The sequence below is a fragment of the Marmota flaviventris genome, chromosome 4 (assembly GCF_047511675.1).
Source record: "Marmota flaviventris isolate mMarFla1 chromosome 4, mMarFla1.hap1, whole genome shotgun sequence".
In the NCBI taxonomy this organism is placed as follows: domain Eukaryota; kingdom Metazoa; phylum Chordata; class Mammalia; order Rodentia; family Sciuridae; genus Marmota; species Marmota flaviventris.
Window position 1 is genome coordinate 112183561 of NC_092501.1, and position 288358 is coordinate 112471918.

The following is a 288358-nucleotide window of genomic DNA, read 5'->3' on the forward strand; positions in this document are numbered from 1 at the left end:
AATGAAATTTAATAAATATTTGTTTATAATCTTTTATATGCAGGAGAGAATGCTGGAATATGAACTGGACGAAAAATGTATGTAACTCCAAATTTTATATGTTGAAATCCTAACCTCCAATTTTGTAGCATTAGGTGAGGTTTAGGAAGTTAATTAGATCCTGAGTATAGAGCCCTCATGAATGGGGTTGGTGCCCTGTATAAAGGGATTTCTTTTTCCACCCTCTTTCTACATTGTGAAGTTATAAGGAACAGGTGACAGTTCTCAACTTAGCAGCAGGTCATCACCAAAATCTGATAATGCTGGCACTCTGATACAGGACTTTGGTAAAGAAGGCTGAACTGACTGAAATACCATGGCATAAAAGAAAAGGATGCACAACAAACAAAATGCTTTTGTAACTTGTGCAAATTTTTTGGGAAAAAAAGTGTTTAGAACATGATTTTAGGCACTATGCTTTTGTCATCTTGTTCCACTATGTAAATGAGAAAGTACTAAGTTTGGAGGAAAAAACAAAGTAATAGAATCTTCTACAGACCAAGAGAACTACAGAAAACTACAGCATTTATAGCACATATTATACATTAAAAAATGAAACAAACATAGATGTAGCTAAGTAAATATAGCATAGTGAAATATTTTAATGTTTTTGATATTTTCATTAGATATTAGTGCTTCCACATTTGTTTAAAAAATCATTAACAGATCGCATATAATTTAACATTTTTTTCAGTGCTCTTAACTAAGGAATCTATTCACATGTCATCCACTGTAGCTACAAAACTATAGCTTTTTATTGTTGAATAAAATATTTGAGCATTATACTTGGTTTGCAAACTAGTACCCCCCAGGGATGGCCCAAACCAACAGGCCATATTGTGTAAATATCCTTTTGGACCTAAAGTACAAGTTCCTGTAGTTTGGGTCTTTTGAACTACCAATTCCCATCACTCACAATTTTCCAAACTTAAGTATTTGGCAAAAGAATGATCTATCTACCTGGAATTACCCATCAGATTATTGGGCTTATTGATTCCCTCATACATTGGAAAAAAGTATACCCCTTTGGAAAAGACGTTACACACTTTACATTGGGTTCATATCTAAATTGCCTGTATGACCCAGGTATACCTTATAACTTTCCAGCCTCAATCTCTCATGTTGAGTTGGGGTTAAATCAACTCAGTTACTAAAGTGGTAAGGGCCCATAAAACTTCATTTGTCAAGTGGAAATTTCAAATGAAAAACAATGCAACCAATTTTTCTCAGTGGTATGTTTATTTAAAATGAAAATTTAGAAAGTATCCCTTAGGGTTAAATGTGATACCTATTTCATCTCTCAAAGGAAATACACTGGCTCAATTCATGTGTTTTGTTCAACAAAGGAATAAAACCTAAGCTGAACACCAGTAATGCTCTGGGCTGCTTGCTCACTTTTTATATCACTTGTATCTGTGTCAAATTGAGAGCAGAGGTGGTAACTCTATTCCTAGGGCAAAAACCAAGATCATGCTGTTAATGTTGTCCAATATATTCATGGTTGTATCTGTCATATTTTTCCTGAATTTAGGCTATTGCCAATGACCTTTATGACATCACTCTTTGAGGTCATAAACTGTGGAAAGTAGTAATGTATATTGATCAAATTCTTTAGGTCACTTTTGCAAAATTTCATGGTAAGGGTTCATTCTCTGATGAGATGTGAGGAAATCAAGTTGCTGATTGAGTTTGAATTTCCCAGAAGTTCACTGGTAATAGATGACTGCATAATCACTCCAGCTATAGCAACACAAACCATCTTGACCAAAATCAGGCACAGTATATAAATCTTCATGTTTGTGGTGCAGACTTTAGGATTATACATAGGACTTTTAAATTCTTCCAAAAGTAACCTGGTGTTCTTGCCAAGAGAGACAATACAGCATGATGCACATCTGTAGCCACTCCTGTAAGACTAATAAATCAACCTTTTGCTTTCTTCTCTCAAGAATCTTGGTGCAAACTTGCCATTGTTAGTATTATTTCTGTTCAAGTTTGATCAGAAAACTAAAAAATGATGGCCCTTGGGGAAAAAAAAAGGTATATTTTAAATTTTCTGACCTATTCTTGGCCTGAAAATGATGGCAAATGTCATTCAATAAGGATTAACAATCAAAATATTTATTTTTAATTCCTTTATCTTTCATATTCTGAAATTTCTGACCATTAAAATTACTTATTTAAAAATAAATGGAAAATGATGATCAGTTATTCCTCTTAACTCTATAAAGCTTCTTAAGGAATTTTTGCCACCCAATGCATCTGCATCAAAAAGGAATCATCAGTTTTTAATTGCTTCATCTTAGAATGGAATTCTCTATAGCATTTGTACATATCTTATGACATTAACTCTGGCATAGCTGCTGAGATTCTTTTGGTGGATTGGCATGTTCCTAGATAACAATGGTAATAAGTACATAACTAAATACACTGTAGCATATGGAATTTAATAGATATCTGTAAATTTTATAAAGATGTCATGCCTTTATTTTACCTTATAATTTTCTATGAAGTCTAGTTAGGAGCAGGGAAAGATTGAGAAAGGAAATGGAGTCATAGCTGCTGGAATTGAAAGCATCAATTATGCAGTGGTCAAAAGAGAACAACATCCTTAGAACCTGGAGAGCTAACAACTTAGACCCCAGGAGGTATGTGAGATGGAAAGACATTAATATTCATCTTTTAAAATCACCTGTGGAGTCTTTCTCACAAAGGAAAGTGCTCTGGTGAGACTTTTCCAAATAGTTTCCAATGTCTTATGTTTAAATAACTGATAACTTCAGAGATTCCCTTGAGATCAAAAGAGGCTTTTGTCAGGCCTGCATTAAGGATGCACAATTGCCTCTAACACTGGTCTTCATCTGTCCCTTTCTCAGATATTGACCCAGCATAAATGTCCAGCACACTAAATAACATCTAAGAGTCTGCTTCCTGCAGAATCCAAGCAAAAATGAGGTAAATTTAAACCAGAAATGCAACAACATTTATACCAGTGACTTCACCTTAAACATACATGGAAAATACATACTTCAGGAAGATGGAAAATGAACACAGAAAGATAATATGAGATGCAGGAAGGAGTCAGACATGGTGATACATGCTTGTAATTTCAGCAATTGGGGAGACTGAGGAAACAGATACTTAGCAAGACCAGCAGCAAATTATGTAGACCCTGTCTCAAAAATTTTAAAAAATGGTCTAAAGATGTAGCCCAATGGCAGAATGCCCTTGAGTTCAATCTCTAGCAACAAAAATAAAATAAAGAATATTGAAGAGGGAATGATGAACAACGGGGAATGGAAGGAAGGGAAGGGGATGGGAATAGGAAAGACAGTAGAATAAATTGGATAAATTAATAAATGTTGGATAAATTGAATAAATGTTCATATATGAGTACACAACTACTGTAACTCCATACCATGTACAATAAGACTGGGGAGTTATACTCTATGTATGTATAGCATGTAAAAATACATTCTACTGTCATGTATAACTAAAAAGAACAAATAAAAATTTAAAAAAGAGGAAATGGTGATGTTTAAAAAACAAGGATAAATAAAAATGTTGACTACATGTGACATGTCTAATATTGATGATGATTATTTTGATAATTAAAATAAACAAGATATGAATATTGTACAATTAGCCATCATTCAAATGATTGGACCATCCAATGACCGAAGTTCATACACCTGTCTTCATTGGTAATAACTACTTGCAGCCCCAGAGGCAGAGGCATTGGCCAAAAGTGTGGAGAAGTGACCCAGGATGATCCAAGAAAAGCCTTTCAGGAATGTTTGCCCTGGGAGATGAAGGGAGAAATTACTCTGTTACTTATGTGCTATTTGCTTAATTCAATAATGATTATTTAATGATATGATCCAGAGAATGTAGGACCATGTCCTTTGCATCCTGCATTGAAATTAAGAGGATTTGTTTGATAATGTTTCAAGTAGGATTTCTGTAGATTTAATTGTAAATTCCCTTATGCATGCTTTTGTTTTACAATTCCTTTATGCATGCTTTTGTTTCACAATTCCTTTGTGTATGCTTTTGTTTCAATTTCTCATTATATTATAATTGCATAAATAAAAATGAAGTTTTTTTCTTATAAAGATATATATTGAACACTGCAAATGATGGCCTGCCTTATCCCCATCATGATTGCTACAGATAATAGAAATGTCCAAGACATCCTCCTTGTAAACATCTGAACAATTTTTAACATATTATGTTTTAACGTATTATGTTGTACCTATATTAATGCCTTGAGATAAGTGGGAATGACAGTAGAGAACCTTAAGAAAAAAAAACATCTAACTTTGTATGTTAATTAGGATTTTAGAGATACATTTTGGATAAGTACTGCTTGTTGGTATTATCCATTTACTTGGAATACTTTTGATAGCAGACTTAAATATTTATTTTTTAGTTATAGGTGGACACACAATCTTTATTTCATTTTTATGTGATGCTGAGGATCGAACCCAGTGCCTTACTTGTGCTAAGTGAGCAGGATACTACCGAGCCATAACCCCAGCCACTTAATTTTGGATATTGTGTAAGAGGAATTTATTGGCTTTGGCCTTGGCCTCTATTGGTCAAACCAATCAGAATTGTACTCTTGTGAGAAAATTCACCAGAAATCAAAGTAGTATAAAAATGACAGGGGATATTGTTAAAATATAATTCTCAATGAATATCTCATTTTGGCATATTAGTTAGTCACTGATTTACTTTACTTAGAGACTATCATTTCAAAGAATATTACATAGCACGTATCCCTGTAGAGAACAGATTAACTTTGGAGAACAGATTAACTTTGCCTTAGGGGCAAAGAGTGCACATGCTTACTGCTCATTATAAAGTATTTGCAGTTCTCATTATTTCTCTGTTTTAACATAACCTAATACATTTGAAGGTGTCACCTGGTCCTCTTGGTATGTCACAGAGCTTGCAGAAGCAACAAAAGCAGTGGTATTGTGACTATTGTTAATGCTGTAGAAAATAAACTGTGTTTTCTCTGACCTAATATTCTCCTACTGTCAGCCAGTACCTATGAAACCATAAAGCTACTTTGTAAACTTGACAGTCAGATAGTTTCAGATACTTAGCAGATCAACATAGGAGGCAGGACTTGTAATGAGAAAACACACATTTTTTTTTTAATATTCAATAATATTAAGTGAAAAGAAAACTCAATAAATTTATGAAAATCAGTAGCCAATTTATCAAAATTAGATGTATAAAAGGCAAACACAGGCAGTAAATCTCAATGCCACTAATCACTAGGGAAATATCTCTTAAAAATCACAAATATTTGAAATACAAAAATAAAAATCCTAATCATATCAAGTATTGGTATAGATATGGCAAAACATAAAAATAAGAAAACTATCTTATGTACTATTTTTTTTTTTTTGTAAGAAGGTATAGCCAGTTGGGAGAACAGTTCAGCACTTTGTTTAAAACAGCAGGATACATCTTCCACAGGTTCCAGCCCTTATTCCACAGTTATTTGCCAAAGATAACTAAAAGAATATGTCTATATAAAGAATTGCGGAAGAATGTTCACAACTTTTTTACTTGTAATGCCCCCAAACCTGAATGTCCATTAAAAGAATAAATAAATTGGGGCAGATTTATAAAATTGCATTTTATAAAGTGATAATTGAAGAATAAGCTCCTCATAAACACATGTGGGTGAATCACAAACCATGATGCTGAAATTCAGGTACAAAGGGAAACAATTTGTTAAGTTTTGCTAAATTATGGTATACATATACATACACATGTCAAAATACATCAAACTTATCAAAAACTGGACATATCAACATGAAAGTATCAAATTATACTTTTTTTTGTTTTTGCAATTTTTATTTAGAGACAGGGTCTCACTGAGTTGCTTAGCAAGTCGTCATTGGCTTAGCAACTTGCTGTTGCTTACACTGCCTTTGAACTCGAAGATCCTGCTGTTTCAGCCACTAGAGACCCTGAGATTACATGTGTGTGCCACAGTGCCCTGCTCAAATTGTACATTTTAAATATGTGTAGTTTATTGCATGACAGTTATACCTCAGGAAAATTGTTATAAAATTAGTTTCTTTTTCCAAGAAAGTATTGTTTCCTATGTACCACACATTTCTATTTCCTGGAGCCATTACTTAATTACATATTCCAAGTTGTCTGTAAAAACACCAAGACCTATATGTCATAGTAATACAGTTTCTTTTGACTCAGGCTTTCCGGGTGGTTGTTGTTGTTTTACCATTTCTACCTTATCTTGATTGAAATGGCATGGCCTTTACAATTTATTTTTCCTACTTAATTAAATACTGGGAAATAAATAAAACTCTTGAGAAATTTAAAAAAAAACAACAACCTGTGATCCTGAAATCATAAAAAATGCCACAATAAAGTCCATCCAGTCCCTACATGAACTCTTATAGTTTAGGTTTCTCATAAAGTCCACTATCCCTCTAGCTGGAGTGTTTAATCCTTCAACTATTCATCTATAAAATCTTTAAATTTCATAGTTATGACAATATCTAGTATTATTTTATGGGATAATAATGTAATTTTTCTTTCTGTGTTGTTGATACACAGAATGCTTAAGCCAACCACAAATGTGCCCATTCCAACCAATCATTTCATTATCTTTCAAAATGGACTGGTAGGTTTGCCAGTTTTCTGAAATAGCATTTTTCTTAGGACATCAGAAGCTTTTCATTCTGATGAGTCTGTAGAAAACCATGTGGGATTATGTCCATTATCCAAGTTGAGTTCTTAAAGCCCCAGAGGTTTTCTTTGTTCATCAGAATAGTGTTTATTTCATCACTACGTATGTTGTTTGCAGAAGAGGCAATTATTATATCATTAATGTGGTACACCAAATTAGTCTTAATTGGACTGCTTATGATTAGTGGTTAAGTATGGCTCTCCTATAGTATGATAGTGTTCTGGTAAGTTTAAATCTTCTGTGGAAATTCCATAAAATGGATGAGGCCCATTTCCCTTATGTAATACAAGGTGTTTGGCGTGACTAGTTTCCAATATAGGTATGGAAAAGAACCGTGGCTGAATCTATTAAAACATACCATTACCTTTGATATTTTATTTTTAAAATATTAGATATTTTTCTTCTCTTGTACCACTGAGGTTATTAGGGAAACTGCCATGTCCAATCCTAATAGTACACAATCAGTCTCTATAAAACACCTTCATAGTATGTTGGCCTTAGAGAGATGTTAGAAATGAAATTAGTGAATACAATTTTTTCTCCTTCAAGGATTTTTTCTTCTTCTGAGATTTGGAGGAATGTGTTGTCCTACTGTGTAACTTTGGACTTCTCTGAGTTAACTCTCTCTAATATAAACAACCATCTGCTTTAGCTTTCCTGGAATTCTATGTTGTTTAAAATTCATTACAATTATACAAAGGATGACTTAAAAAATTTCAGAGAACCCCAATCAGTGTGACTCACTGAAACTGGCTGAAAGTTAGATTTGGCCAACAACATCTCTAATTTGAGAACTAAGGAGACAAAACACACTTTTTAATATACTGTGGATTTCAGTTGTAAAATAGAGTGAATTATTTCAATCACAGACTATTTTTTCAAGTTTTATTTTCAATTCATAGCCAAGGTAACATTTTAGGGTCACAAAACATGATCACATAAACCTCAAACTGTTTTATTTTTCTTGAACAAATGGCTTTAGTGAGTTTAGTTTGTACATAATATAAAATTGAGTTATCTTTCTGATATTTCATGAGGTTAAATTCTCACTTAATGGACTATTTTTCTAAACAAAGATCTCAGATTATGGCTATTTGTAAGTCACAAATTCTCCAACATTAAATATAGGCTGTAAAGATTGCTTATCTATTTTCTGTTCAAAAAAACAGCTACCAGGTCTATGAATGCAGATTTGGTTGGTAACCAGGTGTGACATTTTAGAGGCTAACAATTAGAATTTCTTCAATACATGGCCACGCTCTGGACAGCCATCAGAGGGGAGTTAGTGTAACTTCATGAAAATTTTCTAAAGCTTTCTCCATAGTAGGCCAATGGGTGTGTCTTTGGTATGTTCTTATAAAAATCATGAAAAGTTACAAGTGGAAGAGGCTTTACAAAACTTTCTTATTAGGCCATTTTTACCTTTTTTTGAAGTCATTATTGATCCCTCATTGGGAAAATTTACTGAGTCAATATATGATATTAACAGTGTACCACTCCTGAGTCACCAATAAATGAAATTATATATTATATACATCTCTCCCTGCTTCTCCACTCAGGGTTGTGTGAGCTCATTCTGGCAGTGTATATACTGCAAATAATTAGCTGTCATAGAATAGGAAAGTTTCTTTTCATAAACGTTTTCAGCCTTTAGTTACTACTAGCCATTAAGCCAACATTTCTTTTAGGGTTTGCAATATTTAGCAGTTTCAAGAATCAGTGCTTTTTTCTCAGATCATTTTTTTTTTCTTAAACTCCATGCCATCAGGGATCCAAAGGACTTCTACCTGTGCTTCTGCATACTGTGCTCCAAATTCTCAACATAGTATTCTCTGAATACTGTCATCACTTGATCATAGGTTTTATCTACTCATATTTTTTTCAAATGACAAATGGTCAGTCACATTACTTATGATAGTTGATTGGTTTGGTCACCAGACAAATTTATGTTCTTTCTGCCAATATTTTAATTTCTATTAATGGAAGTTTTATTTTCATTATTGTTGGCAATGACATCCAGAGAAAATATTTCTCCTAAACTTGACTATCCTCATCTACCAACTTAATACTCTATTTTTGAGTCTATCTCATCAAATGTTATTAATAGGTCATAGACATTTTGATGTGTCCTAAATCAGGAATTAATTCTTATTGCATCTATTGATCTTTCCTCTTTCTTCTTATAAATCTCTTAAACATTATATTAATATGAGCTGTGGATCTAAAGGACTTTTTCTTTTGTTTGCTTATTTAAAAATATTGATCAATGACACTGATGCAAAATCTCAAACTCATCCATCACCATGAATCAAAAATAATTATTCTAGTATATAAGAAAGGAATAATCCTTTAATGCAAATTGAGAGGTCCCAATTCTCACAATGTGATTCGTTATGGCATTGAGAGATAAGTACAAACTGAGTACAGAATAAGTTAAAAAATTGTGTAATTCTATCTGGTGAAGTGGCACACGCCCATAATCCCAGCAGCCAGGGGAGGCTGAGACAGGAGGATGGAGAGTTCAAAGCCAGCCTCAGCAAAGTCTAGATACTAAGTAACTCAGTGAGACCCTGTCTATAAATAAAATACAAGAAAGGGCTGGGGATGCGGCTCAGTCGTTGAGTTCCCCTGAGCTTAATCCCCAGTACCAAAAAAATAATTTTTATATATATATATATATATATATATATATATATATATATATATATATATATATAAATTATGTATATGTATATATATACATACATATGTATATATACACACATATATATTTGTGTAATTTCTTAGTTTTTTGTTAATATTATATTGCTGCTTACTTCTATTACTTAGTGAACTGCAATTTGTTTAAAATAAGTGATATAAAATCACTAATACCATTCTTAGCTTAATATTAAGCATATAACAAACTTTCCAAATATTCCAGACAGTAAATTTTATTATATATATTTCCAATCTTGGTTAGTGTCAGCACTATGTCAGCATCTGAAAAGAGTGAAATAGATAGAATGTAGCTTTTCTTTAATCCTTTCCTTCTCAATCTGGAATAAGTAAAATAATCTTGAAAGGAAAAATTATATCACGTATATGGTTTGCACAAAAGCCGTTAATTAAAACATTGTGTACAGCCACAATGTACACAATATATCAATGTAAAATAATACATTTTTCAGAAATATACTGAAATGTATTTATTTGTAACAATGTAAGAAAAAAATGCTAATATAAATCTATGGGGTAAGGTAATCACTTTAATAAATTATGACTATACATTTAGTTAGCTAATTTTATTTTATTTATATTTTACTTGTACCCATTGAAATAAAAATAAGTAAGCCAAGAAGAGTAGGAAATACTATGATCATTTGTATTTGAGACAAATGTTTGAGTAGCAATCAACAGAATATCTGGATATGGAAGGCAATGAAGTGATATTTACGTGTTGCCTTAAATATATTATTAAAGAAACTTATAAAGTTGCTTACTGTATCAATCGCTTATATAAGAAAATTATCCCTAGACAGTTTATCCCTTCGTGCCCTGCCTTGCCCCCTTTTAGTTATTCTGTCATGTATTTTGTATCCTTTCATCAGATTGAAATTGAACAAAGGAAAAAAATTGAACAAAATTGAGCTTTTGCTTGTTTTTTTTTTTTTTTTACCCTATATTGTTTTTTGAATCCTTACACCAGAATTTCATACAGCTCACTCCAATTCTGCACTGTATTTTAGGGGCAAAAATTGTATCAAAATAGAAATTCTATTTGCTTTTTTCACTATGTGTATATCATCCTTTTAAGAATTACAGGAGCAAGCCAAGCAGTTGCATACATCTGTAATCCCAGAGGCTTGGGAGGCCAGGGCAGGAAGATTGCAAACTCAAAGCCAGACTCAGTAATCTAGCATGAGTAACTTAGCCAGACCCAGTTTCAAAATAAAATGTAAAAAGAGCTGGGGATGTGGCTTGGTGGTTAAGTGTCCCCAGGTTCAATCACCAGTACAAAAAAAAAAAAAAAAGAAAAGAAAAAGAAAAAGAAAAAAGGAAAAAACCATTACAGGAGCAAGTTTGATGTAAGAAAGAATGTATATATTCCCTTACTCTTGACAAAAGTATTGCTAATAGCCTCATAGTATTGCTATCATTCTAATTTATGATTATGATACTCATAACATCTCAAATCATGCATTTATATCCCCAAATAGTGGCTTGTTCTTGAAGTCAGACTAGAGAAGGACCAGCAGAGATTTAAAAGAGAAGTGTCACCACTTATTTCAATATAAACCTAATTGTTGGAATTGAAAACTTAGACCATGTCCACACACATTGCCTAATTGTGCACCTGGAAAAAAATCTAGCAAAAGAAGAAAGGACAATGAATAATTTAGCAGCTTCACTGTTAGTTTTTGGGAAATCTTGTGAACAGATTGTTCATCTAGACATGGAGCTCTGATCAAGAAACAGTTTGATCACCTGAACAAACAGTCTGCTTATCAGAACCACAATTTACTAGAGGTTTGAGTTAAGACTTTTTCTACCAACGTTAAATAATTTTGTCAAGATTTCCAGTCTCTACCAGCTATTTACATTAAAAATAATTCATTAAACTATTTGAATTCAAATCACTCACTTCATAAATTTATATAGAAATGCATTTTTTTCTATTATGTTTTTGTGACACAGACAATATCTGGTGCAATTATAGAATTGAATTGCAGAGTGTAAGTCATTTTATAGTAAATTTTTATATTGCATTACAAAATTCTATTAAGAAATTTTTTTCCTAAGAAAGCACCATGATAAAGTATTTAGGTAACACTTTAAACAAAAAAGAATATACATACATTCATATTGTATCAAATACATTGAACCATATGCACAAACACATACACATATATATGTATATACATACATATACACATATTCCTAAACTAGAAATATATACACATATATGATAAAACGTGAAAAGGAATGAAAGAATCAAAGTTCTTTAAACCCTACAGAAAATTTCTCATCATGTACTTTCAATGCAGGAGGACATTAAACCTGCACTACCTTTTGATCTTCCAAACATTGATTCTGAGTATTTTCTATGTTGAAAAATTTAGTAGGGCCGATCACTTTTAAGTTGAAAACAAGACATGTGCAAAGAACACCAAGAAGAATTACATATTTGAAAATAACTTTTTTCTACTTATATATATGGGCTGTGGCTCCTTTGACAATACTTCAAATACTACTAATCCCTTAGGCTATTGAGCAACCACTTCTACAGCCAAGGTGGTACATTAAAATGTAACAATTTCTGTTCAAGTTCAATTTCAGATTGTAATATCCCACAGCTATACCATGTGAATTCTAGTTTGTTTAGAAACTAAAGAAAGTAAGGAAACTGCAACATTCATCAAAATAAAAACATGAAATTTGAATTTCCTATTTTCTTATCAAATATATCCTTAACATTAGTCATGACATATTGGTTAGATCTGAACATATTAAAAAGGCATAGAATTTTATAAATTACTTTTAATGCACAGGAAACAAAAGTTATAAAGATTTTAAGATAATTTGTAATTAGCATAAAATATAAATCAACATTGATGTTACATGAATAAATAGTGGTAATGTTTTGGTATATACATATATACACATATGTATATATATATATATATATATATACCATATACACATATACCTATACATATATATGTGTATGTATGTATATGAAGTTCATATTCCTATTTTATATATTTTATATATATACATATATATACATATATATATATACACACACACGTGTGTGTGTGTGTGTATGTGTGTATACCTTGCTTTTAGTAACATGATATATACCAACAAATTAATGCTTAATGATTATGGCTTAAAACAACTAATTAAATATTAGTGTGATTATATATTTATACATATATTTATTGTTGATACTTTTAGCTTTTGAAACTTGTATAATATTATTATACAAATAATATTTAAATATTATTTGAAGTACTAACATGTTATTTTTTTTGCAACTATGTTGTAACTGTGTTTTATATGATTCCTTTCATTTCTTGATTAATATTTTGCCTATACTTTCTAGTCATTATGGAATGCCCATTTCCCCCAAGGGAAATACTTTAGTTCTAGTTGAAGGTGTTATAGGTGATTCAGATATATACAATGTGAAGAGATGATTTTAGAGGAAGAAATAAACTATATAATTTGATTTATATTACATTTTTAATGTGTATATATATGCATGTATATATCTGTGTGTGTATATGTGTATGTCACATATATGTGTATGTGTGAGTGTGTGTTATAATGTTCAAGGTATTTGATATGCCATGAAGGTATGTTCATTCATTTTGTTTAAAGTTCATTAAAGTTCATTTTTTTGTTTAAATATCTTATGCTACTTTCTTGAAAAAAAAACACAGTTTTCTTAATAGAATTTTCTATTGTAATATAAAAAATGGAGTTCATATTCCTATTTTTATTATTTCCCCTTAAATAAGTGATTGGTACAGCAAGCAGCTTTATAAGTTTTTTTAATATTTTTTTTTATAATATAAGTAGGGGAATATATGTAAATATCACTTCATCACCTTCCATATCCAAAAATTCTATTGATTGCTACTTAACCATTTGTCTCATATACAAATATTCATAGTATTTCCAATTCTTCTTGGCATAATTATTTTTATATTATATTTCAATGGGTATAAGTAAAATATAAATAAAATAAAATTAGCTAACTAAATGTTGCAATTTATTAAAGTGGTTATTTTTACCCCATTGATTTTTACTAGCATCTTTTCTTTCATCATTACAAATAAATACATTTTAGTATATTTCTTAAAAAAATATTATTTTTCATTGATATATTTGTGTACATTGTGCCAGTACACAATGCTTTAATTAACAGTTTTTAAGCCAGAATTAGATAAGCAGGCAGTAGAGAAAGGTAAATGGAGTCAGGTCAGATCAAGGAGGTCAATTTGATTGAATCTCAGAAATTGGAGACTGCCCTCTGAGGGATTGAAATGCTTTCAGAGCCCTTCCTCCACCTTATCAGGATGAACTGCCACTGCTCCAACCTGTTGCTTAGGTAACCTTGTCCAAGGAATTGCCCCTCCCTACAGGGAGTTATAAAGTTGTTAGTTAATGTGTCCTGGGCTGCTCCACCTTACCCTCCTCCTGTCCATCTGCTTTTCACCTTTTGGCCATCCCACCTGAGCAACTCCTTGACTTGGTCAAGTACCCAGGAAGGAGTGAGATAAGGGGAATGGGGCAGGAGAACAAAGGAAGCCTAGGACATATAAAAAGGCAAAACACTCTGGCTTCTTTGGATACCAGGATATCAGCTATGGCCCCGCTTCTCCCTCCTGGGAGAAGTCTATGTTACCCCCTTTATAAATAAGCCCTGCTTTATATGCTTGCCTCAGTGTCTTTCTCTAATGTTATATTTCAATATTTGAGGAAGGAGAACTTGTCACTGGTAACCAGTGGTATCATATTTTGTGCAAACCCTACCCATGGTATAATTTTTCCTCTTCAAGATTATTTCAGTTATTCCAGATTGAGAAGGAAAGGATAAAGAAAGGCTCCATTCTGCCTCACTTCTATCAGATGCTGACACAGTATTGACACTAACCAAAATTAGAAATATGTATGATAAAATTTATTGCCTGAAATGTTTGGAAAGTTTGTTATGTGCTTAATATCAAGCTAGGAATGATATTAGTGATTTATATCATATATTTAAAATAAACTGAAGTTTACCAAGCAATAGAATGAAGCAGCAATATGTGGACATGAAACAAAGAAATTACACAATTTTTACCTTATTCTGTACTCAGTTTGTACTTACCTCAGTTTGTGCCATAACATATCCCACTGCAAGCATTTCAGGCAGACAGCAAAAGTTTATAGTAAATCTCTAAGAATAAGACATGTGTACTATTTAAAACCACTTGAATGGAGGAAAAGAAAAGAGAGCACATTGGACAAGACAATTTGGTGAGGTAGGCAAGGTTCAATTCACAGGATGCCTTGTGTTTTAGTTTTTAAATAAAATTTTAAAGTAATTTAGCAAGACCTTGCTCAAAAATTTTAAAAGGTAAATAAAACAAAATGAGGATGGGGCTCAGGGATTAATTGCCCATGTTCAATCCCTGATGTGCAATGGGAATCCTTGAAAGATTGAAATCAGTGCGCATAAAATTCAAGATGATGAAAATATATCTCTGCTTTCTTTGTGGAGAGAATAGAAAAAACAGATTGAATTGGTGTGTTGGTGCACATCTGTGATCCTAGCAACTCTGGAGGCTGAGGCAGGAGAATTGCAAGTTCAAAGTCAGGTTTACCCACTAGAGGATACTGTAAGCAAAAAGTAATCAAAATGGGAACAGACCTCAATTAATGAATAAGTGTTTTTTTTTTTTTGTTTGTTTGTTTTGTTAAGCAACAGTGAAAGCTCACATATTCAGGGGAGAAAATGGCAACTGGTTACAAGAGGGGTCTTTTTTTTTTTTAACATGTTTTAATGAGAGCTAATCATAGCAGAATGTTTAATGTGACTTAATCATTAGAGACTTAGAGCATGCTGGGTGGACCTTCAGGAAACTAGTTCTGCAAGTTCAAAGTCTAAACAGTTGCAAGAGTTCTAAATGTGTTGTTGCTGGGATGAAAGTCCAGAGCCCAGAGCCCATAGTTTGCCTTCTTTCTCCCTGGGGGTTATATTCCATATCCTTCAGATACTGTTTCACAATAAAATATATAAAGTGCTGGGGATATAACTCAGTGGTAGAGCATTCCAAATTCAATTCCTAGATAAAAAAAATAAAAAACAGTTGAAGTGAGGAGACAGAAATTTGTTGCACTAATACTTGGTGACTTGGATTTGAGGTAATAGCAACGGGGGGTATAGTCAGGTAATGACTAGAATCAGATATGTTTGCAAATAAAATCAAAAGGTAGTCAGTAGGATAGAAGAGAGAGACCAGGGGTTGGAAAGAGGGGAAGGAGGGGCAAGTGCTGGGGAGATAAAGTGGTCAATTTGTTATATTGTGTGCATGTACTAATATGTAACAACAAATCCCACCATTATGTACAACTCTCAGGCACCAATAAAAATATGGAAACAGATCAACACAATTTGCTAATGTTTACAAAGGTATGAAAAATTGCTGAGTGGGTGGCACATGCTTGTAATCCCAGCAGCCCAGGAGGCTGAGGCAGGAGGACCATGAGTTCAAAGCCAGCTTCAGCAAAGGTGAGGCACTAAGTAACTCAGTGAGACCCTATCTCTAAATAAAAAACAAAATAGGACTGGAGATGTAGCTCAGTGGTCAATTGACCCTGCGTTCAATCCCAGGTGCAAATGAACAAACAAACAAAAACCCCTTGAATGGTTCTGCCTTGAGTGTGGAGTAAAAGAGGTGAGGGGAGAACCAAATTTCTGGTGCAAAGGATTGAGTACAATTTTGAAAATATTGCATTCCAGGTACACAAAAATGCTACATTCAGATTTCAAATACTAGAGGAGGATCAGGGCTCAGGACAGATGTCTAGATTAGAATGAATTAAAGAGTAATATGAAAATTTAAGTGTTGAGGATGATGGGGAAGTCTTCTGAAATAAAATTGTTCACTTCAGTTCTCATTTCAAAGGAAGTAAAGGAGGAGGATACAATAAAATAGAAGGATAAATAGCAAGCAATAAGTAAGAAATGCAAAAAATGATGTTGAAGGAGGTATTTGACTAAATGTGAGCATCAACGGAAATAATTTTCACTGATATAATAAAAAAAATGAATGCAAGTTTGAATAAGTAGAAGAGCAAGTGTGACTAGAGAGAGCAGTGGCACCTAAGCAAAAGTGTTTTCATTGTACTAGCTATAAATTGATGACACTTGTAACAACAATAATGGAAGAATATTTGAGATTTACTAAATCATGTTTATATGTCTGTAAGAATACTGCACACAAATAGGGAAACTTATGTATGTAGGGCAGAGAGAGAAAAAGCAATTAAAGCATTGCATCTATGTGAGGGAGACAGTGAATAACACCTTGGTAAGTGAAGATTAGAATAAGAAATAAATCATCCTTTGCTCAAAAATAGAAAAAGAGCCTCAATTTCCCATGAAAGTATCTGATAGGAAATTTTGCCTGGAAGTTGTTCATACACAGAACCAATGGCTTGAATTGCCATACAACCCACCTTACTGCAAAGGAACTGAGAAGTACAATTCCATATATAGCCAAAGGGAAGGAGTCCCTGATATTATAAATGGGATTCCTATAATATACTTCAACTATGTGGATACTGAGATTTTACCTAAATTTTTACTTTCTCTATGGGTAACCTGTCATAGCTACTAGCACCTCTCTTTTTGTTTTGTTTGTTTGTTTGTTTTGGCTTAATATGTTCAGAAAAGAAATCTTAGCATGATGATAATTATTCATGGTATAAAGTGAATGGTTCAATATTATTCTAACACATATATTGCTTAAATTATTTAACTGTCTATTTTGGAATGAAAGTTATGATTGAAAGAATATTGTATTATAAATTGTTTTGTGGTATCATTTTTTATAAGTAGTCTTTTCTTGCTGACAGTATTTTATTTTATATATTGCAAAATCAATCATCTTCAATAAATTTTCATTCATTTAATATCCCAATACAGCTGAGCTGATTCTCCACCTTATATTAGAGAAAATCCAGTGCTCTTGCCAAAGTGTTAGTCATTCCTGTCCCAAAGTTTTAACTGTCTCTAAATTCACTATAATGCTCTTCTCAAATGTTCCTGTATCTTTATATATATATATATATATATATATATATATATATATATATATATATATATATATATATCACATATATATACAATGAAATCTAAAACTGAAGCCTATTGAGTATAAAGAACTTTTAACTTCTGCAGTCATGACATGGAAAGATGTAATCCACTGCCCAGTACACCCAAAGTTCAAATAGAATATTTGTCATCCCTATCACTGGAAATCCTTCTAGACAGATCAGTGATTACTCCCTGAACATCTTCCTCCCTGCAGAGCTTCACCCATTCACTGTAATTCTAGAATTTTCTTTCCCATTCTTTTGCCACTGTCCAACTAGCTTTTCTTCCCTTTCAAGTTTCATTTTCTCCCAAACTATGTATGCTGCATGACCACTTATGTATAAGTAACACCATTGCTATTGAAGTTTAATGTGTACACTATTCTGAAATATACCTTTCTTCTTTTTACAAATAATTTCCCATTCTTAGAGGTCTGTTCTGGCTAAAAGTATGACTTTGGGTGGAGGTAATATTGAAATATTTAAATTTATTCCTAAGTAAAAGGTTTTTAAAACAGACCTTGCTATAAAATATTCCATTTATGATTGCTAATATTTTTATGCAAAATTTTTCTCACTTCTCCATAATACTTTTATTCTTATCCAACCTTTCCTCATTTACAAAATTTTATCAAAATGAAATTTTGATTTTCTGATTTCATTGAAACATTTATAATACCTCATATAATCGTTTTCAAGATCCACTTGATTTTTAATCATGTTAACACTGACTATGAAGAGTTTTTAAAATGTTTCCATAGTCATTGATATTTCTTGTTAATTTACAAATATTTTTCTTTACCACTGTCAATTAATACTCTGTGGTCTCTATTATTTTTTTTAAGAGATTATAGAAATGACGTGTTTTCTGACTCCTTGGATGTCAATGAATGCCCTTCTTCATCTGTCTATGTGAAAGACAGCCTGACATATTTTGTCAGGGAGGGCACAACCTTTTTTTCACATAGAGCAGATAATGAGTCTTTGTCTTCTGACATTTAGTGTCACAGAATGGCCTAAAGTCAATCTCATTATTTCTCCATTTCTGTCTACTTGACTCTAGAGATTTTTTTAAATTCTTTATTTTTGAAAGCATCAACATATATTTACTTACAAATTTATTATCATCAATGTTGTATTTTATGGCCAACTAATTTGATTTCCGCATTAAAGAAATTTTTCAGAGAAGTTTTTCTCTTAATTTGTTCATCTTTGTTTATGCTGATATTTGCTCATTGATGCCTCCTAAAACTGTCTACTTCTCTTCTGTCAGGCCTCAGGTACCCCAAATACACCCCTGTTTTAGGGTTTATTCATTTGCTTTGGATTTTATCTGGAGCACTCTTCTATCTGATATGCACATTCTTATTTAATTATCAGTACCTTACAATATTAGGAATTTTATTTTATTTTTTTCTGTTTTTACTTTCAGATCACTCCCGTCAGTGCATAGCCCATAGGAGACTTTTAAGAGTATATTTCTTAATTTTTCTGAAAATTTTCATTCTGTCTCCAAGTCTCAGAGTTTCTGGGGTTATGTAAATATTCTTCAATGATAAATGAAAAACTATGAAGGGATGGGGGAACAAATGAATGAATGATAAATGAATGAATTATTTTCTTTTATGCCTGATGGAATTCTTTTATATGGTTGTAGGATGTCCTATTTTTATTCTTCAAGTTTATTGCCTTTACTCTCATATAAAAATGAATTTTCCTTTGTGTTTTAGAAGAATAGCTTCACCTAGTCTTTCTAATTAATTCAGTCCTCTCCAATTTGTTGTTGATTAATCACAAAGTATTTTCATTTTAGTCATACACTTTTATCTACAAGAAATGTTTCTGTACTTCAAGTTATTGATTTGTGTTTTCTTATATTCTTGTTCTATTAATGTGATGCTTCATTGAGTAAAGATAAAAATGTAAATAAAAATAAGATTGAATGTGAATGCAAATTGGGCTTGTAATCCCAGCTACTGGGGATGTTAATGCAGGTTTGAGGCCAGCCTGGGCAACTTAAGGAGACCCCATTTTAAAGTAAACTTTAAAGACAAGATTTACTGGCAATGTTCTTCCCTTCTGAAGTGCTTGTTTACTGTGCACATGGGCCTGGGTTTGATCTCAAGTACAGGAAAGGAGAGGGGAGGAAAAGAGAGGAGAAAAAAGGAAAGAAAAGAACTATTTCAAGTGGTAAAGTGATACCTGAAGAAAATGGATTAAAGCTTACCTTAAATTTAGCTGATGTTTTTATGTTCAGCATTTGAGATACAATGAAAGTTAATTCAATAACCCTTTATCTAACAAGAATATTCAGATTAGGAATTATCATTTACCTTATGTGTCATCAGTGCCTTTCTTAAAATTTACAGAGACAACAAGGAAATTTCTAGTTTCTGTAAATTCTATCACGAGAAACCCATTTAGAAATGTGGTTGTAGACACAATTTGACTATTGAGAACTATTTTACAGTAGAAAAAATTCACCAAACTGAATTCTAAAGCTCAATGATTTCAGTGGGGTTCCATCAAGGATCTAAAATAAACTTTTCATTTTGAAATGATACATTGTTTTTGACATTTTCTTGCTGTATTATCTTGACAACTTAGCAATATGGTCAGGTTTAAAATTGAATAAGAATATAAAACTTTGTGGTTAAGAAAAGGAATTAAATGCTTATTATAGATCCAGAATATAATAAGCCAGCCTTTAAAGCAGGAGCCATGAGTAAAATACTAATAATTATAATACTTTTTATAGCTAATACGTATTTATCCTTAAGTCATGAGCTTTGTAATAAGACCTTTACATTTACTTTCCCACTAAATTCTTGTAATAATTCTGTGTGGTAGGTTTCTTATTTAAGTTACAGAAAAGTATAATTAGAATCATGAAATATAAATGTGCACAAAGTAATATTGTTGTAAAGTTCAGTGCCATGTTGTGAGTCAAGCTCTGTCTGACTTTAGAGCTCATGATTTTGTCTATGTTTAGTTGACAAATTTATCTACTATATGGATCCATATAATAAGTCATTTCTTTTGCCTGAGTGGCAATTATTTCGGTATAAATTCTCAAATTTTATTTTTAATTTTACAGATTTATCTTTTCTAAAGCAATAAAGAAGAGAGAAGATGAAAGTTATAGAAGAAGAAAGTCATTCTCAAATACTATGAAAGACTGATAAAAAATGCAAGTCTGGATAAGCTACTCACCTACCTTTCATTAATAAATGACTACAACTTCAAAATTAAGAAAAATTGACTTTGAAGGGAATTGAACATGTTAGATTTATTTCAAATGCAATATTACATATTCATTACATATTCCTTACATATAGCACACTATAAGATATAGTATAGTTATATAAGAAGCTCCTTTTTAATATCTGCAGTATAGATTAAAAAACTCAAAAACAAATGTGTGTGTATATGTGTGTGTGTATGTATATGTATTTGCATATATACCTTTCCTTTTTCTGACTTAAGGGAAGCAAGCAGGTTTCTACTTCTTAATTCCCTAATACAAGTGAATTTGAAAGTTGTAGTGCAGCATGTACAGTTAACCAGTCAGTGGGTTGGCAATTTTACCAATGACTTGTTCATTTTAGCTAAGTTAACTAAGAATAAGTTCTGGCTAGGTATATCTGGCATAACATTTAACTGATCAAATTCTACAAAGTGATAAAGTGTAAAGAATTCCAAAGTTTATATGAGTAGAACCAATGAAATCAAATGTTACATAGAAGATAGAAAATTTTGTCTGGAATTATTTCAAAGAATTCAGACAATGCAGTATACAAGATGGTATAGAAGTCTAATATACAATTGTACAAAGAGTGTGATATTTGAGTTATTTTGTGAAATTTATGAGTAATCATGATATTGTCACATGACTACACATGTTAAGATTGTTTTTAATATTGTCTTGCACTTTTATACTTTGTTTATAAATGTTTTTCCATCTTACAATATCCTGCAAAACGTTTAATATTCAAAGTAAATAAAGATGATAATAGGGCTAAAAATAATGAGGGTACGTAAATGATTGCTGATTGTACTTGAAGGTGTTTGGTCAACATGTTAGATGAGAAAGGAAATGCTTTAATACAGGGGTTTACAATTTAACATATTTTTTAACTCTTAAGATTTTTTTATATTGTGAATGGAGTGGTTGTCCTCCTTTCCATACACCCTGGGAACAAATCTTTACTCCTCACACTTCAGATAGAGCCCTAATATCCAGAGTATACAAAGAACTCAAAAAATTAGACAATAAGATAACAAATAACCCAATCAACAAATGGGCCAAGGACCTGAACAGACACTTCTCAGAGGAGGACATACAGTCAATCAACAAGTACATGAAAAAATGCTCACCATCTCTAGCAGTCAGAGAAATGCAAATCAAAACCACCCTAAGATACCATCTCACTCCAGTAAGATCAGCAGCCATTATGAAGTCAAACAACAAGTGCTGGCGAGGATGTGGGGGAAAAGGGTACACTTGTACATTGCTGGTGGGACTGCAAATTGGTGCAGCCAATTTGGAAAGCAGTATGGAGATTCCTGGGAAAGCTGGGAATGGAACCACCATTTGACCCAGCTATTCCCCTTCTGGGTCTATTCCCTAAAGACCTAAAAAGAGCATGCTACAGGGACACTGCTACATCTATGTTCATAGCAGCACAATTCACAATAATAAGACTGTGGAACCAACCTAGATGCCCTTCAATAGACGAATGGATAAAAAAAAATGTGGCATTTATACACAATGGAGTATTACTCTGCATTAAAAAATGACAAAATCATAGAATTTGCAGGGAAATGGATGGCATTAGAGCAGATTATGCTAAGTGAAGCTAGCCAATCTCTAAAAAACAAATGCCAAATGTCTTATTTGATATAAGGAGAGTAACTAAGAACAGAGTAGGGACAAAGAGCATGAGAAGAAGATTAACATTAAACAGGGATGAGAGGTGGGAGGGAAAGGGAGAGAGAAGGGAAATTGCATGGAAATGGAAGGAGACACTCAGGATTATACAAAATTACATACAAGAGGGAGTGAGGGGAAAGGGAAAAATAATACAAGGGGGAGAAATGAATGACAGTAGAGGGGGTAGAGAGAGAAGAGGGGAGGGGAGGGGAGGGAAGGGGATGGGGGATAGTAGAGGATACGAAAGGCAGCAGAATACAACAGACACTAGTATGGCAATATGTAAATCAATGGATGTGTAAATGATGTGATTCTGCAATCTGTATACGGTGTAAAAATGGGAGTTCATAACCCACTTGAATCAAAGTGTGAAATATGATATATCAAGAACTATGTAATGTTTTGAATAATCAACAATAAAAATTAAAAAAAAAAGAAAAAAAAGATTTTTTTATTACAGCTTATGGCTATACATAGCAGTTGGGTTCATCCTGACAAACACATACACACATGGAAATCAATTTCAGTTCATGATTCCCTTTTCGTCCCATGCTCCCTCCCCTCCTTCCTCTACTCTACTACCTTTCACTAGTTCATAAGTTTGTATTTTATTGGTTCTTCATGTAATCTTATTTTCCTTCCCCCTTTTCTTTATTTTACTCTAGCTACTATATATAAGAGAAAACAATTTACCTTTGAGTTTCTAAAATTAGCCAAAAATAACTTGGCTAATTTTACTTTGCTTGCTATATTCAATTTCCATCCATTCACTGACAAATGCCAGAATTTCATTATTTTTAATGGCTGAGTAGCACTCCACTGTGTGTGTGTGTGTGTGTGTGTGTGTAAAATCATTATTTCTTAATCCATTCATTTATTAACAGACATACAAATTAAACCTTAATTTATTAATTTTGTTCTGTTTTTCTTCAAAGCATTGGCTTGGCCTGCAATTGTTGCCCTCCAATCTCTTGTTTATGGACTCACATTGCTTGAAAGAAATAGGGCATTTCCCTATATTATGAATGTAACATGAATCTTTTAAGAATGATGAAAAAATAAAATGTTCATATAATTAATTTTATTAATTATATGGGAACCATGAAGTGACTGAGACATCACTGGAGAGGAACCATATTTGAAGATAACAATTATACCACTCAGAGCCCTTCTAATTTAGAATCCAATGATGAGTTACCCATGAAAAAATTGTGTGATTTTTTTTTTAGGTTTTTATTTTGGTCTCAACCCTGAGTAATCTATTATTATTCAAACAAATGAAATATACCAAGGGATGTTTTCAAGATACGTTCATGTTGACTTTTATTGAAATAAGAAATATTTAAAACTATAATTTATTAATTACCTGGAACTTGTTCAACTGCTTATAGATATGGCAACAAAATCAGAATTATATGTATATGAATAGTTTTCTTTGAAAAATGTGATATATGCTTTTGCAATCACACCTACAGTGGCTGCATTTATTTTTTCTTAAATAGATAACAGAGAAAAAAGTGAACATTTTATTACTCAATTAAAACATACTTTGGATATGGTATTATTTTCAATAGGTGAAATAAAATCTCTCATATTGAAACCATCTATAATATACAAGTTTTCTGGATATTCTTGCTTAGCTTTTCTTTTCCTTGACATTCCTAAAAAATAGCCTAGATAAACCCCATTATTTTTGAAAGTTTTATTATGATGATGGGAATATTAATTTGAGATTATTTTGCAACAAGATTAAAAGAACATGATTTGTTTCAGGACAGATTAAACATCTGCTTGTGACAATTATATCATATTACACATTTACTATTACTATAGTAGAATACTTATGGGTTAATTTATACAATGCTGTTAGTATACTTTCATGTCAATTTTAGTTGTTCGAAACTCAATCTTTAAAATTAGAAAAAAAATTGAAGAATACTAGATGATTTCAACTACATAATTTAAGATATCACATGGATATATAAAATAATAAATAACTTAATATTCCTTTGGAATTAATAGATAATGTTTGGGTACATATATTATTAGTAGGTAAACATTACTTGAAATCTTGGGATTGAATTCAAACAGATTTTAGCTTAGTGTGGAATCATGTCTGTTTTAGTATTCATTCCTACAGCTGTTCATTAATTAAGTGGGGATTAATTTCCCACACCATAAATTATAATGATGAACATAGTATTAAATCATGAACATAAATAGCAAATGACATATTCATATGTATTCATTTTTATTACTGCTTTATGAATTACCACCACCTTAGTGCTTAAAACAATACAATTTAAACAAAATAATTATTTTATAATTCTGATGTTCAAAAATTCAAAATATGTCTTCCTGAGCTGAAATCACAGCACCAGTTGGATTACATTCCCTTCTGTATATTTTAGAGGAGAATTCACAGTCTTATCTTTTCCAACTTCTAGTGCCCATCTGCAATTTTTAGTTTATGACCCCTTGTTACAGTTTGGATATGGAGTGTCCCTGGAAAGCTCCTGTATTAACACAGGAATGTTCAGAGGTAAAATGTTTGGATTATGAGAGTTGAATCACTATCGGTCCACCCTAGGTGAATAGACTGGGTGATGATAATACAGGTAGGTGGAGCCCGGCTGAATCAGGTGAGTCATTAGGGGTTCCCTGAAAAAGTTTATCTTCTTTATGTCCCCTTCCACCCTTTCCCTATCTCTGCTTCCTGGATTCCATGAGAAGAACAGTTTTCCTCCATCACTCCCTTCTACCATGATATGCTGCCTCACCTTGGGCTTAGAGCAGTACACTTGTTCCAATATGGACTAAACTTCTGGAACTTTGAGCCAAAATAATTTTTTCCTTCTCAAAGTTGTTCTTGTCATGTATTTTGGTCATCATGTCACAAACTTGATTAACATAGAAATTGGTACCCAGAGTGAGTCATCACTGTGACTAAATTAACCATGTCATTCAGAAACTTTGGAACTGGTTTGCAAGAGGGATTTTGAAAAGTTTGACATATATGCAGGCAAAGTCTCAGAATGTTGTAAGCCAAGCTTAATGGATGGTTTGATGGGATCTCAGAAGGCCAGAATGTTAATAACAATGAAGACTGTGCTCATGAGGTTGCAGAGGGAAATGAGGGCTCCACTGGGAGTTGGGCTAGAGTTTCACTTATGTTCTATTATGGCAAAGAGATTGTCTACATATTCCCATATCTGGAGTCTTTGTGTAAGGCTGAATTTAAAGGTGATGGACTAATAAATCTAGTTAAAGAAATATCAAGGCACCACTGCATTCAACTAGTGGCATGAATATTACTGAGAACTTTTAGCTATGTGTATTGTGAGAGTTTGGACAGGCTTGAAATTTGTCCAGAAAAGTGCATGTAAAGCTGGGACCACAGAGGATGTGCTTATTGAAGAAATTACAGCTCCTAAACAATTTAGATTCTTTGCACAGAGACTATAAACAAAGATGCCTTGGGGGGCTCTCTGTCTGTATGAGGTAGCCAAAGAATACTTTCATTGTTTTAGTTTATCTGTGATATTATAGGAGATAGTATTTTATTATCTCTAATTCTCTCTTTTGACACATAGTGAGAAAATTCACACTTGTATCTTCATCTAATATTTTTAGCTTTTATAGTAGATATTGATCAAGTTTGAGTTAAATATTTTGGGTGGATAATAAAGGTTCAACCCAAAGGTGAACTACATCCCCAGTCTTATTATTTCTTTTTTTGAGACAGTGTTAAACTAAATTGCTGAGACTGGCCTTGGAGTTGTTATACTCCTACCTTAGTCTCCTGAGTTCCTGGAATTACAGATATGCACTACAGTTCCTGGCTTAAGTTTATTTTGGAATATTATGTGAATATGAATGTAAAGTCATCCTTTTGCACAAGTGTTTCCAGGTGTGCCAGCAACATTAGTACAAAATATTGACATTTTAAAAGAAGTTATTTTAAACTAATTAATTGCATTGAAGTTTTGACTCACTTGTGTTAGATCCTTTTTCTCTTTAGACTTAATTATAATAAAGAACTTTACCTCATTGATATAGTTTAAATATGAGGTGTCACCCAGAAGCTCCTGTGCTATTGCAGGAATATTCAGAGGTGGGATGATAAGATTATAAGAGCTGTAACAAATTAATCCATCCTAATTTGAATGGACCCACTGGGGTGATAAATGTAAAAATAAGGTGTGGCTGAAGGAAGTGGGCCACTGGGAATGTTCTAAAATAGTTCATATTTCCTGTTTCCTTTTCCCTTCTTTATTTGTCTGTCATCTTCTTGGCTGCCATAAATGGAGCAGTGCTCCTCCCTCATGTCTTCTGATATGATGTTCTTTCTCACTTTGGTCTGGAGAAATGGAATCAGATGACCAAGGGGCTAAACCAAGTATAACCTAAATCTCTGAAATTATGAGCTCAGATAAGCTTTACTTCCTCTAAATTCTTTAGGTCAGATATTTTGGTCACAATGACACAAAACTGATTAACACATCCATGATGAAAAACAAAATGAACTAATGTTACTTATGAATAAACTAGATCAATAAATAAAGCTTATTTCTGCAACATTTCATAAAGTGCACTTAAAAAAGTGTTTGTTGTGAAATTTAATATTTTCATCCTAACATTTTCAAATTTATGACATGTAAATTTTTATGCACATGGTGCACTTTCAAAATTTTTTATGAGATAAACTTCATAATGGATTTTAATTCATGCTTTCTTAAAATGTTTGTGAATGTTCAACTTAAAAATCATTGTGAAATTTTGCATCTTGAAAGAGCCATTATTTTTCACAATTTTGATAAATCTAAGTTGAGTAACACTGAATTTTAACAAGAAACACTTATGCCAAAGATGATTCAAAAGAGCAAAATTAAATAATTTATTTCAGTGATGAAGTTATGGGTCTTTTAATTATTTAGGCTTAATATAAGAATAGAATTTTCCAGAGAGATAGTGACATATCTTATTAAATATTCTTCAGTCACTTTTCCATACATTTTTTTTTGATATACACATTTTATTAATTCAGACATGCTACTATTTTTGATTTCAGAAGGTCAGACCTAAGTTTTAATAAATAGCAGTGTAAAGTTAAAATTAGATCTATGCTATTTCTTTAATCCTTGCTCTAGATTTTAATCTCAACATGGACTTTCATTTATGTTCTTTTATTTGGGTTATTTTTGTAGTAATTAAAAATAAAATCTCTTATAATATGTAATATTGTTGTTTATAAATTCATAGTTGCATGTGATTTATTACATTAAATATGAAATTTAAATTTTAAAATTTTAAAGATCTTTGTTCAAGTTCAAAAACACAAACAAAAATGACTGCAACATAGTTGATCCATAAGTATTATAAAATTATAATTTTCTTTAAATTTGCTATGCAAGATAATTTATAAAATTACTAATTGTATCCAACCAAAAACAGTGAATTTGCTTTCAAAGGAAATATTTTTTAGATTTTGATGGGGTCAGCAACATTTATTCCAACACAAAATAATAGTAAAGTTCTTCAAAATACAAATTGTATTCATTCTGAAGTATCAGCATTTCTGAATACAATCTTATAAGAGTATCAGGAGAAAAATAATGATAGAATATATCTATCTATTTTCTCTTTATCTATTTCTTTATATAGATAAAATGATGGATTATGGATGATTTTATGTTGAAATAATAATTTGTAAAATGTTTCAAATTGAAATGATTTCATTTGGGAAATATATTCTTATATCTCATTATCATAAAAACTTTATAAGGGTTTCTTGAACATTTATATAATTATCCTTGTATTATTGCCTAAGTCATCAGAATTTCAAAAACAACTCTTTGCTTTATTAAGAGAAATGTGAATTTTATAAATACATAGAATTACAGTTAATATTAAATTCATCAATTACTGAAGATAATTATCACATATTAATAATATTGTGTTTCTTGGATATTATAATTTTAAAAATTAATCCCTATATTAAAAACAACAAATAAACAAACCAACATGTTCCACTATGGTATCAAGCAAATGGAGTATAAAAGCTTAAATGACAAAATATTGAAAGTGGCTATTAAATTAATTAATATAACTTTATTAAATTCAAAATTATTCTTTCAACTTTTGCTACTTTACTCTGAAAGTACAATGCAGTTGAAATGTTATAATAAAAGTATAACAATTAATTTAAATTTATATAACACCATTAAATAGTATTTTGATTTGGTTAAAGTAATTATTTCAAGTATTTTCTTGGTGGATACATTTATACATTTAGGAACAACTATACCAAACTGCCTGAGAGATATTAAAAAAAAAATGGTATATTCTTCTGCCAGGTCTTCTATAACACAACAACACTACATTGGGTGAATTAAACAACAAAATTTTAATTTCTTATTGTTGTATAGTCTGGATCCGATATCAAAGTGTGCCATCTGAGTTGGTTTCTGGTGAGGCTACTCTTCCTGGGTTGTAAAAGGCCACCATTTTTTTTTTCTGTGTTCTCATTTGACCTTTCCTCTGTGTGCTCAGGGAAGATACAGAAGCCTCAGTGACACTTCATCTTCCTTCAAGGACAGCAGCCCTAAATGATAAGGGACCTGCTCTTTCCCCCAAATACACTCAATTGGAGATCATCAATTCAATAGATGAATGTTGAGTGAATAAAATTGAATGTATAACAACTAGAAAGCTGCAGAATCTGTATAAAACTTGTACACTGGAACATTTATTATTTGTCCAACATAAATATCCAAGACCTTTACAATCACTACTAATCTAATGTCATATGTTAGACAAATTTGTATTTGGATGTTTTTGCCTCTTAGATTATCTCATGTTACAACCACAAAAGAAGTTGGACACCATATGCAGTGTCCTACAGTTTAGATGCTACTATCAGTTTGGAAGAGAACATGATGAACTAGCATGCTTTCAGTTATGAATGTATTTTCTATGTTCAATAATTATGTGTTGAATTTCTATGCTATTTTCTGGGATATGTTATACAAGAAATAGGACAGATTATTAGATTCAGTGCACCTTGAAATTAGTGCTGGGGCAGACAGAAGATCAAGAAAGGGGAAACAAATAAGTGAAAAATAACCATAATAATTGTCTTCAATTTTGTAAGGTAGATCTAGTCAAGACTTAGTTTCCAAATTTTAGGAATGAATAAATCTTTAAATAAAGAAAAATATACAAATATCTGATCCAAATTGCACTCAGCATCCTTCATCATTAGAATAATCTATATTTAGATCACAACCAAGTAGCCATACACAGCAGAATGACTCAATATGAACAGATTGACAATAACAATTAACAACAAGAAAGTAGTTGAAATACAACTTCATCATATTTAAAGGTGCCAAATAAGGAAAAATACTTTGAAAAACTCTGGGCAGTTTTTCATAAGTTGAAAATAAACCTCTCTTATGACCAAGGAATTATACTATTTTTTCGCCTCTTGCTCGAAAGAAATCAAATCATGCCTATAAAAGAGTCATAAATTGATGTTTATAACTGCTTTATTTATAATAGACAAAACTGGGAAGAAATGCATACATCTGTAAAGAGAAGATGGATGAGCACATTGTATTGTATTCATGCAATAGATGTTATTCATCCATCAGTGGAACTAATGCTGATACTGAATAAGAATATATTCAGCACAAGAATCTGTAAACAGAAGAATAAATACAGTGATTCCATGATTATGAAGTTGGAAAAGAAGCAACACTACTCTATGATAACAGAACACATTGTAGTATATGTTTCTGGAGGTTCAGCAATGAATGACTAGAAAAGGAACACAAAAGAACTTTCAGAATTGATGGACACAGTCTGTCTCTTCAAGACAGTTTTAGGGATTAGGTAGGTGATCTGTCAAAATTCATCACACTGAACATTCGTTATGTGCATTTAAATTATTGAAATAATAATAATAATAATAATAATAATAATAATAATAATAAAATTTAGATAGACCAAAAATAATTTTTAGGGAAAGTTATTTTAAAACTGACATGTTTACAATTACAGAGCCATGGCTGTAATAAGTGAGCAGCTCTTAACTGATTTTACTATTGTGGATAAATTCTTCAGAGAAAAATACTTCTTACCTCCTCCACAGGGGCATCTTGCCTTGGGCACTTTAAGAGTTACCCTATTGTTGAGTCTCCACTTCTTTGAACACCACTAAAGAACTAGATTTGTGTTGGAGAGAGTGGCTTTCACCTGTGTACCTAGCTTAGTGTGGTATGGAGATATGAGACCTAGAACAGCCTTAGCCATTTCACAGAATTAGTTAAAAGAACCACAGAGAAATTAACCCAAACCCTAATCCATTTGTGACTGAAGCAGACATACTTTTGGATTTTCAGTCTAGGTCATAGTAACTTACTTTTTTATGTCACATTTTCTGTTACTTGTTACATTAAGAGTCATAACTATTATAAAGAGAGGTTAACTCTGCCTTAATTAACTGTAATTAATTATTCTAGAATTGTTTATAAAATGTATTTTTGATTTTTTAATTTAAGTATAATAATTGTATATGTTAAGGGTGAATGTGCTTTCAAATGAATGAATTTATTCCATAAGTATCTTACTTCATGAATTGAGAATTTAAGGAAAAATGGAGTTTTTTTATACTTCAAATTCTTCAAATCTTAGTAGAAAACATTTTAATCAAAGGTCTTTTATTTTAAATTTTGTGTTTGATTCAAAAACATTAAAGATGATGTCGAAACCTGGCATGGTGACACAGGCCTATAATCCCAGCAACTGGAAATTAAGGCAGGAAGAATCCACATCCCAGTTCAGACTGGGCAACTTAGAGTGACCCTGTCTCAAGATTTTTTAAAAAAAGGCTATGGAAGTACTCAGTAGCTACATTGGGTTTAATGCCCAGGTCCACATACACTCGAGAAATAATAAAATACTATTTGCCTACTTTGCAAATAGCATACCAATACTATAATTATTACTTCTTTTTTATTTTCAGCCAATTTACTGGAACCTACTCAGCTATTTCTTTCTCTTTTATTTATTTAATTTTTGTTATTTATCATTCCCAGCAAACTAGTCTGCATTTTTTCCCTTGACCTGTGAATAACCCACTTTGACAGTGCTATTATGATTTCATAATTAATTCTACACTCCCTTGACACTGACTGAGGTAGGTCACAAGCAGTCATGGTGAGGTTGCCTTATTCTTCTTGTGTTCATATCTCTGGATGCTTAAACAAAATTACAAATCTACGTAGAGGAGATGAAATTTCACCTTCAGTGATAATGTTTTGTGTGATAAGGTCAACTTCTAGCTTTTTGACATCTTTATTAGAAAAAAAAAAGTTCTCAGCTTAAATGAAGACATAAGTGACTCATGAACCACATCCTGCATCAAGAGCCCATTGACTTTTCCTATTTAAAGCCATTGGGACCCACCCATTTTTGACTGTGATTGTTGTGTGCTATTTTTCCATACTCTGAGAGGCTTAGTACACATTGTGTGTGTGTGGTGGGGAGGAGATACACACACACACACACACACACACATATGTATGTATAGTGGTCATATGAGGGTAAATACTGATTCAAAAGAGAGATATTCAATAATGTTTCTGGATATTTTAATCGTGTTATCATTTTTAAAAGAAAACAAATTCTATGTTCATCTGTATTAAGAAAAGTAGTAGTCGTGAATCCTAACTTGTTTTTTTACCTAATTAAGAATTAAATAGCAACTTTATGTACCTAAATCCTTAAGACAAAAATGTATTAATTATTTGGGTCATTTCAGGCAAAATCAGATATTTACCTTGATATGTCTACATCTGTTTTACATTTGAAACATTTAAAGCACACAATGCAATTTTTGAAATTTTGTAATATTCAGACAGCAAAATAAGAAAATTTTATTTAACTACAGAGTTCATATTTTCCATGTCTGTATTTTTCCTTCTTATTTATACCTATTACCCTTCATTATAACTTATTATTTCCTTTTGTTTTGCTAACACAATAATTTTATCAGCCATGTAATCACACTAAAACCCAAACCCCATTGTTTAATTGTGTGGCTTTTCCAATCCATACTTGTATTACTGAGTGCAACTGTAATCTTGGTAAATAAATGGCCACCTACTGCTGGACACTTTAAGCAATCTTGCTATACTACTGTAGATAGCTATCTCATTTATTCTGTACAGTAAAAATTCAAAACTTCAATGCTTTTCTCAGTATCTACTTACCAAGATCCACGGCCACTCATGAGTTATCTCACCAGTCCCTGCTAGAAAAATAATCATTACACATTGTACTGAAGCTCAACATGCTTCAAAAAAGCAGAATGGGCCAACATCATTTGCATGCTCTTTAAAGACAGAAAGAAAAATCAATCCAATTGTATTTTCACTAAAGTACAATAGTAACTTGTCAACATTCTCTCTAACATGTTTTCTCCATTCTTTCTAGCACATACAAACACATGTCTCTTACTACTTTTTATCATTACAGTTTCAAGTTGCTCACATCATCTTAAGCAACAACATTACTTTCCATTCAAGAATCAAGATTCCTATGAAAAGATTCTGTTTAACAATCAACTCACAAAAAATTTATTCTACTAATACTTCTCTGCTCCTTAGAGCAATCCTGGCCTAGATCAATAGCCTTCTTGTTGCCAATTCAAAAGAAAGACTTCAGGCCTCCTTTTACTTCAAAATCTGTGTTGTATAACAATCTTCATCAAATCTGTATCACTGAGTAGACTCTTCAATTAGATATATACAGAAAAAATATTTCTCTACCACTTCGTTTAATGGTGGTTGCTATAATACAATCATGTTTGCTAAAATTCATATGTTGAAATTCAATCTCCAATGTGATAGTAGATGACTAATTCATAATGGTAGAGCCCTCATGAATGATATTGGCAGATTTATATATAAAAAAAAAAAGTACAAGGGGTTTAGAAGTATAGCTCAATGGTAGAATGCTTTCCTAATATGTGTGAGGCCCAGCATTGCCAGAAAACAAGCATACTGGCAGGCAGATAGGAAGGAAGGAGGAAGGCTGGCAGGTAGGCTGGCTGGCAGATAAAGAAGCTAGTTGCATCCATTTTGATGGCTCTTTTGTCTTTTGTTCTACTCCATGAAGACACTGAGCTCCTGTCCCTTTTGATTTTTCCTCTGTTCCTCTGTGTTGCTGTCTATGAGAAACAGGTTTTGCAAGACACTGAACCTACAGTTGCCTTGACATCAGAGATCCCAACACCCAGAATCATGAAAAAAATAGATTTCTATTCTTTATAAATTGCCCACTGTCCCAGCAAGAGTTAAGACGATACCAAAAGTGGTCATGTGAGGATGGAGGTAGAAACAGGATTGATGTATCTGCAAGCAAAAAAAATATGTCAACAATTTCTGCACTCCGTAAAAGGGAGGGGAAGAAGGGAATTTATTCAGGAGTCCCAGAGGGAGTGTGGTCCTGTCTGCATCTTAGTGTCAGACTTCTGGTCTGTAGAACCCTGAGACACAGATTTCTGTTGTTGTAAGACATGGAGTTTGAGGTACTCTATGCAACCCTAGGAAACTAATAAAGATAGTGCTTCCTTAACATCAGCTTCTGTTCTGAATCTTCATTTTTTCCACCTGTCACCTTTTAAATTACACTGGCTATAGCTATCTTCACTGTGAGGAATCATCTTTACATGCCCTTCAAAGCTTTTGGTGACCTAAGCTTGTTATTTTTCAGTTTATTGTTTTCACTTGCTTCTTTTATTCTATATTCTCTTCACACTGTTCTTTTGCATAGCGACTTGAAGCATGGTTTCTTAGATCAGAGACTAGCTATAAAAGTTAGTTGTCTTTCGAAAGCCACTAAACATTTTAAGTCCCAATTTGAGATCTATGAAATGAAATTTTAAAAGTATTCAAGAATGCTACACTATAAGTAGCCCATCATTTTCTTATTTGCTTCTTTCTTTTCTAGAGCATATTTTCAACTAAGGTTTTCCAAGTCTTGAAATTGAGTGTGCTTTGAAAAGCCACCATTCTAAATAAAAGTAAATTAAAAAAAAATATTGGTTATACCCTGGTATATCTTCTTTTTCTCATTTGCTTCCATTTGCCCTTTATACAGGTTCATATAAAAATGACTTAATTTGAAAAATAAAATGCCAACACAAATACAAATTGCACATCAGCTTTTTATTATTGGTTTCCAGCATTAGATTTTACATGGAAACATTTAATATAGGTTTGGTTCACGATTTAATGACTCCCACTCAATATCAATAATGGGAAAAATAGTGTATTTTTTGCATTTAATATATTTCTACCAGATACTATTCAATATTCGTTAAGTAAATAAATATTGTTCTAATAACTATTTTTATTTCCTTCTTTTGTTTAAATAATGCATATACTGTCCTCATATACTTAAATTACTCAGAATTTTTGTTGGTGATTATATTTTTGTTTGCTTTTGAAAATATTGCCATAATGGTAATTAAATTCAAATTTCCATCATAGAGTTAAGAATGATTGAGTGATTTCCAGGATTTTCAGTTATAAAGTTTAATCAGAATATACACATAGGACAAAAATATGTTCATAGAAATTACAAAGTTTACTGGTTCCACCTAGTGGCAATGCAAAGGAAGCCTTAAAATAATTTTTTTTACTAGTGACATTAAAATGATTTTTATAAAGATTTTCAAAAGTTTATTTGTGTAACCTTTACATAAAGTAGGATACTCAATGCTGAAAATATAACCCACTGTATTAAAATCTCCTAAAAAATGAATTTTGAATTTCTATGAATTTTTTTCTGGTGAAATACACACACACACACACACACACACACACACACACACACACACATATATATATGTATATGTATATATATATATATATATATATATATATATATATATATATATATATATATTTATTTATATATATTTAACTTTAGAAAAGCTATCTGAGGACCACAGAACTAACAAATAGTATCTTCTGTTAATATTTAACATTTTCTTTTTTTTCTACTAATTAAGCATATGTTTTTTACACACTGTTAATAATGCCATTCATTTAGCCACTGGCCCTGAATAAATAGCCAGAGGATATTCATAAAGTATCAAAAACACAAAAATCTAGAAGATAATATGAGTTCTTACATAGAAATTCATTTTCATTATCATCTAATAAAATAAGGGAATCTGTCAAAACCCCAACAATCCTAAGTGCTTTCAACAGCTAAACATTTGTTATTTAAAACCCTGTATGTTTTACAAAACTACATTCAAGATGGTGAAATGTTGATATAGTGATAAACATAGATACTTTATCAGTTTAATTGAAATTTCAAAATTAGTTATGGCATTGTACCTTAATTGTGCCTATCATCATCAAGTACAATATAACTGATCTATGAATGAAATATATTTTCCAGAACAAATATCAGCAGAACACCTGTCATAGAAAATTATTTTTCTTCCTTTGCATAAAGAGCACCTTAGAGATTTTTATGAAATCTATTTATGTCTTCCAAGTACTTTTATTTTTATTGTCTTTTTAATGCCTGAAAAAATGTAAACCGCACAGAGCATGTTTTATCTTAGAAAAGTCTTTCCTGTTTGGTTGTGACAGACTGAGTTTTATATGATGTGTGAAAGTATTTGATCTGTATACAAAACAGATTACTGAAGAAAAAACATTTCCACAAAATGCTGGATATCATTAACTAAACTTTTGGATATTTTAAAAGGAGAAAATGAAAAGAAAATTACAAATGAGTATTTGTTTTTTCAGATAGAAATAATACGCTACATCAGGCAAAAGGAGTAAAATCTTCAGTGTGTCAACTTTCAGTCTTGCTTGTTTAATTAATTTTACATATAAAAGCAAATTACTTTACCATTTTTACGTTTGCAGCTTATTATAGATAAGCTACTCACATCCTTTTCTAGCTGTCATAACTCTGAGAACTTAATGTTGCTATTATTCAACACCAGAGGACAAATAATGGGTAAACACTGTATTATCATTATATTCTCACAATTTTATATTAAATTACATTGACTTGTGATGGTTGCCCGCAAAAACAGAAATATGTTATTTATACTAATAAAACACTAATCCAATATAACTGATTAACATATTTTGGATTGTTTATACCTCAGTATATATTTATACACTAGATCTATTTTTAAATCATATTGTATAATCTTATTAGTTGATGACAAATAAAATTACAAGTATATGCACTATGATTGTAAACTCAGCACATGTAAAAGATTTTGCCATAAATGCTTCTCATATCTCTACAGAAAGAAGGAGAGAAAAAAAGAAACCCAGAAACAAATGGAAAAGTACCTAAAGGCTTTCAGTATTCACTTATTTATTTATTTTTACTGGTGCATTGCAATTATACATAATATTGGTATTCATTATGTCATATTTATACATGCACATAATTTGATCAATTTAATTCTCATTAAATCTTATAACAATTTGACTACTTAGAAAATGAACCCAATTGACTTCATGTCAAATTTCACATGGAGATCTTCATACTTCTTTACAAAATTGCCACCAAAAACCTATATTTGATGATTCCAACTTCAGATTAACCTAAGTATAGTCATACTTAAGTATTCCTGGAAAATTGGTTCACAGACCCTCCTGGATACCAAAATCGGCAGCTGCTTGAATCTCTTGTATAAAACACTATATCATTTGCACATAAGTTATAAACATCCTTCCATACAATTGAAATTATCTGTATATTACTTTTATTACTAATAAAATGAAAAATCTACCTAGATAGTTGACATACTTTATTGTTTAGAAAATATTAAACAAGGAAAAATCTGTACTGAACCCATACAATTTTTTTTGCAAATATTTTGGATCTTTATTGGTGTAATCAATGAATTGGAAATCCATGGATATGGAGGGCCAGTTGTACTATAAAGAATAAAATATGATGGATAATACTTGGAAAAATAATTAGTTGAACATATTAATATTAGTTTATAAAAGAATCCATTTTTATTGTAAGCTGCAATATATTAGAGGCATGCTCTTGCATGCTTTCATAACTCTGTTATGCATGTCTGGAAAGCATCATTCTCCTAGAAGCTTAGATCATTCATTTCACTGTAATCTCGAGGTTTGCACGCAAATGTGTATTTGTAGATAGATCTCCCTTGAGTTCGCAAAATAAAATTACACTCTTTTAATATAAAGTATATTTAAATAGGAATGAATGTCTTGATCTGTTCTATGATAGCCCTAATATCCTATTCTTTTCCCTTCATTTTCTTTGTAACTTTAATTACCATTATAAGTGGCATAGACCTTTTTATATATGTTTAACTTATTGCTTGTTGATCCTAACTAAAATGTTAGCTCCTTAAAAGAAACAGTTTTTTGTTTCTGTTTGTTATTGTTTGTTTGTTTTATTTTGTTTTTGTTTCAATATAAGGGAATAAACCCAAGCTCTTGCATGATTAGGCAAGAACTCTACCTTTGAACTACAACCCCCAAACTGAGATGATTGTTTTTAATATTGGATTTCTAGTACATAGAGCGCTGCTTAAATAAAACTCTCTGAGAAGATGAACTGTAAATATATGTTAACACATTAAGATAACCTATATATGTATTTTCAGAACCTTACCATTTAGGAGGTGAACAGAGATGCTCACTTAGATTGAACACAAGATCACCTCCCAGATTGATATTACTTACTGGGCATCACACACATAAGTGGCCATAGTGATGTATCCGGCAGGGATTCTCACAGGTATTTTCCTTGCTACTCTTTATTTTCTTTTCCCAATTGATTATGGATCTTCCTCAAAGTTCACTTTGAACCTCTAAATTCTTTCTTTATACTACACTTTGAAAATTAATTGATTTCCACAACCTCTAAAATTCATGCAGATAAACTGATTCTAAAGATTCACTATCAGATTCCCTGATTGTAGGTCTCTATAATAGACATACAGACTCCCCCAAACACACAGACCCCCCAACACACATAACAAGAATACACATACATAGAAGACACTGCAATATATTTTTCCACATTTTAATTTGAGATTTAATCCACAAAATTCACCTTTAAAAGGTAGAGTCCAGTGGGTTTTAGTCTTCTTAGAACTTTTAGTGTATTCACAGGTTGTCTAATCATTAGCATTACCAAAAGTTTCACCACACCAGAAAGGAAGGCTTCCCCGATGAGCATTCATCTGCATTCTCCCCTCTCCCAACCTTGGCTAATTTTAGTGATTAAAAACAATGTTGCTATGAATGACAATATACCAGTGCCCTTGTGAACACTATTTCAATTCTCTTAGGTATATCTTTCTTGGACATCTCTCTATTCAAATCCTTTGTCTAATTTTACAATTCTGCAATTTGTCTTTTTGTTGATGAATTGTAAGGCTATTTTATATTTTACAGATACCAAACCTTTAACAGGTACAAATTACAAATATTATCTCCCAAGGGATTTTTTTTTTCACTTTTGGGAGAGTGTTATTTGAATCATAAAAATTGTTTCAATTTTGATTAAAAATTATCATTATATTTCTTTTGTTTTTTGTGTTTTGGAGTCATATCTAAGAAATTATTTCCTAATTCATGATGACATAGATTTATAATCATTTTTTCTAAGATTAAAAATCTTAGAAATTAAAAATCTTTTATCTCAGATATTTAAGTTATTGATTTGTTTGCAGTTTTTAAGTTTTGTAGATGGTAGGAGATGTTTCCAACTTTATTATTTTGCATTTGGTTATCCAGTTGCATCAGCATCTTTTGTACAAACTACGAACAATGATCTACCTCTAGGTTTATTAGAACAGAGCCATAACAACAATAGATATTTCTCACTTACAAAGTAAAAAAAAAAGAAAAAAAAGAAGTGTGTGTGTGTGTGTGTGTGTTTTGAATATTACTCTATTCATATTACTATCCCCACTGTCATCTGTATGCAATTACACATCCAGGTTTGTGACCTAATAGAATAAATCAGCCCTTGGAACTTCCTACTTATTCACTGAATAAATACTTTGAATTGAAAACCAAACAACATTTGATTCACATAAAATGTTAGAAAAAACTACCATAAAGTAATAATAAAGGAATTAAAAATAAATATAAATTTTTAACATTTGAAAAAATTTCAAGTATTTCTGATGCAACAGCATAAGCACAAAAATCATATCATTTAGTAATTTTTATTTAAAATATAAATTCAGGAAGTAACTTAATAAGTCAGAAGTAAACAAGAACAAATTATTATAAGGAGGATAGTGGATTTAAAAAGGAAATGCATGAAAACTTTTCTATTTCTTATCTCTCATGTTCCCCTTATTTGATCATAATTAGTGATGACAGAAGTGAATGGAAGAACAATTTCATAGCATTACAAATTAGAAAAGAGACAAAATACAACAAAGAAGCAGATGTAAACAAATTCTATGAATGTCTTTAGCTCATGCATTAGATAATTTCAATAAAATGTAAGTACTGAAAGAAAATGGATGTCAACCAAGAATTATATCCAGCAAAATTAAACTTTAGATTGGATGATGAAATAAAAAACTTCCATGATAAACAAAAGTTTAAAGAATTTACAACTTGAAAGCCTGCACTAAAGAATATCCTCTGCAAAATATTCCATGAAGAGGAATTGAAAAACAACAATGAAAATCAGCAAAGGGATGTTTTACACTATAGGATACACTAATCAGAGGAGAAACCAAGTCAAGTTAAATACCAAAAACAAACAAAAATGTCTGGGAATACAAATCATGTCTTGATAATAACCCTGAATATTAATGGCCTAAACTCACCAAAGACATAGACTGGCGGATTTGATTTTAAAAAAAAGACCCAACAATATGCTGCTTCCAAGAGTCTCATCTCATGGGAAAAGACATCCACAGAATGAAGGTCAGGAAAAATCATACTACTCACATGAACAGTGAAGGCAAGCAGGAGTATCCATTCTCAAATCAAATAAAGTAGACTTTAAGCCAAAGTTAATCAAAAAGGATAAAGAAGGCATTTCTCATCAACAAGATATAACAATAAGAAATGTATATGCCCCAAACAATGGAGCATCTATGTTCATCAAACAAATGCTTCTCAAGTTCAAGAGTCAAATAAATCACAGCACAATAATTCTGGGTGACTTTAACACACCTCACCTCATTCACCACAGGATCTAATTTGATTTTTCTACTTTTGGATAGCCAGTTTTCCCAACACTGTTTTTTTTTATTTTCCTATAATTTTTTCCAGCATACAATTTTGGCAACTTTGTCAACTATCTAATGACTATATATAGCTTTATCTCTGTGTATTTTAGTCTGTTCCATAGGTTTTCATGTTTATTTTGATGGCAATAAAATGTTATTTTTGTTAGTATAGCTCTGTAGTATAATTTGAGATCAGGAATTGTGATGTCTCCAGCATCACTCTGCTTACTCAAAATTACTTTCTCAATTCTGGATCTTTTATTCTTCAAAATGAATTTTAGGACTGTTTTCCCTAGTTCTGTAGAGAATGTCCTTTGTATTTTAATGGAAATTGTATTGAATCTCTATAAAATTTTTGGTAGTATGTCCATTTTAACAATATTCATCCTGCCTATCCAAGAACATATTCTGAGGTCGAAATTTCTTTCTTCAGTGTTCTATAGCTTTACATTATAACTTAAAATGCCAAAATAAACTGCCATGCTAAATTATGGTAAAACAGTATGAATTATAAAGAAAATTCCATACAATTAAAAGAAGTTGAAAACAATTCTGAATACTATAGAAAAAAGTATTAGAATTCTCGAATAGAATTTAGTTGTTATCCATGTAAGGTTTAACATTTCAAAATAGCAACAGAACCTATGCTATCACTATGTTAAATGCATAATTATTTTAAATGTATAATGTATATTATTATTTTAAATGTATAATGTATATGTAAATGTATAATTATGTTAAATGTATAATTATTTTGATAGAAGCTCAGGAATATTTGATAAAATACATTCTTCCTCTTTATATAATCTGTGTTTTAAGTTGCTTCCAAAGCTGTATTACTAATAATTATAACATTTATCAGAATTAATATGTAGTCATTTGCCAATCTTGGTTTCAGCATTATTTTGGTGTTTTCATTTCTCCCCATAGCCTGAAGAATATAGTGTTCACTTAAATCCAAATCATTCTACCCATTCTTCAAAATTATTACACATAAAAAAGTACCAAAAATCCACATGATCATTCATAGAGAGAAGAAAGTACACATCACAAACATCAAATTGTCTATAAGCAGTAAATTTGAATTAATTTCCAGCAGCACTATTTTGAGCTCCAGCTAAAAGTATGGATTGACACACCCTGAGGAAAAAAGCTATGAGAGATAGCTAGCCTTTGAAATCTTAAAGCACACAACAAAGACTCTTAAATTAAAAGTCTAGAATATGGACCTTCTTTACATAAAATGTAAATAAATTTGCAGAATACTCTAGTTAGAAAATAATTTAAATGATTTCTTAATTAGCATTAATTAATACTGACCACTAGTGAAAATGTAAAGACTAAGATATTTATATATTCTTGAGCTTTTTTCTTAATTATTTACTATTTTCAAAGGAAAGAGAAAACATAGAGATTTCATAATGGGAAAAAAGAAGACATATTTTGATACATTTATCAAAATGATGAATATAAAGAAAACATCACAAGAAAGCATAAATGAATATCTATGTAATTTTGGAAGAAGAGATGTCATTAAAGGAAGAAATTATACAGGAAATGTTAGTTCTTACAATTAAAAGAAAATTCATGTTTAATATGTACTTTTTGTGAGTTGATAAATTGACAACTCACAAAATATCCCTTCCAATATTTGTTTTAGTGATCATATGCTTATTTTTTTTAATTGGGAAAACTTCTTCTACTGCATTTGAAATCCAGCATAGTCACCACTCTAATGACTACATCATCTTTATCAGAATTTCTCCCAGATATGAAGACTGTGGGTGCTAATCAGTAGTAAAGATGCTTACTGTTATCATCTTGGCATCTTTGAGAAAAGAACTGTTTAAGCAACACCTCAAACTATTAAATCAGAATCTCTGCAGATTAGACCTAGGTATATTTTATATTTATTTAAAATAAAAGGGTTTTTTTCCCATGGAAAAAAAAAATGAAAACTAAAGTTTAATTATGAGGAAATATCAGACAAACACAAAATTATTATTTAAAATACTAAATTAATTCTTTGAATTTCTGTACACTTTGTAGGACAAAAACATGCCTCTCTGAATTTTGCTTTCCATAAGCTTTTTCTTTTTAATGCTGCCCACACATTTTTCAGATCTCAATATATTGTAATAATTTTTAGAAATTTTTTTTAACTTTTTCTTAGTTGTATATTTTTCTACAATATTACATTTTTATATTTATATTAAGACAAAATTTATTACATAGCTATTGGCTATTTAACTTAATCTCTGATTAATTATAATTTATACTTTTAAGTTCCTACAGAACACAAAATATATCATAAGAATTATATCAAATATTAGTTTTAATTAAGATAGCTATAGTTGTATTGATTGAAATTGGTATAAAAATGAATTTATCAACTGAAATTCTGAATTACATAATTCTCTTAAATATAAAATTTTGTTATTAAATCATTGATATAATAAATAATTGTTTTATTTCTTTCAGAAACTTTTTAAATTAAATTATTTATTTATTCTAATTTGTTATAGATGATGGCAGAATGCAACTCATTTCATATTACACAAATAGAGTACACTTTTTCAAATCACTGGTTGTACACAAAGTATTTTCATACCATTTGTGTCTTCATACATATACTTAAGGTAATGATGTCTCATTTCACCCTCATTCCTACTCCCTTGCCCCCTCTCTTCTCCTCCCTCCTCTGCCTTATATAAAGTTCCTCCATTCCTCCCATGCTCCCCTACCCTGCATCACCATCATTAGTCAGCATCCTCATATCAAAGAAAACATTAGGCCTTTGGTTTTTTGGGATTGGCTTACTTCACTTAGAATTATTTTCTCCAACTTCATCCATTTACCTGCAAATATCATGATTTTATTGTCTTTTAATGCTGAGTAATGTTCCATTGTGTACCAAAATTTCCCTCTATCCATTCATCTACTAAAGGGCATTTGTGTTGGTTTCATAAGTTAGCTATTGTGAATTGTTCTGCTATAAACATTGATATGGCTGTGTCTCTGCAGTATTCTGTTTTTAAGTCCTTGGGGCATAAACCGAGGAATGGGATAATTGGGTAAAGTGGTTTTATTTCAAGTTTTCCAAGAAATCTCCATACTGCTTTCCATATTGGCTGCACCATTTTGTAGTCCCACCAGCAATGCATGAGTGTGCCTTTTCCCTAAATCCTCGCCAACACTTAAAAGCTGCCATTCTGAATGGTGTGTGATAAAATCTTAGTGTAGTTTTGATTTGTATTCTCTAATTGCTAGAGATGTTGAACATTTTTTTCATATATTTCTTGATAGATTGTATATCATCTGATAAGAAGTGTCTGTTCAGTTCCTTGGGCCATTTATTAATTGGGTTATTTTTTTTTCTGTTAAGGTTTTTGAGTGCTTTATATACCCTAGAGATTAGTGCTCTGATGTGCTTGTGGTAAAGATTTGCTCCCATTCTGTAGGCTCTCTATTCACCTCACTGATTGTTTCTTTTGCCGAGAAAAAGCTTTTTAATTTGAATCCATCCCATTTGTTTATTCTTGGTTTTAATTCTTATGCTATAGGAATCTTATTAAGGAATTTGGAGCCTAATCTAAAGATTTAGGCCTATTTCTTTTTCCATTAGGCACAAGGTCTCTGTTTTAATACTTAGGTCCTTGATCCACTTTGACTTGAGCTTTGTGCATGGTGAGAGATAAAGATTTAATTTCATTTTGTTACATGTGGATTTCCATTTTTTTCCAGCAGCATTTGTTGAAGAAGCTATCTTTTCTACAATGTATATTTTTTGGCACCTTTGTCTAATATAAGATAACTGTATTTATGTAGGTAAGATTCTGTGTCCTCTATTCTGTACCATTGTTCTACAGGTCTATTTGGTGCCAATGCCAGGCTGTTTTTGCTACTATTGCTATGTAATATGGTTTTGGGTCGGGGATAGTAATGCCACCAGCTTATCTTTTCTTGCTAAGTATTGCTTTGACTGTTCTAGAGGATGCCATCAGAAGCCTACCAATCAAGAAAAGCCCAGGATCAGATGGATACACAGCTAAGTTCTACAAGACGTTTAATGAATAACTAACACCAATACTTCTCAACCTATTTTATGAAATAGAAAAAGAGGGAACACTTCCTAACACATTCTGTTAGTCCAATATAACCCTGATTTTAGAACCAGACAAAGAAACATCAAAGAAAGAAAACTTCAGACCAATATCTCAAATGAATAGAGATGCAAAAATCCTCAATATAATTCTGGCAAATCAAATACAAAAACATATCGAAAAGATAGTGCAAATAGGGTTGATCCCTGGGATGCAAGTTTGATTCAACAACAATAAATGTAATTCATCACATCAATAGACTCAAAAATAAAAATCATATGATCATCTCAATAGATGCAGAGAAAGCATTTGGTAAAATACAACATCGTTCATGTTCAAAATGCTAGAAAAATTAGGGATAACAGGAACAAACCTCAACATTGTAAAGGCTATCTATGCTAAGCCCCAGGCTAACATCATTCTAAATGGAGAAAAAATTGAAAGTATTCCCTCTAAAACTGAAGTCAGGAATGCTCTCTTTCACCACTTCTATTTAACATAGTTCTTGAAACTCTAGCCAGAGCAATCAGATAGATAAAAGAAATTAAAGGGATACCAATAGAAAAAGAAGAACTCAAATTATCACTATTTGCTGATGATTGATTCAATACCTAAAAGACCCAAAACATTACACCAGAAATCTCCTAGAACTAATAAATGAATTTAGCATAGTAGCTGGATATAAAATCAACAACCATAAATCAAAGCCATATCTGCACATCAGTGACAAATCCTCTGAAAGAGAAATGAGAAAATCCACCCCATTTACAATAATCTCAAAAAAATTAATAAAATATTCTGGAATAAAATTAACAAAAGAGGTGAAAAATCTCTTCAATAAAAACCACAACACGCTAAAGAAAGAAATTTAAGAAGACCTTAGAAGATGGAAAGATATACCTTTTTCTTGGATAGGCAGATTAATAGTCAAAATGACCATCTTACAGAAAGCACTATACAGATTTAATTTAATGTAATCCTAATCAAAATCCCAATGACATTCCTCATAGAAATAGAAAAAGAAATCATGAAATTTATCTGGAAAAATAAGAGAACCAGAATAGGCAAAGTAATTCACAAACTTCACAAACTTTTTTTTTTAAGAGAAACATATTAGAAGGAAAAAAAAACAATTTTGGTAAATTAAATTTCATTGAGGTTAAATTAACTTTAGAAATCTAAATTCAGCAAACATACAAAAACAAACAAACAAACAAAGAAACAAAAAACACTATGAGATCCTGAATGCTGAATGTTTATTTCTCTGTGGAAAGAAAGGCACATTGGAGAGAAGATTTTAAAACCTCTTGATTCCCATACAATTCCCTTGGATAAGTTCAGAATTCCTAATAAAATATTTATACATTTTTCTATCAGATAAATTTAAATAATTCTGATTGTCAGTAATTATGGCCAAGTACTGAGTTGCTAAATAACATAAGGTACTTGATGATCTGGGCCTCAAAAATTTCACAAGTCAGTATTCTGATGGAGTAGAGAAACTTTAAAGATATGGTATCATACAACCCAAATTTTTTATTCAGAGAAAAGTTTTTTCTTATGCCATTTTAAAAGTTAAGATGCTTCTCAGGAATAGAAAACTCTTTCTCTATTTCAAATGCCCTTTTTATCCTTGGTGTAATGAACATTATTATCTTTAAAAGATAATGTGTAAAATAATATAGTAATTCTTATCAAGTTGGTTTGTATTCCAATGCCTGAGCATCTCACTTTGGTCCTGAAAGTGGAAGACTTAATTGTAGGCTTACAACTTAGATGAATCAAGGGTATTTATTAATTAATAAAATTGCCAATTTTCTGAAATAATAACTAGATAATAGCTAATAATAATTAGGGATATGAGCAATGCAGCAAGGACAATATGTGATTGCTGAATACAGTGGTGCAAACCTGAAATCCCAGCTACTCTGAAGGCTGAGGTAGGAGGATGAAAAGTTCATGATCAGCATGGGCATCCTAGCAGGACCCTGTCTCTAAATAAAATAAAATTAAAAGGAGTATGGATGTAGCTTAGTGGTACTTAGTGCTAGCTTAGCATTGCATGTTCAATTCCCAGTACTTTAAAATAAACAAGACAATTTTTTTTTTAAAAAAGAAGTGAATGTGGAAGATATTTATTAATGTTGGCCATTGTCAAATCTGACTCTATGCCAATAGTGGTTGCCTTCACTGGAGGGGTAGTGTAGTATAAGTGTAACGATGTACAGTGGTACAGTAATAGAAGGCATCATCTTCTTCTGTCTTGATAAAGTCTCATTAGCTAAATTTGTCTTATTTTATTAATAAATTATATTAAAATTTTACATGTGTTTATACAGTCTGCTTTCTTATGATCTTGAAAGTTCACTTATTAAAATGGCTCTCATCAGAGTAACTTTATTGAAGATATGAATGACAAGGATTGGAGGCAGAAACTGGGACTGGCTCTAATTTGTCTTCTCTGTTCTCAACACCTTTTTTTCCGTAAAGCATGGTAAACAGAGGATATTTTAACAAATGCCATATTTATTTAAATTTATATTTACTTTCAACACTTTCTATTTATTTGGATTCATAACATAAATGAGCAAAACAGAAGTTACTAACATTTTCCCTAAAGGTTTCACCATATGCTAATCCAATTTGATGAAATATATACATCTAGAACCTTAAACAAAATTTCAAGAAAATAGAATACCCTTGAAACAAGAAAAAAAATCCAAAAGACAGTAGGAATTTATTATTTTCTGAAATGCTTTTTTAAAATGAGACAAACCATGGATACTATCATGGTGTTTGTGTTCACCTAAACCATTACATTTTCAATTGTAACAAGTAAATGTTCTTATGTTTATTTTTATACAAATAGAGTCAATTTTGACTTCCAATACTGTAAGTGGCTTTACTATTGTTTTGTAACAGAAAATTTGTTCTTTCACATTTTTCATTAAAATAAATAATATAAACTAGGATCATTTAAGATCATATAATGTCTACAATGATTTTATATACAAAGTCATGCTTTTTTGTACTATATATTTTAGAGAAAAAGATGATTTTAAATTATTAACATAAATGTGTACAGGGATTTCTTTTGCCTCTATCAATTTTGATTAACAATTTCAAAGGTTTCTTCATAAGTTTCACTTATCAATTTTCTTTGATCTAATCTAATTGTAAGATTTGTGTTTCATGACCATTTACTGTATGCCACTGGCTGACTTTTCTAGGATGCAAATCTGAGATATATGAGATTAATTAGTGTATGTGTTTAATTTCTGGTAATAGTAAGAAAAAAGCTGGGATTCAACAAAGTGTACTATAAAATTCCTCAACTGACTATGTGAGGTAGCTGTTATGTCCTTTAGCATTGTCTTGAGTTGGAGGCAACAAGGCCAGGCCTTTACACACCATATCAAGGAATCATAGTATAAAAGCTCCTGGAAGAGAGCCTCAGCTATAAGATCATCTATCATTTCTGCAATGCATAAGGAATTAAAGTGCAGCTGAGGTCTTTTCTTAGGTAGATGAAAAATAGTAAATTTGAGAAAAGAGGCAACAAGGTTGTGAGGTTTTTGTGAAACTGCCTGCAATTTATTAGAATGTTCTTCAAAATATTAATAAGTTATTAAGTCATGAATGAGTGTGGCAAACCATTTCAATTCCAATTTCATTAAAGCCAAAGCCTTAAGAACATAAAATTGGTACCAAGTGCCACATCTTTCCAAAGGAAAGCAGTGTAACCATCAGTATATGCACTAGTCTGCATTGCATTGCTGTGTCCAAAATAGTTGATGAGAATAACTAAGAAAACATACATTTTGGCTAAAAGTTTCAGAAGCTCAGTCTATGATAGACTGCCTTCATTGCTGTAGGCCTGAGATGAGGAAGAACATCATGGTAGAAGGGCATGGTAGAGGAAAGCTGCTTAGCTCATTACCGCCAGGAAGCACAGAGCAAGAGCCATAAATCAAAAGCAGATATAGTCCAAGAGCCCACCCCCAGTGACCAAGTTCTTCCAGCCATGCCTCACCTGCCTTTGGTTAACACCCAGTTATCTATTTAAATTATTAATCCATCAAATGGTTGAGTTCACAGCTTACTTCATTACTTTGGACCTTGCTACACCATATAATATATGAAATCTTTGCAGTACATATTTAGATCCCAAATATAAGAGGGTGTGAGAGACTTTCACTTGTATGATTACCTTTCACCTCCCTGACTTCAGAAAGATAGTAGTTCGAAGTCTGAGGCAAATGAACTTATTTTAGAGATTCATGAGTATAGTGTTCACTACATTGCAATTGTAGGATAATGCCTTCTCGTCTCCAACCTTATCAGAAGGACCACTTGACCAGTTGGGCACTTTGGTTGGAGAATATAATAATTTACAAATATCAAAGATAACTACTGTCTCAAAATAGCTAAAGTGAAAGTTTATGGTTGGTGCTTTTGGTTCTGGGCTACAGCATGAAGAGATATAATTACTAGATAGTGTCTGATATCTAGACAAAATTAAAATAAAATCACATGTTTCTCATTTCTCAAATATCAGGTATGGATAGACATTTGTTAATGGATTCCAATCTGAAATGTCATCTAGATGACAAAGGAACTGAACATTATGCTGTGTGGGATAGGCGAAAAAAACCCGGGGCTAAAAGGTTTTGTATGAAAGTACCATGCATTATTTGAACCACTATATTTTCCTTACTTTTCAAATAAGATTAAAACTAAAAACCTAAATATATATATATTGTACCTCAGTGTCATGAAAACAGTTGAATGTTCCTAAGAGTAATTTTAAGAACACTACTAAAGTTTCCTAGTGTAAATAATCAATTTATTTTTATTCTTACTCTTATCCTTCTTCAAGCATTTTTATAACACCTGAAAAACCATTACTCAAGTCGTAAAAGGCATGTAAGTTACCAATGAATGCATTGAACAACCAAATCAGAAAATTGGTGTAAGATTTTTAAAATCTGAAGCATCCTGGTCTGAGGTTGTGGCTCAGCTGGGGAGCACTCGTCTAGCACATGCAAGGCACTGGGTTCCATCCTCAGCACCACATAAAAATAAAGACAAATAAAAATAAAGGTATTGTTTCCAACAACAACTAAAAAAAATGTTAAAATGTTTTTGAAACATCTTAGATTAAACCCAGGGGATTAAACTCAGGTCCTGATATGTGGTAGGCCAGCACTCTACCATTGAGCTATATCCCCAGCCCTAGCCAACAATATTGAAACAGTAAAAGAAAAAGACTGAAGTTTACTTGCTTGGAGAAATTACTGTGCTGCAAATGTTAGATTTGACCTGTTGAGTAACAGACTTGTTTTCACCTCTGAACATCCAGAAGAGGTAGTAAAATGGGAAACTCCATTGTTCTCTCTGGACTGCCAGCTGGATCAAGATTCAGCCCACATTTCAAGGCACTAAACAAACCTTCCAAACCAAGTAACAGCATATCTTATTTGGAATGGCAGAGCGAAGGTAAAAACATAAGCTGAATACAAAATTTTGTGAGTAAAATTGTACAATTCATATGTATTTTAACTTAACTTTCTTTAACTCTGTAATTACTCCTAAGTGTCTTCTGCTCCAAATAAGCACATACCTATAAAAAAGTTTTTGTAGTCTTCAAATAGATGGATGGGCCTTCCCACATCTTTGTCAATCTTGTAATGTTACTTCAGCCAGCTTAATGAAATTGTCCATCAGTCTCTCATTTCAAACAAAGTATAATACATTAAGCCTCAACATCTTTTTTTGTGTGGGAGTGGTGTCAAGGAGGGGAATATATAAAGAAAATAATTTTTGTATATTAGGTTGTGAAAAACTGAAATGATTGCTCACAATGGCAAGGAACCAGGTCAAGGTCTGTAAGGACAATGGAAAAATTGAGGAAACTAGTAACCAATTTAAAGAGTTAACAGTTGAAAAACTCTGGAGAAGGAGATTTAAATTAAGTAATAATTTTGAGAGGCCAAAATCATAGTTATTTCTACAGATAAGGAAACCAAAGTTGTGACTATATATAATCTATAATTGATGCTTTCCCAAAACATGTTATCTTGATGAGCTCAAAAAGAGTCCTAAAAGCTTTTTTATATTTAATGGATTTCCCTTTCAAATGTTGTTATGATGCTAACTTTCATAAGGTGACAAAAACTTTTAGACATAAAATGCTCAAGTAGCCATTTCTGAGGACAACAGCAAATGCTATATTTTAACTTTTACAATTTTACCTATCCACTTTTTATGCATGTTAATGTATTAAATGTTACTTGATTAGATACTTATAAATAAGTTTAAGGGAATTGCTGATTATTAGCAATTTAGGTAGTATTCATTAAATTCCAATGTGGACATATGCTAACCATGTATGAGACCCAACATTCAATGATCAGAGACATATAAAATAAATTGTGTTTGCCAAAAATTTGATAAAAGTGTTTTTGTTAATAAAAGAAGAATAATGGGAACTTATTATGTCAGGGGTGTGGGGAAGACAAGACCCTTTACTTAAAAAACAATGCAAAAAAATCCCTCCATAATAAAATGATAAAAAATAAAATGAATTTTGGTTTTGTTTTTAAGTGGTAAATTTTGGAAAAATTTACCTTCAACTGTGTGCTTACATAAAACATCTTCAGGGCTGGGATTGTGGTTCAGAGATAGAGGGCTGATAGCATGAATGAGGCACTGGGTTTGATCCTTAGCACCACATAAAAATAAAATAAAGATATTGTGTCTATGTATAACTAAAAAATAAATATTCAAAAAACTCTTCAGCTTCTGTTTACAATGGTAGTTTAGTACAACCTGATTGTAGAATTAATGATCTATAAACATATTAATTCTAAAGCATGGCACTTGCAGTCTGCAAAAGGAGATTTTTATAAAAAAAAGAAATGTAATACCAAGTGTCTCTACAAGGACACAATTATGTGAGAAGTTAAATGGTAATTCAGCAGGGTCCTATCTTAGATAGTTCTTAGATTGAAACCAAGAGAATAATGGCATTTGTCTCTCCAGTAACAAAGGCGAAGGTGAACCTTAAATCTTTCACAAAAGACAGAGTGAGGTCTAGGGCTATTTAAATTTCTGTTCCTTGTTTTCTACAAGGGTTGACAGCAAATCTTCCCTTTTCCCATTATGTTTGCCCATACATTTTTCTATTATGATTTCTCCCTTTTTAAGACAAAATAATCATGACTAGAATAAAAATTCATAACTGAAAATATCATGGTGAAAATTACAAAACATAAATTGTGGGATTTCAAGTCAACACAAGATAAAGAGCAGCCAACTCTCAGTTTTGGAAAATTACAATGATAATATTGACTGTATTCATTTGGATTATAGTTCTGGTCTCTTGTGACTTTGCCCTTATGCTCACCACAGCTAGATTTTAAGGAGACTCAAACTGGAACACTAGAATGGACTTTATATTTTCAAATGTGTTGTGAGAAAAATAAGAAAGGAAAACAGTATCAGTAACTATCAGTAGTTTTATAAATGTGTCTATAATCACCTAACCTAGAAGGCCAAAGTTCAAAGAATACATGATTCTATGTTACCTATATAAATGCATGTATAGTTATGCCCGACATAATAAAATTTCAGTCAGTGATGGACTACATAAGCAGCTGTGGCTATGCCAAACACAAAATATCAGGCTGTACCATCTAGGTTTGTCTGAGTACATTCTATTATGTTCTCAAAATTACTGAAATGCCTAATGATGCATTTCTCAGAGTATATCTTCATTGTCAAGCAGTAAAAAATTGTATGTGTGTATGTATACATATATACTTATATATGTAAATCTGCAATCTGCACTTCCTCTGTTACTTGATAATAATATACACATATATACAGGTATATATAAATATATACACACATACACTAATTATATATATGAATATAGTATATTATTTGTATTTATTCACTAATTATATATATATATATATATATATATATATATATATATATATATATATATACACACACACACTGAATCATTTCCAATTGAATTTTAAGATAAATATCAAAAATCACTGTATTGTAGAAATCAGAATGGAACTGTTTGTAACAATTTATTTTGGATAGATTTTACCTAGCTCCAGTTACTTAGTATCCTTGCCTAAGAAGTTTGTTCTCAAGTAAAACATAGCATGGAAGAAAATGGCATCTTTCCTAGGCAGGCCAGCTATGCCAGGACTCTGACCTTTTGTCTCCTACTTTTTGGAAGTCATTATCAAGGTCTACATGATTAGTCCAGGCCTTGGATAGCCAATTCATATATTGTAGGCAGTGTTCAGACTTTAGAACCTCTACAGGCAAGGATTTTAGTTTTGCAGACAATGACTCAGCAAGATATCTGGCACAGGCCTCTTACTGAGAAATCTAGCACTGTGAAATCTATACTTTTGTGATAGCAAAAAACCCCCAAATATGTGAAAATTGATGTCTAATCTTCAATAGTCTAGAAAATGTTTAGTTCAGTTAGATTTGGGCTATGAAATGTGTGATAATTTCTAACAACAACAACAAAAAAAGCACATTACATCCCTAAGAACCCAGAGACCCTAGAAAATGATCCATCCTGGCAGAAAGCAGTTAAATTGCACAGATTGGTGATCATGCAACTTCAGCAAATGTAAACCTGCTCTTCCTCTCTCTGCTGTTTGATAATAGGTAAGGTCTGCAAACATTAGCCACAGATAAACATGTGATTCAACCCAAATAAAAATTTCCCTGGGATAATAGAAATAAAATCAAATAGACTAGAATAGTATAATTTTGTTAGGGAAGCTAAGGATTTATGGTGGAAAGATACCTATAGAACAATAAAGAAATACAAGATGAAAAAACTAGAAGCAAGCAATAGAATAGCAATACTCTGAAATGATTCAATTTTCTGTTTTTTGTTTGTTTGTTTGTTTGTTTTGTTTTTATTATTGTAAAAGCCTGCTTTTACTCTTCCCTTTAGGACTCTCAATTTAGGGAGAAAAAAAATCTATTTTCCACTATTTATGCAATATTTTAAAATAACAGAAAATATCTAAAAATATATAAGTGAATAAATGTAATAAGCAGAAAAAATGTGAATATTTTTGTATGAGTTTATGTGTAACAAATTGCACTTGCTGACAGTTCATCTTAACTGGTGAGTGTTTCTTTTTTCACCTAACATTCTTATTTGAATATATTGGCATGTCCACTTCTGGTGGTGAACACATTTTTCAATATGTATTACTTGTTGAATTGCATTCCTAATTTAATAGTCCACCTCAACTCAACCTTAAAATGGCCCATCTTACCCAGGAGAAAATAAATAAAGAACAACAAATATCCAAACTAAGTTCTTGACTATCAGTGATTCACTCTGATCCATTCACCTCTAAAATCTTTTTCAGACAAGCTGCATTGATATGGCATAGCATAATTTTGGCCAATTAAACAAATAAAATATTCAAAATTATCCAGGATTAACTCATTTTGAAATCAATTTCTAAATAGGCTAAATAGCTCTTTTGCTTGCTTGTCTTCTGTTTCTCTCTCTCTTCCCACCTCACTCCCTCTTTCTCTCTGTTTTGGGGACTTATTAATATTCTTTGCAGCATAATTAATTTTAGATGCTTTTCAGTAGACTCTTGTTTTATGGATATTTCAATGGGCCTTTAAAACTCTTATATACTATTTGATATACATTGTTTGAAATTCCAAGATTGGTATCTTAATTTTTATTATTGGATTATGTTTGTAGATACTCAGGAAATGAAATACCAAGAACATAAACAAGATTTTCAAACCACATTCCCTTTCTCCCATTATATCAAATGAAAGACTTTATGCGACAGAACAAGTAGCAGCAATTCCTAAACCTAAGAAACAGATATTATTGTTGAATGAGTTTAAAAAAGTGTATCATTAAAAATAAGAACAAAAACTGGGTTGCCAAAATAAGTCATAATATACCATCAAAATTCAAATGAATCTTTCATTTTGAATACTCTTTTAACAACACTGAAAATAAATGCACATTTTCTTTAGATGAGCCTTGTGAAAGCTTTTGATATTTTGGAAGACAAAATTTACATACATAAATACTAAATTCAAATGTTGAATCTTTTGCTCAATATATCAAGGACCTTGATAAAATTGTTTTTATTTAGTAGCTTCAATTAGCTTATTAAAAACACTGAAATATTTATCCTTATCATGCAAGGTCATGAAAAGCTAGTAAGACAATAAGTAAACTACCAGCAAGTGTTCTAAGGCCATAGTAGATACACAATAGGTGTAAAATACCTTTCCTGAGTAAATATTATTAATGCTTATTTGTAAATGGATTATATACAGTATATTAACATATGTATTTAGACTTAAACTTTATTGTGCAGTTTATAATTTTCCTGATTTAATTTTATAAAATAAATTTTATTAAAGAACTAAAATGCTTTGAATTAATTTTTATTTATAAAATATAGCCCTATATTATTATCATAAAATAAATACCAAAATGTAAAATGATACAAAATATAATATTTACTTATAAATTTTTAAAACAGCTTAAACACAATATAATATAGGTGATGGACACAGTGGTGCATGCCTGTGATGCCAGCAACTTGGGGGGCTGAGGCAGGAGAATTACAAGTTTAACAGCCTCAGCAACTTAGTGAGACCCTGTCTCAAAATTAAAAAAAAAAGAAGAAGAAAAAAGGACTGGGGATATGACTAAGTGTATATTGTTTAAGGATGTATATGAAAAATAAATCATGAAAATATATATAAAAGTAAAAGCACCAGAAATAAGTACAAATATTCAGCAAAGTTTATATATCATAAACAAACTAACAAATCACAATTACATAATACTACTATAAGAAATATAATTGGAAAATTTCTTTTTGAATTATACTTTATTTATCACAGATGAAAATAATTTTATTGCTTTACATGAACATTCCATTTTGACAATGCCTATATCATCTAGCTTGGTTAACTAAATTGTGTAATAATTTTGGTTATTTTGTAGCTGGATCTACCATCAATAAACAAATTCTATATTACTGAGGGAAATTTAATGAGTGTGGTTGTAGTCTGTCTACAAAAAGTTGCTTCCTTAGTGATAGCACATGAAGTTCGAGTTCAAGCATTATTTATTACTTATTTTTAAGAACAATATTCAAATTTATTCTCCAAGTAATCTCAGCTTTAGAAGCATACATATATTTACATTTTAGGGAATATTTCTTCTATGATGTTTCCAAGCAAAAAATGAACTGGTGTTGATACTTGGATTAAATTTGAAAAACAAAAATTGTCAAAAACAAAATGATATGACCCTGAAGTAATAGCAACAGCTACAGAAATATTTACATTAAACCAAAGTTATTTTTATAGATTGTTTATTTCCTCACAAACTGTCTAATTAAAACAAAACACAGAAAATCACTGAAGTTTTTCTCCCCTATTATTTCCTGAATTCTGTAAAACAATCAAGAAATGTAAACAAAGTGACTTCATTTTAATAATCTAAATTTGTAGGTGACTTCGTTTTTTTCTGAGAAAATCATGGCTGAAAGTGGTATTCAGGAGATTATATTGGTAAAAAAAATAGGTAAAAATTGATGAAGTCATTAAATTTTCAAAAGTTATAAATTATCCTGTAAAGCTTCACTGGCTGCAAATTAGCCTGTGCTGTAGCCCTCTGCTAACAATCTATAGATCATTTTATTATTCATGAATTTTAGTAATTTCAGGACACCACAGGTCATCTTATGCTCATTTATTTGCTAAACACCTTGTGCTAGTATGCCTATGCTGAAAAATTGCTACTATTTACTCCCTGTGAGACAAGCAAGCAACAAAGTGCCGATTTTGGCCCTAGACATCCAGTATGCCAGGCTGCACATACATCTTGCTGTCAGTGAAATAAATGAGCCCTTAAATTGGCTGCAAAGCTTTAAGAACTGAAATTTATATGTCTAGTTATCAAACAGAAAGTTCAGAACACCTGCCAATATGAAACATAATTGTGACAAACTGTTACATTTTACCTTTAACTTTTCAGTTTTAATACCACAGTGTCATTACAAAATATTCTACAAATGTCCCAACTCAGTAAAACAAAACAATTGTGACTCTGTAGTGTATCTGCATGTTCACATGTGTGTACATGTACATTTGTTTGTGTGTGCGTGTGTGTGTGTGTGTGTGTGTGTGTGTGTGATGGCCTTACCATTTAAACAATGGGTCATCCATCAGCAGATAAATAACATGTCACAAAAAGCCAGAGCATCAGAATTTTCTTTGAGTTGAAAGTTAAGTCCCAGCAGATCTGCCAACTTCAGCAAGCATTACAACTTCTTTACAAGTTCCTCTCAAAATACCAACAATTCCAATTGCAAAATATTTCTCTATTGCTCTATTTTTTAATCATTTGAGAATTTGACAGCTGAAAAGGCACTAAATATCATGATTCCCTTTCCGCCCACTTAAGGATGAAGGAACATTCTTTAAGGGTTCTGTGACTTTAAGAAAACAAAGCTACCCAATCATGGAGGCAGGAATTGTCTGCAAAGGGGAAGGAGCTCCATAACTCTGATTTTTAAGTAGGATGGTAAAATATTAATATTAACAATTACAATAATGTGAGCAACCAAGATAGACACTAAATATTTTAAAACACTCATGTGTGTTTTATATTAAATTCTCTCTATGACTTCAACTTTAGTGATGAAATAACTTAGGTACAGCCAGGATAACAAACTTCCTCAATGTGGTCATGTATAGGCTGCATGATTTGGAGCATGATTAAATTCCACATCCTAACTCTAGAATCCATATATTTTAACCACTGTGTTAATTCCCTGAAGCCACAAGAAAAACCCAGGCTGATTTTACCTAAGCTTTCTCTTTTGTTTTTACTATTCCACACTATATAATAATGTATACTTTAGCATTTAATGTGCTTCTTGTCAATGCCATACTAAGATCTGACAATCATAAACAATCTTTCAGCAATAGGATTCTGTAAGAGTATGTACTCTTTTATAAGTTTCATTTTTCATCTATATGTTTTAGACAGGGTTTTTGCACAAAATGCAGAAACCAAGCAAAGAGTGAGACTGGAAGAGCTGCACTCTCTTTTTAGTTACAGGTTACACTTTTTCTTTTCTTTTTACTCAAGGACAGTCTTTCTTGCATGAAGACAAGATCCTTATAGCACTAAGGATAGCGCAGATTACTCATATTCCTTTTCAAGTAATGATATATTCAATTTAAAATCTCCATTCCATTTCAAATGCTCAAATGAGAGATCTGAAAAATAATACATTGGCAGTATAACTGTATCCTCCCTATCAATATAGCTCACAAAAGAAACCAAGGATTATATCTTACTCCTCTTATGAATTCATTTTGTGTGGAATTCTCAAGGCAAAGGAACAGCTTTAATAATTCTGAAGGAAGAACTATACTTTAAAAATGTATGACACTTTTTCTTTGATTATTTTTTTTTTCTGATGCTTTCTTTCAGATGTTGGCTCTTAGCTTGGTGATAGCCAATGACTTCTCTGCTTGTTAGTGAGCAGTGAGATTTGACTGTCATATATTTTACTAACAGATTTTCCAAGTCACTCTCTCCTTCATTACATTCATCATAGAAGCTGCCTCTGCAGCTATCTTAGAAAAATACAAAATTGATTATTTTACATTTCAGCTTAACTGCCTTTGTTCAAAATTCAACTCTGCCATATACCATCTTGAATTTTAATTTGCCTGTGTACTTAGTGCCATGGATTATTTACAATACCTAGGAAAGCCCTTGATTAACTACTCAATGTTGAATAAACTAATTTATTTCAAATTATTTACTTCTCCTTTTTATTCAATTCCCTGCACTCAAGAAACATGAGGTGGTAATATTTCTAATAATAATTGCTATCAAGCATTTCCTGACCTTATATGAAAGGTACAAACATATTTTCAATAAATTTGGAAGTCTTTATTTAAAATTCAAAATAAACATAAAAAAGTTAAGGCCACAAATAGGTTAATTGGCTAAGGTCACAGAATTATTAAGCGTTTTATGTGGTGAGCATCTGTAGGCAGATGATGATGGTGGAGAGTGAGGCAATGCTCTTTGTTTTCCTGGTTTCTGACTTTCCAGGAGCTTGCTTTAACTCTGTATATAAATTTACATTCCCAGAATTCTTAGCAGGTGGCCCTTTTAAACCGAAGATTTTTCCTGGTCCAAGTTTGCTGGTCATTTGCTCTTATTAGGTAGGCTTAACTATATGATACATTTTCTCGTACATCCCCATCCTCCACCCCCAATCACTGGACAGGAGATACTTTTTTGTTTTCCTATATTCTATTCACAATTCAATGTATTAAACTAGTTTCTATGGCCATTTTTGAGTGTGTCCTATACTTCCTTCTGAGACCTCACTGATTTGCTTTGCTCCCCAAAGTATCTACATCCTGATCAAATCCCTAAAACCTGTGTATTTTAGTTTACATGGCAAAGGGGAATTAAAGTTATAGCAGAATTTGTAGAATCTTAAGTGACTTGTTCAAATTCCATAATTTAAGGTTAATTATGAGAGTATACTTTAGAGTGCTGTTTGCTCCACCTCAATACTCAAATGGGAATTTTAGAAAACATTCTCTATTTTCTTTCTATGTTTATGAGATTTCAGAATGAAAAGACAAAAGTTTTTATAACATAAGAGTCAGAGTTCTCACAGCCTGTACATGGGCAGAACGTTATGAAAGGAAATGTAACTATGGAAACATGATAATTATGAAATTAATATAAAGAAAGCAATATTAAATTAGAGTTAATGAGGTCATTATCCTTCCTTCAATCATCAATAACTTACTAATCTTCTTGTTAATTTCAACAACAAATACTGACATAATTTGTTGAAGATTTTTTTTATATTTTATTTTTTGGAGTGAAATTTCTTTCTTTCCTTCCCTGCATGTTATGATTCTCCAGAGATTCATATTCTGTTTCTCTTTCCCTTATCATGTGCTTTCATTACTCCTATCTTACTGCTCAGAGGTTTTACTTAGTTTCTATTATTTCTGTGATGATCACTTTATCTTTTAAATTGCTTTTCCTTTTATGTTAAAATCCTCTGGTAGGAAGAAAAATTGCTCCCCAAAGTATCTACATCCTGATAAAATCCCTAAAACCTGTGTATTTTAGTTTACATGGCAAAGGGGAATTAAGGTTATAGACAGAATTAAGGTTGCTAATCAGCTGGCATTAAGACAAGGAGATTATCCTGAATTTATCTAGAAGGGCTCAGTGCAATTATACAGATCTTTAAAAACAGAAAGGGAAATAGATCTAGAAATTGGGAACATAAGAAGGACTCAGTCTAATGTTGCAGGTTCTGTAGCTGGAAGAAGGAGACCTGGAATCCAAGAAAACAGGTAGCTTTTAGAACCTGGGAAAAGCAAGGGAGGATTCCTCTCATAAGTTCCCCAGAATTGTATCTGTTCTACTTCTCTCTTTATTTCAGCCCAGAAAGATACATGTATGCTCTCTGATTTCCTGAACTGTATAATAATGAATTTGTGTTAAATCTTTGAGTTTGTAATCTGTGACAAGATTGATTTATAGATTTCACATATTTCAAACCAAACTCTCAGTGGCTGCTGGCTTTGTTACAAATTGATCCCCTGGTTTTGAACTTTAAGTGAAAATTTAAGAAACCTCAAGAGAAAACAATGATAAAAAACAATAAAATTAGAGGGCTAATCACTGATATTAATACTATTATAGCCAGACATGGTAGAGATAGTGCACACCTACAAACCCAGAGACTGAGGCAGGAGGGTCACAAGTTCAAAGCAAGACTCAGCCACTTCACCAGACCCTAAGCAACTTAGCAAGGCTCTAAGTAACTTACCAAGGACCTGTCTCTAAATAAAATATTTTTTTTTTAAAAAAGAGCTGGGGATGTAGCTCAGTGGTTGAAAGCCCCTGAGTACCAAAATAATTCAATAAAATTAAAAAGAAAAAAAAAGCTTTTATAAAGCTACTCTAGTAAAGAAAATGTTAAATTGGCTTAAGGATAAACATTTAGATCAGTAAAACAAAAAAACATAGTCTACAAATAGTCCTGCACTTAAATTGTCAATTGATGTCTAACAAAAGTGCAGGGTGAATTCAGTGGGAGAGTTTCTGCTCTTTCTCAGTTGCCTTGGTCCTTTATCAAGTTAGTGGGAAAATAACTGCTCATGGACAAGATCCCAAAGTGTTACCTATAAGTTTGTTTACTTTTCATAGTTAAGGAATTTGACATATGTCCACAATTCAAACAAGCAGATTGTGACACATAGCTTTGGAGACGGCTAAGAAGAGAGAGAGAAGGAGTGATCTTTGGTGAATGATCCACAGTCTTCACCTCTTTATTGTCTTGGCTACATGAATCACAGAACTGAAATAAGTGAATTATTTTTCTCATGGTATTTATATAGATAATGTAAGAAATTAATGACATGCTCTATTTTCTAGTGTTCAAAAAAACTACCCTTTCATCTGTTGATAAACATTTCATTTGCTTTCACATATTAGCTATTGTAATTAATGATTAAATTAGCATATGAATGCCAAAGTCTCTTAAAAATCACTATTTGATATTTTTGTATAAATATCCAGAAATAGGATTGTTGGATCATAAGGTTGTTCTACTTTTGAGTTTGAGGGGTCTTCATGCTGTTTTCTATAGTAGCTATAACATGCTGCTTTCGAACTAATTTAACATATGGCCTTTTATTTCTCCACAACCTCACTGACATTTATATTTTTTATACAAATCATGACTCCATAAGGTGTAAGATGATATAGGAACTGTGTTTTGCATATCCTTGATGAAAATATTTGAGTCTTACCATTTCTTTTCATGCACCAATTGGCCATGTCTGTATATTCTTTGGAAGGGTATACTATTTGGTCTTAAAAAAAAAAGAAATAAATCTTACAACATGTATTAACATGAATCAACTTTGAGGACATAAGTGAATAAGTCATTTTCAAAAGGCCAAATACTGTATTACGCCACATATTTGAGAAATCTAAAGTAGGAAAACTTATGGAAAGAGAGAGTAGAATGAGAGGTGCCACAGAGAGAGCTGAGAGTATGTTGGAGAATCACTAATCAATGAGTGGAAGACTTTCATTGTGCAGACTGAGTAAGTTTTAGGGATTTGTTGTATAACAATGTGCCTGTAGTTAATGATATTATAAATTATATATAAAAATCTGTTAAGACTGTAGAGTTATGTTGTTTTCTTACAACAGTAAAAATAAAAAACTCCAGAAATTTCTCTTTCCATGAATATAATTCAGCTTTGATTTCTTACCCTCTCATATAGCTACTAATGTTCTACTATATAAGATGATCCAAAGCTTTTTCTGAAGTATAGAACATTTATTACATGTGTTTTAAAACTACATTGATGCTATAAAGCAAAGTTGTGTGTATAAAAATATTAAGAATCATCTTTCAAATTAAGATGAAGTTTTAAAGTTATAAATTGTCTTTTAGGTAACAGATGTTACTCAATGATCTGTATATATCACAATTTATGCATATATTATACTATATATATAATTTTATTTTAATCCACAATCATGGATCACAAAGCAAGCAATTTCTAATTTGAAGCTCCCTTAAATTGTGCCTCTTAATTGACTGTACATTGTCATAAGCCTTACTATTAAATAATGTACTCCTTAATTCAAGAACATAAATTCAGAAATGGTTTCATAAAATATGCCCTAGTTACCAAAGAAGCCCAAACACATGAGCAACTATTCAAAACCCACTCTTTCTCCACTCTTTCAAGAACAATCTCATCTGGATAACCACTATTTCAACACCAGTTTAATGTAGGCTTCAACTGTGAAACATCTAATTTACATTTTTTTTTCTGGAATTGACACTTTTAAAATAAAAAAAAAATAAACTTTATATTTTGTTCAACCATATTATTCAAAATATTATCATTTCAATATGTAATCAATATACAGATATTAATATCACATTTAACATTATTTATATATGGAAGTTTTGAAACCTTTTGTGTGTTTTTCACTTAAAACACTCTGAATATGCAAGTATTCAGCAGCCGTAAGTGGCTAGTGGCTTCTATATTGAATGTAGTAGTTCTAAACGAAAGGGGAGAAAATTAGGTGATTTAAACAATATTATTAAAAGGAAAGATGATTAATAATAAATATAATTTTCTAAAGCTTATAGAATTTCTCAATGTAATAAATTTGATAAAATATTATAATTAGAAACAATTACATGTGCTTGAACAATGATGGAAGGAAGAAAATTATGCACATAAATATTTGAGAGGAAAAATAATTCGAGTAGAAGAAGTGCACAGTACTTAGGCCTGAAATGAAATTTCAACCCTATCTAAGGAACTATAGAAGACCAGTTGCCTAAAGGAGCATGATCGAGGCAGAAAGTCAAGGAATACATTCCAATGGAATCCAAGGACTGTCCTCTTCTGTGAAACTGAATGTTACTTTATTCATTTGCTAGAGTTGGAGGAACAAACTACTCTAACCTGGGTGACTGAAAATAAAGATTTAGTCTCTCATTATTCTGGAGGTTAATATTCTGAAATCAAGATATGGACTAGAACATGCTTTCCCTGAAGTCTTTAGGGGAGGATATTTTATTTTTCCCCCTCTTGTGGGTTTTCCTTGGTGTGTAAGCTCGATGTCATTCTCATCTTCATATTGCATTCTTCCCTGTGTGCAAGTCAACTTTGCTCTTTAAAATGACCCTGATCATTGGATTAAGGCTCCCCATACTGTAGTAGGTCTTCATCTTATTCACTTGTATCTACAAGGATAGCATTTCACTTACACTCACACCAGGTGATGGAACTTGAACATGCTTTGGGGAAGACATAATTTAATTCACAATAGGGAACAAGGGTGGAACCAGGAAGACCAGGTGGGGAGATATTTTAGTAATTGAGGTGGGAGATTGCCTTGGTTAAGACAGGTGGTAAACATTGTTGGATTTTGGGTATAGTTTCTATGGTTTCTTTGTGGAGGAAAAGTGAATGTTCATTTGTCTGTTTCTTATTTTTCCCCCTTCCAGTCACTAATTTCAGTGTTATTCTTCATTCATGACCAGAGTGTTAAGCAAGGATTATGGTGAAAAGCTAGAACATGAAATTCCCACAAGGGATGATAACACAGGAGACAGTGTTGAGCCATAGTACTATATGATAGTACGAAAGGATGTGAAAGTGTAAAGATATGTAAGTGGTGTGTGTGTGTGTGTGTGTGTGTGTGTGTAGAAAGATAGGAATAGAGATAGGAAAATCTAAAATTTAACTTGAAAGGTGTAGTCAGGTAAAGGTAAAATTAATAGCCTATAAGTAGAATCTGGAAGTTTTCTTATGTTTTTAAAATTTCCTAGTAGAAATAATATGTAACTTTGTAACTCATTTTTTTTTCTAGTTTTGTTCAATATAAAGTATTTTTTTGGTATCATTTCATGGTTGCAAAAGTATTTAATAATTAACCAGAACATAACTTTCAGGTGAGAGCACCTTTTAATAGTTGCCCAGAACTTTGGAATTTAACTGTCTTACACACTAATTCCTAATCCTTACACTTTCTTGCACTGCAAAGATTTATATTCTTAATCAATTTTGTGGAAAATAGCAAATACATTGCCTTGACATTTACTATTAATTTAGAAATCCCACTTAGACATTAAATAAATTGAAGGTTTTAATAAAAATCTATCTAAAATACATTTACATATTAGTCATTTTTTTCATTATATTTTTAGATAAGCCATAATATAGTAGTGATACACCTTGGAAATATATTTATCATGATGGAATTGCACTACAAACTATCATTAGAAGTACATATAGATGTTTATTATAAGTGAAAGATATATAAATATAGGATATATAGATTATTAAGAATGTTAAGTAAGTAGGCCCAAACATACATCATGTGGGCTTAGGAACTGACTTCCTAAGGAAGTTCCTTAGGAAGTGACTTGTTTTAACAAAACTCCTAAAGTGCGAGAAGTAAGATCAAGAATCAATAAATGGGATGAAATCAAACTAAAAGCTTCTTCTCTGCAAAGGAAACAATTAAGAATGTGAAAAAAGAGCCTACAAAATGGGAGAAAATCTTGCCACCTGAACCTCACATAAAGCATTAATTTCCAGTATATATAAAGAATTCAATAAACCTAACACCAAAAAAAAAAAATTACCTGGGGTTGGGGTTGTAACTCAATGTTAGAGTGCTTGCCTAGCATGTGTGAGTCACTGGGTTCCATTCTCAGCATGCATGCACATAAATAAATAAAAGTCCATTAACAACTAAAAAATATTTTAAAAAAATAATTAATAAATGGACTAAGGAACTGAGGATATGTCAGAAAAAATATAGTAAACAAATATATGAAAAAAATATTCAACATCTCTAGCAATTAGAAAAACACAAATTCATCTCACTGTAGTCAGATTGGTCATTATCAAGAATACATGCAACAATAAATGTTGGCAAGAATGTAGGGAAAAATGTACACTCATACACTACTGGTAGGACTAAAAATTGGTACAATCATTATGAAAATCAGTATGGAGACTCCTCAGAAAACTTGGAATGGAACCACCATTGACCCAGCTATCCTACTCCTTGGGTATATACCCAAAGGACTTAAAATCAGCATACTACAGTCACATCAATGTTTATAGCAGCTCAATTCACAATAGCTAAACTATGGAACCAACTTAGATGCCCTTCAACAAATTAATGTATAAATAAAATGTGGTACATATACATAATAGAATATTGCTCAGCCTTAAAAAAGAATAAAATTATGGCCATTGCAGTTAAATGGAGGGATATGGAGAATATCATGCTAAGAGAAATAATCCAATCCCAAAGAACCAAAGGCTGAATATTTTCTCTGATATTCAGATGCTAATTCACAATAAGCAGAGAAAAGTTTAGGGAAGAATATAAGTACTTTGGATTAGACTAAGGGGAATGAAGGGAAGGAAGGAAGAATGGGAATAGGAAAGACAGTAGAATGAATAGGACATTACTATCCTATGTGTATATATGATTACCCAACCAATGTAATTCTACATCATGTGGAATCAGAAGAATGAAAAGTTATATTCCATACAAGTATCATATATCATATATTAGTTATACATTCTACTACATGTATAACTAATTAAAACAAAAAAAATTGCTTTCTGATATGAGTGTCTTGAGTTGTCTTCTCACAAGAAATGGTTATAACTCCTAATTAATTTAAGGGAATATTCTTTAAAACAAGCTAAGTTGTGCAAGGATACCTCCTTGTTTAAGAGCTCTCACACCTAACATCTTTGGTTTTTGCTTTGTTTAATTTGATTGATTGCTTGTTTTTTAGTTAATGTTTATTAAAAATATTTTCTATCCATTTAACTCATTCATCCCCTTGCCATATTTTTCTGCTCCACTGCCACAGGTAATGGTAACAGGAAATTAGGCTTCCATTCTTAAGTTTATACAGTTAAGTGCAAATATGCATGAAATATGTGCATGTATTTTTATGCATAAGTATGAATAAAGTAATATATAAATATAAATATGTTTTAAGAATCTATTATGTGTGGCATATTTTTGTGTTGTGCAAACCCAGCATGTTATTATATTTTGTGTCTCTCATTAAACAGTATTATGTGAAATTTAAGTGATCTACTTTAATGTAAGTCATTTACTGCAAATTATGATAGTATTAATACAGATAAATTAAAATGATCACTAATTTTTTACTGAAGGTTTGAACATTAGTTCTAATTATAGTAAGTATAGGACAACATATATTTCAAAAATGTGAATAAATAGGAATTATTTATAAATATAAATTTTCTATTTTTGTTCTCCTTTAGACAGGCAGAAATTATCCTGGAGTTTTGATTTGAAAACAATGTGAGATGTCAAGTAACATATAATAAAGGAAGCAGATAATTCAAATTTATTTTAGAGATAAGGAAACTATCATCATTCAGGCAGATGAAATGTTTGCTCAAGTAGCAGAATCATAATTAGAAGAAAGGTCTTCTTTATCTCCACTGATAATTCCAAATTCCATATTTTAGCAAATATATCACATTTAATTCTCTAGATTTTTTCAAAGGTGTTTTAAGATATACCTCCTTTTATTCCTCCTCCTGGACAATTAGGTGTCTTAACCATGTATTAAATTTTATAATATTAATATATTGCATCATAATTTTGTTTTATTATCCCAGCTTCCTGAGTCTCATTATTATTACATTTAAATTTTTCTTGATAGCATAAACATGTTCAAATATTTATTGCTCATTTCAGCTTCATTAAACATATTAAACAAATAATTATCTAATCCTTTCATATAAATTCCCAACCCATGATATAGAAGCTGCTACTAAAATTTATAAATTTTATCAACTAGCTACTAGGAAGCAATAGCTTGTATTATTTACTCATAAATTTGATAATAAAATAATTTTAAAGAGACTCTAAACATATTCATCTGAAGTTAAAAAATACATTAGAAATGATGTAAAGGATAGAGCATGCAGGAATTACTATAAATATATTTTTAAATGTTAAACTCCTTCACATTTATTTTGTCCTTATTAAAGATTTACCAACAAATTATTATCTAGTCTGGAGATCAGCCATTTCCAGCACAAGTCATATCTGATATCTGGCCTATCACCTATTATGTTTTTGCTTATTTTTTTTAAACTAATGTTTTAATAGAACTGTCAGATCCACTCAATTACATGCTGCGTATGACTGATTTTCTGTTACACTGTTGGTGTTCAGTAGTTGTGAAAGACACTGTGTGATCCACAAAGACTTAAATATTTATCTAATCTTTTTATTTAAATTACCAACTCATGATATGGAAGCTGCTACTAAAATTTATGAATTTGAGCAGCTACTAGGAAACAATAGCTTGTATTATTTACCCATAAATTTGAGAATGAAATAAATTCAAGAGATTCTATTCTTGCCTGCATATAATATATGGTGAAAATGTTTTTGTGTGGCTAATGAAACCCCCAGGACTTAACTATTCAAGAATCACACATGAATTGCAAACTTGTATTCATTTTAAACCACAAGATATCATTTTTCATAATTTATTATGATATCAAGAAATGCTCTCTTGAAATTCTTTAAAATATTAAATAAATGTTTATTCCCTATATTACATATTTTCTTTTAGTGGAGTAGGGAATGTCACTTTTTTCTTAAAGAGTCATGCAATTGTAAACTTCAGGTATCCAGAGTACTTGAAAGAGGAATTTTAGGTGATGGGAGGAATTAATGATTGTGTTAAAATTAATGCAATAAAAAATTAGGCATTTGACATATTTGAGAGAAAAATTTGATTATCAGAATGGGGAATTTCTGGTGCTTCTCAGGGAATACACTGCATAATTTTCTATATTGTTATGGAATAAAGGTGTTTAAAATGAATTAGTCTCTTTAAGCCTATCTATAGATAAAGCAAATTGTTTTTAATAATGATTGAATTTAATGTTGAACAATTCTAAGGACAAAAGATAATAAAACTATTACAAATAAATATTATATTTTTGTTTGATATTTTAACTGTTCGGCAATATTTTGACAATTTTACAAGGAAGATAAGCATATTAAAACAAAAAATACACATTAATTTAGTTTAAAAATAACTAGATGACACCTGTTCCAGGGATAGTTTTATATATCCAATGAGTCCAACACAAGGATAAGGATTTTTATGTGAAATGACTTATTTTTTTCCTATGTATATGTAAAATAGTCCCCAATTCACTTCTACCACAATACTTTTATTTATAATTTGTAACAAGTTTTTGCGAGTGATTCCTTGAGTTCATATCTACCTTATGTCAATTAAGTATTACAGAACCTTCTTTCAAAGGTACATTCTATCAGACGTAGTGCCAGTCATATTTTCTAACCACTGTGGTTTCAGGAAAATTTATTGCACTAACTACCTAAACAGAATATGTCCTGATATGTCTTTAGAAGCATTGTGACTTGTGAATGAAAGGTATGCATTATGAAGTTTGGTTTCTTAAATAACTGAATAATTTTAAGGATCATTTATTCTCATGCTGGGTATCAATCAATTGCAAATAAATTGAACTTTACATAGATTTGTTTCTACATGGTCAACTACACAAGAAGTTATTAGTGACTTTTGCATAACTAAGGTGTCTCAAAAAAAACTGGTTAGCACTGAAAGAGTGTCACACTTAGTTCAAATTCATGTGGAATAGAAGCAAGTACTATTCTTAAAGCAATTTTCTGTTATTACAAGATTGAAGATTAATTGTTTTTCTCTGATATTTTTTCACAGCAGTATTAACACATGCATGAAAATATATGTCAGTCAGCTCTGCATGGTTGTGACTACTGAACAAAAAGATTAAAAGAGAAAAAGGTTATTTTAGGCTCACATTTTTAAAATTTCAGTTCATGGTTGGCCTGCTCCAGTGTTTGATAGCTGAGGTAAGGGAGAACGTCATGGCAAAAAAGCACGGCAGAGGAAAGCTGATCAGCTCTTGATGGCTGTGAAGGAGAGGGGGGCACGTAGAGAATGTGCGCAATGAATCAAGGACAAAATAAAAATGGGCTATCAGTGACCTATTTCCTCCAGTCACATCTCACCTTCCTATAGATACCACCCAGGACAGTGAATTTTCAGAATTATTATTCCATAAAATAGATTAATCCACTGACTAGGTTATAACTCTCATAATCTAAGAATTTCACCTCTATATATTCTTAAATTGACTATTTACATGAGGTTTTCAGTGGATATCTTATATACAAACCATAACAACGTATGGATAATTTATTGAATTCCAGATTCCAACTTCTTATGGCAAAATTATTGCTTGTTAATTCAGAAATTAAGTAATGAATCTACACTCCAAGAAAGATGTCCAGATGAATCTGTAGTAAAATTTCCATGAAACAAAAATTTTAGCACCTTGGTATGAAATTGTATAAACAGTTTTCACATAATATATTTTATATTAGTCTTGGATATATCTGTCATATGAATAAGAATATGGTTCTTCTACACTGAAAAATAGCCTTTTAAATATACACAATGTTATTTTCTGTTAAGAGACTTTTTTGAAGATTCAATGGACACCAAATTAAGAACATCTGAATTTAGAATAACAGTGATAGATCTGTAATTAATTTCTACCATAGACTGTTTAATGTGCATTTTAGAATTCTTTTACTAAAGGACACTGAATCACTGAGCCTTGATAAAGAAAAGGTGTTATAGTGTGATTGTACTTACAGCACTAAGGAGAAAAAAACCTCATTTGAATTGTAGAAATTTTTCTACAGATATTCATTAACATTAAAACCCGAAGTTCATTTAAGGTCTATGCCAATTTTATGCTCAAGGAATCATGGTGAAATTCTTAGATCTGTTCTCTAGGATAAACTACCCTGTATTTCTGCTTTTTTTTCCTCTCTCTTGTCTCCCTCTCTAGCTCTCCATCTTTCTCTCTCTCTCTCACTTTCCCTTGTCACATCCACAGAACTTTTTTCATGGCATATATTTTGGGAGGTAAAAAAGAAGACTTATGGTTTATTTTTATGGTTTACACACAGCATTTTTGCAACAAATAAATTCCTGTATTAATGTTTAATCCAGACTTTCACCTTTCAAATTTCTTGCAATTGTGACAATAGTAGAGTTAATTAAATAACCAACCCTAGTCCTATCAACTGTGTCCTGGCAATAGAGAATACCTACATGCATGTTCCTTTTCATTAAGGATCCAGTTGCTTAATGAAGGTGAAGTTGAAGGTCAAGCAACTTCTTTGGAAGAGAAAAACCTACAGTATATAAAATGTGATCTAGTACAGCTAGGAAAAACACTTGAATTTACTGAAATTGGTTACCTTATCTATAAATGATGAAAGAATAGATTTTTCTCTCTGTTATTTCATGTTTAATATTTATTATACCACATGAGCAATTTTAATAGCAGATGTATACAAAAACATGATTTTGCATAGCTTATAAATATTTATTATGTGAAAAAATAAAAATGGTAACAAGACCATAACAGTTGTGAAATTTTGGTAATTTAATCAAAGCCAGAAACTATATAATCAAGGAACCCAATATTAAAATGAAGGCAAAACTGTCCTTTTCTAATTTTGATTTAGAGTTCTTCTATTTCAGTGTATTAATAATAATGATTTGTATTTTGCTTTTCATATATAAAGAAAGCATAAGTTTGAACTTAGTTCTCAGCAAAAGTTTAATAAGGGATGAAATCTATTCTATATCATAAGAAAAATAATAGCTGTTTAATATGTATTCCATAGTTCAGAAACTTTTAAAAAGGTACTACAATGTTAAGAAATGATCTTGATTTTAGAACTACTGCTGGTGTTTGAAGGTATCTGAAATTAGTTGTGTTAAATGAATTTCCCAAAGGGTTATTTTCTTGACTTCACAAAATTCAATATTGCATTTTTTTTAAATCAGGCCTATTACTGGCAACTTCTATAACAGGGAAAAACAAAGTCAGAGAGACTAATTTCAATTGAACTAATGACACAAAATTGAAATTAGTGATTATAGAATTCAGTACAAAATTTACTCTAAAAATTGTAGTCTAAAAGGGTGCTTGTTAGCCTGAACTACACATAAGAATTAAGGAAAACTTTGTTAAAAGAACTTCCTGACTCAGCTCAGATATTCAGGCTAAAGGTGTGATCATGAGCCTAATAGGTTCACAGATGGTGCTTAGGCTGCCAGTCTGAAACACACATTAAAAAAAATCAGTTTTTAAACTCCAAATAGTCTATGAAGACACTGAGCTCATGCTAAATGGGGAACGGATTGAAAAACAAAATCGTGAACATTATCTGACTAGTTTTTTTTCACATGAAAAGCAAAATTGAAAGCATTATTTTCAGTAATACTGAGATAGAAGATTCTAATTCAAAAGTAGAAAAGTGAATTAGCCCTATATTGTAATATCCAATCTCCCTGTGATATTATTTCTGGGTTGACTTAGTTACTAAAATTCCTCTGACTTGGCTTCTCCCTATTGTAAAATGTGGCCAGTGATATCTCCATTTGAAAAACAGTACCTTGTAAAGTTAAGCAAATGACTCTTCAGGAAATTTATTTAACAAAACTAATCCCAGATATGTGATTTCGCACAGATATGATTTTATAAAAGAGTATTTTAACAAACTAACGTCTGCCTCCACAAACCATGATTGAGTTTTATTTATTCATGAATAATCTAGGATTATGTTAAGGAATTAGAGTTAATGCTTTATTCCCCAGTTTTCATTAATGTTTAAATTGAAAGACTTTTGTCAATCTGCTTAATGCTGTACTTAACAATTCAACATACTGCCAATGCAGAAATAAAATGGCATCAAAATATTTTATCCTAAGAGAATATGATAATAAGTAGAATATTTCTGCAAGTTTTAGGTATCTAATTAATTGTGTTTATTTACCTGCTGCTAGAATTAAAATCTGTGAAGGAGGGAAGTGGGAAGAATGCTTAAGTTTTGGCATATGTAATTGAATTCTATAAAATACCTCTCTCAATTTTACTCCATTCTTTTTGCATTTAATATTTAAAATAAAATATTAACCTGTGCTTCAAAATGAGAAAAAAGCATTGTCTTAAATCATCTTATTACAGCATCTAACTTTTGACATATTTTATTCTCAGATTGCAGGATATAGAATTCTGGAACATTTTTTTCTTTCAAGGTAAAACCATGCTGAGAAAAAGGAGGTTAGTTCTGTATAAAACAGACTCAGTCTTTGTCCTGCCTTCCCCTTGTAAAAGGAATTGTGTGATATTATGCTTGGAGAGGGTATTAGAGTGTTCTCTAGAGGAAAGGAATCAACAGGAAGTATGATTATAAAAAGTGATTTGTTAGATTTGTTTACATGACCAGAAGCTGGAAAGTCTGCAATGGCCATTTGCAGGCTGGAAAGCTGGAGGAACTAGTAGCTGTGCAGTCTAAGAGACTGAAACCTCTGAACAAGAGAGATCAATGATGCTACCACAGTCCTGAGACCTAAGGCTTCTGGAAGCTCCCTGGAGAATCACTTGCAGAGTCACTTTTGGAAGAGTGAAGGATTGAGAGTCTGATATCCTTAGGTGATCCCAGCAGCAATCAAGGATACATTCAGGAAGAATCAGAGCTGGACGCAGTGGTACATGCCGATAATCTCAGCTACAGGGGTAGCTGAGGAGGAGGATCTTGAGTTCAAAACCAGCCTCAGCAAATTAGTGAGGTGCTAAGGAACTCAGCGAGGTTAGATAAAATTCATGCAAAGGCTGGGGATGTGGGTCAGTGGTTAAGTGCCCCTGAGTTCAATCCTGGTACCCCAAATAAATAAGTCTTAAGAAGATTTGAGCCTCCATATGTGGCCACTTCCTTGTTTTCCCAACATTTATTTCATCCAAGCCACCATCTTATTGCACAGTGCTACCCACACTTGTGGAGAGTTTCCACTTCAGTTCGCTATTCCATATGCCGATCATTCCTAGACACACCCTCATCCACACACCCAGAAGCCTCTTAATCTTCCACATTTCTTAACCCAATTAGGTTAAGAATTCAAATTAATCAGTACAGAGATGAGAGAGGTCTCTTGCAAACAAGAGATAAGCTTTCTTTCTCTAGATATTTTGTCCTGTGAGATAATGGAATATGTGAAGTGAGTGAACCATGATGAATCCAACAGTCTTTTTGTGGGCAAAACTGTTAATTAATGAAAAACATTACTTTCATAGTTTTATTTTATATAAATAAATATATCTTTGTGACTGGCATAATATCCTTAAAGTTAATCCATGTTTCAGAATGTGGCAGAATTCCCTCCTTTATTTATTTATTTACTGTAGAATGCATTTTGAAATATTGTACACACATGGAGCACAGCTTCTCATACCTCTGGTTGTACATGGTATAGAGTCACTCCAATAGTGTAATCATACATGCATATAGAGTAATATTGTCTGTCTCATTCTACCGTCCTTCCCATCTCCATGCCTCAGTCCTCCACTCACTTTCCTCTACACAAAACAAAGTTTCTTCAATGTTCCCTACCCCTTCCATGGCCCCACTATGGATCCCTTTTTAAAGCTTAATTATATCCCATTACAAGGATATACCATATTTATCTGTACATGAGCAATAATGTTATTTCAACATCTTAGTAAGTACAAATGATGTTCCTATAAATCTGTATGTAAAAATACATTTTTGTGACTCTGCTTTTAATTTCTTTGGGTGTTTATGTGGAAATGGGATAACTGAATCACTGGTAATTCCATTTTCAATTTTTTTAGAAACTACAATATTGTTTTCAACAGTGGCTGTAGCATTTCACATCCCCACCAATAATGCACAAGTATATGGATATCTCCTTATGCTCACAAGTGACTAGTTATATTCTGCTTAATTGATAGTAGTCATCATAATGTGTCTGAGGTAGAATATTATTCTGTCTTTGTATTTCAGTTATCTAATGATAATTGATGATGAGCATCTTTTTCAAATTAATTTTGTTTTGGTGCTAGGGATTGGACTCAGAGGCACTCAACAACTGAACCACATCCCTAGCCCTTTTTTATATTTTATTTAGAGACTGGGTCTTGCAAATTTGCTTAAGGCCTTGCTAAATAGCTGATGCTGGCTTTGAACTTGCAATCCTCCTGCCTCAGCCTCATAAGCAGCTGGGATTACGGGCATGTGCATTTTAACATATTGTACACTCCCAGCTTAAAATTAATTTTTATTGACATATAATAATGCTATATATTTGTGGGGTAAAGTGTAATAATTTGATACTTGTAATAAAGTATAGTGATCCAACCAGATCACTGAATTTATAACCCCTTAAAAGTTTATCATTTCCTTGTGTTAGAACCTTCAAATTTCTGTCTTTTAATTAATAATAAAATATCAAATAACTTGTTGTAAACTATAGAAAACTGCTGTGGTATAGAATATTACAATTTATTCTTCTTATCTAACTGTATTTTGTTACCAATTATTCATGCTCTTCCTTACCCTTCCTAACCAATATTGTTCAGCTCATTTCCTGTGCTTACTGTTAATTTGTGTATCTTCTTGGGGGAAATGTTTATTCAACTCTTTAGCCCATTTTTGAATTGAGCTATTTTGTTGTTGTTGAGTTGTTAGAATAATTTATATATTCTTGATAACAGAATATATGTAACAGACCAACAATTTTCCAACATTTTTTTATCCCATTATGTGAATTACCTTTGTATTTAGTTTATAATGTATTTTAGCTACCTTAACTATATCAGCCTTCTGCTTTCTTGCCTCCAAATCTGATGAGAAATCTCTTAAAAATCTCACTGATAACACCTTGTATATGATGTGTCACTTGTGTCTTGCCACTTTAAAAAACTGCTTGTCAAACTGTCTTTTGATAGTTTAATTATAATGTTTTTATAGGCAATTATCTGTGAATAGATTATACTGGAGTTTATTAAGCTTCTTGGATATTTAGATCCATGTCTTTCCTCAAATTTTGGACAATTTTAGGCCACTATTTTTTCACATATTCTCTGTGCTCCTTTTTTTTTTTTTTTTTCTCCCTTCAGGTCTCCTGTAATCATCAGTTTTATCAGATGACCTGCTTGGTGGTGTCCACACATCCCTTAAGCTCTGTTCAGATATCTTCAGTGACTTTTTTCTGTTCCTCAACCATTTAATTTCAATGCTCTTATCTTCAAATTCACTGATTCTTTTTGCTTCCTGCTCAAATATACATTTAAATTCTTCTAATATTATTTTTTCCCCATTTGTTTGTGCTGCTCAGTGTCAGAATTCTTGCTGGTATCTTCTTAGATTTTCAATCTCTTTTTTGATTTTTTTTAAAACATCATTTTTTCCAATATTTGAGCATCTTTAAGACAAATATTTTGCAAAATTTGACTAATGGATTTGCCATGTGGCCTTTCTCATGTAATTTATGCTGTCTTATGTTATTTTTCCTTTGAATGAGCTCTGCTTTCCTACTTATTTGTTTGCCTTGAGATTTTTGTTATTGTTGTTGACACATAGAAATTCACTTAAAGTTGTAAATATAGGAATTAGATATTGTTTGCTTCCACCGTGTTTTGGTGTTCTTCTTGCTTCATTTCTTTTTTTTTGCTCTATATTATATATATCCTAAGGATCCACCTGAGGTGCAAACTTCAGATATTTTAAGGTCAAAGATTTTTCCAATTTTCCCTATATATGTAGTTAGTCTAAATGACCTGGTGTTTATATATATATATATATATATATATATATATATATATATATATATATATATATATATTCACCCATGGGGCTGTAGCAAGACGCAAGACACACCCATGCACAAGACACCGACCCTTGGACCCAAGAAGGGTGGGGAAAGCTCTACCACATTTCTGTGATATATATCGCAGAAGCTATGCTCACCTGTTCCTTTGTAATATAACCCCTTGCCCTATTTAGGATAGAATCTTCCATGGAAGTGCCTTGTGTGTGTCCCCTTCTCTTACTGTGCCCTTGGGTGTGGCCTACCCATGTGTCAGTCAACCTGCTGACAGTGAACATCATGAAGATAGACTCAGCCCCCTGAAACCTGACCCCTTGCCTCATTTGAATAACTTCTCCTCAAAAAAAGGAGTCAGCGCGTGCTTTCGCTCTCTCTTTCTGCCAACCCTTAAGGTCAGAGGAACCATCACAGTGACCTCAAAGAAAAAGGTATTTGTGTGTCTTGTGTGGTTATTTCATGCAGCCCAGTTAGCCCAGTTTATCTGGAATGACCCCTGAACATATGAGTCGAGAGAACAGAAACCCGGCACACACCCTAAGTACTGAGCAAGAGTTACCAGAATATACATTTGAAAACTGGGTCTTTATTTCCTTCTTTAGAACCCACAACCCATTTGAAAGATACAGAAAAACAGGTACACAATTGCCTTCTATGGACATAGGCACTGAGTAACTACTGTAAACTATGAACAGAAACTAACATAAGCTAACTGCAATTTGGCACATAGTATTCCTCGCCTGGATGTTGCAACATTGTAGATTCTCAAATCTCAAATATTTACAACAAACAGACTTTATAATTACAATTTTTGTTTAGTTGGGGATTCAAATTTCTTGTTATTTATAGTCTACCATTATCTAAAATTGAATTATAGAACATTTAAATGCAAAAATATGTAAAGAGACTGAAGATACATTAATAAAGTTATAGTTCAAAAATTTAAGGTATCTGTTTAATTGAATAAAAATAAATATGGCAAAAAAAATCTCTTAAATCCTATGAGAACGATCTTAAAAAAATTTTAAGTATGTTTACATAATCAAATTAAAAGATATAAGCATCTGGAATATTTTAAATGGTATAATAAGAGTATTGCTCTTTTATTTCAACTTTTGAAGTAATATTTATTTTGTTTTAGTTTTCAGCGGACACGCTTGTATGTGGTGCTGAGGATCTAACCCAGGCCGCACGCATGCCAGGCGAGCGAGCTACCACTTGAGCCACATCCCCAGCCCTTAAAGTTTTAACATAAAAATTCACTTCTCTTTCTTAGAGAGTTTACATGAGAATGGGAAAGTTTTACTTCATCTTTGTCATTTTTTAAATTTGTTTTTCTCTTTCATTCTGGAATATATGAAACAAATATCTTAAAAATTAATATAGTTCATACTTTTGTCTCCTAAATTATTTATGAAACTAAATATCAATTGAGCCAACAGAAAATATGCTACTCTGTGTTAATACATGGAAAAAAGATAGTAAAAACAAATTAGAGAAACATACACACTTTGGATAACATCTGATGAGAATGCTTTGTTTTATTCACTTCAACACTCTAGTGGTGTTAGTACCATCTGCCATAGACATGCTGGGACTCACTAAGTTGGTGGCCATAAGGAACAGCAGCCATTGAACTGCTAATCATGTCTGATTGCAATTAATAAAGAGCTGTAAGGGGCACTAGCCATAGACATGCTTAGTAAAGACAGGTTACAATTGATAGGAAGCACAACTCCATGGACATGCACAAAAAACATACCTAGTTGCAATTATATCACCTCACTGGACATAACCAATGGACGTTGACTTGCACTGTGTGTAACCAATCACCAAATTACACCACCAATTTGAAACTGTATTTAAATTGCTGGTTCTGCCACAATAAATACTTTTTGCTCCAAGGATATCAGTGAGACTGGCTGCCTTGTTGTCCATCTCTGGACTGACTCCATCATTCCCTGATATCCAACCATCAGCTGGAGAGAACCAGCAGACAAGGACAACATCTGCTCTTTGGCTAAGTGAAGTTGGGTGGCATCAGAGGTATTTTGGGGCTTGTGTTTGTCCTAGAATTGTGTGATTTGCTTATTGTAAGGTCTTTGCTAAACAAGGGAATGGCCATCTTAAGTGACAGCTGCCATCTTAAGAAAAAGTTTTGCCTTCCCACCCAAAGGCCTTTCTGAGAAAGGCTCAACATTCCCTCATACCAACCCCACCCTTAACCACCCACATTAGGACCCATGGGCTCTAATCCCTGAGCCTGCCCCATAAAAGTCCCAGAACTCAAGTCTGTTTTGCCTCTCTTTCCTATAGAGAGATGGCATTTATTTGTCAGCTCTAACAAATTAACTCTTGTGTGTATCTCTGCCTGGTCTTTCATTTCTCACTCTCCTGTCTCCAGGTTCCTAGTTATTCTTTCACTTATAGTGATTAATTAGTGTGCATTAAATGCTACTTGGGGTGCTCCAGCACACCCAACACTTTTTTCATTAATTGTTTATATTTGAGGATAGGTGTGATTGAATATATGCTTTCATTTAAAGACAGTCTGCCTCTGGGTAAGTATTAATAGCGCTGCTTGCAAAAAGTAGAATCTATCTTATTACTGTTATAAATGAGAAGCAAATTTTTAGTTTCCTTCTAGTGTGGACTGCAGTTTCATGTTTAACTTGCCCAGACTAATCAATGTTCACTCTGTTCTGAAAATCCATTTAAGACAAACATGAATTCTAAAAATATTAAGAAAATTATAAAAGAAAGAGGTTTTATTATGGGTAAAATTTTGCTTATTCTTTGAAGCCATTAACTTATTAACCACTGCTTTCTTTGGCACTATGGCATTAAGGAAACAATGACAATGAATCTATATAGTGTTAGTATAGTAGCAGAGGACAAATGAGTAGGTTGACTGAATCATAATGGGGCTGTTATAAGTTTTTATGGTGTTTAGTTGTAGACAGTAATAGACAATGTCAGTCAAGACTGCCTATGACTAAGATTAGTTGGCTTTATTATGATATTGCATTTAAGTGGATGTCAGTTTCAGAGAATTTATGACTGAAGACAGTCAGGGACATAAATAGGCCATATTAGGATATAATTCTGTAAAAATTTCACCATAATATTACAAAGTTGAGTTTTTTGGATTCTGACAACATGGGCAATAAAATATCTATCATATTACCTGCAGCTACTATTTATTGATAATTTATGTTACATTAAATATCAGAGTAAATCTTCAAAGAAAAGATAACATATATGAATTCTAATGAAATTAGTAGTAGGATATTAATGTATTTCCACATTGACATTTTTCCTATTATAAAGAGGTTTTTTTGGTTGTTTTACTTTAGATTATCTCCATTATTTTTCCACTTTAATCGACTTGATAGTTAGCTAATATTTAACACATCACATTATCTCAATCTACTTAAAATCTATTTTCATTTATAATGTTTTCTGCCATCACTGGATATTTTCTAAAACACAAGGATAACAATATTAAATTCAGCAAAATTAATTCAATGAATACTGGAACGGAAAGACATTAGGGCAACCTGTACATGCAGTATCCAAAATATATTTCAAATAAAAAGGTTTCACAGAAGATAAGGGAAGAGTCACATAATGGAAAAGGAGGTGAGTGATCTTAAAAATATAAGAATTTTAAATATATGTGCACTCAATATCAATGCATCCAAATACTTAAAGCAAACATTGATAAATTGACAGACTCAAGGGAAAGTGCAATAAAATATTAATGCAAGGCTTCAACATTAAACTTTATGGATTAGAAGGTAGAGAGAAAATCATGAAAACAGTGGACTTGTACAACACTGTGAAGCAAAATATCCATTCAGACATACCAAAAAGAGTATATCCAATTGTAGTACAATATACATTCTATTTAAACCCTCCCAGAAGATTCTCCAGGATAGGTAAGTCATAAGTTAAGTCTTAAAATTTTAAGACTTAAAAAATTTTAAAAATTTAAAATTTTACTGAGTGCCTTTTTCAATAATCATAAAATAAATAATATAAGAAAAATTGGATTTTTTTTAATGTGAGAATTAAAGAACACATTCTGGAATCACCAATACATCAAAGAATAAATAAAAAACAAATAAGTAAACATCTGAGGATTCATTAGAAGCAACCAGAAAAGGGAAGTTTCTTAAGTGCCTGCAATTTGAAAAGAAAATCTCAAATAGTCAATATAATTTTACATATCACAAAAAAAGAAAAAAAAACACTCTATACCCAAAGTTGGCAGAAAAAAAGAAAGCATAATATTCAAGAAAAATACATAAAATATAGAATATAAAGAATTCATAAAGAATTCATGGAAAATGTTAAATTTTTATTTGCATTTTTTAATCCAGAAAATGGAAAATTTTAAGCTAGACTAATTAGGAAAAAAATAAAGAGGACTCAAAGTTAGAGAAGAGAAGGTAGACTTTACATCAGTTTCCACAAAAGTAATAAGAATCAGAAAAGATTACAAAGAAAAAAATGTTTGCACACAAGTTATATAAGCTAGAAGAAATAGATTAATTCCTAGAAAACAAAATACCTACCAACAATAAATTATAAAGACACAGAAAATCAAATCAGATACATAAGGGGATTGAATCAGAAACAAAATATTCAATATAAGAGAATCTTTGCTGATAAATTCCACCAAACATTTAAGAACTGGTACCAATATTTCTTAATCTTATCTGAAAAGAGAAAATCAAAGAAGGATCTCAAACTCATTTTATGAGACCAGCATTACCATGATAATGAAGATGATAATACAAAGACACTGGAAGAGGAAGAAGGAGGAGGAGGAGGAGGAGGAGGAGGAGAGAAAGGAAGGAAGGAAGGAAGGAAGGAAGGAAGGAAGGAAGGAAGGAAGGAAGGAAGGAAGGAAGGAAGGAAGGAAGTTGGTGCCGATATTTAGATCAGTGATAGAGTACATACTAGAAAATAAAAGAAAAAGAAGAGAAAAGGGGGGAAATGCAGGCCAATATCTCTGTTGAAGCTAGCTATAAAATCTGCAAATATTAGCAAACCAATCAATGTCATCACCACATTTTAAGGCTTGTGCTCCTTAAACAAGTGGAATTTATCCCTGGGAGGCAAAATTCTGTCAACACATCTAAGTTAATAAGTATGATACATGATACACGACACTAAGAAAATAAAGTGGTAAAAGTCATATGATAACCTGAGTAGAAGAAAAAGCATTTGACAAAATTTAAATTTTGAATACTTACATAATAAACTCTGAGCTAGCTCAAAACAAATAAACAAACAAAACAAAACACAATACAATAAAGACCATGTGTAAAAAGCCCACAGCTTTCATCATGCTCAATGGTGAAAATCTTATAGCTTTTTCTCAAACATTAGGAATAAAGCATTTATTCCTACTCTTGCTACTTCTAGTCATCATCATATTAGAAGTTTTAGCCAGACCAATTAGGCAATAAAAAGAAATAAAAGGTCAGAAAGGAAACAATAACATTATCCCTTTTGCAGATGACATAATATTATATGTAGGAAACTAAAAAAAAAAAAAATAGAACTATTAAGTTCAGCAAAATTTCAGAATAAAAAATTTAAAAATCACAAAAATAATTGGTGTTTCTATGCATTAAGAAAAAACTTCCTGCAGTTGGTAGCAGTGGTGCACAACTGTGAACCCAGCAGCTCCAGAGGCTAAGACAGGAGATTCAGGAGTTTAAAGCCAGCCTCAGCAATGGTGAGGCACTAAGCCTCACCATTGAGACCCTGTCTCTAAATAAAATGCAAAATAGGTCTGGTGATGTGACTCAGTGGAGTGCCCCTGAGTTCAATCCCTAGTACCCCTACTTCCCCCCGAAAAAAGAAAAAAGTGTGATGGGTAAAATAGTCCTCATGGGTATAACTTCAGACAGTGAAGCTGGTTTTTCTGTTTGTGTGGACAGAGAATTGACCCAAAGAAAAAAATAAATTTACAAGCTCATGGTTAATACTGAATGACTGGGAATTTCAGCATACTAGGTGGAACAGTATTGTCAATGAAGAAAAAGTGTCTAAAGGGAAGAGATAAGAGATGTAGGTGTCATGTATTATCAGAAATGCATCCACCTCCGAAAAGGAACCAGTTCAACAAGAATACAAACCCACTAGGGAACCTTAGCAAGCCTTTGAAATTGACAACTACAGGTCCGACATAATGGGCACAAAAACGATGTGTCATAGTGGAAATGATGAGGGTAATGCCAAGGCTCAACAGCATTGTTTATAACCACTAGTGCTAGTCCAGCTGCTAAACAGCCATGTTCAAAATGATTCAAAAAAAAATGCAATGTCAGGATACCAGTTATTGAGTAGACAAAAGCAACATATTGTTGAAGACTAGTATTTTCAAGGAAAACGTATAGGTAGGTAGGTAGGTAGAAAGATAGATAGATGATATACATATTGACTGCATTGTTTCAGTGTATCTGAAGATTATTATTTTTTGTCCTATTCACATCAGTTTATTCTGAAATTAAGTAAAAGAGACCTAGTTTATATTAAAACTACACAGGAATGGAACTATGACCATGAATTCACTTGAAGCATACCACACTGTCAAGAAATTTCTAGGCATGGTAGTGGTTTGAAGGGACCTTATTCTTCTAACAAATACACATTCTTATAATCTGAATGGTAACTGCAGTTAAGAATGAATGTGAAACAGTGATAGTAGCAGGTTTTCAGTGATATCAAATATAATCCATCTATAACTTGTTGCGCAATTATCTGATGAGTAGCTGAACTAGTAGGAAGATGTGGGTCTTTTCTAACAATGTGATTTTTGCCCCTCTGTGAAACTTTTATTTGTTGTGGTAGATGCAAGGGAAGTAACTTCATGGTCTGCAACAACATATTGCATGCCTGCAAAAAAATAAACATATTATCTGAGCCCTGATTTGTGGTTTCTTAGAAAAGAGTTGGCCCATATCTTTGTAAATACCTGCAGTCTCCAGCCTTAACTGTGTAGTGTTCAAAGACCCACTTACTTTAGTACACTGGCTTATCTAAAGTTTCAATCCTCTGGGTATTAATCTGTCACTGCAAACAGTTTCAACCATAATTTTCTCAGTCTTGATCATGACTCACCCATATGACCCAGTAAAACAAATTACAGTGTTCTTATGGCATTGATTTGACTTCTGGGCCTTTGTAAATCTTACTTCTCTAATTAGGCTGTAAAAAGAAATTGCGATATATAGATTAATGGAATAGCATCAGGACAGGAGCAACATTTTTAACAGTTTTGGAACCCAAGGGGAATTTAAAACTGTCACTGTGTTGAATTGGGCTTAAAAATTCAATGGTCTATATTAAAATAAATAGTCTATGAAAACAGTCCCTGCTTTAGGCATCTTGGTATCACCACAATTTTGTATATTAGAAATGATGAAATGTACTGGAAATGACAAATTATATTACATTTTCATATTACAATATTGAACATTCTATTACTTTTCTTTCCTACTCCATGTCCTATACATTGCTTGTTTGTACAACTTTAAGTTTTTTATAGTATCCATATAAAGTAATCTGCTTTTTTCCGGATGACATTCTATTGAACAGTATGTATTTCATATGACTGTACTTTTTCACAATCACATGAGTTTCTCATATCTATATATGTTGATAGTTTTAAATTATTTTTAAAATGGTACACACATTTATTCTATAAAAGTAATATTGCATAAAATTTTATTATATAAAGAAGTATAGGGACTTTTATTCCTTACCATAATAGAATATTTGGTACTGGAATAACCTTCCATGTATAAACAAATATGAAACTGAAAAAAACATATATGAAGCAATTACTTATAAGCATTGGACAGTAGGAAGCACATTGTTTCAATCTCTGAGAGAAAGAATAACCTAAGAAAATTGCACAATTTTTTTTCCTAATAAAATATGTGTATGTATTTATATTGCCATTTAGAAGTATAATTATTTTTTTTCAGGACTGGGACATGGACCCAAGAACACTTTACTAATGATTTACATCCCTAGCACTGGGTATTTTTGTTGTTATTGTTGTTTGTTTTGTTTTGAGTCAGGGCCTTGCCAAGTTGCCCTGACAGGACTTGAACTGGTGATACTTCTGCCTCAGCCTCCTAAGTAGCTAGAATTTTAGGCATGTGCTACTGTGCTACCGCATGCAGTAAAAAAATAAATAAATAAATAATAATAATAAATTAGTATTGTTTTGCCTAGGTAAATGTAAATGAAATGTTAACTATATTCTATTTTGAAAATATGGTTTATAACAGTTGGTTATTAGTTACTGTAACTTCTCTTATTTGTCACAAATAATCATTTGTTTTGAAATGTTAATTAATTTAATCTCTCTAAATACAAGTTTTGTAAGTGCAGACATCTTGACTAGTTTGTGTTCATGTATGTTCTTATGACAAAGCCCACTGTTGGTATATTTTAAGTACTAAATCCATATATATGAGTTTATGAAATTCACATAAGTATACAGGTGAAACTGTGAGTTGAATTATTTTCATTTGAAGATAATTTAATAAATACATTAATCAAAATCACCAAATGTATATGTATGTACATATAACAATACAATTTTATATGTGAAATGTGATAGACATTGTAAGTGATTTGGCTATATTATTTATATGAACAAATTTTCTTAATCTTAGGTCTTTTGAAGAGTTTTTGAAAAGATGAATACACAAACTTAAGTCAAGTAAAAGGGAAAAAATATAGAAACATTATTATCTTACAGAACATTTGACTTTAACAAATGCAAGTTAAGGAAAATAAAAAAGGGAGACTTCAGATGAAACATTTACTATTATACACACAAACAAATGTATTTCATTTTACAATGGTATTTATTCAACACATACTTCAATTTCTTGACATGTCCCTGGAACTGTTGAGAGGACTTGGATTGTGTCTATGAACAAACTAGAAAAAATTCTCTGCCTTTATGAAACGTTCTTTCTACTACTGAGAAATATATAAGTAATAAGAAAATAATAGATAAATTAAATGTTATGGTGGAGAAACTAAGTGCCTTGGGGAAAGGGAAGTAAGAAACATGTTCAGGAATACTGAAGAGAGAGCAAGTTGCAATTATGAACAGGACAGTAGAGATAGAGTGACTGTTACACCATAAAAGAAGATATTTGAATAAAATTTTAATTAAGTGAGAGTTTTGGTTACACAGTTCTCTTGGCAGGGAACATTTTAAGCAAAGTCAAAACCTGTGCAAAGCCCTGAGGATGCAGAACATTTATGTTCAAGGATCAGCAAGAAGAACAAGGAGGATGTAAGGCAGTGAGGAAAAGAGTGGTAGATAAAGAAGGACAAAGTAGTGATATTTAGTAAAGACATTGTATACTTGGTAATGTGTGTTACAAAGAATCATATGTAGATTATGGACTCTCAAGATTTGACAACTTCAACCTAAAATAACATATTATCTTAGTAAAATTAGTCTCAAAGGGATAGTAATGTAAGCCAGAGCATATCTTTTTAGGCAACAAATTCAAAATTAAAAGATAATGGAAAAATTCAGGTATTCTTATTCAGATTTTATACATGAATGTTTCATTTCTTATAGTTTAATGACTAAATGGAATATTAAATATTGCAGCATCTCAAGGTGCTTTTAAAAATAAAATCTTTGTTTTTTCTGTTCAGGACTACTAATTGCCCACAGCTCATAGTTTATAAAATAATTCAGTATGATGCTACAATATTGCTTTTTTAAAATCCAAATCTTTAATCCGCATGATACTTCTAAAAGAAGAAGAACTTGATTCTTTCACTTGTTACAGTGAAAGCTCTATATCCTTTCATTTAGTAACAAGTGGTATAACAAGTGCCTCATCACATTTGATCTGCTGAGTCTTAAAGAATAGAACTTCAATATGAACATCATACAGAACCCTCACCATTCTTTCTTTTGTTCCATGTGGTGACTGCTTTCAGCTCTTAAAAGCACTTCTTTTACATCGTTTTTTTGAAGTTGGTTCCTTTACTGAAGAGGCTTTATAACTCTCCAGGAATTTTTTTACAAGTACTATCAGGTGACTGCTTAACAGTGAAAATCTTTGAAGATGTTGTTTGCTTTTATTTTTCATAAAAATTACTGAGCACCTAGATTAAAATAGAAAAACATAATCATATAGTGAAGGTACTAGAAAATTATATGAATATTGGAATTTTTACTGTATAATCTATAATTATAATTTTAAATCTAATTATTTATATATAATTGTACATAAAAACTCTGCAGCCAGTTTATATTCTCTCTCTCTCTCTCTCTCTCTCTCTCTCTCTATATATATATATATATATATATCTGTCTTTATATATATATAAATATATATATATATATATCTGTCTTTATATATATATATATATATATATATATATATATATATATATATATATATATATTGCAGTTTTATTGTTTGCTACATAAACATTTAAGATAGCTATGTCTTCTTGAAAGATTCCCCATTTCACCAAAATGTAATACTCTGAAATGTCTGTGGTATTTTATTTACTCTGAGCACTAATTTATCTGATATGAACATAGCCACTCTAGTTTTTATTTTAATTAATATTTGCATAATACATTTTCCATCATTTTACTTTTAACCTAACTATATTATATTTAAAGTGGTTATTTATGGGAACAAATCATTGTTTTATATATTTAATTTCAATCCATCAATCTCTGTCTTTTAAGATGCACATTTAGAAAATTTACATTTAATATAATTATTAAGGTTTTAGGGGTTACATTTGCTTTATAATTTCTTTTGATATATCTTCTATTTTTGTATCTTTTTATCTACCTTTTTGTAGGCTACCTGAGCATTTGTTAAGGTTTCATTTTATTTATATATAATATGTACATGTGTATCTATTCACATAGCTTTGTTATTCATAACATTGGTTATACTACCTTATCACAGTTCAATGGCGTTTATCTATTTACTGGCTCAAGAGAAGTTCAGAAACATTACCTGTCTTTATAGCACTTCAGTTTCTTTTATTTATAGTATAATTATGTTAAATATTTCTATATTCTAGTTTCACTGTAGAGAACTATACAAGCATTTTAATTTTGGATCCCCCTTTAAACTGCCAACCCCCACCCCCCAATACATGATGGACTGAATCCAGAGGTGCTTTACCACTAAGCTCCATTCCCAGCACTTTATTCATTTATTTATTTATTTATTTTTATTTTGAGATAAGGTCTCACTAACATTGCTTTGGGGCTTGTTAAGTTACTGAGGCTGGTTTGAACTTGTGATTCTCCTGCCTCAGCTTCCAGAGTTGCTGGGATTTAGTTGTGCACCACTTTGCTGAACTGGATATTTTTTTCCTCTATGCATTTTACTTTTTTAAAATCTTAAGTGCTTTAAGTTATCTTGATGATGAGCCTTTTTGTGATGTTTATCTTTTCTAACTAAATATTATCATCAATGGCCTCATCTACCTGGAAACTAAGAAACACTTAAAAATAGTTCAATAATTTGTAATCCTGTTTAGTATTCTGTTTGGACTCTTGTTTTTCATATTTTGAATTGAAAAATGAATTGAGAATTTGTGTGGTTTTTCCTCCTATCTTCTAACTCATTCAATTTTGTTCCAATTTTGGGGAAATTTTCTCAAGGAATTAGGTAATCTATTATTTTTAAATTATAATACCATTTAAACATTTTTATTATATATAGTTTGTTTTTGGTTTCCAGGATGTAAACTTTTGTAAATCCTTGTATCTTTTTTTGTAATAATGTTTATAGGATTTTGAGGCATCTTTTAATCCATTGTTAAGTTTTTCTAAATTATTTTTGTCAGTTTACTTTAGCCTTTGTTTTTATATTACAGCCCCCCCCCACACACACACACACAGAAATATCTGGTTTTCCATGGCTTCCTCAACATTTCTAATGGGCAAAATTTAAAGCTGTTAGAAATTTCTGTATGTTAATGGTTAAGAAATACTCAAAGATTATCTTTCTAGTACATTTTTTCCCTCAGTATGGTAAAGTTGGAATCATGTTCCTTGAGAGTTCTCCCACAAATAGGTTTAGACTTTTCTCCTATCCTTGAATGTAGGTAAAACTCTTTCAAAAACTGAAATATAGTGATAGCGACATTTTGCATGTCAAGTTTGGGGGTGGGGGGGATAAAATAAGATAAAATAACAATGCAACAAAATGTTCATCGAGCATGAAGTTTTCACACTTATAGATTGCATTTTTAAAATTTAATTACAGATACTCCAGGAGGCTTCTTTATCATAGCAGCATTATTTTGTGTGAAAAACTGTTTTGTTTCATTTTCGTATTATAAATGACATCTATTTTCTCTAATGTATTTTGTTGAAAATTGATGTTTACTTATGCTATTTTATGATGATTTTAATATAGTTCTGGATGAATTTTAAAATATTTAATGCTGATATTACTTTCGAAAATAATTCCTAATTTTGAAGAATTTTTATTACAGCTAAATCACTGAATATTTTACTTCTTAGCACTTTTCTATTTTACTATTATTTTTTAAAATATAATTTAAAATTTATTTTTTATATTGAAGGCAATTTGTTGATTTCTTTATTGATATTAAAACACAATTTCTCTGCAGGACAAAAATGTTTATGAGTATATTCATGATTTTAATCATGCTGATAATTTTATTCAAATCTTTTGCATAACTTCTAATTGACCTACTTTGGTTTTGCCAAGTTGTTCATATGATGACATATGAAAGTAAATACATCAAATATATCAGCTCCAAATATTTATTTATAAAATTCTTACTTTGTAGGATTTTTAACTCTAGTTAATAAAATGCAATGTCCTTAGATATATTCAGTATATTATTCCTTTAAATTAATAATGCATTTTCAGGATATCATCACATAAAAAATCCCATTATCTTTTGTTAATGAATATCTTTGCACTATATAAATGCCCTCATAACTACTTATTTAATATTTTCATTATATACTATGTGACACATGAAAAAAAATCTATATAAATTATGTGTGGAACTAGAAGAACAATATACTTAATAAAAACATACAAAACACCTACTTAACCCAATGTATTAGTCAGCATAACCTTATGGTAAGAAAATACTTCAGGTAATCAATCTAAAAAGGTATATTCATTTTGGCTTATTGTTTCAAGATCTTCAGATTATTGGTGATTGTTTCAATTGCTTTTGGGTCCATGGCAAGGCAACACATCATGGTGGTAATAAGCATGAGGTACAGCATAGCTGGTCAACTTATGGTTACTGAGAAGCACAAAAGAGAGAGGGACAGATTGGATTCCCACAATACATTACAAAGGTAGATGCCTACTGACCTAATAACTATCACTAAATGACCTAAAATTCCATCTTCTAAATTTTCTATGATCTGCCAGAAGCATCATAGGCTGGGGACCAAGCTTTTAAAATATGGTCCTTTATGTAATATTTCAGATCCAAATATTAGCATTCTGCTCCAGTCCTCAAAATCTCATGTTTATCTCACACTGTCAAATGTAACACACCCCCAAATTGTAACTCTTTCAGTATTTCTAAAAAGTCCAATTCCAATATCTCCTCTGATTCAAGAGAAATTTAGCTATCATCCCCTCCAAGAAATAAAATTTTTAAAATGCAAGATATATATGAATAAGATTCAATAACACAGAGTAAACATTCCCAATCCAAAAGTGAGGAAAGGCAAATAATATAGAGGCATGGAAAAAATATAGAACTAAAACTATCACCAAAATCTTTAAATCCAGGTCCAGGACCTTGGGTATTATATGATAAAATCTGGGCTTGCAAGGGCTGGCACAGCCTAACCCTTAAGGTCTTGCTGGTTGCAGCTCACAGGACCTCTCTCTTGGGCTGTTATGTGCTCCCACAGTTTCTCTAGGTAGTTATTCCATGTTCCTGATATCTGCAACTTTTAGGGGTCTCCACAGCAGCTTCAACATCAGTCTTAGAGCTTCATGCATTGCCCTCTCAGTGGCCACCATCATAGAATCTTACTCAGATACACACTGCCTGGTCTCCAGGGATTTCCTCTGAACTCTTGGTGGAAGATTTCATGATTCTGTAGCAATTGCATATTGTGTGCCTACATTGATAATACAAAGGTCCTCCACCAGCACCAGCTTTATCAGAGCAATTTGACTATCTTGACCATTCAGTGTCTTATTAGAGGAACACGGGATGATTCATAAAACAATTCTAGGTAGTAGGGTGTTCTGACACCAAATTTTCAGAAGACTTTGCCCTGGAAAGTCTTTGGGAAAAAAAAAATTCATTTTATACTCTTAAGCCTGCAATGATGATGATGATGATAATGATGATGAATAATGTGATTTTGCAGATCCCTGAGATATCCTAAAGGTACATTTCTATTGTTCTGTAGAAAGCCCTTGTTTTCTTTAGCAACTCCACCCCCTTTGGCTTCACATTTAAATGTGCTCTTCTTTTTTTCACCAAGGCTCAATGTTTTAAATCTTTTTGTTCTTTATTTTGTTCTCAACTCTTACTAAAATATGATGAAAAGCGTCCAGTAATAGCCAAGCTGTTGTCTTGAAATTTTCTCCACCAGGTAAACTAGTCTATCACCTTTGAACTCAACTTCCCACTAAGTTACAGGACATGGACAAGTGGAAGCCAAATTCTTTTCCATATTTTCACGTGGATGACCCCTAGTCCAATCCAAAAGAAAATCATTATTTGCATCTGAAACTTAAGGACCATAATCTTGCCTTTCTATAAGAATTATGATATTAAGAGCTCTTAACAGATGTCTTACAGAATTCAGAGCTTTCTCTAGCTTGCTTTTCTAAAGTTCCCCAATTTCATTGCAAAAATCAATATTAAAGTCTTTGAATCAAATCACTGGGTATGGTCACAATAATGACCCCATTTCTCAGTAGCAGTTTCCTATGTTAATCAACTTTCTAATATCATAACAAAATATCTGTGATAATCAACTTTAAAATAGGAAAGATTTATTTTGGCTCATAGTTTTCAGAAATTTCAGTCCATGGTCAATTTGCCCTTTTGCTTTGTAGCTTGTGACATGGCAGTATATCATGATGGATAGAATGTGGCACAGTCAAACTACTCAAGTTATGGTGCTTGGGAAGCAAACAAGAGAGGGAAAAAGACCAAAACCCCACAATTTTATTTAAGGGCATACCTTCAATGACTTAAATCCTCCCATTAGGCCCCACTTTTGAATACTTTGCTGGCACATAGTAGTGCCATAAACTGGAGATGAAACCTTTAACACATGGGTTTTTAGGGACTTTTTATATCAAAACTCTTTCAGAAAGTAGAATACCATACCAAAAGTATTGCTATATTATTATTTTACTAAACTACATATTCACCACTTTCCTTAATCCCAGTTAATCATCTGAAGTTAATATCTATGCAGGATTTTTCCTGGATTTCTAAAAACACATCAATATTGTTAAAATGGAAAGTATATGCTCATGTAATTATATTAATAAAAAGTGTATATGTATTTACATGCATGTGTTAATAAAATAATTGCATATTATATTTAGTCTTTTGTATTGTTCTTTTTACATTATCAGTATGTTTATTTATTATATATGATCTGTAGCAATATTTTTCTTGATCCATAATATTTCATAGACAAGTCCCATCTCTAGCAGTCAGAGAAATGCACATCAAAACCACCCTAATATACCATCTCACTCCAGTAAGATTGGCAGCCATTATGAAGTCAAACAACAATAAGTGCTGGCGAGGATGTGGGGAGAAGGGTACACTTGTGCGTTGCTGGTGGGACTGCAAATTGGTGCGGCCAATTTGGAAAGCAGTATGGAGATTTCTTGGAAAGCTGGGAATGGAACCACCATTTGACCCAGCTATTCCCCTTCTCGGTCTATTCCCTAAAGACCTAAAAAGAGCATACTACAGGGACACTGCTAAATCGATGTTCATAGCAGCACAATTCACAATAGCAAGACTGTGGAACCAACCTAGTGCCCTTCAATAGATGAATGGATAAAAAAAAAATGTGGCATTTATACACAATGGAGTATTACTCTGCATTAAAAAATGACAAAATCATGGAATTTGCAGGGAAATGGATGGCATTAGAGCAGATTATGCTAAGTGAAGCTAGCCAATCCCTAAAAAACAAATGCCAAATGTCTTCTTTGATATAAGGAGAGTAACTAATAACAGAGTAGGGACGAAGAGCATGAGAAGAAGATTAACATTAAACAGGGACGAGAGGTGGGAGGGAAAGGGAGAGAGAAGGGAAATTGCATGGAAATGGAAGGAGACCCTCAGGGTTATACAAAATTACATACAAGAGGGAGTGAGGGGAAAGGGAAAAAAAACAAGGGGGAGAAATGAATTACAGTAGATGGGGTAGAGAGAGAAGAGGGGAGGGGAGGGGAGGGGAGGGGGGATAGTAGAGGATAGGAAAGGCAGCAGAATACAACAGACACTAGTATGGCAATATGTAAATCAGTGGATGTGTAACCGATGTGATTCTGCAATCTGTATACGGGGTAAAAATGGGAGTTCATAACCCACTTGAACCAAAGTGTGAAATATGATATGTCAAGAACTATGTAATGTTTTGAACAACCAACAATAAAAATTAAAAAAAAATATTTCATAGACAAATATGCCACAATGTACATAGCCATTCAACCCCATGAATGGATTTTTCTTCTCTCCCACTAAAAGAATAGTAGTATTCTTACAAGAAACTGTTTATTAGGTACAAGAGTTTCTTAAGGTACATGATTCTAAGAGCAGAATTAATGGTTAATGAAATATGTGGATGTTTAACTTTGCAATGCAGCAGGACAGTATTTGTGAATATACTTGTATCATTTGAAAATATAATGAGAATAATAAATTATCCACTTATCAAAATTCTTACTAACACTTGAATATTAGCAATCTTAACTGCTGATATCTAGTATACAATTATATTTCATTTTGGTCTTACTTTCCATTTCTATGATTACTAGTGAGGTACAGGATTGTTTCTGATATTTATCTAAGACACTGTATTTATAAAAACTGTTCCAAATTGCTCTTTCATAAAATATTATTGACTATAATTTTGGAGTTTTCCAATTAACAATTAACACTTTCCTATGTATTATTGCTATTTTTCATTTTTATTATTTAAATAATTTCCAAATTAAAATTTCTCTCTTATCTTTTTGCTTTTAATTTTAACACTTACTTATGGAGATGTTTTATATTGAATTCAGGAAAAGATTATTAAACTACCTGCCTTAGCTGCACTGGTATCAATATTTTGCCATTATTGTTTCATTTGACCCCAAACTTCCAACATTTACTTATCATCACAGAATAATGGCAATACTATAAAACTGCAACTATTTCAGTAGTTGTTTCTAAAGAAAGATTCAATTAATAATCACCATGCTGTTATGGAAGCACATCTAATTAAGAATATTTCCTTGATGTCACCCACTAACCACTAATTATAGTCTTTTGCTTCCACATTTTTATATACAGTTGGATCTACCCTAACTTCACCCATTCATCACCTGGCAAATTACAAAATGTATATATTATAATAATCAAGGTAGATATTAATTACACTAGGAATAAAATTATTAGCTCCCAATTTATGTTAGGTATCCCTTCTGTAGATTACAATAACAGCACCTACCACATGGCCTGTAATTCTAGCAACTCTGGAGGCTAAGGCAGTAGGATGGAGAATTAAAGCCAGCCTCAGCAAAAAGCAAGGTACTAAGCATCTCATTGAGAACCTGTCTTTAAATAAAATACAAAATAGGGCTGGGGATGTGGCTTAGTGGTTGATTGCCCCTGAGGTCAAAACCTAGTACCAACAAAAAAACAAACAAAACAAGAACAACAAAAAAACCCAACAGCACCCTCTTATTCCATTACATAGATATTCACAGCTGTCATGATTTGTTAAATATATGTCTCTGGCAATAGTTCAAAAGAATTTTGCTTTATCAATAAATTGCCTGTCTTAGTAAGATAAATTACACTCAACAATTACTTAATTTACATGAATGAAATACATTAAAAAATAAGTTAATAATTTAATAAGCATTTTATGGATACTACTTTTTCAAGTTTCCATGGTCCTCTATATATATCAGGAAAAATAAAAGGGCTTTTCAATATTTTATTTTCTATAATATAGGAAAATATTTTATCTTGTTTTTAATTATTTTTTATTTTTTAATTCATTTGTTCTTTCTAGACATACTTGACAGTAGATTGTATTTTAAAAAATGTACACAGAATCAACTGAAATAGAAATCAGGAAAACTATTTAATTCACAATAGCCTCAAAAAATATAAAATATTTTGGAATTAGCCTAACAAATAGGTGAAAGATTTCCACAATTAAAACTAGAGAACACTGGAGGAAGAAATTGAAGAACACCTTAGAAGATGCAAAGATCTATGTTCTTAGATAGGAAGGATTAGTATTGTCAAAATGGCCATGCTACCAAAAGCGCTATACAGATGTAATGCAATTCCTATTAAAATCCCAATGACATTCTTCATAGAAATATGAAAAACAGTCATGAAATTCATTTGAAAAATTAAGAGGCCCAGAATAGCCAAAGCAATCCTTAGCAAAAAAAGTGAAGCAGAAGGCATCACAATACCAGACGATAAATTATACTACAGAGATAAAATAACAAAATTGACATGCTATTGGCACAAATACAGACATGAAGATCAATGAAAGGAGTAGAAGACACAGACATACCCACATAAATACATTTATCTCATACTAGACAAGGCACCATAGAAAAATATTTTAAATCAACAAACTTAAATCTTCTTTTGACCAAATTCAAGCATTATTCCTTTGGAACATGCAATCTATATTTCTGTTCTCATGAAAATTTATTGGACAACAATATAATCTAAAAATAGACACACACACACACACACACACACACACACACATATATATATATATATATATATATATATATGAAATATTTGTAAATGAAACATTTTTTAGTTTGGTTTAACATTCAGTTGTTACATATTGTGAACATGGTCTAAGGTGTATGCTACAATCCACAAGAATAGTTTTCAATCATGTGTGTTTATAACTATCCATATATGTTCAGTTAAGTAGATATACACTGTTTTCATAAATATTTTATTTGCATATACTTTTGTAATAATTTTGGTAACAAAAATCATGGGAGGAATTATTAATCTAAACAGTGTTTTTTATAAATGCAAATGTAAACATAACATTATAAAAACATGAAGCTTAAAGAATAGTGATAAATATATTCCTTCATGTGTGTATGTATGAATGCAACTCATACATGACAGTATTAACCTTTAAACTAAATTAGCTCACTCTCAACCCATCAGCACTGTAATTTACATGAATATTACATGGATTTCTGAGAATCAGCTCCTGTCTCTCTCAAACTTTTGTAACATTCTTAGAGTAAATATATGTTAATAAAAATAATTATTGAAACAAATATATTTTATTGTCCTTTATTTAGTTCAATGGAAATTTCAGCCTTATTTCAATTGCACAGTAACAGCACCAACAATCCCCAGTGTCCCACATGAATTCTGAGCATTTCCATGTGGGTCACTCTGTGTTCATCAATCATTTACTGCCTTTGATAATTCAAATGACTAGTAGGTCCTTTATTCTAGTAGAGCACAAAACAGCATTTGATATATTCTAGAATTTTCAAAAATTTTCTGCCATCGATGCCTAAATAAAGAGTAATCTAATGTAAAATACACACTGTATTATTATTTGATGCTGAGGATTACACAAACTTGTAATATATTGAAATCTTGACAATATTGCTAATTGAAATATTATGTTGTTTTAAGAATTTAACAAACATTTATTAAGTGCCATTGTATTACAGGTAGAATATTGTGGATTTGGTGTTCTCTGTTGTACTCATACCGTGCCTTTGAAGAATCTGATGATGTTGGACTCTCAAAAACAAAACAAAATAACAACAAAAGACTGAAGAATATCTAAAACTGAAAACAAACTCTATATTCAAAAGGATCAAGTGAGGCAAAATAGTAGGGGAAGGTTTATGTGTTCACACCATACAGTAAAGAGCCACTCACAATTGAAAAGCAGGATTATATTACCAGGGCAGAAAGGCAGCATTACTCTGTTTCTGCAAAGGAGAAACTCTTATGAGAAGGGCTTGTGACTCAGGTTATGAAGAAGGAAGAATCAGGATGTTCCAGTGAAAGTTAAAACTAGGAACATAGAGACACTCTACATAGTATTGAATATAACAGCTCCCTGTGTCTCTCAAAACTTTTGTAAACCATCAACTGCCCCCTCCCCCAATGACTGAGTTATTGTAAATATTCAGGTAAAAAATTGTGGTGTTTAGTTCTGATTTAAACAGGCCAGGTATCAGTAAGCTCATTGTTAAACGAAATAATTCAGTATGGAAAAAAACAAAAAAGCATAAGGTAAATAAAATTCTCAGCCTCAGGGCAATTAAAGTAAGCAGAAAATTGTCCTTGTCCTAGTTAAGTTTAAAAGAATTAATGTTTAAAAACCAATAGATAATTTCCTTTTTCATTTCTACTCAAAATTTAATCACTCCTTCCTTATTAAAAAGTTTTTCTCTTGGTTTCCATGATACTAATATTCACTGGTTTTTCTCCTTGGTTATTGAGTCTTTCTAAGACTCTTGATTTTATAGTAAAGGAGACAGGATAGGCTGGGGGTACCTGATAATTTTTGTTTCTTAACTTCTGGCAAAACCAACAAACAAGCAAAACAACTTCAGCAAACTCTCACCCTGCAGAAAATTTTTTGGGCAGGCTAGACCAGCTTATCCACATTTTCCTCTCACTGGTCATACTATACATTATACATATTGGTGTTATTCAGCATTTGTCAATAGTCTCTTTTCTTCTATTTTATATAATCTCACTGGTCAATCATATCAACTCCTTTAGCTGTAATTATCTTTTCTATTGTCTTAACCCCCAAACCGTGTTTTTTTTTTTTTTTTTTTTGCTAGCACAGTTGGGATTATTTTTATTTATATCCATGCATTTAAATAATAATAGTTATTAATCAGATATTGCACTAGATGCTGATATTCAGCATGCCTAACATTTAGCTTTTCAATTTCTCCATGGAAAGTTATGATACAGATGTTAAAGACAGTTAAAACTCTTTACATTGGAATAGGAAGATTTTATGAGGAGGGGTATGTTTTCATACTTTCTACCTCCCTTTAAACTGTCCATTTAATCACATACGCTAATTATTTGCTGATATCCAAGGTGCTCATATAAGTATGGATATAAGTTGCTGACAAAGCAGAGTCCTGATATCAGAGTTTACATTCTTATCAGTAGGAAGAAATTACCTAGAAACAAATAAGTGTAGGACAAATTCCTAAGAAGTAAAGTGTACTAAGGAACTAGAGAGTGGTGGGACAGGGATGTTTTAGATGGAATTGTCTGAATAAATCTCTCTTAAAGTGACATTTGAAAAGAAAACTAAGTTATGTGAGGGAAGTTTGCATCATGCTTTGTGAGAAATCACATTTTCCTACTCAAGTGCATTTCCCAATTAAATAGCAAAATTACTTTGTTGCCTACAGCACTATTTTTAATTCACACTGAGAAATATTCTGCATGAGTACTTTCTTCTGAGGACATAAGCTTTGCATTTAATGTAAATATTGGTTCAAGAAGTGAAATTAGACTAACATGGAAAGTAGGAAGATATTTGAGATGATTAGTGAATAGTTTAACTGTTATCTCACATAAGTAGACATTACTTAATTTGAGATAAATATTTACTTTCAAACAACAGAGCCAGTTTTTTTCAAAGCAAGAAATATATGGCAAATTTATTTGTTGGCTTTTAGGCTTAAATTTTGACATAATCATTAGCCATCTTGTTGTTCCACATTTCTATATTTTATGCTTTGTTTCCAAAAACATCATAGACTCAAGTATTTATATTCAGTATTATATTTGACACTATCAATTTAAATTAAGGTCCAGAATTCAAGATTCAAGGTAAGTCTTTTCATATCTTTGTGTGAGTCACTGTTTATTTTAAAATGCTCAAAAGATCTACTCACAAATTATTACCTGATGTAGTAGATGATAGGGTAATCCAAGGAATAGCCTGTTGTAGTGAAAACTATTAAAAAGTTCTCCAAGCTGATCCCCAACAAAATTTTCCTAAATGGAAAAATTTTAATATTTAAAAGAACAAATATTTGAGAATTATCAGTATAATTGGTTAAAAATTATGGATGCTGTCAACTAATAGATATCACTTGTGTAAAATCTGAAACAATAAAGCAATTTTATCCTCTGCAATAAAATTTTAATATGGACAGGAAATAAATCTAATTTTATTATACTAAGTATATAAGATAAATATTACACAGAAGCATATATTATGTTGACTAGTCTATGAAATAGCATATTTACTCATATGTAATTTCTATTCATCATTTATTTTAAAGAGTTATGAATTATGGTATCTCAAGTTCAAAACTTTCATCTACATTCAAATGTATTTTAGCAGTAATTTGCTCAAAAATGACTGAGGTCTTTTCATTGAGGCAATATTTTGGTCAAAACTTCTGATTTCAAATAAATCACTATTATGTCCCCACTTTATCTTTAGTGTTTTCTATTTAAAGCACATACCCCCAATATAGATAATGCAAGCATGGAAAAATGTTTTACATTATTTCTGAAATACATGATTTACATTTGGAAGCAGTTCTTTCTGAAGAGGCATAATCATGTATAAAATAAAGTTAACCATAACTTAATTGGAATTACTAATATAGTTGAAAATTTTAATTACACTCTGTTTTCTACTGTAATTAACCTATCATCATGTAAAATGTATATAACCTTCAGAGGAACTAAAGATAATAATATTATTATTTTAGATTGGAAAAGTAATTTCAATGCTTATGTACATTTTATTAGTGACCCCCAAATTAATCACAATATAATCTCAAAAATGCTTTCAGTTTTAAATCAGTTATGAAATATGATGAAAGATAAATAGTTCAGTTTATTTGATATCTTAAATAATTAGGAAATTTTGTATTTTTTAAGAATGATATAGTCTTTTCAGAGGCTTATTATATTCAAACTATTACAAATTTGGAATTATAAAATAAATATATACTTTTTACTATCACTGAAAAAGCAAATGAAATGTTGAGATACTTATGAGATTAAAATTTTATAAACATATTTAAATGATTCATATAATAATAATTTTTATAACTTCATATAATGTAGGTTTGCATAATTTAAAGCATTTCAAGTTTTATTAAACTGTATAAATAAATTTAGAATTATTGTTATTAAAATTATTAAACTTAATTTGAGTTTCAGTGCCTTCAACCTATGTCATGGTAGAATTTATAAACAGGAAATATCTTATTTTATGTAATAATTTTTACTTATTCTATATCACATTGAATCTATGATAACATAATTTTCAATATTTTGGTTTCATAGCAATGTCTTATATATAAGAAAAGAAAAAATAGCTAAAAAAGTTTTAATTAAACCCGAAATTTTTAGCTTTCATTCAATACTAAGAAATTTCCATACCACTTATTGAACACTATTTCAATTTTTATCAGAAAGTTTTGATACAGTAATGAGATAATGTGTGGGTTTAAAAAATACAATGTCTTCTTTTCTCCAAATACATCATTGTAACATTATTATTTACTATAGAAATTGATTTATATAATGTTTCAAGGTAATTGCCTTTTGAAATAAGCAACATATGAAATTGGAGTCAAACTACTGACTCCCAAAACTAATATGTGTTTTAATACAAAAATATAACTTTGAGTCCTTAAATTGCAGACAAAATTTATATTTTAAGTATAAATAATCCCCTAATGTAAATTAATAATTATTTACACAAGTATAATTCTGAAATTCAACTTATTACACTTTATAATAGCAAATAATTTTCCTTATTATTGATATAAAAACCATAAGAAAATTATAGAAGTAAATAAATATTTTAGATATTTTTAAATATATTAATGGTAAGAAATATACTAGATATTTCCATTAAGTAAAAAAATTATTGAAATATATAAAAATAAAATCTAAATTTATAATATTTAGAGATTAAAAAAAAAAAAAACTTTTCTAAACTTAAAAATTAAATAATTGAAGAAGAATTTCCAAGGAAGTACTAGTGACCAAGAATTCTAGTCTAAATACGCAAATATCAGTAAAATAGTTTTTAAGGAATAAGCTAAAAACACAAATAAAGCAAAAAAGAAAAATAAAATCTATACAAACAAAAGCTTTAACTCAAGGTCAATAGAACTAATAAGGACTAAGATTTTAGTATATTGTGAATATATTTGTTTTAAGCTCATAGTAATAAAAGTGCTTAAATATATATTTTAGTCAGCTTTATTGCTTGCTGTGACTAAAAGATCTGACAGGAACAATTGTAGAGGGGGAAAAGTTTATTTAGTGGCTCACAGTTTCAGAGATCTAGGTAGGTAGATAGCTGGCTCCATTCCTGGGGGCTAAAGTGAAGCAAAACATCATGGCAGAAGAGTGTGACAAAGAGAGGCAGATCACATGATAATAATCAGAAAGCAGAGTGAGACACCACTGACCGGATTCAAAATATGTAACCCAAAGTCACACTCCCAATGCTACCTCTTCCAGCTACATATTACCCACCTTCAGTTACCACTCATTTAATCCTTATCAGGGGATTAATTAACTGATTGCATTAAGATTCTCACAACCCTTGGGCTGGAGATTTGGCTCAAGTGGTAGCGTGCTCCCCTGGCATGCATGCGGCCCGGTTCAAAACCACATACAAACAAAAGATGTTGTGTCTGCCAAGAACTAAAAAGTAAATATTAAAATTCTCTCTCTCTCTTAAAAAAAAAAAAAAAAAGATTCTCACAACCCAATCATTTCTCTTTTGAACCTTCTTGTATTTTCTCATGCATGAGCTTTTAGGGGCATGCACCATGCATCTAAACCAAAACAATATATAAACCAAAATTGGGAGAATATCAGTGAATACTAAATCAAATGCATATTCAATTCAAAATATTTATTTAAAAATTGAACAACAAAGGTAATATATGTGAACTGAATCAATTTATAGATTGTAGTTTCCAAAACTGGAACACATACACTACACTCAAGAACTCATACTATATTTGTGACAATTAACCATGTGCCAGACTATGTCTTTTAGAAAATTAATATTAGCATATTGCAGGAACTATACACCTCCATAACAAAAATGAAATAATAGAAAATATCCTGTGGACATAGAAATCGAATGAATTCTTAGAAGGAAAATAATATAGAGGAACTAAAGAAAAAAAATAAATATTACTTAACCAAGTAATATTAATTAAAATTTAGTAATAATTAAATGTTACTTATTCAAACATGTGGAGAGGCATATAAAACATATGTAAAATCTGTATTACAATATACATTTAAATTAATTGAAACAAACTTAGGATAGGAAAAAATATCAGAATTGCTAAAATGACAGTTTACCCAGATACATCTGTCAACTTTCACACTAATTTAAACAATTGTGCCATAGGTCACTAAATGTCAGTTACTTTCAACAAGATTTTTGCTCTCGTTTAGATGTCAGCCATGTCCTTATAGGCATGTTTGTTCCTCCTGTGTTTGTTGGAGACTTTTTTTCTGCTTACTTTTTTTTATGGCAGATTGTTATGATGATGCTATTTAGACCTAGAGGGAATTTAGAAAATAATTTAAAAGAGAAAAGGACACTTTACTCTTCAGAGAATTTTTCAAACTGTTTTTTTATCTGATGTGAAATGTGGCATAACCTACTCAAAAGTTAATGCCACATACCAAAAGCCATTTAAACATCCTAAGATTCTGAAAAACAGACTAACTAAATTCTATGTTGTACGATCTTTGAAGTAACAAGCCACTATCTCATAATCAATTTATGATTTCTCTTGAAATGGCATAGAGAAACTGACCCCCCGCAAATAAAATTGAATAGCTTTCAAAATATTTATTGTTTTTTTTTTTTAATTTGAAATTAATCAATGATAAAGTGCTCTGGAAGCATAGCTTTGACTGTGATTTGAATGTAAATTAGTGCCTGTTTTAATGTGTCTAATATTATCCATAATCTTTTAGTATTATGGGTTTTCTTGTTAAACTGCTGACTTTTCTAGTTCCTTAAAGTGTAGTTCTTTAATTATATAATGATTCAAACCAAACAGGGAAAAGAAAATCTCGGTGCTGTGTGGTAAAAATTTGAATGTGTAAGAAAAGATATAAATGAATAAATGAAGTGGGCATTCAAGAAATTTATCCAAGCAAACTTTGTAATAACATTATTGAAAATGGTAATAGTTCAATGTTGGAAATTTCTGATCTATGCACATGTTATACAACTTAAGGAGTAATTAAAGATTAGCAATTGACAGATTTGGTTTTCTGTAATATTCTTGTAGGAATTATACAATCACACTGGAATTTGAGGCTAATGATTTTTATTTTCAGTAACCAATAACTGTGAATAAAATAACATTTAGACTCCCTGGAGTATTTTCAGATACATTCTCTCTCTCTTTTTTTTTTTTTTTTTTTTTTACCAGGGGTTGAACTCAGGGGCACTTGACCACTGAGCACATCCACAGCCCTATTTTGTATTTTTTTAGAGACAGTGTCTCAGTGAGTTGCTTAGCACCTCACCATTGCTGAAGCTGTCTTTGAACTTGTGATCCTCCAATCTCAGCCCCCTGAGCCGCTGGAATTACAAGCATGTGCCACCATGCCCAGCCTAGATACATTCTCTTTAGCACCTCAGTGAACTCTGAGATTTTGTATATTTTGTTTAGCTATAATATTAGTCTATAGTACCAGCATCAGAATACAAAATGTAATGCTGACATACATCACTTGAACCTTGCAAATAAATATTCCAATACTTACTGCATTTGAAAGTTTTCAATACTCTAGAAAATTACAAAAAGTAAATCCATTCATTAGCTTGTTCATTCAAAATTCATGTACATATTTATAATCTTGAATTTATTTATTAAATTTTCAGCAATTACTAATAAAAGCAAACATTTAGTAGTAGTAGTAATTTGAAGTGTTCCTTTCAAATCTGTGCTCCTAAATTCTAAATGTAAACCACAAGTAATATGTAAATAAAAGAGATATCCAGTATCATTGCTTATTCTCCAATATAAATGAGAATATAGTAATAAAATTTTTAACTATGCAACAAAATAAGACTTTGTGACAATTCAATAACTTTAGATGGGATTTTATAATTTCAGAAAGAAAGACAGTGACAGAGAGAGAATAAGCCATAGCTAGAAGTAACAAAAAAGCAAGAGAAAGGGAGGCAGGAAAAAAAAATACAGATCATTGCCAGTTGTGGTGGTGCATACCTGTAATCCCAGTGTCTCAGGAGGTTGAGGCAGGAGGATTGCATGTTCAAAGCCAGCCTCAGCAAAAGCAAGGTTCTAAGCAACTCAGTGAGAACCTGTCTCCACATAAAATAGGACTGGGGATGTGGCTCTGTGGTTGAATGCATCTGAGTTCAATTCCTGTTACAAAATAAATAAATAAATAAATAAATAAAAATAAAACAAAACAAATTTTTAGAAAACAGGGACAGAAGGGAAACGGAGGCAGAAAAAAAATCCAATAATGTGTCCAACATCTAAGTGTAAGTAAATTATTTTTAAATGGAATTATTCATTTGCAAGATAGAATGTAAAGTCATTAAATTTGAAATAAAAATGCAGAGCTACATAAAAGTACAAGAGGAAGCCATTAGAAAAAGGACAGATTCATTCCATGCCATTGTCAAGTTTTTCTCTCTTTCTCTTCATCTCTCTTTCTCTCCTAGTCCTTATCTCTCTCTATGGTCCAATTTTTAATTGCTTTTAACTTAGAGTCTGATTGCTCTGCTTACTCTATGAATTTGCTAAAATTATTATGGTATCATATTGACAGTCATTGGAACTTTGTTATCTTCTAATTAAATGACCCACAGTTAATCATCTTTGTGTATAAAAAGTATATTTATTGTATAGATTCCATTTGGTCTGCTTTAGACCACATTAAACAAGCTTCAGTGAGCAATCGGAATTGAATGTGTTTATAGTCACTTATGCTAAGACCATTATTAGGATTGTTTATCTAATGGAAAAGTATATGTATGACTGAACAAAATTTTTGATATCTTTAATATCATAAATCTCTTTAAGTTGTTTATAAGATATTAGATAAGAAATTAAGGTAATCATATGTAAAAATGCATTTTTCAATATTAAATTGAAACAGAGCAAAATTATCATGAAGATGTTCATCAATGTCTCTGCTACTTTCATATGCATCAATTATTTCTCTCCTATAAATTTTTAAATGCTAATTTGATTTCCTATCATTATTACTGTTCTATAATCATCTCTAGCCCTAAATGGCACTTGTAAGATGGAATTGGCTCTTTTATCATCAGCAAGAAATTTGTACATAGGTTCTTCTGTTTGAAAATAAGAAAAATGTGTGTGTGTGTGTGTGTGTGTATATATATATATATATATATATATATATATATATATATATATTACACATATCCCACTTTATCAAAACTCAGGTTTTTATTCAAAAACATATTGCTCAAACTTTGATATCAATTCCTGAATAATTGTTCTGGAATATGGTATGTATATGGAATAGTACTATGATAAAAAAACTTTTTCACTTGTTATAGTGAATAAATGGAAACATAAATTATATCAAGTGATTAATTAATGATAATAACTTCATTTTTTATATATAACAGAACGTATTTAATTGTATATTCGACACATTAGTGTATACACACTCTCCTTGTTTCTACATTATCAAAATTTCAATGCAAAACAATTATTATAATAATATAGATGATTTAACATTTATCTTGCATATATTATAAAATTTTAGTTTATAAAAATAAGATAAAATAAATGTATAATATAAATTAGTTCACTATCATGATATAAATACCATTAACATTTATTCAAATTTATGTATCTATTGACTATTTAACTTGGTTTTCAGGTTGATCATGCACTTAAAAATATTTTGAATACACTATCATATAAAGACTAATTATTTATATTTAGAAAAATCACAAATTTCTAGAACAATAGTTCCTAGAAACAGAATGTGTTGATACAAATAATTCACAACCGCTGGTAACTCTTCCCATAATTGAATACTTATTTTCTTTAGAGAATATATTAAAGAGATTTGGTTATTGCATTAGTCAGCTTTTCATCACTGTGACCAAAGTACCCAACAAGACCAACTTAGAGAAGGAAAAGTTTATTTTGTGATCATCATTTCAAAGTCTCAGTGTACATCTCATCAACTCCACTGTTTGGGGTTGGAGATAAGGCATAATGCTAATGGTGATTGGAAAGCATACAGAGAGGAGAAGCTGAGAAGATGGAGCCTTCAAGGCATTCCTAAGTGACCCACCTTTTTCAGCCATACCTCACCTGAGTATATTTACCACCCTGTTACTCCATTCAATCTAGGATAGACTGATTGGGTGAAAATTCTCACAATCTAATAATTTATCTCTAAATATTTCTGCCTTAACACAGAAAACTTGGGAGGTAATATCATATCTAATTCATAATATTTCACTTTGATTCCCAAAAGCTCATGTCCACTTCATAAAGCAAAATGCATTAGCTTATCTGCTGGAATCTCAGTGGTCATAATAGTTCTATCATTGCCCAAAAGTCCAAATTGCCCATGTCCAAATGCTTATCTGTGAGTCAAGGTAAACTCTTGAATTTAAGCTCCTATTAAAATGTAAAGCAAATTACAATTACATATATCCAATATACATTGGCACAAATACGCATTCCCATTCTGAAAGAAAGGAATAAAGAAATAGAAAGAATGGATGGGACCAAAATAAGACATAAAACCCAACTTAGCAAGAAGGTCTAGTATCTCCATGTGCATCATCCAGGACATATATTGGTATACTCTCCAAAAGGTGTGAGCACTCTCTTCCCTTGGCCTTACCACTGGCAGTCCATATTTCCTTTTAACCTAAGTCCTTCTACAGCAAGTAGATATTCTTGGCAAGAACTTCACATTACTAGTATATTTTAATTTCTGTGGCCTTCATTTCAGCTTTGGCTTCATCTTTATAGCTTCATGCAACCTCAGCTCAGGGGCAGAATATGGGAATTCTAACACTGAAACTTTCCCTGACTTCCCAGTCTTCTAAAAATTTGAATGAAACCTCTTATGACCCCTTTATCCCATAATCCTGAAGTTGTGCAGAATTAGTATATGTAGATGATGCCAAGTTCTGTCACCAGCTCAAGCAGTAGGTAGGCCAACTGGGACCTTGGATGCAGTGACCTCTGAGTAGCTGGACAGTTGAGTACTTCCTAGTCTTCTCCTGTGCAAGCAGGCTAGCCCCAGGATAACTTTCCCCCAAATATTTCTTTTTATATCCTTGAGTCTAATATGTTTCTGAGCTACCCTCAAGACTTTTTCTATTCTCTCTGGGAAAAGTACTTAGCATCTCTTTATTGACACCTGGCAAGAAAAAATTAGGGGAGGAAATGTTTATTTTGTGCTCACAGTTTCTGAGGTCATAGTTCATAGAGGGTTGGCTTCATTGCTCTGGGCCCCAAATGAGGCAGAACATCAAGGCAGAAAATTATGGTGGAATAAATGTCTTAGGATATGGCCACCAGAAAGCAGGGAAAGAGTTGTGCTCCTCAGGTATGAAATATATACCCCAAAGACATGCCTAGAGTAACCTATCTCCCCCAGCCACACACCTTCCTTCACTTACCACCCACTTAACTCATTCAGGTAAATTAATGCATAATTCGGTTAAGGCTCTTAAACACAATTATTTCTCCTCTAAATATTCTTGCATTATCTCTCACACATGAGCTTCTGGGAGACACCATATACCTAAACCATACCATAATCGCTTTAATAATACTTAGGAATAGGGATTTCTATCCCCGTTTTAATCTTATCAAATCACTATCCTATATGCAGTCCATCATTGAGTAAAAACAGAGATATGGCACATGACTGTATTTAAATTTTCTTCAAATTTGTATATTTATGATGGTAGGACTCTTAGTTTTCCCTATGAAACTATTTTATGAGAACACTGTTTTATTTTAATAAATGGATACCACTTTCCTCCACAGAATATTCTGTCTGAATATAAAAACTACGTTATGAAATTATCACAATAATTAGTACATATTCAATAACAAAAATTAATGACCAAAAAATTCTATCAATCACTAAAAATTTTTAAAAATAAACTAATACTTACCTTCATTTAAATTAGTAAAAATGTACATAGTTTTTATTTATCATTTACTCTTATAGTTTTCTTTAGCATCTTGGCTGTGTTTCCTCTTCAATCCATTTATTTATTATTCTTGCTGAATCAACTATAAATATAATGGGACATTAACAACAGGTTCTCAAGGGTCCTGATAATAACCCCATACAAACAGAATTTTGACTTTAATTGCCTATTACTGTAAAGTCAAATTCTACTTTTTGTAAGTGTTTTACTTGATAGCAATAATTCTTCTCTATTTGAATTTAACTAGTCATTCCATAATAAGTAGAGTTACAATTGATATTTTGCTTTTAATTTAGCTATCTCAGACATGTCCTTATTGACCTTCACCCCTAGTTTTAACTAACCATTTATCTAACCTGTCAAGAACATGACAAATGCCCTCAGAGTATGCGATGATTGAATGTGAAATTTCTGCAGTGAGAAGAATCCCCTAGGCAATGCTAAGAGAGACACCAGAAAACTCTGACCCTTAAATTCAAGTTTAGTTGGTTTTCCCATTAATCTAGAGGTCCTAAAGTAAAGAAACAATGTGCTACCTTTATACATGCAGTCACATATGTGAGATATGTCAATATATCATGCATCTAGCATTGTGTGTCTGAAGAAAAATAACAAAAGAAATTGCAAATATCACACTGCATATGAGGACAAATAAAATGTTTTATAATAAGTAAAATTATATTTTAAATAACAAATATGCATTTCAACATGATAACAATAAAATTTTAAAAATCATTTTCATAAATTACATGCATTTTAAAATGTAGCTTTTCTGTTGATTTTTAAGTTAATGCATATTTGTGAAAACACCATAATATCTTTGGTATAATTTTTTAGCCCAATATTTGTCCTCTAATTTCCATATTTATTGAAGATTAAGTGAATATATATAATACAAAATAATGTTTTAATATATGTAAGTTATGAATTACTATCATCAAGCTCAATAACATTCATCTCAGTATATTTTTAAAAAAGTATTTTTTTTTTATTTTCAAATACAGAATTGAATCCTTCTTTATTTATTGTTTATAATGGATTGGTCTGTCCCTGAAATTAAAGTGCCTAAGGGAAAACATGGAAAATTAAAATTACTATGCAAATTTAATAAAAGATTTTGCATAATTGCATTTGAAGCAAAACTTACAGTATGTAGAATTGCATCCTACATGGTATTAGCATGTTAATGACAAATAGCTGGGACAATAATTAAATGCAAATAATCTGTATTGCTGTCTTTTTCACCATTGTAATTGAAAGAAAATCAAGTTATTGAGTATTAGGAAAACCTATTTTATTCTGATATTAAATATTATATACAACAGACACAAAAAAATGGCATATTTTCAATGATATTTAAAATGCAATTTCACATATGGGTTTTTTATAAGTTGTATTTTAGAAGATACCAAATGGGATATTTTGATTATAAAATCAGAGTCAAACAGTTTGGTGTCAAAACTCAACCCTCACAATTACTAAGTATATAATTTAGGGCAAATTAAGTAACATATCGTGCCTCAGTTTCCTTATTTTGAGAATAACAATAATAATTACATTGCCTTTATTGTTATTATAAAGAATAAATGTCTTAACTAATGTCTAAAAGATAACAAATGTTATCAACTTTTTAGTTATTACTTTTAGGTATTACCTGTCTAATTCAGTAATTGAAAATCTCTCCTAATTCAAGGTGGTAAGAATTCAGACACATTAAAAAGCAATGCAATTTTCAAATGATATCTTCTAACTTGATTAGAGGATTTTCATTTTATTCTCCTGTGTGATATAAATGTTGTAAACAAATGATAAACTTAAATGGCAATTAGAATCGCCATCAGCTTCAACAGTGAGACACAGAGCCACCTTGTGGCATTTTTGGCCATACACTTCAGAAAGATTTCTGAATAAAAATGGGCTCAAGCTAATAAAATGAAAACCTATCACCTCATTTCAAAGTAAATTATATAGCTTATTCTTATTATATTCCTTCTAATAAGGATGATTTTGGTAAGAAGAAAAAAATACCATGGTCAAATATAATTTGCTTCCCTATATCTTTGCATACCTCTTAAGTGAAGTTTGAAATTAATAGTTGGAGTCACTGTCATTGAAATCCACTTATTATCATATAAAATTAATAAAATGTGTGTCATAGGGAAAAATAGGTAAAGAAAACCTACCTATACTGTTCAGAATTCAAAAGCTGTCAACTTGAGATGTCACTATTGTGGAAAACCAAATAAAATATTTACAGTTTAAGACTCTCAGTCAATTACAAACCGTAAGATGATAAAAGTATTCCAGTTTTAAAGGCTAGCAGGGTTGGTCTGTCTTTAAGGATCTGCTGCTAACTCTATGTAATAGTCCTAACCAATAGGGCTTAGGGTTCATTTCCCTCAGCTTTCCAAAATTTTAGGTAGGCTTTTTTCTGACTCTGGGTCCCTGGCTTTTTTTTTCCCCCCTTAGATCATTTACTATAACATACTGGTAATCCTAAATTATGTGTTTGCACCTTGAGATATAAAATATTTTCTCAGCTTATATTGTCAATTTAACATCTCATGAACATCTTTCTTAAAGAACTGAGAGCCATACATTTGAAATGTAATAATTATGTTTTGTTGTTCTCTGTCTCACAGGTTCTGCTAATTTTAGCAAAGTTTCCAGAGTCAAGCTATAAAATTACTTCTTGTCATGAACATATGAAAAGTTTACTCTTCTTTTTGGTAAAGCTAATTATAAAACACACATAACTGATGATCCTCAACTGCATTTTAATTTTTCCCATACTTTCATTTTATTAGTGTTGAACTCATTTTGAATTTTGACTTCTCTCTCCTGTTTCAATAGTGTTGAATGCAGTGTTCCCTGCTGTTTAACTTGGTCCAGTGCAATATTTGTTTGGACATTACTCATTTGACATAAAACTTGAGATCAAAATTTTCTTTTTTAAAGTTAAAATATACCTATTTATGTAGATGTTCTCTTGGGATTTAAAAATTATTCTCACCAATATACTATAAAACAGTTGTGTTTTTCAGCTTTGTGTCTTAGTGATCAAAATACCTGACAAGAACAACTTAGAAGTTTACTCCATGGTTGGCCAAGTCCTTTGCCCTGGACTCAAGTAGAGCAGCCTGTTATGCCCAAAGGGCCTGGAGAAGGAAAGCTGCTCACCTCATGGAAGCTGTTAAACACACACACACACACACACACACAAATAAACACACACACACACACACACAGAGGAGCCACAGGGAAAATGAACCCTTCTCAGTGACCCACCTTCTCCAGGAACACCCCCATCTGCCTGCAGTTATCATCCAATCAGTCCTTTCAAATTGCTATCACAATCTCATCATTTCACCTCCAAATATTCCAGGGTTAATGCAAGTGATTTGGGGGGACACCTCATATCCAAACCATAACAAGAGTGAATTTTCTTTGTTTGTTGTCTGTCTTTCTTTCTTTCTTTCTTTCTTTCTTTCTTTCTTTCTTTCTTTCTTTCTTTCTTTCTTTCTCTCTTTCTCTCTTTCTCTCTTTCTCTCTTTCTCTCTTTCTCTCTTTCTCTCTTCCTTTCTTCCTTTCCTTCTTTCCTTCTTTCTTTCTTTCTTTGTAGTTGATCTTGACAGAAAATGCACAACAGTTTGGAGTAACTAGACATTTGCAGTCAGTGTTTTTCGGCGGAGGCTATTCTTATGAGAAAAGCAGTGAATGACAAAAGTAAGACACTTTTCTGCATATACTTGTATATCACTAAATACAATTTTAGATAACGCTCACAGTAGTTCTCTTAAGATAATAAGAAAATAGCTTTAGGGTCCTCTCTGGCTTTTCAAAAATATCCATAATATAAATATGCAAATTACATAAGACTTTTTTAAATTGGAAATGAGCCCCATGCATAGCAAATGTCATACATAAAAATCATAAGCTCAGGTAGGCAATAAATACAACTTTCCCTTTTTTACTCCCTTATAAAATTTGTATTCTTCCTCTGGATCTTGTGTGTGTATGTGTGTGTGTGGGTGTGTGTGTGTATGTGTGTGAGAGAGAAAGAGAGAGAGGGTACTGACATAGGGGTTCTGACATAGGCTTTGAGAATGAGAGAGAGAGAGAGAGAGAGAGAGAGAGAGAGAGAGAGAGAAGAATATAATCAATAGCAAATTTTTATTGTCACATCAGTAGCTCAGTGGCAGAGCACTTGCCTAGCATGTGTGAGGCCGTGGGTTCAATTCCCAGCACTAGAAAAAAATAAATAGTATGAAGAATTTTCATATTTAACCTCTCCCAGTCCAGTTTTCCCATCTTTTCACATTATAGCTAATTCTATAAAGGCAGAATGTTGTAAGCCATTTGGCTTGTGCCATGCTTTTGCAAGATTGGGCAATATCCTTTTCGTCCTCATGCTGTTCATATACACATACGGGTCCATATTGTTTGGGTGGTCATGTGCAGTCACATCATTCATTTGTTCAACAAATATTTGTATACTTTTCAACAAATGTTTACTGAACAACATGCCTTGCTAGTGTGACAATAAACAAATGACTTATTCCTAAACTTGTTACCAGAAATTTAAGGTGAAGTCCCCAATTTGGGGGGTCCAAATGGACTAGATTCTGCCACCCATACCAAGATGCCAATTGAAAACAGTGGTGAAGGCAAAACAGGAATTTTAATCAGTACAGTTACATGAGAAAAAGAAGGGGACCCGTATTGTTGGCCCTTCTTAAGGGCAACTGACATAGGCTTTGTGTTTAAATGAAGGAAGTGTTGGGAAAAGGCGGTGAGAGGTATGCATAATTAAGTAGTCTTGGTCAAAAGATGGTCTGGTTGATTATCTTACTTCTGCTTCTCTGCTGCCTCTGGAGTAGTTATTAGCAATTGAGAAGGCAATCCAGCTCCTAGGAGGTGACTTGTGCTGCTTAGTGGGTGATATCTCCTCATGGGGTAATTTCCCATGAGGCTTTGCACATCTTGGAATCCAAGGTGACTTCAGATTTATACCAATGACTGGAGAGTTTCAGGTGCTGCTGCAGGGCTTTGGGAACTGAATATTTTAAAAGATAGAAATTTAATGCCCCAGCAAATCTTGAAAATATTTTAGTTACTCTTATCTCTGTGTCCTCAGTCTTGATATGAGTTAGAAAAAATTAGGCTAATCAATCCTATATTACCAGTTTTTAGACAGATATATTAAGTGATTAACATGTGTACATGCAGAACTGAGCAGTAATCCAACCCAAAGTTCAAGGTAATAAAAGACACAGGTATTATATGAGTACAAAATGAAGGCAGAGATGTCAAACTTTTATCCTAATTTCATTGCCTTTTGGGCATCTGCAGGCCCAAGTGGAGAGTCAGAGGTTTTTTTTTTTTTTTTTTTTGAGAGAGAGAGAGAGATTTTTTTAATATTTATTTTTTAGTTTTCGGCGGAACCAACATCTTTGTTTTGTATGTGGTGCTGAGGATCTAACCCGGGCTGCACGCATGTCAGGCGAGAGCGCTACCACTTGAGCCACATCCCCAGCCCGCCCGAGTCAGAGGTTTTTAACAAAAGAAGCTAATAAATTCTTGCTATAATCTTAAGGTATTTTTGTATTCTCACATTGGGACTTTTGACACACATAGTTAACAGAGAGGTACAATATTAGGAAGGAGAGATGGGGAAGATTAAAAAAATCAGGAGGTAGAAATAGGGAGGTAAAGGCTGTAGATGACAAGACCATATTTTGTGCAGCAGTGGCAGAAAAACTGGAATAAGTGAATTTATTGAAGTTTTACAGGGAAAATTTCCCAGAGAAATTTAACTTTTGGGATGAGATTTTTTTTCCCCTGTCAATATTAAAAGAGAAAGGAAATATAAAACTTTCTTTCTTTAGTAACTACATAAGCCAATTCTTAGAAATTGAGGATTAGTCAAGATATAAAAAGAGTACAATGTGCTTTTTTTGGAATTCATAAGCTAGAGATATAGGACACACAGTAAATACACAAATTATAAATAATAAGTAAGAGATAAGAAATAATAATTAATTTTAATTTAACTAATAAAATTGTCATATATAATTAAAATACTTTACTAGTTTCAATAGCAAAATTTTTGAAAATATTTTCATACCACAGATCAATTAATAGTATGAAATGGACAAGAATGTGTGTGCATCTCTGTGTGTGTGTGTGTGTGTGTGTGTGTGTACATATTATAGTCAAAGATAACAGAAACATCAGCTAACAAAGTGGTTACTCTTAGAAGTAAAGTAGGAGCATTGTGTATGGTATAAATGTAAGGAACTCTCAATCATGTCTGTACTATTCTAGGTATTAAAATGGTGTTGGATTTTATTTTTCATCTTATTAATTATTGCTTCTTTCCTATGTATTGTAGTAGCTATTTGTATTCTTAAACCTGGTTAAAATTAATAAATAAAAAAATATTTTTTAAAATGAATGAGATGATCAGGAGGCTGATGCAGGAGTATCAAGAGTTCAAAGCTAGCCTCAGCAACTTAATGAGACCCTGTCTCAAAATAAAAGAATATGAAAAAAACAAAAATGGCCCGGGGATGTTGCTTAGTGATTAAAAGCCCTGGGATTGAATTCCTGGTACCAATAAAATAAAATAAATAAATAAGTAAATAAATAGGAGCTATGTAAGAAGGGAAAAAATAGTAAACTAAAATCTACAAAAAGAAATATTGCTTTTCTATCATCATGTGTTCCTTCAAATATATTTTTAAGCCCATATATATTGAGTATTTTATTTAATAAAATTCAAAATTTATCTTTTTCAAAGGAAAAATTGTATTTCATAGTAACATTTCAAAAGTAAGCAATACATCTAAAGTTTAATATTTGGAAAGAATAGCTGTTAATTTTTAGAGAAGGTAAAACTAAATTTTTTCTTAGGGAAGAGACAAGGCATTAATATCATTTGAATTATAGTATGATATTTAACATGAACTCTGAATATATTGAATATATACATCTTTGTATATAGTATGATATTAACATGAACTCTGACTATATTGAATATATTGAATATATACATCTTTTCAAATGAACTGATATATGTATAAGTAATGATTAAAATCAAATAACTCTAAAATTGATGACAGTGTTAATATTGGAGAATAAAATTTTGTAAATTAAAATTATGAATTGTTTTTCAAAAATAAAGAGCTTACATAGTCAAAACCATAAAGAATTTTTAAATATTGGGTTAAAGGCACTGGGTATTGGTATGAATGTGTTGTTATTACAAAGCTAAACTAACTCAAATAAAAGCAAAAACAATTTTAGAAGTAAATTATACATTGGGCATTGCTTATTCAAATGTCTGTACATAAGGGAAAAGAACTAAACTCATAAATGCTCTATAAGTAAACTGTACCAAACTATGTTCACTTACGGTCTGGTAATATTTATTGTGACTGCTACTTAGAGTATACCTAAATATCAGGATTTCTGAGGACCACATTATTCTTCAAAGAATGGTTTAGTTTTAAGATGAATGCATAGGTCTAACCACTATCACCTGGATATTTATGCCTTATTTATGTTAACAATCTAAAGCTTCAGGGAAATATCCTAATGAGGAAGCATGCTGTGACAATCTGCTAGCTAAGCTACTCCATGCAGACCAATTTCATTATTTAAAAGTGTATACCCTTGTCTATGAATATATGATTTTCATTTCACTTCTGTCTCCTCAAGCTTAGATATAGACTTAGGAAAATGCTACCCAAATGCCTTAAAATCATCTATATCTGATTTTAGCTTTGCATTTATAAACTCTTTAGCTCTGCATTGGTAATTGAATTTGCTGATAAGGCCCTGGGACATCTTTTTTTAATCCCAAGATTAGTAAAGCTTTTTTTTTTTTTTTTTTTTAAACCATGTATAACTGTTATCTTCTATTCTCCTTTATTTCACTTGTACAAATTATGAGTTCATTTTCTTATATCTCTCTATGACAAACAGCAAATAAAAAACAAAAACATGCTTATTCTAACTTAATTTTCTCAGAAAAATACTCTACAGTTTTTCTTATTTTTTTTTCTTCTTTTTTTATCTTTGAAGAATGATATTTTAAATTAATGAATCTCTGGGCATTTAGGATCTAAAGAGTCAACATATATGTAAAAAATTGTTTTTATTTTCCAAACATGTATGTTACCAGTACAGGAACTTTCTTGAAAAACTCAAACTAAGAAAAAAATTTAAATTCCAGTCTAGTCCCTAGAATAAAACAAATAGAATTGCTGTCTTGCATTGCAATGGCTATAACCAAAATTAACACATAACATAAATTTGAGTGACCTGAATCAGCATCTACTTAGTATACCCAACCAAAGATAATTTCCTGACTAGTGAATAGCACAGATATATAGACTCAATTTCTTTTTATTCTGGGTCTTAGTTCCAGCCCTTAATTTACATAACCACCAGCATTTCACCACTTTGTTAACACTTAAAAATCTCATCAGACCTTGCAGGCCTTAGTAAATTTTTTAACTGTTGTGTGTTCATGCTTGGTAAGTTGATCAACTCAGCTTTTCAATTATCAGCACAAGTAGTAGTAGCAGTAGCAGCAGCAGCAGCAGCACTGGCAATACTTAGCTCTGGTCCTTTATATTTTTTATTCCTAAACATTCTAGGCATCCCACTAAAAGTGTCTTGTTAACCTCACTTCCTGGTGCTGGTGTTGCCAGATTTCTGAACAGAAACAGCACCCTTCCTGTGCATTTTGGTTCCAGATTTGGTCTTCAGTGAGCTTTTACTGTGATGGAAATTGCAGGAAAGACAGACTGATGGTTCCTTCTTGAGCCTTCTTAACATTTATTACATTTACTGAGATTGTTTAAGGTATTCTAACTTTTTTTTTTAATCCTGGTTTGTGACTTCTTTTATGATTTTGAATATCAGTCATCTGTCACTGAATTTTCAGTCTTGTTTTGTTTCCTATTTTCCATGATTGGGGAAAGAAAATCAAATGTTTTCTTCTCTCTTGCTTCCCTATGTCTTTCTTGTGGGTATAACAATCACTTCTTCATCTATTGTAACTCAAAGTTAGAATTTAAGGAACTTCCATGCTTTTTCCAAAATGACTACAATATTCCTATGGATAATAGGATCCTAATCAACATTTATATCAGTAACCCTCCTAGCAACAGTGAGGTAATATCTCATTGCAGTTTTGATATAAATTATTTGATAATTAGTGATATTGAGCACCCTTGTATATATCTTTTTGATGTTATGTATGTCTTTTTTTTTTCATTTTTTAGAGGGTTATTTGTCAGTAAATATTATTTTCTGTTTATTGGTCATTTTCAACTATCTACTTCACATTCTTTACATATATCTGCCCAATGTTTAAACTATTTTTATTTTTTTTTAATTTATATATGACAGAGGAAGGCATTATAATTCTTATTTCCCATACAGAGCACCGTTTTTCATATCTATGGTTGTATACAAAGCATATTCACACCAATTTGTGTCTTCATACCTGTACTTTGGATAATAATGATCATCATATTCCACCATTATTAATAAATAACTCCATGTCTCCTCCCTTCCCCTCCCACCCCTCTTGAATTTTTTTTGGTAGTGCTTTGTATGACTAATTCAATAAATCACTGACAAGAAATAATATTGAAAATTTTTCTTCTATGTTTTCATCAGGAGTTTTGGTTTTAGGTCCCACATTTTTCATTTAATTTTAGGTTGATACATGTGTATATCATGTAAGGTAGTTGGTAAAGTGGCAGTGATAATTTAATTTTATTTTAAAACCATCATTTTGTTATTTTTATTTTAAATTAAAGAGAATTTCTAAGGTCATCAGAATTACTAGGAAAATGAAAATAAATATATTACAATCATTTTATTTATATTATTATACACTAATACATAACACTTCATCTATAAGTTTACTTGTGTTCTGACAACATTCTTACATATTACATAGACATATTTAGTGGTATAAAAACTTAAAGTAGTAATTCATGTAACTTTTGTATATTTTTAGAAAACTAATTCTATTTTAGAATAAAATGTGAGGCCTAAAATTATATTATAAAATTAATCAAGATGACTATATGCTTAAATAAATACAATATAATGACAGAAATTTGCATATTGATGGCTAAAGGAAAATTATGAAGTTGGAGTATACCATGTATCATTTGTGTATAATTCCTCTTCCTGGATTCCTAGGTGTTTTAAATAAAACCAAAAGAATTGTTTACTATAGAAAGTTCTCATATTCTTGATCATTGTTACATTTATTCTATAGTATTTTTTATTCTTGTATGTTAACTGTTACTGAGTCAATAAAGGCAACAACTCTTTGTTATTTTTTACCCAATCTGAACTAATAATTCATTTGTATGTTGCTTTTATTTAATTTATGTTCCATATTGAAACTATTAAAAATTTTTTTACACAGTACTACGTTTAGCATTTTTTGGGCATCTGCCAGGTAAATATGAGGCGTTTCTCTTTTATCTTATTAAACATACCAAGGTTGTAAGGTTTGTTTAGAATAGTGTTTAAGAAAATTAAAAACTATGTGGAAAGACCTTTATTTCTCCTTTTGACAAACCAAGAATATTAAGAAACTTGACAAATCAAAATTGTAGTCCCTTTAGCTTAATTATGCATAGGCTGTGTATTAGTCATGTGACTTTATTTTAGTGAATGTTGAGAGAAGCATCCTCATTTCATATAAGAATATTAGTATAACAAATTGCCAAATGCCCAAATACCTAAGGATTATTATTATTATTATTTTGGTACCTGAGATTGAACTCAGCATTATTCAATCATGGCTTATTTCACTGAGCATGATTGTATTTTATATTTTGTATTTTATTTAGAGATAGGTTCTCTCACTAAGTTGCTGAAGCTGACTTTGAACTTGCGATCGCGTTTCAGCCTCCCAAGCTGCTGAGATTATAGGTGTGTGCCATGGCTCCTGGCCAGGTTTTTTTTTTTTTTTTTTTTTTTTTTTTAACACACCTTTGTTATCTAAGTTTAACTACATTTATTGAAAAAAAATTAATAATAACCTGTTAGAAGTTAAAATCACTGAACTTTGCCAATGTTTTTATTGTTCAGCTTTTATTCTGAGATAATTGTAGAGGGAGCTTTATGAATTGATTTGGATCATGTAGATAGTTATCATTTAGTCTCTTATTGCTATGAACATTTACCCGACCGTGCCATTTTTTAAAATACTTTTTAGTTAAGTACAACACCCCTGACATATACTCCCTGACATACTCATAAAAGCATGGAATACAATCTGTTCCAGTTCACTCCTCAGCATCCCCCTTTCCGTCCCCTCCATTCCACCAATTCCTCTCCTATGTCTTTAATCCATTTACAGTTTCTGTTGTTGTTTAATAATTAGTGTCCTGGGGATACACCCTATGCCAGGACCCATTGTGCCAGACACATTCATGCATGCCCAAAAGTTAAAAAGATCAGTCAGATTCATTCCACTGTTTTTTTTTCTCTCTTTTCCTGTCTCTTCTTCTTCACTCTGCTATATTTCTTCTCTTGATGAAATTCACTCTCCTTTTTTTCTTTTTCTTCTTTATTTTTTTTGCCCCCACCCCAGCCTTATTTTGTATTAGATTCCACACATCCAAGAAAATTTTGATGTTTGATTTTCTGAGTCTGGCTTATTTCACTGTGCATGATTGTTTCCAGTTTCATCCATTTATCAGGAAATTTCATATTTAATTCTTCTTTATGTCTGAGTAAATACATAATGGAATATATATCACAGTTTCTTCATCCATTCCTCTGTTGAGCCACCTAAGTTGGTTCTATAGCTTGTAGATTATGAATCATGCTGCTTATAAACATTGATGTGGCTGTGTCACTGTAGCAAGATAAAGTGAAATCCTTTGAATATATACTGAGGAGTGGGATAGCTGGGTAATCTGGTGATTCCATTCCTACTTCTGTACTGCTTTCCAGAATGGTTGCAGTAAATTTCAGTCCCACCAAAAATGAATGAGTAGATGTTTTTTTTCCCCACATCCTCATCAACATTTACTATCATTTGTATTCTTGATAATTATAATTCTGACTGGAATACAATAAAATCTTGATGTAGTTTTTATTGGCATTTCTCTGATTGCTAGAGATGTTAAACATTTTTTCATATATTTGTTGAACTAATTTTTTTCTTTTGAGAAATGTCTATTTAGTACTTTTGCCCATGTATTGATTGGTTTAATATTATTATTATTATTATTATTTTGGTGTTAAGATTTTTAAGTTCTTGGAATATTCTGAAGACTCAAACTCTATCTGAGAAGCCGGTAGCAAAGATCTTTTCCCATTCTAGAGGCTCTCTACTCAAGCTCAGACTTGTTTCCTTTTCTATACAGAAGCTTTTTAATTTGATGCCATCCCCTTACTGATGTTTGATTTTACTTCTTGTGATTTAGGACTCTTCTTGAGGAATTCAGTTTCTGAGCTGAAATGCTAACGTGTTGGCCTACAATTTCTTCTAGCAATTGCAAGATTTCTGGTTTATTTTCTCCATCTTTGATCCACTTTTGGGCAGGTAGAGAGATACATATCAAATTTCATTCTACTACATATGGATTTTCAGTTTTCCCCATACCATTTGCTAAAAAAGGCTATCTTTTCTCTAATGTAGGTTTTTGGCACTTTTGTCTAGTATGAGATTGTTGTATTTATATGGGTTTGTCTCTTTGTCTTCCATTCCATTGCAGACCATCTAATTTTAACAATCATAGTGTATTTCTGGTTTTTATGCTCTGTTTTCTTTCATTTGTTTTATAAGCTTCTCAGGTCTTTTTTTTTTTTTTTGTACATAAGTAAATTGCTTGAAAAGAATGCTTATAAATTGAAATTGTGTATTAAACTTAATTTAGTACCTCATTTTAATCATGTTTTTGAACAAGATTGATTAAGGAAAGAACAGTGGTTTACTTTGAACCAACAATCAAGGGGACCACTAATGCCCAAGATATCAAAACTCAATATTGTTTTTGGTCACTGCTGATTACAAATTCTTAGTGTACATAAACTGAAGACCTTTTACAGATCAAACAACAATGGAGTTCACTTTATACAACTATATACAGATCAATGTACCTGTTCATTCCTTTCCAGGATAATAATTTTGAATGCTTAATTAGCACAATCTTCATGAACTCTCACTTTCTGACACCCCCAAACTGACTTTTTGCCCTCTGCATACTACGTACTAATTTGCTTTAATAATGAGTATACTGTTTTATACAGTTATTAGGCTCAAATTTGTAAAAAAAAAATAGCTCTGGCAATGTGTCTAATTCAATGTCAGGATATGACTGCAAATAAATAGAGGGAGTAATTATATAATTACCATTAGATTTAGGTGACACTTAAAACTTACTATCTTTATTGCCATTTAAAAACAAATGGTAAAATGAGCCCTAGTTTATTTAATTGACTATTAATAGATTATAGCCTGCACTTCTTTTAAAAAAAAAGTATAATGATGTAAATTCTTTGTTATTTCTTGTGAAGTTCTGGGGTCACACTTGGATTTGAATCTCTGCTCCAAGCTCCAGAAACTCTGTAATCTTACAAGAGTATACTTAGGACCTTAAACCTTATCACAGGTTATATTTGTTTATAATGCTAGCCACCTCATGAAGTATTTTCAGGATTATATGAGAAAATTTGCAAAGCCTGTAAGGGAGTGTCTAAAGTTAAAACTCTCAGTAAATATGTTTATGATCATCAACAGAGACTCACCTTTAATGTAATTAGTATAATTACTATTGATAATTAATTTTTATGTTCTTTTACAAATGATATCTTTAATTAGAAATGATAGTTTCCTTATGAAATCACACATACATCTCAAAAATGATTGATTTTTAAAGAGTTTTAAGTAAGTTACATAATGGATTAACACTTTGTTTGCAAATTTATGAGAATATAATGAATTTACCTGAATATAGAAGGTTTGTCTGAGTGTATATTCAAACCTCTCACTGTCCCTTAAAGACGATACAAAATTTCTCTCATTTTGTATAATTATTTAACAATAAAATGTAAATGAAAAAAAATATACTTCCTTTGATATTAATAGGGGATGACTTATCATGGTAGTAACAATATATATGATAAATTATTCTGTGATTTTTTTTACAATAAAGCATGTTATATCTGTTGTTCAGCATGCAATATATGTTGTTCCTAATGAAGCTCTTTTCTGTGAAAATCGGATGTTTAATGAAGCTTCTAGCATGTTGCACACTAGAATATTTTCCATTTAAACAGATAATGGGAGAAATATTTTGGTAAGTTGACTAAAAAGATACACAATAATTTGCAAAGTTTGGAAACTAGATAGCATGTTAAAATAGGTTATTCCATTTGTAATATATTCAAAGACAAAAGAAAATTATTAAGTACAAAATTAATTCTACATACAAAGAATTTAGCTAAATCACATCAGTTGATGGAATTACTCAATTTACACATCAAGCAGGTGGAAAATTCTAGTGGTTGACTGAATAATATAACCTGAATTCTAAAAAAAAGATGACTGTAGATTTACCTTACCAATACTTTTCTAGTTATACATTTTCTAAGAACTTAACATATTGACAATAGATATATAGCATACCCTATTTATTTTCTCTGTCAACAACTGTGAAATGTTGTCTTTATTTTCATTATATCTGTGAATTAATGCTTTATATTTTACTTAAGTACAAAAACTGACAACTCTGAAAACCTATTGTAGAAGCAATTATGAAAATTATACTACAATTAGATTTTCATATTAGAATCATCTAAGGTGTTGATAATAAAACAGTCCCCAACTTTGTACTTGAAATTTAATGATGTTTTGACTTTATTATGGTATGAAAGTGATATGCATTCAGGAGAAATCATATTTTGAAGGTTGGTCTTTTTCCAGGCTAGTGATAAGCATTACTAATATCTAAGCTCAAAACCACAGCATCATAAGGGCAAATAATCAATGTGCTATAATGTACAGTACTGCTAACCTATGGTGTTTGGTAGGTTACATGATTTAAATGTAATTTTCATTAAGGACATTTTCAATTTGCCATGGAAATATCAGAATATAACTCCATCCAAAGGAGAAATTAAAGTCTAACTTAGGAAACACAATTAATTTTTAAAAAGGAACATGTACCTTTCAGCAATGTTTTCAAACCAACTTTAAAAAAAATATATAAACATTGTTTAATTTTGTTAAAATATTGCTTAAAATGATATTTTGCAAATGTTTGCAACATTAAATAAACTGATTTTTTGCATGTGAATTTATCCATCACAACTACAAACAAATCCCAAGATACATGATATTTTAATACAAATTGACCTTCTTTTTTTTTTTTTTTTTTGGTGTTGATCTTATATTTAAGACTGCTTAGTGGATTTGAGATCCATGAGCTATTTTAATGATCTGCAACCTCTAAAGTTTCATTATTTTCCCAACTTATTTTGTAGTTTAAAGGTTGATGAAGTGATTCTCCCATGGTTCTAAGAATCAAAAGCACTCTTAGCTATACTCTTCATTGTTTGAAACAACAAAGTTTCTAAAGCAATTATATTGCATCTTCATTTTATCTAACTCTGTATCTTAAAAGGAATTTTTAGTAATTTAATTATTTTATTTATGCACATTGACTACATTGTAAAGGTCAACATAAAATTTCTTAGTTATCACTTAGATGGAGTTAACTTTATAAGTGAGAACAAACTCAGTAATAAACCAATATAATTTGAAATATATTTTAAGAACCACTCAAAAACTAAAAATGGGAACAGTCTGGAAAGGATAGTAATTGTACTGCCATTCAGATATGCAGGGCATGATGTAACATTGGGGCATGTTGCATCAGAAAGGAGGAAACCTAACTTGCTGGCTGCTACCACTTAGGGTCCTAGGGCCACATGTGGCTAAGATAGCACCTGGCGATCAGCCAGAAGGGTTTGCTGTGGGTTGTGATGAAAAATCAGACCACCTCTAGGGTAGGTTCAGAACCCTTACACCCTCATGGACAGCTCATGTCTCCCATTACTGCCTGTAGGAAGAGTGTACATGTGAACTCTCCCCACCCTGCTGACCTTTATGCTGATTGGCTCCTGTATATTATATTAGCTATGTGTGTTTTCTCCTGCTTTGACTGTTCTCCCTGGCCTGTCTGATTGTCCTCCTGGGAGGGTGGGCTGGGTTTGGGCCATCAGTCAGCCCTCTCCTTTCTTTGCTCCTCCTGGTTGGTGCATGCTCTCCCAATTTCTCCCACAGGTCAGGAGGGAAGGAGGGCTAAAAGCCCCGACAGAGATACATACGATCTTATGTGATAAATTACAGAATGGAGAACTTTTATTAGGTTTTGATGTTGAATCAACTTAGTTCTAGACAACTGTTTCAATATTTGTATAACATTTTTAATATATTAGTATATTAGTTCCATTTTCAAGATAAAAAATTGTCATCAAAATTAAAATTTTGTTGTTATTTAAATAAACAGTAATAAAACACTTAAGTTAATTTGTTTCAAAAAATTTAAAACTTCCCCTTTTCCAGTTCTTTGTTTCTTACTTTGTAGCCAAAGTCAAAAGGAAAGTTTCTCACTAATACTGGGGAAAAAAAAAAAAAAAAAAAAGATGTCCATTTTCATCACTGCTATTCGAAATTGTAGTGAAAGTTATACTTAAGCCAAGTAGGGAAAAAATAAATAAGTAAATAAATAAATAAATAGATATGATATTCCAATAGAAAAAAGAAGAAATAAAAATGTACCTATTCACATTTTTTTGTGGTGTGAATGATCCTATGTGTAGACAGATCCTCCAATACCCACAATTAATTATATTAAGAAACAAATTCAGTAAAATTTCAGGGTTCAAGATTCATTTCTATACATCTACAACAATATGAAAACTAAATTAAGAAATTAATTCTATTTACAATACTGTAGATAGTATCAAAATACTTACAAACAAATTTAACCAAAGAAGTGTAAGATTTTTTCACTGAAAATTCCAAATAAATGCTTAAAAAAATAAAAGACCTAAACAAATGGATGAACCCAAGTCAGAGGAAGGGATAGTTAAAATTTTATGATGCCAACACATCCAAGGGGATATGTAGATTCAACCCAATGCAGATCAAAAGTATAACAATCTTTTCTGAAAAAATTTAGAAAGTTGATCCTTAAATTTTGTGAAAAATAAGATTGCTCAAGTAGTCAAAATAATATTGGAAAGGAAGACAAAGTTGATTTACACTTCATAACTTATAACTTATTATGTAGGAAAACCAATCAAAACCATTTGGATAGAACTAAGACTGAAAATATGGATATAAATCTATGTGTTTGTGGACTGTTGATATGTTAATAGGGATACAAATGTGTTCAGTTGAAAAAGGTCTGTATTCTAACAAAAATTGTTGGGACACCTGGATTTCCAGTGCAAAAATGAAGTTGGATCACTACTTAACATCATGGAAAACATTAACTAAAAGTGAATTGACAACATAAAATATAAGCCCTAACTAAAACTTCTAGAAGAAAATATAGGGATATGAATTCATATTTTTAGGTTTGGTGATAGAACCTTGGATATTTTATAAAAGTATGAGCAAAACAACAATAAAAAAGAGGAATTAGAATTCAACAAAATTAAAAGTGTTGTGCATTAAAAATATTATTAAGATAGTAAAAAGACAAACATAAAATATCTATCAATTACATAACTCATAAAGACTTTATATCCAGAATATATACTGTACTCCTAATGCTTAAGAACAAAAATAATATATGACTCAATTTAAAATGATCTAAGGATTTCTATGTGCATTATTCAAAGAAAATATACAGTAGTCAATAAACACATGAAAGTATGTTCACATTATTAGTTATTAGGACAATGCAAATTAATACTGCAATTAGACCCCTTCATACTCACTGTTATGGCAATAATTTATAAAGAAACATTGGCAAAAATTAAAATATTTTCACATTGCTGGTAGCTATTCAAAGTGGTACAACCACCATAACAAAAAGAGTTTAACAATTTATTTAAAGAATTCTACTCCTAGGTATGTCCCATATTTATTAATTATATTTATTTATTAAAACCCATATTTATTAACTATAAACAGACTCAGATACTTGTATGCTACCGCTAACTGTGGCTTTATTAACAAGAGTCAAAAAATGAAAAAAAACTAAATGTGATCAGCAGATGAAGAGATAAATAAAAGATGGTGTATACATGCAATAGAATCCTATGCAGCTGTTCTTATATGTGCCACAACATGGATAAATATTCAACACATTATCCCAAATTAAATAAGGCAAGGATATGCTATGATAGACTATATGGAAATGTAAATAAAGAGAGAAACATAATGAATTTTCCAGATGCTGAGGATAAAAATGGAAAATTATTACTTAATTTTTATGAAGTTTATATTTGAGTAATAAAAATGTTTGTAAAGAAATAGTAGTAATAGTTTTTCAACACGGAGAATGAAATTACTATATATATTATACTAAATAATATACTGAAAGTATAAAAACTTTAAAGTGGTTAAAATGAAAATTTGTATTCTATATATAATTAACCATTTTAAAAATATTAAATTCTAAAAAATGCCAATATAGCAAATTTGAAATAATAGATGCTTCATAAACAGAAACAGGAGTCTTCTAAAAAGAATAATTTTACCATTTAGAATTAGCATACAATTATACTTTCTTATTTTATAGTACTATAGTTTTGTCTTTGAAATTATTTATTTCTAGTAAAAGTGCACATCTACATATAACTTATAATCCTATTACATTTTAATGGGAATATGCACAGTACAATTATTAAATGTCTTAGAAAACCTAAAGGGAGGAAACAAATGGAGAAGGAACTGAGAACAGAATTAATTTAATGATTTTCCTGGAAAATAATAAAATATGTAGCCCAATACAAAGATTAGTAGTATAAGAAACAGCCACATTTTATAATAACTAGATACTATCCAAATGTAAAAGGTATGTATATATATTTGATGTTCAGAGACAGTGATACTTGTCTTACTGAAAAAAGAGAAATAGATTTTGAAGCATGTGAACAATCTTTGAAGGAGTTGAAATTGGACTAGGATTAGTTGACCAGATATCTTGCCTAGAACTGCAGTGAGGAATAATTACTTTCATTTTATGATGCTCATTTCATACTGGGAATAATATGTTCTAATAATTTATGCAGATGGGCATCAGAAAGCTTTTCTCATGTTAGTGTAATAAAAAAGGGAAAAAAGAAAAGGGCTTTAGAATAATGAAAAATCTTGAGCTGAGTCATTGAATATAAACTGAAAAAAAGAGGATTTTTGCAATGGGAGATAGTATGTTTAATGAAAGGGGCTGCTGATAAAATCAGAATAGGAGTAGTTGAACAAAGGGGAGAGAAAAGAGGGAGTTATGAATTTGAATATTAGCATGACTGATGTTCCAGCAGAAAAAAGTTTAGGTATAAAGAGACATTCTTCTGAAGTAGGTTTCTGAAGGGACAGGAAGGAATAGTCATTGGAAATGAGTAGTTTGAAAACTAGAAGATTTGTATTAGGTGTATCCATGAGACATTAGGAGGATTAGGACAGAAACCTGAGTGGAGAAGAGCTCTGAAGAATTTTTGCTGAAGCTTTAAATGTTTGGGAATTATGATTTTGAATTTCAAAGATCTTAATATCAATTAAAGAAGAAGTCCTTAAAATTGAACAATGTGATCTCAAAATGAATAGAATTGTTTTCCAAGAGTGGGGGATAAAAGAGACACAAGGATAATTTTAAACTGCTTATCTCTTGTTCTTCAATACCCTGTAACAGAATCCATGACATAGCATAGACCAGTTCCCCCACCCCCTTGGATATAGTTAATAATATGTAAGTTTGAATTCTGCATTGGTAGTTAATAGTGTTATTCAATATCTTTCTACATATTTGAGCTCCTGAATGTGATATTTTAGTCTACTAAACTTATATCTAAACCATTAACTCATAATTTGATCATTTTAATTTTGAGTCAAAAATAGTAATCTAGCTAATTTTATTCAGATCTTATCATTTCCTGATTCAAGTACATGTATCCTGATTAAAATTTGTCTATTTGGACATAATTTAAGGAAATTATTTGGATTCTGCTTCCCTTATTATGGCCCCACCTATTGCTCAAATAAGGAAATAAGGGGTTTTTTTGCCATCAAGAAAAGAGGGATAGTAATTATAAAAAAAAATACTATTAATATCAGGTGATAATTATATCAAAATAAACAGTTGTTCTCATCAGCTAGATTAAAGATATTTGCATTAGAATAATTCTAAATAGTATGTGCAATATTCTGTTGTTAGAATTATTAGATATTTACTGAGCTGTTTGAAAGGGATTAATCCTTAAACTACAATTCTTATCATGTTAATTTGCCAAAATTGCACAAAAATATATTTACAATTGGCATGACAATCTTCTCAGCACTCTTGACTAAACAGTTAAAGATGGATTATAGATATAAAAGTAATCATATCCTCTTGTTGTAAATTCTCTCAGGAGAGGTTAACAAGTATTTCTTGAGTTAGTTCATGACTTGTATGTATATTAATGATATTTCCATGAATGGGGAAACTTACCCTGATAACAAATTCTTTGTTATCATTTTTTCTTAAATTTTATTTAAAATCTACAAAAGGACTTAATATCAGAAAAAATGCAATTTATTCATGATATAGATCAAATGTTTAGGCTCATATCTATATCTGCTCTTAAAGTTCATCATCCAATAATGCAAGCTTTGATTTTTTCCCCAGAAATCCAGAAATGGTTTTCTAAGCTTTGTATTAGACATATGCAATTAGATGAGCACAAGAACTAGAGATATAATTTTCCAACTAACAAATCATTATATTTCCATGAAAATCTGCTTCTTCTCTGGCCTTCTAAGTCACACTAAATGATAGAGAATACTGTCAGGAGTTGAGTCACCATTAATATCTTTCAATTTCCATGTGTTAGCAGAAAATTAATCACTAAATTTTATTAATACAACACTTAAGGCTATCAGAGAAAAAACATACATGACATTTCAGTTCATTTAAATATATGAAAGATAGGTAGAAAATCAGGTAGAGAGAAACATTAGACTTAAGAAATCAGTATCTAATATAATATTCTAGAAAGAGATGAGCAATGTAGAAAAGAAATTAAATGGGATAGTCAAATACTTCTATGCAATTAAAGAACTACACATATTATAAAAATTCCAGTTGCTAATATGTGATTATTTTACTCATAAATTCCTTGACCTTTTCAAAGAAAATAATCTTTTAAGGTGATCATATTACTTTGATTTTTTATCATCTTTTATTTCAAGACAGAAGTCAAAAAGAAATATAGAGGTACATATAATTGTTTAAATGTCCTACTTTTTATCTCTTTGAGGTTTCATAGCAATATTGCCTCATTTCTTGTCTAAGAGATCTGTTTGAAACTGATACAAAGCCACAGCCTTTATTTATAAATGTTTCTCTTCAGTGTAATTGGTCTGAAAAATACATCTTTCTCTTCCAGCCTTGTTCATTAGGTACTGGTTCCTGAGAACAGTCTTTCTTTCCAAGAGAGCAAAGTGTTGTTTGTTATGTAGACTTTTATGGATCATAAATGAAAGGTCTCCTTTCTACTGTTTTTTTTTTTGAAAAGTCTCTCGAATAGGAAATCAATTTATCCCTTCTTAAACAGATGCTACTTTGGTTTTTGAGTGAACAACTGAAAAATTATGCAATATTTATTTTTTTTTCCTTAAACAATGCATTTCAAGTGAACATGCAATATTTATAGATTGGTCTGCTTTGCTAAAAAATTGTTCAAATAAATTGATTAAAAAAAAGCCTCTTTGGCAGTTTACAATAAAGTCTTTCAATAGTTCTGTAAATGAATAGCTGAACAAATGTGCTTCTGTAAAATAAAATTTAAAAAAAAAGTGATGTATTCTATTCTTTTGTGTTATTTTAGCTCAGTATGACAATGGAATCTTATCCTAATGAACAAGACAATATAAGTGCATCAGTTTGTTAAAATAAAACAAAAAAAGCCTGTCTTTGTAGTGCAAACTCTACATCAATTCGAGAAATTATCTTTGCTTCATCCACCTATCTATCATCTAAATACCCACACATTATAAAATTTGATAGCTTTGTGTTCTTAGCTGCATGTGCATAAAATTAAACATAATAGCTTCCTACCTTATAAAAAACAATTCTTTGAAATTCAAACATTATTTCCTTTTAATTCAATTTAGCAGACAAGTATTTACAGATTCTAATAAAAATAACAGAGAAAGTACAATGGATGGAAAACACTTATAAAGTGCCTATTTTAAGTTATTCACTGAGATAAGACTACAAACTGCATACACCTGGTAACAGCCCAATGGATATTATCCATAATGTACATTTTTTTAAATGTTCAGATGACTTTTGTCCTAGTAAACAATTCATTATCACTATAACACATCATCACAAATAATTTGCACTTTAACCAATAAATATTTATCCTAAACTCAGATAAGCACTGCCAATAATTTTATAGATCTCTACAGAGATTCATTAGCAATGTAGAAAAAAAGTATTCATTGAATTTTAGTCAATAAAAGTACTTATCTAAGGAATGATGGGTAAAGATTAAACTTGTGCCACATTAAAAGCACCTTTCTTTTCAATGTTCATTTCATGCCACTGTTGTTGTTTTTTTTTTTCTTTTTAAATAGAAACTTATAGTTATACATGGTAGTTGGGTTTATCTCAACAAATTATATATATGGAATTTGATAATTTACAAGGGATCACTATGTTAGCCTTTAGGTGACTTTCAGCCCCCAGGCTGTCACTTTCCAAAACACATTATATTTTTTTGCACAGCAATTCTTGTATCATAGAAGCCTAACCACGCTACACCTGATTCAACTATTTCAATGACTGTAGAATGAATTTATTATTTCTTATCATACTATTCATAGTTCTCCAAAACTTTTCTTTGGCTTAATTGTGGCCCTGCTTTCTCTGTAGTTTCTTCCAGTTAGCCAACATTCACATCCCATCAAAAATCCTTCCATATTTTTGGACTTATACTTGCTCATTCTCACTTTTGTGACATTTCACCTAAATCTCAGTAATATTTCAATATTCCAATACTTTATAGACTTCCTTATATTCCCTGAAACAGAATTCATTCTTTTCCAATGAATCATTGATTCAGTATTTTTTACTTGGTATTAGTACTTTTTTAATGGGCATTGCATCATAATTTAAGCTTTGGTTGACATATTTTGAATTACTTCTGACAGAGGACTATTAACACATGTAACTAAAGAGCAAAGGCTATTACTATGTATAAATAAAGAGAATCATGAAAATTAACTCCTCTTTGGGTCATGAGTCAAACAAAGTACAACAAAAATCTCTGTCATCACCAGGAAAGAATAGTGATAGAATACAGATTTTTCTATTTCTATTTCTTTTTCTGCTTCATGATATGTGTATGTGTGTGCGCGCATGTGTGTGTATTCCACTCCACTGTCCATTTACTGGTCTCTGCAAATTGCATTGCTTATGCTGTTTTGAACTGACTTTAAGTAAACTTTGACAAAGCAGGTAGTAGAAATAGATAAAGGCAAAGAATGATATAGAGAAATACTGAAGTATCTGTTCTTGTGTTTCTCCTGTTGTCCTTTTTGGGTGATCCTAGTGATACTGGTGTTGAGAATCAGGGCCTAGTCCCATTTCTCTAATGTGAAGACTGAATATATAAGAAATGCCAAGGCAAGGGTAGAAAGTAAGTTTTATTTAAAGGATAGAAAAGAGATAGACTTATCTGAAGAGAAGGTGCCCCAGAGTTAAGTGTCTGAGGAACTGTGGGGGGTGGGTTTCCCCTTTTATAAATTTTAAATTTCCTTTGTTCTCATGCTCTCTCCTCCTCAATCTTGACCATGGGACTAGTTGACCAAAAGGTGGCCCAAGGGGTGTAGTGATCTAAGGGTTGGAATGAAGCCACCTGGGGTACAGGACAGAAGGGAGTGGCCCAGGGGGCATTCATTAACAGCTCCCTACAGGGAGGAACAATTACCTTGACAACCATTTGGAAGAGGGGAAGTACTCTGGAAGTATTAACATTGTATTCTTTCGTGAATCAGCCCCCCATCTTCCTGACCTAACCATTTATTACCTTCACTGACTGTCCTTTTGTGGACTAGCTCCCACCTTCCTGCCTCACTAGCTTCCACTGTTGCATGTCTTTGTGACAAATTCTCTTTCCTGTCAGGATCCTGGCTGTTAATCACTCAAACATACTGCATGGTTTAGTGTTTGTGAGAATAATGTCTGGAAAAATTGATAGCACAGGGTCAATAAATCAACACTGTGAGGGTGCTTCAATAAAGCACCAAATACATTGGAGACACACATAGCACTCTTTTGTAGTCTTCTAATGGAATATAATGCAAAGGAGGTTGCAGTGCTTGCCACTTTGAAACTAGGAACTGCACCCTTGGATCTCTTTGAATGAGAACCTTGGTGAGAATGGGCAGTTAGTTATGGGACACACAGGGATTCGGTCTAAGCCTGATTACATGAGGTACTGCACAAAAAATCCAAAGTTGGTGACATATTTGACATCAAACTGAAAACCCTGGAGAAGTTCTTTATATAAACAATGAAATTATTTTTCTTTTATGCATTTTTTAAGGGCCACATAACTTGAAACTGATAAGAAAGGAAGACTTAAGGAAAACAAGCAAACAAACATATCTTACTAATGTACTTAATAATGCCATTAAGCCTTATCTATATTAACACATTATTATGAGTCAGAATAAAACAATGCAGCTTATTCTCATATTTACATGTAGGCCTTATTGGTAAATTTACTTAAATGATATCATTAAGCAATAATTTTTACATAAAAAATCAAATTCCCTTTGATTATACCTTTAAAATATAGATTTCAATAATTCATAAAACTAATTTTCACTACCAATGTATAAGTCTGCTGTAGGCTTTTTCATTTACTTAAAATCATATAATCACTTACTTTTGGAGAAATAAAGGTAAGAGTCCTATGAGAATCCTAATTCATCTACACATTTCAAGATGAAGATTAATGATATTACTCAGATATTTTGTGATTTTCTTTTACATATGATAAATTTGACAAAACAATATTCAAATCTTGGCATTCTTGTGGTTGCCATATCCAGTGAAATTGGTCTGGTAATTTAAAATCCTTTTTTTTTACGCTAGCGAAAATTAATATTTTAAATTTTCTGTTAAAGATATAATAAAATTTCTTCAGTAATTTTGTGTTTTTTATATTATCATAATGCTAATATTTAAGCTACAACTAGTAAGTTTTCTATAATAATTATTTGGTGCACTAAAAGTCAATTAGTCCAACCAATTAGTTTTCTGATGATCTTGTTGGCTTGATTTTTGCAGGGAAGATAATGGAATTAAATCCAAAGGTGCTTTACAACTTAGCTACCCACCCCCCAATCCTTTTCATTGTGAGACAGGGTCCTCAAAAATTTGAGACAGGGTCTTAATAATTTGCTGAAGGTCTCACTGAGTTGCCCCCAGCTGGCCTCAAACTTGTCAATCCTCCTGCCTCAGCCTCCTGGTCTCTGTGATAAAGTGTTTGCTTTTTTTTCCAAAGCCTAAATGGAGACTGTCAATTTAGACTTTGATTCCCTCTCCTTTTCCCCTCATTTTCATTCTCCATGTATTTATATGTAGAGAGAGGAAAAAAAAAAAGGAGTTCTTTCTTTCTCTCTTTTTTGCTCTCATTACTTTGAATGTAAATTTTGTATGTTGTCTGTGTCTTTTACAAATAGTCTTACTGTTAAAGAGTATTTTGTATATTATGTTTTTATATAAAAATTCAGCCAATTAATGCAGTTCCTTTTCTTTTCTTTTTCTTTTTTTATGCCTAAACATTGAGAAACACCCCAAACCCATTTGATATTTAATTGAGAGAAGGAGTCTCACTGAGTTGTTTAGGGCCTCGCCAATTTGCTGAGGCTGGCTTTGAAGTCACATGCTAGATCCTCCTGCTTCAGCCTTTAGAGCTGTTGGGATCCCAGGTGTGTTCCACCATGCCTGGCTATAGTTCTTATTTTTTGTAATGTAGTGGTTTAAAAAGTGCTTTTGAAGTTATTGTCACATTTGATAATCCAAACAATCTCTTGACATGTATTTTATCATTATTTTTTAGAAATTAAAATAAATGTTTTCTTCAACTTTTTTCAAATATATCTCTATTATTGAACATTTTTCAATAGTTATTAACATTAAAAATGGAACAACAATGTTGGGCGCATAGCTAAGTAGTAGACAATTTGCTTAGCACACCTCAGGTTCTGAGTTTAATTCTGAGCACTGAGAAAAAAAATGAGAACAACAAATAAAATTATGGTGTGTCTGTGTGTATGCATGTGGACACACATGTTTCTCTACATATTTATACATCTACATTATCACATGTTTCTAAACATTTATTTCTGAATAATAATGTATATATATTCAAATATAATCAATAATTTATAAACAAAATTTAGAAAGACAACTCTACATTTACTTTTTCAGTTTTTTTATTCTAATTTGTTATATATGACAGCAGAATGCATTAGAATTCATATTACACATATAGAGCACAATTTTTCATATCTCTGATTGTATATAAAGTATATTCACACTATTTGTGTCTACATACATGTACTTAGAGTACTGATGTCCATCTCATTCCACCACCTTTTCACCCCCAAACTGTACATTGACATTTTTAGGATAGATTTGGAAAACTATGAATGCTTTGTAAATGTAAAATATTATTATGTATGCAGATAAAAATATTAACAAAATATAATCAAAAGTTGTTATATTGTTGCTGGGCATAGAGGTACATGGCTATAATTCCAGATACTTTTTGGGAGGTTGTTTGTGGAATCATAACTTGTATATTTTCTTTAATCAAAGAAAATACTTCCATTTGGTGTTATGGAAGGCTTCATGGAAGAGATAAACTGTAGTTGGGTTTGAAGAATATAATTTGGATATATGATGTTGAGGTAAAGGGAAACATTTTGTTATCAGCAAACTATTATTTTTCTTTTGGTAGTGGGGATCGAATCCAGGGGTGCTTAACCACTGAGCCACATCCACAACCCTCTTTTTTATATAGTTTTTAGAGACAGGGTCTCATTGAGGTGCTTAGGACCTCGTTGATGCTAAGGCTGGCTTCAAACTCACAATTTTCCTTCCTCAGCCTCCCTAGATGTTGGGATTACAATGTGTACCATTATGCTTGGCCAGAAAACTGCTTTTTAAAACATTTTTTGTTTATTTATTTAAAGGAAGTTAAGGGAAAATTATGGAAGCAAAAGCACCTTAGATGAATTAAACTAGAAGGAAAGTAGGGAGTTAAGTTTGGTCAAATTATAGGACACCAAAGAGAACCACTTAGAAAATGCTTGGGAGGGTTGGTTGATACCAAATTGTAGAAAATCATGATAGTATAAGAATTTGAAGCTTTTGCTCAATAAGACAGAATAATCATTTCCTTAATTTTATAAATTTTGTCTTCCAAGCTTCCATAGTGCCTTTACTTAGAAAACTCACTATTATAAATTCTTTCTCAGCCCTTTTGAGAAATAAATCTTCTACAACCCAGAAATGGCTTCCTCAAGGATCTGAATGCTGTTCCTTTAAAATGCAATCATAAAAGGAGATAGTGCCCTCATTTCCCAGTCCAATTTTAACAAGTAGTAAGCAATAATTAGCAAACACATGTGGCCTGGTCCCAGGGACCAATGCTTACACTGTCCTGTCTTCTAATACTTTTTCACTTAGCATTTGTAAAGCCTCCTACTTTCAGTTTTAGTGAATTTTAGTTCCATTTCTTTTTGCTATTGCAATAGTCTTAATCTCCAGATTGTTAAGGTAACTCATAAGTCTCTTAACTCTAAATGATGCAATTTAAAATAGTAGTACATGGAAAAAACATTGATGCGGATAATAATATGAAGATATTATTTAGGGAAAGACCAACCCACTATTTTTTTTTCAGGGTACCAAGGGCAAATTTAGGTTTTAAGGCTTCTGTAACCTAATCTGTTTCCAGAAAATCAATGATGACTACCATGAACTAGAGGATCAAAGTCACTGGTTTTGGTTTCATTTATTGCATTATGAGGATCAACTTTTAGTTAATTGATAAATAAGGGAAAGTTTATCTTTGATGCTGTTTCAATTCTCTTTTTTTAATCTGCTGATCCTTGAATTGGCCCACTAGCATCTCTTCATCTCTATGTGTTATCCACTCCCATTCCTGCTCTTCAAAGTGTTCTCTGAGGCATTCTGTTTTGTCATCTGAATAAACAGTTCTATTATATATCCTGTTTTTCTGATTTACTTAAGTTCTGTTTCAATGATATAAGACTTCTTAAAATTTAGTTCCTGGTAAAAGATTTACATTTTTACTGAGACATGTTAGACAAAACACCCAAAGGAATGATTCTCAAATAATAACATGGTACTTCAGCGGGTATGCATATATTTGGGCAGGGAGACTGCTGGTTACTCACAATCCTACCAGGAGATAGGCATCTACTCTGCCCTTGCTAGTGGCTAATCTTAGAGATACAGATGACCCATTCTAGAGCCCACTCAATCACAGTGTTGAATCTTCCTTGGATATGTACTTCTGTGGGCTTTCTACTTCAGTGAGTACACCTTCTACTTCTATAAGTCTTTGCATATTCTTATGTCCCAGAACACTTTGGCTCAGGAAAATATATAGTAGTGGCCTTTATACAGGCAAAATCAGGACACGGGTAAGTTCTGCTCTGTAATATAAGGCACCTTTGGTAGGAGAAGGGAATACTTCTCTTTAAGCCTTGGAAAATTGGTTTCAGAGGTTCAAGTCTACTCCATACCTCTGGGCCTAAGGTGATGCAGAATATCATGGTGGAAAGGTGTGATAGAGAAAAGCCACTCAGGATATGGCAACCAGGAAACAGCAAGACTGCATACTGAAATATTTTAATGATATTTAATACCTAGTAAACAATGAGTAATGTCTGGCTTCTAAACTCAAGCTTTGTCTTTTTTTTTTAAGTTTATATGGTCTTAATATAATCAAAGGACTAAATACTAAATATTTTAATACATATACTACTAAATGTTTTATTCTTTCAAACATTTAATAAAATGAATATATTTAACTATCAAAAGAAAACAAACACTTAGGTTTGTTTCTGTATCTTGGCTATAGTTAAAAAAAAAGAGGAAATTCTACCATTTCCAATGTTGTTGATGAACTTGAATGACATTATGCTAAATAAAATACATCAGATACAGAGAGACAAATACAAGTACAGTTTGGCCTCACTTGTATATGAAATTAAAAAAAAAAAAAAAGAAAAAATCAAATTCCTAAAAATAAAATAGAATGGTGGTTACCAGGGTGGGAAGTGAGGGAAATGGGGAATTTGTTCATCAAAAGACACATACTTGTGATTATAACCACAATGGAATATTTTATATTTTATGGATATATAATGAACAAGATGATGACTATAATTAGTAATAATACATTTTATATTTGAAATCTGAGTAAATTTTAAATATTCTTTTCACACACAAATATAAAAGGTAATGGATTTATTAATTAACTTGATTGTGGTAATCATTTCACAATGTGTACATCTATCAAAACATCATTTTGTACACCCCAAACGTACACAAATTTTGGCAATTATACTTCAATAAACAAGTAGGACAGTATAATGATTCAAAGCATTTAAATCTCTTAATTCAAATAAATCATTATTTTCATATTTTAATATTTCTGTATATAATTTTTATAACAATGTCTGGCTCACAATCATCTCATGTTATTTCCCTTCCTTTTTACTTTAGTTAAAAAAAAGAAGAAAAAGATGATTTTTTTTTAAAATATGTAGAGAAAGAGTATTATCATTTAAATTCATTTTTTATTTCCCTCATAACACACTACAATTCTCTGGCTGTTTGGCTCACACAGGTACAAAGAAAATAAAAGGTAGCAAAATCTGGTAAATAAAGCAATAAAAAGATGAGGTTTTTTTTGTAACTTCTTGTATGTTTATTTAATAACTTTCATGGGGCAACTCATAGTTGAAGGAAAAGACTATTTTGTAAAATGTTTTATAAGGAATTTACCCTATGTAAATTTAATATTTGCAAAGTAGCAAAGAAAAAAAAAATACAATGAATATTTATTTAATAGTTGAAGGGGAGTGAAGCTAGAAAACATGAAAAGGAAGATCTCATTTATGATTATATTAATAGGATTCTTTGAAAAAAATAATTGAAGCAAAATTTATACAGGTCAAATAATAATCAATTACTTTGAACTCCTATTTGTTAGATCAAAGTAAATGTCATAGTTTGAACTGGAACAATCAGGTATTCTTCCCATTTCCTATTTTACCATAGTAACTCTGCCAAGCATTTTAGCTGTCTGAAATGAAAAGGAAAGTCATACATATTTCATGTATGGTAAACCATTCCATAATCAAACAGACATAGAGGTATTAATAAAATGATCTGAAATGTCAGAAAAACCTATTCCTAAATTGAAAGGTAAACAGTAAGCTGTCTTTATTTTCTTCTTTATTAGGAAAATTAGGACCTTCATATTTCAATTTTTCTTAATATGTAATATATTTTCTTCAGCTCTACCTTTTGTCTACTCTCTCAGATATCTCATTTCTCCCTTCAAAAATAATCATTAAATGTCATCATCTTCTTGGATAGGAAAAAAACCTAAAAAACATAAATCACAATGGGAGCAATGAAAGATCCGAAATACATTGAAATCATAATAGGTTTATTTTTTAAAGATATCATAAAAATGTCAGACAAATTATAAGCTGAAAGAGGATATTTGCAATATCTCTGAAATATTATTCTAATTGACAAAATAAATAATTGTGATAAAAGTCATTTAATATGTATAATGTGATAAAATATTATTGTATATGATTACATTTGATAATATGTATACTACTAATAATAATTGTCAAAAATCTTTCACCAGGGTCTTTGGTCTCCTTATATGCAATAACTTTACACTTGTTAATGAAATAGTTTTCCTCTTTTAGATAGAATTGAATATTCAAACTCAATGTAAGGTTTTCAAACTAAATTAAATTAATGATAATCCCAGTTGTTACGATTATTTAGGAAAAAAATAAAATAGGCTGACCAAAATCCTAAACTTTTTAAAAGCATATTTTTGACAAAAATAAAACATTAGCCATACATTTACAATTTCAACATGCCACACACATTTCTATTTCTAGCAGTTTTAAATGTGCAAAATTTTATGTCTCCATCTTTCTATCCAGTAGGCCTAAAGTCAGTTTACAAAGCTGCTCCTGGGAAAGGTTTGGCAGCTATAATCTCCAGATGTGAAGATCTGTGTTATGTTGGCCTTGGCAGCTGGGTCTGTGTATGCTCCCCAGTTATAGTACCTGTCTGACCTTGTGATAGGCTAGAATCTTAGCTGTGATGACAACTGTTCAGCTGTATTGAGATTTGCTCTACTATTTATTATTTATTGCAAACTACATCCCTGCACAGTTAAACAGCACTATCTATTAGACATAATTGTGCTGAACAAACTTCTTGCCCCAGAATCCCTGATTTGGAGTACATGATATTAAGGCACCAGAGGAGCCCATAGTCAGCAAAACTAGGAGAAGCATTGATTTTTTAATCCTGTGCTTACCACAGAGTCCCTTTCCTTATCTCTTCCGCACAGCACCAACTGAAGGTATAAACTGGCAGAATTCATTAAAAATGAGTTTAATAATGAAAAGACATATATTGTGATATTTTAAAATAAAGTTCAAGCATTCAAAATTACTTTGTTATAAAAATTTTAACAAAATGATATTTTAATAAAATATAAAGTATAAGTTTAGTAGACATAAAGTGTGAAAATTGACTTAATCCAATGACTAAATATACTTATATATTTCTTTGTAAACATGGTTGATAATATATCACAAAATGCTATAATTTTAGTCTCATTCCGTATGGCACATTTTCTAATTCCCTTTATGATTATTTTCTTTGACCAGGTATTATTTACAAGGATCATTTAATTTAAAATCAAGTGAGGATTTTCTAAATACCTTATTGTTATTGATTTCTAATTTTCTTCTATTACAAATAGAGAACATGTTCTGCAAGGTTTCATTCTGTTGAGATAATGTGACTTATTTTATGACACAGTATGTGGTCTAATTTAGTGAGCATATCATGCGGACTTGAAAAGATGTTTATCCTAGAGTTCTTGGATTTAGCTTCCAATATATCAGTCAAATAACTATGTTAAAAGCATCCAGATAATTTATTTTTTAGTGTTTATGTTGTTATTTTTAAATTAACTTTTGGAGGGGGGTGTTAACATTGTGAATTTGTCTATTTCTCCCAATAGGCTTCTAGCTATATTTTCTGCACTTTTAAGCTCTGTATTTAGGTGCACACAAGTTAGGACGCTATGACATTCTGAGTAATGGGATTATCATCATTGAAAACTACCCTCATTATTTTTGGCGATACTCATTTTCTTGAATTCTATTTTGCTTGAATAAATGCAACCAATTTGACTTTCATATGTGTGCTGTGCATTGATGTGTCTTTCTTGAATTCAGCCCCTCTGTATCTTTATACTGAAAGTGTTTCTCTTACAAATATCATATAATTGACTTTGCATAATTATTTTTCAAGTCTAACAATCTTTAGCTTTTAATTGCAGGTATTAATTCCTTTGTATATGAGTGTTAATGTTCCATTTTTTCTAATATTTTGTTAGTTGTTTTTATTTCACTTATCTTGTTTTTTTAATCTCATCTGTTTATCCTGACTTTGTTGTGCTAAACCCAACATATATATATTTTTAATTCATTTGTGAACTTTGGGACTATACATTTTCATTAAGTTTCAGTGATAGTTCTAGTGACTAAAAATTACACCCTGTATTGTCATAGATTTTAATATTGGATCACATTATGTGTGTTATTTATGTATTTATAATTTATAATTATAGTTCATAATTATAACTTGTGTGTTTTATGCCTTATATAAATGGGAAAATAGCCTCTTAAAAGTTTTGCATTTTGCCTATACATTTGAAGGAACGAAAGAAAAAAAGGAAGAAAAGAATAAAGGAAATATTACATATTCATAAATCTTTTATGTATACCCATTCACCATTTATGCTACTTTTATTTATTTTCTGTTGACTTTAGCTTGGCTCATGTCAATTCTCATCAGCATGAAGATTTTCTTTTATTATGTTTGGAAGATAGATTTGCTTTCAGTAAATTATTTAAATTCTAATTGATCAAGCTGGCATTATTTTATAAGAATGCTTTAAGTTGACTAAAATTTTAAGTTGACAAGTCTTTTATTAAATAGTTGAAGACTATTATTTTATTTTTTCTAGCCTCCCTTGTTTCTTATTATAACATCATCATAATTTGTATTGATTTTATCATCTATGAAAGATGTCCTTTCCAAATTTTGACTAATCTCAATATGCCCCTTTCTATCCTATGTTAAACCATTTGGAAATGTTTGAAAGGTGTTTTTTTAATTCCCCCCCCCCCCTTGGGGTGTGTGTGTGTGTGTGTGTGTGTGTGTGTGTATTGTGATTCCTGAATACATTGCTTAGGAATTTTATATTTAAAAATGGTTTTTTTTTTTTTTGGAAATTTTGGTCATTATTTCTTCAAATGCAATTCTTCTTTTAGTTGACTCTACATTTTGCGCTTCACTTAATTGCATAATGGACAGTATGTTATCTCAAGAGTAATTACTTCTCTATTCATTCTTTTAATGGAATTAATTACAAATGAAAATGTTCCTGGTTCCATATCCACACACTTTAAAATAAATAGAATATATAGGTAATATATTTTTAAATGAACTTAAAGACATTGGTGAGTTGATAAAACAACAAAGGTTTATGAAGATAAAATCAAGAAAGACAAGCAAGCATGATGTCCATTGTCTCTTTTTCTCTTTAGGAATACGACAATTTGAAAAATAGCATGAGAATTGTTGAGAAAACAAAACAACTGTTAGTCTTCTTATGGGACTGGCAGGGATGGCAATAATTGGGTTGCAATGTCCACCAAGAAAGATGGGACTTTATCAATAGTTTCGACTTTCATTTGTGCCTCCTCAGGAATATATCATGTCAAGGGTGTACCTGAAATGTACAGTTCCTCATAGTGGAGCCAAACTCAGGTTGTCTGAGGTTTTCTATACTTATAGAAAGTGATTGCCCAAAGCAAATTAGTATGGCAGGATGAAATTAACATTACTTAATGTTTCAAATTTTCTTTTCACCTGTCCATACACAATGACAAACATTCACATAAACATGACAAAAATATCAAAAACAGGAAAAAAACAGAACCACAGAAATTGGTTGACCAGGAGCTTGAAACTCATGGATATATATGTAAAAAATATGATAATACAAAGATAAAAAATGACGAGAATAAAATAATATCAAGATCACACAAACCCCAAATAAAAACCGTGCATAGAATCTATAAAATATATCATTACATGTATTAGAAATAAATGGCCAAAAAATATTACTTCTCTAACATTATACAATTGTTCATCTTTACTGTTTGCAATTCAATAAAAAATTCAGTGACATGATATTAGCAGCCACAGGGTATTGTCAGATGGGTAGGGTTTCTTGATGATTGTCTTCTTGAAAGAAAGATTTCAGTCAAGAGATTTGAATGTAACACATGGAGTTTAAAAAGCAGTGATTTGTGGTTTATTAGTACAGAGTACAAATAAAGTAGGCCCACAGGAAGCATATAAATTGTACCAAAAGGTGGTGAGCACAGCTACCTGTTTCTGTGACTGTTCTTAGGCCAGAGAGAACATAAATCAGTCCCTTTTTTCCTACGTTATTTAACTGACATTTACAAGTTTTGTAACTTTCTGCTGAATGTAAAAGGCATTGTGAGTTATACTAAAATGAACCCCAAGTCATTAGGAACACAACTTTTTAGGTACTCTAAATACCTAACATTTTCTAAGTAAAAGGAAGGAGGTCTGTTCTTTAATTTTCTTCAAAATAGGAAAGTGGACCTACCACTTAAGATCACAAGGGCATAAGGAGTATATATGCAAAACCCCAAAAGATGGTTTGGCACCCCACTGGGCCCCTCTCACTTGTGTCTTTATAACTGCCTCCTCTAACATTCTAGTGACCAGAACTGAAGAGAAATAGTAATTAAAGAACTACAGAAGAATGAATTACTGAGATTTGACAGGGATTTAAAATCACTTATTAAAATATTCAAGGAAACAGAGAAGGTAGATTAAAAGAAGAAAATCTGGAGAATTTTGACAAAGATTTGAAATTCCAAGAAAATATCAATAGTTATAAGTGCAGAATGTAGTTATGAGATAGATTTAGCAGGAGACTGGATTCAGTAATCGGTGACATAAAAAAATCAATACAGAAATAGAACTGAAATGAGATTGGATTTCAAGACCTCTCTTTTTCCTGGAGATGCCTGCCTATATGTCTGCTTCTTTATCAAATTTTTAGTTTGTCCGTTTTATTCTTGGCTAAAATAAGAATACTGGCATTTATGATATGCTTTTCTGTTTCTTAATTCCAAAGTCCATGGCATTTGACAACATACCATATGATGTACTTTTTAATATCTAAAACTTTTCTGGCAAGACCTAGTATCAATTAATTTATTGATGTTTATTAATTACCCTGGTGAATTTGGCAGGTCTAGTTTACCACTGAAAGACCCAGGAAACTTTTAAGTGTTCCTCAAAAGCCAAGGTTCTTTACAGAAATAGTGACTCAAGTTAGTCTCAATACAGAGGGATTGGTATGAATGGTCTTACAGAGTTCCTTATACTGCTGCTGTCCCTCAGATCAACAACGCTTACCTGTGCTCTCTTCCTCTTGCTGTGCTACACCATTCATCTTAGATGAAATTCTCAATTAAGTGTAATCTCTGGCATATGGTGAGAACATTCATTTTTATGAACTGGGAAATAATACAATTAGTGATCTAAAAGATAAGGTTTATCTTAAACAATGAAAAATGAAGAAGAAATGATGTCAAGTGTAAAATACATATAAAATGTTAAGAGGAAGAAGGTCTATAATGTGTCACAAACAATCTATAAAGATATATAATATGATTTTCCAATGAGAAACCTCAACCCTGCACAGTATCTTCTTCAAATACAGAATGGTCTGCTTGATGTTAAAAGAGTAGATACTTATCTACAAATTATAAACATTAGTGTTCTATGACGCCTTAGAAAACATGATCAGCTTTTCCGGTTAAAATAACAACTACACATTATTTCTGTTTCTATAGACCAGAAACCTAAACAGTATATGCTCAGGGACCACAAAACAGAAATCAAGATTTTAGCCAGGATATATTTTCATCTGGTATTTCTGGTATTCTGAGCTCTAGATTATTGTCATGATTTAATTTCTTTGTGATGGTAAAACCCCTCAAGTCTTATCCATGTAGCCCTTTCACAATATGGAAATATTTCTTCAAAGACAGCATAAGAAATACACCATAGTAATGGTCTCAGACGTGCTTTTATTTATTTATTTATGTACCAGGTATTAAACCCAGGGGTGCTCACCCACTCATCCACATTTCCAGTCCATTATTTATTTATTTATTTATTTTTTATTTTGACACACTAAGTTGCTTAGGCACTAAGCAAGTAGCTTAGGCTGGCTGTGAACACTCCTGAGCTGCTGGGGTTACAGTTACATGCCACTGTGCTGGGCTCAGGCATGATTTTAATGTCTTTTTCCAAATCAATTTGACCTGCCTTGGACAATCTCCATTTCAATTTATTCCAAGTAAACTGGTTGAGGACTCTCATTATGGAAAGTCCTTTTGTCTTTTCCATAGAATATAGTTTAATCACAGGAATGAAAAGCCATCATTTTCACATGCAATCCCTATAATCAAGGGGAGGGGACTATGCAGGGTTTATGCAGGGTTTAGAGAATCTTAGAGGCCAAATTAGATATCTGTTTACTATCTGATCCTAGAGGAGATTGAGTGTCTGGTTGTAGTAATGAAATAATGATGATGATGTGACCTAACCTAACCTTTAGCATTATCAAATCTATTAAACTTAAGTCAGGTGTACTATTAATCTATCACATAACTGAAATGACAAGTCAGTATTAGAGGCCCATCACATCCCAGGAAATATCATGAAATAGTGTTAGCTACAGTATCTATTCTTATACTGGTCTTATCCTTTAGCTTATATCTATAATCTTTTTGAGTGAGAAGGTTTCTTACAATTACCTCCTAGAAGACAAAAGATATTGGTTCTGGTTTACATATAGATGAACTTGATATTTTGTAGTGAGATTGAAAATAGATTACAGTTGTTATATTGCACTAATCAGCGGAAATCATTCTGAAATATACCAAATACTCTTAGCATATAATTCTGGAATCATTACATTTTCTGTTCAGTTGATATAGAGTGAAAAGTTACCCAAGAAAAATGACCCAAGTGTCTAAACCATCGTTATAAGTATCAAATTGCTTAGCTTGTTCAGAGCAAGATTAGAAAATCAGATACATCAAAACCTAAGAGGAAAGCATGGGCCTGGACATGTGAAAGCAAGCATAGAGTATGTGAAATCTTTTTGTCTTATGTCAAAGGGCCGCAGAAAACATCTGTAATAGAAGAAGCCCTTGACAACCAGTTAAGAACACTTCCAGCTGGTACCAGGCAGGCTCTACAGCCTCTGCACTGCGATCACAAATAGTATAGTAATGCTAACATTAAAGGAAGGCAGACACAGATATTATAGTTTAGGTTCCTCTCACCAGCCTGTCAAGAACAGAGACCAATTCTGAGATCTACATATGGCATGAATCTCTCAAAGACAAGCCACTCACTCAGTGCTAAGTTGATTACATTCCACCCATTCCACCCTGGAGGGATGACTGATTTATCCTTGTCAGAAATGATGCTTAATGTAGATATGAGTTTATTTCCATGACATTTTCCCTGTCAGTATTATAGTCTTACAGTTTTCCACTTGTCTATTCCAATGCACGTTCCCCAATAATCCAATGTCTAATCTATAATACGGGACCCTGTACATCTTGCCTAAGAATAATCTTTTTTATTTTGTTAACAGTAAATTAGATGCAATAGTATGTGAATAATCACTTGGAGTTTTAAATATTCTATCACTGGAAGGAGCTGTCCTCACCAAATACTGCAATAACTTATGAATTGCTTAGGCAAAGCACCAGTTTAGAAGCAGCATTCTTAATTGACTCAGTGGCCATGAGGTGTTGTTGTGTCCCACAGAGTTAAACTGCCTGAGTTTGAAAAGCAAAGAATGGAGAGAAGTAGTATGGCTTTTCTTACCAGTAGTGTCTTTACAGAATTTATGCTCTGTTTTCCCAGTTTTAGGCTTTGCTTAGTTACAAGCCTGGTTCCTGGGAGAGTGGCTGATACTTCCAAAAAGGGGCAGAATGGAATAAAACAATAACAGCCTCATAAGGACCTCATGCTGCTGTATCCAAAGGAGAGAAAAAGGAGTTACTATTTATCAATAGGGGCAGTCCCTGCTGAAAATCAGGAGGAGCTGGAATTCATGATAAACAATCTTGGCAGGGAGGAGTGTTTCTTGGTATTTCCATTTAGAAAGCCAAGAGTAACAAGTCTGCTGAAAAGAACTTTAGAAACAGAGAGGAAGGTCTGCATCATCCAACATACAAGTAAATTGGATTATTAGATGCAGTGTTGGATGAGAATGAGGGAAATCTACAATAGTTAGCGTGGGAAGGAGAGGATAAAGGTGAATTTCAGTGTAAGAATCAACTGCACAAGTGGAAACATTTATTTAGAGCTGGAATGAAAAATACAATAAAAATTGACAAAAGGATTCTTAAAAATCCTTGTTAATGAACCAAACAACTATAAGAATTAAATGCAAATACAATTCTGACCAATAAAAGAAAAGCAAAAATTAAAACAATGTAAGAGATCATATGATAGAAAAAATAATAAATATGAGATACAAAAAAGTCTAAAATTTTCTATTAAAGGCTTTCACATTGTATTTTTATAGCTCTATATCATTTACAGTTAAAAGATAATGGATTAACAGTTAAAAACAAAGTTATGTGCAACCAATGTACATTAAGTCATAATATTCTAGTTGGAAAAAAAAGTTGCAAGTTATGATGATATGTGCAGGCTATAACTCTTATAATAATCTTTTTAAATAAACATACAAAGCATTAAAAATTAACCTAAAAGTATAATGAGCATGGTTAGCTAATGTATAGATTACATTTTGTTAATATTTATATTTAATTCTCTTTGCTCTAAATCTTTTTTCTATTTTTATTTTTATTTGTTTATTTATTTGGTACTGGTGATTGGCAATTTACCAACTACATTCCCAGTTCTTTTTACATTTTATTTTAAGACTGAGTCTTGCTAAGTCGTTAAGAGTTTTTCTAAGTTACTGAGACTGATCTAAAAGTTGTCATCCTCTTGCCTCAGCCCAACCAGTTACTGACATTATCAGCATGTGCCATCATGCTTGCCACGTTTTTTAATTTTTAAATGAATATCTACAGATATAAAGGAACTCCTTTGTACTGTTAACTTTCTACTATGAAGTTGAAATTGATTTTTGGACACTAAATTTTTAAAATCTGTTATATGAATGGTTTTATCAATTATATCATATTTTCTTGCATATTTGAATTTTCCAGAGTTCATAATATGACTTTTGTCACTCATTTTATTTCATTATATATGTCTATAATCTCAAAATAATTGACTTCACTTTGTAATTTGCACCATTATAATCTATTAAAAATTAAATAGCTGTTGAGCCTTTTCTTATTAACATTCACTTTTGTATGCTAAAAGTTCCATGATGTGAACTCTTGTAACATTTTTCCTGAATTTTTCTTTTTTATACATAGAATCATTCCTTTCTTAGATACAGGGTGAAGAAGAATTACTGAAATGGTACGGAATACAGTAGTATTTCCCTCTCACACAATGATAGATACAGTGTAGTAGACAGGCTTCAACTTTCTCACCTCCATGGTAAGATAACAAGAAAATGTTTGATTTACATTCCTACATAATTTCTCAAACAGAAAGAGATCCAGTTGCTCATAGGGGTAACTAGCTTAATAAATACACACTTTTTTGACATTATTAACTTTTCTCTTTCTCTTTGAGGCTCTCATAAATATTTACTAGAATCATTACCCAGGTAACTCTCTTACAGTTGAATTCTTGCTCAGGATCTGTTTCTAAGGGACCCACCCAAAAGATATGCTAAAGGTGGTATCAGAAGGAATATAAAGAAGCCAGAATTCAGGAAATATTTTGAAATTAAACAACATAACAGAATGACTAAGTTAGGAAATCATTGTTGGCAGGTAACTGGACTATTGATAACACTGCATGCTGCATCTTTACAAATATAGAAATTCACATGTGTAATAAATAAAGCTAAGTTGCAGGTATGCTGGGATATACTGATTTATGCATTAACTCTAACACTTGAGAGATATGTGAGAAAATAGAGCACTGTGGGATAAGTTCACTATTGTGGACTCTGTGAAAATCCTCAAAAATAAATATAAGACATGGGTCAACTATCAGCATAGAATATGAAAGCCAGAATGCCATCTCTACAGCATGTAAAGAGCTACTCATTTTCTTTGCCAAGAACACAGATTCTGAAAATCAGACCAAAGATCAAATGATGACAATTACAGTGGTATAAAGAGTCTTTGTTACAGCCTTGTCAGGCATGAGCTTTCTGGTAGAGAGAAAATGAGTTCTGTGTTGAAACTTGTGATTAAAATACAAGTTTATTGTATATTGTGACTAAACATATTGCAGTTTAGAGTAGAGTGCAATATGTGATCTGGTATTGCTGACCAACTGCCTTCGTCTTAGAGGAGGTTATATCTGGTGATTATGAAAGTGTGTAGTTCAGATCTTTTTCAAAAGAAAAGTACTGCAGTGAACACCATCATATAAATGAGAAATTATACCCCATTTAATTCAAATGTATGATATGTCAAGATCATTGTATTGTAATGTGTAACTAATAAAAAATAAAGATTTAAAAATAACAGCTAAAAAACAAAAAAACAAACAGAGATCCAATGCCTGAATATCTTGTGGGTACCAAAACATTTCAGCTAATAGCAAACTCCTCTGAAGAGCAAGTTTGACCCATGAAATCACATGCTTTTGACTGACCTCACTGCTTTCTGAAGTTTTTCCTACCATTTTTATTTTTGTTGTTGTTCTCTCACTTTTAAAGGTGTCAGATCTGTTTCTTTATATGTATGCTCTCCCTCTCTCAGACAAAGGCAGTTGGTCTCCTCCTACTAACTCTACTTCAGTCTCTTCAGAATTTCTTCTACTAAGTCTTGTAAACTTCTAATGTTGGTTTGGTGCCTGCTTTATTTGGGAAACCTAAAATAGCACATATATTAAAGATAGATGGAGGAAAGAGGAAATTATTTGAAATATAGAGGTTACCACCACAGCTGTATTTTTCGAACAAATAAGTATGTACCTGGAAATTATAAACATATATACATCAAATTCAGGTTTGTTTTTTTCTCAGTGGAATTCTAATCGTATCATCAATGGGAGGGAGAGGAAGCTGTCAGTGCAGCAAGAGATGGCTTTTTGAGAATTTGGAACTTTCCTATTTAAATACATTCAGAAACTCCCTACTCCAAGATTCATGAAAGACATCTCTATTTAGTAATGAAATGAATTGTCCTGGAAACAGCATATATTACAACCAAGGAAAGAGTTTATGATGGCACCTTGAATCAGATACTAGGCACATATCCATACACTCAGGCTATTTGAGGACTCATAAACAAACCAGGAGTTGTTTCTCATAAACTGCTTACTAAAAAGTAAAAGTTTATTCCAAAATCCTACTGACGTCCATAGTGATTTATTTTTGTGGTTTGTGATAGATTGCAAACATCATTGTGATATTCCTTAGATACATAAAGAACAAATTACTCTGCTGGGCCATAAAGTCCAAATAATAGAAATGTTTGGAATGTTTGGAAGGCTTTCATCTGTTCTCTGTCACCTGGTAAAGGGGACTTATTTATATACATTAAGCACATGCTTTACAAGATTTGAATAAATTCCATAAATGACTGTCCCTTTTTCTTACTGTCAGCATGAAAAAGAGAAGCAATGTGAATCTCATTTTGAAAGGGAAAGTCCTCAGGTCATTGACTACCAGAACTTGAGAAGTTTATTGCTTTGTTAAATAGAGAGGTTTCTGTTTTTCTTAGAGATTTATTTCTTACACTATAGTTTACATAGGTTCTATCACATCATATATATAGTACTTGATTTTTTTTCTCCTCCTAAGTTTTTGCCAGTATCATATACTGTAGGATGATAAAATGATTAATAATCTTGGCAAATAAATTAGTACAGAGTCATATGGTTGTGAATACCCTGATGCAAAAGAATAAAGAAAGATTATTTTATGAATTGCTTACTTGGTCAGGTAATCAGGTGAATATTCTGGTATTTCTTTTTAAATTGGAGGACAACTAATTTTGTCAATTCAATCAGTGATTTCTTAACAAGTGCTCTGGTCTGCCCTAACTTCACAAGAGTGAAGAGTCTCTGTATAACAATTCTATTCATGAACATATTAACCTCAGAAATGTACTATAATTATCAAACTTGGAACTTTTGAGCAGGCATATATGAAATCTGATTATTTCTATTTATTCTAGTGTTATAACACTACTAATTATGTGGCTATGTTTTACCTTCTTTCTAGGGAATTAAATCTCCAGAAGCTTACTTTTTATCCTCTTTAAAGAAAAACGAATGATTAAAACCATACAAAAATTCCTTCTTTGAGCCAAGAAGCCTGTTTGTGCATATGTGTGTGAGGTGTTCATACACTTATGTGTGTGTGTATATATACATATATATATATCTTTTTCAGTATGTAGGAGTGTCCTGTTCCAAATAAATCCTCAGAAACTGGAAAAAATAACAAGATGCATCTAGAACCCCCTTGTCCACCATAATGTAGATTTAAGTCTCATTAAAATTAGTTCCTTATCATATAACCTGACTTATTTAGCCAGTGGACCATTATGTAGTTCCAAATTTCTAAAACTTTAGTTTAACCAAGAGAAATAAATTTTAGGTATTTCCTTGAACACATTGTGTATCTAATATAATCATAATGATCCCTTCAGAAAAGATTAGGTTACAGATTTATAGTACTTTTCTAAAATTTAATTTTATGCTATTTTATTTTGTTTATTATTTTTCTTTTATATAAATAAACATAAGTATATTTAACTTCTGGGTTTTCCTTAGGTCTATGTGTTGCTGATGCAACTCTTCCTTGACATGAGACATGTTCTGATGTAAAATCTATTTCAATCTTAAGGACACTGAAGAGTCAGTTAGTACACTAGTGTTGGTAAAAATACAGAATATGTGCAAGAGATCTATTGTCCATGTTGGTTACTACACTTAATAAATATACAGGTATATTTTAAAAAATAATAGGTATGTAGGGCAATGTATGTGTTAAATACCTTTAGTCATTCCACTACATACATCTCAAAGGATCATGTTGTACACCATAAATATACTTATATATCAATTTTTACCTTTGAATTTAAAAAATGACCTTAAAACTACTAAAAATGATTCTCCAAAAATACAATATTAATTAACAATATCGGTACCAGTGCATTTTATTATATACACATTCTCTCTCTCTCTCTCTCTCTCTCTCTCTCTCTCTCTCTCTCTCTCTCTTCTCTGAAGTTTAATAATTTTTATTTAGCTTTTCATATCCAATATACTTATATATCCACTGAAATCCACTTAAAGATAGGCTTTTGTGTTTTAGATAAACTTAACTATTTTAACATTTTTCCAGTGGTTTGGTGTTAGGTCTATTTGTCACAAAATTGGTGAGAGAAATTTCAAATACTGCATGAGTTTTATGTAAATGGTATATATTATATAAAATACATAGTCAGTTTAACAGAGTAGAAGACACTGGCTTAAAAAGTTAATAAGTCGAATTTTTCACATTTCCCTGTAACATATATTGCCATATTATAATAAGTAGTAAATGATCACCTACATTAGCAATTAAGATATGTCCCTAAAGAATGGGAATTATTTATGTGTCATCAATATATCATTAAGAGAAATTTCTAATTATTTTGTTCATATTGTTATTGGCATAATTTAACCCAATTTTAAAGCACAAAATATAGTTTAGATAAAAGTTACATTCAAATAACTATATTTGTAACTATGTCAGTATTCTCAAAATTAATGGAAATAAACACATTCTTTATGAACTGTCATCTATCCCAGTGTATGAAGGTATTCATGAATAGATGTCAGATCTACCTTACTTAGTATTCCATCTGATTTTTTCTCTACATATTTTACTTTTGCTTAATTTTCACTTAATTGGCATCTGAATTCTAAAAGAAAATCTGCATTTACTACTTAGCAAATCTGACATTCAATAATCCTAAAGAACTAAAAGCTCTTTGGACAAAGTATAAGGTCACCAAGCATATAGACTTGCCACAGTCTAGCTGGGCAAAATAACCGGGGGAGGGGGGGTGACAAGCAACTTGTGAAGGTTGATACAGCGGGAGCCGCTTTATTAAGGGACAGAGAAGTATATATATCCAACTAATTACACACAGCTTAACTTAATTGACATCCTTTAGACACAGCAGTCAGTCATTAAGTAATCCTCATCATCTTAATGGCTCATTGGCATTGGCTCAGAAACCACTCCTCCTAGCATACTGCCAGGCACCATCTTAACTTGGTTGTGGCCCTCATCATCTACTAATGTCTATGTCAGGGACTTATTATTGGACCAAAAAGATGTAAAAAGATTTCAGGAATTCTAGATACAGTGCATGTTACTCTAAAAACCAAAAACACAAACAACTTTGAAACTTTATTAAACATAGGAAATTTCTCAAGTCCATTTTATAATTCAATGCATTATTTATTTCAAAAATCGAGGGGAGTCTTCTAATATATATTGATTTCCTCAGTTGCAATGGTGACATGTTTGTCTAGTTGTATCAAACAGGAGGGAAAGAAACTAAGAAAGAGCTAAAAAATAATTTAATCTACATTTTCAATTTGTAAAACTCTTAAATGTAATGGTTACATTATTCTTAGAGTTTGGCTTATTGATAAGTTCAAATGTCTTCAATATTCAAATTAAATTAACTTCTACAGTATCTCAATAATCTAAAACATATTTTTCTTCCTTTTCTTCATACTTAAAATTATAATCTATAAAGAACCATAATGATTTGTTAGTCCTATCAAGTAATGCTAAACTGTTTTTTAAGAAAAAAAATCTCAAAAGAGCTTGCAACTCAGGCTACTTTTGTTGCTAAGTGTGTAGTGACAGAGCTAATAACTATTTGTCTTGTGCAAATTTATTTTTAACAAGCATTATTTCAAACAGATATTGCAGCTTTTATTGAACTGCCTCTTTTTCTTAATCCACAAGGTGTCATAATTAATATCCAAATATAAACATGTACTATTCACAGACCCATACACAGTATAAGGTTAGCCAAGGTTAAAAAAAAAAGTCAGGGCGTCAAGTAAAGATGAGTTTATTTCCTCAGTTTGGGTCATCAGCAAAGAGACAACTTTGTGGTACAGAATGTTTACTTGTGTTCGTTTTGCTTGAAGTGTTAGAGAGTGACTTTCGAGAGATAACTGCCAAAGTCAATGTCTGATTAAATAGTAATAGATTGTCTTTTTAACCAATTTACTACATCTTATGTCCAAATTTTTTCAAATATTTTTCTAGCTCTATTCTCTCTTTCTTCTTCTTCTGTTATCCTAAATATATGAATGCTAAATAGATTGATACTGTCTCACAATTTATTGGGACTTTGCTCATTGTCTAAAACATTTTTCTTTCTGTATTTCAATTTGTATCATTTCTATAGATTTGTACTCAAGTATACTAATATATTGTTTTGCAACATCAAATAAACTGTTTAATACCATCTGATCAGTTTTTTAACTTCAGACAATGAGTTTTTCACAATTGAAGATTTTATCTCACTTTTTAATAGAATATATGTCTATTTTGATAATACTTTATCAATTAATTTAAAGTCCTGGTCTCTGTTAATTCCAACAATTAAGCTGTTTGTAATTTTATTTATATTTATTACTATTATTTTTAATTGTGAGTTACATTTTATGCTTCTTTGTGTGTTTAGTAACTATTTTTTTGTACACTTGACATTGTAATTTTTGTGTTGTAGTGTGTTTAGGTATCTATATTATCACTTAAAGAGAATCGGAATTTTCTTCAGTAAGGTTTTAAATTGTGAGCAAAAACTTTGTTCATATAAAGGACTGGTTTTAGGCTTTATTAAACTTTGGTTTTGTTAGCTTTCCCTTTGGTCTTAAGTAATTACTTAACACGGTCTTTAAGTGGCAAATCTAGTGTTCAAGAGAACTTTCAAAGACAGTGAAATAAGATGAACATCATTAACCTAAGTACATGTATGAAGACATGAATGATGTGACTTACTTTGTGTACAACCAGAAATATGAAAAATTGTGCTCTATATGTATAATATGAATTATAATTAATTCTGCTGTCATATATAACAAATTACAATAAAAAATTTTAGGAAGTGTTACATTGAATGATTTGGGTCACTCCCCTATATGACAGCTAGTTCTTCTAACTTTCATTACAACTTGGGTCAAATTATAAACTCTGTCAATGATCACACACAGAAAAAGAAAAATATTTATTTAGCCCAATTCCCCAGCAGAGCACACCTTTGAAATTTTTGCTCATCTCTTTCAATCTTCAGGCCTTGCTTTCCACTATGTATCTTCGATTCTTAGCATATTATAGTTCAGTACTTCCTAAGTGAACATTTTCACAAAAGCTGAGATTTGAAAGCAATTCATACATTAGTTTTTGTAGCCCTTTATTCTGTGGCTCTCTTGATTTAGTGATGTTATCTTCAATTCTCAGGTATTCTAGCATCACTAAAGTTTGATCTCTACATCCTCAATCCAACAAAACTGCTGATTTCTGTTATAACTCCATTTCTTAACTGTAAGGCCAACCAGCAAGAGCCTTGAGGGAAAACTCAGTAAACAAAACAAACCAACCAGATTTCTTTCAACATGTCTCATTTTTAAGAACTGAATTCTACTCATTTCTTTCTTTTTGAAACATATCAGTGATGGAATTCAAAACAAATATTGCAGGATGAAACAATTTAATTTCCTCAAAAATATGCTTGAAATATTCACCATGAAGCACTAGTTATTAAGGTTACAGAGAAACAAGGGAAAATTTTTATTTTTTTTTTCTTAAGGATTTTCGTAGTTTAATTCAAAGACCTTTGAATTGCAGTATGACTACATTACTTGCAATATGTACATTCAATTAAGTATACCACTGCAGATACCTGTATACATTGATATTGGGATACATTAATGTACTTTTAAACAAGCACATAAGTTATTCCTATGCAGATTGTCTGGATTCACTCCTCTGAGAGGATTTCTTCTAAAAGGATCTGGTTAGATTAAAAAGGATGACTGAGAACTCATATGAGTAGCCGCAGATTCAAACTTTACTCAGGGAAAATTAAATTTTTCTTTCAGCTTAGGGATTTCATAAAGTTTTCAGCTGAAACCACATTGTCCAAAAAGACCTGTGGGGTTCAGTGCCCCACAGTATGATTGCAATGAATCTCATCTTGTTGTCTCTTGGTGGCACTGTAATCACTCAGTGTGACCTGAATGTGTGCAGTTTGGTTTCAGGACCAACTAAATTACTTTATGTTGTACTGAAACCAAGAACTATCTGACCAGACTTGACATTTCCTGGCATAACTCAATCTTGCCCCGCTATTTGAGCATTCACAGAATGCTTTCTCCTGATTCTCAACACTATTGATGTCTCAAACTATTTTATTTATCAAAGCCTCTCTCTCCCAGAGATAAAAATGAAGCACAGGTAATTTTAATAAAACATTCAATCAGTTTTTTTATACTTAGCTTGATAGAATCAAAGAGATGAGTGCTTCTACTCACAGAGAACTTTGTATTTCATCCTTCAAAATAGCTGATTTGATATTTTTGTTTCACTTAATGATTGCCAAAAAAATTAAGTTACACAAACTAATAGTAGATGTGTATATACATTCAGGCTTATACATGTTTTTGTCTCTAGACTAAAATGCTGGCTATATTGTATTTCCTGTGTGGATAAACTGATAGAATCTATAGTTATATGAGATGAATAGATAAAGATAAATATGACATTGAGAGATAGATATGTAGGTTTGTCTATTGTGACTCTTGTAAATATTATGCTCCTGGTCTTCTAGTTCTGATTGCTATAACACTATTCCTCCCTTTAACTGAAGAAAAACTTTCAATATGGAAAAATATTTTTCCTGGTTTCATGACAATCTGAAAGTCTGTCATTAGTGATACATAAAATGAACAATAGTCAAAAACAGGATTAGAAAGCATAAATTATGTAAATAGATCAGAATCTTGCCTCACATAACTCTGTTTTTATGAAGATTAATGTAGTTTTTAATAGACCTAGCATCTCAACTTGAAACTTTGATTCTATTAAATTTATCAACTCTTTAATGTTTTAAATAATGAACAGAATAAAAATAGACTCATTTGGAAGGGTATACATTTCCAAAATACAGAAATATATTGAATTACCCAGAAGAAATATAACATTATTATATATTGGAGGAAGAGGATGAAAGCAGCATACATATATTAATTTTTGAAATTTTGATTGTTCCCTGAAAGTATTAATTTTATAGAATTTCTTATTTATTCAAACTAAATGATTTTCAATCATTACTATTTATGTCTATTTGCACTGGATAAGAAATATTTACTTAACACCTGACATGTTCTACATAATTGGAATTGATCATAATCAGAGATCTTTTCTTTCATAAAAAAGAAAATTTATTTTGACAGAAAGTTTTCTTTCATAAATTTTTGTCATTTTGTCAGTTTCGAGAGAGACTTTTATTTTATTGATTATTGATTTTTTTATTGGTTGTTCGAAACATTACAAAGCTCATGACATATCATCTTTCATACATTTGATTCAAGTGAGTTATGAATTCCCATTTTTATCCCAAATACAAATTGCAGAATCACATCAGTTACACATTCACAATTTTTACATAATGCCATATTAGTGACTGTTGTATTTTGCTGCCTTTCCTCTCCCCTACTATCCCCCCTCCCCTCCCCTCTCATCTTCCCTCTCTACCTCATCTGCTGTTGTTTAATTCTCTGCCTTGTTTCCCCCCTTTCCCCTCACAACCTCTTATATGTAATTTTGTGTAACATTGAGGGTCTCCTACCATTTCCATATGCTTTCCCTTCTCTCTCCCTTTCTCTCCCCCCACTCGTCTCTGTTTAATGTTAATCTTGAGGAAGATTATTGATTTTTTTCAAGTACAAATGCTCCTCAACTCATGTTGAGGTTATGACCAGATAAACCTATTTTAAGTAAAAAATATTCTAAAGTTTAAATACACCTAATACACCTAACCTTCTGAACATCAGCTTAGCAACACAACACACTGCAGAGTTTCAGTTGCTTACTCTGAAGATAGTTTGCAACTTACTGACCCTGACTAGAATTGCAAGAGAGTATTTTTTTCACTTATCAATAGTCTAGGAAAAGAACAAAATCCAAAATATTAATTTCTATTGAATGCCTATGCCTTTCACACCATCATGTAGTCAAAATTTTATAAAGTCAAATCATTGTAAGTTGGGGACTCTGTAAACAGATTGTTCTGCATCAATTTTTTTCACTTCTAATAATAAATATCACTGTTTTCTGATTTTATCTTCATTATGCTGTTCTTCTGCTTACTTTGTTTTGCTTTGCTTCTTCTAGTTTCTTAAGGTGAGAATTTAGAATGCTAATTTCACACCTTTCCAGTTTTCTAATGTGAGCAACTAGTTATAAGTTTCCCTCTTAGCACTGCTATAATTGTACCATATTTAATTGCATCTTTGCGTGTTTGTTTTCATTCAGTTACATGTATTTTAACTGCATTTCTGACTTCTTCTTTGAGTCATATGCTATTTCAAAACATGCTTTTTAATGTACCTAATTTCTAAGCTAGAAAATATTCCTATAGTTTGTTATTGCTTTCAAGTTTGTTTCCATTGTCTTCATAATTTAAAATTTATTGTTAGGTGTCTCAATGCAGAATATAGCCTATTTTTAAGTGAACATTCTAAGTATAATTGAAATGCGTATTTTGTTGTTTTGGGGTAGAGTATTAAAAAAATGTCTATTTTATACTGTTAGTTGGTGGTGTTCAGTTCTTATATAAATTTGTTGATATTTTATCATGTAGTTCTATTATCAAAAGAAGAATGTTAAAGTTCTTATATATAATTATGGTTTTGCATATTTCCATTCTCAATTGCATTGATTTTTAAGTGTTGCTTTAAAATGTGGTGTTTGTTGTATACGCACTGAGAATTAATATGACCTCTTGCCGGATTGAAACTTTTTATCATTACATTTTGTTTGTATTTTTCTCTAGTAAATTATGAAGTATATTGATTTAGTCACTCTTGTTAATACATTTTTCATGAAATTTGTTTTTCCAGTCTTTTGATTTGAAATTCCTATGTTTTTATGTTTAAAGTGAGTTTTAAAAGTGTGTTGTTGGATCATTTTTTGTTCAATTTTTAATTTACTCATTCATTTTTATTTAATTACAATGAGTTCATTTAGATTGTTTACATTTAAAGTAATTATTGATAGGTGAAGGCTTGTGTGTTAGTCAGCTTTTTGTCACTGTCACTAAATTACAGAGGAGGAAAAGTTTATTTGGGGCTCTTGATTTCAGAGGTCCAGTCCTTTTTCAGCTGATTCCACTGCTCTGAACCTGAGGTGAGGCAGAATCTCATGGCAGGAGGGTGTGGCAGAGGAAAGTTGTTCAGATGATGGCAGTCAATAAGCAGAGGAAGAGCAAGTAGTCAAAATTTTATAAAGTCAAATCATTGTAAGTTGGGGACTTACAATGGAACAAAATACCACACTCCAGGGCACTCTCCTGATGACTTATTTTTTCTTGTCACTCACCAGCCAACTATTACCACTCTGTAAGCCATTCAAACTACTAAAGAGTCAGATGGATTAATTCTCTGATTAGGTAATAGTTCTCAGAATTTAATTATTTCAACTTCAACATTGCTACCTTGGATAACCTGTGAGCTTTTGGGAGGACACATCATATTCAAATTAAAAAAGCTTGCATTCCAATATATAATTATATAATTTTTAAATAATTATAATTTTTGTTATTTGCTTTTCTGCTTCCATTTTCTTGTCTTTCTGGGGGAAATGAAATCTATTTTATAATTCCACCTTAAATTATTTATGGTTAAAAATAAAAAAATATAAATATAAATTATTTATGGTTTTAATATACCACTTTGAATAGATTTCTTGTGCTTTCTCCAGTTTTTCTTTGTATGTATTTATCATTGCCAATTGATGTTAGTGTTTTGGAATTTTGAGTGATGCATTAAACCCTTACTTCAATTAGGTCCATTTAAGCTCCCATTTACAAAAAATACAGTTTTCTTATATATTTTTCTCTAAATAAATTTAGCATCATAACAATGATATTGTAATGTTCTTCCAAGCATTAAATCTTATTAAAGAAATTCATTTTTTCCCATTACATTTTTCTTATTTTTATCTGAAGTGCCTCCTTTTTTTCCATTGTCATTCCATTTTTTTTAAGAGAGAGAAAGAGAGAGAGAGAATTTTTAATACTTATTTTTTATTTTTTGATGGACACAACATCTTTATTTTTTTTATTTTTATGTGGTGCTGAGGGTAGAACCCAGCGCCCCAAACATGCCAGGTGAGCGCGCTACTGCTTGAGCCACATCCCCAGACCAATTGTCATTCTATTTTTGTTTGGAAAAGTCTCTTGCCCTTTCTTTAGGGTAAATCTGATGTGAAACATTTTCTTAATTATCCTCTGAGGATATCTTTAATTTTCATTCATTTCTAAAGGATAGTTTCACTAGATAAATGATTTACTCTTGATAATTCCTTTATTACTTGAAAGTATTTTAATATCTGCTTCTAAGATGTTATGAAAATCAGCTGCCATTTGAATTTGAATTCATCCATAAACACTATCTCATTTTAAAATATTTCTTTTACTTTAGTCTTCATAAATCTAAATCAATGAGTTTATGTGTTGACAAATTTGGGAGTTTTAAGATATTATTTCTTCATATATTTGTTGTTCTCCGAGTCCCAACTGATTATGGATTTCTTTTGTTACTGTCTAACACATCATTTAGACCTTGAGATGTTTTTAAAAATCTATTTTCTCCCTGTTGGTAATACTGAGTAAAACATTATTTATATGTCTTCTCTTTCACTGATATTTAACATTAGTCATCATCTCCATTCTAATATTGACCTTCTCTAGTAATTTTGTTTTAATTTCAACTATTTTCCAGTTATGTAACATGTATTTCATTCTTGTTATAATTTCCATTTCTTTAGCAGGATTTCATTATTATTTATTCTAAGAAAATTTGCAAATAATTATTAAAATATTTTATGATGGGTGCTTAAAATATTTGCAGATAATTTCAAAACTTTTTTACTTTTATTGGTGTTTGTTTATATCATCCTTCCTCACTCAAATAGTATTTTCACTGGTTTTTGGTATGTTTCTTGGTATGATGAGTTCTTTTCTATTATTTCTTTGTCATTTTGGATGTTATAATTGTTCACTTTTAATGGTATTCACATTTCTTTCATCAGGAGCCAGTCTATTCAGGTTTTCAGTATAGATACCAACCTGTTTTTTTTGTGAACTTTAGTTAAAATTACAACTTAGATTTTTAGAATCAGTTGCCTGTGTTTCTCTGACACAAACCAGAACTTTTGTATATTGGGTCAGACACTCCAATTAAGAGCTGGACATGCAAACAAGATATAGCTCACATGTATACTACCACTAATATGTATCAAGCAGGCTGCTCTCAAATGAGCTATATACCCATTCCCTGCCATTTTGCTTCAGAAGACAGACATACAATGTAGGGTATAGATCACTTCTCTATGTCTTTAGTAGGCTATAATTTCCCTGATCCTTTAGCCAGAGAACAGGTTTTACCTATTATTTTTTTTTGTAACTATTGGCTCTTCCAAGTTACAGACCTCTCAGAAACCCAGTTCAGGATGTACAAAGATAAAAAGAAAACTCAGGCAATACTGCATTGTTCCTTAAGTTGTGAACAAATCAGTTCTCTTTTTATTTTTATTTTTCTCTTCAGATTCATTTTATACTTGTACTTGTTATATTATGTCCAGGATAGTTAGGTATAATATATGGCAAGGTTGGAGGTAAAAACATAAAAATAAATAAAATTTTCTCCAAAGAAAAAGCCTAATTTTTATCTTTTTACATAATAAAATTACATTCACAGAGAAATCCTTTCTAAAAGCATAAAAGTTAGAAACCGTTGTTATTTCAAACTGTGTGCTATATTTTTGAAATTCCCTTTACTTTTGAACCTCTGGTTACTCAAAATAAAGTCAAAATACAAATGTGGATGTAATTTTACTATAATATTTTATACCTGTGATACATGTAGAACTGATCTGAAGTGATATTACTGTGACTCTTAGAGCTAAGAGTAAATATTAATGTTTTTATTCAGTTCTTATGATCCTATGGTATGGATGTTCATTCACATGATGTCATAACTAGGCAATTGAGAATATAGCTTTTTGTGATCCTATTTTGTAATGCAATGTGCATTCTTTTTTAAATTTTCTTTAATTAGTTATACATGAGAGTAGAATGCATATATGCATTTTGATATATCTTACATAGATGGGATATAAATTCCCATTTTTCTGAGTGCACATGTTGCAGAATCATATTGGTCATATAGTCACATATATACATAAAGTAATAATGTCTGTTTCATTCTGTATCTTTACTATCCCCACATCCCCTCCCATCACTTCCCTCTACCTAATCTAAGGTAACCCTATTCTTCCCTAGTACAGCCTTCCTTATTGTGAATTATCGTTTACATATTAGAAAAAAAATTGGTCTTTTGTTTTGTGGGATTTGCTTATTTCAGTTAGCATGATATTCTCCATTTACTGGTAAATGCCATAATGTCACTCTTCTTTAAAGCTGAGCAATATTCTATTGAGTATATATACCATATATTCTTTGTTCATTAATCTATTGAGGAACACCTAGATTGGTTCCATAGCTATTGTGAACTGAACTGTCATAAACATTGATGTAGCTGCATCACTATAGTATGCTGACTTTAAGTCCTTTGTATATAAACCAAGGAGTGGGCTAGCTGGGTCAAACAGTGGTTCCATTCCCAGTTTTCTGAGGATTCTCCATGCTGCTTTCCATAGTGGTTACACAAATTTAAAGTCCTACCAGCAATATATGAGTGTATCTTTTTCACCACATCATCGCCAACATTTATCGTTGCCTATAGTCTTGATGATTGCCATTCTGACAGAAGTGAGATGAAATTATATAGAGTAGTTTTGATTTTCATTCCTCTAATTGCTGAGATATTGAACACTTTTTCATATATTTGTTGATAAATTGTATTTCTTCTTCTGTGAAGTGTCTGTTAAGTTCCTTAGCCCATTTATTGATTGGAATTTTTTTTTTCTTTTGGTGTTAAGTTTTTTGATTTTTTAAAAAATATATCCTAGAGATTAATGCTTTATTGTAGGTACATGTGGTAAAGATTTTATCCCAATTTGTAGTGTCTCTCCTCACATTATTAATTGTTTCCTTTGCTAAGAAGCTTTTAAATTTGAATCTATCCCATTTATTGATTCTTGATTTTACTTCTTGCACTTTCTGAGTCTTGTTAAGGATGTCAGATCCTAGGCCGACATTGTGCAGATTTGAGCCTTTGTTTTCTTCTATTAGGACATGGTATCTGCTCTAGTGCCTAAGTCTTTGATCCATTTTGAGTTGATTTTTGTGCAGGGTGAGAGATGGAGGTTTAATTTCATTTGCTACATATGGATTTCCAGTTTTGCCAACACCATTTGTTGAATCGGCTATCTTTTCTCCAGTGAATGTTTTTGCACCCTTGTCTAGTTTTAGATAACCTTATTTATGTGGGTTTATCTCTATTTCCTATATTCTGTACCATTGGTCTACAAGTCTATTTTGGTGTCAATACCAAGTGTTTTTGTTACCATAGCTCTGTTGTATAGTTTAAGTTCTAGTATTGTGATGCCTCCTGCTTCACTTTTCTTGCTAAGGATTGCTTTAACTATTCTGGATCTCTTATTTTTCCAAATACATTTCCTTATTGATTTTTCGATTTCCACAAAGAATGTCATTGGGATTTTAATAGGAATTGTAGTAAATCTGTATAATGCTTTTGGTAGTATGGCCATTTTGACAACATTGATTTTGCCTCTCCAGAAGCATGGGGGATCTTTCCATCTCTTGAGGTTTTCTTTAATTTCTTTCTTTAGTGTTCTGCAGTTTTCATTGTAGAGGTCTTTCACCTCTTTTCTTAGATTGATTTCCAGGTTTTTTTTTTTTTGAAGCTATTGTGAATCCAGTAGTTTTCCTAATTTCTCTTTCAGTGGATTCATCACTAATTTATAGGAATGCATTTGATTTATGGGTATTGATTTTATATCTTGCTACTTTGACAAATGCATTTATCAGTTCTAGAAATTTTCTGGTGGATTTTTTTTTTTTTGGATCTTCTAGGTACAGAATCATGTCATCAGCAAATAGTGATAGTTTGAGTTCTTTTTTTTTTCTCCATTTGTATCCTTTTAATTTCTTTCTTTAGTCTAAATGCTCTGGCTAGATTTTCAAGGATGATGTTGAATAGAAGTGGTGAAAGAGGAGATCATTGTGTTGTTCCAGTTTTTAGCAGGAATGCTTTCAAATTTTCTCCATTTAGAATGATGCTGGCCTTGGGTTTAGCATATATAGCTTTTATAATATTGAGGCATGTTACTACTATCCCTTTTTTTCTAGTGTTTTGAACATGGTGGTGTGCTGTATTTTGTCAAATACTTTTTTTTGCATCTATTGAGATGATTATATGATTCTTGTTTTTAAGTCTATTAATATGATGAATTACATTAGTGTATTTCCATATGTTGAACCAACCCTGCATCTCTGAGATGAATCCCACTTGATCATAGTGCACTATCTTTTTAATATGTTTTTGTATGCAATTTTCCATAATTTTATTGAGAATTTTTGCATCTATGTTCATAAGGAATATTGGCCTGAAGTTTTCTTCCCTTGATATGCCTTTGTCTGATTTTGGTATCAAGGTGATGTCAGCTTCATAGAATGAGTTTGAAAGGGTTCCCTCCTTTTCTATTTCATGGAATACTTTAAAGAGTATTGGGTTTAATTATTTTTCAAAAGCCTTGTAGAACTTGGTGGATAATCCATCTGGTCCTGGACTTTTCTTTGTTGGTAGGCTTTTGATGGTGTTTTCTATTTCAGTACTTGAAATTCATTGGTTTAAATCATGTATGACCCCCGCCTTCAGTTGGGTAGGTCATATGCCTCTAGAAATTTGTCAATGTCTCTGATATTTTCTATTTTATTCAAGTATAAATTTTCAAAATATTTTCTAATTATCTTCTGTATTTCAGATGTGTCTGTTGTGATATTTTCTTCTTCATCTTGTATTTTAGTAATTTGAGTTTTCTCTCTTTTCCCCTTCATCAGTATGGCCAGGGAATTATCTATTTTATTTATTTTTCGAAGAACCAATTTTTTCCTTTGTCAATTTTTAAATTGTTTCTTTTGTTTGGATTTTATTGATTTCAGCTCTGACTTTAATTATTTCCTGTCTTCTGCTTTTGGTGTTGATTTGTCCTTCTTTTTCTAGGGCTTTGAGATGTAATGTTAGGTCATTAATTCATTGACTTTTTATTCTTTTAATGACTTCACTCCATGCAATGAACTTTCCTCTTAGTACTGCCTTCACAGTGTCCCAGAGATTTTGATATGTTGTATCAGTGTTCACTTTTACCTCTAAGAATTTTTTATTTTATCCTTGATATCTTCTACCATCCATTCACCATTTGCTTGTGTATTATTTAGTCTCCATTTGTTATAGTAGCTTCTATTTTTTATTTTATAGTTGATTTCTAATTTCACTTCTTTGTGGCCAGATAGAATTCAGGGTAATATCTTTCTCTTTTTTTTTTTTTTTTTTGTATTTACTAAGATGTCGCGACCCCTTGCCCGCAAGGAAGACGCAACACTCAGGAATCTTCTCTCAGCAGTTTATTCAGGTCCCTTGATATTTCTTATTCTTTCTTCTTCTCCTCTTCTCTCTCCCGGATGCCCTCCCAGCCTTAATAAAGCATCCCAAGCCCCAATGCAAAGCTGCCGCGTGGAGCTTTCTCACAGGGTGGTGAAAATCATGTGCCAACTCTCTCAGATAAGGAGTTGTTTGTCACATACCACAGCGGAGCCAGCGCCATCTCGTAATGGCGACCATAGTCTGCAGAAACGGCAGAAGCGGCTCACCACAGTTCCCCCTTTCTGTTTTATTAAAACAATACAGGCGAGAGTAGAGGTCCTATCCCACTGTGCAGAAGTGGCTGCATAGTATGGCTCAGTCCTAAGGAGGGCCCTTCCCCAGATCCGAGGCCATATCAGCCGACGCCTTTTTTCGTGGGGCGGGGCGTGGACGCGTCTAACCCGCATGCAATAGGACATGCTCTCCTTGAGGTCCACGTCAAGGATCACTCAAGTGCAGTGCCTTGCCTCGCATCCTGTATCGTGACGATGGTGGACGAAGGGGGATAGCTGAGGCTGAACTGTGGCTGTATTAATGACAAACAAGTTGACAGCACCCTGAAAGAAAGGCACGGACTTTAAAGCGATAGAAAAGCACTAGTGTGGAAACCCATCTGCGTGCAATGGCAGCAAGACCAGCAGAGTGCAAGGGCTTTCCAACACTAAGAGAATAACAAGGAAAGTCATGTCGATCCCAGTGCAATGTTATAATAACTTGGGGTGCAACGACCATGACAAAGGTTTACTGTTTAAGATGCGCAAGCCAGACTTGAGGTGAGTTGCCATTTTCTAAAGCTGCAAGAGCTTGTATGATCATAGCCTTATCGTGAGCACTGCGGGCCTTAAGGCGACAGAGAAACCACAAACAGAGGAACATACCGAAGCAACACATTGCACCAAAAATGCCTACCCCCACCCACTCTTTGAAGAAGGAAAAAGCAGAAGATATCCAATCGGTGAATCGACCCAAAGTCACGGGATCGACACGGGTACTGTTCAAAACAGCAATCTGAGTTAGTTGAGACTGGATCATGTCTTCCGCTGCCATGGACCAATTTCCGGCCAAATATTCGCCAATGATGTGGGAGGCATTCCTGGAATCATTAAATCTGACAGAGGTTATGCATAAATGTGCACGTTGGTCGACACAACCCAAATGTACTAGATCAGACAACTCCTCAACTTGAGCTTGAAGCAGATCTATCCTTTGATTGGCAGCTAAAATCCCTGACAAAATATGTTGATTAATTGAATTTTGGGATTCAAGTATGGTGGAAGTTTGTTGAACAACTTGATTAATGGTGGCAGCAGTTTGTACTTGACTGGCCATGGCCACTCCGGCCGTGACTGCTGCAGCAGCAGACACTGCCACAGCTGTCACTATAGCTGCCGTAATTCCAAAATCCCTGCGGGTTCTAATCAATTCAACAATAGGAAAGGATTCTGGATCTGCAGTAACCGGGATCGGGACAAAGGTTGGAATTTTCATAATCACTGCCATAGTCCAGGAGCCATTCCAACACTCAGACAAGTAGCAAGTAACATTAGAACAATTAAGCATCCCCTGTAATGTAACATTAGCCAAAAGAAACAGGAACGGAGATTGGAGACAGACTGCTGCGGAGGGTAATGTAGCATTAGATAAAAAGCATATCCTTATCCCAGGCAGGGCGTCCCGCTGCATGATTTTGTGCAGCCTGCTCTACCGCGCCCTCTAGCATAAATGCTCTCCAGTCCAAGTATTTGCCTGGGGAGACACAAGCGCGCACCAGACTAGCCCAATCTGAGGGAGTCATGCAAAATCTAGTAAGTCCCTCCACTTGAGTGAGAGTGAAAGCGGCATCTATGCCATAAGTGCGGACAGATTCTGCCAAGGTTTTAACTATCTTAAAGTCTAAAGGCTCATGATATCTTCCTCTATTATTGTCCTGAAACACCGGGTACGCAAGTCCCATATCTGTACTAACTGTCCTCCAAACTTGCGCATGAAAAGATCTCCCGGAACCTTGGCTCCCCCCCACATACGGGGGTGGGGCAACAGGCATCATATCTTCTTCTAAATTTTCAACCTCCTCCTCCTCAGAATTCTGTTGACCAATATTAGATCCCTCCCCCTTCTTACAGTAGGCATGCGCGCCTTGTGTCTCCTTTTTCTTCTTTTTCATTTTTATCTTACGTAGTTGTTGCAACAATATATCAAGGTCCTCAGAACTCTCTGAGTCGCTTGTGTTCTCAGGCGTTTTTAATTCGGTCAAGTCTGGATAGAGCCTTCTCCTATTTTTATCTTCAGGCTCTTTTGCCTTCTCACTACTGTTACTTTTGATACTCTCTGCCACTTCACTATGTGATCCTTCAGATTTTTCCTCATGTAGTTGTTCAAGAACGGCCTGACCCTCACTCACAGCTTCTTGGCATTTACCATCTGTAAGGCAACTACGGACCATTTTCCAAAGGGGTATCACCCCACCCTCTAATATGCCCTGCTCAGAAGCAAAGTCAAGATCTTTGCCTAATTTATCCCAACTAGGTACAGTAAGGCTGCCCGAAAATGCAAACCACGGTGCAGCGATATCTATCTTCTGTAAAAATCTCTGTAGAGTACTATGTTTCACTTCCAGGCCCTTGGAACGTAACAGGCCATCTAGGGCCAGGAGAAGTGGACTTGAAGATGCGGCACCCATGACACAACAACAAAAGAAGCACAAAAAACAAAAGCGAAAGTACACAGTGCAGCTGCAATAAAATGTAAGGCTCTCTCTGTGTTTACAGAGGAGCTGCCCCGCTTTGGTCGCGGATCCCATTTACTAGGGACTAACCCCGCTTTGGTCGCGGATCCCACTTACCTGGGACTAACCCCACTTTGATCGCGGATCCCACTTACCTGGGACTAACCGGTGCACCACCCCTGACTGCTGAAAGTTCTGGTTCCCGGGTCTCGGCACCACTTGTCGCGACCCCTTGCCCGCAAGGAAGACGCAACACTCAGGAATCTTCTCTCAGCAGTTTATTCAGGTCCCTTGATATTTCTTATTCTTTCTTCTTCTCCTCTTCTCTCTCCCGGATGCCCTCCCAGCCTTAATAAAGCATCCCAAGCCCCAATGCAAAGCTGCCGCGTGGAGCTTTCTCACAGGGTGGTGAAAATCATGTGCCAACTCTCTCAGATAAGGAGTTGTTTGTCACATACCACAGCGGAGCCAGCGCCATCTCGTAATGGCGACCATAGTCTGCAGAAACGGCAGAAGCGGCTCACCACACTAAGAGATGCTTTGTGGTATTAGATATAGTTTATTTTAGAGAAGAAGCCATGTGCTGCTGAGAAGAAAGTATATTTGCTTGTTGATTGATGAAATATTTCATATATGTCTGTTATGTCTAAATTATTGATTGTATTATTTAGTTCTATAATTTTCTTATTTAGATTTTGTTTGGAAGATCTGTCCAGTAGTGAGAGAGGCATGTTAAATTCACCAAGTATTATTGTATTTTGGTCTATTTGACTCTTGAAATTGAGAAAGGTTAGTTTGATGTACATAGATGCTCCATTGTTTGGGGCATAAATATTTATAATTGTTATGTCCTGCTTATGTATACTTTACTTAGGAAGTATAAAATGTCCTTCTTTGTCTCTTTTGATTAACTTTGGTTTGCTGTCCACTTTATCTGAAGTGAGAATGGAAACCCCTGCCTGTTTATACAATCTGTATGAGTGATAAGTTTTTTTTTCCCATCCATTCACCTTCAGCCTGTGGATGTCTTTGCCCATGAGATGAGTCTCTTGAAGACAGCATATTGTTGGGTCTTGCTTTTTAAATCAATCTGCCTGTCTATGTCTTTTTATTGATGAGTTCAGGCCATTAAGATTCAAGGTTATTATTGAAATATGATTTGTATTCCCTGTCATTTTGATTTATTTCTGGTTTTTGATTTGTCATGAATGTCCCTTTAGTCAAGATCTTCCCTTTGATCCTTTGATGGATTGTTTTTACTTTGTTTTTCACTTCATCCTCATGGAATATTTTGTTGAAAATGTTCTGTAGTGTAGGCTTTCTAGTTGTGAATTATTTTAACATTTGTGTGTCATAGATTGTTTTAATTATATCTTGAAAACTGAAATTTGATTTTTCTAGATATAAAATTCTTGGTTGGCATCCCTTTTCCAGTCCTTTTTCAGATGGCTTGAAATATATTATTCCAGGACCTCCTAGGTTTGAGAGTCTGGGTTGAGAAATCAGTTGAAATCCAAATTGATGGTAAACCTGCTGGCACCCAGGCTGCAGGGTCTGGCTGGTGTCCCAAAACAGGTGCAGCCACTTGAAATTAAACCTGAAGTCTTCCCTGAAGCAATCCTCTATGCTGTGGTAGCAGTGGTAGTGGTGGTGGTTGTTGGCAACAGGCAGCAAGCGAGTCAGCAGTAGCAGTGGCTGTAGCTATGGGGGCAGCATCACCACATTTCTGGGGGTCAGCAGCAGTGTTGGCTTCAGTTGCATTTGGGGAAGTCATTTCTTCTGTGGCAGGAGCAACTGCAAAGAAGATCTCCAGGCAATCTCAGGCTGGCAGCAGTGGAATTAGAGGCAGCAGTAATGATGGTTTGGTGCAGGCTGCAATGAACTATTCTTATCTCATCTGTCCTGCCACAACTCTCTCACTCCCACATATAAACACATGCACACATTTTCCAAAGACTTTCTATGAAAGATTAATAGTATCATGCAAGTTTTATATCAGCAAATTCACTAATGGGTTTTTACCAGTGAATCCCTCAGGAGAGCCTCTTCCTTTTAAATGTTGAAAGATAACCCTTAAGCTTCAAAGGAGCAGATATTTGGTGTAAAAAGTTTAAGAGAAAAAGGTGAAATAATGTGTTAAAGAAAATGTTAGGCCTAATTTCTCAAGAACTTTATTTTTCTGCAGTAAATCAAGCATAGCACCACAATAAAATGGAAACTGTCCTAATAGCAATTTGCCATTGAGTAAGAAATATGGTCGCATTTTTATTTATAGTGTCAAAAGAAAAAAAATTAGAAATACTAGACTACAAATTTTCTAACCACCTACACTCCTGTGATTGTCAGCTTTATATCACTGTGATTAAAAGATACAAGAAAAATAATTTAGAGGATGGAAAATTTATTTTGGCTCATGGTTTCAGAAGTTTAATCCATGGACAGTGGAGTGAATAGCTCTAGGCCCAATGTGAGTCAGAACATAATTGCACAAGGGTGTAGTAGAGGGAAGCTTCTCACCTTATGACAGCCAGTAAGTAGAGAGAGGTGAAGGGGCCTCAGAAAATGAACCCTTTCAAGACACACCCCCAGTGATCCATGTTCTACAGCCATGGCCCACCTGCCTACAGTCACACCCAATCATTCCATTTAAACTAGGATGGACTAATTAGGCTACAGTTTTCCAAATCTAATCATTTCACTTTTGAATATTCATATATTAACATAGAAGTTTTGGGGGTTCACCATATATTCAAACCATGCACCTCCTGATTTACTTATTTTCTGAGCCATCCTTTTATTTTTACATATTTGGTGTCACAATGTTACAGCAAAATATAAAAGTGGAGACCTCTGTGAGTCTAATCTATTTGCTACAACTCACTTAGTTAAAAGAAAAAATAAAATAAAATTCTTTAAATCAATGTGCCTCACTAGTTATTTCGAATCAATGTCATAAGACACAAACACACAAACACACATACACACACACATACACACACATACACACTCTCACACACAGAATGATTAATATTTGTTTTTCTAAGTGTTTCACCCATTTAATTCTAAAAGTAAATCCAAAAGTTAATACTATTATCCCCATTTTAAGTAAAAGGGTACCAAGGCACAGCAGTTTTAAAATGTCTTTGGTGACACTATTAAAACATGGGAAATCTAGTAGGTAAGCATGACTAAGCCGGCAGCCTAACCATAAAAGCATAGTCTCTTGTCCATATTGTCATCCTATTGTTTCATGTTTTAGGTTCTAACCTTGTGTTGGGAAATCACATCTAAAAACTTTTGTTTTAATAAAACTCAGTTGCAGTATTGCAACTTTTGGTGAGGAAATTTTGAAATGACTCATTTCCTTTTTACTAGAGTTCATCTTTATTCCCATTAGTGTCATTTACAGTTAAAATTCCATGGTCCTGTCTCAATAATGTATCCTAATTAGGTTTCTTACATGTTGGCACCTATAAATGCAAGAACTTTATTCTTTCCTCATTTGATTCTTTTCCAAAATCTGACACATCATTTGAGACATGAAGAGAATATTAGATATCATTATTTTAAAATTAATTTTCAATAAACATTACTTTTTGCTTGGTATAAACATTTTGGTATTATTTAATCAGTTTATTCATTCATTCATTCAAGCAGTAATTCAACTAAAAATGTATTTTTGAATGTCTGTGATACCTTTAAAAAGATATCAGACGCATATAGTCTATTAGACTGTGTGTAAACTGAAGTAACTAGAATAGAGTTTGATAAGAATTATTGTATCAGAATCTAAATTAAAATTAAATTTAAATATATGTTTGAATTTTCAATCAGCCATCAATACTATATATACCATTTTAAATGCATATTCAAATGATTTTCTGTATATCTTTACTGTCACTATCAAAGTCTGATCAAATAATGTTTGTCACTCTCAATTTTGCCATAATTTCCTAAATGTTCACCTTGCTTATTTTGTTGATTCTCACAGTCTATTCTTCACAATAAATATTTGTTCCTGTTTAACCCACAGTAACTTGATGTCTTTTCAATGAACATTGAAGCTGTATTGTATTTGGTGCTCAGTGCCTTTCTGATATCGTTATTATTCCTTCTGACTTGCTCATTTTTTTTCCAATCACAATTGCCTTCTTAATTTTTATTCAAACTTTTCAGGCATGGATTTTGTATCGACCCATCCTTATTTATTTGTTTGTTTGTTTTAGGTGGACACAATATCTTTATTTTATTTCTATGTTCTGCTGAGGATCAAACCCAGTGCTTCATGCATGCCAGGTGAACACTCACTCTACCACTGAGCCACAACCCCAGACTCTGACCCATCCTTTTGTCTACATTCTTTGCTTCTCAAATCCATGCTATTAATTCCTTAAACTTTCTTAACACTTTACTCAAGTGTCAACTATCCAATTAACCCTAAAATATTTAAAATGGAAAACCTTGCATCTTCCTTATTCCAGATCTCCCCTTGTTGAAGTTATGTTCCCCCAGCAATAGAATATTCTGGTAAAACATATTTAATTTAATTGCCTAGTATATTAATGTTTTATTATATCTCTGTTTCAAATATAATTTAGCTTCTTTAGGACAATTATTTTGGATTATTTTATTCACTACTATGTAAAATTATGTAAAAGAAGAAGAAAATACTCAAAGTAATGAGGTCATATTACAGTTAACTTTGGAAAAGTTTCTACAGTAAGTGTCAATATTGCCTGTTTGTGGCTTTTATTCCTGATGTTTTCTCCAGTCTACTTGAATTCAAAAGAAAAAAAAGGATAAAAAATGCAGCCTTATCTGTTCAAGATGGTAGAATAACGAGTTCAAGACTAAGGAATTTATGAATTTATTTATCAGGATATTTATGAAGTAATATCCTGAAGGTGAAACAACCATTGAAAGAGTGTTGTCTATTCTAACTACAAAGTACTTCAATCTTCAAATGGCCACTAAACTACATAAATAGGTTAGGAGATTTCATTAAAATGAACACAGAGACAAAGGTGATCTCTCTTTATCAAAGTTAAACCATATCAGATGCAGATGACTTCCATGTACTTGCTGTTTTCCTAATTGATAGTATTCCCCAACCATATGCAGTTGGGATAGCAAAAATTAAACATTTTTTTAAATTTTTTTTCTTTAAATTAAGCTTAGTGACTTGGAGATTCAGAGGAAAGAAACCAAGACCTACAAAGTAGGTGTAAATGAGTAGAAATCCCCAGAAACAAAAGTATGGAAGAAAATTTTGCTTCAAAATTTGAGTGTATCTTTGATTCTTTTAGGATGAAAGAAAAATTAAAGAATGAGTAGATTCTGTTTGATGGTTCCCCCACGTGGCCTTGGACTGATCCAGGTCTCCCCACTTTCTCATTTGTAGTTCTCAAAGTTAAGTGGAGAATGTGCAGGGATTATGGCATTTTGAGACCAAAGAACTGACTACAAGAGCTTGGGCTTCGTCCCCATACCTTCAAAGAAACATGGGGTTATTCAATGCTTTATCCCAGAGACTTTTTTAAACCAGATTACAATGTTTCACAGGGTCCCTCAGCTATAATGCAAGTGGGACAGACAAAGATGTTCCACTCCTGGCATCATTCCTGAGCCTTGGGGACTGGCCTATAATTAATTTTGGTTTCCTATAGTTCTTTGCTACCTACCCATTAGTAAAAAATCCAATTCAAGTAACTTATTGTGTGCATGATCTGTCTCATCAAACCCGGGCAAGTTTATAAATAAGTAGCATCTGGAAGGTAGGAGGATGGAATAGATATATCAGCTTCTGAGTATCTATGGAAGAAAAAGTGCATGGAAGATAAAGCTAATATTTTAAGTACAGGCAAGTTTACTGCCCCCCCAGAACTGTTATTATTTTACAATATATGTTATTTTCAATAAATATAATATATTATTTGTATTATATTACTAAAATACATCATTTATAATTTTCAGTATTCAATGAAACTTACAATGTATATAAAGACAGGAAAGTTACATCTTACAGATAATGGGAAAAATAAAAAATGTTGAATAGAAACCAACTCAGAAATTCCAAATTTTGTCATCAACAAAAAAAGAACTTCACAGAAGCTAATAAGCTATACCCAAAGAACTGAAGGAAATTGTGTTTAAAAGTTAAAGAAAGATGTTTTAATGAGCAGAGAAGAGATCCCAACAGGAAATGAAAAGGATAAAAACTAAATTTCAGAACTAAGATGTCCAATAAATTAAAAGATTAGTATCTCTATTTGTGCTTAATGGAAAGCTGATGATAACATAAGAAATGATAAGTGAACATGAAAACAAACAAATATAATTATCATAGAGAACAGCAAATAAAAGTATACTGAGATACATTTCCAAAATGTTCAACATATCTGTAATTGTATTCCGATAAAGAGAAGGAGAAAAAGAAGCCAAATATTTGAAGAAATAGTGACTGAAAGCTTTTCAAATTTGGAAGAAAATATTCATGTTGAAATCCAAGCATCTCCAATGTAAGCACAATAAAAATGACATCTAGGTACATCATAGTCAAAATTATGAAAGCTGAAGAGAAAGAAAATCTTGAAATGAGCCCAAGGAGAAAAAAAAAAAAATATATATTGCACATAGGGAAGAACACTGTGATTAATGAAGAAATCTGGAGATATTAGAGCACCATATAGAAAACTCATAGTTAATTTTATAGTCATTTGATTTTATGGGAAATTCCACTGCAGAAACATGGACACAATATTCTGTTAAATAGTCATTGCCAGAACAATTGGGTATTCTTATATGAAACATGATTCCCTCCACTAATAAAGCCATATAAAACAATTCTGGGTAGATTAAAATTAAATGTGATACACACAGCTATATGTGTTTTTAAAAGAATTGTACAAAGATATCTTCATGATTATTTTTGAATAATCTTTCTCTCTCTCTCTCTCTCTCTCTCTCTCTGTTTGGTGCTGTGAATTGAACTCAGGGTTTTTGGTATGCTAGATAAGTTCTCTATCAATGAGCTGCATTCCCAGCCTAAGAAACATTTTTAAAATAAATAGATATAGCTTAAATAAAAGCTATAAATTGACTACAAAATAGTTAAGAATTTGTCCTCATTAGGAACACTGGAAAAATGAATAAAAATATGTATCACTAATGAGGAGAAAATGTATCTAATACATATAACTACCTGGACCTAGGATTCAAAAGAAACTAAGAATACAAATATTCAAATAAGGAAAAAAATGATAAAAATAACAAAAATGGAAAGATCATTTCTAAAAGTTAAAATACAAATGACTCATAAACTATATTAGTGGTCATGAAAAAGCAAATTAAAACTAAAATATTATTGAATCATGTATTCATCAGATTAGTTGAAGTTAAATAAATGTAAATGCAAACCAAATATCTTTTATGCTATAATTGAAGGATATGATACAACCTTATTAGAACAAAAATTAAATTTTAAAATACATTTTAAGGTATACATATTCTATGACTCTCAACCTCTTCTAAAGATATCCATTTGGATATTTTAAAGTCTATTTGGATAAACATACAAGCACATTCATTAGAAATTTTGGTGTATCTGACTCAGACAGCAAGAAACTGAATTTTCATTATGTTTAGTATACAATACATAGTGATTAATTTTCATGAATGTTGTAGATATAATATTTTACACAGTAACAATGATAATGAATTACTACTGTAAAATTGACATGGATAAATTTCAGATACCATAATATTGATCAGAAGAGACCAAGTTCAAATAAATTTAGTTTTATTCATCTATATAAACTAAATATGTTTGAGTTTCTATAGCTGTTTCTATAGCTGTTATAAAATAGTGCTATAATTTAGTGTTTAAAATACCTACAAAATTACTGTTTTACTCTTGTGACACTGGTTTCACTTGATTATACTTAATCTATTGGTAAGGATATATTAATATTCTGAGGCAATAGGGAGAAAATTTTCTTTCCTAATTCAACTGTGAAAGACTGATGGGCTTCTATTGGCTCTTCGTTTCTTTCCCCCATTTTCAAAGCCAAATTTTTGAATCTCTCCATGGTATCTTTCCATTCTCATATTTCCCTCTAATTTTAAGAAATTATTCGATTAAATTGGGCACATCTGGATAATCCAGGATAATCTTTCCATCTTCACATTTTTAATTTAAAATTTAATTTGTAAAGTTATTTTGCCCTGCCAAATGATGTATTTACATATTCTAAAATTAGGGTAAGCATGTGCATCTTTGGAAGACCATTATTTTACTTATTATGAAAGGCAAAAACAAATTATGTTGTTCACAAAAATAAATATAGCTAGGAAAAAATGATACAGAGAAAATTATTATCACAAAATTCAAGGAGAGTAAAGAAAGGATTTCATAGGAAGTGGTATCTAAGACATTGTTCTATTTCTTGATATAGAAGGTCATTTTAATGTCATCTGTTTTATAAAATATTAAGTTTTACATTATGTTTCATGTGCATTCATATTAAAAGTAATAAAAAATGGATGATATTAGATTTCAAATTGATAAATGGAAATGATTCTGTAGCCCTTGCTGCTACCCAGGCTGAGGTGGTGATTACCTAAACGATTTCTTGACAGTGTATAGGAAAGATAGACACATCTCTGATACATTTAGAAAAAATATGAACATATGTTTTAATAGTTTATATACTTTGGAATTATGTTATTTTTCCTCATTCTTTTTGTAAATTCATTTTACTTATTTCTTAGGTCATTCATGCAATCATCAATTTTTAATCTGTGAATCATGACCTGCACTGCTAAGACATCTATGAGAGGACAAATTAAGCGTAAATGTGACTATTTTTTTCATCTTTAAGAAGATACATGGGCTTACTATTAACTATAGGAGATGATGATTCTCACTATATTTCCTTTTTATGAATATCACTTCCTAATTATTTTGCTATTATGTTCCATTGATGGATAAATCCCTGATGCGGAATAAAATCTGAGACAGCTTAAAACACCTAAGATTAAACACCATACACTAAAGACAGTATATTTAAACATAAACTTTTAATATTGAAAAAAATAAAGTCTTACATAATTTTAGCAGTAATTTGCATATTTTGTAAAAATGACTAGTTTGTTCTAAAAATGATAGAATTGTGTGTGTGTTTGTGTTTGTGTTTCTTACTAGATTTACTAAGTTTTCACACAAAAAAATCAAACATTTAAGTGATGTCAATAGAAATTTTCTGCATTGTTAATTTAGTTTAATCATACCAAACAGAGAAAAAATTCTTTCAGTAATTCAAAAACTATTTAAAATAACCCCCCAAACTTTTGTTTTTGGTGGGGGTACAGTACAGGGGATTGAACTCAGGGGCACTCAGCCACTGAGCCACATCCCCAGCCAAATTTTTTCTATTTTATTTAGAGATAGGGTCTTACTGAGTTGCTTAGTGCCTTGCCATTGCTGAGGCTGGCTTTGAACTCGTGCTCCTCCTGTCTCTGCCTCCCAAGCCACTGGGATTACAGGTGTGTGCCACCACATCTGGCCAAACCTAAAAAGTTTTGAAAGATTTACATCTTTTTGAATAAAAGATGCAACAAAGAAGAAATACTATATTTGATTAAAAGGCAGATGGACAATAGTAAATTATATTGAACTGGGAGTCAAGAAAATTGGTAATGCCAATGTTAATCATACATTAAATATACAACAAATGTTTGATTTAATTATTCTCTTCCATACATCTAAATTGAAAATATCTTGCAATGTGTTATGAATATTTGTTGTATGATCCAGTGGGAACAAAATGTCTATTGGAACAAAACAATAGGATAAGACTAAATAACCCAATCATGATTAATGATTAGAGGATTTTAAATAATAAAAACATTCTTAAAGAAAATGTGGTACATGTACAAAATAAAATTCTATTCTGGTATAAAAAAATTAAATATTGCTAGTTGCAACAAAGTGAATGGAACAGGGATCATTATATCAAATGAAATGATCTAGTCATGGAAAAAAAACCACATGATATTCATATATAAGGAAAATTGCTGATCTCATAGAAGGTTAGTGTGCAATGGGAGGGACCCAAGGATAGGGAGAGTACAGGGGAACAAGGAAAGGGAACAGAATGATCTTTGGATACTATGCTACACCAAGGAAAAGGAAGCTCTGGTGTGCTATTTCACAGTAGGATGAGTATAGCTGACAATAATGTACTAAATATTTCAAAAAACTAGAAGAAAGGACTTTGAAAGTATTTACCATAAATAGATGATAAATATTAGAGACAGAAGGTATATATGTTTAACCAAATATAAATATTGCACAATGTATACAGGTATCAACACATCACGTACATGCACAAACTTTATGTCTTTATATTATCAGTTAAAATAAATTTAATATAAATAATAATTTGTGGAAATCGATTTTTCTTTCAGAGAAATTTATATATTCAAATAATGTTCTTTTTTTGGTAATACAATTAAAATTATTATTGAAAGTTTAAATCAATTTTGATGATTTTCTTTCTTAAATGTAAAGATTTTGAATTGTTTTTATAGCTTTCAATGTTCAGTAGGCTCAACTGAAGCCAGAATAACAGAAGCCAGTTTCACTATAATTCAGTCACTATAATTAAGGGTCCTTTAGTTGTTATAGCACAAGTATTCAAACCAGAATTTGAAAAACATCTGCTTAAGGTAAGAAAGGGAGGAAGAAGAAAGAAAAGAAGAATACTGAGGAAAAAGGAGAAGTAGAAAGCATTAGGACTCTAGACAGAGAATGTGACAAGTAATAAACAAAGAAGACCATGAATGCAAGAGAAGAGGATGATGGAGCACACTTGATATAGTGCATCACCTGTCCCTGAACTAACTTTAAATAAGGTGTTAAAAAATCAGATGCCTGAAGTTCGGTTACATGAATATACTACCATTCTAGGTATAATAAAATAATAAGGGTTGCTACCACAACTGGGAAGTTGCTTACTCTTTCCTAGGGATAAACCTACTCAGTTTTAATTTGTTTTTAAACATTATCTTAATGAAATGACTCTTCAGACTGTTTTTGGCTTCTAAGGCAAACAGTTCATCACACCTTTGAGAAGAAAATTACTTTTAAATTTTTTTTCACATTGTGTTTAGGAGATATTTTTAAATTGGTATTTGTGGAGAGGGGACAGAGAGAAAATTTATTTATATTTGAGATTACTAGTTCATGTTATCAAAAAACTTAACTCATTATCCTTATCAACTCATTTATTAATGAGATAGACAAGGCCATCTCCTGTGTTAGACTTGAAACTGTCTAAATAAGAGAATTGGAAATCTGTAGTAACATCAGCAAGCTGACTTCAAACAACCTAAAGCTTCATTCTGCACATTTTTTTTGACTGAGTCACTCTAAATATCATAATAATTTATATATCAGAACGTATATGGTGTTATAGATACAATTAACATTTCTATTAGCTAATGTCAAAACAAGTTCCAACAAATAAAATGAGCTGTTTAAATATCAGTAAAATCATGAAACTATATGTGGATAAATTTCTGGATAAAACTAACATTTATGTAATGCCTTTGTGAATATGATTAATTAGAAAGTATATTAAAAACTATCTCATAAAAAGGTCACAACAAAGCATTATTGTATCTTTTCCATTAAAAATAGACAGCAGTAACTGATTTTAGATATGCTAATAAGATTGGCAAAGATGTATACCAAATACAATTGATATACTCAATTTGCCAGTGGTAGTGTTGTCATGAATGTTAATATATAATAAAAAGATAAATCTGTGTAAATGTGTAAAGATGTATATGATGACCCAATTACAAGAGCCACTTTTCAAAAACAAAAATTATTTCGAGTTATATTTAAATTCAATTTAGTTTGAAATCAGGATTGCTTAATTCTATTCAAAAAATTTGACCATGGGTTTATAGCATAAATATAACTCTAAAATTCCAAGTATAAGGGATTCATGAATTCATAATATTGATTTATCTATCATCTACATGTCAGGAAATATTTATAGAAATGGAATTCCTTATAGAGATATAAGTTATTTAGATATGTAGTAAACAAAACATACCTAATACTTAAAATAATCCAGTTAAAATGGGAACATCATGTACTGCCTCATGTCAAGAACCAAAGCAATGGGACTGACTGACTATGGATGGAAAAGTCCAAAACTATCTGTCAAAATAAAACTTGCCTCCTTTAAATTATCTCAGTTATTCTGTCATAGTAACAGAAATCTGGTTAACAGATGTAGTAATTATGGTCCTATCTAAAACAATAGGCAGCTTTGCAGAGCATAGATCCCACTAATAATATTTGTCAATGGTTGCTGTGATTTGGATAGCAGAGGTTCACAAAAAGCTCCTTTTAATGCAGGATACTCACAGGTAAAACAATTAGATTATGAAAGTTGTATGGTAGTCAATCCACTCTAGTTTGAACAGACTCACTGGGTGGTAATTGTACGCAGATGAGGAATGACTAGAGAAGATGGGTCACTGGGAACATTTCCTCATAGGGTGAATCTGCCCTGTGTTCCTATCCCTCCCCACACCATATCTGGTTCATGAACCTGCTACAAGCTGAGATGCTCAAGGAGCTTTCCCCGTGATATATGCTTCCTCATCTCAGACCCAGGCAATGAATTTAGCCATTGCTAGACTGAGACATCTGAAATCATGAGCTCCAAATAAACTATTCTTCCTCTAGGTTGTTCTTTTCAGGTATTTTGGGCATAGTGATGCAAAAGCTGACTAAAACACAAATGATCCTTTTAAGTTTCATTTGGAATCTGACAACCCTGGGCTAATTATTTTAGAATTATCATAGTGTCTTCTGAGTTGAAAAATGCATGTAAGGTATTTCAGCAAAGGCCATACATTTAAAACTGTGCTGTAAAAACATTTTTAAATACAGGCAGAAGTACAAAATATACAATGATAATTTTTGTGAGAAAGCTAGGGTTTTTTTTTCATTTTAAGTAGAAGAATTGAACACATTTATTGAAGAAGTCTGGAAATATCTGGTGGAATCAAGAATACAAATAGCTATTACTTTGTAAATTTTGGTGAAAATAAGAATACAAATAGTTATTCCTTTTCACAATTGATTATCAATCTCAAAATTATAGTTCTTTAAGGTTCTTTGATTGCATGAAATTAAGTCAATGAATGAAATTAAGGAAAGTAGTGAAGTAATATATTTCTCAAAATAAAGGAAACATCATGGAAAGAAAAAGATCCAGGAAAGACAGTGGAAATTTGAAGACAGTCAACATCCTATTTGCATCTTCTGGTAAGAAAGAATAAACTGGATCCTTTTATTCTGTTTTCCTAAAATTGAGATTCCCCCAAAATTGACTGTAATGGATGAGTTTTAATTAAACATTATATATTCAGTATAAAAGTGAAAGAAATTTTGATCAACACATTCCATACAGTATAAGAAGAGACAGATTTTTAAAACATATTTCAAAATTGTCTTTTGAGACTTTGAAAGTAATATTTGATATACAATATTTGATTTACTTGTGGGATAAAATATTGAAATTTTAATAAAGTAACAAACTGAATTTAAGAAAATATTAATATACAGATCATTTTGAAATTATCTTAATTTTATTTACATTTCAGTAACACAAGATACTTTTATATTATTAGAGAGAAGTTGGAAAGCAACTAACTTTCTTCTTCATACGGAAATCTCCAGTTTACACTAAAAGTTACCGCACTTTTTCAAATATTTGATGAATCCTTTAAATTCTGTAAAACTTTGTTCATAACAACCTCCTTACCCCTTTTGTATTAGTCAGTTTTGCATTACTACAATGAAATACCTTAGGAAGCTAACTTATAAAGAGAAAGGTTTATTTACCTCACTGTTTTGGAGGTTTGAATTTCAAGATCATGTGGTGGTAGGTCATTGATTTGGCTTCTGAGGAGGACAGAAGTGGTACTGTACCTAGCAATCCAGGAGAAAACACTCATTTCTTAAGGAGGAACAAAGAAGGGAAAGAGGAAAAAACAAGGCTAGATTTAATCTTTTTAAAATGATCCTTCTGGGAGAACTCTAGGAGCCATACAGGATCTACTTCACACCTTCAACGAATGAATGACATCCCTCCATGTACCACTTCTCAAAGGTTTCACCAACTCTAATAGTGCAAGCCTAGAGACCAAGACACTATTCACAAATGGGCCCCAAGGAGATACTCAGATCCTATCCAATCCATGGCACCTCTCAAAAGTCATTGATATTTAAAACCTTTAAAATTATTTTATCATTATTCATTTGATAAGTATGTAAGGAGTATCATCTTTGGGTAAGGAATAAATGTATAAAGACTGACTTTTATATGTCAAGTATGCTATTTAACTTAATCATTAAAGATGTGCTTTGAGATAGGCATTTATGTTCCCAATATATTAACAAGCCAGAAGATAATGTCAATAAATTCAATATTGTTCTTATTAATATATAATACATAAAAAGAATGAGAATTGAAAATGTTATTTCTTAAAGACTGTTCCATTTTTTCCCTGTTAGATCATGTAGATAATGTAAAGAGTAATAAAATGTTTGTCCCAAGGGTTTTATATTTTAGTCAGTGAAATAAATTATCTAAATAAAAAGATACGTGGAAATGCTATATGTAAAATTTTAGACATGCTTTCAGGGAAAAGATTATTTTGTTATGGGGTGATGAATCAAATGGTTCTTAGTCAAAAGATTAAATTTGGATGACACTTAATTTGGAAGATATCAGATGGAAAAATATTCCAGATTAAAGTAAAGTTATGATTTAAAGTTCTGATATGGGAAGTTTGGCCAGAATATAACAGATGGTTTCTATCATGGGAGTATTGAACAACTTTTAAATTTCTAAAAATAAATCTAACATACTTCACTAAAGTAGGAGAATATTTTTAGTATCAACACTCCATAAAAGTAAAATTATTAGAGGAAATATGTAAAGCAGTCATATAAAATTAAAGATTGTGGGAGTTTCCATTCCATATTTCAACAAGGTAAAAGTAATCTATTTTTTTAAATCTTTTTTTTTACTTTTGCAAAGGAGAAACTAGTATTTTAGTATAATTTAACCTTGTTTTTGTTTTTTATTTTTTTAAACTTTTTTTAGTTGTAGTTGGACACAACACCTTTATTTTATTTTATTTTATTTTATTTGATGCTGAAGATCAAACCCAGCGCCTTGCACATGCTAGGTGAGTACTGTACCACTGAGCCATGACTGCAGCCCCCTGTGTTTTTAATATATCATTTTTACTCATTGTTTTTCAATAACTCTTCTCACAAGTTAGTGAATATTGCAGCTAATGTCTTTCTTATTTCTAAAATTCTTTTGGGACTGAAGAAGAAGTGCTTTTCGAACTTCAAGGTATTTTATAAACAATAAAGGTAGCAATTTATCTGTTACCATTTTGCATTTTAACTCTGCACAAAAGTGAGGAGGCCAAGTCATTTGGGGATCTGTGCTTTTTACTTCCTTACAAGAAGGTTACTTTCTAATATTGGACAAATATAGGGTTTTCCAAAGAGGCATATTTCATTCAGGCTGTACGATTAATGTCAAGGTCCCAGAAGGTCATTATTCCTTTCAAGTAATTCTAAATGACACCTGCCTCCAGCAACCTAGAGGCACAGGTGATTGTTCTAGTTTTATAGCTAGAACATTAGCTCTTCCTATAACTTTTAAATCAGTAAAACTATTCAGTGGTAGAATACATGCATTTGGAAGAAACTATTAAGAAATATTGGGTTTATTTAATTTTATTTGAAACACCAATGGTCATAAGTGAAAATATAAAATGTAGCTATTAAAATGAATGTGGTTTCAAGCTAAAAGATTCATTGGAGAGTTGAATGGAACAATAAAGGAAAAATGCCAAGTCTGTATTTCATCACTGAGTTTCCATATTTTGTTTCTTAAAACACTGTTCACCTTTGCTTGTGCAAACAAATAAGCAAACAAAAACAGTATCTGTATCCCCATGAGAAAACTCATAATTTATCATATTATTCATTATTAATTTTGTTGTTATTGTGTTACTGTTACAAGTTTTGGCCCCAAAACTGGACAAATCTTTTACTTTGAGTTCCCATTAACACAGAGGTATCCTTATTTCTTAACCAGTGTTCAGCAAGCAATAAATAAGGCAGATGAATGTGACACTTTAGATTAGAGAAGGTGTGGGAGATCTAAAATAAAACAGAGAAGAAAGTCTACAGTAATCTAGAATGTTGACCCATACTACATTCCAAGATTCCCTAGAATAATGTTTTAAAATGAATTCTCACTAGTTTTATTGTAACTGGGAAATAAATAAATCCATCTTACATGCAAAAAACATAAGTTGCAAAGTACTTAGATCTGTGTTCAAATCTTGGCAAATTTTGTCACTGTATGTTATAAAATACAGTATGTTTCAAAATTGGAGCAGAACCCTGAGTTGAATATTACTATGACAATTCAGAAAGTCATTTTCTGTATGAAAAAATAATTGACAGTTGAAGAATGTCTGATGGTAGGGAACATGATGAAATTGTGTGGATTCCAGCTACATTTCCAATTACATTCCATACTTTGCTAATAATTATTTATTTTACTTACATAAATCTATTTTTCAAAGGCTTTATGATATAAATGATGAATTCAGATCAATAGCAATTGTTATATATACTCTTGATGAATTTCAACAAGTTCACTGAGATTGCATCTGACAAATTAATTACACTATTTTAATTATCTCCTTAATTCACACAAGTGCACATACATTCTTAAATGTCTTCTCAAATTTCAACACAAGGTACTTTTTCAAACAAATAAAATATATACATTCTTAAGTTTTAGGTGGACACAATATCTTCATTTTACATTTATCTCGAACTGAGGATCGAACCCAGTGCTTTGTGCATGCTAGGCAAGCACTCTACCACTGAGCCACGACACCAACCCTGAGTAGTATATTTTTAATATTTATTTCCACATTTTTATTGGTGTATTATAGCTATAAATAATGATGGGATTTGTTATATATTCTGTATATGCACAACACAACATAGCAATATAATTTTGTCAATATCACTCTCCAATACTTCCCCATTACCTCCCCATATCCTACCCCTTTGTTCTTTTCCTCTATTATACTTATTTCCCTTTGATTTTCATAATCCACTCAGTACATACATACCTTTCTTTTCCTTTTTCCTTTCTAGCATCCACATATGAACAAAAACATAAGTCTATTGACCTTATGATTGGGGCTAATTTATGACATAACTATATTTATGTGGGTTTCTCTCTGTGTCCTCTGTTCTGTACCCTTAGTCTGCAAGTCTATTTTGGTGCCAATACCATGCCATTTTTGTTATTATTGCTCTGTCGTATAGTTTAAGATCAGGTATAGTGGGGGCTGGGGATATATATCAATCAGTAAATTGCTATAATTTCCTGATGTTATTTCATTAAATAGATTGTTCATTCTTTTGGTTTATAACTCCTGCTTTGCATGCACATAGGCCCTGGGATCGATCCCCAGTACCACAAACACAAAAAAAAAATCTGGTATAGTGATGCCACCTGCTTCACTCTTTTTGCTAAAGATTGCTTTGGCTATTCTGAGTCTCTTATTTTTCCAGAAGAATTCCATGATTGCTTTTTCTACTTCTATGAGAAACATCACTGGGATTTTGAGTGGAATTACATCAAATCTGTATAGTGCTTTTGGTAGATGGTCATTTTGACAATATTAATTCTGCCTATCCAAGAGCAAGGGAGATCTTTCCATTTTCTAAGGTCTTCTTTAATTTCTTTCTTTAGCATTCTGTAATTTTTATTTTAGTGGTCTTTCACCTCTTTTGTTAAGTTGATTACCAAGTTTTTTTGTTTGTTTGTTTTTTGTTTTTGTTTTGTTTTGTTTTCTAAGGCTACTGTAAATGGGTAGTTTTCCTAGTTTCTCTTTCAGGGGATTTATCACTGATGTACAGAAATGCCTTTGATGTGTAGGTGTTGATTTTATATCCTGTTATTTTGCTAAATTTATATGTTAGTTCTATAAGTTTTCTAGCAGAATTTTTTGAATCCTCTAGGTATAAAATTACATCATCAGCAAATAGTGATAGTTTAAGTTCTTCTTTTCCTTTCTGTATCCATTTAATTTACTTCATCTGTCTAATTGTTCTGGCTAGAGTTTCAAGAACTGTGTAAAATAGAAGTGATGAAAGAAGACATTCCTGTGTTGTTCCAGTTTTTACAGGCAATGCTTTCAATTTTGTTCCATTTAGAATGATGTTGGCCTTGGGCTTAGCGTAGATTGCTTTAAAATGTTGAGATATGTTCCTGTTATCCCTAGTTATTGATTGTATTAATAAATTCTATAGTTTCTTTGTTTAGCTTTTGTTTGGAAGATCTTTCCAGTGGTGAAAGAGGTGTGTTAAAGTAACCTAGTATTATTGTGCTGTGGTCTATTTGACTCTTGAACTTGAGAAGAGTTTGTTTGATGAACATAGATGCTCCTTGGTTGGGGAAATTGTTATATATGTTATGTCGTGTTGATGTATGGTTCCCTTACACAGTATGTAATATTCTGATTTATCCCTTTTGATTAACTTTTACTTGAAGTCTACTTTATTTGATATGAGCATGGAAATTCCTGCTTGTTTCAATAGTTCATGTGAGTGGTATGTTTTTCCCAACATTTCACCTTCAGTCTGTGGATATCTTTTTTTATGACATGAGTCTCTTGGAGGCAGCATATTGTTGGGTCTTTTTAAAAAATCCAATCTGCCAGTTTATGTCTTTTAATTGATGAGTTTAGGCCATTAACATTCAGGGTAATTATTAAGATATGATTTGTTTTTCTAGTCATTTTTGTTTATTTTAGGTATTTAACTTGCCTTGGTTTCTCCTTTGAGTATTTTCCCTTTAGTGTAATACCTCCCTCAGCTGATTTTTAGCAGTTTTTTTTTTTATTTCCTCCTTGTGTAATATTTTGCCAAGGTTGTTCTGTAGTGCAGGCTTTCTAGTTGTAAATTATTTTAACTTTTGTTTATTATGGAAGGTTTTTATTTTGTCATCAAATCTAAAGCTTAATTTTGCTGCATATAAGATTCTTGCTTGGCATCCATTTTTTTTCAGAGCTTGGTTTATGTTATTCCATGATCTTCTAGCTTTCAGGATCTGGGTTGAGAAATCTGCAGAGTTCCTAATTGGTTTCTCCCCTATATGTAATCTGATTCCTTTCTCTTGTGCTTTTAACATTCTCTCCTTATTCTGTATGCTAGGCATTTTCATTGTAATGTGTCTTAGTCTTGCCCATGTCCCACACAGGTGATAGAATTTGGGTTCCTTTGCATGAAGCAGGCTGACTGTAAAATAAAGGTAAGAAAAGAAGGTAGAAAACACACACACACACAAGACACAGAAAGTTATTTTAGAAAGTGAGGGCAGGATGGCTTTTAAACCTTAGGGGTTGAGTTCCACACTGGAAAGAGAGAGAGAGAGAGAACTTGCATTTGCTTTATTTATATGGAGGGAGTTCAACAGCTTTCTACTGAATATTCTATGCCAAATAAGGTAGGGGGTGGGATGTCCAAGCACAATGGGTACCCCCAACTCAGAGCTACAGAGCAGTTTTCTATGCAAGCAAAGACTGAGGTCATGTGGGCTGCATAATTCATTAAGTGGGAGGGGCTACAAAATAGCTTGCAATGCCAGACCAAAATCTCCTTGGCTCAAGGCGGAGTAAAGACTTCACAAATAGCTCAGAAGTGGCTTCCCACATCTTGGTGTAGATCTGTGTTGATTTTGTACATTTGGTATCCTGTAAGCATCTTGTATTTGATTTTCCAATTTATTCTTCATGTTTGGAAAATTTCCTGATGTTATTTCATTAAATAGATTGTTCATTCTTTTGGTTTATAATTCTATGCCTTCCTTTGTCCCAATGATTTCTAAATTTGGTCTTTTTATGTTGTTTTATAATTCTTGAATGTTCTGCTCATGGTTTCCTAACATCTTCACTGAGTGGTCAACTTTATTTTCAAGATTATATATTTTTTCTTCATTGTCTGAGGTTCTGTCTTCCAAGTGATCTAATCTGTTAGTGGTGCTTTCTATTGAGTTTTTAATTTGGTTTATTGTTTCCTTTATTTCAAGGATTTCTGTTTTTTCCCCCAGAACCTCTATAGCCTTATTAAAGTAATCTTTTGCTTCCTGTGTTTGCTTATGTAGCTTTTTATCAAAATAATCTTTGCTGCCTGTATTTGCTTTCTTATATTATCCTATATCATCCTTTAACTCACTGAACATTTTAATTATGTACATCCTGAACTTCTCTGTGATTTCTTCCACTGTGCTGGCCATGGATTCTTATAATGTGGTATCTGGGTTTGTTTCGGGGCACTATTCTTCCTTGTTTTTTTCATGTTGTTCATGTGTCTTCCCTTCTAGTAATGCAAATCTGAGGCATTAAGTTTTTATCCTATAGGCTTATAGTGTCCCTACAAGGTTTCAATACCTTTCCTTTAAGGGGCAGAGTAATATTAACAGATCCTAATACAAACAATATACAGACTTAAAACAAATACTTTGTATTAAGACGTTTATAGTTTTGTCACAATATTCAGAAATGGTGAGTTTAATTATTATCTACAATTTAAACAGGAGGTATGCAAAAGGGTCTACAGTCTCTGATGGGACAAATAGAGAACTGGTGGTTGTGTGGAGGATGAAATATTAAGGAGGTAGGAGATGAGGGAATAGAGTTATTAGATCTTAGAAAGTATGAAAGAGAAATTTTAAAATGTTGGCTAGTAACAGGAGAAAAGAGAAGTGAGTTTGGGGAGACAAGTAGATTGGAAGACAATAGAGGGAGTACAAAAAGCAAGCAATCATAAAAATTAAGAAAAATTAAAAATGTAAAAATAAGAGATAAAAGAATTAACACCATGATTGTAACATACCATTCAGAAATCCCAGTACTTGGTAGCCTAATTCATGGAAAGTACTTGGTTTCACAAATGTTGGGATTGTGAGGGTAAAAAAGAGAGAGAGAAAAAAGAAAAAAAAAAGGAGAAAAGAAAAAAAATCTTGAAGGAAAATATAAGGATTTTGTTGTTGTTGTTGTTGGAGTTCAGCATCTTTCCTGCTTCCCTTATCATCCATTAGGTAAGGGTGGTTGTTGTTAGCTGGTATCTCCACCTCAGGATAGTGAAGATTATTAGGGTGGGAGAGTTGGTCTTGAGGGGCAGAGCTCCTGGAACTGGGGTGTAGCACTTGTTGGTACCCAATGAAATACTGCACTCCAAGGATATCCTTTGGGACCTAGCTTCTTTGATGTGGGTTTGTGGTCTTATCCCCTTATATTGCCTATAGACCTCAAAGTTCCTGATTTCTAATTTAGTCTCTAAACTGTATCTCATTCAACCTCTCTTTTTCTACTTCCCAGTCAGGAATTTCTCTTTCCAGAGGCCTTCTGGGTTGTGCCAGGGGGGCTGTGCACCAGCCTCAGAGAGTTGTTTTGTATTGGGCAGTTTTAGGACCAGACTTTGTGAGCTACAGACTGGCTGCATAGCTGCAATCACTGTTCTGGGTTAGTGGCTGCAGAATATAGGGGGTGTTGGAGACTATAGGTACATTGATATTGATTCTAGGCCCCTGCCAGTGTCCCAAGCTAGATGCTACCCCAACTAAAGATGGCAAAAAAAGTGTTCCAAGATTTAAGCACCTGCTTTTCGAGATGGGATGTTCAGTCCCGTTGGGTTGGGTAGTAGCACTAGGTGGACTGTTCACAGATGCAGCTCTGAAGCATGCAGTTTTGTGCTGGTGGCTGTCTCCAGACCCTGCCAGGTGCCCCTAGATACAGGTGACCATGTATAGGGGACTATGGCAGTGACTGCAGTGTCCTAAGATGGAGGTGACCAGGGAGCCCCATGTTGGTAGATGGGGGTTGACAGGGGATTGCTGGCTGGAGGTCCTGTGTGTGGGCAGTGGCGAGGTGTCCTGTGTGGGAGCAGCATCCAGGATTCCTGTTCAGGTGGGCATCCAGGGTTCCTGAACTGAGGCTGACATATTGAATATTTGACTAGTCATTTAACCAGACACTTTGTATCTATTTGCAGATGAAAGTATCTGGCAAGAGATGAATTATTGTTTCCCTGTTTTTCCCTGTTTTCACAATTTGCTTTCAAGTATGTTTAAACAGAAATATATGCTTCATATAAGTCTTCTTCTTTTTTTCTTTTTTGGATATCACTTAAGTCTTTCATCTTTTTATCTCTTGTATAAGAACTTTCATCTTCCAAAAAGAAAATTGTTCCCTAAGAAATCATTTTATCAGCTGTTGACAGGTTCTACAAATTCAAAAATAAGAATCCCAGGACTAGAGTTCTGTAATATTTCTCATGGGAAGTTCAAATTTTCCTCTATTAGTACTTCCTGGTGGGCAATCCTTCTGAATATTTAAATTCTGCTCTATATCATGCCGTGATTGTTACAACTGCCAAATAAGTTGAATGGACCTTTAAATTGAATAATATAACAATTATTCAATTCAGAAACATAAGGTAAACACTTTCATGTTACAAATTTAAATTTCCCTCACAAAACTCTGTGTAATTATAGTTACCTAATAGAATGTGGGGACAAGTGCATGGAGTACTGCATACATGGCATACATTAAGGACATATGAGTGGCAAACCACACCCCTGTGCTAGGCGCATGAGTGGTAAACCGCTTACCCCATAGGCACAGCCCTGAGCATGAGGCCACATGTTGTAGTCCCTGCGCTTGCTCCATGGCCCACTCCTCAATTGGTCTCTGCAAGAACAGTTGGCTGGTGGCTGCTTCTAATCTGCTTAGCTACTGCATGAGTATATATATATATATGGTAACTTGTAATAAAATTAGACCTGCTTCCTGCTTGGTCTCTGGAGGTCTTGATTAGTGACTCTGTAGCCACACTCTCCTCTACCCTGTTCTGTGGACCTCCTTGCTGGACAAGAGAGAGCCCATGCAACTGGCACCTGAACAGGGACCTGAGGAAAGCCTTTAAGACAGGGTGAGGCCCCTCACAGAGCAGTGAAGAAGGGGAAATGTGGAACCTACTGAGTTCCACCAATGACTCGCAGCTGCAAGCGCTGCACACTTTCTTAGATACTAGTGGTTTATCCCTGAATAAGAGAGAAGCACAGAACTTCTGGGATACAAACACTAATGTGTGGATCAATGCTACTGATGTTTCTGATCCTAGGATATGGGAAAAGATAATGGCAAATATGGGGCAAGCTGAAGTGAGACAGGGGTATACTTTACCACGACATTTTTTTTTCCTATTGTGACAGCCATTTAGCAAAGTTTAGGGGGTCTTGCTATAGACCCTTTTCATATAATGATGGCTCTGAGGGAATATGAGACTGTGAAAGACAGATAGGGGTAAAGGGAGAGGGCAAAACTCTACCTCAAAACAAGCAACCAAAGCAGGCACAGGAAAGCAGAGGCAAGAATCTACTTCAAAGCAAGCAACCACAACAGCTGCAGAAGTGAGAGAGACAGGAAACAGTACCTCTATCCTTCATGGGGCAGGAAGGGGTAACTACAAATAGTGCAGGTGCACCTTCTACTGACAGGAAAAGATTATATTTTTCACTGAGTCAATGGCAACTTCCTCCTTATGAGGCAATCCCAAAGCCAGCAAGAAACTAGGACAGCTTAGAAATGACCAGGCTGCCAGACAGGCCCAAGCCATGGTCTTCCAGAAACCCATCCCAGGAGGCCAGAGGTCCTTTTGAAGATTTATGTAAGATAAGAAATGAAAAGTGTGGTAAAGGAAAACAAGCTTTCCCAGTCAACACAGCCCCATACCACAGCACCCTGACACTTGGTATCCACATGCTTTGGGGACCCTGAAGGAGTTAAAAAAAAGGCAGTAAAAGAGGATGGACCATGGGGGCCATTTGCAGAATAAATGCTAGAATCACTCAGTCTTGAACTTAATTGCCCTCAAGACTGGAAAGACCAAGCCAGAGCAGCTCTTGAGCCTGCAACATTTTTGAAGTGTAAGGCATTTTTCTATAATGAATGTAAACAGAAGGGAGTTTGTAACCATGCCACGAATGTTAACCTCCCAGCTGAATGCTTACAGGGAGAGGGAATCTATAGTTCCCCTGCAGTACAAGCCACAGGCCCACCAAATCATTTCAACCACGTGTGGCTCTGTGCTCTGAGAGCCTGGAGGAAGTTGCCAGCTGGGGGAGGTACAGTTTCTTACAGGGCTTAAGCAGAAAGCCACGGAGACCTTGCCACAGTTTATTGACAGAGTAAACAAAGGTAGCAGAAGGGAAGGTATCTCATGAAGAAGCAGGGCAGCCTTAGCCAAGGAATTGATCTGGGATGGACTAAATAAGGAACATAACACAACAGTGGTTCCAGGATGCCATGGCACACTGGATGAATGGATTTTGGCCATCCAGGATACAGGGACACAAGAAGCTGAGGCCTCTCTGTGGCCCTCAGCCATGGCAACTGTATAAAAGCAGGACAAAGGAGGCTGGCAGACAACTTGCCAGAAACTGCAAAAAAAACTGTGCACCCTTTTTCCCATTGGCCCTTTAAAAACTGCTGGAGTGAATCCTCAAGAGTTAAGATCTAATGTTTTATGGCAAATGAATGCCACTCATTTTGCTCTTTGTGGAAATTTAACATATATTCATGTAATTATTGATGTCTATTCAGGCTGTGTAGGGGCCAAAGCCTCCACAGGAGAAACCACATAAAGGGTCATTTTCCATCTACTTAAATGTTTTGGAATTATAAATGTTCCCATGTCTATTAAAACTGACAATGCTACAACCCTTAGACTCAAGGCATCATAGAAAGAAAACACAATGAATTAAAGACTATGCTACAAAACAGAGAGGGGAAACTATACCAAGTCCCCTTGGGATGCCTTGAAAAGAATATTATTTGTTTTAAATTTTGTTTCAATTTCAAATTTTTCTACAGAAATAGCAGTCCATAAACATTGGGCACCCCACTCTGGGTGCCCTCCCATCTACCTATGGTCTCATGGAAGGATCCCATAACAAATGCATGGAATGGTCCCGGGCCCCTCCTAACTATGGGTGGAGTGTTTACATATGTTAACAGGACAATTCCTGGAAACCCAAAATCACCAACCAAGAAGATGAAGAAACTAACTTTAGAGAAAAAACCTCACAATCAAAGGACTCAACAATGCAAATGGACTTCATGTAAAGTAATCTAGGGTGATTTTAAAAATCTTGTTGACTGAGCCACCAGATTGGCTCCTTTGCCTGGTGGCAATCCCATCTCTGGGCCTATGACAATGGTCCTAGTGTGTGCAATGCTCACTGCTAACAGTGAAGCCTCCCAAGAGTTAAATTGAGCTTTGGTCACTAGGCCACCACCTTTAGCAGTTGCTAATTGGGAAGGGGTTTTACCCAAGCTCTTCTCTAATATTTCCAACCCTCTTGATCCTGAACTATCCATCCAGGAGGTAACTGTACACCAGCATTTATATACATACTCTTCCCATTTGTTTCTCCATAGGAGATAATGAGACCTATAATCCGGGCAGTCCTCTCTGTTTTGCTTTTGCCAATGAAACTATTGTAGATAACTATAAGTCATATGTTGGGCTATCTCTCACTGACCTTATAGTTAATGCTACATACAGCTATAGACTCCCTCATGGGAAATGCAAGAAACCCTTGCTGCAAACATTCATAACAACATTATTTGCAAAGCCCCTCTCAGAAAATGATAGCATCCCATGGAATCAATGTGTCACTGCCATACCTTGTCTCCTTGATAAGAGAAATTTCTCTGGGAAAGAACAACCTCTTTGTGCCTGGGCAGGCACAGCTCCCTGGAATGTAACTAATGTGTCCCAAACCCATATGGGCTACTGCTACACTGGTCAAGCCTTTACCAACTGGTATGCAGGAAATAAATATGGCATGATGGATATCACGCAAATATTGCTAGCTGTTAGACCCATCAAATGTGCAGCAGCTGGCTGGATAAATGAGTCTATATTGAGTCCAGACCCTGACCATGGATTTACCTTTGTGCCAAATTATGCCCATACCCACTATACACAAGCTTATGCTATGCCACCCTTTGACTTGCTAATAATTAATGATATTGATAGCATAAATATCACTCATACAGAGATCCTTTGTACAGTCAATACATCCTGCTGGCTCACAAATTGTCTACCTCCTGCTATGAAAGCTAAACATACATTTATCTTCAGAGTGCCCCAGCAATCTGGCTTCCAGTGAACCTGTCCAGAGAGTGGAAGAGTCCATGGGACATGGAGATGAAGAATCTTATGAATAAGATTCTATACCAGACAAGGCATGCAATTAACCTCATCATCACTGGAATTATTGCCCTGGTAACCACCATCACCACCACAGCCACTGCCACTGCTTTGCTCAGAGTATCCAGACTGCTCAGACTGTAAACAATTTGTCTACTGCCATGTCAGAAGCTCTTGCCATTCAAAATAACTTAAATAAACTGTCCTGAGCTCCTATTTTAGTCATTCAGCAAGAACTAGACCTTCAACAAGAACAACTAGATATTCTGTTTATGTTACAAAGACTCACTTGTCACCCAGAATTTCATAGTATTTGTGTCACCCAATATGCTCTATCTGAAAATGTAACCTTACACTTCTCCAATTTTTCTCAGTATATCAAGGGTGCTTGGGATGCAAACTATGTTATGACTATGCATACCGTTACCAAAGCAATTGTCAAAATCAATGAGACTAAGGTGTCTATCTTGACAACCTCTTCCTTTTTCCAGGAGTTGATGAACATTGGAAAAACCTGATAGCTAAATTAACTAATTCTTATAATGCTAATACCCTGGCCTTACTGTTTATAATACTGATATTTTCTTCTTGTGTTGTGATACACTTATGTAACCATGAAAAGGACATCAAACAAAAAATAGTAATGCTGGCTGAAGACCTTGCAACACAGTCAGAGAGGGGAGATATGGGGACAAGTGCATAGAGTACTGCATACATGGCATACATTAAGGGCTTCTGAGTGGAAAACCACTCCCCCTTGCTAGGCATGTGAGTGGCAAACTGCTTACCCCATAGGCACAACCCTGAGTGTGAGGCTGTGTGTTGCACTCCCTACACTTGCTCCATGGCCCACTTCTCAACTGGTTGCTGCAAGGACAGTTAGCCAGCAATTGTATTGGTGGCTGCTTCTAATCTGCTTAGCTTCTGCATGAGTATATATACATGGTAACTTGCAATAAAATTAGACCTGCTTCCTGCTTGGTCTCTGGAGGTCTTCATTAGTGACTCTGCAATCACACTCTCCTCTACCTTGTTCTGTGGACCTCCTCGCTGGATGAGAGAGAGCCTATGCAGTAGAACATTTTAATATTTTAAAGATGAAGGTTATGTCTTGAATATCTTCTAGTCTAAAAGTCACTTGCATTTGTTTCTCTTGTTAACTTTTGTACCAAATATATTTGTGAAGTATAAGGTGATGTATGGATATATGTATACATTTAGCAATTAAAGTTTACTCTCTTGGAAGTTATCAATTATACAATTATTAACTATAACATTAACATTCACATTATTAACTATAGTCACCATTATGACAATAGGTCTCTAGAAATTCTTATTCCTAATTGAAACTTTGTACCCTTTGATAAACAGTTCTACATCCCCAGCTCAAAAGTAAATTTCATTTGTAAGAAATCAAAAAGAGCTTATTAAATAAATATGAAAAAAGAAAGCATTTAAAATATTGTTATAAATAATTATTTCCATTGTCTTATTTCACCAAGAATAAAGATCTATTCCCTCTAATTTTTGAATAAGTGTACTTTTAGGAGAATTACATCAACATAGTTTTGGTAGCAAAAAAACAAAGTTCGTTTAGATCTCAATTCTATTTAGTTGTTATTTGACCTTCAATAGTGAATCCTGAAATCCCAAATTCCTTGTATAATTTAAAGATTAATCAAAATGTTTATATTTCCAAGTAAGATAATCAAACTTAAAGAACATTTTATAGGTAATAAAAAATGTTTAAAATATTCTCCATTATTGCTGAAATAGCATTTGTTACAAAAAATCCTGCAAAAATCACCTAAATTTTTCTGATGTATACCTTTGTATACATCAAAAATATGATGTGATGAGCAAAATATTTTTAAAATTTTAGAACCGTATAAGAAAGTACAATTTGAAGATTACAATGACAATTTTTTTATATTTAAGTTATAATATTATAATGTAACATTTTATTAATTATTTTCCAATAGATTGTGACCATTATTTTTAATTGCCAAAGGTAGAGTTATATACCAAATTAAAAAACAGTGATTATTTACAAAATTAGAAGAAGAAAATTTTTCTTCAGAAATAAAACTAAACAAGTATGCAAGATAAGATAGAAGCTTGTCAATTTTATTTTATTTTTTTAATTAATTATTTTTTTTTTTAATTTTCTGGTGGAGAACCAGGGATTGAATTCAGGACACTTGAGCACTAAACAATATCCCTAGCCCTATTTTGTATTTTATTTAGAGACAAGGTCTCACTGAGTTGTTTAGTGCCTCACAATTGCTGAGGCTGGTTTTGAACTCTTGATCCTCCTGCCTCAGTCTCTGAAGCTACTGGGATAGCAGGAGTGCACCACTTACAGTATATTCTACTATAATTATAATTTATAGATTTAAAAAAATATAGTAAAAGCAATATGTCCAAATACAAGAAGTTAGTAAGTACTGAATATATGTTACTACAAAAAATACTCATTTGAATCTAGAAATATTTTTTACACTAATTGCACAATCTTATCAGAATTATGAAACTTAAGAAATTAATGCTACATGGACATTTTTTGCTATAATTATGAAATATAATAAAATTTCAACTTGTATGTTTTTCAAAATTCCCATCAAGTATTCTAGCTGGTCTTGCTTCTTAGCAATGATTGATGTTGCCACTACAGAGAAAAAAACTTCGGTGATAATAGATCATACAACACTAATAAGGAGAGTAGACAGTGGTTGGCATTATATTGGTTTGATAATTATGAAAGGCTGTACACAAAAGTATACATTCCAGTTAAATCAGAAAGTAGGAATTATTAATTATATGCCTTACTACCAAACTAATCTCCTAGAATTTCTATTATTTTAGAATGAGGAAAGCAGCAAAATTTATATTATCTGAATTTATTCTTGAATTAGAATATGCTGAAAAGTATAATGTTAAAAGATCAAAATGGGAATGGGGATGTAATTAAAAAAATATTAGTAATAGAAGGAAGTAGCTTGCAACACTGACATTAGGATAATGTTGACTTTAGAGTAGGAAGCAGCCTACCTATATCAAGACAAGGTGAACTGAAGGGAAGAAGACTTGTACCATAATATGAATCAGCAAAGAACCTTCCTAAGACTGGGCCATGTACCTCTGAGGAGGAATAATATAGACAGAGTGAAAAAAATAAAATAAAATAAAGTAATATAAAATAAAGCAACTTAGAAGCTTCACCTATTTATTTTTCTTGATATAGCAAAAGTGAAAGGAAATATTTGTTTCTAAATATACAGGAAAATGCTTTAATATTGTCTGCTTGTTTATTTGTTGCCCTTGGTGTTTTCTTTTTGTTTTGGTTTGTATTGTTTTAAATACACAGAATGATCAATCTGGTTTTGGGTAGGATTTGAAGTTCAGAAGTCACTTGTTTCAGAATATTTTGATTTAAAAAAAATTCAACAAAAATTGAGCAAATCAACTAAACAAGCATTTCTCAAAAGAATTACAAATGCCCAACAAATATATGAAAAAAAAAAGTTAAACATCTTTAGCAATCAGATAAATGAAAATCAAAACTACATGGAGAGGGGCTGGGGATGTGGCTCTAGTGGTAGCATGCTCCCTGGCATGCGCTAGGTGCTGGGTTCGATCCTCAGCACCACATAAAAATAAAAAAAAAATAAAAATAAAGATGTTGTGTCCACCCAAAACTAAAAAAATAAACATTAAAAAATTCTCTCTCTCTCTCTCTCTCTCTCTCTCTTAAAAAAAACTACATGGAGAATTTATTTTGCTCAAATTAGAATGCATGCATCAAAATTACAAACAATAATAAATATTGGTAAGGATGCACTTAGACATTTTTGGTGGAACTGTAAGTTAGTACAACCATTTTGGAAGCCAGTATGGAGATTCCTCTAAAGAATGCAAATGGAACATTGTATAACCCAGCTATCCCATTACTTAGTATTTTTTTCCAGAAAATCTAAAATCAATATAATGAAGTCACATTTGAATAATACTGTTTATAGCAATACAATTCACAATAGCTTTTTAACTCATCTTTCTCATCACTGTGACCAAAAGTCCTGAAAAGAACAACATAGAGGAGAAAAGGAAAAACATTTTTTGGGCTTGCATTTCAGAGGTCTCAGTATATAGAAGGTTGACTCGATTGTTCTAGGCCAGAGGTAAGGCAGCACAACATGGTGGGAGGGTGTAGTGGAGAAGAGGAACTCAGAACATTGTAACATAAAGCAGAGAGAGAACTGTCATCACCAGGGACAAAATATAATCCTTAAAGGCACACCCCAAGTGATTTAATTTTTTCAGACACAGCCTATCTGCCTATATTTACTACACCATAAATCCACTGATTAGGTATAGTCTCTCACCAATCATTTTACCTCCAAACATTCTTGCATTGTCACACATTGTCTCAAATAACAATAACCAAATTCTGGAATGAGCCTAGGTGTCCATCAACAGACAAGTTGATAAAGAATATGTATGTGTGCACAATGGTGATATCCAAAGCCATAAAAAAAAATTACATAATTTGTAGAAAAATAGATGGGACTTCTGAATGTCATGTTGACTGAAAAAAGACTGATTCAGTAAGTTGAGGGTTGTATATTTTCTCTTATATGTGGAAATTAGGAGGAGGCAAGTAGGGAGAGAAAAGGAAGGCCTGAGCAATGAGATCAATCAAATTCTCTTATGCACATGTGTAAATATATCACAATTAATCTCAATAATATGCATAATAATATTGTACCAGTAAACACTAATAAAAAGTATTCACTCTAAAAATTCACGTGAAATCTATTCCCAGAATATTATGCTTGATGAGTTTATCGAATTAAGCAGATAAACGGCAATTCAAATATCTCATATTTACAAAATCTATTCCAATCATTTTTTTCTTCTGTGAATAGGATATATATTTCAATTATTTATGATCAAGATATTTCATTGGAAATATAGAGGTTTACCTGATTATTAAATATGAGTTATAAGATTTTCTCTATCAAAAAATCAAAACATCTATTTGCAAAAAAAGAGGCTTATCTTTTGTACCTAATATCACACTTAGAAGAAAAAAAAATTCCTGAATTATATGATAGTAATTTTTTAAAAGATTTTTATAATACAGAAAAAAAATCAGCTATAGAACATGTATTTATTATACATGATTAAAACACAATGGAGATTCCTGCAATCTGGCTTTAGACTTCACTGTCAGGCTTAGGAGTCCCAGGTTGTCTGCTCTGAGGGTGTGGGATATCCCTAGCAAGCAGGCCTGGCTCCAGAGTGCCAGACAATAGAAATATGTAGGAGATGGCTCCAGAGTTCTAGGATAGTTCAGAGGATAGTGGTCTCAGCATTATGTGAGAATGGCTGTAGCTTAGATTTAGTGTGCCCCAAAAGCTCACATGTGAGATAATGCAAGAAGGTATGGAGAAGAAATGATTGGGTTGTGAGAGTCTTAACCCAATCAGTGAATTAATCCCCTGATGTAGATTATCGGAGTGGTAACTGAAGGCTGGTAGAGTGTGGCTGGAGTAGGTGGGCATTGGGGGCATGGCTTTGGGATATATATTTTGTATCTGAGAGTGTAGTCTCTCTCTCTGCTCTCTGATCATCATGTGAGCTGTTTCCCCCTGCCATACTCTTCTGCTATGATGGAGCTGTCTGCATATGAAATGATACCTCTAAAACCATGAGCCCTTAAATAAACTTTCCTTCTCTACAATTGTAGTGGTTAGGTCTTTTAGTCACAACAGGGAAAAAGCTGACTAAAACGCATTCTCAAGTGAGGTACAGGAAACATTCAAGGACACTATAAATCCACAGGTTAGAAACTGTACTACCTCAGGTCCATACTGGTAGCTGAGTAGATGCACAAACAATATGAAAAAAAAAAAACAAGAAAATAAATCACCCCAAATAAACCAAGGTACCCTAATAACAGAATCCATTAACACCACAGTGGAAGAAATGTCCAAGAAGGAGTTTAAAATGTACATAATTAAACTGATCTGTGAAGTAAAGAATGGTATAAGGAGTGAAATCAGAGAAAATCTAGGAAGTAAAGGATCACTTTGGTAAAGAGATAGAGATTCAGAGAATAAGAATAAGAATAAGAGAAAGAGGAGGAGGGGAGGAGGAGGAGGAAGAGGAGGAAGAAGACCTCAAAATGAATCAATCAATAAACCAAATCTAAAACGCATTGAAAAGCATCACCAATAGACTAGATCAGGTGGAAAAATGATTTTCAGGCAATGAAGACAAAATATAGAATCTTGAAAATAAAATTTACCATGGAGAAAAGATGTTAAAAGATCATAAACAGAACTTTCAAAAAATACTGGATAACATGAAAAGACCAAGTTTAGGCTTTATGAGGAGATATGAAGGCTCAGGGATTTCAATCAAAGGAATGCATGACTTTTTCAATGAAATAATATCACAACGTTTCCCAATTCTTAAGGATAAAATGGAAAATCAAATACAGGAGACATACCATTAATATACAAAATTACAACAGACCCAACAAGGCACATTATTATAAAAATGTCTAACACACATAGTAAGGATAGAATTTTAAAGTCTTCCATAGAAAAATGACAGACCTTATTTAGAGGGGAAACCAATCCAGACCTCAGATGATTTCTCATCTCAAGACTATCAAAGCTAGGAGAGGAGGTCTTTGATTAATACACAGTAAGCTTTGAAAGAAAATGGATGCTGACCAAAAATACCATACCCAGCAAAATTAACCTTCAGAAATGAGGATAAAATAAAAACCAACCATGATAAAGAAAAGTTAAAAGAATTTACAATTAGAAACCCAGCACTACAACACATACTCAATTAAATATTTGATAAAAAAAGAAATGGAAAATAAAAGCAAAGATGAAAAAGGGGAGGAATTATACTACAAGAATAGTAAATCAAAGGAGAAACTAATTCAAATAAAAAATAAAAACATAAAAAACTCAAAATTACAGGAATAAAAATTATATCTCAATAATAACATTTAATGTAAATGTCCTAAACTTATCAATCAAAAGACATAGACTGAAAGACTGTATTAAAAAACAAGACCCAACAATATGGTGTTTCCAATATACTAACCTCATAGGCAAAGACATCCACATATTGAAGGTAAAAGGATGTGAAAGATTCACATGGATGTCATAAAGAAGCAGGTGTTTCTATCCTCATATCAGATAAATTAGACTTCAAGTCAAAGTTAAACAGAGGGACAAATAAGGACATTTCATACTGCTTAACAGAAAGATACATCAACAAGACATAACAATTGTAAATATTTATGCCCCCAACAATCAATGAAATTGAAACAACAACCCAAACTGACAAAACAAAAAGTTGGTTCTTTGAAAAAATCAATAAAATTGATAAACCCTTCACCAAGTTAACAAAGAGAGAAAACACAAATTACTAAAATTGATGAAGAAAAAGAAAATATCACAATGGATAATGATGAAATACAAATGATAAACATGTCTTTTTAGAAAATTTATACACTAATAAAATAAAAAAATCTTGAAAACATTAGCAAATTTATATAGATATTTGTATAGACCTACCCAAATTGAATGAGGAGTACATAGAACATTTAAACAGATCAGTTTCAAGCAATGAAATAGAAGACACCAACAAAAGCCTAACAACTAAAAAGCCCAGAACCAGATGATTTCTCAGATGGGTACCACTATACATTCAAAGAAGAATTAACACCAATTTTCCTAAAATTTTTCATGAAATAGAAAAAGAGAGTACCCTTCCAAACCATTCTATGAAGCTAGTATCACCCTGATACCAAAACCAGACAACACACATGAAGGAAAAAAAAATTTCAGGCCAATGTCTCTGGTGAACATAGATGCAAAACTTCTTAATAAAATACTGGCAAATCATAATACAAAAACATATTTTGGGCTGGGGATGTGGCTCAAGCAGTAGCGTGCTTGCCTGGCATGCATGAGGCCCGGGTTCAATCCTCAGCACCACATACAAACAAAGATGTTGTGTCCGCCAATAACTAAACAATAAATATTAAAAAAAATTCTCTCTCTCTCTCTCTCTCTCTCTCTCTCTCTCTCTCTCTCTCTTAAAAAAAAACATATTTAAAGTATAGTGTATTTTGATCAAGTGAGATTTATCCAAGTGATGTAAGGTTGTTTCAACATGTGGAAATCAATCAGCATAATTTATCACATCAATAGACTTCAAGACAATAATTACATGATTATCTCAATAGATGCAGAAAAAAATTGACAAAACAGCATCAATTCATATTTAGCCCACTAGAAAAACTAGGGATAGTAGGAACATATCTCAACATTATAAAAGCTATATATGTTAAACCCAAGGTAAACATCATTCTAAATGGAGAAAAACTGAAAGGATTCCTTCTAAAATCCTGAATAAGACAGGGATGTGCTCTTTCACCCCTTCTATTAAATATAGTCCTGGAAAATCTAACCAGAGCAACTAGATAGCAAAGAGAAATTAAAGTGAAACAAATAGGAAATGAATAATTCAAAATATCCTTATTTGCTGATGACAGGATTATATATTTAGAATACCTAAAAAATCCACTAGAAAACGTCTAGAAGTCATAAATAAATTCAGAAAAGCAGCAGGGTATAAAATTTACACTCATCATTCAAGTGCATTTCTATATATCAGTGATAAATCAACTAAAATAAAAATTAGGAAAATTATCCCATTATAATAGCCTCAAAGGAAAGAAAATATTTGGCAATCAATCTAACAAAAGAAGTCAAAGACCTCTACAATGAAAGTAATAGAACATTAAAGAGAAATTAAAGAATACCTTAGAAGATTTAAAGATCTCCCATACTCATGGATAGTCAGAATTAATGTTGTCAAAATGGCCATACTACCAAAAGCATTATATAGATGTAATACAATTATGATTAAAATCTCAATGAAATTCTTCATAGAACTAGAAAAAGCAATTATGACATTTATTTTGAAAACTAAAAAGCCCAGAATAGCCAAAGCAATCCTCAGCAAGAAATTTGAAACAACAGTTATCCCAATATTAGATCTTAAATGATATTAAAGAGGTATATTAAGAAAAACAGCATGGTATTGGCATAAAAACAGACATGAAGACCAATGGTGCAAAATAGAATGCACAAAGACAAACCCACATAAATACAGTTATCTCATACTAGACAAAGGTGGTGCCATAAACATACATTGGAGCAAAGATAGCCTCTTCAAGAAACACTTCTGGAAAAGTAGAAATTCATATGCAATAAAATGAAATTTGCTGGGCATGAAAGCTCATGCCTGTAATCCCAGTGGTTGTAGAGGCTAAGGCAGAAGTATAATGAGTTCAAAGCCAGCCTCAGCAAAAGCAAGGCACTAAGCAAATAATTGAAATTCTGTATATAGATAAAATGTGAAATCGGGCTGGGAATGTGACTCAGTGCTCAAGTGCTCATGATTCAATCCTCAGTAACCACTCCCCAAAATAAATAAATAAGATGAAATTCGACCCCTTTCTCTCACCCTCAACAAAACTCAACTGAAAGCGGATTAAGGATCTATGTTGAGAGCCACAGCCGAAGGGGCCCCAGCAAACTTCCAGCTGCCGGCTGATGATTGGCTCACAGCGGCCCCAGCAACATCTAGCTGATTGGCTCCTCGGCCCCAGCAACATCTAGCTGATTGGCTCCTCTGCGGTGATGCTCATTGGACTGTTTCCCTGCCCTTTCAGACCACGGAGCTGCTCATTGGGGGACTTTTTTGGCTCTGCCCACGTGACCCAGACAATCGGCCTCAAGAGCAGGAGGATTGTGGGAGGTGAAAAGAAGCTTGTGTGGGAGAGAGAGGCTTGTGGAAAGCCGGTGGTGGCAGTTGAGGCTCTGAGGATTTTTCCTGAGAGGCTGTTTTGTTTGGCGTGTTTGGTTCTAAAAATAAAGTTAGTTTCTTTTGACAAGTGGCTTCTGATTGTGCCCAGCCAGACTGCGGCATCTGGTGGCTCGCACGGTGAGCGACTGAGGGTAAGTGAACTGCTCGCCCCTGAGGGCAGGGCAAGAGGATGGGTAGCCATTTTAAGATTCTTCTTTTGTTACTTTGTTTCACTTTTGTTTTAAGTTGCCTGTCCCTGGAGATGTGTAAGATGGAAGAAAAACCGCTCACATCTGAGGAACAGATAGGGAGAAAGGACGGATGGACATTTCAGGAGGCTATTATAATGATTTTGTGTTGTTTCAATTTTGTTTCACTCTGTTTCAGTTTTGTTAGGCATCATCTTGTTGGGTTGTATTATAGTAGAAATACGGGATCAGAAATTAGTAAAAAACAAACTGAAAGAGTGTTAAGTAAATTGTTAGAGGAAGGAGGCATCCCAGTAAAATCAATAGCAGTCAGGGCATATGTTGATACAATACAAAAATGTAGCCCATGGCTTTTTAAGGAGGAGTTGTTAAATATATCACAATGGAACCATCATGGTGAAGATTTAAAAAGAATAGAAAAGAAAAGCCCAGGGACTCTGCCAGTTGGCACATTGCCATTGTGGACGTTCATATCTTGTTTGCTTAGTCCAAAGCCTTCAGTTCAGACAATGGTAGAGGAAGGAGAAGACATATTGATTCAAGTAAAAGAGAAGGTCTCTCAAGTTAGTCAGACAGAGGAAAAGATTCAAGTAAAAGAGAAGGCCTCTCAAGCTAGTCAGATAGAGAAAGAAAGTGTAAAACAGAAAAAGCCATCAGGGGAAAAGTTACAACAGGAGACTGCTACTAACACCTTTCTATCACCAGAGGACGTAAGTGTCCAACTAACAAGGCCACCTCCATATGCTGGGAGGTCCCCAACCCCCGCAGTTGATAGTTGGGATCCTGAGACAAGATCTCAAATATTAACATGCCCTGTATTTGAGGCAGGAGGGCAGCGATTTTACCAAGTTTTAAATTTCAAAACAGTGAAGCAGCTAAAAGAGGCTGTAACAACCTATGGTCCTCAAGCACCCTTCACTGTAAGCATGGTCGAATCCATTAACAACTTGAACATGACGCCAGCAGATTGGGCTAATATGTGTAAAGCTGTGCTAAATGGAGGACAATATCTGTTATGGAAGGTTGCCAATGAGGAATTTTGCAAGGAGACGGCTAGGCGAAATGCAGCAGCTGGTTATCCTCAGAGAAATCTAGATATGTTGTTAGGAAAGGGACCTTATGAGGATCAGCAGCAACAAATTGCATATGATCCTGGTGTATACGCACAAATTGCTGCAGATGCAATTAAGGCATGGAAGACTTTACAAGGACATGGAGGTTTACAAAGTCAATTATCTAAGGTAATACAAGGAGCTAATGAATCTTATGCTGAATTTGTAGATAGGCTTATTCAAACAGCCACCAGAGTTTTTGGGAATACAGAACAAGCAATGCCATTACTAAAACACCTGGCTTATGAGCAAGTGAATCGTTGATGCAGAGATATCATTAGACCATGGAAACATGAAGATTTAAACACATATATTAAATTATGTAGAGACATTAATGAACAAGAGCAAGTTGTGGCAGCTGCAGTAAAACAGGCTTTAGATGCCAGAGACATTAATGAACAAGGGCAAATTGTGGCAGCTGCAGTAAAACAGGCTTTAGATGCCAGGCCAAGAACATGCTACAATTGTGAACAAACAGGACATTTTAAAAGGAATTGCCCCATTGGAGGAGGGTTTAACAAAACTAGGTATCAAAGGAGTAGAATACCAGGTATTTGCCCACGATGCCGTAGAGGGAGACATTGGGCTAATGAATGCCGTTCTCAAACCACCATAGAGGGTACTCCATTATCAAAAAATGAACAAGGACCAGGTGTTTATCCACGATATCGTGGAGAAAGGCATCGGGCTCCATTGCCAAAAAACGGACAGGGGGGCCCAATGGTCCGGGGCCCAAAACCACAAATATACGGAGCACTGGAGGAACCCAGCAACCCCATCAGGGTAGTGCCCAGGACACATTGTCCATCAGATCCCTCATCAGACAAACCAGAGGGAGCGCAGGGTTGGACATCTGCGCCTCCGACAGAGCAGTATTAACTCCAGAGATGGGAGTTCAAATCATTCCCACAGGGGTGAAAGGACCTCTTCCCAAAGGAACAGTAGGCTTATTATTGGGACGCAGCTCTTCTACTCTAAAAGGACTTATGATAAGTCCTGGGGTAATTGATCCCGATTATGAAGGTGAAATAAAAATTATAGCCAGTTCTCCAAAGGGTATATCAGTAATTTCACCAAGAGATAGAATAGCACAGTGACTAATAATACCCAGCCTACATGATAAATTTTCCAGTCGTACTGTAGAAAGAGGTTCCAAGGGATTAGGCTCCACAGGTGTAGATTGGGCTATGCTTTCTTTAAATTTAGATTCTCGCCCCATGCTAAAACTAAATATTCAAGGACATGAATTTAATGGGCTACTGGATACAGGTGCAGACCTTAGCATCATCTCTCGTCAAGAATGGACAAAACATTGGCCATTACAACAAGCCACTCAAACGCTTCGAGGCCTAGGAGTGGCGACTAATCCCCATAGAAGTGCAATGGTATTAGATTGGAAGGATCCTGAAGGATGTGAAGGAACTATACAGCCATATGTATTGGATCATCTTCCCGTAAATTTATGGGGACGAGATGTCCTAGATCAATTAGGTTTGACATTAACAAATAACATCAACCAAAATGCACCCACTATTATGACTAGACAAGGTTTTAGGAAAGGAAAAAGATTAGAAAAACAAGAACAAGGTATAGCAGCACCAATACAAATAGATCAAGGAACAGACAGACATGGGTTGGATTTTCAGAAAGGGCCACTGAGACAATAAAAATTACTTGGAAATCAGAAAGACCAGTATGGGTTCCTCAGTGGCCCCTGACTAAAGAAAAGATACAAGCAGCCCATGACCTGGTCAAACAACAATTAGCGGAAGGACATATACAACCTTCTGTATCTCCCCATAATACTCCCATTTTTGTCATCAAAAAGAAATCTGGTAAATGGAGATTATTGCAAGATTTAAGAGCCATTAATAATGAGATGGTTATTATGGGACCTGCTCAATCAGGGATTCCTCAGTTGTCTGCTTTGCCAAAAACCTGGTATGTTTTAGTTATAGATATTAAAGATTGTTTTTTTTCAATTCCAATTCATCCTGAGGATAGTCCACGTTTTGCATTTACTATCCCTGCACTGAATCATGAAGGTCCTGATCAGAGATATGAATGGAAAGTACTCCCTCAAGGGATGGCTAACAGCCCAACTATGTGTCAAATTTATGTTAACAAAGCAATCCAGCCACTTAGAAATCAAAATCCTGAACTACAAATATTTCACTATATGGATGATGTATTATTAGCACACAAAGATAAAAACACATTGCTAGAATGTTATGCCACACTTACAAACTTATTAAAAAATTATAATCTAGAGATAGCAATAGATAAAGTACAATTAAATTTTCCAATTAATTATTTAGGAGTTCTATTATCCTCAACCATGGTCCGTCCACCAAAAATTCAAATACGAGTAGATCAACTCAAATCACTTAATGACTTTCAAAAGTTATTAGGAGACATAAATTGGATAAGGCCTTATTTAGGTATACCAACAGGAGAGTTGGGACCTTTATTTGATACCCTAAAAGGTCCATCAGATCCAAATTCACCCCAAATGTTAACGCCTGAAGCAAGAAAGGCATTAAAAATCATTGAAACATATATGGAAAATATGCATTTGGATAGAATTGATGTAAGTTTGCCTTTATTATTTATTGTACTACCAACAAAAAATATTCCTACAGGAGTATTTTGGCAAGAAGGTCCATTATTATGGATACATTTATCTTATTCTCCTAACACTATTCTTACTAGGTATCCTGAGGCTGTAGGACAATTAATACTCAAAGGAATAAAAGCAGCAAAGGGAGTGTTTGGAATTTCTCCCAATAAAATTATTACTCCATATACTATGAATCAAATTGATGAGTTAGCTAATGAGTTAAATACTTGGGCAATAATCATGTGCAAATCTAATGTTTCATTTGATAACCACTTACCATCTAATCCTTTATTGTCTTTTTGGTCATTGCATCCTGTAATTTTTCCAAAAATGACAAGAAAAACACCTATCATGAATGCTCCAAATATATTCACTGATGGGTCAAATAATGGTACAGCAGCAGTAGTTACCCCTGATCAAACTTTTACATTTTTAGTACCCAAACAATCAGCTCAAAAGGTAGAGCTTAATGCAGTTTTACAAGCTTTTGTGATGTTTAAAGATTCTGTATTTAATTTATTTTCTGATAGTCAGTATGTAGTTAATGCTATAGTATCTCTTGAAGATGCTGGTAGGATTTCCCCTTCTTCTACTGTTTTCTCTTTGCTTTCCACTATACAAAGTCTAATCTGGGACAGAAAAGATCCATTCTTCATAGTACATATCAGGGCACATACAGGATTGCCTGGAGCCCTTAGTTTGGGCAATGATTTAGCAGATAAAACTACACATGACATACATATTTTCTCTACACTAGAAGAAGCTATAAATTTTCATAAAAAGTTCCATGTCAATGCTAATACTTTACAAAAGCGTTTTAAAATAACTAAGGAACAAGCTAGACAAATAATAAAACAATGTCAAAATTGTGTGACCTTTTTACCACAAGTTAATCTTGGAGTCAATCCTAGAGGATTGATACCTAACCATATTTGGCAGATGGATGTCACACACTTGCCAGAATTTGGAAAATTAAAATATTTGCATGTTACAGTTGATACTTCTTCTGGATTTTTGATGGGCTCCCTTCATGCCGGAGAAAAAACTAAAGATGTTATAGCTCATTGCTTACAAAATTTTGCCACTGTGGGTGTTCCAAAACAGTTAAAAACAGATAATGCCCCTGGTTATACTTCTACCTCTTTTAAACAATTTTGCTCAACATTTGGCATTACTCATATAACAGGAATCCCATACAATCCACAGGGACAAGGCATAGTTGAAAGAGCTCATCAAACTATTAAAATGTACTTATTAAAGCAAAAAGAAGGAATTGGGAAGGGGTATATATTCCCCAAAGATAAACTTAAAATAACCCTTTTTACTCTAAACTTTTTAAATTTGGATTCAACAGGACTTAGTGCTGCGGAAAGGCATATGTGTCCAAAAAATGTGCATAAGCCCAAGGTACTTTGGAAGAATATTCTAACAGGACAATGGAAAGGTCCTGACCCAGTAATTGTCTGGAGTCGGGGGTCTGTTTGTGTGTTTCCACAGGGAGAACAGCAGCCGAATTGGATTCCAGAGAGATTAACCAAGGTCCTGACCCAGTAATTGTCTGGAGTCGGGGGTCTGTTTATGTGTTTCCACAGGGAGAACAGCAGCCGATTTGGATTCCAGAAAGATTAACTAAAGCGATTTCTACAGACCAAAAAGAAGATGATTTGGCTCAAATCCATAACAACTGATATCCAAAACTCCAGTTTGGCTATTCTTACATCTGCAACAGAACCAGGATGCTTTTTTCAATATCTATTTTATTATTGCCCTTTGCCATATCATGAAGTTCTATTTTGTTTTTTGAGCTCATACAGACCTAGGTTAATGTTTTGCTGATCAGTTCTATTTTTTGACTATAGAGTTTTTAAACATTGCAATGGAGATTTCACCTGTAAAAAGTTATAAGGCCTTTACTATAATGTTATGTGTTGTATGTATTATATTATGTGTGCACACTTGTGTTTTGTGTTATATGTTTGAATGTACGTATGTCCATATATCATATATGATGAGTGCTCATGATAAAATGGATCCAAATTTTTTTTTCACGTGATTTATATGGTTTAATTTAAATTGGGTAAACAACTGTTGAGGATTGTTTTAATATGTAAACAAAAAAGAAGGTTAACAGATCTGTTTGTTTACTTTCACCTTTCCTTTTCATTATATTTAATAATTCTCTTAAAGATAATGTAAATTGTTAAGAAAATTGTTTTCTTTTAGTGCCTTCTGTAATGTTACATAATTTTTTCTTTAGCCATTATTGCCAGAATTCCTATCTTCATCCCAGTGCCGGTGAAGACAATGTAAATTGTTAAGAAAATCGTTACATAATTTTTTATTTAGCCATTATTGCTAGAATTCCTATCTTCATCCCAGTGCTGGTGAAGTCAAAGATAAAACCAATCTACAGCTTCTACAATAGCCATCACTGAACTGCTTGCAGAACTTGCCTGGACACATTGTGAGCTCACCTGTATGCATTGTGAACTATCTGTTGGTGCAGCGACTTGTGGTAGTGTTGGGGTATTTTTGCTGATGATGTCACCGGTGGTACAATTTTTCAAAGGAGCCCTCAATTGGCTTAATGTCATGGCATTTTGCATCCTCCTCTACTAGTGATGGTCTAAAATTTGGGGGCCAACAGAGGTGAGGCAAAGAACCTCACCCCCCCACTGGTGCAAAGGCCTATCCACAAGTATAGCTGTATGCTGGACCGGTAGTCAGTGACGGGTATGATCCAATTGCAGTGGTACCAACCTAAGACAGGAGGCTGACGCCTAGAGGTCAGTTCATCCGATGACGGGTAAGGACCATATGTTGAATTGGACTGCCTAACAGGCACGGTCCCTAAGCCACATGCTTGTTGTTTAAACAGAGAGGGGGAGATGTTGAGAGCCACAGCCGAAGGGGCCCCAGCAAACTTCCAGCTGCCGGCTGATGATTGGCTCACAGCGGCCCCAGCAACATCTAGCTGATTGGCTCCTCGGCCCCAGCAACATCTAGCTGATTGGCTCCTCTGCGGTGATGCTCATTGGACTGTTTCCCTGCCCTTTCAGACCACGGAGCTGCTCATTGGGGGACTTTTTTGGCTCCGCCCACGTGACCCAGACAATCGGCCTCAAGAGCAGGAGGATTGTGGGAGGTGAAAAGAAGCTTGTGTGGGAGAGAGAGGCTTGTGGAAAGCCGGTGGTGGCAGTTGAGGCTCTGAGGATTTTTCCTGAGAGGCTGTTTTGTTTGGCGTGTTTGGTTCTAAAAATAAAGTTAGTTTCTTTTGACAAGTGGCTTCTGATTGTGCCCAGCCAGACTGCGGCAGATCTAGGCATTACACTAGAGAAAAAGTAAGCCCAAATCTCCATCATGTCAGCTTAGTAAATGAATTCCTCAACAAGATTCCTAAGTGCACAAAGTAAAATCAAGAATCAATAAGTGGATTTCATTAATCTAAAAATCTTTGCAGCAAAGGAAACAACCCAGAACATGGAGAGCCTACAGAATGGGAGAAAATCTTTGCCATTTGTACCTCAGATAGAGCATTAATCTCTAATATATATAAAGAAGTAAAAAAAAAAAAAAAAAAAACTTAACACCAAAAAAAAAAGACCCAGTTAATAAAGGGGCTAAGGAACTGAACTGGCAACTCTCAAAAGAAGAAATATTAATGGTCAACAAATATATGAAAAAAAATGTTCAAGTCACCAACACTTAGAGAAATGCAAATTTAAACTATATTGCAATTTAATTTCACTCCAGTCAGAATGCCAATTAACAACAATACAAGTAACAATAAATGTTGATAATGATGTGGGGGATAATAGATAGACTCATACATGCTGGTGAGAATGCAAATTGGTGCAACCTCTCTGGAAAGCAGTATGGAGATTCCTCAGAAAACTTGGAATGCAACCACCATTTGACTTAGTTGTCCTATACCTTGCTATATATCCAATGGATTTTAAATCAGCATACTATAGTGATGCAGGGACATCAATGTTCACATTGGCTTAATTCATAATAGCTAAGCTATGGAACCAACCTAGGTGCCCTTCAATAGATAATGGATAAATAAAATATGTTACATACACACAGTGGAATATTACTGAGCCATAAGGAAGAATGAAAGTATGGCATTTGACAGTGAATGGATGGAATTTGAGACTAATATGCTACATGAAATAAATTAATCCCCAAAAAACAAAGCCTGAATATTCTCTGTGATATGCAAATGTGACACATAATAGGTGGGGAAGAAGGAGGAGTGGATGCTCACTGGATTGGTCAGGGGGAAATGAGGGGAAGAGAAAAGGGGTTATGGTAATGGGAAAGACAGTAGAATAAATCAGACATAACTGTTCTGTGTTTGTACATGAACACATGACCAATGTAGCGCCACATCTTGTACTACCACAAGAATGGGAAGTTATACTCCATGAAAGCATAATATGTAAAAATATATTCTAGTGTAATGTATAACTATAAAATTCAAATAAAAAAAAAACAATGCAACCTAATTCTGGAATGAGGAAAAATAATCAGCATAAAAATGGGATCTAAGAAGAAATAGTGGATTTTTGAAATAATGTTTGCACAGTTTTTAATATTCATAATATTTAGCAATTTATCTAATGAGATTTTGCATTTTTTTATTTGTGTGCTATTGAACCCCAAACTAAATATAGATTTTGCCTTCTATGATTTTTAGATAGCATGTAAATTCATAACCAGCACAATTTTGGCTCGTATAGCATGATTTGAATAAGCAATAAATAGTAATTAGTTTGGGTTTTATTATGCTAACAGTTACATCATTCTATGTATATTAAATTTGATTGTATTCATTAAAAAACTCTTATTTATACTTTAAATTTCTCATATTTAGAACCATTCTATATTATTTTGAGTATTCTTCAAAACTGTATTTTTGCTGCAAATATTTAGATGGTTTAAAACTATATGTAAGCACAGTTGAAAATTATAACCTATTAACATATTACTTGGGATATTTATTAGAACCAAAGAAAATATTTCTCTCTCTCTAATAATAGAATGTTCTTTACACAAATGTGAATTTTTCTATCATTCTTTTAATTGGAGACACTTTGAACTCATATTTTTATAAAATGCAGTATTACTTCATAGAATATTATTTCCAAATTAATGAGCAAGCAATACAATGGCTCATCCTCTACTCATACCTACTGCCTAAACTCATATTCTGAAAGAATCATGACAAGATATTCTGATGGGGTAAATAAAATCTTCTCATTTTTCTTGGAGAATGAGAAAGACAATGTAGCAAATCAGTGGTATGAAATCAGTTTTCTGAAGTTTTTCTTGGTTACAGTTACTTGTAATAGCTAACTGTTCAATTGATTTGGTAATTTTAGACTTGATTCTGGAAAGAGAGCGGGATTTGTGATGAAAATAAAAAAGTTGAAATTACACAATTAATTACAAACTCTTTCTCATAAGGCTATATATTACACCTAGAAGAGCCTGAGCTTAAAGGTTATACTGTTAATTCTCTGCTAAAATGGTGCTTTTATTACCCATTAAATATCACTCAGTGTGTGATTATTTTTACCCTTGACTTAGAAATTGTGAACCTGAGAGAGTAAAATGGCTTAGTGACTCCAAATCAGACAATATATAAACACTTGCAACTAATTGGTTTTTACAAATTGTTTGGCATTCACATACATGCAAAATAAAAAGTGTGCCTACTTTTAGGAAAAGAACAAGTTATGTAAGTCTGTACTCAACAATAAGAAGTTATAAAACACCCATTCTTAACACTCTTCTGTTTAACATCTCTGTTTTGAAAATGAGTTTGTCATTTTGTAGTGAAACAATCTCCCACCAGTTAACCTGTTGGCCATAGGATGACACATATAGCCTACATATGTTAAATATTAGAGAACTGGCTGTATTTTATAGAAATATATTCATTTGACAATATAAGAGAAAAATAGTTATTTGCCTAAAAAAAGAGTACTATCAACAAAGGTTATTACAATGGAAGTCCTTTTGGAGTAGGTGTGTGTCTCTTTCACATTTGTATGTTCAAAATGTGAAAATAAAATGGGTCAATACACATATTCTGTGTATTAAAAAATCCCAAAAAATGTGCAGCCCATTACCAAGCATTATGAAAGTCAATTGGGGATACATACCATCATGTGCTGGCATAAAAATCCATAAGAGTAGAAGAACAGTGTGTCAGGCAGAAAGAGAGATGGACAAATTGAACAAAGTTGGCACAGAAACAGCAAGAAAAAAATGAAGACAGCCTGAATTTAGTTAATCTGGGGGCTCCATAGAGGACTGGTGCCTAAGAAGAGCTCAGCATATTATCATGGCAAAATTTACAATTTTCAAGTTATGTAATCAACCTAAGTGCCTGTCAATGGACAAGTAGATGAGATGTAGCCATGAATGATGGTAAGTGCCTGGAATACCAGCAACCCAGGAAGTTGAGGCAGGAGGATAGCAAGCTCAAGGTCAGTCTCAAAAAGTTAGTAAGACCATGTTTCAAATTTTAAAAATAAAATAACAGAAACAAAACATGACTGTAGCTCAGTGGAAGAGCACTTCTGACTTCATTTCCCAGTATGAAGAAAAAAATGTAAAAAAAAAAGGTGTATATACAAAATGAAATATTATTTAGCCTAAAGATGTAAAGTAACTACGTTATTTGCAGGAAAATGGAGGGAACTAGAGCCCATATGTTAAGCACAATAAACCATACTCAAAACAAGAAGTAGTCCATGTTTTAATTTATATGTGAAGTCTATTGGGGAAAAAACAAGTTGAAAGAAAGGAGTCTATTAGACGAGAAAAAGGGAACAGGAAGTGTCAGGGTGGGTAAAGCAGGTATGGATGTGATCAAAGTGTATTTTATTCATTTATAAATATGCTACAATAAAATTCATTATTCTATAAAACAAAAATGCATTACTTAAGAAAATATTCAGTTATCTAGATTTGTATTTTAATAAATTTATGATAAAACTTTAGTTTCTAAAATATCTCCATGATTATTTCTTCATGTGTTTGATTTTCTAGAGGAACATATACTCATCAAGAATATTTTATAAAGTGAGAATAAATCAATACTAAAATAATGATCAAAATCTAAAGTAACTGTAACTAGCATGCTGTGCTGTGGTTTGAATGAAACTATCATTTTTTTAGGTATGCTAGCTCCTTTCTCTTATATTAATCAATGTGACACCTTTGAATATGTAAAGCATATGTTACAATAAAAATTTCCCTTTTTAAAAACTCTGGAGACATTTCACATTTGCAAATGTTTTCATTTTCAATAGTTGTGAGAGTAGTCAAGGAATGCATAGGGGATCTATAAGATTTCTAGCTACTAGATCATCTATTTTTTATATTCATTTTAATATGTTAAATTTAACATGAATATGATTTGAAGAATAAATCCAATAACCTATAAAATGTATTTATCACCAAAAAACAGCAGCACTCTCAATATGCATTTGAATAACATACATATGCAAAAAAAATTCATAAAAATAATGAGAGTATGTTGTTTTGAAATGTAAATATTACATAGGAAAGTACACAGCTGTCTCAGAGTAAGATGTATATTATAAATATATACATGATCTGCTGAGATTATTTCTGAATTTCATTGTTAGAGCTCATTTCTTTTTATGAAAAATAGTGCTCATTATCAATATCTTTGTGTTTCTCTGGAGGTTTCACTGCACTTAGTTCAGATAGATCATAAATACACACACACACACACACACACATATAACTTTGAAAATTTATTTTTGTTCTGTGAGCATTTGTTTTTATTATAGTAGCCTGATTTTGTTTCATAGATGCAATATCACTGCTTTTATCATCGATGGCATTGATAGTTTAGCTTTGTTTTCTTTCTATTTTGTTTTGTAGTTATCTCCCTTAATAGTCTATTTTGTTTGAGTTGCTTTAAGAATGTTATGATTATTGCTTTATGCAATCCTCTATGCTTAAGATATATTAGTAAAGGAAAATTATATTTATGGAGTATTAAAATTTGACCAGTCAAGTCATTTGAAACTTTCCACATGGTTATTTTGTTCCTTAAATATTTATGTTGAATTTATAAAATGATTAATGATTTGCTTTTATATATCATGGTGATATTTTGTTGTTTAAATATGCAAACCACCATTTCTTATTTTCTTAAAAGTGGTAGAGAAAATATACTTGTCATGCTAATCCATATCTATGATGTTTAATTAATTGATTTTTGTGTGTGTGCTAATCCATGTCTATGATATTTAATTAATTAACATGTGTGTATGTGTGTGTGTGTGTGTGTGTGTGTGTTTTACTGGGGATTATAACTAGAGCCATCAACATGAGGCAAGTGACCTGCCATTGATCTACATCCCTCTGATTTTTTTAAAATAAGTAATTTAACTTAAAATATAAAAATCAGTGACAATTTATTTTCATTTTCTCAATAGCTTGGTATTATATAAATCAACTAACTTATTTAATTAAAAATTACTTTTAAAATTATACATGTAAAGAGAAATATATTGAATAAATTAAAGCTCTGACTTTGACAAGACATTCTACTTTTTAAATAATGTTTATTTTTTACTGTAGGGAAATTAGTTTGTATTAATTTTCTTTAAATTTTAGACTTTGTAAAAAAAGAAACTAGAGATAAGCTACAATATGTCTTGGTTTGTTAGAGAATTAAATTGCAAGTCATTGTAATAATATACTTGAGTTTAACAAATATAGTATTTTCCTATTAATATCATGCAATTATTATAAATTAATTACTGTGAATTAAACATCTGTTTTACAAAGGGAGTCTGAATATGAAAATAGTGTTTTATGTCTTCTGCTTCACATATGATTGACTTGTTTATGGATCATTTCATACATTTATTAATACAATTAAGCAAATTTGCACACAAATGAATCTCATTTTAATAATGTGTAGTATCTTAGACAATTATTTATGATTTTTTTCCTTTCCCATTTTGTCACTGACTGAATCTAAATTGAACTGCTCAATATCATCTGCACTCGGGAGAGATACTGGGATTTTATTCTCCTTTGTCAGAAACAAGGACACCTACACCATTCCAAAATTTCATCTAATGGAGCATACTCATTGTTTAAATCACAATTCTGGCATGTATAGAAATATCACAGTGAAACTCATTAATTCATACAATTAACATGTGTTAACCATTAAAACACAAATAAATTTAAAACATTGAATTGTTAAATTCAACTAGTGTGAAAACTTATTTGTATAATAGAATATTATACTTTCATAGTTAACTAAAATATCAAGTATATTTTTATTGGTTTCTTTTAGTTATACATGACAGTAGAATTCATTTTGTTATATGAGCATACAATATATCTTATTCTAGTTAAGATCCAATTCTTGGGGCTATACACTATATGGGTATCACTGTGCTGTTTCACATATATAAATAGGAAAATTATATTAGATTCATTTCATTGTCTTTTCATTTCCTGTTCCCCCTCCCTTCACTCCATTCGTCTTTGTCTAATCTACTGAACTTGTATTATCCCACTCCTCCAATGTGAGTTAGATTCCGCATATCAGGAAATATATTTAACTTTTTTTTTCTTTTTTCTTTTCTTTTTTTTTTTTTTTTTTTTGCAATTGACTTATTTTGATTAGCATGATAGTCTCCAGATCGATCCATTTACTGGAAAAAGTCATAAAGTCATTCTTCTTAATGGCAATACTCCATTTTGTATTTATACCACATTTTCTTTATTCATTCATCTGTTGAAGGTATGTAGGTCATTTTGATAGCTTAGCTGTTGTGAATTGTGCTGCTTTAAACATTAATGTGGCTGCATCACTGTAGTAGACTGATTTTGAATCCTTTGGATATATACCAAGAAATGGGATAGTTGCATCAGATGGTCATTCCTAGTTTTTTGAGGAATCTCCGTACTGCTTTCCAGAGTGGTTGCACCAATTTTCAGTCTCACCAACAATATATGAGTGCACCTTTTCCCCACACCCTTGCCAACATTTATTGTTACTTATATTTTTTGATAATTGCCATTCTTAATGAAGTGAGATGAAATCTCAGTGTAGTTTTAGTTTGCATTTCTTTAGTTGCCAAAAATGTTGTACATTTGTTTACCATTTAAATTTCTTCTGTGAGCTGCCTGTTCAATTCCTTTTCCCATTTATTGATTAGGTTATTTGGGGGTCTTTTGGTGGTAAGTTTTGTTGTTTTTTTTTTTTTACTTCTTTGTATATACTGGAAATAATGCCCTTTCTGAGGTGCAGGTGGCAAAGATTTTTTTTTTTTTTTTTGCATTCTGTAGACTCTTTCTTCTCATTCTTTTCACATACTTTTTTAATTATTATTTTCTGCTGTCAAGAAACTTTTTAGTTTGATTCCATGCCGTTTATTGATTTTTTTTTTTTTTTTAATTTTACTTCTTGTGCTTTGGAGTCTTGTTAAGGAAGTCAGTTCTTGGGCCAATAATTTGAAGTGTTGGAGCTACATTTTCTTCTGGTCTGTGCAGTTTTTCTATTCTGACTCTGAGGTTTTGACACACTTTGAGTTTTATACAGGGTGAGAGAGTTAAATTTTATTCTACTTTATATGGATTTTCATTTTTTCCATCACTAAAGACACATCAAGGAAAAAAAACTTCAGATCAATATTCTTGATGAACATAGAGACACAAATTTTTAATAAACTACTGGCAAAACACATTGAAAAACACATCTGATCAAATGAGTTTCCCAGGGTGCAACATATGGAAAACAATAAATGTAATTCATCATCATAAATATGCTTAAAGAATCACATGATTATCTCAATATATCCAAAAAGGAATTTGACAAAATAAGGCATTCATTTATATCTTAAAACGCTAGAAATAAATAAGGATATAAGGAACATTCTTCAACATTGTAAAAACTACATATGACAAAACCAAGGCCCATGTAATTCTAAACAACAAACGAACAACAACAAACTGAAAGCATTCCCTCTGAAAACAAGAACAAGCCAGTGATATTGACTTTCACCACTTCTATTCAACATAGTCCTAAAAACTCAATGCAGAGAAATTAGGCAAAGGAAAGAAATTAAACAGATCTGAATAGAAAAATAAAAGCTGAAAATGATATGCTTCTATTTTTAATTACAAGAATATGAATAGAAAAATAAAAGCTGAAAATGACATAATTATATTTTTAATTACAAGCTGAAAATGCCATGATTCTATTTTTAGAAGACCCAAAAATCTCCATCAGAAAACTTTTAGAGCTCATAAATGAATTCATCAAAGTAGTAGGAAACAAAATTAACACTTATAAATCAATTGTGTTCCTATAGTCCAATGACAAATCAGCTGAAAGAGAAGTTAGGAAAACCATCCCTTTCACAATAGTGAAAAAAAAAAAAAAAAAACAGAAACCTCAGGAATCAATTTAACAAAAGAGGTGAAAAATTTCTACAGTGAAAACTACAGCACACTTAAGAAAGAAATTGAGAAAAACCCTTGAAGATGGAAAGACCTTTCATGTTCTTGAATACTGAATTAATATTGTCAAAATGGCCATACTACCAAAAGGGCTATATAAATCCAAAGCAATTCCCATCAAAATTTCAATGATGGTCTTCACCGAAATAGAAAACGCAGTCATGAAATTTATTTGGAAAAGTAAAAAGCCCAGAATAGCCAAACCAATCCTTAGTGAGAAAAGTGAAGTGGGAGGCATCACAATTTATTATATTACAGAACAATAATATCAAGTATATTTTACCTGTTCACTATTTTATTTCAGCTTGGGTATTTGTAAAGACTGTTGATTGACTTCAAAAATGATAACTGAAATTGTAGTTTACTTTTTGTCATTATAAAAGACATTTAATGTGAAATAATTAAACAGATAGGGAGAGAATCTCAAAACTTAAAGTCACACTTGTATCAATTAAAAATTCCTTACAAAACAGTGATTGTTAATATAAGTTTAAAAAAGGAGTTAATTAAATAGAAGAATTGAACAAAGATCAATGGATATTTAAGCTGAGACAATGGATGTTTTTTATTGGTTCTTCTTAGTTACTTGTGACAAGAATTCATTTTGACATAAAATCATGGACTATATTATGTTCTCCCAACCTCTGCTCACTACACTCTACTGATCTTTTTTCCATTTACCCATATTTTTTAAATTAATTTCTTATGGATTCACTATGGTATATTCATATATGTACGAAGGAAATTTATATCAGATCCATTGCACTGTCTTTCCTTTTCCCATCCCTCCTCAATTACCTTCATTTTCCTGGGTCTCCTCCACTGAACTTCTTTTTTTATGCTGTCCCCCACCCTGATTGTGGTTTACCTTCCACTAGAGATAATGAACTTTTAAAAATCAGAATTTAAAAATTTAGCAGTCAATAAGATTACCATGAAAATATAAGAAAACATCTATAACAACGTGATTTTAAGAATAAACATTAGATATTAATAATATATTTTGCATTTCAGACAAAAATACAGAATAAAAAATTAAGAAATAAAACAAATAAACTAAACATGATAGACCTTTATAAATGGCCACCAAAATATAATTTAAAGTCAAATATTGTTGAGACAGAAAAGATGAATAAATAGTGATTAAATGTTCAGTTCACATAGAAGATATATTCATTTAAAATTTTTATGGTACCAATTAGCTAATTGAATAACAATATGTGTATTATTTGTATATATACATAGTAATGCATATATTTGTATGTATAAAATTGATATATATATATATATATATATATATATATATATATATATATATGTATATTTGATAAAGTTGATATTTGGACATTTTCCTCTTTAGTAATTATTGTCAATTAGATAATAATTTAATTAGAATATTTGAAAGCAGACTGAGTGTGATGCTGCATGTATGTAATCCCAGGCACTATGGAGGCTAAGGCAAAAGGATGGCAATTTTAAGGCCAGCCAGCCTTGAAAACTTGAAGACCTGTCTCACAAAAAAAAAAAGAATGAAAGAAAGAAAGAAAGAAAGAAAGAAAGAAAGAAAGAAAGAAAGAGAAATAAAAAGGCTAGGGATATAGCTTAATTGTAAGGCACTCCTTGTTTCAATGACTAGTTTTTTAAAAGCAAGTAAATAAATAAAACTAATTATAAAAATTAATCTTAAAAGCATACATAGAATGTTAAAATTCCAAATTGGACAATATATATTTTTCTAAGTACATTAAAAACATAAGTAAAATCTAATGCTAGATTATAAAGTAGGTTTCAATCTCCATACTAGATGAGAAACATTATAGAATATGATTAAATTACAAATATACAGAATAATATAAGAATAAGTGACAAGATTATTTTATCCTAAAAACTGAAATAAAAGTTTAAAAGTATTCAATAGTATATGAAAATATATGGTGCATTCATAATATTTTAGAACATAGAAAAAGTTTTAATCACATAGAAATGCATATCCTAAATGCAAGATTGCTAGAAATGGTTTATTTTTTTATTAGAATGTTCATTGTTATGTTTTCAGAAACCTAATAGGTTTCTGACATAAAATGCCTAGTTTGAATTCAACCAAAGAGGATTTTTATATCACAGTAATAACCAAAATCTACAAATCAGAACTTTCATTTATTTGGCAAATACTAACACACTACTATGTGCATGTTTATATTTGGAATGAAGGTATATTGAAAAACAAATTAGAATAAGAATATAGTTGTATAAGTCAAGTAAATACAGGAAAAAAATAAATAGAAGAAAACAATAATGTAATAATATAAAAAGGAATTATCTTACAGGTATGAAGAAATGTCTCAAATCAGATTTATTAGAAAAACAAAGTAGAAGAAACTAAAATATTAGAAGATTTGTCATGAAAACTAACATTTAAGTAATAACTCTGTTAATAATAGAGCTCATCTGTTATAAAAAATTTTAAATATGATTATAAGATTATTAATGAATCCATTAGAAAATATCTAAAACAAAAGTAAAAATTACCAAGTGACTCAACAGAACACATGTATAGTTTCATAAGTTCAATTTATATCTTATTATTTTCCCAGAGTTAAAAAAAAATTGACTTCTTTTATAACATAGGTTTAAAAGAATCAAGATGAAATAAATGAATCTAACCTTATAAGGCTTTTCCTCAATTTAGGAAAATGCATTATGACACAATTTAAAGTCAATAACTAAATCTACATAAAGAGTGCCAAGTGAAAGTTAAGAAATAGAATTACTGTAGTATAATATTTAAGATAATTTAAAATAGAAAATACAGCATCATAAGAATTATAGATAAGAAATTATTAACATCTGTCATTCAAAGTCTTTTTTTATGTGAGACAGAAATGAGAATAAAACCAAGTAAATGTAATTATTAAAATATCAATGTTCTGCATTTTCAATAATTAAGTCAAACTGAATTAAATGATGTTAATAAACGAAGATACCTGAAACAAAACTAAAATACAGATTCTTGCACCAAACAGAGAACTGTTATATTATAGAAAGTCTTATAATATTTTAAGCAATGCAACATTGTCAAAGCAAATAATACTATTTTATATGACAATTTATTATATTGTCTGTCTATGATTATAAAGAAATAACTTGTCTGAAAATGTGCACTATATTTTCCATTATGTATCCACAGTTTAATTTTATTCCAAGGACTTAAAATTGATGTAGAACCATATTAGTTGATTTCAACTTTACACATAAAAGTTAATATTCTGTGTGGATTACTGACTGGAAGCATGTCTCTTGAGGACACCAGGGATCTTGATAATGTTTTGTTTCTTGGATGTTTCATGTTCAATGTTTTATTTCTTTTTAGATATTTTTTTCTGACATACATATGTTTTTTATTAACAATAAAAATAATTTGTTTTTAACACCAAATGAAGGAAAAAGAATGGAAAACCTAAGATTGTGAAGAAATGCCAAAGTGGAGGGAAAAAGGCAAGAAACATTTTCCTAAAGCTTCTGAACAGGATATTGGTATGAAATGAACATGAACAAAAATGTTAAATCTAATATGTAAATCTTTGTAGTAAAGAGTGTTGAGATTATATTGCTGTGTCCAAATAAGAGATGGAGTCAATGGAATGCTATTTCCAAGCAAGGAAGTCACAAAGAGTTTAAAAAGAGAAAAGGCCTAAACAGAAATAATGGCATCATAATTAAAAAAATCTTTAAAACAGAAATCACAAAAACTGGATAGATAATCTGAAAAAAAATGTTTATTCCAAAATTTCTTAATCTTAATATACTTGGGGTTGCTATATTAAAAGTAAAGATTAATTAAATAAAATTGATTTTTCTAAAATACTAGAATATAGGATCCTTGTTCTTCCATTGTATTTGACAGCATCACATGGCAACTGAGTCTCATTTCTTTCCCTTTTTTGTTAACTAACAGGCTCAGTTGAACCCTACCAATTCCTTGACACTCTACACACACCAGAGATTTTCCTGGTCCCACAGATCTCTTCATTTTTACTTCCTAGAAAAATCATGTGTTTTTAATCTCCCCTTGGGCTAACTCAGTGGTACTTAGACCTAAATTTCAGTAGCTTTTAAGGCTACATATATTAGATGCATTCTTCAGTGTACAGATCAAATGAAGAAAGAAATTATTTTCTTCTCTTTGTACTCCAATTGCCTCTATATTTTGAAATTCATTAGTTCCATGTCAGAAATTTTAAGAGAATTCCATATTTATTATTCTTACAGATTTCAAATATTGATTTGAATTTTGCGAACAGTTTCCATCATTTTATTTCATTCAGTTGTTCTTTTTTTAAACTCTTTACAGTATTTATCTCTTTGTATGTTACATGTATGTTTTTAATACAAAATCTGTTATTTTGCATTTTAAGAGTGACACAGCGCATCATTGTTTATTGTATTTACCATGGTATAGAAAAATTTTTAGGTCTGTAGCAGAGTTACTGTACTGGACTTTATACTGTGTTCGAGCCTTGGCAATCATAATGATTGTCTTATCTCCTAAAAATACTGGTTTTCTTGATCTCCAAAAAGGGACAAGAAGATCTTGGTATTTCTTCTATTATAAGATTCAGCAAATGACAGTCCATGACCCATATCAATGTACAACTAGTATTTTAAAATACAGTTTAATTTGAACATAACTACACCCTATACATTGATTGACTGCCTTTGACCTTCAGTGGCAAAAAAAAATCTTTAGAGAACTTCTGACTCAAAAAGTCTAAATTATTTATTATATACTACAGAAATGGTCTATACACCCTTTATCCATTGCACTTGTCATGCATGGTAGAAACTGAAGAAGTTCTAGTAGGTTTAAGTTGAATCTGAATAGACTTACAGAGGGTATTCTTATTAAAGTATCTACCTGTTAATAACAAAATGTATTTTCTAAGGAAAAACGGAGGTGGAAAGGAGTTCTCAGATTATTGATTATTAATTCTCTGCTCAATTGTCTATCCTGGAAAGTGTGCTTCCCTACAGCTTTACTTGAGGACTTATAAACAATGAAGCATTTAACTGTGAAATGTGTCAAGTTTTATAAAATATAAGAATTCCCTCCTCATTTACATGTTTCTTCATTTCTTATTTCCTACAATTCTACACTTCCATGTAAGCATTAGTATTTAAACATTGCCTTATCCTGTTTATTTCAGAGATCACAGAAAGATATTTTTTGTTTATTTGTTTATTGTAGCACAAATTTTCTCCAACCATAAATTGGGTTTTTGATATTATTGTCATTTTATTTTATTTCATTATTTAGAAATAAAATAAATTTTATCAATCCCAACATTCCATATCAGGTATGTGTACAGAGTGACGTTAGCCTAAAGCATAATGTATTTGTATGCTGAAGATACTTTCACAAAAATCTGAATTTATTGATGAGCATGAAAAGCCATTTCCCTTGGTTAGCACTTACTCATTTGGATATGGTGTGACCTCTGAAGCTTCTGAATACAGGTTGTATTTGTGGTTCATTTTAATAAAGCGAATTAAATTGAAGATTAAATCACTATAATACTTTATTTTTATCCCTTTATAAACAATTTTGTTAAGTTCTTTAAAAAATGGGCATGAAAACTATAGAACTGATATAATTTCTAGATTATTTTTATTTTTTTTCCTTTGCATTATCTCAATTTCTTCTACTGAAATACATTTCAATGGAAATTGCAATGCATAGAGGAACTGAACCTGTCTGCATTTTATCAAAGTATTTACTGTAAGTTAAAAAAAAAAAAAAAACTAGTAGATAGCATCTCAAGAAGATTTTTAGGTCATTTGTCAATCATGAAGAGCTTTGGAAATTAAAGGACAATTTTATAAAATTGATTCCTGCACACTTCCATCATATAATTTCACCTTTAATTAAAACTTTTCTGGCTTCCATCTAATCTTACTTTAATAGAACAGTCAGTTTTCAGGGTTTACTGAAATTACTTTTAACAGATATTCTATTGTTTATTTTTTTTAATCAGAGAGAATCCTCTAAAAATAACATCATACACTTTTGAGCCCACTTATCCCCACAATTTTAAAGATATATAATAACAATCATCCAAATGGAATTCAAAACTCTTGTCAGAAAAGTATTTTTTAAAACTATAATAAAATTTGTAGTTACTACAATGAAAGGATGTTATTCTGTATATCCATATATACTGAGACTTAAATATAACATTTACTAGTTACTTAAATTTGATAAGGTCACTTTTCTTTTTTTTTTTGTTCTAAAATAATTTATCTATAAATGACGCTATTTTTTCAGTGTTAGCATCATTACAAAATTGATTAGGGGAAACAAAATTACCAACATCATAGTATAGGAGGATCTTTGGGAAGTAATTAGGTCTTGAGGGCTCCAACTTCATGAACAGGATTAGTTCCCTTATAAAAAGAGACCCTAAAGAGACAGCTTAGACCTTCCACCATGGGAAGTCAGTCAGAAGCCACCATCTATGAGAAAGCAGGTCTTCAACAGTCAGCAGATCTGCTGATGCCTTGAATTTGGAGTTACTTGCCTCTAAAATTATGAGAAAAACACATCACATTCTGTAGTTTAAAATTTTCAAATTGATGGTATTTCTGTAGAGCAGCATAAACATATTAAGAGAGGTGGTAATTATATATAAGTTTTCTTTTAAACACAATTCAAAAGTTATAGCTGGATCCATCTATTAGTGTTGTTAATCTATTGTTGGCTTTTCACTTCATTTTCTAATATAGGTGTCCTAGAATATTTCAGTATTTATTTTTCTCAGAATTATGCCTGATATTTTAGCTCATTCCCTTCACTTATGTGTTCCATCCTCCTGGAAAACTATGTAGCTCCAAATTTCTAAATGATTTTTATCCATGAAAACTCTTTTCATTTACTTTCACTTCTGAGAAAACTTTGTCTAATATGTCATTGAAATAAGTGCTCTTTTAAGGTGTTGCTAAGATATTGATTATTAGAAATTTTCTCACATTCATTTTTCCTGGAGAGTGAGGTAGAAAGATGACTGATCTTAGCTAAACTAGGTAGTATTTTTCTTTACTTGGAATTTTAATTAACCTTTCTTGCTCCATTCCCTTTGTGTGGATATGTGTTCTAATACTCTCTCTTTATAAAGAAACTACTGGTATTAAATAAAGGCCCATAATAATGAGCTTCCTTTACTATTTCTTTAAATACCCCATCTTCAACTGAAGTCACACTCAGAAGTAACTGGGACATTTGGGACAATAAATATAGCATATGAATTTTGGGAGAATACAACTAAGACACAATATGGTCCTAGAGCAAATTCCACTATTTTTTTCCTGCATTGTTACATGAAAGATTAGAGATTATAAAATGTCAATGACAGAACAAATTTAATGAACACAATTAAGTGGAAACTGTGAAAAGTAGTTGAATTCATGACGGTGAAATAATCAGGCTCACTAAATTTGTTTAGATTTAGGAGACCAAAAATTATCCGTCATTCCTAGTTTTCATTGTTGTTATTTTTTTTTTAAATGTTGGTTAATTAGCTCATGAAGCCAGGTATCTGCTGACCTATGTGTTTTTCGTGTTAACTGTACAGGGTGTATCATGGAGTTAAGGCTCCACCAATCAAACCACTTCATTATGAAGGGGACATAATTATATATTAGAATAACTGAATTAATGAATACTTTGTTTGTTTGTTCATTTGTTTGTTTTTGGTAGCAGGGATTAAACCCAGGGTGATAAACAACTGAGCCACAAATCCAGCTCTTTTCATTTTTAATTTTGAGACAGGGTCTTGCTGAGTTGACAAGGGCATCACTAAATTTCTGAGGCTAGCTTTGAACTTGCTATCCTCCTGTTTCAGCCTCCTGAGTTGCTGGGATTACAGATATGCACCACTACTCCCAGCTTAATGAGTACATTTCAAAGATGCAGCCAAAAGATATTGAAGTTTTATTTTCATCTTAAGACTAATAGCTAGTTAATTAACTACAGATTTTTTTTCTAGTATAACTTAGTGAATTTCCTGTGAGACCATCATAAAGAGCCCTATTCCAAATAGAGTTATCACTCTAACAACTTGATTAATAGGGGTTATGGTTTAGATATAAGATGTCCACCAAAACTTTCTTTGTTAATGCAGGAATGTTCTGAGGTGCAATGATTGGATCGAAAGGGCTGTAACCTAATCTTGCTCCTAGTTTGAACAGGGACTGAGTGGGTGATACTCTCGGCAGATAGGGTGTGGTTGAAGGAGGTGGTTTACTGGGAGTGTGCCCTGAAAGGGTTCATATTCCCAGCAGTCCCTTCTCCTCTCCTGTTCTGCTTCCTAGCAACCATGAATGAGGTTAGTATCTTCCTGCCACACTCTTCCTCCAAGATGTTCTGCCTTATCTTGGACCCAGAATAATGGAATGAGACAACCATAGACTAAATCTCTGAAACCACATAAAATCATGAGTTAAAAAAAAAATAAAAAAACTTTACCTTTTCTAAGTTGTTCTTGTTAGGTACTTTGCTCACAGTGATACAAAACTGACTAACATAACAGGTGAAACATGAAGGCTCCACTTCATTGGCATTAGACATAAGGATGTTAAGTTCTAAAATAACAATTTGATTTAATAATATGAACTCCTCTATAAGTTTATATTCAGATTTTATAATCAGTCCAATTATTCCCTTTCCAATTCTCAACATTTCTTCTCTCAGTTTTAATTGATTTATCATAATACAAAACAGTTTTGCAACATATACATTTGAAATAATTCACATTGTGTTATTTTATGACTGGTATCATTAGTGTATTAAACAATTTCTTATACCCTTCTTATTTATTCAGTTTCTTTAATTGTTATGGTTATTTCCATATCATCTCCTTAGTCAGTACTTTAGCTCTTTCCCTGGTGCATTGCTGATTAGCCTCACCCTAATGAGTACTGTTGCAGATTCCCAATGGATAGTCTGTAAGCAATAAAACTTAGCTTAGCATTCAGGTCCAAATAATTGTTCATTTCTTCCTTAATTCCAGGCATTAACAAAGGTATCATTTAAAATATAATTATTATATTTCTTGTATTATAATGCTTTTCTCAATTCTATAAATATGTGAATAAAAAATTAATTATATTTCATCTAAAAAATGTGCACATAGGAAACTACTAACTTCTCAACAATATATAGTTCCTAAACATTTACACTTAACAATCTATAACCACTTATGAATCTTAAACATAAATTTAAATATAGGTCAAAATTTAAGAAGTCTTTACAAGGTCCAATAATTCATGTTCCTGATGTGTGTCATCAAGCAAAATAGTTTCTTTGCTAATTTTAAGGTGAGAGCTTCCAAGTAATTTCCAGCATGGGAGCCAGGTCAAACCAAGCACTAGGTCAGAATAGGCAGAATTTCATCTTTGACAAAAGCCACAGGCGTGAACAGGTCTCCAGCTCTATAAAACCTTCGGGGAGTGTATTAGGTACTTTTTGAGTTTATGTAGGCTAATTTATATTCAGTTGAATAACAGAATAAGAAAAAGGGACTTTGTGTAACACAGCTCTGTATCTATGCAGGTTTCTCCTCCCTGGCACTCTGATCTGCCCAGTATGCTAGCTGGTTTCTCTCTCTAATTGTCCCATTCCATCTTCACAATTTATGGAAACTCCAGTCCCTGACCAAGTATCCCTTTCTTTTTTGAAGTTATTAAAGCTATTTTGGCTGTAAGGTAAAGCAATTGTAGTGTTTAACACATACACACATTTTTTCTCATGGGTCACTCATCAGTGCTATTATATTTAAGGTTTGAAAATTCTTCCTTGAAATAGTTTAATGGTGAGTGTTTTTTTTTTTCTTTTGCTTACTTCCTTGTTTTGAAAAGTAGGTAAAACTTTCTCATTTAGTATACCTTTACTAAAGGCAGATATGTCCTGACCTTAATGTGTTTATTTCCATTGCATATAACAAAAATTATAGATTCCCAAGTGTAAGGAAAATAATAAGAGACAGAGAGAAAAGATGCAGAAGCAAGAAAGAGGGCAGAATGGCAGTGAGGCCAAGCTGCCAATCTTTATTTATATCAGTAGTTACATTAGGTCATTGGCATCATTAGTACATTATTGTTCATTGTATTACTAGGTAGTTTACAAACTTAGCAACATTATGTAGCTTATTTCTTAGTTACATACTAAGTTGCAATGTGCAATGCTAAGAGAGTTGTGTAGCTCTCAAAAAGTCCCTTGTATAAAGTTACTGTTATGTGGACAGGTTTAGGCTTAGTGAAACACTGTGGTTGTCCAACAGGAGAGTTCCTTTATTCCCACGAGCTATGTGCCTGAGATTGAGATGGAGGCTGATAAGACTCTAGCATAGAGACTCCTCATGCAGGGCATTGCCACAGCAGCTAGACATTGCACATGTATTAGTTATCTTAGTAGTTCCTAGGATAAACTGCAGGGCAGGCTAAGTGTGTGAAATAGAGTGACTGTTAACCCTCTGGAGTGTTCTAACCAGAGGAACACTTCCCTGTATATTTCCACGGTCAAAATCCCTATACCCAAGTCAACTCTTGTCCTTGAACAGTAATCCTAGAACTGTACACAAAATCTGAGAAAGTATCATACTACTGATGGGTAATATGGCCTATTTTACTTTTTAAACAATTTCTGTACCAAGATGTATGGGGAGAAAACTAACAGTAGTAAAATAAATAGGCATTCTATTTTTAACTGTTATCCTCAACAATCTCACGTATAACTTTCCATTTTTTGATATTTCCACTTTTTATACTTTAAAAATGATGAGACTACTTACCTAACACAAAGTTCAACAAACAATATCAGTCTATAATAATCTTGCTAGAGATCATTGTTTTAGTTAGCTCTTTCACTGTTGTGACCAAAAGATATGATAAATAATTTCAGAGGAGGAAAAGTTTCTTTGGTGACTCACTTTTTCAGAAGTTTTAGTCTACAGACAGCCAACTTCATTCCTTGGGGCCTGAAATGAGATAGCACATCATGAGAGAAGAGTATGGCAGAGAAAAGCAGCTGAGACATGGCACAAGGAAGGAGGGAGGTGGTTCTCCTCACCAGGATGAAATATAAACTGGAAGGCCTTCTCCCCAATGAACCAACTCCTCCAGCCCTATTCTGCCTGCCTTCAGTTACTACCCAGTTTATCTCTATCAGGAGATGACTACACTGATTAGGTTTAGGCTCTCATAGCACAATCATTTTCAGTTCTAAAATTTCTTGCACTGTAACATACATGAGCCTTTGGGAAACAGCTCATACCTAAACCATAACAATAATTATCTGATGTTTTTTCTAAAAATGCTGTTATGTAAGCTAATACTATGTTGAATTTTGAAAATATTTCCTGAAGTTTTGATTGACATCTGCCCAATATATTTGTACATTTATCTTTGTTTGAAATATATATATATATTGTGTGTGTGTGTGTGTGTTTGGACATTATTACAAGTATGCATGTTCAGTTAATTAAACATACAATTGCTGGGTACAGTGGCATGGGCCTGTAATAGCAGTGACTCCAGAGACTGATGCAGATGTATCACCAGTTCAAGTACAGCCTGGAAAACTTAGTATGAGTCTGTATCCAAAAAAAAAAAAAAAAGAAAGAAAGAAAAGAAAAAGAAAAGGGCTGGGGAAATAGCTCAAGGGTAAAGTTCTCCTAGTGAAGTCCAGCCTTTTTCATGAAGTGGAGGCCCCAGGCCCCAGGTGGCCTGAAGCACAAGCTACAAGCCCAGGCTGTCGCCACATGAAGCCTACCATGCAGGTGTGAGCCTGAGGCACAATGGGCCAGGGTCAAGGGGGCAATAGGACCTGGCCTGGTGCAGATACCTATTCTGCACAACATTGCATCCCCAAACTCCCCATCATCCTTAGTCCACATCCTCAATCTCCTGCTTTCCAATTACCTGAAAACTGTGAGTAAGCAGAAGTAGGACAGACCTTAATGGAAGTTCAGACTCAAGAGTTAACCAATAGTGTTAGTACTTTTCCAGATAGTTATTAACATAAATTTGGCTCAAAAGAACTGATACTTTTCCAAACCCTCATTAGCATAAATTTGGACCAATAGCATAGTGTATAAAAACCCCTAGATTAGCACACTTAGCTGGGAACCCCTGTAAGGTCCACTCTTGCTCTTGTGAGAGTTCTGTTTTTATTCTTCACACTTCAAAAATCCTACTCCTTTCACTCTTACCTTACATTGTTCTGTAATTTCATTCCTCAGATTTTTAAGACAAGAACTCCCCCAAAAAAGTTGGCAGTGAAATGCTCGGTTCGGTTGCAACACTGGAGGGCATAGCACCTATTTAGAGCTGCAACACTGAAAAGTGAAATATGCCACTCTGTAGCAATGGAGAAGAATGAGGCTTTGCTGGCTGTGACCCTTGCAACTGAGACTGGTTGGCATGTCTTACTATGATTAGCTCCTAGCACTAAAACTTGCTTTCTCAGCTTCAGAGGCCTGCAGCTTGCATAGGCCTACCTACCCACAGAAGTTGAGAATTGAGTTTCCTCTCAGACTCTGGTGTCCCTGGCTTCAATCCACAGTACTGAAAAACAAAAACAGCAAAATATGTAACAAATAACAGTGTAGAATTAAGTGATTTATTTTGTTTAAGATAGAGACTATTTTTCCATTTGTTTTATACCTTCTTCTACATTATATTACAAGCACTGTATATATTTAAATATTAAAATATTGTGCAATAGTATTTATTTGGAATCCTCGCTTTTATCCATATGGAAAATATTATGTTTTCATGTAGGTTCTTGTCTATCCCAACTATGGAAACTTCTCACATTAACCAGCCCCTAAGATCTGTTGCTCACCTCTAAATTATCATCTCTTAAATTTCTATTTCTTGTTAACTTTTCAAATGTTCTTATTTTGTCTCCCAAATTGTATTAATAGCTGGTGTCATCTCTTTCAAACCATATAAAGAACTACTTGAGAACAGAGGCCACAACTTGTTCAGCCTTACATCTCCATGTTTGCCATACAGCATGTGCTCAATAAGTATTTCTTGATAGGTTGATGGATATGTTAAAACAAGTATAGTTAAATGGCCTGTAGGAATTTAGTTTCTAGTTTGAGTGTACTTTCCAGATGAATACTCTTCAGGGATTAAAAAAAGAGGACAAAATCTTGTCATTTAAGACATGGGTGGTGATGAAGTTCATTAAATTAAATGCAATAAGCCAGGTCCAGAAAGATAGATATAATGTGATCAAACTCATTTGGGGAATCTAAAATAGTTGATCCTGTAAAGTTCAGAGAATAGAGTGCTGGTTACCAGAAGCTGAAGAGAATAGATAGAGAGGGAGGAGTGAAGAAAAGTTAATAAATGGATAATAAATATGATTAGATAGGAGGTGGAATTCTGGTGTGCTATCAAACAAAGGAATGACTACTAATAAGGACAATGTATTGGAAGGAGGATGTTGTGAATTGCATCCAGGGATGCTTTACCATTGAGGTACATCTCCAGTCCTTTTAATTTTTTTATTTTGTGACAAAGTCTTACTGCTGGCCTTGAATCTGCAATCCTCCTTCCTCACCCTCCCAAGTAGCTGGTATTGTAGGCATGGACCACTGTGCCCAGCTGTACTGTACATTTTTGAAAAAGCTAGAAGAAAGGGTTTTGGATATTTTCACTATACAAAGATAAATATTTGAAAAGATAGATTTGTTTAATCTGATTTGCATAATATAGTCTACACACATAAATTAGAATTTCACATGGTACTTAAAATATGTACACTTTTGTTATTACTTTAAAATAAATAAATTATTTTTATGCACAAATGTTAGATTCTATATTTGAAAATATGTAAAATATAGACATTTTCCCCAAAGATGTGCTCATATATTGCAGAATGAGATTATACTCTTTAAAATTTGGGGGTAATAAAATAAAAGTTGTCAAGAATATAAATTATAAAACAAAATTAGTGAGATATATTGCAGAAGAAAATTAATTTACAATGCCATGTTTTGAAAAATGTAACTAAATTTTATGGTAGTAAAATATGCATAAGAAAAATTTCAATTTAATTGAACTATATACTCATAAATAAAGTTCTTATCAAGACAAAAAGTATGATCATTCAAAAATTATATCAATGTGGAATCTGGTGGCAAGTGTCTATATTTCCAATAATTCTGGAGGTTGAGGCGGGAGAATTACAAGTTCAATTCCAGCAAGAGAAACTCATTGAAATTTTGTCTCAAAATATAAAATAAAAAGGACTGGAAATATAGTGCAGTAGTAGACTGCCACAGGGATCAATCTGCAATATCACCAAATAAACAAACAAACAGAATTACGTTTTCTTCAATAAAGATATTGTTGGAAATGTTATAAGAAAAATTTTAATAATTACAGTAAAAAGGAAACACATTTCAAAAATAAAATAATTAAAGAATTGCAAATAAAAGCCTCTTAAATATTTTCTGTCTCTTGGTACATTCACAAAGCAATTACTACTCTTTTTTCTAGTGTCCTGTAAATACAGATGTTAAAAAATGTTGGGGTTCTTCCAGGTTTTTATTGTAATTCCATTATTCATTTGAATTCTAGTAAACATCAATTACATACATACATAATATGCCTGATATATTGTCATCTGAGGTCAAAATATTAAAAAATTAGTTAATGTGCATGTAAAACTGCAAAGTGGGAATCTATAAAAACTATTCACAATTATAAAAGGAAGTTTAGCATTCTTCATAAGTTAATAAAACAATATGTAAATCCATAAACAATATTAAAATTTTGGCACAAATATATTATAATTATCTATTTGTGCATAAACATGTATATATACACAAATTTTATATATATGTATAATTTAATGATCAGATTGTAAATCCCTGAATTATTCATCCACCTCTAGCACATCCTACTTAACAAATTACTGTCTATATTTTAATTATTAAATTTTAAAACAAAAAATATCATATTATTTTTCATTATTTATTTTTCTATATTGAGTTCTTTCCTTAGATTTTTTGTTATTTATATAATTGTAGGTAAGTTTTTTGGTCACAGTTGAACAAATGCCACATCATTTGGAAATATTGCTCTGAAAAGTAATTCTTTATATAGTAACAGCAGAGAAACCTCTCAAAATTTCCTTATGGACATACTCTTTCATCATTGCTTTCATGTTACAAACAGACTACAATATGGTCTATACCTTTCCTTCACTGATTGGCTGATTGGTATTCACCTTATTCCCTTTTTTTTTTTTTTGGTGCTGGGGTTTCAACCAGGGCCTGTGTATATGAGGCAACCACTCTATCAACTGAGCTATATGCCCAGCCCTCACTTTATTTCTATTTAAGAACTTGTGTTTTGAATTTAAATATTTTAAATTCCTAAGTATTAGACTGAAAAACTAAATTGTATGTATTTCTTTTTTTCAATTTTTACTTTAGTAGTCATTTTTATCTTGGCAATAATTATGGTATATAAGTTCACATTTCTATTAAGAATGAATGACTGGATCATTTTCACAATTAAAATTACCACCCAAAATAAGAGATAATTTTCAATTTTTTTAATAAATTGGATGCTTAATTTGACATTTTTAATTTCTCAAGGAATTAGTACTTTCAATTTGTTAATAGGTTGTTTATATATTATTTTTGTACATAGCTGCTTTTAAGTCCTTTGGGTATAGACAGAGGAGAGGGACAGCTGGGTCAAATGGTGGTTCCATTCCCAATTTTCCAAGAAATCTCCATACTGCTTTCCATATTGGCTGCACCAATTTGCAGTCTCACCAGCAGTGCATAAATGTGTCTTTTTCCCCACATCCTTGCCAACACTTATTGTTGTTTGTATGCATAATAGCTGCCATTCTGACTGGAGTGAGATGAAATTTAGAGTGGTTTTGATTTGCATTTCTCTAATTGCTAGTGATGATGAACACTATTATTTGGATAATAAACCAAATATTTCAGCTAAAATTGTACAACTCGCAGAAGAAGTAAAGAAATGTTTGTGATTCATAGGAAGGAAAACATTTTCTTTAGATTAGAATCAAGTTATTACTTTGTAAAAAGTTAAAAAAAATTCTTAATGTTGAATGATTCCCTCCCAAAATTAAAAAAGGCAGTAGAGGATATATTTAAAATGCCTATATATGATCAAGACTAGATAGTTTATTTTTATTAAAAATTTTACAACCCTATAATAACAATACAAATAGCACAATAAAATAATGCCAGACATTTTGAAAATGTTTGGAGAAAAACAACAAAAAATAGATTTCCAACATGACTAGATGTCAGAGAAATGCAGAAAAATTTAATAAAGAATTATCAGTACAAACTCATTAATTATGGATTTAATTTAATTTTAGCAATTATGCTAAGATTAAAAAGACTAATGTTATTTAGTGTAGGAAAAGATGTAAAGCTACTGGAGCTCTCATCCAAGATTAATAGGAATATAAATGGTGTAGCTTTGTAAAAATGTTTGAAGGGTTTGTTAGTTCTGAAATTTCACCAGTTTTGATATTTAAAAAGGAAGGGTAAGCATATATCCATTCACAAGGACTTGCATTAAAATATTCATAACAATTTCATTCCCAAAAGTTAAAACAGAAAATGACTCCAATATCCTGCAGTTGGCAAAAGGTTTGTCAACATATATCCATATAATGCAAAGCTACTTGAAAAGAGATCCAATTAATTATTGACATCCATAACAATATGTATAAATCTAAAACTCTGTTTGATGAATTAAGACAACCAATCACAATATAGTAATATTTTTTAATGCAGTCAATGAAATTCAAATTTGTCTATAGCACTCTGCCTGGAGTTAGAATAAGAGAACAGATGTATTTTAGAGCATGGGAGGAATGTTTTCAGGTGATGGAAATATTTTATATTTCAATGGTAATGGAAATATCCTTTTTGTACACAGTAAAATTTACTAAGTTGTATACTTGTAGAGAATGGAGCTTTTATGTGATACAAATTTGTGAGAAAAAATACAGAAGGAGACAAAAAGTCAATGCAATGGGAGGCCCCAAAATGTTTACTCTAAATGAAAACACTGAGGAAAAATTTCACAACATTGTTCTTGATAATGATTTCATGGATTTTATGCTGAAAACAATGGTAGTTAAATCAAAATAAAGCAAGTGGAACTTTATCAAACCTAAAAATTCTGCACATCTAAGGAAACAACAAAATGAAAAGGCAAGTTATAGAATAGGAAAAAAATTAGCGAACAATGTATTTGATAAATCGTCTATCTACAATATATATGAAAAATTCCTACCATATACTAGCAAAATAAAAATTAATAACCCAATTAAAATATGTTTAAGCTTAAAATAGACATTTATCCAAAAAAAATATACCAATGGCAAATAGGAATGAAAAAGCCTGGTATCACTATTTATTATGGCAATGCAAATCAAAACTCAGCAAGATATTACTTCATACATGTTATGATGGCTATTATCAAAAATGAAGCCAGGCATGGTGGTTTATGCCTGTAATACCAGCAGCTCAGAAGGCTTAGGCAGCCTCAAAGGTTTAGTGAGACCCTTAGTAAGACCCCGACTTAAAAAAAAAAAATAAGTTGAGTATATGGCTCAGTGGTTAAGTGCCCCTGGGTTCAATCCCTGGTAACAACAATAACAACAAAAAGCAAGAGAAAGAGCAAAGACCACATATCTTGGAGAGGGTATGTGGAAATGGGAAACTTGCACCCCATTAATACAAATACAAATTGATGCTGTCACTATGGAAAACACTGTAGAAGTTCCTCAAGTCAGTTTTAAATTTCAGCTACCATATTATCTTGCAAATTGTCTCCTGGATATTTACCCAAGTATAACAAAATCAGTGTATCAGAAAGATATGTGTATCACTGTGTTCATTACAGCATAAGTCATAATAATCAGGTATGGAAAAAACTCAAATCCCATCTATAGATGAATGGATAAAGGAAATGTAAATATATACAATGGGATACTACTTAAAAGTAACAAAGAAAGAAATCCTAAAAAAAATGTGACAACATGGATGAACCTTGAAAAAACTATTCTAAGTGAACTAAGCAAATCACAGAAAGACAAATACAGCATGATTCTACCAACATGAGGTATTTAAAATGATCAAATTCATAGAATCAGAGTAGAATGATAATTATCAAGGACTGGAAGGAGAAGAAAATTGGTGTTTACTTATCAAAGAACATAAAGTTTCAGTTAAATAAGATTAATATACTCATAGATCTGCTGTAAAAAATAATTTACTGTACCTTAAAAATAGTTGAATATAGATCTCATTTTGTTTTTACCAGATAAAATAAAATAAAACCATTATAATTTCCTCAATTTATCAACCAACTTCTGCATGGTATTGTATAGATATTTTTAAAATGTTGGCTATTTTGATAAGCTATATGATCATAGAACACTAAGAGGTACTGTCACTTGGGATATTTGTGTTTCTCTTCTTTGTATCATCTTTATATGTGCAGAATTTACATAGGTTTCAATCTAAACTATAAATTAGTACCCTTTACTCTTATCACAGGTAAGGTAAAAAAAAAAAAAAGAGAGTGAGGATATATGTTCAGGGTGTACTTAGTTAAAAATGAAAAACAAAGAGCCATAACATATTTTTGATGAGACAGCTCCCCAAAAGAGTGCAACTGCCTATAATAGTAAAGGATTGGAGGCAAAAATAAGTCTGGAACTTTCCTAGTTCAGTGACAGTGAGTGTATTTGGAAAGAATGGGTATAAGAGAGAATTGGATTAATTTTTTTAAATCAGTAGTATTTGATTACTTAAAAGCTTATAGACTAGGGGAAAATATTGATTTTTGTTTCTTTTTAGAAAGCTTTGACAGTTTTGAACAAGGAATGAGATAGTATGAATATATTCACTTCAAGTGAATAGAGTATAGAAAATAAATTAAGCAGGAAGAATGCAGATGACATATGAAGACAAGTTTATAGCATCATGTTAACAGTGGGGCTGGTAAAGAGTGATTAGATTGGATTTGTGTTTAAAGGCAAAGCTAACAGGACTTGTTGATATTTGGATATGAGTTGTAAAGGAAAGAGAAGAATCAAGAATAATTCCTAGATTTAAAATGGAATTAGTGGGTAATTTTCATTTACATATTGTGATGAGAATGTGTAGGTGAGGAAAAGGAAGAAAGAGAAATAAGAATTTTATTTTGAGCATCTTAAGTTGAGATGCCCTATAAATACTCACTGATGGTACATAAAGAATGCATGGGCAGAACCCACATATATAAGGTGTCATAGAATAATCAATTTTTATAAATCCATGGACATGGATAAAATGAATAAAGAGAGAGGCATGTAATAAAACCCATTCTTAGAGATTTCTTTTATTTAGCATTTTGGAAGATAAGCAACTAACAGGAAACTAAGAGTGAAAATAAGAATAGTGTGCTAAAAGTCTATGCTTTTTTAAATGAAATTCTTTTATTAACATAATATATTATGGATATTTGGATAATTGGGCTTTCTACATTAAGTAAATATTATATTATTTTTGTAGATTCATAAAGAAAATAAGCATTTAGTAATATCCATGATAGTAATAAATAGTAAGTATAATATATCAATATTAAGGATCTTAAGGGAGAAATTAGATATACAAATTGTATAACACATTGCAATTTCTGAAGCCTTTTAATGTCTATTGTATCATTAGATTTCACAAACACCTAAGGGTAAAGCAATTAATATCTTAATTTTGCCCATGAGAAATTTAATGTTCATAAAGATGTAGTGCCTTGCCTGGACAAGAAAAATAAATAAATTGTAGTTTGGCTTTAGAAAAATGATTTATTGAATCCCTTATACTAGTTTAAAATAATATTTTAAAATCATATGACTTTTAAAATATATTTTTTAAGATCATTACCACACAAAATAAAAATGTTATATCTCTTCAATATAAAGGAAAATAAAAAAAATTAAGAAGTTGTGTACTTCATTAGAGAAACATTATCTAGGAATTTCTCAGAATTATTCCTCCTCCTCCTCCTCCTCTTCTTATTTTGAGAGCTGTCTTAGAGCTACTGAAAAATAGTGCAAAAATCTTCCCTGTCTCTGTACTTCATTTCCTCTATTAGTATTTTAGAATGGTACAATATATTTTATATAATTATTGAACCAATATTAATACATTATGATAACTGAAATCCATGCTTTATTTTAAACTGAAATCTATGTTTTATTTTAAACTGAAATCTATGCTTTATTTTAAACCAAAATTTGTGATTTATTTAAAATTCCTTTGTTCTTACCTAACATCCACTTTTCAGAATCTTACCTAGAATAGTACTTTACACTTTCATTTCATGTAGACTTCACTTCTTAGGCTCTACCTGTCTGTAACAGTTTGTTGTACTTTCTTTGTTTTTGATGACCTTGACAGGTTGGAGAATGCTCCTCAGGTACATTGTCACTCCCTTGGGATTTTTCTGATGTGTGTGTATTTTTCTTTCTTTCTTTCTCATCATTAGAGTCAGGTTATGAGTTTGTGGTAGGAAGACAATGAAGGCACAGTAACATTTTCAGCACACCATATCAAGTGCCATATCAACATGATTTATTATTGTCAGTGTTGACATTGATCACTTAGCTGAAGTCGTGTTTGTCAGGTTTCTCCACTATAAAGTTCTTTTTCCTCACATTTTCAACTCTATTATTTGGCAATGGGCATTATGTTCAGCTCACACTTAAGGACAAAGAAATTATGTTCCTTTTCCTTGATAGCAGAGTATCTTCATAAAGTTTTTGGAATTCTGAGATTTTCCCTATCTTTTTCATTTGCTTTCTCATTTATTTATAATAATCTAGACTCACAGATATTTATTTAATTTTGGGGATTACAATCAAATACTACTTTATTTTGTACTTGAATTGATCTAGTTTTTGAAGTATTTCATTTGGATCCTATAATGCTGTGAGATATCCAAAAATTATATATATATTTGTGTGTGTGTGTGTGTGTACACTTAATTTTTGGCACTATGAGATACTATATTCACATCTTGTATATTTCCCACACCAGTCCTAGAATCAGCCTCCTCCCTTTCTTTACTGTAAAGTTCCACTCCAACAGTGAGAAATGTCTCTCACATTCCACCAACAATCTGTGCCACTATTTTGTTCTTATCTCACAGTTTAGATATATCTTATTTCAGACATGAAAGAAATTTGTACCTACAATTTTCTTAAAAAGTCATGTTTGGATGGAAAAATTTTAAGCATGAGGTGGATGAATGAGACTATGATATTAGCAGTTTGTAGGCTATAATATCACATATATGAATGCATACTCAGATTTAGAGTTTAGTTTCCATCTGCATGTATGAATAGTTAAGTTTTTATTAGGGTACTAATATTCCAGTAGTAAACATAATGATGGATTATCTTTTATACATAATGGTCCATTTTATTTTTAGTGGGGGTATAATTTATTGTTATGAAAATTGTTAAGTAAATTGTTTACTGAAAAAACAGTACTACAAGTGATTGAACACATCCAAAATTAATATATGTACTACCTGATATGATAATTATTGGTTGCTTCTTAAAAAATAATTGGAAAAACTATTTGACATAAGAACACATGAGCAAATCCACTATCCAGATAGGAAACCTGGCTTCCTTTTATGCTTTGAAAATTCTTTAGAATTTGATGGATCTGATGGTTATGAAAGTGCAGTGTACAAAATTCTACCAATAGCTTTGGAAAGTATCTTTCACCCATGAATAGGTGCTTACTTGTGGTTTGCTTGCTTAATTCTGGTTTCTATTATGTTTTAAATTTTTGTTGTTACTTCTCTAATTCTTTTCTTGTGTTACGTATTTATAGCAACTATAAAAGTGTAATTTTATTCTGAAGTTTTTAAGTACAATAAAAATAATATAGTATTTCAATGAAAAGAGTCCATGCTAATTTTATTTATTTCAATCCTCTGAAAAAAAATGTATTGTGAAAAAAATACCATTTCAACCTTTTGTGAAAATTCTATAAAATATACATATGAAATTCAATTAGGATTCTGTCATAACTATACTAATAAACAAACTGATTATGAGTAACAATCAATTCATTTGTGAAAATAAATACTCAGCCCAATAAGGCTAGAATTAATGACATTACAATAATATTCAGATTATGCAGTAAGTAAAACTATATTTGCACACACACATATATTACATTTTCTCCAATTAAAAATCCATTGTACTTAAAAATGCAAACCAATAAATCAATAAGGAAAACCATAAAATAAAACAAAGATAGTTTTATTTGTGTTTAAAATAGATTTTTAAATTGGAAAACAGGCTCAGGTATACTAAAATTTCACACTTGCGCGTGCACACACACACACACACACACATACACAATATAGGTAGGCCTGGAATTCTATTAATTTCAAGGATTGGAAAAAATGCAAATAAAGGTGATTGAAAATTTATATTTTCATGGGAACGGGAATTCCATATTGAGAAGCAATAATGCTTCCTTGTGAATTTCTCAAACCTTTCAAGATATTGTTAGATTCTAGGATATTCTTTCCTCTAACATATTTAGTTCTAGTGTGTATGGTGCTTTTTCTTCAATCAGGGAATTCCTAAAGCTCAGGAATAAAATTTACCTCATTTTCTTTTTGGACAATTTTGCAACCATTTTAACTTTTATTTATGAATAATTGCTGCAGAGGTTTATGATCCCCACCTATTTTAAATTCTTTAAGTGGAACTATTGATAAGATTTCTCAAAAGATAAATAACATTTGCAAGATATGTTTATTGGCATTAATATTTCTACAAGAAAGGAACCATTTTATGGCTTTTCAAAATTATTTAAAATTTGTCTTTTCTTTTTGCTCCCACAGTTTCTAAAATTTTCTTCAAATTATTTATTTTATTTACTGAAGCAATTAATTGATAGAAATTCAGGGTAAAAACATTTCAATTTCATAAATGTCTGAAACATCTGGCTTTGGGAAAAGTATTTACCAATACCAGTAGTAAACATGAAAAGGCAACTTCTAAAGGAAACAATTCAGGAAGAAATTTAAGAGGACACTCAATCTGGAATGAATTCCATCCTAATTTAGTCTCTGTTCAGGAGACAGAATCCACAACAATTTTTAGTAAAGAAATTTTAATACATACGGCTTTTAGACACTGAAGATATCTAAAAGAAGGAAAACACTACGTACGCATAAAGATATCAACTGAAGGAAGCTTCTATAAAGATTAATAAAAAAGACCCAGTAGAGCAGACATAAATCCCAGTGGTTTCTAGATGAAGTTTTTAACCTTTGAATTCAAAGATCACACTGGAAAATCCAGACACCTGAGAGGCCCAGTGACCTACTGAGGCTAGTTTTGCTTCAATGGCGAAATGAGCTCTTTTATTACTTATTAGGAAAACAAGATAAAAAGTGTACTCAAGCATTGTTACTAGAACATATTGCCAGTTTCAGAAGGAAGATGTGCCAGGATGATGTTCACAGAAGCAGGAAACAGGGATAAATACAAATAAGAAATATATGAAAAGAGTAATTCCTCCTCCCCCAGCCTTCCAGTTTCTCTCTAACACTTACCATTGGTTGAATTGTAAAAGACAACAGATAACTCAGCAGAAACGTGGACTGAAGTGTTTCAGCTCTAGCATCACAAACCAGTGTTTAGAGGGGTGGGTTTGATGATGAGAAGCAAAGATGACTCCTGTGGTTACTAAGAACCTCTGTGCACACTTCTACATACATTTTTATATTCTTATGATAACAACAGAAAACAAATTTATGCTTGCACTAACAAGATGTACAACCTTTCTTTATACTAAAGATACAAATATATATTATAAAATATTTTGTTTATTATATTATAGTAAATCTTGCCTGTAAAGGGTCTGACAGTAAATGTTTACGTCCTGTGAGAAGCAAATGCTTTCTTGCATATTCTTGTTTTGTCTTCATTCCTTTTCTCTATAGTCTGTTTGTTAAAACCCCTTATAAGGTAAATAGTTTGTAAATGCTATGAATAGGCTAAAGGGTGAATATGGCCCATTTTGTGTTTTACTAATCCAGGCTTTGTACAATAAAAAAATGCTCTCACCCTACCACCAAATTGATAAGACACAAATTCTCAATAGTCATCACATTTCATTGATAGGAAGCAGTTGTCAGAAATTACTCTTTTCATTCCTGGGTTGTTATTCACTTTTAATTTTGTTCACAGTCCTGTCTAAATTTCTCTTAGTGAACAGTAAATTGTAAAGCTAACCTCTAGCAAAACGCTTATTGAGTAATCAGGAAAATAAATAAAGAGAAGAACAAGTTACTACATAAACATCGATTTAACTACACACAAAACCAGAAATTAAAGAGAGATGTGCTGCTACTATGGTTCTAAATTTTGTCATTTATTATATGACACAGTGATAGCTATAATCTTCTACTTCTGCTACGTTTTGTTCCTTGCTCTTGGCCAGATCCACAGGTATTCACGGGTCATTTGCAGAATAATCCAAACCTTCATTCCCTAATAGTTAGTATTCTAAATGCTCTTAAATTATTTGGGGTTGTTAGATATTCCATTATCACTTGCTCTTGGCTATGAACTTATTAAAAAGAGTCAGAGAATACTCCTAATTTCCAAATTGGTCCTCTCTACCCCTACTATATGGCAAGAAATTAATTAATATTCACTGTGTACTTTGTATCATATATCTAAAATGTGAAAGTGAACACAATAACAAAGTATTTTTTAACCTTTGGGCTCAGTGGCACAAGTAGCAAAAAAAAAAAAAAAATGAACAGGTGGCAACCTTAACTTCAAATTAAATGAAACTATTAATAGATTCCATTGGTGGAAACATTCCCTATTGGGAACTAAAACCTTCACATAATGCCTAAAGTGGCAGGAACAGAAAACAAATATTTTCTCAGTAGGTTGTTCACTATAATAATTATGTGAAGGCCTTTGCTTTGGTTGCCTGTGTTTTGGCTACGAGAAACACAGCTTGTATTGACTTCCAATTCATGAAATTCACTTTAGATAAAACTTTCCTCAATAAGAAGGTTAACAACTTTCAACTCAACAGCATAACTGAATTTGACTAGTTCATACCACCAATCTATTAGGACCCCCACTTTTTAGTGATAGGATATGAAGTAAGATGAGTGACTATGATGGCATGATCTTGTTTATGTAATTCATTGGCTTCACAATGAGTTCCTTAATCTATTCTGATTTTAAATGTCATAGCAATAAATACAGCCTTCAAAAGGCAATTCATGATAGTTCTGAAAAAAGCAGAGAGGATCAACTTTTCCCCAGAGCACTATTATTCCAATGAGGGCAATGAATACCTGCTCCCTCTAATAACCCTGAAAAAAAAGTCTAATTTAAGGAGTGCAGTATTGTCCTTACTGTGGACCACTTGGCACTCATCACAAATAAGGCCTTGATGAAGGAAAAGTCCAAATTAATAACTCATTGCATGCCCATGTCTTGTCCACTATGGTCCATTAAATCAACTTCAATGTCTGTCATTCCATAAAACATGTCACTTTGTCCATCGCATTTTTAAAGTCTTTTCTCAGACAGATGTCCTTATCTAAGCATTCACATGGAACTCAAGTACCTTTATAATTTGTGTCCACTATGACAACTGCATCCACACAGGTCTCGTGTTTAAATAACAGGACATTTTTAGGTATTCCTATCTACCAGGATCCAGTAAAAAGCTAGGAGTTGTGTACAAAAAAAGAGTAGTTGCTGCAGAAAGCAGCCAAGATTTTCTCCAAAATTTTAAGGAACTACATAGCAATTATCTTATTGTAGTTTGCCAGAAGCTTGATTTGTCACAGACACTTCAAGTATCATTAGAACCGAAGATAAAGGAGAAAAGTAGTTTTCACTGCAACTTAACTTCCTACAGAGATTTTCTTGTTTTATTTTTTCCTACTCAAATCTCACTAACATTAGACTTACTTGATAATTAATACATTATAACACACACACACACACACACACACACACAAAATGTATGTTGACCCTTAATCCAATGAACATTGGTGAACCAAAATGTCTTTAGTTTACAGGTAGGTGGTCCAAGATACAGCATCTTAGCTTACATCATGAATGATACGTGTATTTAAGGCAGTTAGACTCCTGGAAATGCTTTGAGATGATGGACCATCAAAAAACTGGCACAATATTTTTTGGGAGGTTGGATTTAAATATATTTATAATTTACCAACAATATAAACCAAGATAGACTATATTTACTTCTTTCAAGTAATATATAAAATTAGTTTATTGTATATTTTTGTGAAATACACTCAAAATTACATAATATATAAAAAGTATTTTCTTTATATTTAAAAAAAATTTTCTTAAATTTTGTTGTACCACAAAATGTGTATATTTATTGCACATTTAAAGTATTATGTGAATTTTCAAAAAGTTCCCTCACTGATATAGCTATACTTGTAGGAAACAATGTGCATAGGTTAAAAATCTTTCAAAAGGTCTTGTTCTTAATTATACATTATTTAATCATGAGATAAAGTAATGATCTCTCTAGAAATTCTCATTTGTTCAGGATGACTGAATGAGCCCAATCAAAGAACTAGAAGAGGACCCTTATTATCTGTCCCCTTTTACTTTCATGTAGAGCACTGAGATATTTATGTTTCAAAAAAAGTGTCTTCAACAATAAGTGAAAATCATTAACAATAGAAACATTTTCAATATCTCTTCAAAATACATTTGGTTTTATCACTCATGTAATTTCATCCGAGTACTTAGCAGTTTTCTTTGAGAGAAAAGAAGGAAGGAAGGAAGGAAGGAAGAAAGGAAGGAAGGACACATCTAGATTATAGTATTGCTTAGTGAATGATGTTTAGATAAATGAATACTGCTAATTAAGAATGATTTTATGATACTATTGCGAAAAATAAGTAGTAAGTAGAAAAAAACAAAAATGAAATAATACATAGGATGTTTTTTTAAAGAAGTGATCCTTCTTCAGTATATGTATATGTGACTATATATTTATATATAGTGTAATATATAATTAATGTAATCATAATTAGCTAATATGTAAAAAATACGTCTGGCACAAAAGTGAGAGTTGGTAGATGATGTCTTAATTGCATGAACCATAGATATAATAGTAAAGAATATCATTGATTTAAAAAATGTCCTTGACTTACTGCTTTATAATAACTAAAAAAAAATCTTTACTTTTGAAATGTGTTGGTAAACTTTTTCTAAAAAGTACGGAGTAGTAACTATGTTAGTCATTGTGACCTTTAAATCTGTTTTTTGACTACTTATCTGCCATTGGACCATAAATCAGATATGAATACCATATAAAGAAATGAGTGTGGCTGTGTTCTAATAAAATTTTATCATAAAAATAGGTGATGCCAGATTTGACCCATTGAGGATATAGTTTTCTGAGTTCTGACTATATCTGCTAAGGGATAGTTCTAAATTTTATTTTCATAGTTAGAATAGATATGATTTTTCAATTATTTTTACTTACTTGACAAATTAAGCATGTAATAGATGAATATTTAAATTAATAATAAATACTTAATAGGTTCAGTTACCTACTGTTTGGTGAAGGGATAAGATATAATAAAAAATAATATTAAGTATCTATTTAACAGGCATCATCATTTTTGATCACCTTAGTTTCTCCAGGACACTTTTAGTAAGAGTTACACTGATTTATTACACTTACCATGAATTCATCTACCAAACTGCTGAAAGTAGTTCCATGTATATTTGTATCTTGGACACATTTAAATGACTAAGAGCATGAAAACTGAAGGCTGTAAGATATAGATTCAAGTCGCTATTCTGTCTTTTACTAGCTGTGGGACTTTAGGCAAGTTATTTAAGTGTTCTCAGACCTAATTTTTTAACTCCTATTACACAGGACCTACATTATGGGGCTGCAGCGAAATAAAGTATGTGTGAAATGTGAAGCACTCTTCCAGCATCAGGAAAATGCTCACTGCATAATAACTACTGCACTTATGAGAAAGTCAGTTAAAGGTAGCTTGAAAAACATTTTTGTAGGAGTAAGTTTTGCTTTTATTTTTACAGTGAGATCTTTTTTGAAAAGTATCTAGGGGAGTGAAAGGTTACTTTTGTTTTCACCTTTTTCTCTCTCAATTGTCAGGATTTGTTTTGAAGAACATGATATCTAGTTTATTCTCAAATATTTGGAGTATGAGGAAGGCAGACGTAGATACAGTTTGAATATAAATTTATTGTAGCATTTGTAACATAACTTCCTATACTTTTACCAAGAAAATCTCACTTGTAATTTCTTATTAAAATCAATAAATCATTATCATTATAGTCCTAATAAACCATTACCATTTAAAACAAAAAGTATTATACACTTGATTTTGCATATGAACATATGCAGATCTTTTCCAAGGCTTATGAATTCACCTATGCAAATGATTCTGCAATGTATACTATGCATATGTTGAACAGGCAAATTTCTTCTAATTTCTGCCATATCCTATAACATTAAGACTTGTATGATTTCCATTTCCCATTTCCCCTCTTTCTACCAGAGTTGTTGTCCAGTTCTTAAGAAAACCATATTCTTCCTTTTACAAGAAGTTTATTTCAGGTGGACATGTTAGAAAAATAATTTACTACCACACCTTTACTGCTAGTTTTAATTATCCTTGTGATTTTTATCTTTGCAAAAACCACTGACAAGACTTTTACTGTTTTTCCCTATATAACTCCAACACCCCATATAATTGTGGCTGCCATTATTCAATTTTTTCCCTTTTGGAAAGCAAGGTTTTATATAGATTAGAAATCTTAGGTAACAGAGATCTTAAATTAAGGGTTACTATGAATTCAGGCATCTCTGATTATAGTTAAAATCGGAAGATCCTCCAAGCAAAGATCATGAGAAGCTACCTAGAAAGAACAATACCTTCCTTGCCTTTCACTCAGAATTAAAAACCTTTAACTTCTGTTGACAAAAAAAAAAATGTAAATCCTTAAAACTGGAGAAATAGAACTTACTCTTAAATAAGAATTAAATCTAAAAAAAGTTTCATATGACATCAAAAGCTGAGGAAAGAAAAAAAAGGAAGGATGTTGTATATAATTTAGCTCAGTTTTCTCTAGAGTGTGTGTAAAAGGCTGACTAAATTATTATAAATCTGGAGACCCAGGTAATTAAAATGCATTTGTAGTGTATGTATAAACTTTGTCAGAAGATCTCAATGACTTCCCTTAAAATTGCAATGGTTCAACTCTAATTGGAAGGGAAATTTTTTGCAGTTCAGATGGAAATAAAAAGAAATACAATCAAAGAACAGCAGCATACACAATTCTACATTTTAACTATTTTAAAAATGATGCTCCCTAACATAACCATAATAACCTGAAACGATAAGCAATATTATTGCTCAACATCTGCATGCTGGGTAGAGCTTGTGTGGCTATGGGCAGGCTTGTCTGGATGAATCTGCATCAAGCTGTAATATCAGGCGGGCTTAGCTTTCCCCTGCAGTTCTATGAGCTGGCTGAGACTTCTTTGCTTCACTTATCACTCTTGGATTTACCAAAAAAATTGTTGAGACAGATTATTCTCATACCAATGGCAAAAGACAAGTAGACAACTAGAAATAGACAATCTCTCAAGTTGTAGAATCGGAAGGGTCATTGTCACTTGTGTATACATGCCACTAGCCAAAGCAAGTCACATGGGTTATGTCATGGATGTGGATTCTGGGAGGTCTGAAGAATTGGGCTATTAACTTACCCAATGTGTCAAAAGTGATAGAAAACATAAGCACAAATCCTTAGAAAGAATCAAAATATGCTTCTGTGGCTTTTGTCATTGAGATAAAAATGATTATTGTGAAAGCATGTTAAATGAAAGCATCCAGGTTTTTCAAAGGTAATAAGATCAAGAGCAAACACAGAAAATATATACATATATATTATATAAAACACATAGTAATTACATATACATTTCCTTTGTACTTACATTACATAACTATACGTTGCTTTTTAATTACTGTAAAGTTGCATTTACCTCAGGTTGATATGACCTACAGAATTGAGGAATATATATATATATATATATATATATATATATACATACACACACACACACACACATGTATGCATGTATGCATGTATGAATATGTAATATGTAAATAGATGTATTTATATGAATTCATAGAAATAAATATTAACTTTTTAACTAACAAATCTGAATAATGAATGATTTCAGTTTGTGGTAAGGAACTACAAAGTACATGTCCTTGGGCAAGTTAATATCTTTCAAACAATTTTGTTTTTATAAATGGATATTATAATGACTATCATTCATGCTATTTAAATAGATTTTATAATGTAGGTAAAGTGTTTATCACAGTAAACATTCAATAACCAATAGTTGGTTCCTAAGGAAATTCTTTTCTCTTTTTGCACTTTCATTGGAAATGTTTTTCTAGGCACCTAGGATACATAGTTAACCTTGATACGTGCTTGTACCTGAATTTACATATTAAGAAGCATGTCAATTTATATTAGATGTTCTATAGTTATTGACACCTAACATTTATGTAAATCAGAATTTAAACATTTTAACCAGTTAAGTGATATTGTAGTAGGCAATAAATTTGAAGTTTGTCTTCAAAACTCCACAGTTAAAAATTTTTCTATTTAAAATCTTAATGTCAATTTCCTATTAAAATATTAATTTAGACTTTCATATTAACTACTTTATCTTTTGATTTTAGGGTGAGAAAGGGAGAATTTGAAGTAGGGAAGTACACTAGTAATGGAGAGATCAAAAAACAGCATGTTGTTTTATTTTTGGTCCTGGGGTTTGAACCCAGGGTCGCTTGACCGCTGAGCCACATTCCCAGCCTTATTTTGTATTTTATTTAGAGACAGGGTCTCACTGAGTTGCTTAGTGCCTCGCTTTTGCTGAGGCTGGCTTTGAACTCACCATCCTCCTGCCTCTGCCTCCTGGACCACTGGGATTTTAAGTATGTGCCATCATGCCTGGTGACATCATGTTTTATTAGCACCAAGACTTGTGCTTTTCATTCAGTATAAGCTTAGTTGTTTTTACTATCATTTCAGGCTAAATTCAACTTCATTTTCTTCAGTTGAGCCTCCTCTTCCTTAGCAGAAAGGAATCTTTTAGTGCCCTTGATAGTCATCTGGCATATGCAGGCTTTTATATTTTTCTCATTATTTTAACAACAACTGAAAAAAAAATGGAATGTTTCTTTAATCTATATTTCTTTCATTTTATTTTATATATGTTATTTAAATTTCATGTATAAATATGTAATATGTAAATATTTGTATTTATATGAATTCATAGAAATAAATATTAACTTTTTAACTAACGAATCTGAATAATGAATGATTTCAGTTTGTGGCAAGGAACTACAAAGTATGTATCCTTGGGCAAGTTAATATCTTTCAATCAATTTTGTTTTTATAAGTGGATATTATAATGACTATCATTCATGCTTGTAGGGCATGATGTAATGTGGGACATGTTGCATCAGAAAAGAGGAAACTTAACTTGCTGGCTGCTACCTGCTTCCCAGACCTGGGGCCACATGTGGCTAAGAGAGCACCTAGCGATTAGCCAGAGGGCATTGCGGTGGGTTGTGATGAAGAATAGGAGCACCTCTAGGATAGGCTCAGAACCTTTCTGCCCTCATTGACATTACTGCCTGTAGGATGGGTGTAGATGTAAATTCTCCCCACCCTGCTGATGTTTATCCTGATTGGCTCCTGTACATTATATTAGCTGTGCACATTTTCTCATTAAAGGAGATCCTGCTTTGACAGTTCTCCCTGGGGCGTCTGATTGTCCTCCAGGGAGGGAGGGAGGGCTGGGTATGGGCAGCCAGTCGACCTTTACTTTTCTTGGATGGTCGGGGTATGCTCCCTCAATATCTCCCACAGGTCAGGAGGGAATAGGGGACTAAAAACCCCGACACATGCTATCTGAATAGATTTTATGATGTAGGTAAAGTGTTTATCACAGTAAACATTCGATAACCAATAGTTGGTTCCTAAGAAAATTCTTTTCTCTTTTTGCACTTTCATTGGAAATGTTTTCCTAGGCACCTAGGATACATAGTTAACCTTGATGCATGCTTGTACCTGAATTTACATAATAAGAAGCATGTCAATTTATATAAGATGTTCTGTAATTATTGACACCTAACATTCATGTAAATCAGAAATTAAACATTTTAACCAGTTAAGTCATATTGTAGTAGGCAATAAATTTGAAGTTTGTCCTCAAAATTCCACAGTTAAAAATTATTCTATTTAAAACCTTAATGTTAATTTCCTATTAAAATATTAATGTAGACTTTCACATTAACTACTTTATCTTTTGATTTTGGGGTGAGAAAGGGAGAATCTGAAGTAGGGAAGTACACTAGTAATGGAGACACAAAAAACAGCATGTTGTTTTATTTTTGGTCCTGGGGTTTGAACTCAGGGTCACTTGACCACTGAGCCACATTCCCAGCCTTATTTTGTATTTTATTTAGAGACAGGGTCTCACTGAGTTGCTTAGTGCCTCGCTTTTGCTGAGGCTGGCTTTGAACTCGCCATCCTCCTGCCTCTGCCTCCTGAACCATTGGGATTTTAAGTATGTGCCATCATGCCTGGTGACATCATGTTTTATAAGCACCAAGACTTGTGCTTTTCATTCAGCATAAGCTTAATTTTTTTTACTATCATTTCAGGCTAAATTCAGCTTTATTTTCTTCAGTTGAGCCTCCTCTTCCTTAGCAGAAAGGAATCTTTTAATGCCCTTGATAGTCATCTGGCATACGCAGGCTTTTATATTTTTCTCATTATTTTAACAACAACTGAAAAAAATGGAATGTTTCTTTCATCTATATTTCTTTCATTTTATTTTATATATGTTATTTAAATTTCATATAGCTTGTGTAACACATATATTAATGTCTGTCGAGTTTCAAATAAAAAAACTGTCTGGGGCTGTCATAAATAGTAGCTGAGCACATAAGAGTTGAGCATGACCCTTACTCTTGAAAAATGGAGGTGTGGAACTGGCTTCTGTTCACAGTGCAAAAGAGAGGCTATCAGCCAATGGGACTGGGCCACAGGCTCCTGAAATCCAATCCCTTGCCTCATTTGCATGGAACTTTCTCGAGTGTCTTCCCCTCAATAAATAGGGTCTTTCAGGTGTGCTCTCTCTGTCTCTTTCCAACAAGTTCTTAGGTAAAGAGCCATCCCTGATTCTTGCAAGCAAAAGGTATTTCTGTGTGTTGCCTGCTTCCTTTGCTGTTTTCTTAGTTATTGATGTAGCTAGCTCTTGTGAACCCAGTCCAGGTCACCAGCCTGGCTAGCTGTTATAAAAAACTGAGGCAAGAGACTAGGTAACCACTGGTATCAGATTAATTAGTGAGCTTACTTAAGGATTGACCCTTATCCAGTGTAACACTTTGTTTCTGTTCTGATCCAGCGACTTCATATTTACTTTGGATGGATATAACCTCTTAGACAAGATAGTTAGGTGTTTAGAAATAAATTTTTATATATTATTAGTATTTAGAAGGTTCACTAACATAAATGTCTAACAAGTGTTTCTAGGCCCTGAGCTCTATGAATGTTTATTATCCAATGGAGAGTCTTTAAATATTCACATGTGATGATCTTCAAATCATCACTCTATTCTCTATATTTTGTTGAATCACTCTCACCTATGCACACATATAGGCTCAGATAAACTCAATTCATTAGCAAAACTGTACCTTCAGTTCAAATCATATCCAGAATTTGACCACATCTCTCTAGCTATGTCCCTCCTCTCAAATGTCTCAAATTCACACAAGTCTTATATTTCATGTAATCTAATGCAATGTTTTCCTTAGAGATATACCTATGTCAAAGCTGTACCCATAATAGACTATACTCAAAAAAAAAAAAAAAAAGATCATAGAACCAGTGCACTTCTATGCTCAAAATCAATACTACTTTTGTATCTCAGAATTGAAATAAAATTCTTCTACTTCTACAAAACACTGTATGAATAAACCCACAGAATCTATCTGACCTCTTTAATACTTTTCACCTACTCAGCACAATTAAGATAAAATATTAATGACTCCCACTCAGTCCTTAAAAATCCAAAACAATGTTCTTGCTATGTCCTTCTATTCCTGACAGCTATCTGTATATTTGCAACTCACATTTATATGTTGTTGTTCAAATTCACCTTATAGCAGTGATCTGATTTGATGAAATTTGGCACCACCCAACATACTCTAAGTACTCTTGTTAATTTTCTGTCTTGCAACAATTGAGAGTTGTTCATCTCTGTCAACACAGGCCTTGAGGTTTTGCTAATCTCTCCATTTCCAAGTTCTTATCATGATGCTTGATATATAGTTTTGCTGTGCTTGGCACTCAATAAATGTTTATTGAATGATATATTATGGATTTATTACACTTTTATTTAAATGTTGTTTGAATTCATCTGTAAAGCTATTATTTTTTATGTTAAAATGTGTAATCTATTACCTGATTTTCCCTTAACTATGACTAGTGTTTTAAAACCATAGATCTCTTGCTGATATAGATCATATTTTCCCAACTCTGCAATTGCAAATCTCCTTTTAATTTTAACTTCATCTTACAAGTACTCTATTTAGATAAAGTAGCAGAAATCATCTTTCACATTGCTAAGATGATAAATATTCATCTGCAAACTCTACTTATGTTTGTGTCTATTATCTATCTCTGTGTATGTGTGAACATATTGTATCTATATATCATCATCCCAAATTTACCATTCTCAGTATAATTATTTTACAACAATATAATACCTGATGCTGATGTTATGCTTGCATATACCTGTTCCATATTAATTTGGGTTGACTATTTTGTTAATCACAACTTAAAAATGGAAGAAGAACAAAAGATGTGTATATTATACGTATGTTATAAACTACATTCTGTAGAGATACTGGCACACAGCTAGCAAAATAATATAAACTATTGAAAAAAATGCAGTATTTAAAAAAGTCTTAATTTGTTTGTACTCAGAGGACAGTTTAGTCTAATAGGAACAGTTAAAACATTATAATTGATTTTCAGTGTTTTGAAGCTTATAACATTTATCTTTTATAATGTTGGGTTGAGCCTTGATGTATAAAATAATGGGAATATGAACAGTAAGCTACAGGGGGCAAATCTAATTTGCAAGGTTGCTAAGAGCCAAGTATATGATGCATGGCATTTTTGGTTGAAAGGTTGACGCCAGCTAGCCATTGAGATGATATGATTATGTTAAGATTTGCATTCATATGGATATTGGACTCCTGCTGTTCACCTTGACCTGCAAGGGACTCCTGGAGAGTTCCCATTGGTTGGGGAAGTACAGTAGGAGGGAGTTCCGGGGAAGGAAGCTCTCTCTGGCGGTTCGGGAGAAGGCCGCATGTGGGGATCTGATCTTCCCGGGGCGTACAGAACATTGGCTGCAGTTTAAAAAAATAGTTTGTTCCTGCTTGAGTGGCTCGTGATTTTGTGCCCAGCCAGACTACGGCACAAGGTAAATAAATGTAATTAATAAAAATATGATCAACATGTTAGACAAAAACATACCTAAACTGATGGTAACATCATAATTGTGGCCTCATAGAAGAAAAAGTTTGAAGACTTAGACATTTCCAAACAATATTATGTTACTTACATAGACTGGTGGACACCTCGAAAAGAACTTTTCATATTTATCCAGCTTGTTTTAGAGGCCAATGTTTCACAATATCCCCATTGACAATGAGGAGGAAGGCTACAGCAATAAAACCCTATATGTTGCTTATTCTCCTGTTTCAATTTCTGGCCCCATTGTTCACCACTGTGATGTATACAAATGTTGTAATATAATATCCCTAAAATACAATAATCTAAGAGAAAGGAAAAGCCTCTCATCTTTGACAGGAATAAGTTAAGATTTTTCCTTTTATTTTAGCCCAATGGCTCTTCTTCAAATTTGATTTATCATGTTGCTTTATTTAACACTCTCCACATATTAAAATAGATTTCATATTTTTTCTAAATGTATTTAGCTAACAGTCAAATAAAATGAGTTTATATAAAATACATTCTAGTGAGGTGACAGTGCTAATATGTAAAAATATATTAAAAGACAACTATATGTTGTTTTAGAATAAAGGGGTAAACTATTAGAATTACCAGGAATTCATACCATCAATTATATGATGTTAAATATTAATCCAAATTTTGGTTTTGAAACACAGTTTTCATTTTAGATTAGCTAATGTTTTCCAAAAATACTGTTCTTTAAGAAGTAAAATAAACATAAATATTTAAGTAAAAGTAGTTAGAATTCTAATTCTACGACATTGTTATCCAGACATATTTCTTTCTGAGATTTGGTGTCTAATTTCCCTTGATTCTTCATGTTTGTTATTTTTGTTTCAGTTCTCCTTCGTTCCTTCTCTCCTTCCTGCCTTCCTTCCATTTCATTCTTTGTTCTGTAATCATGTCAATGAATAGCAATCTTTATTCTGCAAACTAATCTATGTATACATAGTAAAATAAAATAAATTAAAAAATTCTACAAAATTATAAAAAAAACATAAAGTATAGGTATCAAAAGAATTTGTTAGGTGATTAAAATATACTTTTTAATGCATCTTCTATATGAATTAATTCAAAATGGATTGATACTAGCATTTTCTATAATTGCCTAAAATTCTTACCCCAATTAAAATCAGAATAACTGAAAATCACTTATTATGGTGATTTATCTACTGAGATATGTGATTCAATTTTATTAGGAAAAATATTTATGTAAAGTGATATTTGCAGGAGTTACAAAGAATATTAAAAATGAGAAATGTTAGATGAAATTTTATTAATTTTAGAAGGAACTAGCACATAACACTTTGATAAACTTTCTGAATATTGCAAAAGTGAAGGCACATTGCTGAATATTTATTGTTTTCTTATTTACTCAACACCTTAGGAAAATATGTAAACAAGAAACTTTGAAAGAAGTTGTATTTTCATAATATGAAATTCCAATTAATAGATGTTTGAAAAATACTCTTATATGCCATTAAATGTAACTATAGTGAAATAAATCAACAAAATGCATCTGCTGATGACATGTGGGATACATTTCAGTATATTTTTATGAAAAGTACCTCCTCTGGAAGTTACTCATTCAGTTCAAGCTGTCATTACCAAGTGTGATGAGCCAACTTTTTAAAGAATCACATTGATGTGTATAATAACCTAGACCTGCAGACTAATGTTTGCTAGAAATCCTAGCATTACTTATCACAGGACATTAAACAATGTATATTATATAGGGTTCCCTGGAGGAACAAAACAATACAATGTATGTATAATTCTATAAAGGGATTTATTAGATTGGCTTACACAATTAGAGGCTGGGTAATCCCACAACAGATGGCTGTAGGCTGGAGAGCTAGGGAAACCAATAACTGCTCTAAGAAGCTGGAAATATCAGAACAAGAGAGAACAATGATACCTCTCATTATGAGTTAAAAGACCTGGAAGCTCTGTGGACAGTCACTGATGCAAGTCTACTTTCAAAGGCTTAGGAATCTGGTGTCTGCAGGCAATGACAGAATAAAATAAATGCAAACATTTAAGAATACAGCTTGAGAAACTTGTGTCCTTACTCCTTCTTTGCTTTTGGTTCCATTGGGGCCCCTACCCTATTGGATAGTGCTGCCCACCTCCAGGGCAAGTTGTTTTTTTTTGTTTTTGTTTTTTCTCCATTTAGCTTAATGGCCCACATGGCAATTGTCTGTAGCACAATCCTAGATGTTCTATTTCTGGCAACTCTGAATACAGTCCGTTGATGACCAAGATTAACCATCACACAATATCAAAGAATAAAAATGAAAAATCACTTACAATCATTTAGGTAAGTATATTTTAGTATTATATATGTTTGGCCATCTATTATTGCTCTTGAGTAAATAAAAAATCATAGGGGTGACTAGGGCCAGAGTGCTTCAGTGATAAAAACATGCATCTGTGTCTGATGCTTGTAAAAAAAGAAATAGTTTAAGAGAGAAGTAAAAAATTAAATTTTGAAGTAAAGCTAAGTTGTAAAATAGGTATGAGAGAAAATATTTTAATTTGATTGAAATCAATTGCAGATGTAAATGGGAATAATTAATCCAAAATATGTATCTTACACACAATTATGACATAACAAATTTATCAATGAGCTAAAATCTAATGATAAACTTAAAGAAAAAAGAGAAGGCCTTGACAGTCACCTAAGTAATTTTGATTGGATTCTGAAATCAATATAATTCTAGCAAAACAGCATACAACAGAGCAAAAATATAAACCAATTGAAATTTGGAAATATAAATATTGCAGCAATGTGCAAGAACATCTCATGTAAAGGGCAATATCAGAGACTAAGAGACCAAGTTAAAAGCTTTATTAATTTTGGCAAGAATGTACAATCACCTAATATATTAAAAGAAAAAAGGGAGATGACATATCACTTTATTACAATAGAGAATGGTTTCCTACTTGGCTTTAACAAGACAGAGGAAAAACAAAAATGTTTTCCATAGCTATGCCATCAGGAATTGAGTAAATGATGGTATGAATATTGTAATGGATAACATAGAAGAAACATCTGGTAAATGGACAAGATAAACTTTTGACTGACTAATTTTGTGTGTAATTTCTACAGAAAACTTAAATGAACATTATAATATCTGGGTTTTCAAATCAATGAATGAACCTGAGCTGGACACAACAGGTCAAAGTTCACTAACCTAATACTGAAGGCTCATTTAATTACATGACAATTTTTTCTTGGGTATAATTTATAGGATGAGAAAAAATAAAACCTGAGAGAAAAACATGAAGGATTAAAAATATATAGTCAAAAGGTGAAGAAGAGGAAAATAAAGTGAGAATAGGCATTCAGGAAAGAGCAAAAATAATCTGAAAGAGAAGGTTACTTTTAAAATAAGGAAGGGGCCATCAGTGTTATATGCTGCACACTATTCATAAAGATATTAACTTTAAAATGTCAAATGAGACTATCATAAAGGAAGTCCATAAAGACCTTGCATTATTGGAGAAATATGGGAAAAAAGTAATATTCTGAAAGGAAGATTTAGAGTTCCAAAAGGAGGACCCTATAATTTATATTTCTAAGAAGAAAATGTAGCACTGAATTATTATCGTATGAATAAGTTACACAAAGACCAAAGTATTAAATCAAATTGAGATAGTTGGTCTTCCCAAGAACAAAATATCTTTATACCATATGTTCTGATTTGGATCTAGAATGTCCCAGAATGTCATGTGTTCAAAGGTCAGGTATTGAAGTGATTTCATCACAAGAGCTGATACAGATTGGATGTGATGGTTGTCTTCTGAAAGCTTATAATTAGATTATGAGAGCAGTTAATACCATTAAAATAATTAATAATTAGAAAGGACTACTATAGTGGGTGATAACTATAGGCACATAGAGTGTGACTAGTGGAAGAAGGTCACTGGGGGACATACCTTTGGGGTTTCTACTTTATTTCTGGCACCTTTCTCTCTCTCTTCTTCCCATCTTTCATGATCTAAGCATCTTTTCTTTGCCACATCTTTCTTCCTTAATGTTCTGCCTCACATCTGGCTTAGAGCTATAGAGTCAGCTAGCCAAGGATTGAGACCTCTAAAACCATGAACCAAAATAAACTTTTCCCCTGCTAAGTTGTTCTTGTCAGGTATTTTTGTCAGAAACAAACAAACAAACAAACAAAAAATGACTAATTCAGAAACTGGCAAGAAAGAAACATAAACATTGCTTTGGCTGAATTTACAATGTGGTTTAGAACCCTTTGGAACAGATTTTTGGGAGGAACTTGGAAATGCCTGGAGATGCAAGCTAGAGAAACCTTAGAATGTTGGAAGCAGAGATTAATGGGACATTCTGGTGGGAGTTCAGAGAAGCAAAATGTTGAGGAAAATGCAGATATAATGCCTGTGTTCAGGGGGGCATGGGGGGAATTAAATTAGAGGCCATTCATGTTACATTTTATCAGAAAGCTTGTGTACATTTTTCACATGTCCTGAGATTTTCCATGAGGCTGCATTTAAAGGTGAAGAACTAAGTAATCTGGCAGAGAAAATTTCAAGACAACACAGAGGTCAAGTGATGGCATGGGTACTATGAGAAATAAGGGTAAAAAGCAGAAGATGAAGAATTTAAAAGCATGACATTTGGCCAGAAAAGAACATGTAAACCTGCCAAGGAAGGTGTGGTTTTTGAAGAGATTATAGCCAGTAAATAGAATCTAAGTATTTTTCACAGAGATACTAGGAAAGATGCCTTCAGGAAATCTCAAGAATTTGTAAGAACACACCCAATGCAAACTCAAGGGTATAAAAATCAAAATTCATTTGAGGAGAAAACATGGGGATACCCACACAAAGCTTTCTAGTAAGAAGTTTACTCATAATATATGTGTATACATATATACACATACACACACACACACACACACATATATATATACACACATAAATATATACACACTATATATACATATAGATACATGTAGATATATATTCATTTATAATAATATATGATTATAACATATATATACCATACATATAATATATATATATATATATATTATATATATATATTATATATATATATTATATATTATATATATTAGTGCTGAAGATTCTAACCCAGGGCCTTTTGCACACAGGATTTATTTCACTGTGATTATCTGGGCAGACCATCAGAAGCCACAGCAGGCATATTTAAGGAGGCCTGGCTACTACTTGAACTGGCAGCAGACCATGACATAGTTTACATGGTGTTTTATTCTGTAGGAATGCAGGATACTGGAGTTAAGTTGTCATCAAGGTTTCCATGAAATTTTCAAAGAAAGACATGTAAGATCAGGAAAAGTATCGGAGGATCAGAATCCCTAGGGGCAGATCCTGAGTGGACACCTGTGAAGTTGTAAGAAGGAAATCAAAATTGCACTGGAGACCTCCAAGGTTAAGAGAAGACAGTAGTATGGAATATCTGCTGAGGAGTGCTGCTAGTTGTGGACAGAGCCAGCTTAATTAAGAGTCCATATGGGCTGCCACTAGCAGGGCCAAAGAAGAGGGACTTCACAAGCTCTTTGGAGTTCATATATTACTAATATTTTCTCCAGTTACAGGATGTGGAGGAAGACTTGTTTACACAGCTGGGTCTCTGTCTTGTTTTGGCCCTGACTGTTCTTTCTATGTGTTAATTCCTTCCATTGATAATAGAAATGTTTACTCTTTACCTATATATGTTGGCTATATATATAATTTGCTTTTGATTTTTATACAGACTCACAGCCAAGAGTTTACCTGGAGTCACAGAGATTTTTGGACTTGATTTTTTGAACAATTTTAGAACTATAAAAAAAATGAGAACTCTTGAAAATAAACAAAATTTACTTTGTATTGTGAGGTAGACATGAGCTTTGGGGTGATAAAGGTGGAATGTTATGGTTTAGATATGAAGTGTCCTGTGAAAACTCATGATTAAGTTATGAGAGCTGTAACTTGATCAGTGGATTAATACATTTGATAGATTAATAATTTAGAAGGACTACTCTACTGGGTAGAAATATAGGCAGGTAAGGTATGGCTGGTGTAAGTAAGTAACTGAGCACTGGGAATATGACTCTGAGGTTTATATTTTGTTCTTGGCATGCTTTAGATAACTCTATCTCTCTCTCCCTATCTTCCAGGACTTGAGCATCTTTTCTTTGCCACATGATTCTGCCATGATGTCTTATTCAGAGTTATAGAGTTGTCCAACTATAAACTGAGACTTCTGAAGCCATGAGCCAAAACAAACTCTTCCTTTGCTAAGTTGCTTTTGTTAGATACTTTGGTCACAGCAATGAAAATATGACTAGCACAAAGGTTCAGATATCATAATGGATTAATGGATTTATGATGGAATGGAATACAAGGAAGTAGAAGCTAGTTAGAAGATATAGTCCACTGGGGGCAAGCCCTGGATGGATTTATCTTTTCTCTAATCCTTTACTCTTTCTCACACATTCTCACTGTGCTTCTAAAATGTCATTAGCTGAGATTTACTCCACCATGGCCTTCTTCCATGACATTTTGACTCAGAACATTGAAACCTCAACCCCAAATGGACACAGCTAAACATAATCTGAAAACTCTGAAATTGATCCTTAAAAGTGTTTCCTCCTTTAAGTTGTTTTTGTCAAATATTTTTGAAAGAGAACAGAAGAAATAAGAAATACATAGAAAGGAGACATACAGAAAGGACAAGTAAATAAAATTTTAATCAAAATTTTGCATACTTTTCCATGCCTCAGACTTGTTACTACTTAAGGCAGTCTCCAAAACTTCATGAAATATCTGTAAATCAACCTGTGTACTGTTAATTAATCCCTTAGTAAATAGATTAAGTAAAGAGAGATACAATAGTTTGAGAAAAGTATAATTTAGGACACTTTCCAGTGCTATATACTGGTTAGTTAATGAAGCCCACATCAGTTTCAGGATCTGGAGAATGATAATAACATCAAACCTTTTTTAAAATCACCATATTAATATTGTAAATACTTTTCCATTTCCACCCCTCACTGACTTTTTTAATAAAACGAACTGGGAATCCCCAAAGTGTGCCTCACTCTTGAGATGGTTCTCATGATTTACTCAAAGGGGAACTCAGTCTTGAGATTACCCATATTCTCCCATGGATATATATCTCCTTTATTAAGTAAACCTCTGTCCAGGCCTCTGACTGGAATGTGCTGAAATTCTTTTTCATTAATTACATAAGCCAAGTACCATGCTGGTACTGAGCCTAGTCTCCCCCCACCCCCACCCCCGCCTTTTCTCCAAGAACTTTTGACCCTACTTCAGAGATAACTCTTCTCCAGTTACATTTTGGTCACAGCAATGAAAAGCAGACTAACACAAAAATTATTACCAAGAAGCGGGGTTATTGCAATGACTAAAACTGACAATTTGGTTTTGTTTTAAAGGCCCTTGGAACTTGGTTTGCAGGAAGAGTTTGGAAAAGTTTATATATGTAAACTAGAGATGCCTTATAATGTAATTGAAGCTTAAAGAATGATTCTGCTCAGAGCTCAGACCAGCATGCCTGTGTTGGACATGCCTGTGTTGGGCTTTCGTTACTCTGACCAAAATAACTAACCACAACAACTTAGAAGGAGAAGAATATATTTGGACTCATAGTTTTAGAGGTTCAGTCTATGATTAGCTGGCTTTATTGCTGTGGGCCCAAGATAAGACAAAATATCATGGAAGAAGTGCATTTCTAAAGGAAAACTGCTTATCTTATGGTAATCAGGAAGGGGGGAGAGGTGGGACAAGAGGAAGAAAGAAGGAGAAGGAGGAGGAGGAGGAGGAGAGGAAGACAGAGGAGAAGAAGGAGGAGGTGAAGAGGAAGAGAGATGAGGAAAAGCGGAGGGAAGCTCAGGGGAGGAGAGGAGAAGAGAAGAGACAGGAGGAAAAGTTATATGTCACAAGGACACATCCTCAGAAACCTGCTTCCTCCAACTACATGCCACCCATATAGTTATCACCTAAAATAGTAGTTATTTCAAATTATTTTTTTTTAATTTATTTTTTATTGGTTGTTCAAAACATTATAAAGCTATTGACATATCATATTTCATACAATAGATTCAAGTTGGTTATGAACTCCCAATTTTACCCCAAATACAGATTGCAGAATCACATGGGTTACACATCCACATTTTTACATAATGCCCTATTAGTAACTGTTGTATTCTGCTACCTTTACTATCCTCTACTATCCCCCCTCCCTCCCCTCCCATCTTCTCTCACTACCCCATCCACTGTAATTCATTTCTCTCCTTGTTTATTTTCCCATTCCCCTCACAACCTCTTATATGTAATTTTGTATAACAATGAGGGTCTCCCTCCATTACCATGCAATTTCCCTTTCTCTCCCTTTCCATCCCACCTCATGTATCTGTTTAATGTTAATCTTTTCTTCCTGCTCTTCCTCCCTGCTCTGTTCTTAGTTGCTCTCATTATATCAAAGAAGACATTTGGTATTTGTTTTTTAGGGATTGGCTAGCTTCACTAAGCATGATCTGCTCTAGTGCCATCCATTTCCCTGCAAATTCTATGATTTTGTCATTTTTTAGTGCTGCGTAGTACTCCATGGTGTATAAATGCCACATTTTTTTTATCCATTCATCTATTGAAGGACATCTGGGTTGGTTCCACAGTCTAGCAATTGTGAATTGTGCTGCTATGAACATCGATGTAGCAGTATCCCTGTAGTATGCTCTTTTAAGGTCTTCAGGGAATAGTCCAAGAAGAGCAATAGCTGGGTCAAATGGTGGTTCCATTCCCAGCTTTCCCAGGAATCTCCATACTGCTTTCCAGATTGGCCGCACCAGTTTGCAGTCCCACCAGCAATGAACAAGAGTACCCTTTTCCCCACATCCTCTCCAGCACTTGTTGTTGTTTGACTTCATAATGGCTGCCAATCTTACTGGAGTGAGATGGTATCTTAGGGTGGTTTTGATTTGCATTTCTCTGACTGCTAGAGATGGTGAGCATTTTTTCATGTACTTGTTGATTGATTGTATGTCCTCCTCTGAGAAGTGTCTGTTCAGGTCTTTGGCCCATTTGTTGATTGGGTTATTTGTTTTCTTATTGTTTAATTTTTTGAGTTCTTTGTATACTCTGGATATTAGGGCTCTATCTGAAGTGTGAGGAGTAAAAATTTGTTCCCATGATGTAGGCTCCCTATTTACCTCTTTTATTGTTTCTCTTGCTGAGAGAAAACTTTTCAGTTTAAGTAAGTCCCATTTGTTGATTCTTGTTATCAACTTTTGTGCTATGGGTGTCCTATTAAGGAATTTGGAGCCCGACCCTACAATATATAGATCGGCGCCAACTTTTTCTTCTATCAGATGCAGAGTCTCTGATTTGATATCTAGGTCCTTGATCCATTTTGAAATTATTAATCCATCAAATCCATCAAATAGATCAATTCACTGATCAGGTTACCATTCTCAATATCTGATCATTTCAACTCTGAGTATTAGCACTGATGCATTAGGGACACACCTCACATTCAATTTATAACAATGCCAAAAGGAATGCAGACAGTAAAGGTTATGTTCCTGAGGTGTCTGTCAGATGAGGTTATTTATCATTGGGCAACAGGTCATTTTTGTTATATTATGGCAACGAATTTGTTATGCTTCATTCACGCCCTAAGAATTTCTGTAAGGCTAAATTTAAAGGTAATAGAGTAATTAATCTGGTGGAGGAAATTTCAAGGCACCTCAACATTTAGCCAGTAGCATATTACTGGCAGATTCTAGTTAGATTTACTCTGTTAATCAGAAGCAAAAATGGAACAGAAATATTTGAAAAACTTGCAAACTGGTAAAAGAAAAAGTACATATAAAAATAGGGGCCAATGAGGTCTAGTTGCTGAATAGATAAACATCTATTCAGATGAAACATCTATTCAGAGGAATTAACAGAAAATGGGTAGAAATGCTTTGGGCACAGCAAGGATAATGAAGACCCCATCCATGGCAGTCAGGGTTAAGGTATAAATGTATAAACTCATTTGAAAGACTTTGCTTTGGGAATATAGTGCTGATGCAACCTGCTTGCACGGAAGTTGCATCCCCAGACTTCATTTTGCCATGCTCAGTCACCCAGGAATTTATAAGCTGGTGTAGTCATGGCCAAAGGGGACCAGCTCCTGCTGGTGTTATTGGCAGATTTGATCTTGTCCATGTGCTGGTAATTTTGCATAAATACAAAGTGCTAGAGTTTGGGGTAATAGATGCTTCCACAGACATTTCAAAGGAAGGCCTGAGAGTACAGGCAGTGTGTCAGCAGCAGAATCCTTAAAGGAAGTCCCCCAGACTGTGATATGGGAAGCCAAGAGAATGACGCTGAAGCTGGACTGGAGAACCAGTTTTCCATCTTTCTTTGGTAATATTCCTTCTTTTTACTCTCCCACTCCTCCCTTTTGGAATGGGAATGTTTAGTTTGCACCACTGTTCAATGAAAGCATGGAACTTACTATTATATTTTAACAAGAGTTTATAGTTAAAATTTTGTCTTGCATCTCAGAGCAGACATTGAATTGGACTGCTGAGCAAAGCAGAAAATTTTAAGATGATGGTGAAATATTAGAAATGGACTCAATGCAGTTTGAAGTAGGTCTGATGTTTTGGAGGCAGAGGCAGAATCTTATGAATTTGATTTCAAATGTCCCCAAAAGTCTCATGTATTTCTAGGTGGAACATTTGGGAAGTGTGTGCTGTGACCTCATCAGTGGATTAATCTATTGTGGGATCAATGAACTACTGGGAGGTGGGACCTTGCTGGCAGAAGTAGGTCAAATGGGGATTCCTCTGGTAAAGTTTGTCTTATTACCAGCTCCTTCTCTCTCTCTCTTCTCTCTAGATGCTGTGAGCTGATCTGTTTTCCTCCACCATGCCTATGTGCCATGATGTTCTGCCACATCTAAAGCACAAAGAAATGGATGAACATGAACTGAAAACTCCAAAACCATGAGCTAAAATAAATGTTTCCTCCTCTAAATTGTTTTTGCCAGGTATTTTGGTCACAGAGACAAAAAGCTAGCATATACATCTGTACTTTCATTAAAATTTCATAATAAACGGGAGCTAATACTTATTTAGCACTTAATGTCAGGTTTTCTGGCAGCTTAAGTTGTAGTATCTAATCAAAAGCAACCATTCAATTGACATAGGATCCCATGGGCACATAGTATTCCTTTGATGTTCACTATGCAGGAAAAATTTTGACAGAGGAAGGTCAAGTAAGTTGTTTAAAATCACTCAATAATTTTTAAAAATGGAGTCAATATTTGAACCCTATGTCCCTAGTTACTGAAAGTATATTTTTAAGCAACTATAGTGTGTAATAATTATATTTAGTTTGTCATTATAAAACTGCAACTCAACATCATAATATGTTTAGGAAATGTGTGTATAACTGACGCCTCTTCTTACACATCATAAAAAATACCAATTAACTAATTTAGCTAATATCAAATTAAAAACTCCTGATGACCAATGAATGAACAGTATGTAGAATTGTGGTGTCTAGAGGAAAGTAAGCTGAATAGGCATGTACCTTATGCATTTTAATAAAATATTTTTGAAAAACAGTAACCAATATAAACCTATAAAGTTATTTTATGTTAATAGTTTACATATTCTATAGAACAATTTATCAATTATATAAATGAAATTGTTTTATATTGAAAATAAAGAATAGACATAAAGACCTACTGAACTGAATGTTTTTGATTTAGTTTTTGTTATAAGTGATGACACCTGATGTTGGCCCAATATTCACTGTCTTGAATTTCCTCAGTGTCAGTAAATATAGCTAATGAATAATCTGAGGCAATTCAGGTGGATACACCAGTGAGGTAGCACCATAAAAATGGTCAATTGTATTTAAACAGAAGACCCAAGGAACCTTATATATTCAATTGGATCTGAAATACATATTAATAAAAAGAAGACTGAAGTAAAAGGCACTCATAATTGTGAAATATTATTTTTTTGAAAGAGTGGCTTTTCTGAAGTAAAGGGCAAACATTATAAATTGTACATAAATGAGAGAAAATTATATAGCTGATGCTAATATAATATCAATATACTTTAACAATGTTCATTAAAATAAGCAGGAATGTAATTGGGAAAGTGAAAACCCAATTAACCTGCTTAACCTACCTATTGAGACTGTAAGTTGCTAACATATCTTGCATAAAATTCCAGTATCATGGGAATATTTTGTGAATTTAAATGAATTTAAGACAGATTTCAAAGAGAAAGGTGCAATTCTACATATAAAAAGTTATGTTAGATTAGAAAGATTAAATATCTCTTGTTATAAATATTTTTACCACATCTCAAAGAAAATATTTTGATTTGTATTTAAAAAGCACTGAAGCTATACATTAGAAAAAAAAATATTCAAGTACAATGAGTGTTTAGAGCTATGGATATGTAACATACCATCTTTATCATACTACTTTTGAAAGCCAGAACCAATACAATTATTACATTTAAAAGCAATAGAGAATTCCCTGGAAGCATAAATCATACAAAGAGACAGTGAGATGAAAAGCTGAACACTGGGCCCCTTTACTTTTAAAAGACAAATAATATTAACAATTTATTCTCAGACAAATTGAAAAACAAGTTTGGAGAGAATTGCAAACATTCTCTTGAGGCTGTGTTGGGGATATTTTTATTTTTTCAGATACATTAAAATGGATTGCAATTTCTATTTAAATTCAATATTCAGTTCATTTCAAATTCCCAGCATGAGTTCAGCTACAAATCATAGCATCAATGACTACTTGATATGGTCAAGGACATCATGAAAATGATTGAAAACTGACAATCTATTCTCTGGTGAAACCATTAATATTGTCTAAAGAGAAATGTTATAAGCTTAATGTGATATAGAAAGCTGAGCAACACAAATAAAACAAAAAATTATAACTTGGGAGACTGTAGAAAAATCATGTAGAAAGATCATGTCTCTGTTATTACTAGTAATTTATCATTATTCATTGGGTTTCAAAATGCATAAGACAATGTGAATTTTCTTCCACTTACTTATCTTACAAGTATTTTTATTTAAATTGTGACTGATTTTTAACAAAAATTATATGCCACAAATGTATGTCATATACATAGAAGAGTACTTTATTTTCCCCTTTCCTTTAACTTGTCAATATCATACAATTTCAACATAATGATATGTAATAGAAAACAGTAAGATATCTTCAGATAAAACACAAATTTTAAGAATGCTTAGTCAAAACTAAGGTTAAGGAAGCTGGATTTATTCTTTATAATATTTGCATTATTATTAATGATAACTGCAGTTTAAAATTAAATTTACTTAGTTGTATGTCTTAAAATTTAGAAGTATTAAATATTTCACGTTCTCTGCAGCTTTAATACATTTAATATTATAAATATAATCAAGAACAAGAGAGGTCTATTAATATTTTCATGTTAGCTAACTTAATTTGTTCAAATTAATATTATTTCTAGCTGATATGTTAACAGAGTGAACAACACTTTCTTGTTAAATTGTAATTTTTAAAATACTGACATTTCTGTTAAATAAGAATGACCCTCCTTGGTTTACAAAGGTTAAGCAAAGGAATCTGCACTGAAATTTTTCACAAAGACTTTGAAAATTACTGTGGATATAGTTAAGTCTGTCTTTACAGAGTAGGTAAAATATCTATTTTTTAGAACACTAAATTTGATTAACCTGTTAAATAATAAAAACAATTTATTTGAAACTGAATATTCTATTTGTATACAAACACATAGTGTTCAACACCTGTTATCTTGTCCTTTATTTTCTTCTTTTGATAAAAATATATGGATGGAGTGTCCCTTTTTATCTCTTTTGATTAACTTTGGCTTGAAATCTATTTTATTTGATATGAGTATGGACACTCCTGCTTGTTTCCAAAGTCCATATGAGTGATATGATTTTTCCCAACCTTTCACCTTCAGCCTATGTATGTCTTTTCCTATCAAATGCATCTCCTGTAGGCAGCATATTGTTGGGTCTTGTTTTGTGATCCATTCTACTAGCCTGTGTCTCTTAATTGGTGAGTTTAAGCCATTAACATTTAGGGTTATTATTGAGATATGGGTTGTTCTTCCAGCCATATTTGTTTATTTCTGTTACTAAACATGGTTTGTTTTCCTCTTTACCAAAAGTTCTCTATAGGTTTAATGCAATGCCAATCAAAATCCCAACGGCATTTCTTGTAGAAATAGAGAAAGCAATCATGAAATTCATATGGAAAAATAGAAGACCCAGAATAGCAAAAACAATGCTAAGCAGGAAGTGTGAATCAGGCGGTATAGTGATACCAGACTTCAAACTATACTACAGAGCAATAGTAACAAAAACAGCATGGTACTGGTACCAAAACAGGCGGGTGGACCAATGGTACAGAATAGAGGACACAGAAACCAATCCACAAAACTACAACTATCTTATATTTGATAAAGGGGCTAAAAGCATGCAATGGAAGAAGGATAGCATCTTCAACAAATGGTGCTGGGAAAACTGGAAATCCATATGCAACAAAATGAAACTGAATCCCTTTCTCTCGCCATGCACAAAAGTTAATTCAAAATGGATCAAGGAGCTTGATATCAAATCAGAGACGCGCCGTCTGATAGAAGAAAAAGTTGGCTACGATCTACAGTCGGTGGGGTCGGGCTCCAAATTCCTCAATAGGACACCCATAGCACAAAAGTTAATAACTAGAATCAACAAATGGGACTTACTCAAACTAAAAAGTTTTTTCTCAGCAAAAGAAACAATAAGAGAGGTAAATAGGGAGCCTACACCCTGGGAACAAATCTTTACTCCTCACACTTCAGATAGAGCCCTAATACCCAGAGTATACAAAGAACTCAAAAAATTAGACAATAAGAGAACAAACAACCCAATCAACAAATGGGCCAAGGACCTGAACAGACACTTCTCAGAGGAGGACATACAGTCAATCAACAAGTACATGAAAAAATGCTCAACATCTCTAGCAGTCAGAGAAATGCAAATCAAAACCACCCTAAGATACCATCTCACTCCAGTAAGATTGGCAGACATTAGGAAGTCAAACAACAACAAGTGCTGGGAGGATGTGGGGAAAAGGGTACACTTGTACATTGCTGGTGGGACTGCAGATTGGTGCAGCCAATTTGGAAAGCAGTATGGAGATTTCTTGGAAAGCTGGGAATGGAGCCACCATTTGACCCAGCTATTCCCCTTCTTGGTCTATTCCCTAAAGACCTAAAAAGAGCATGCTACAGGGACACTGCTACATCGATGTTCATAGCAGCACAGTTCACAATAGCAAGACTGTGGAACCAACCTAGATGCCCTTCAATAGACGAATGGATAAAAAAAATGTGGCATTTATACACAATGGAGTATTACTCTGCATTAAAAAATGACAAAATCATAGAATTTACAGGGAAATGGATGGCATTAGAGCAGATTATGCTAAGTGAAGCTAGCCAATCCCTAAAAAACAAATGCCAAATGTCTTCTTTGATATAAGGAGAGTAACTAAGAACAGTGTAGGGACGAAGAGCAGGAGAAGAAGATTAACATTTAACAGGGATGAGAGGTGGGAGGGAAAGGGAGAGAGAAGGGAAATTGCATGGTAATGGAAGGAGACCCTCAGGGTTATACAGTGGAGGAGGTAGAGAGAGAGGAGGGGAGGGGAGGGGAGAGGTGGGGAGGGGGGAGGGTGGAGGATGGGAAAGGCAGCGGAGCACAACAGACACTAGTATGGCAATATGTAAATCAATGGATGTGTAACTGATGTGATTCTGCAATCTGTGTATGGGGTGAAGGTGGGAGTTCATAACCCACTTGAATCAAAGTGTGGAATATGATATGTCAAGAAATTTGTAATGTTTTGAACAACCCACAATAAAAAATTTAAAATAATTAAAAAAAAATATATATATATATATGGATGGAAATTCCCAGAAAGAAAAAAATTCAACAAATATCTCATAAAATAATGCATGTAAGAATTATTTATTTCTTTCTAGCACAAATCATTTCCTACAAATACTGTTTTATGAACATCAGTTTTAAATGCAGCATTTATGCCAGAGGCATTATCTACTATCCATCAAGTATTTGAATAATTTCTTACTGAATTATAATCTACTGAAGCTCTATGAAATGTATTTATCAGACATACTTGCAGAAATTTTATTTTCTATACTTAAAAGATTATCTTAATGTGTTTTTGAAAGAAAATAAGTAAGCTAAAATATTGTGTCCATTAATAAAAATCCATGATATATTGAAATGTTTTTCCCATTCTTTTTTAAAATTTTTAATTCTCTAAGAAACAATTTGATTAGTTTTGAAGGTAAAAGTACAGACTTACATCTCCAACATTAAATGAGAAATAAAATATGAAATTTAGATTTAGGATCAAAGATATTGATATTTAGTATTTCAGAAGTAGAGACAGATACTCTGACTTAATTATGTGTCTTTTGGATATTGATTTTTGAATTTTAGTAAATATTTATTTAAACAACATAGTATATATGATGTCAAAGTAAGACTGATACTTTTTCTCAGCTATCTTAATCTGTTAGGAGCTGCTGTAGAGACCAGAGATCAAACTACATGTATCATCTCCAAATTATTTATGTAAAGGTGGAAAAGGAAAAAAATGCAAAATCAGTAACAAACAAATTAAGAATAAAAATTCAGACATAAAAGTTAATAAAAATTTTATGAAATAAAATATCCTATGATTTAATCTCAAAAAGTTTCAATTTAGAAATAATAAATAATATGAAATCTTTAATATGTACCATGTTTCACATGAGTTGATATGAAAAAAAAACCTGCCCAGAAAAAAAAAGATAGGAAGAGTTTTTGTATACTTAGCATTATTCAAGGTAAAAAAGCATCATAACTGTGCCTTAAATTGATAAAATATCAAATAAACATAAATGTGTGTTATCTGCAAAAACAGAATTAGTTTTTAAGTCAAAAATTCTAATCTTACTATACTTTTTGATGTTTGAACCATATAAAGTATAAAAGGCTTTGATTTGAGGGTGTATTTATGGATGGGGAGTTTGAGAAAGAGAATAAAAGGAGAATCCTTATTCTAAAGGAGGACTAGCAGATAGTATACTTAACCAGTAATTTTAGAACAGTGAAGAAAACATTTTTTGTCATTTAGGGTCAGTAGTCTCATAACATTCCTCTAAGATGAAGAAAGTTCTGAAATGCATAAACCACTTCATTAATAATACCCTATAATAGATAGTTACCCAAACTTTAAGAGGATTCTTATGTAATTGGAATTGTACTTTATGTTTCACCTTAATATTTAATGCATAATAAAAAATTAGAAATTTATATTTGGTAGAGTATCTCTAATTTTAGATGATTAAAGCCACAAGGTTCTTAATTGAAGTTTGATTACTTCAGTACTATATAAAGGTTTTTTTCAGTCATATGCCATGTAGATAATGACTACTGCATTCTCATCAACATATTCTATCCACTGGGATAATGTCCTTTAAGCAAAAATCAGAACTGAGTACTCATAATTTAATGGATGGATTAAAAAATTAGAAGAGTGTGATAATTTCAGCCTAGGCTTGATTAGAGTTTTTCAAGTCGTGTTTGTTAAGGTATATTTCACATTCTAAAACATTTGCCTGCTGTAATGTATAGTCCTATGAGTTTTAACAAATGCATTCAGTCATGTGACCGCCACCAAAGTCAATATATATAGCTTTCCCCTTATACCACATGGTTTTCTTGTGCCCTCCTATGATCAACACATTCCCTCATCCCCAGCTCACGGTAATTACAGATCTGGTACCTCTTACTTTCTTTGACTTTTGGAAAATTTTCAAACAAATGTCATAATATTATACAGGACCATTTGATCTCAAAATCTGTCAGTCAAAATACTACACCTGAGGTTTACCCAATCTTGTGTCTATAGTTCTTTCCTTATTAGTGCTATTTATAATTTCATAATTTGATTTCCTATTATTTATAAATTCACCAGCTAAAGAGCATTGTGTTGTTCCTTATTCTGGTAATTATGAATAAAAATGTATAAAATCCATGTACATTTTTATGTGGGGATAAAATTTATTTCACTGGAGTAAGCACTTATAAGTTGTATTAATGGGTCATGTAATAAGTATATATTCAATTTTAAAGAAACTGCTTAACTGTTCTCTAAGTAATTTATTATAGTTGCAGTTTCTCTGGATCCTTACTAGTACTTGACTTTGTTATGCAATAAATTATTTTCTTGAAATCCTATAAATGTGTATTACATGGTGATTTTAGTTTCTCTTTCTCTAACGTGTAGTAATATAAGCATTAATCACCATAATATTCAAAGTAAAGCTGGAATTTTTTAGATGATAATTCTATATAAAACCAGCTTTCTATTAATAAAAAGAGTAAAATAGATGATGGGCTGTCCATTAGCTATTTATTTCCCAAACAAAAATACTGACCTGTTACTATTATACTTCTCAGTTCTAAGACATTAGTTGTAAGACTTCTCAGTTATATTATGCTTTTTAAATATGTTAAAAATACAACCATTTCTTAAGATTTTCTCAGTTCTCACAGAGAATTATGTTTATGCTATGTCTATCCAAACATAATATTTCATCCGGATTATTGAAAACAAGTATCTGGACAGTACCCTTTATTAACACATTTGAGCCATGCCGTGGCCTATATTTCTATTGTTTAAATGACTGTTTTTGTTTTAAATTAGGAGATGATCACTGCTTAATTATTTCATAGTTTCACACTTCACTGAGAAAGAAAGCCAAGTCTTTAAATGTCACAAATATTTAGTACAATAAAGAAACTCTTAGGAATGGATTTTATAATATATTATATATAATATATAATATAATAATTATATATATTATATTTTAAAAATATCCTTGAAAAAAGGAATAGCAGAAAATTAAATGGATTAATTAATATAAGCACATGAGGATCTAGTGTGATTCAAGAAAAAGGATTTTATTGTAAAAGACATTGGTAAGTGAGTCCATGTAAACTGTACAGAATTAAAAACAGTGCATAATTATTATTATACTAATACTTTGTTATTTTAATAAATAATTAACACTTACTAAGTTTCTAGAACTGTGGTAAGTGTGAAGCTAAAATGCAGGATAGGGCAAAGAACCTTCTCTTCTGCTCTTCTTCCTCTCAGCCTGTGGTCCAGGAGAGTCATACAAATAAAGGGAGTTAACTAGTAAGTGATGTGTGCTGGTGGACTACAGGTGCATATCTAACACCATGGGAACTCAAGCAACCGCCTGCAGAGGAGATAATAGCCAAGCTGGGAACAGAGTAACATTAACTCTGACTAAACATTACAGGATTAAAATTATTCTAGAAATTCATAGCTAATACATTCAAAGCATTACTAGAATGCAAAGCGTAAGACTCAGTTAAACTGAGAGAAGATTTGTCATTAGGAGAATTGTCCAAAAAATTGTATGTAGTTAGTTTTGAAGTTATGAAAGTATAAGAGGACGTTATTCTTCCAAAGAAAGTTGCATAGAGAAAAATATATGGACATAACAGTAATAAGATGCAAATAGAGAATAAAAACAAAAATTAGAATGTAAATTATAAATAAATGTATAATTGTGCATTTTTTGTATATCTGTTATATGATGCATATGCACATAGATGTGTCATGTATTTGTGAAAACATACATGTGTACAGATATGATTTAATGGAAACTACGTAACCATTATAGAATTAATAAATATTGCTATGATATTTTTAAATTATTACATATTTCAAATAAATTCAATATAAAAATATTATACAGTAATATATCACTTCTTATTAGAATAGATTCTGAACCATGAATTGCTAGGAAATTTCACTGTATGAATATCATAGCATTTACCTACACAAACCAAACGGTATAGCCTATTACTCAACTAAGCTGTATGTCACCAGCTACTGCTCATAGGTTACACATTTGTACAATATGTTGCTCTACTAAATACTGTAGGCATTTGTAACACAGTGATTTTGTATATCTAAACAGAAAAGATATAAATGGAATACGTGAATAGGATACTTGCCATGAATGGAGCTGGAGGGGCCAGAAGTTTGCTCTGGGCAAGTCAGTGATAGAATTGATTTTACTGTGAAGGCCAGGAACATTACTGTATTACCACAGTAGACTATAAACACTGCATGCTTAGACTATACTAAATCCTCTCTATTTTTTTCATTCTTCAATAATAAATGAACCTTAATTTGCCGTAATATTTTTAATTTCTAAACTTATTTTTCCTATTTTTTCATTGTTTTATTTTTTTTTCTTTTTTTTATTGATTGTTCAAAACATTACAAAGCTCATGATATATCATCTTTCATACATTTGACTCAATTGGGTTAATTCTTATGAAGTAACATTTTATAACAAAAACACATTGTAGGCAATAGCAATGGTTCACCTTCCTTATAATCTTATAATACCACCATCATCATAATTTGCTTACTGAAAGAATCATTGCTATGCAATCATTATAATATTTTTTTAATTGACTTGAAGATAATTCAAAGAAAGACTAAGGTACTTAAACAATTTAACTGCTGAAGATAATATTAATTTAAAAAATTCTGAAAGCTACCATGTCCAAAAAGTAAAAACTTCTCAGGTTAAAAATTATTGAGATTCAAAATCCATTAATATGTACTGAATATATGGAAAGGTAAACACAGAAAACCATGAAGAAATAAAAAAATGATAGTCAAAACATTGTTAATGACCAAATATATTATCTGTAGATTTCTAACATATTCTTTAGATATCTTCACATCTCTATAACTTCAGTTCCATTTTATAAACTATTTTTTTAATGTTTAAAACTTTCATCAACTATTTTCCTACTGTTGTACTTCATAGGCTCTCTCTATATAATACAGTATGACAATGTTGCAACAGGATTCATATTTTAGTTTCCAAATGCTTAGAAAGTGTTATTCAACTTGATGTGTCTGTTCAAGAACTAATAGAAATCAGTTCTTTCACTTTTAGTCTTCCACACTAGTTTGTAGAAGAGCTACTTGTTTGTGCTTTTCTCTTTTGGTCACTAATTTATGAATTACCACCATAGGTTATCTTCACTTTTTTTTTTCTCTTCCTGTATGTATAGCTTACACACAGTTTGCAGATAGTAGGCAATTAATAAGGCTCATTAATGCTAAGTATTTGTTAGGAACCACCTTATATTATGTCCTATATTATAAAAAAATGGTTTATTGCTTTAATTATTTAAAAAAATTAGTAATGAAATTAAAAAATCACATTTATTGTGAAATAGTTTTAATATAAACATACTCCTGCTGCCTATTCTATTCTTTAAATTTTTATGGTATATCCCCAAATATTAATATGATTTCAAAATATTATCAAAAAAATGATAACCATTTTTTAAATAGCTGGGACACAGTACTACTCAAGTTAATATATATTTTTGAGTTAAAATAAAACCAAATTTTAAAACATGTCAATGAGTGTAATGATATATTTACAAGAACTTAAATTTGGAATATTCTGCATTTTAGATTCCTGAAAATACAATTTTATATATAATTTAATTATGATGCATATAATTTATATAATTATATATACATATATGCAAGATCTTCTTTTTTTCTTTACTGTCCTTCACCTTACTTTGTAGACTTTGTGAAGCTACAGTGAAATCTATCCCCTTATAAAACTAGACATTTATTTGGGGAAAAATATTATCCCTGAGTGTGTTAGTGAACTTTATCTTGAAGACTTTCTGATTTAATTGATGTAATCTGACCTTGCCATTAGTCTAGCTGGAGGCGAGCTATTTCTGTCTGCATTACTTTTCATTATTGCCTTCTTATAGCAATTCAGTACCTGCTGCTCCATATAAATGTGTGACACAGCCGAACAACACAGACCAGAAAGTCATTCAAATTTCATCTTCTATTTTCCCATTAATGTTACTGCACAAATGTATTCTTGCTAACTTTCATAGTTCAAAGATATTTGTTTTAACTGAAATCTGAGAAAGTTACATTCTGATTTAAGATATAGAAGAAAATTTATATTCCTTATTTATTCATCTACTGTCCAAGCATCATCACCATGATATAAATTACTTGAATTCCACAGCAACTTATTTGCAGTGATGCTTAAGCTTATTATTAATTTACTCTGTTCTTCCTAGGTGCAGAGAAAAAGGAGACGATCAAGTCATATATCACATAAACAATTAAAAACTATCCTTTGGCTGCAAGCTTTTTGAAATGATGAAGTGCGAGTACAAAGTGAGCTGTCCTTGAATTACTTTCATTGGTAAGTATTAGACAGAATGATTAATTTTTTACAAGCCAGACATTTGGAATAGGATCTTCAAAGCTGTGTCAGCTGCCTATTTATCTTTATTATAGCTTAGAAACTGAGAGCAAAAATACAATGTTATTACATGTATTACATTAACAACAATTATGGGCTTCATTTTTTTTTCCTTAGAGATGAATACACTGAAAGTTATACTTTCATAGCAATGCCATCACATTATCTTCCTCTCCAAAATTAATAGGTAATTTCAATGTAAATATGTGATAAAGGTTAAAAATTAAATTATAACATTTTATGTTCAAAACCCAATTTTATAATCTGCTTTACTAAGCAGAAGTTATTTCCTAAATGTTTTAAATCATAGACATGATCAAAGTTTTATATAAAAAGATGCATTATATACTTTATTTTGAAATAATTTTCAGTAGTCCAATAAAAAAACATATATGTATCATCTATATAAATACAGATTTTTCTTATTATTCATCATTTTCTAAATAATTGGAAGTAAGCATGTATACAGTAACATGCATAAATTTTATTGCTGCTTAAAAAATTCATATTTGAAAAGAATAATCTCAAGAGATGTAACCAACAGATCTTGAAGCAATTCTCCTTGTATTTGTAAAGCCATTAAAGCATTTTTGAAGAAAGAAAGACCCAGCTCAATCACACAGAGTATACTACAAAAACAACTTAGCATAAAATCCACCTTTTCTTTTTAAGGAAACAACTGCAGTACTGAGAGGCCACATAACTTAGAACCTCACAGCTAGTATGTATGCTAGGGCACTGTTCCAATTCCAATTTAGAATCCTTTTGGGACATGCATATGTCCCTGTTTCTCATTACAGCATGACTCATAGTTAATACTGAAGATATTTTCCAAGATGTTCACCCTCACTGGTATTAAAACTTTAAAGAATTACAAAATATAGTATAGAATTGCTCAATGTTTTTCAAATATTATCAAACTACTATCATCATGAGTGATGCTCTTTCTGGATGAATAAAGCCATGATAAATAGCTACACAGAGGTGCACATGTAGACATAAGCACACACATGTCTAAAATATTCCGTTCTAAATTATTGACTACTGTGATGGATGCCATTTAAAAACTATATCTACATAAAAATAACTTAGAAGCAGTCAACCAAATTTGGAACCATCTGTGTTCATGGTGTTTAAAATGAAATTGAAAATTTAAGCTGTTAATTAAATAAACAAAGAAATATGGCTTTTGATGTATGAGTGTACACATCAGGAATATTTGATGTTTAAGGGGGATTAAAGGTTATGTGCTTATGATGAGAGTCAGATTAACACTACATTTGTACTTTATACAAATTAAAGTGATTCTTATTTTAATTTGTTTTCCTTTCTTATTTAAAATATTCTTATATAATTAATGTATCATAGAAATATTTCAAAGAACAAAAGATGAGCAAGTTTGATTATAATAGGCATTCAAAAACAATATAAGTTCTCAGCTATTGCATTAAAACTTACCCCCATACTAGATTCCTTTGACTCAAATTCTTTGCTCATTTATCCTTTAATATTTGCAGCACATTAAGTTTATATTTGCAGTCCCTGTATCACTATTCCTAAAGTTATGTTTAACATTAACATTCTGAAGGATTTTAAATAATTTTCATGTCTTTAAAAAAATGCAAAATTCAAATTGATATAAGTAGAATGAAACACATTTTATATCAAAGAAGACTTTGGAAAAAATCTATTTACATCACCTATTTTGTTAAATAAATTTAGATGAATAAATACTGAAATTGGTACAAAATAAACTATATTACTAGTTCTAGGCAAGCTTTTTTCACTGTATTTTTCAAATAACAATAGATAGTATTATACTACTTTTGTTACCAAATTGAAATATAATATGTATTTAATCAATATCAATTTTTCCAAGAAAAATAACTAGTAAATAAAAGGTTTAGTGCTTTATAAAATATGTTATCAAGTTCATTCCACATCATATGAATAATTAAAGTTACAATATCTGATTACAAATAAAGATATATACTTTAGTAATTTTTAAGTGGGATTATTGTGAAGCCATTTCTGTACTTCAATACAAATTGTTTCTTCTTATTTCTCAAAGGAAGAGAATCTTTAAGGTTGTTTAAACATTCTGTTGCATTTTGCCTGATTTTGACAATACTGTTCATAAAGAAAACAAAATTTGTATATTTTTTTTCAGAGTCCGTAGCTTTATACACATCTTAGAGATTTTTGGCAAAAGAACTCTAGTCAGTTGTTGTGTTTTGGTACATCTTCAGGAATGTTTTAATAAGAACTATCAAGAATTTCTAATTAAGCACTCTGGTAACTACACAACTCATGTTGTATTCTTTAATTGAGATATTGATGACTTTCTGAAATTGACTTTCCGTTTACCACATCCTGAAATTCCTTCAAGATACAACCTTTAGTCAATCTGCATCCAACTCCATAGTTATTCTGTACTATGCTGTTTCTAAACATTTTCTTCATATCTGCTCTTACATTTGTCATATTAATTATATGTTTTAATTCTTTAGCCTATGAGCTTCTTAAAACTGGACACATTATCAACACCTTTTTATATGTAGCATTTAAGAGTGCCGGAAATGTGGATTTTTTAGAAATGATTTGATAATTGTAGAATGAAGGGGAAGAAAGCAAGAAAAGACTAAAATATAAGAAGAAAGGACAGGTGAAAGAAAGGATAGAAGGAAAGAATGAGAGAGGAAAAGAAGGAGGGAAGAGGAAGAAATGAAAGGAATAAGAAGGAATCAAGAAGGAGAAAGGGAAGAATAAGAGGAAGGATTACATGGAATGCTTACCTCTGACAGAAATGTATAAATAGAGTCCCTTCAAAATTGACTCCTAGTTGCTGCTTCCTAATTTAACAATCTCCTGCTTTACCGTATTGTTAATTATATCATTTCAATAGATTAGACTCTTATGAAAATAGTAACATTCCATGACAGTGTTACTGTTGAATGCACAATTGGCAGGTTTTCCAATTGTGCCAACCCCTTCCCACCATCAAAATCTTTTCTAAAATAATTTTTGAAAAAAGCTTAATATTACAATTTAACAGGTAGAACCCCTCAAAAATAATAAAAAGTAGGCTCAGTTTTGTTTCCACTTATAATGTAGAAAGGTGAGATAAAGCCAACTGAAACAAGTACCCTAACCTCATGTTTAACCCATCAGAAAAAGAAGGGCAATACAGCAACAATACATGGAAGACAGTGTCAGTCAAGGGAAGACAGTACTCCATGGCTGCATCACCTGTAGCTGAGTGTGAGATAAAGGAACAGACTCTCAGGACAGCAGCTATGAAGAAATGAAGTGATATTTCAGCAGCTGTCAAAATGCCAATCCTTGTCTATTATAATATTGTAACAACTCTGGGATCTCATCAAAACCTTCACTCATGCACTATATTCCTCAATTCTCTTTTGTAAGTGGATTTACAAAATATGGGCAGTGCACCAGACCAGAGAAATTCTCTCTTGCTTACAGTACCCACATACTGGAGGATATTGGCAGTCAAACTCCCTACAGGATTCTTTGTAGATATTGATGAGTTAATTATATAATGGATTTGTTATAGTAAGTAGAGGACCCTAAACAATTTTTAAAAGAGCAAGAAACTGGGAGACTACTAATCTGCAGTGTTAAATATAGTGTTTTTTTCTCAAAATGGTAGACATACTATTTAATGGAAGAGAATAGCGATTTTGGAAGTAGACATACTTATATAGTCAACTCATTTTGTAAAGATGTTAAGGCAACTGAATTCAGAAAGAACATCTCTTCAACAAATGATCCATTATGTAAAAAGCTAAGAAAAAAAAGAAATCTGACACTTTCACCATATTAAAAAAAATTATCACAGACTAAGTGTAAAATCCTTGAAGCTATGAACTTCTACAAGAAAACATAGGAGATAAACTTTGTGATTTAGGGTTGGACAAAGATATTTTTAGGAAAAAAAAATGGTTGAAGTTATAACTTTTCTATTGAAAGACCTTGTTAAAATTATGAAGATATAAATTACAGATATAGAGGAAAAAATATAAAAAACACACACATACTAACATATTTAACAAAATATGTGTATTTAATGGAAAAATGTATATATAATCAATAATAGTAAACATTTAAATATTAAATGTTTAAAAGTATATAAAGAAATTTTGAACAATTCTGACAACTTTATAATGGCATATAAAAATGTTGCAAGAAAATGGGGAAAATATTTGAATAGAGACTTCAATAGGGACTAAAGAACTGGTAGGCAACTAAGTTCATGAGGAAACTGTAAGAGTTGGTGGGAATAAACAGTATTTCATTTGCGATGGTGATAACTCAAGAATGTGTGTTTATTAAAATACACCAAATATATAAAATGCACCAAACATACCACCAAAAAGGTAAAATTTGCAGCATGTGATTTATATAATAGTTATAATTGAATAAATGTGAATACATAAATGAATTCAATAAATATTTTTTTTAAATCAGCCTTCCATTTATAATTTTTTCTAATTGAGTTTCTTGTGACTTAACTTCATCTAGATTTCAGCAGAGAAAATTAACAACTTCTAAATCATCTAACTCAGTGTGTATAAATTTATGTTTTAAAATAAAGATAAATATTATTTTATTTACTTTAAAATAGACAAAGAAAATGGAGGTTCAGCTATGGGGAAGGATGCCCCAGGGGTGACACAATTCACCTAAGACTGGAAGTTGAAAGTGTTTGCATTTTGTTTGATAGGAATAGCATATAAGTGAGGTATATTTATATCCAGCAAGTCCCCAGCAAGCAAGAGCAATGTTATATGAGAGGGAAGAGTTCATGTCCTTGTCTTCTCAGTGGAATAATCTAATGCCATCCTACTCAGTAGAACTTCTAGAACTCTGATTTGGGTTCCTTCTTTCTGAGCACCTACAAAATTCCATAGTACCAAACAAAAATTTTAGACTCAGTTCTGTTTTTCACACAAAAACATCATTTTGATCCAAATCTGGCCCTTCAAAATTTCCTCTATTTTCAAATTTTTGCCAATTCTTTTAAATTTATCTTCCTAGCTATCTACTGTGTCATGCTTTGTTATAATCCCAGGTCATAGAAAAAAATTGGTTGTATACCATTGAAAATACACAATTATAGATATTATGATAATCTGTATTGTGTAATTTGATTTTCAATCTGTCAGTAATATGCTAGTCATGATTAATAAGTCTGCAATTAAATTCCCAATTCGATCATAATATTTCATTTTCTGATTTTCAATCTAACATGATGTTTATGTACACACACACACACACACACATAAATTTTAGAAAATCCAAAGTAAGTATTAGTGCACTCCACATTTTGTACATCATTAAAAAATAAAAAGCAGATCATGAAAGTATTTTTCTATTGAATATCATTAAAGATTCTTCTCTCTTTATCTCTCTTTTAAATTTGGTTTACTCAATCTGAAATATAGTAAAAATTGTAAGATACTGAGAATTTGTCACAAATTCATTAAAAAGTCCTTGAGGAATGATTTGTTATCATTGAATATATACCAAGACATTATAAATCATTAATAGTTGTGAAAGAAAAGGAAAATCATACAATACACTATGAGTTATAAATAATACAGTTAAGGAGAAGCTCATAGAATATTGAAGATAAAATGCCCTGATTATTGGCTAGTAATGAACCACTGCTTTACAAATGATTAAAAAACTTCCAGGTTGACAATGACTAACTACCCCCCAAAACAATTACTTTCCTTCAGAATTCAAAGCCTCTACAGTTATCTACTCTATCTATACTTAAAACTGCCTTCAATTAGAGGCAATAGAATATCTACATCTGAGAATACATTACTCAGGGTTATGTCTAATTCAAATTGCTTGATATCATCAGCCATATTCTTCATAAATCAGTCACAAGGAAAACATGAACACTGTATTCATATTTAATTGATTTTGCTACTCTAGGAGGACATGCACATATTTTTCCCCACTGGTAGTAAAAGTAAGAGGACATTCAGTAGATTTGTTGAAGTGTTGAGAGGGTTAATGGTTAATTTGTCAACCAGGAAACTAAGTCAAACTGTATGACAATTTCAAAAACTAATTTCAGAAGCATAGAGTAAATACAAATATGGACAATTACTTCTCAATAACCCCCCAAATTGTTCTGCATAATTTAACCTTCACATTACTAGTAACACAATTTCCCTTTATTATGTTGTTGTCTACATTATTATTGCTATTATTAATTTTTAAGTATTAATTAGAAATATTAGAATACTTGTACTTTTCATTTCTTGGAACTATGGAATTGGTTTTTAATAATCATTACCATCCTGTATATTTTTATGAAATAAATTTAAACATCAAGTTGTCTATGTAAATTATTGAGCATGTACAACCAGTAATGTAGAAAGACAGTGTTCAGATTTTATTCTCTAACATTTCTATGCCTTGTGAGTGTCACTGCTTTCTCATGTAAATGATATCTACATGGAAAGGAAGGGTATAGGTTTTTAGCCTCATGTGTATCTTGTATTAGCTATGAAGAGGTTGTTTCAATAGTCTACTTTGTTTTTATCCCAAAGGAATAGATACAATCTTAAGTAGTGATTATACTAATATCAAAACCAAATAGAGCATATAAATCAGTTAGGTTTTAAACTCAGGAAACAAATACCATGGTAGTTTTGACCTTTTTTGTATATTTTTACATATAGTAGAAACCTCAATTTTTGCAATATTAATTGCCTTCTCTATTTTTTATTTGACTTTATAGACACATAAAATTTCACAAGAAATGTTTCGTTTTAGCTTGGCCAGGAGATTAATATTATTTTCCACAGTCAACCAAGAAAACGGTAACTATATTGATATGGCAGGGAAAGGCGAAACAAAAGGAAAATATCAAGATCAATTCTATCCTAATTTACTTTGGCTTTCTGATCAAACTATTTGGAATTTATTATGCATTTCTGTAAACCTCAGCCATGATTCCAGGGAAGAAAGCCTTTCTTGGCACAGGACAAACCTTCCAGAACTGTACTTGTCATTGCTTGCAATGAGATAAACTCAATTTAATTTATCATTTGCTTTGCAGTTTTTGTAACATAGACACTTAGTAACTTAAAATGCACTGAGGTAAACATTTAGACTATTCTTCCAAGTTAGTTTAGTTTCTTAATTTCTATACATGAGAAAATAATAATTGTGAGAAGAAAATTTATTAAAGTATACTTAAATGCATTAAATGTGTTTACACTAAAAGCTTTTTTTTTAGATTTGTCAATTTAAAACTCAACCCTTCTATTTTATTTTGGGAGCACACTAGATGACTTTACCCACAAATCATTATAATAGTTCACAAATTGAAATTTTATCTTAAATAATAAAAAAAATTTCTTGACACCTTGCCCTAGATTATGTGATGTTTGTGGGCATACACTATGCATTATATTGTATCTTGATTATTAGTACTTTGTATAGATTGTGGCAAATATTTAATACATATCAGATTGTAACTAATTCCATCAAATGATACTCAGATTGTTCACTCTTAGTAAATTATATTGCCTCTATTACAACACTTCATATAGCATCTTTATTATTTGTGTCCTTCAGAAAAGTAGATTTAGGGCTGGGGTTGTGTCTCAGTGGTAGAGCACTTGCCCAGCATGTGTGAGGCACTGGGTTCAATTTTCAACACCACATATAAATAAATAAAACAAAGGTCCATTGACAATGAAAAAATATTTTTTAAAAAATAGTTTTATTTTTAGCAAAAGCTACTCACCAAGGCATCTTACTAATATGCAATAGCAACTTGATATATCAATTCTTTTTGTTCTTCAATGCTTTATATTTATACACAGTATTAGGGTTCATTTTGACCAACTTATAACAATATAGAATATAATTTGCTCCATTCCTGTCCCTAGTACTTTTTATCATAATTATGCTATCTCCATTATTCTAAAAAAGTGATAAATAAGCATTACATTTTTTAAATCAAGTGAATGTATACCTTTTTCTGTACACAGTTATCACCTCAAGCAACCTTCCTTTCTTTCTTCATTTTTTATGATTGAAAATGAGTTTTTTTTTAATCATAGAAAAGCCTTTGCTGTCATAGTTAATCTTATGCTACTGCTCAGCACATGAGAACTGCAATGCATATCCAAATCCTCCATTTATTGACTCATTTCATGCTATTTCAATTTTATTCATATGTTCATGGAACTATTAGCTCAAAAGTCATGAATAAATTCCTATATACCAATATCAATTACCATCTTATTTTGTCATTATTTTAAATTTCTTTTGGGCTTTTTATCAATTAATCATCTCCTTCCATCTTAAAGTCATCTCCTGTATTGTTTTCTGTAGCAGGTGACAACTCATTCTACTCTATGTCTTTTGACTGTTCCTTCATTTATCTGTCCTCTTCTATCTAGTGCTACACAAATGCACATCTCATAACATTTTCCTTCTCCCAGATACTGAAAGTTTGTGTTAACTTTCATCTCTGTGACCAAAATACCTGACAACAACAACAACTTAAAGGAGAAAAGGTTTATTAGGTGCTAATGGCTGTCCTTGGTCAACTATCACTGTGCTATGAGCCCTAGGTGAGGCAAAACATCATGGTGAAAGAATGTGGCGGAGGAAAACTGCTTAGCTCATGACAGCCAGGAGAAGGAGAGAGAGGGGGAGGGAAAGAAGGAGAGAATGTGTGAGAAGCCAAGAACCAAATATAAACCCCAAGGGCATTTCCCCAGTGACCTACTTCCTCAAGTTCCTTCCCACCTGCTTATTGTTATCACACAAAAATCCATTCAAATTATTAATCCAATACGTGGATAAATCTGCTGATGAGGTTATAGCTCTCAAAATCTAGTCATTTCACCTCTTAACATTGCTACATTGTCTAATACATGAGCTTTTCAGGGGACACCTCATATCTAATCACAACAAAGTTATAACATATATCACCAAATTCCCATAATGTTTTGTTGTTTTTTTTTCCTGGAGGTTTTTCTCCCAGGCTAATTGGTACAATCATTTTTCAGAAAATTAATGAACAAAATGTGATTTAAAAAAAGAAGAAGGAAAAGGAACAATAAGTCATGGATTTCAAAGCCATAATCATTCTATTAAGTATTTCAAAAGCATGTTGACATGGTTAAAAATCTGAGAAATAAAGAAGGGAAAAAGACATTTTATCATCTACTTGTTGAAAGGGAGACATTATAGAATATTTTTTGTTTACGTTGGCTTTACTTTCTTAACTCTAGGAGAATTAAAAAAAAAAAAAAGCCCAGTACAACTCCTATCCCCAGTCCAACTACTTCAGTATTCCAGTCAATAGAACTGAAAAATTAGCAATTTTAACACTTTCTAGGTGATTCTATTGAGAAAAGATAAAATCCTCTATTTTATTAAAAATTATTCTATAGTCTGTAAGTTCTAACAATATTAATATACAATTTTAAGGTGTGCATTTTTCACTTTATTTTTATTGGAAATAGTGAAATGTATGTCCCAGTACTGAATGATTTTGTGGGAGCTATTTTGCTCCCTAGCATAATATATTTTCTTGTTAGGATTTCTCAACCTTGTTTCTAATGACATTTCAGACTTGATAATTTTGGACACCTGTGTGGCAATCAAAAATGTCTCTAGACTTTGACCCTTGCACTCTGGAGGAGGAAGATCACTTCAGGACAAGAACACTGGTATAGATTCCTAGGTGCAAATATTTAACACAAGAAGCTAAGAAA